Consider the following 288,358-nt stretch of genomic DNA (forward strand, 5'->3'; position numbering starts at 1 on the left):
GTCCCACGTTGCAGAAGAGGCCAGACCTCACCTCTGAACAGCCAGCACAGTCACCCAGCACCACGCTATGGCCACCACCCCGATGCCACGGGTGAACCAAGGAGTCACTTTCTGCCTTGTTTTCAAATTGTTTACAGGATCTTACCTTTTTGTGTCCATAAGAGAATCGCAGTGCAAGACGGTTTGAGACATTAAATCTGCTTGTGAATATTATTTTAAGTGACCTGGTCTAAAAATGCTTCTTTTTGTTTGTTTGTTTGTTTGTTTTACAGCCATCAGACAGCGAGCAAAACAACATTTCTAGGTTGTTCAAGCAGCAGCATTTTAATGTGCGTCTCTCTCACACCACATCTGCCCAGCCAGCCCAACCTGCCCCTTCTTGCGAGCTTTTCCTGCCTGCAATGGGAAAGAGGTCTTCACTCTTTAAAATAATAGGAAAACACAGAAAATAGTCTTGATTTGTCCCTGATGCTGTGTGATCAGGTTTTCTGTAACCTTCAGGCAGTCCTGGGAACGGTCCCGACAGCTCCTGCTCCAGTGGCCGTGGCAGCATTTTTTATGTGTCTGTTGTGGCAGCTGAGGGGAAAAAACATTGATCAGATTCCACTGGCGTGAGAAGATTAATTGTCCGCCTGGATTTCTAACCAGTCTCTTCCACCCTGGGCAAAGCCTTGGCATTAATATTTAAAATTCTTCTGACCTCTCTCTGTTTTAATTAGCAAGCGGAAAACTCCCCGGCCTGTGCCAGGAAAAAAGAAATTAAAAGAAGTCCTTAAGATCAAAGTGAGCTCTAATTCACGTTTCTGCCACGTTCAAAGGAGCCCATCGGTACGATGAGTGTCATATTTGATGGAGATAGGAGATAATCCACCAGTTGCAAAAGGTGGGTGCTGTGTCTTGAGTGAAGCGATCTCATTTCATTGTGGCTAAAGGCAAGGGAGAGCGCTGGGTGATGTTGCCAATACATCCATAACTGCAATTGTAGGCTTCTTATGGGGGAAAAAAATACCCTCATCTCAAATCTTACTGTAAATGTATCTACGTGATAAATAAAACACTCTGGATCTCCTACTAAGTAATAAGAAAACTCACGAAACTGTGTAGCTCAAGGAAAAGTCAAATTCTTCCGTTGTGCCCTCAAAGGAGTGGGAGAAAATGTATTTGTTTTGTGAAATGAGGCGACCTGTAAAAGTGACCCCAATGGGGTCACTTCCAAACACCCCCCAGTGCTGGGTGTGCAGAGCAAGGGCTGAAGCGAGGGGAATGGCAGTCTGCTTGGTGGAGGACTCTGCTTGAATACATGAATCTAGAAATGGAAACCCCCAGACCAGTATTTGGGCACAAAGCTCGGCCACCAAACTGACCCCACTGGCTACAGCTGCATTTTGCTGCGTATTGTCCTCTCCCTGGCCCTGTGTTTCTCCTGTGCCTCAGGAAGGATTCATAACCCTTACACTGTTGTAAAGAACCGGGGCCCTGCCTTCACTTAATGCTAAAAGCAGTTGTGGAACAAAAGAAAACCCCTAAACTGAAGTAAAATCTCCGTTTAAGCACCATTGATTTTCTTGCTGTCTGTCTTTTTGTGCCTTGTCAGTGCTCCCACCCTGGGACCACCTGTCCAGAAATATTTCCCCAGGCAGAGCTGGAAATTGAAGCATTTTCTGACAAGCTGTCCCAAATTTTTAACTTGCCAAGCATAGGCTGAGCTCAGAGCACAGCAGACCTCTCTGCCTGGGATGTCAACAGGCATCTGGAGCAAACCCCTTCCTGCTTCCTCGAATAAACACAGAAGCGTGGTGGCTTTGGCAAAAGGAAGGGAAACACTCACAGGAGAAGGGAAACAACCCAGTAAGTTTTCGGAAAATTACTTTTGAGACGTACTGAGAGTTCTCGGAAATGTCCCATCTAAGAGGACTGGGGTACAACAGTCTCAGGTCTGCTGCCTGGCATGGAAAGCTACTAGAAGAACAGGTTGTACATATTGTGGAAAGTATGTTGATTCTCATTGTGGCTGAGAAATTATGAGGATCATGGAGCTTCTCAACCACAAAACAGAAACCTGTATTTTCTCAGAGCAGCCTTAGGCAAAGAGAAGGGCCCTGCAGAAGGCAGAGCTGCTCAGATTGTCCTGGAGACCAAGGTGCGAGACAACACAAGGAAGCTCAAGCTTTTACCTTCAGCAATGAAATTGCTCCATCTGCACTGAAGCAGTTCTGTTATTTTACTCATTCTTCAGCAGGTGCTGAGAGAGCTGGCTGAGGTCATTGCTGGACCACTCTCCATCATCTTTGCCAAGTCTTGGGAAACAGGAGAGGTGCCTGAGGACTGGAGGAAACAAATGTCACTCCAGTCTTCAAAAAGGGTACAAGGAGGACCTGGGTAACTATAGACCAGTCAGCCTCACCTCCATCCCTGGGAAACTGATGGAACAACTTATCCTTGGTGCCATCTCAAGGCATATCAGGGATAAGAGGGTCATTAGGGGCAGTCAACATGGCTTCACCAAGGGGAAGTCGTGCTTGACCAACCTCATAGCTTTTTATGAGGACATAACGAGGTGGATAGATGATGGCAGGGTGGTGGATGTGGTCTACCTTGACTTCAGTAAGGCATTTGACACAGTCTCCTACAGCATTCTCACAGCTAAACTGAGGAAGTGTGGTCTGGATGATCGGGTAGTGAGGTGGACTGCGAACTGGCTGAAGGGAAGAAGCCAGAGAGTCGTGGTCAATGGGGCAGACTCCAGTTGGAGGCCTCTATCTAGTGCAGTGCCTCAAGAGTCGGTGCTGGGGCCAGTACTGTTCAATATATTCATCAATGACTTGGATGAGGGAACAGAGTGTACTATCAGCAAGTTTGCTGATGACACAAAGCTGGGAGGAGTGGCTGACACGCCAGAAGGCTGTGCTGTCATCCAGAGACCTGGACAGGCTGGAGAGTTGGGTGGTGAAACATTTAATGAAATATAACAAGGGCAAGTGTAGAGTCCTGCATCTGGGCAGGAACAACCCCAGGTTCCAATATAAATTGGGGAATGACCTATTAGAGAGCAGTGTAGGGGAAAGGGACCTGGGGGTCCTGGTGCACAGCAGGATGACCATGAGCCAGCACTGTGCCCTTGTGGCCAGGAAGGCCAATGGCATCCTGGGGTGTATTAGAAGGGGGGTGGTCAGTAGGTCAGAGAGGTTCTCCTTCCCCTCTACTCTGCCCTGGTGAGACCACACCTGGAATATTGTGTCCAGTTCTGGGCCCCTCAGTTCCAGAAGGACAGGGAACTGCTGGAGAGGGTCCAGCGCAGGGCAACAAAGATGATTAAGGGAGTGGAGCATCTCTCTTATGAGGAAAGGCTGAGGGAGCTGAGTCTCTTTAGCTTGGAGAAGAGGAGACTGAGGGGTGACCTTATTAATGTTTACAAATATATAAAGGGTGAGTGTCAGAAGGATGGAGCCAGGCTCTTCTCAAGATGAGCGAGGAACTGAGGCAAAAGGATCTGACCCAGGGAGCGTAGGATCATCAAACAGTTTGGGTTGGAAGGGACCTTCAAAGCTCCTCCAGTGCCACCCCTGCCATGAGCAGGGACATCTGCACCCAGATCAGGTTGCTCAGAGCCCCGTCCAGCCTGGCCTGGGATGTCTCCAGGGATGGGGCATCCACCACCTCTCTGGCCAACCTGGGACAGGGTTTCACCACCATCATTATAAAAAATTTCTTCATGTCTGGCCTGAATCTTCCTTCCTTAGTTTAAAATCATCACCCCTTGTCCGACCACAAGTCCTGCTAAAATGTCTGCCCCCATGGGGGATCAGGATATGAGATGGGGACCACAGCAATGGAGAGAGCGAGATGCACGGTAAGAGCAGTGTGGTGAGAGCAGCAGAGATGCTGATTAACTCCCGAGAAGAGCCCTCCATGTAAACAACCTCAAAGAAAGGTGAAAAAATTGCCTACAATGGGCATATCTGCCCCTGACTCCTGGGAGCCACAGGTGAGGCAGCAGCTCTCAGCAAACCCTCCCGAGATGCCTGCAGGGAGCTGAGCACCATCCCCCAACGCTGCCTCCCTACAGACACCCAAACCTGCACCGAGGAACCGTGCTTGACCCACCACCGCCTCAGCAATCCTCTCCCCGTATCCTCCTTTGCAAAAGCAACTTCTTTTGCCAAGAGCCTGATGTGACCAGGGAGATAACCCATCATATGATAAAAACTCTAAATCCCCGTGGCACATCAGGTGGTGGGAAACGCTCCCGCTTCGGTCACGAGGCTCAACCGCGTGGCCACGGGGCGGGCAGAGCCGGAGGTGTGTGGCTTCTCGCTGCCCGCAGCACTGGGTGTGCGGCTTTCTCCGGTTAAAAACAGAAATATTGAATACCGTCAATCCACGTAGCACAGGCACCCACGGGCGCGCAGAGCTGAAGTTGTCGGCTGAGCTGCTCTGGCGTCACTTCTTCCCTCACACCGCGTTAGGACTTTATTTTGTAACGAATGTGTACGATTTAAATGCTCAGTCACGTTCCTGACGTTTCTTCACCACCGAGTGTGGCTGCACTGATGACTCCAGGCGGCTTAGAACAACAAAGGCAAAAAGTCACTTTTTCAAGCAGCAACTGTTTATTACCGGGAAAAACATTAGGACTTTATTTTTTTTTTCCTCTCTTACATATACTTGATTTGAATAAAAATAATTTAAAAATTTTTAATTTCTTTTTATATTACATTAAAGTAACTCGGAACAAGGACTGTGCATTGAGGAAGCAAGAAAACATAGACAAAATGGTTGTTTAGCTGCTGAGATGTAGTTCTTGGATTTTTTTAACTCAAATAGCAAAACAATCACAATTGTCATTGCAGTGAAGAAAATGTATCCATCTATAAAATATCCTGAAGTTTGAGAATGGTATGAATACTTTCTAGTGTAACTATATAATATACTGTGAGTTCTAACATATTATCTAAAATATATAACTTCTCAGACTTTACAAGGTCAAATATTTTAGACCATATTCCAGTGGAAAAATACTACAAACCTTTAACAATCCTTTTAAAGTTCCTGTTGAATCATATTTTATTTCCTTTTGAGGAATTTTAATACGATATTTCAAGCAATGAAATATTGCATACGAACTAGCTTGCAGGACTTTATTCACACAAACTGGGCCAACTACTGTTTTAAAGGGTGAAACACCTTCAGTACCAGTGACAAAGCATCACTTGGTACAGCAGCTGATGGAGAAGCAGATTTTGTGCGCAGACTGGTACAATTTTCACGACATTTCTGTAAATGTGATAGTAATTCCTGCATATTCGGTAGTAAGAAACTAAAGTAATGAGATTTAAAATATACTTAAGGCTGGGGTAGGATTACAGTGTTACAAGACAAAGATTCTATTCATCAATCCAATTCATGTCATTTGACAGAGTTCCCACAGAACATGGATTGCTTCTTTATTTTCTATCTAAAACACATGCAACTCACTGCAATCTCCATTCCCTGGCTTGTTCCTTGTCTCTTTTCAGTTGAATATGAATATAGTTCATCTTTTCATTAAGTTCCAGAGTAACGAACACCACTCAACATCACCTGAACGGATTTTAATTAAAAAAAAAGCCCCAAAAAGCAAAAAAAAAAGAGCAATTAGCATGCCAAGGTTTCACTTGAGGACACAAAGTACTATCTGCAGAAATAGGCAGAGTAAAAATGAGATGGGTAGTTATTTGCATTGAGTTCCATATTAAATTTAACGTAACGGCCCCAGCCACGGCTGCCTGATGGACTGACAGAAACCCACTCCTCACCAAGGGAAAAATACTATTAATAAGATCGTTAAAAAGCTGTAGCGGCCTGACCTCAGGGGCCAGTCCTCTCTTAAAGAAACGCCTGAAACCCCAGCTGGCTTGACAAACCACCCGATGCCATCGAAAGCGACAGCGTCAAGCCCTTTAAAAAGAAACATTTCATCTCGGTGTATTCTGGGGAGATTTTCGTTTGGTTTTGTTTTGTTCTGGGCTTTTTTTATTCCTGTAACCGTTTCCAGCGTCATGTCCGAGGCTGGAACGTCTCATTCCTTCCTCCGCCGGCTCTGTCGCTTTCCCCCTTGGCAGGCGCTGCCCGCCACAGCCGCCGCTCCCCACCGGCACCGCGCTGCCTTGGTTGCCTCGTCTGTGGGGTTTACAGCCCTGGGATGCGATTTCTGAATTAATACGCATTTGCTTTTCCTAAGCAATGCCTTGTTTTGCAACCACAGCTGCGTAATAACGTCATCATCTTCAATAACGAGTGGGCGGTGGCTCTTTTGAGATAAGGCGGTGATGCAGTTTAGAAAGCCAGGGAGGCACTTTCACCCCAGTGCAATAGTTTTAAGAACAGGTAAAAATTTTGGACCTTAACTATGCCATTTGTCTTCCTTTGTAAGTTAATTACTTTTAGTTTTACCAAGAAATATTCTATTGGTGTGAACTACAGAATTTTGGAAATTATTGTGCATATTTATGTTTCACTCCTCTTCTCTAAATATATTACTCACTTGTTTAATTCATTCAGGAATCTACCATACTGTCAACCAACTACAGTAATCCAGAGATATTTTCTGCATACAGAAGGGGCTTAATCACTAAGCCACATCTTCCTGCAAAGCTTCAGTATCCGAGATTGGTAAAAAGCATTTCTCATTGAAGTAATACTGAAGTGAAGCCAAGCCCTCCTCCATATATACGACTGTTAAGTTAATTTTTCAGGACAAAATGCTGATCACATTCAATGACAAGATATATTGTTGTTTTCAAGACAGCTCCAGCGGTAGTTCTGGTGGCACAACAGTGTATCTTGGGTCCAGCTTAGGTGTGAAATCCTTGAAGTTTTTAGATGCTTCAGTACCAAATACATCTAAAGCTTTCCTGTTCATGAGCGCAAACCTGAAAAAGTAGAGACATGAGAGAGCAAACAGACTATTCATTTACTTTGGAAATAAGATCACTTTATTTAGAAAATATATAATTATAAAGTTATTAAAATTATTTCACTACATGAAGGACTATCTGAATACAGGTTTTTTGCCTCCACTGTTTAGAGATTACAAGTTTTTCATTTCAGGCAATAAACGTGTAAAAAACAATACATTTGACAAATTTGATTAATAGTGCTTTCTGTAGATACACTTCATATAACAGAACTTGTGGAATAGGGAAAGGAGAGAGTGCCCTTCTACTTTTGACTTCACAAAAGAAGTCAAAACAAAACACACTTCTTTCTCATCCCAGCAGAGCAAACTCTGGCCGTGCCCGTCCAAGTGGGGATAACAGTTTTATGGGTGTTACCATCTACTTTCATCTCTTTAGTCTTTAAAATGGTTGAGTGAAGGATTTCTGAAACATCAAAAGAATTTGCCTCTACAGAGGTAGTGTCAAAATTACCACTACAGGGATTTGCTTCAGATTAAAAAAAGAGAACAGAATTTCCTTTCCCTTGTCTCTTTCAATTAAAGCAATCTTAGGATTAGAACAAGAGGGGAAAATGCACCCCAAATCGGACATCTGACATCACCCCCTGTGTCACAGACCATGGAATGGCTTGGGTTGGAAGGGACCTTCCAAGCTCATCCAGTGCCACCCCTGCCATGAGCAGGGACATCTTCACCCAGATCAGGTTGCTCAGAGCCCCGTCCAGCCTGGCCTGGGATGTCTCCAGGGATGGTTCATCCACCACCTCTCTGGCCAAGCTGGGACAGGGTTTCACCACCCTCAGTGTAAAAAAATTCTTCCTCATGTCTGGCCTGAATCTCCCCTCCTTTAGTTTAAAACCATCACCCCTTGTCCTGTCACAACAGGCTGTGCTAAAAAGTCTGTCCCCATCTTTCTTACAGGACCCTTTTAAGAGTTGAAAGGCCGCAATAAGGTCCTCCTGGAACCTTCTCATGTTTGTACAGCACAGAGGTTGCTTGCAAAACATCTCCAGGCATCCCAAGGAAAGTGTCCCACTACATCTAACAACATGTTCAGTCACCCCATGTCCTGCTATGAGTGCACTGAGACATGGGGAGTGCAGTTCAACGTGCTCCAGGGACTGGACCCTCATTTCACTTGTGTTTTACAGTGTGGAGAGCTCACTGTCACCACAAACATTCCCTTACAATCCCATTCATAAACTGATCTACATCACAATATGGATGCCTTGCTTCTGCCACGTCAGTATAATAGTGTACACTTCATTAAACTGTATTTTTATAAATCATTTACAGCAAAATCTATTTTTAAAGGTAAGCATTTTAGATCCCCACAGCAAATTAGAGAAAAAATATCCAGTAAGGTATTAGTGTTGAAGATGTCCCTGCTCATAGCAGGGGGGTTGGACTAGATGACCTTCGAAAGTCCCTTTCAACCCAAGCTATTCTGTGATTCTATGATACTGTGTAAATTTATGATTATAATCAGGGAATATTTTTAATTAGTTTTCCAAGCAAAAAAATTCCTTTTCCCAACTGAAACAGAAAAAACTATTGAATCTTTGAAGTATTCTTAGGAAAAGCTCCGACATTTCTAGTAGTGCTTTTGAATACCTACAAATACCACGTTGTCAATCACTGTAAATACCAAGTGATTTCTTCAATCTGTACAGTTGTTTACCAGATTCTTCATATTCCACTGAAACCCAAATGCATTCCACCCTCCAAGTGAACTAAAGATGGAAAAGCCTTCAAGTAAAACACTGACTTGATAAATAGTCTTAACTAGATTTAAGTCTCTGCTCCTGTCTTCAGACTACACCCAGCAGTGTTGCTTCAGCAGCAAAGAACTTCAAGTGGATGGGAAATTATTTGAAAAGCAAAGTAAATACCTGGGAAATTAGTCAACACATACTCCAATATCTCTGCTCTTGACAGTGAATGACACAGAAAGATGAATGTGATCAATGACGTGTTGAGACAAGCCGCAACAGACCCCGATTACATACCTGCCCTTTGTTAGTCGTAAAAGAAATTTCCAGTATGAAGGTCTCAAGTTCTGAACTTCCATGACAGCCTGAAAGGAGAGAATTTTGTCAGAGGTGGCTGATAGCGCCCAGCAAAAGCTTCAGCAGCTACACCGTGTTGCCAAGGCAGTGAAAAGATAGTTACAGAAATATATATAATTTTTAATATTTAAAAAAATCCTCTTATGGTTCACGGACCAAAAGCGGCTGTGATCACCGGTCAGTGTCCAGCGCTGTCAGCAGACAAACCACTCGCAGCTGAATTCGATGCTCTATATGACCCCCACCAGCACAGGCTGATATTCCCAGAAGACTTTCTTTTAAAAGTGGTGGCAATTGGCTTAGATCTCATTGCAGACAAAGCAACAATAATCCTTATTATTCCTGTGTACACGGTTTTGCACTTGTGGATGCCAAATTTATCTGCTATTTTATCCCCCGCTCACTCTGCATTTTGTGATCTACCATTTCTTGTAACCATCTTTATATTTCATGTTACATAGCTTAAATGATGTCATATACAAAAATCTTTGTCTTCTTTCTATTCCATTACCTTTCCAGGTCACTTATGAGTATAGTGAGTAACAAACATTTGGGTATATATCCCTTTGATAATTTCTCCCTCCCTCCTCCTAAACCTAGGAATTTATTTCCAGTCTTGGGCTCCTTTTCCAACTATTTATTAAGTAATGAAAAAACCCTTTCCTCTTTTCTCATAGGAACTTTATTTCTGTTAGCCTCATGTGACGGTCCTTGGCAACAGTATTTTGGAGATGTCCATGCTGCAGACCTGTAGCCATATCCCAAATACTGAAATATCAGTTCATTTTGATACTAGAAAGAGATATTCCCAAACACAGGGGAGCAATGAGGAGTGGAACTCTTCTGACTGCTTTAGGATAATTTTATATTCTGTTTATTGAGGGGTATATAAAAATATATTTTGCTATGCAAAAATTAAAAAAGATTCAGGGACATTTCAGCAGATCTAGAAAGGGGGAGATGCGCTGGAGTAACGTAGAGTTATATGGGTACCACTGAAAAGGAGCTTTTATAGCTGATGCAGCTGATAAAGGAGCTGGTGTTGAAAGCATCTCATTGATTTGGAAAGGGTAAAAGATGAAAACTACAGCTTGTTTCAAACATAAAACTTCATATTTCCTTGCTACTTTTGGCAGATTTTTGCAAACAGGCAATTGAATTCAAGTTTGCTGAAAGCGAAAAATTCCAGTTGATTAAAAATAAACCAAAAAACCCAAACATGAAATAGTATAATATGTATTGTTTGTCTTCTTGAAAAATGGTCCTTCCATATGCTTATGGAAGTCCATACATTTATGTTCATCCTCTGGGTCAGTGCATTTTAAGATCCTTTCCAAACAATTCAGCGCTCTGTATAATGTGTTCATCTACAAGGATATGAGAAATGTGAGTCCTGGAAATGATCTTCCCACTGTGCCAGTGAAAAGCGGGATGCAGGAGCCCTGACTTACAGAGTCTTGCTGGAATCACTATATCGCACCCTCTTCTCTCTATCACTGTATCCCTGTGCTCCTCATTTCATTCACCATTTGACTTACGCTAGAACTTCACGTTCTGTTAGAAGACAAGATACTTACTGCCTGAAAGCATATCGATGTAGAGATGGCATAGATGATGCTGTCTGCGTGAGGAAAATAGGGAACCTTCCCTGCTTCAATGCCTTTGAAGTATATAGTCTACAAAAATAAACCAAAAATGCTGAATGGAACAAAATAAAACAAAAGAGCTTCTTGCTTTTTATTTATTTTACCTTTTCAAAGTAACATGTCAACATTACTAACCTATGCTTATATATTTTTGTATATGTCCACAAATGTGACATTGATTGAGCTAGCTTATAAAAGTTATCCAAGATCAAGATACAGGCTATAAATGCATAGAACAGGACCCAGCAACAGCTTGGGTGTTAAAAGGGGAGTAGAGATCTTTAAGATTAAGGGACAATTTGCTATATCAAATTCTTCATTTTAAAAAAAGCAAAAGAACAATGCAATAACTGTTCCAGCAAAGTGAATATTCACTGTTCTTAAACAGCTTGAAATCACATACTTGTCTTTCTGAGAAAACATGTTAAGTTTATTTTCCTGAGCACAGCTTGACCTTCCAAAGCAGCACACGCCTCTTTGGTCAGTTACCCTTGGCTTGCGCAAGATGATAAAAGTAGTAAAAAAAATGAAAGAAAGAAAGAACACATAGCACTTTTCTTATTTCACTGTAGCCACAATGTCTTCAAGTCCAGAGAAAACCATCAGCAATACAAGATAATATTGTGTTTTTACAACTGGTGTTCTAACTCAGAATTATGTGAACCACCTTCAGACCTTGATCTAGGATTACAAGGAGCAAGAATAAACAGTGTATCTTCCCTTTTTATGTTGAATTTGCTGCCTAAAAAAAAAGTTACTTTTTATATTCTCTGAAATGAATCCTGCTCTGGTAACCGAGGTGGGTAAATATCACCAGGGAAAGGGCCCTGAAGGTCTGCAGGACAATCTTTGTGATTTGGGGATGAAGATAAGAAGGAAATGCTCTCAACTTATTCCAGTGGTGCGGTCGGGGAAATAACCATGACTAAGTCCTGATTTTATGGAAAAATCACAGTAAGAAATCAAAGGCTCGTTAGCAAAGTATAATTAACACACCCAAACTCTACACACTTCTTTTTTTTCCTGGGCTCCTAATTTGAACAAGTTCACAGAAACAATTCAAGCCTGAAAAATAGCAATTAGCACAAAGTTCGCTGCAAAGCTGGGAATTCAATCAGTTGAAGGACATTGACAAACAACTCCAGCTATAGACTAAAACCCAAGCTATTTTGAGTTATCTTAGATTGCTGAATGCCAAAATTAGGGAACAAAGGCAGGAAGTTAAGCTGTAGCTTTTGGCAATAAATCTGCAATTAAGGACTAGGTCTGATTTACGTTTCTGGCAGAACAGAAATTCTTGGAACTTTCAGATTTAAAAAATCTGCAAAAGCTACGAAGTAAAGGGATAGTAAAAAAAACCATGGAGAATATACATGGAGAGCAGTGGCTAAAGGACTTTTAAAATCAGTCACAGAAAAGAAAATAAGAAAGAAATGAGACCACAGAACGGCACTGCCTCTTGGCACACACCTACTGCCACACAGCACCGCCACACAACTGTGTATTACACTGGAATCCTCTGACAAAGCCTGTGAGGTTCATTTTCTTTTTCTGCCTTGATAAAATAGATGAAATAAAGAACTCTGTTACGAAGGTAACATCTTACCTCTACTAATTTGGACACCAGATACATAGAGATAGTCGTACTTTTGTAAAACATCATAGAAATTCCTGCTAGACACCCTGTAACAATCAGAAAACAAAAGTATTGTTAAGGTTGTGATTTGTCGTTGCTCTTGCAGTTTGTTGGCTCAACAGATGCTGCACAAGATTATGCTTTCTGTTGCTACAAGAAAGCTCAGTGATGTTCCTGTGCTGCCCGTGAAAATATGGCTTATGTCACTTAAAAAATAAGAGAATTTTGAAACCCTGGCAGCAATCTCTTGTTCAGTGCTCAGGAGCACAGTATCAAACTTCCTCTCTCATCCCATGAAGAAGTGAGACCTGCGAGGTTCCAGCACGTGACAGATGCACAAACAGCAGGGAAGGGGCTGCAACACTACACCAATTTAATGGGGAAGAGTCCTTCTTCAGAGCCACTGCAGCCCTTCACCCTTTCAAACGTGTCTTCTGTCACGTATGGGAGAATCAATATCTCAACCTCACGTCTCTGCAGCTGGAAAACAGTAGGATGTTTACATTTGTGCATACAACCAAGCTGACTGTAAAAAAAACATACCATTTGATTGAATTTGCCTTACAACTTTTAATTGCAACTCTTTATCTGAAACGCTGCTCTCACTTTGATGCAACCTTAATGCACACAGCCCTGTTTCCATCCCACAAGTCTGAAAAGGGAAGGAGAGGACAGACACCCAACCATGTGCACAAAAACACTCGCAGAGTCCCCACGGAGGCAACAAAGGCTTCTTCTCATGGACTCACCAGCTACGAGTGCGTGAAGCTCATCGTCAAGGTTTCGCACCCAACGCAGGAAGCAACTGGTACCCTGAGGGTGAACAGAGCAGGATTAGCACCAGTTGCTTCTCTTTCGGGATGCACAGACTGGAGATGCTCCTCTGTGAGATGGTGATACAGCACACAGTATGAATTCAGAGTGTGGTGTGATAAAACCTACAAATCACAGTGCCTGAAACATTTTAGTGTTTTAATTAAAACAGTTAATCGTTACTGTTTTTATCAAAATCAGAGAGCAAACCAATCCAATTTGATTACTAATCTAATTCCAAAGCTAATCTTGAATTCAGATAATCTTCATTTGCTGTAGCTGCTTAGACTCTTTCCCATGATAAAGTCTGTTTTCAAACCAAACGCCTTAAGATTCTTCCATACTTCTAATAAATTCTGGAATCTGGAAAACACATTAATCTACAAAGTTAGAACTGCATGTGATTAAAAGATGCAGTCAAGAGCATAATAACATGTTTGTTGACAAAGAAAACAATACACACCTGTTCAGGTCAGGACAAATGTAGGCAATTGTGGCTTAAAACATATTTAATTTGGATCACCACTGGTTTCAAATATAGTTCATTGGTTACCAAATAATCCAGACTGTTGCACATCAGCCACATCTTCTGCATTCATTTGTTCAACTATTTTGGAAATCCGTACTTTGTCTCCAAATTTTATCCCTGGGAAATTTCTGTTTGATTCTAAATGGGTCACGATCTCCTCAGTAAGGCCTAATCCAGTGCTGATGGCACTGAGACAACATCATATAACTCAGCACGGCAGCCCACTGATGTCTACTTTGAGATATGTGCATCAGCCTCTTAATCTATCTAATGTCTGCTTTTCATGGCATCAAAGAATGATTTATGTTGGAAGGGACCTCTGGAGATGACTTGGTCCAGCCTGAAGCTGGTCTAATTAGAGCAGGTAGCTCAGGAACTTCTCCAGTTGAGTTCTGGGCATCTTCAAGGATGGAGACTACACAGCCTCAGTGGGCAACCTGTTCCAGTATTTGGCCACCCTCACATGGAAACATATTTCCTTGTATCTCTTCGCAATCTCCTGTATTTCAGCTTGTATCCATTGCCTTTCAGCCCATCACTGCACATCTCCAAGAGGTGGACGTAGCAATAAAATCTCCCTGAGCCTTTTTTTTCGGCTTAAAACCCAGTTCTCCCAGCTTCTCCTCACACATATGATCCAGTCCTCAAATCATCTTAGTGGCCCTCAGGTGAATCCACTCTTTTAAAAGACATTAAAATTAAAAGAAGAAATGAAGCAATATCTGTGTCCAAAAATGGACATAGCATCACAGATGTGGTCTCAATAGCTATTTTACAGGCTGCATTTTCAATAAATCCCTTGCAAAGCCATTGATACATTGCAATTATGACAGTCAGCTTTACCGCTTAAACTTGTAAACTGATTTAAAAATGAAAACCAGGCTACAATTGCTAATGTATTTTCTGCATAACCTTGTTTGCTGACACTAATTAACAGTAAAGCGAACAAAAACCATTAATGGTACAGCTACTACAATCCTCCAATGGCATTTTGGGCTGCTTTTAGGGACGAGATGGTATTTTTTTTTTAAAAGTAGCCATAATGCAATTCTTTAGGTTCAAAAAGCATTTCATTTTTTCGGCTGTGGTCTAGTCTTTGTTGCCCTACATGTCTATTCCAAACTGGAAGAGAAAAATAATGCAACCCAAATCCATGTAATGGATTGCAAAGAAGTTATGGAATGCAAACAAAACCAAAAAGTACATGCTTAATAAACAATAAACAAAGGTCAGAGTGTGTTACCCTTGCAAAATTAGTATCTATAGAACTAAATTACACTTTACAATACGAGCTCTTAAAAGACATCAAAATAATTTCAGCTTTTGCAATTTAAATATTTCTTTTTCTCTAAAGGTTCTTTGCTTAAAGTTTGAGGAAAAATTTAAAGTTCAAATAAACTCTTAACAGCCCATTTCCACTTTGCCATCAAAAATTTTAAACTCTGCAACCTTACAAATTCTTGTGTCTAAATCTGACTGCAAGTCAAGTTAAACGCTGCTTTGCTGACAAATAACATTTGGTTTTTTAATTTTCAGTAAGTAATATTTGTCTTGAACAATACAGAATTATCTTAACTTTGCAGAGCAAGTAAAGTAGCAGTTGAAAAATGATGTGTGATTAAGAACATAAAAGTGCAAAAGCCACTTCGGCACTGCGCTATGCACCACGTTCTCCCTTAGGGAGCGTGCTTGGTCACGTTCTCTTTTGGCATAAATAAACATAATTCTATTAACTCCAACAATACTGTATGAACGCGTATCAGTTCACAATCTGTCATCTTGTAACGGCGCAGAAGGGCAGATTTCCAAGTGTTAAGTGCAATGTCTCCTCAGCTGCACATGATATATGTTCTGCAATCTCCTGCTATTTAGTGTCAAGTAAGAATTCCAGATATTTGAGCCAAAAAATGTGCAAATGGGTTTTCTCTGGCAACACTGCTGCTACTGCAGTCACTGCTTGTGTCTGCACTAAGATGTTTCTGAGTAACAGCAAGTCCCTTTGAAATCTGAATTCACCTTCGCTGAAATACTCGCTGTGTCCTGATCTTGATGCCATAGTGCAAAATCCATCTTGTTTATTCAGAAATGATCGAAAAAACACACAGAATGGAAAACTAGTTTTCTGTTTACAATCTGATTACTTCAACACTACAGAATTTGTCAGTGATGTGCTGTAGCAAACGGTATCAGTGATATTAAGCGGCTAGACTTATTAGCTCTTTGTGATATTCTGAAAAGTGAAATAAAAAACGTGGCATTCATCATTTCTGTATGTTATAAGCTTACTTTGTATATACTGACAAAAGATCCCAGAAAAGCTCCAAGCTGGAAATTTTCCTTGTTGTAGAAGAGGGAAAGTAGCCGGGATGGTTCTGTAGAGAGATGCCGGAAGGTGGACGGAATCCGAAGGCAACATTGGATCAGGTAACCGATGCTGAACATCCTAACGAAGCCCTGGAGAAAATGGTAAGAAACCACAAAATCAGAAAAAGGAAAAGCATCTGCAGAGGACTCATTTTTGACACCAAGCTGTTGAAAATCCACTCTGCAGATACTGTGTAAAATGCACCCTCATCTTCAAACTCAAGACCAAAGGGTTTTTTTCCCCCGATTCCCCTGTGAAATAGCAAAAGCAATAAAATCATAGACAAACGACTCTCCCTTAATATCTATGAGTATCTGAAAGGCCTCAATGGGCAAACTTCATTCCTCTTCTGCTCCAAAACACTGTCCTTTGAAATAATCGCGATGACTTCATTTCCATGTTACTGACCAGCTTTTAACCACAAATGGGTGTACAGAGGAAAGTAATGGGGTGGGAAAAGAAAAAAAAGAAGAGCGTTTCTACGCTCAAATGTTTGGAGAAAGCACTAAAGGAGGAAAAAGTCCACAAAAATAAATTCCACAAAGTGTGAGAATCAACCCTGATGGTTTGGCACGTGCTCATGGACTTTCCCTCAACCAAACTGGGGGCTGCGTGACGCCTGCACAGAGCGAAAGGGCAAAACTGGAAGGCAGATTATGAGCAGAGCTACTCAGAAAGGTTTTTTCTTACTGCTCTACCTTGGATACAGAGCTGCTTTTTTACATCATGTCACAAAACCGCACTGACATTTTCTTTCCCAATTCTTCTCCCCAGTTCCTTATAACTTCCCCCACAGCTTCCTCTCATTATCCTTACCCTATGGCTGAACTTCTCAAACCATTCTGAATCAAACCGTTCCATTTTTAGGGTTGGAAGATGCCTTATCTGCAAACTATCTGTGCACTCGCTGTTGGCAAACAAGGCAGGCATGGTTTTCAGAAGATGCTCAAGGACACCGAGACAATTCCAGTCACAGGAATAACTGGCAGAGGGTTTGACTGAGCAACGTTCCCAACTCAGAAATGCAAAACATTGTTGCCTCCTACAGAACTTTATAATGCATCATAAAGCTCGTAAAATTTTATTGTGGTTAAACATCCAGCAATAAATTTTCCTGAAGCAATTACTCTCCCTGCTACTCGAGAAGTGGTTTAGGAGAATCAAGTGGAAGAAAATATATTGTGTCATCCAATGATCTGGTAGCTATGAATAAATAATGTACTGCTGGTCTTAAAGGTATGTACTGAACAGCTAACGACCCGGTGTTTTCTGATCATGTAATGAAAATGTATGTGAAGTAGGCAGAGATACAAATGTGCTGTGAGTTTTGTGTAGTTAAAATGTCAAAATTGAGCATATATTCACACCTAAATGAAAAGGTACCCTAGTGTTAAATACATAGCCCTTGTCTTCCCAGAAAATTAGATTATGATAACAGGTATCATTATATAAAAAGAAAGTCCTAAGAGCAGCAGTTACGAACAAAGCTCATGCCAAGAGAACAGCCAACATTATGGGATGTTTGACATTTTCACGTGGCTGTAGGAAAGGTTACTCTGAAGGGGTGAGGAACACAGCGCTAGGAAACACTTAAATTCCAACTGGAAACTCAGACACATCCAACACTACAATAAACATGAGAGAAGAAAACTCTGCTAAGAGCCATTTCTGCACAGAGGTTTTGAGTTGGGACTCAGATCAGCCAGAAGTAGCAGCACAGTGAAACTACATATCTGCAAAACTCATCGAATAAACCTTTTGTTCCCTTTTGAGAAACAGATTTCTTAAAAAGTTAACAATACAGCCAAGACATTGGCTATAACTCAAATTCAGGAAAGTGCATGTTCAGTAACACGCCAAAACTCAGTCAACCTGTCGCAATATATTAGGAATCAGTTAAGATATTTAAAATAAATTAGTTAAGATATTGACAGTTTTAATGGGTATACGCTTGGCCTTCAAGAGACAGAATGCAGAGATTACAATCATCACAGAAAAAGAGAACCTCGTGTTGTTTTTGGTCACCCTCATCATTAGGTGTGAGGGTCATCAGGTGTCATCTGCAGCATCAGCAGAGAAAATGGACAACTGGACTTCTCTTGACGGCTCATGTCTCCTCATTGTAATCAAGTGGAATCCAAGAGAGGAAGAATATTGTTTAATTGCCTCTGGTAACTCTTTTCAGACATTAAAAAGCCCAAAGCATTTTAAGTATTTAAAATATGAAGGGAAGTCTATGAAATGAGGTGGAATGTCATTACTAAATGTTACATAAAAGCCACCATGGATTCTGCCAACAAGGTAATGCGCATTTAAACGTGAAACAGGAGAAAAAGAGCATGCAGTGACAATTAAAGCACGGGTATGATAATGAGAAGATGAGATGTTCGAAGGTAAAGGAAAATACGGCACAGACAAGAAATCTTGGCAATGAGCAGCTCATCAGATCATGATCAGATTCAAAAGCTCCCCTACAGACACGGAATTACAAAAAAATGCTCAAATCACGTCAGCTGGCAGTTACTATGGACAGACTCCAGAAACAGCCCCAGAGACAACAGCAAATGCATTAAGAATTTTGGATCTTTAAAAGTCCAAATACATAAAAATAAATGTCTTCACTCAGGTTTTTATTTTTAAAAGTCACAGAAAAGGCAAGAAATTTAAAGATCTGGCTGCCAGTTTAGTGTTATTTCCCTGATTATATTATTGTAGTCAAGAATAATTTATACTAAAATCCTGTACATGACCGGTACAAGAACGAAGTATAGTTCAACTGCACAACTGGTTTCTCTAAAGAAAGAATAGCCTTACAAAAATGTGGGGGTATTTTAAGTTATTATTTTTATTTAACTATTATTTTTGTCAGGTCAAGACTTAGTTCAGCTCCACTATCTGTGGAGTTTTCTTCTCCCATCATCCCCCTCAAGGGTATATGAAAGATGAACAGAATGATGCTGAATATACAACTGAACAGAAACTCCTTAATATGCCCATGAGCTAGCACTGGGCCCTTGTGGCCAGGAAGGCCAATGGCATCCTGGGGTGTATTAGAAGGGGGGTGGTCAGTAGGTCAGAGAGGTTCTCCTTCCCCTCTACTCTGCCCTGGTGAGACCACACCTGGAATATTGTGTCCAGTTCTGGGCCCCTCAGTTCCAGCAGGACAGGGAACTGCTGGAGAGAGTCCAGCGCAGGGCAACAAAGATGATTAAGGGAGTGGAGCATCTCCCTTATGAGGAAAGGCTGAGGGAGCTGGGGCTCTGGAGCTTGGAGAAGAGGAGACTGAGGGGTGACCTCATAAATGTTTACAGATATATAAATGGTGAGTGTCATGAGGATGGAGCCAGGCTCTTCTCGGTGACAACCAATGGTAGGACAAGGGGTAACAGGTACAAACTGGAACACAAGAGGTTCCACTTAAATTTGAGAAGAAACTTCTTCTCAGTGAGGGTGACAGACACTGGAACAGGCTGCCCAGGGGGGTTGTAGAGTCTCTTTCTCTGCAGACATTCAAACCCACCTGGACACCTTCCTATGTCACCTCATCTGGGTGTTCCTGCTCCGGCAGGGGGATTGGACTGGATGATGTTTCGAGGTCCCTTCCAATCCCTGACATTCTGTGATTCTGTGATTCTTTTCATCATTAACACATCTCCCTAACTACCTAAGAAAGAAGAGTGAGTAGTTCGGGGACAATCCAAAATCAGATTTGGGTCTCTCAACTAGAGTAATTCAACAAGACTAACTCCTATGTCTTGGTCACCCTTCCGTATTAAAGGCCATGAAGTCACAAACATAACTGTTCTTTCTGCAGATTATGACAGTTTTCCATGGAGAAAAGGCATCAGTTCCATTAGGAGAACCCTAAGAGAAATCCTCACTTGTTTGTTCTAACTATGCTTGTAAAATAATAGTGGTATGAGGGTACTTATAGATTTGGCGGCTGAGTGTGCAGCACAGAATAGATAAGGATTTTATGCGAGATAAATAAAAAGCTCAGAGAGCAAGTCTGGACTAACAGTAAGAGCTAATTACTGCAAAATACACCTAAGTAAGGAAAGACAGCACGTTATTTAAAGGTGCAGCAGACTGACGTTACAGGCACCCATCTAAAAAGATGCACACTAGGAGATGCTACCAGCAGCAGAGATCTGGAAACGCAGCATATAAACCCATAAAATCACTTCTGCTTAATCTTTTGAATGTAACCTCCACTGCAGTGCCGGATATTTATTCTGAGGGCCAGATGCCAATATCTACGGGGAAAATACCGAGTATTCTGCAAATTCTGCAGAGGGAAGGTTCGCTCCCCAGAGGACTCTGCCCAAACATGAGCTCTGAGGACATGGGAGACAAAGGGGGTCATATGGCACCAAGCAGCAAAAGGAACAAGCACAAACCGAATGGAAAGTCTGTGTCCCCAAAGATATTACGCCTTGAAGAAAAGAGCCCATGAATGCAACATTATGTGGACTGTGAGAGTGGTGTGAGGGTGTAGAATTGTGATTTTAATCTGGGTTCTCTTAAATACACATCCTTCCTGCAACAGAAAAGTTACATAACTATCCTCAACCATTCATGAATGCTCTACTGCACATTCTCATCGTAATTCAACAGAATACTTAAGCACCACCTCAAATCCCACCAACTCCAGTGACGCTTATACCCAAATGTTACTCAGTGGTTCACTAATACACTGCAGCATAAAAGGTGCGTTAATACAAGAAAAAATTATGTTAATAAACATACACGAATAAATGTTGTGCTACATCTCTTCTGATACTAAATTTAAGCATAGCTCTTCTGAAATAACATTAACTGTATATAAAATTTTAATTTTAAAAAGTTATTTTTGAAAGTAATATGTATCAAAAGCATTTGAAGATACTCAAATATACTTTTGCTGCTCCAGAAAAAAAAAAAAGTGTAAATTATTAAGAGACTGAGATCTTCTGGAGCCACATCAATTCCTAAAACAGGCACGGCAGGTGGTACCACCTGTGCCAACCCAATGCCGGCCAAAACAAATCCCATCTATACAGTGCTCCTCTGAAAAAAAAATGCGCTGATGACATTAATAAAGGAGAATGAATTCTGCCACCGGACATAAACAGCTCTTCCTGGGCACAGCAACTGCAGCCAATCTCTCATTACCCTGAGCTGTTAAAATACGCGAGGGGCGCAGCGAGCCCAGCGCTGCAGCTCGGCGCCGGGGCCGCTGCCCAAGCAGCACATTCCCGGTGCCTTAGTCAGGGTGGGATTGCAACTGGGCTCAGCCGTCGAGTGCATCACATAGCTAAACAAGTTCCTGGCTCGTCAGCCCATTTTTTCCCACACGTTTTATGTTATTCATTCATTCCAGTTAATCTGCAAGACCGGAGAACTCTGACCTCCCACCACCCTTTCCTAAATTGAGAAAATCTGTTTTCAGGCTTGTCACATTTTCAATAGAAGAAGAATGAGTAACAGGCTCCTTTCTCACTTCCTAAGTGTGTGCTTTGTCCGACTAAAGACTTTTACACTGTCTTTGCCAGAGTTCGTCAATCTGACTATTTCTGCACTTACTTTAATACAATATGAGATGCAATTATCTTCATAGTGTTTACAGCATCGATGCCTTGGGCCATGTTTGCACCTGCAAAAAGCACAATGAAACACATTTTAACTTGTAGCTGTTTTCAGCGTCATCAACAGCAGACTTCATAAATTTTTCTTGCCTAGAAATACACAAAGTGCTATTTTCCCACCACTGGTTCTCTCCATGACTTATTGAAGGGCACTGTGAACTTTTATGATGCTATAAAAAGACAATAAAAACTAACAATGCTGTAGTTGTACAGCAAGAAGTGTCTGCACGCGTATTTGGATCCAACCTCTTGCCATGCTGTGCATTAAATACAAAATTAAAGAACAAATTTGCTGCTGTGGTCAACACAGAGAAGTGACTCGACCCTTCCCAGTCCGTCTCTGCTCCGTGGTTCTGGAAGGCCATTTGACCAAGCACCCGTGATCTGTGTCCTTAACATCTTTCATACCATTGCAAGGTTCATGGAAGGGCAAAGCAGAACATGCAAACACACAGAGCTGCTCTGTGAGACTTCTCTCAATCACAAGCTTTTCAATTCTGGGCTATTTATTCTACTGTGTTGATTTTTACGTAGCTCTTTCTTTGTATTGAATTTGACGTTAAGCATTTAAAAGAGACTGGCTTGGGATGGTGGGATGCATGTGTTGCACACTTGTTAGCCTTTCATTATGTAGAATTAAAAGAAGTAATTTCATACCACGTCTGAACATTATATTTTCCTATAGCCAAGTATTTAAGTTTTAATGCAAAATAAATTACACAATTTATATACTGTGCCATAGATCTTGGAAGTTTTGAATCGTGCACTATAAACTCTAATGGCCATAAATCATCTGTGAGGTCAGTTTATGTGGCTAAAATTGTAATGAGAATGCGATCAGGTTACAGGCATTTAGACTCAATTATACTGAAAAGAACCATATGGAGGAGAAACCTGTGAGAGCATTAGGACTGAAAACCGAAAGTTTTCTGAATGTCTGAGTCAGGAGTTTCAAAGCTTTAAAGAAAAATGCTCCTCTCCACCCATAGCCCTTGATCCTTGTATTTAATAAACAGCCGAAGAGCTGTGAACTGTCTTTATCAAACTGAATGATGGGCATTTAAGACCAAATAGGCATAAACAACTTGGCTAAACTAATCTGCTTGTAGCTGGAGCTGTCTTCTTTCCAAGCCTTTTGTTGTCTAATACTGTTGTGCTTGAAAAGCCGCTGCCGACTTCCCTTATGTTTTTCAGTTAAAAACCACAGCAAATCATAGGAAGTTGCCATGTGATGAAGGTCACCTCATGTTTGTTTGTTATCTGAGCAAGTAAGAGAAGACACTACTTTGGGAACACAACGCACATGGAAGACTTGTTTATTTCCTGCACGTCAGCAGGTAAAGATCCTGGTCAGAGAACTGCCCCTGGAGAGGTCAATGGAAGGGAAGAATCAGAGGTGCCGTATGAACAGACCTCTACTCCATTTTTTATTCCATCTTCCCTATAAATGAATGACTCCTTGTGGTACCCAATGTGCCTGAGGTGGACAAACGAAGCTCAGCAGGAGCGGATCATCTGAATGTATTAGCCTGAAAAGCTCTCAGATGGCGTTTCTTTAAGCTCATACTAAAGAACAATAAATTGCATCCTATAGACTGGGAGGGAATGTATCACAGAATGTTAGGGATTGGAAGGGACCTCAAAAGCTCATCCAGTCCAATCCCCCTGCCAGAGCAGGAACACCCAGACGAGGTTACACAGGAAGGTGTCCAGGTGGGTTTGAATGTCTGCAGAGAAGGAGACTCCACAACCCCCCTGGGCAGCCTATTCCAGTGTTCACCAACCTCACCATGAAGAAGTTTCTTCTCAAATTTAAGTGGAACCTCCTATGTTTCAGTTTGCACCCATATCTCACCTAACTTCAGGTGTCTAGATCTGACCTGGTGCAAAACAGTCTGAGACTCACTTTTTGCTTTGCAATTCCCTGTTTCCTGACAGAGGAGGCCGGCCCGGTACCACCAATCCTGTTCTTTGGTAGTTCTCCTTTATGCCATACAGGGATGCAGGTCACCAAAAAGATGATGTTATGGTCACTTAAGGCAACCTAAGTAAGAATGGCTGCTGTGCAACTTCCCCTCTTTATCATCACTACTTAGCACCAGCAGAACCACGCCATGAGCTGGTTCTGCTGAAAACTGCAGACAAAACAACCAGTGCTCTCCTATGCAGAACAGATTGAACTTACCCCCCCTCATTAGAGAACTGCACGTTGCAAGTCATTGCTATGACATACAGGTCTTAAATTTTGCTTTTATTAGAGTTCAACCTTTGTCACCACTAACTACCCAGTAAAAATGGAATGCAAAACACTTAAGTGCAAAGAAAAGTATTATAAAACATTGTCAAATATAATGTAACAAACCATTAAAATGAGCTAAGTAAGAATGATTCATTTTGTTTTGTTTTTCTTTTGTTTTCTTCAACTCACACTTTGTCCATGAGCTTTTTTGTTAGAGCCAGTATGTTCATTGGCTGTGATATTTTTTCACGATGTTTTATCTTTCTATCTATTTTTGAAAAAGCTGCTTCAGGTGAAAACGAGTGAGTGGGGATTTCTTCTTTCCCGACAATGAACCTGAAAAACAAAACAGAAGAAAACAACAATTACATAAATAACTCAATGAAATACATACAGTCCAATATAAATCTCTTAAGTTTTTAAGACAAGCTTGAAGTTACCCACAGATCTGCAAAAGAAAACACTTCCTTTACAGCTGCTAAACCTTGTATCTCTTTGAAAAGATGACGCCACAACATGTATTTAACCTTCAGATAATGGTCACAATCGCTGCCAGGAATTTTTTAAAACTAGGAAAAGAAACTCATTACTGGGTAAGTCCATTTCTCATACAAAGCAAGAACACCAAATAAGAAAATAAAAAGGCACATGAAATATCTCAACTATGTGCAGCAAAATGGGGTTACTCAGAGGTTGATTATTACTATAATATTTTTACAAAATACCTATTTTGTAAAATCTTCAAAATGTTTTCACTCCCACCAAGAGCATCCACTTTGTTTTGCTTGGCTTCATCTTCAGCCCTCTGTCTTCACCCAGAAGTTCATATTGTCAATAGACTGGTTCATCTTAGGTGTAGAATTACTGTATATCAAGGGCAAAGGAGGTCACAGCAGCAAGATGTTTCCTAACTCTTTGCAAATTACACTATACACTGGCAATCTTGCTGACGGTGATGAAGGTACAAAATGTTTGCCATTTGATATGTAACTGAATCTCCCAGTGAACTGGAGATTTCAGAAGGTGTTGTTTCTGCATGTTGCCATAGGAGTGTGTCATGTCCAGATGTCTGGACTATAGACTGAATTATTTAACTATTGGCACCTGATACCAAATTCCACAGCTGTTTCATAGCTGCAAACTCTATAAAATGTTTTCCACTATCAACAACAGCAAGTCTGTCTTGCTTGACTTCAGCTCTTCACCTGGGAGCTGATACTGTCCATGCACTGAGCACCAGATGGAGTGGAGTTTATAAAAGACACCCAAGAATAATGTGTCTTTGTATTTCTGACATGAGACACAAAGATGGGACAACTCTGTGTAACGACCCAAATGAGTAACACCTGAGGGTCCCATCGCAAATTAAATTCTATGAGAGCGTGGACCACCAGGCCGGACACAAGGTTTAGTGGTACATATAGGAACTCTCACATGAATACGCCACAAGTCCGTGCTTTATTCAGGTGCTGAGTGCAAAACTACTGTGGTATTCATTCAGCATTTTGGAAATACACCAAATAAACTCCAGGTCAAAACACAGCAGCCACTGGCTTCCAGGAGAATATAAAGAGTCATGAATCCCGGTTTTAGAAAGATTAATGCTCCCTCAAAAATGTGCAACCATATCACACAGTATCACAGTATGTTTGGGATTGGAAGGGACCTCAAAAGATCATCTAGTCCAATCCCCCTGCTGGAGCAGGAACGCCTAGGTGAGGTCGCACAGGAACATGTCCAGGTAGGTTTTGAATGCCTCCAGAGAAGGAGACTCCACAACCCCCCTGGGCAGCCTGTTCCAGGCTCTGTCACCCGCACTGAGAAGAAGTTTTTCCTCAAATTTAAGTGGAACCTCTTGTGTTCCAGCTTGATCCCATTACCCCTTGTCCTATCATTGTTTGCCACCGAGAAGAGCCTGGCTCCATCCTCGTGGCAGTCACCCTTTATATATTTATAAACATTAATAAGGTCACCCCTCAGTCTCCTCTTCTCCAAACTAAAGAGCCCCAGCTCCCTCAGCCTTTCTTCATAAGGGAGGTGCTCCACTCCCTTAATCATCTTTGTTGCCCTGCGCTGGACCCTCTCCAGCAGTTCCCTGTCCTTCTGGAACTGAGGGGCCCAGAACTGGACACAATATTCCAGGTGTGGTCTCACCAGGGCAGAGTAGAGGGGCAGGAGAACCTCTCTCGATTTACTAACCACCCCTCTTCTAATCCACCCCAGGATGCCATTGGCCTTCCTGGCCACAAGGGCCCAGTGCTGGCTCATGGTCATCCTGTTGTCCACCTATGTCTGCGTCTCCTTTCAATAGCAGTCCCAAACACAAAAAGACTCCTCTCTTGACAGCATATTATGTCTTCTTCAACTATGCTGTATACCCCCAAAGTTGGAAAATTTTTACAACAGCGTGATTTTTTTCCCTTTTCATACAATGCAGTTGCCACTGTGCCCCATTCCTCAAAACCTTCACTTTAAGCTACGTACTCATGGAAACTTCACTTACTTTAGTGCAGAGTATGTAAATCCTTTCAAGCCATCTTTGCACCTGAAACATAAAAACAACAGGTTTTTCAATAATGGGCTGCTTGTGATAAATCATAAAGTGTTATGGATCAAATATTATGTAGGAGGACTGCGGATGAACACCAGCTTCTCATTAACGACAAACAGCACGTCTGTAACAACTCTGTGGCTGTGCCCAACCTCACAATTGTCACCACGGCCTTGGGACATCTTGGAAACAAAGGGTACAGCACACAAACCCCAGTGCTTCTCTCTTTTATCCAAACCAAGAGTGGAGTAATTTTGAAAGGATGGTGACAGAACCACTGGGGTGACAATGGGCCACATGACAAAGAATTGTTGCTTTATGGAAAAGAAGTCACGATGGGGTTTATGACAGATAAATGTCACTGCAAGGGGAGAAAGGACCTCAATAAAATACCCACCCTCTCATGAAGAGCTGCAGGGAATAGCTGCTCTGAGTTTGAGATAAATTGTTCTACTTTGTAGAGTGACAATCTCTGCCGCTTGTTACTTTAAGATGACTCTTGATCTGAAAGTCCTGTTTTTTCAATTATACAAAGGTTGTTTCGATTCTAAGCTTGATCATGTGCATCCTCAGTTACAGACTACAGGGTTCTTGTGTGAAAAATGACCACAGTAAAGAGTCCGTAACTGGCTGTGAAACATTCAGGTTATTGGCTTTTTCTGCCCAGGACACAATGGAATGAGCTGAACCTGGCAGCTGCTACAGATTCTTCCTGGAAGACTTGTCAGTGTCATGTTGGTAGGAAAGCAAAGAGCAGATACTTGGAGGTTTTTCCCTTTTTCTTTGTATAGAATTGCATGGGGAAGACACCATGGTAGCAATGTATTCCTGACACAGCACATAAAGCACCAACTAGTAACATATCGACACCATCATTTCAAGAACACATTTACTCCAAGAGAAGACAGGACAGCAGCTGCAAAAGCTTTGGAAGCGGGAACAGAAAAACACAATCCTTTGACTTCTGCCTGCAGAGACCAAGTTGCCCCTGCAAAGTCTGTGCCTGAATCTCCCCAAGAACATGTCCCACCATCTCCCAGTAGACACCGTGCGTGGTAAATGTCTGCTACTGATGGCTGGAGACACCAACAGCAGGAAAAATATAACAAGATGAAAGATGTTCAGAGATCAACACAGCCCTGTTTTCTCCCATCTGGTGCAATGTTGGTACGATGTCACAGCATTAAATACTCCTGGGAAACTCTTCCCAAGGGTATGGCCTTCACCACATCTGTTTCCAAGGACTTTGGTTTGTCACCATGTGCACAGTGCATGTGCACCATGTGCACCATGTGCACAGTTGCACACAGCACCGGAAAATTCATCCTGAAGAACTTCTCTTTTACAATGACTGCATCTACAATATTGGTTTCCTCAGGGAGGTGTCATGGCCCCAAGCCTGACCATGTTCAAGAAGAGACTGGACAACGTCCTCAGACACACGGTGTGAACTGTGGGGGTGTCCTGTGCAGGGACAGGAGCTGGACTCGATGATCCTTGTGGGTCCCTTCTAACTCAGGACATTCTGTGATTCTATATCTAGCGGTTAAAGGTAAATGCATATAAATAAAATGGCTCACTTTGTCTCTAATTAATATAGAATTTCGCATCAAAGATATGCAAACATTTTACTTTTTATGATTCTTTACTGTAAGATTCAGAAGCTTAAAATTATCATAGCACTTTAACAAAGAGATGGACTGAAAGATGGATTGAAACAAACTAAATCAGCTTTTTGCCAGAGATCACAGTGAATCACTGGCAGAACTGCAAATGGAGCCCAAATGCACAGGGTTTATATATGTGTCTGCTATATCCATAGAACCACAGCCTGGTATCATGAGTTTGATTTTAAATGTCCGATTGACTGTAAGTTAAATGAACTTTGATTTAAGGGTGTTCAACAAATTAAGTCTGCAGGCTGCCAGCTCAAGAATAGGGCCTTAGTTTCTACTTTCCCAGTAAATTAAAACCATACACAAACCGAAATGTAAACATGCATGTAAGTGTTTCTAGAATAATAGTGAAACAGAAAGCAATAACAGCATGAGCATAATGATGTTTTTGCCTTAATCACTCCAGTGCAGCTGCTGGTTGAGTTTTACGTGTCCCATTATTCCATTATCACACCAGCAGAGGTCCCTGCCCAACCAGTGCTGGGGCCGACCCGACTAACACCACCCTGCCGCTCATCAGCCTTAAACTCCCCGAAGACACCATCGCTTGAATCCTTTCTTCACTAGTATTGAAACTCAGAATAAATCTGAATTGCTGAGACAACAACACTCCAACCCCCTCCTCCTCCAAGAAACATGCGAAAGATTTCTAATGTCTATTCTAATCACACGATTAAAGTCGATTCTATGCAGTATTTGGTATAGCAAAACTTTATTAAATAATTATTCTTATTTTATTCGTTCTTCTATATCATTATAGAGCTATGAATCCCCCTGCAAAATGCACCAAACTTAAATACGTGATTCAATATGGAAGTAACACTAAAGATACAATTCCATTTTTTTCCCATTAACTTCCTAATTTTTTAAATTATAACAGTATGAAAGCACTACATAAGGTCTTAAATAGTCCTTAATTCATGCTGCTTGCTGTCTAAAATTACTTGTGTAAAGTCATTATGCAAACTAACGGGTATGTGAAAATATTGCATATTAAAGGATTGAAAAACCAGAAGTCCTAGAGAGACAATTTTGAGTAATTTGCATTGTAACTCATCCTTTCTCTGACATGACAATTTTGCTTTTACAAATGAAGCAGCAACCAAAACCAAAACTCGTGATCTAATATCTGGCTTTAAATCATGAATTCAGTACATGAAAGGCTGCAGAATACCAGTCTAGAGATTGGGATTGCCTTATTTATTCACTCACTGGGTACATACCATAGGTAGCAGCAGGAACCCCCCACGCTGACTCCAAACATGCTGGTTTTTGGGGGGCACAACAAAAGCTCCTGCAGGGACAGCGTGGAGACGTCACAAATGCAGCTTCAAGGGAGACTGTCGAGGTCCAACACTCGCTGCATATGGCACGTTTCACGAACACCTGGCTGCTAATAACTGAACTAAGACTAATGATTTGCTTCATACAGCCCTTAATTGGTAATAATAATGCCACCACTAATTGGTAATAATAACTTTTACTCAATGCTTCATTGCTCAAGGGGTGAAAAAGCCTGGCCTGTGCTGCTGACCCCTGTGAGCCATTCAAGCTGCAAATGAGCACAGTAAAACCTGTTACATGTGTCCGGCGCTGCAGATATCCCCGAGACCGGAAAAACCTCAATAGCGTATTAAAAGCTTGTTTTCAGGGCATTATTCAACCGGGAAGGTCTGAGATAAGGGGTGAGTTGTACGCCGTTAGAGGTAACTCACCTCTGCTCCCAGCCCCAGCACCCTGAGCGCCCCAGGGGCTGCAGGAGGGCAGCACCACTTTGTGCCCAGCGAGCAATAATCTAAAGGGTGCACAATCTGGTTCCATTTTCCCATCAGAAAATGGTACAAAGGAACCCTGCCAGCTGTCCCCATTGGGCACCGTGTACCTGGTCACCCAGAAATGCTTCGCTCCAGCTTGGCTTTGGCCATAGCAATAAATTCGAGTTCTCCAAATTCCCCTGCTGCGACAATTTTGGCACATGAGCAAATAGGGTTGATTTTAGTTGTGTATATTTGTAACACAAATTTAACTTATGGCCACACACATTTATTTTTTCATAAAGAAAACAGTAAAAGTGGAATAGAGCCAAGGCTTGATACTAACTATACTTCCAACTAGACAGGAACTAACTCTAATTATTTATGTTTGTGTATGTGAAAAGGTGCTGTACATGAGCTTACTCTACTCTCCCTCCATCCTGTGGGAAGGAGAAGTTCCCACACTGAACTGCAAGGCTGCAGCTGCCAGCAATTCTGCTTTGGGTTTTTTTCCTAGTATGCCTTGTCATAAGTGTTCTAAAGATTTTCTCTGTGACCAATCGATATACCCTGTGCAAGAAGCCTTCTGAAGAACCAAGTCACTTTTCACCCATGGAACTGGGGAGGAGAAAGCAGCTCACAGCACCAACATATCCCATGTTTAATAGCATCCCCGTATTGCTTGTGTTACCCTTCAGGGTAGGAGTAAATTAAGAACTCCTCTATGCAGAGCTCTCATTACGGCCGCGTGGAAAGGAAACACCACAAGCACGGGACATGTGGTGGCACATCACATCTGCCGGTAGAGATCGGAGGTGGAGGTGACCATGGTTCCCAGTTAAGGTGTTTTATGGGGAAGGGAGGATCACAGTGATGAAACGTGACCGTGTCTGAACACGCCAGCTATATCCCTTGCTATTAGGAATTAAAGGGTACCTACATTCCTTTGTGAGCTGTGCTGAACTCGAGGACAATCCATTTTCTGTTTCAAGCTACTTAGAGAGGTTACTACACCTTCCTCCTCCTGTTTTTCTATCCTTCACTCTCTCCCATCCCCCAGTGTTAATGACAATAAACACAGTAACAGTTGTCATTTTTCTGAGATGTCATCTTTATCCATTTATTTTCTTCCTTTTCCATATCCCCCTTCTCTCTTTATTCCTTCAAGTCAAACTCCTGTTTTGTATTTGCCCCCATCTGTCCTTTTGTAAATGTTATTCTCAAAAGATCATTTGTTTTCCTTAAAACCAAATCATCCATCATTACCTTTTCCACCCCCCCTCATGGTCTGACACTCCCCACCATGTTAATCAAGTGGGTTGTGACTACAAGATTGAAACTGCAGAATAAGCACCACTGAGAATGGGATTATAAAGAAATTCAAGATCCAGGGACACACATTTAACCATTCTGTATCAGAGAAATGGAAGAATTAGTTCAAGCTCAGTTCTAAGTTGTTTGAGAGTAATTAGTTTATGTGGTTACTGTAAGATAAAATCCCACTTTGGAAATATTAGTTTTCCAAAAGGCCTTGGGAAGCAAGAACAATTCCAAACCAGTAAGGTCTTCCTCACTATGTAGAAAAAAGTTACTTTAAAATGAAGTATTTTATATCTGTGGGTATAAAATAAGAGCTAACCCAGTCAAGTCAGATAAGATAAAACGGGATTGAAACCAAAGGTTTTTCAGAACTGTGTACCACTAGTATTTTTCCCAGCAGAAGAACACACATTTTCGTTTTTAAGTGAAAAATGTGATTTATAAGAATTATGATCGGACATGCCACAAAACCTATTTTGACTCGTCACTGCTCAGTTGTGGTGAACTTTCCAACTATCTGAGCGGTATCTAGATCCTTCCCAGGGACCAAACAAGAACATGATTATTATGCTAATCTTAATGCCTAAATCCACTGAGCTGTCGGTGGTCTATGATGAGGCTGCAGAAAGACATTTAGATAAATCTGTGGGAAACCGGATCCTAAAAATCTTTGTAGATATGGTTACACTAGAGTCTTCTGACTTCAGCAACTTCTCATGACTTTCACACCAGCTTGAAAAAAAATAATACTCTGCTTACTTATATTCCTATCAGAAATAAAGTGCATCAAATCTAAAATTATAGCACCCTACTTGGAAGCAGAGGAGCATTTAGATGTAATTCCTTTGGATCAAAACAACCACTTGAAGCTGAGCAGCATCTCAACACAAAGGAGCTTCCATTCTAGATCTACAGTTCCATGAGGCACAAGAGATCAGAATGTGAGCTGTTTCCTTCACAGATGGCTAGATTGCTTTAACATGCAAGATTCAGTGAGAGTTTTTGCCTTCCTCCTTTCCTTTCCTTTCCTTTCCTTTCCTTTCCTTTCCTTTCCTTTCCTTTCCTTTCCTTCTTTCCTCCTTTCCTTTCCTTTCCTTTCCTTTCCTTTCCTTTCCTTTCCTTTCCTTTCCTTTCCTTTCCTTTCCTTTCCTCTCCTTTCCTCTCCTTTCCTCTCCTTTCCTCTCCTTTCCTCTCCTTTCCTCTCCTTTCCTCTCCTTTCCTCTCCTTTCCTCTCCTTTCCTCTCCTTTCCTCTCCTTTCCTCTCCTTTCCCCTTTCTCCTTTCCTTTCTGTCATTCCAACCAATCACCTTTATTTTACTAAAGAGATCTCACAAAGATAACTCAATCCAAAAAGGATATCCATATTTCAAGCTAAGTTATTGTCCCCTGTATAGATGTGCAAGCATTTTTGTCCATCCATCCAGACTGAAACACATCTTGAGAGACTCCAAAAAATCACCATATCAAGGCACCTGGAAATGCAGCGAGTAAAAGTAATCTGTTCCATGCACCAGCTGCCGTTAACTTTAACATTTCCCCCAATATCAAACCCAAGTCCTTCCTTCTTGCTATGTCTCTACACCCCAACTTTTCTCAGATGATGCAGGAGCAGGAACAACCACCTGCTTTTGTCTCATCCTCCACATTTCCAGAAATGGGATAGAAAACCTGATGGAAAACTTGCTGCTTCATTCAAGACTTATCACCATCATGAGGCGCAACTTGTGACTTGTGCAGAGGAAATCCAGAGGCAAATTTAAGGGAAAAAACCTCCCCTTTTTGTGGATTAAACATTTATTTTCTTTCCATCTTTCCTCACAGGTCTTGTCTATTCAACCTGGGATCATGAAAAAAAATTATAAGGAGCAATTATAACCGAAAAATCTAATCTTGTACCCCACAGATAACATGTAGGTTTCAGAAGACATGTCAAAAATCACATTTAAAATAACTGAAGTCAGAACAGTTGTAGCAGAAACTCTTATAAAAATGATACTTTGAACTACTAAGTGTGCAATGCAGCTGGGGTCAAACTGCATTGAAAAGCCTCATTGCTTGTGTTTCCAAATCCGACTGATAGTTTAACTTTTGCGTGTTTAAATTACAAGTGAAAGAATGTATCCATGACATTTCTTTCAGCTGTGCTTAAAGTATAAAACGATACTTCGAAAAGGCTGTATTTTTGTAAGTAGTACATGGAGTGAATATAAAACTATGTTTTTAAAAGAATTTAACAAAGAAGGAACAAGTAGGGATAATATTCAAGGTGAAGGGTAAAAGTAGCAGAGCAGAGCATGGACATTGTTTTTTCTAGACCTGTACTGAATGCATCATTTACAACACATGGACAGAAAGGGTGAATGGAAACAACAAGCAGCGTAGTCAAGAGTGAACTGTGGTCCCATTAATCTTTCATGTAAATCCAGGGAATTACATTTTTAAAGAAAAATTCTGCAATTCTGGCAAGAATGTGACACTGCACTTGAAAAGAAAGCTGTTTATACTGAAGTTAAAATACTATATCAGGGTTGTAAACCAAAGCTGTTATCAATCAACACTTCACATCTGATTGCTAATCAAGTTGTGTGTGTTATTGCCAAATGCAAAATGCGATTTCCAATGATGTTGATTATCCCACTACTTACAACGCTCACATTTCTTCAGAGATTAGTGCTTCCTGAAATGTGCATTTTTGAGTAAATTGAAAGAAAGCAAAGAAAAAGATATGTTTAATTGCTTTATCTGGATGCAGCCCTTCCATGTGTTCGTGTAGCAACAACGTTGTGTTGTGGGCTCAGGGACAGCAACTGAGTCACACTGATGGCCGCAAACCCAAAATCCTTCATCAAAGCCCCTGCCTCACACAGCTGATACAAGAAGCCAATTTCAATTAAAATTGTTGACTAAACAATGAAGTTAAGCCTTTCCCTGCTTAGTTCAACTGGTTTGCTGAAATTTGGGAAGTGACGTCGTTTTTTCACTACCCAATTTTAACCTTTTTCTTACAAGTGTTCAATCAAAAAATGGCACCTTCTGCTACAGCAAAACCCAAACACTCTCTCCAAATCAGGCACAGAACAAAAATAGGAAATGGCCAAAAGACCCTGGAAGTATGAAAATGGGAAGTCAAAGTGGTTCTAGGAGCAGGAGGATACAGAGAAATACACCGTGACGTGCACAAAATCACATCCACCCCCGTGGTCAAGGATGCGCTGATGCTGTTCCATTGTTGTTAGAACAATGAGAACAGTCTGTCACCAAAGGGGACACACCGTTATCAGATTAAATAGCAAATGATCTTAACTTCATACCGGGTTTGGCTCAGGTTAAATAATGGTGGCATCTGCAGCAACTCTATGTTACACTGAGATCTGTGCTAAATTAATCTACTGACAAACTGTCCTCTGGCTCTTTCTACTGGCTCTCTGCAACTGGAAATAAAGAAAAAAGGAAAAAAAAAGAAGCTAAACTTGTTGGAACTGTTTTCTGGAAACATACGTGATGCTATTTGCAGGTGATTCAAAACTTCAGTCACCTAAAAACCTCTTTCATAGAGATTGATTGATGGATTAATTCAATTATTCAAGAGAAATGGATACAACATTTGCTTTCCCCAGATGATGCCACAAATGGATTTGAGGGAAACATTTGGCTTTTTGCTGTGTTTCCATTTGGGGAAAATGTAATTATGAGGAGATGATCCATTTATACTTTTATATTATATTACCCATATCTCTGACATTTAATAAAACGGACTTGTATAAACAGAATAAACTTATAATGAAATGAAAAGCTATAAAAAATATTTGAAAGAAATTAACAATCATTCTGAATATGCCCAGGCATAGTGAAGGCGCAACATGCCTTCTAAATCACTGAGATATTATTTGTAAGGACTTGAAGTAAGATTTTCACTATGTTAATCAAAAATATTCTTAATTGTCTATAATGCAGAACATTGCCAAAATCACCAAGAGTGTTACAACTACATGTTGAGCCATAAGCATTAGGACACCATCAGTTTGTTGCTACACTCCAGCTAAATTACCATGTTGCAAAGTTTGTTGAAACTTAGAACTTTTATTTCTGGCTCTATAGTATTTCTGTGTGATGTCCAACCCACGCAAAGCTACCTGCTTACCTGGAATTTACACACACGTGTAAATGGGCTGTATAGACAGACCTCTGAGGTTCAGAACTATCATAGGAAGTCTTGAAAATAGATTAAAATCTCAAAACTGAGCTCCAAGAACCACAGGGTGAACAAAGTATTTGTGTATAGCCTCAGAAAACACTATTTTGAGAGCCAAATTTCAGCACTACCACAGAAATCCACTCCTAAGGAACTCCCTTGCTGGCTTGCACTGCAGCAAGGGACCAAACTTCATTCTAAAATAGTTTTATTTTAAATTACTACAGTGTTATTCAAATAGATCATATTTTTAGAGCTGCACACCCAAGTGCATTATTTGAACTAGAAAGTTGCATCACAAAAGAAGAAATGGAGAGACTGGTCATGAAACTCGGGGTGATGTAACACAAAGCCCAAGTCTATAGGTCACAGCTGAAGGGGGGAAGTGCCACTTCTGCGATGGACTTTTGGTCCTTTCTTATTATAGTAATTACATAAATGTGGCTTCCGAACATCTGTAATGCTTTTTTAAAAAATGTAATGTAAAAGTGTAATGATTTTTTACAACAAACAATGAAAAACATAATGAACTCCATCACAAGAATGTGTGCAATCACTCAGATAAAACACAAGATCTCCCCAAAAATGTGAAAAAAAATAGTAACATGTAATGTGGAATACTTCCTGCAATTAACCCATTTAGCTAAGTGAAAGAACATCATATTAATTAAAATAACCTTCCAAAAATTATAGCTGGGGATTTGATACCGTAGTTTACAAGATCTATTGCCTTCAGCTAGCTGAGATAGAAAACATGTGACACTACACTAGGAAGCCAAAACTTGTATGTTAAAATGTAGACTTATTTGGCAAGGTAAGTAAGTAACACTGCCAAAGAGAAACAAGCCATCCAGAAACACTGGCTAACATTATCTAAATGAAGATATGCCAGAAGCTCTAAGGTAGAGCCAAGGCTTGTTTTAGGGCTACAAGTCAACGACGACTTGACTTGTTTTTAGTCAGAAAACCTCTAATTCTCAACAGCTTCTACAATCTATCAAGCACGGCCATCATCAAATTGTCGAGTCTGGTGAGACCCCACCTGGAGTCCATCCATCCACCTTTGGGGCCCCCAGTACAAGAAAGACATGGACCTGTTGGACAGGGGCCAGAGGAGCCACAGAAATGATCAGAGGCTGGAACAGCTCTGCTGGGAGGACAGGCTGAGAGAGCTGGGGTGTTCAGCCTGGAGAAGAAAAGGCTCCGGGGAGACCTTATTGTGGCCTCTCAGTGCTTAAAAGGAGCCTGTAAGAAAGATGGGGATAGACTTTTCAGCAGAGCCTGTTAGGGTAAGAAAAGGGGTGATGGTTTTAAACTAAAGGAGGGTAGAATCGGCTTAGACATGAGGAAGACATTTTTTACACTGAGGGTGGTGAAACCCTGTCCCAGGTTGCCCAGAGAGGTGGTGGATGAACCATCCCTGGAGACATCCCAGGCCAGGCTGGACGGGGCTCTGAGCAACCTGATCTGGGTGAAGATGTCCCTGCTCATGGCAGGGGTGGCACTGGAGGAGCTTTGAAGGTCCCTTCCAACCCAAACTATTCTGTGATTTTATGATCTTTGTAGCTGCCAATGCTACACTAACAGGCAACAAAATATACATGCGAGTTCCCAAGTAATATATACAATAAAAATCACAAGTATGAGAGTATTTTCTTTTCCTTCCATGCTTGTTTTCTTGCAACATATTAGCTATGGGTCAGTTTCTAGGGAAAGTTATTACTGGCAAAGACAGGGATCTTCTCTTTATTGTTATCAAGAAAGGCTGCCAGGTGTCCTGCAACAGTACAGAACTGGGGTGTCTGGCTGCTGAACCAGTCCTGCTGAAGGCAACTCTTCACATGATGAAGCAGTCTCACATGGAGCTATCTACCAAGTTAGGTAGGGACACAAGGTTCCTGTCCTTGTCCCCATCACACCAGGAGAGCTGGTCCTACCAAGAAAAGCCATGACTAAACCGATCCTGGAAACCAGGCTGGCAATGTAAGGCACTAGTGTGCCACAAAAATGTAACAAGTCAATAGAAAGGGACTCTTGTGTCTCCATCAAAGATCTACATCACACAAAAATAATATGTCATTAGAAAATCACAGAATCTTTCATAATAGGTAAGGTTTAATCATTGCTGTTTCAGGAAAAAAGTGATCCTATTCAGCCTTAAATTCACAGAATCACAGAATGTCAGGGATTGGAAGGGACCTCAAAAGCTCATCCAGTCCAATCCCCCTGCCGGAGCAGGAACACCCAGATGAGGTGACACAGGAAGGTGTCCAGGTGGGTTTGAATGTCTCCAGAGTAGGAGACTCCACAACCTCCCTGGGCAGCCTGTTCCAGTGTCTGTCACCCTCACTGAGAAGGAGTTTCTTCTCAAATTTAAGTGGAACCTCTTGTGTTCCAGTTTGAACCCATTACCCCTCGTCCTACCATTGGTTGTCACCGAGAAGAGCCTGGCTCCATCCTCCTGACACTCGCCCTTTATATATCTGTAAATATTATTCAGGATAAGCAAGGGTAACCAGCATTACTAACAACATACTTGCGATGTGTTGACATTTGCTTTTGTCGATTACTAAATATGTAGCGTAATCTCCATCTTTCTGGGTGCAAGTCATCTAATTTTTAGAGAAGGACAATTACAGGCTGATTATGAGCCCCCAATGTGAATGCAGTAGTGAAAAAGCTCATATAACTTCAGGATGCTGTAGCCAAGTTATTTTTGGTAAACGTGAAGTTAAACAATAAATATCATACTGTCTGGGAAAGGAGGAATTAGACCAAACTGTAATTCAACTGGCTTCCTAAAGAGGAAGGTGCCTACTGTGAGAAACCATAATACATAAACAGACATTGTAAGCACCTGGAAGACGATCATGAGGACATGTTTCACAATCCACACACACTTACCAAACAAAATCCCAAACAAAACCCCTTTAATACTAGGTAACATGTCATGATTAGAGATGAAAAGCAGTATGGGTCATACGCTACTGACTTGATTCAAGCTGTGGATCCTGAAGCACGTGACATTTTCTTTTAGAAACCATCAGGGAAGTATCATCTAATGGAAGATATCTAGAATATATTCAAAACCGGTTAGACACGAGTAGTGGGAGAGCAGTTATCAAACTGGAAGGAAGTGGTGCTCCACAAGGACCTCTCCTGCATGTCTGCTACTCAACATTTCAGTAGGGAGAGAGGTGACAGAGCAAAAGTTTATGCCTGTTATATTTGCAAATAGTACCAAGCAGGAAAGGGCTACAAGTGGAAGAGAGAGGCTCAGAAAAAACAGGATGCTACTCATCGATGGCACGTGAATTATATATATCTAGTAACAATCAACTACACAAATACAGGATAAGAACTGTGGAGGGTCGAAATGCAAAAGCCACTCTGGGATGTAGAAGAAAGGCTATAACCAGCCGAAATAAATTCTCTTATGCATCATACTTCAAGGTGGACTCATTTCAGGGAAACCAGAACAGATCAATGAGAATTATTTGTACATAACTGTGGTTGTTCTGATACAGCGAATTGACAATTAACTCATTAACACTTATAGAAGTAATTAACACTTAAATAATAGTTAACTAACAATAACTAACACTTAAAGACACTTACAGAGCTGACTCTTTAACCTACATCACTATTGCCCAGCCTTGCTTAGTTTTGTGTAACTTATTGTACAAGAAACAGGACTTCACTGATGCCTTGCAAAGATAATAATCCTTGGGTGCATCCTTGGGTGAACTAGATAACAGAAACTTGGGCACAGGACAGGAGATACGCCAGTTTTAACCAGCTCATCACACTGGACCAAAGGTGACCGTGTACAGAGAAAGAGGACCCGGGTTCACGATCACTGCGCAGCTGCAACGAGGAGGAGCCGGAGGTGGAGACTATGGAAATGGTCTCCTGGGACTCATTGTAATAAGAACCACCTTCTCGGGGACAGGTTATGAATATGTAAAGACGTTCCTAAAACTTTCATGAATATGTAACACTTTACTGTATTTAACCAAGCTCACAACTACTGTAAAACACACAGTGAGTGAAGCTATTCCCTGTGTGTGTCCAACATCATAAATACATACTTTCCTTACAGCCTCAAGGGTTGTAAGGTCATTTCCGCACCTCAGTTCAGTCTAAAGAAGCCGGGAGAAGAGCAGAGGGAGACAAGGAAAGAAAGAGGCTGGGAGGATATGATAAGTCTTCACTGCTTAAGTTTGCTACAAAGGGAAGGGAATAATCCGTTTTCTTCAGTGTTTGTGCTGGATAGGAGAAAAAGTAAGAGATCAAAGTTGCATCAAGATATATTCAGATCAGACACTGAAAAAATACTTGTGATCAAAATGGTTAAGAATAGGAATCGACTCTTTAAGGATGTCATGGATTTGCCATTAGTGGAGATACTACAGAACAAGTTAGTCAGATATTTGACATGAATGGAGGTAAAACTGGACAATCTGTCATGATTTCTTTAAATTCTTTTATTCTATATTAAGAGACTGAAAAAAGTAGGTAACACTGAAATGTTCTCAAATACCCAAAGTTTAAACCAACTATGAAACCTTATTAAGGGGGAAGAGAAAGTGGAGATCCTGCAGAGCTGTTCTGAAGATTTCTTTCTCCTAATAACATTATCACCGCAGTGAACGAGGTCCTAGAAGAGACTGCACTGTGTTCTACTCAGGTGAGCACTCTGTGCCTTCAGCTGAGAAATTCCTCAAGGAAATACTGAATAAGTGCAAGAAAATAAGATTTGCACTTTGAATTCACCTGTTTCTTCTTAGAATTGTCTTTCACTTCCAAAGAAGTCACAAATGTAAGCATTTGTCTTCCTGGAATAAAATTTGAGTTGTCCTCATTTTAAATTTAGATAGCAAGCTCAACATACTTTGTCGTCCCCGAACAGATGAAGTCAAATAACATGGTGTGGCAAACAAACATCAACGTGGTTAAAGTCCAAGCAGGTCTGGGAACAGAAGATGTCGGATTGTCTTTGTTTGCCAAACGTAAAGGTCAGTTATGGAGCTTAACTTCAACTATGACAACATGAAGAAATCAAAGTACCCTTAAGTGCTACTAAGTGCCTCTCAGTTCTAGGTTAACAGAAGAGAAGAACCCAGGCAAATAAATCCATATGGCCACAATACACACCTGGAGACACGATACAACTGCCCTGTTGTGAAACACACCCCAGAGACGTCTGTCAGAGGGCTAGAGCGCACATCTGCCACCACTTGTGTGCTTGATAAATGTGCAGCCCACAGGAATTAACTGTTCCACTTGCCTGTGCCAGGCGCTTCTTCCAAAGTCAACATTTCATAAGGAGCGATGTCAGCAGTGACTGACAGAGCAGGACTGGGCAGGAAGGTGGGGGTCATGCTTGTACCCCCCAGGTTAAGCAGGGCACCCTTTCTCTCCTCCTGCTGGGAGTTTTCCTGTACGGAGCATTTCGGGAGACATTTCATGTCCCAAATCTTGTTTCTGAGATGCAAGACCCCATCGTAAGGCCTTATTAAAAATAAATAAATAAACGAGCATCAAGACTTTCCAATGACGCATCCCTTTAATTCTATTTGAGGCAACAACATGTAGCAAACTAAAGAAAGACTATAATGTGCAAAGGCAAATTTTGGCATGCTGGACCTGCTAATACTACACATTTTGGCAGGGAAGGAAGAAAATCAGTGGAGGAAAGATTTGCACCATGAACTATTCCCTTACCCTCAACAGCTTTCCAGTGAAAAAGTTCAGTTTACAGTAATATCCAGGACGTTTGGACTGTGTTTTTCAGGGGATTACAGTTCTCCATCTATCTCTCCAAGCCAAAATATGCCTCTTTTTTCCTAACTGCACCTGATGCTGACTCACAGGCTGCTCTGGATGCTGCAAAGTCATGAAAGCAGATTAGACGAGGCTGCTTAATTTTTAATTTGCAGCAATTAGGTGGAGACGAATCCAATTTCTAGTGGCATGTTCTTGGCAGTTTTTTACCACTTTAATATGTTCATCAACATTATACAAACAATTTTACAAACTCCATATAGCAGATGGTAATTCTTGGACCTATACTATTGCAAGTGTTTATAATAACGTTATAAAATGTAATCCATGCAGAAGCCAACTGTGGAAAAAACTATTACGGTTTCAAAATTTCACTTGTACCCAGTAAGTAACTACAGCAACAGCTTTACATTACTACAGCAACCACAAGTCAACAAAATTACGCTTAAGTCAAGCAAATTATTAGTAAGTATGTGAACCAGGCAGTACATAGGAGCTGCATGGTCATTCAGCCTACAAATTACTTACTGCAGTTTAATTTTATTCATTATTCACTGTCTACTGGCATACAACATTGTTTATGAAAATGTTTCACCCGAAGCATACTAATAGTTGAAATTAAGAAGTATAAGTATTGGTTAAAGTGGAAGAAATAAAAGGTTTATGCAATTAGGTAATTGCATGAATGTGCAGATTCATGGTAAATTTTAAATATATACTCATGGGAGACAAGTTTTTAAATAACTTAAACTGTTCTTCAAGAGGATTCAGGAAACCCACAGCACTTGTGAAGAGACAATTAGAACTGGGATCGACCAAGAGCTGATGTTTTCAAAAAGGAATGTGAAGAAGCCATGTTTTGAAATGATGTATTTCAGTCTACAATACAGAGAATAAGGAAAGGATTCATGGCAAGGATTAGGATGCTACAAATCATATGGAACATATGAATAGGAGTCTGTTTCCATGTATCAATAGGGGTTTAATTTCTGAATGAGAAGCTTAAGTAAGGGCACATTCTTTTGTAAAACATCCCACGGGTTTCCTAGAATACGGACACTTGGTAACATCCTCAGTTCTAACTTGACTCAATAAGTTCTTATAAATCTGCTATCAACATTTTGTGTAATGCTTAAAAGAGTAAAATATTGGAATTGATTTTTGAGGAAGATAATAAAAGAAGAAATAAAGCACATGAGAGAAAATGAAATTATCCTGTTTTACTAAGAAAAGTTTATCAAAAAAGAACTGGTTGTAACTTGTCAAAGTTTGCCACTCTGGCTGCTATCTGAAACCCAGGAAAAAAAAACCCAACACAATAATAATCCTCAAACAGCTGGAAACCATCCTAGAGATACAAAACAAATCACTTGCGTAGGGAATTCCACACTCTAAAGCCTTAATCAGTAACTCTGTACAGGCAACATAACCAACAAAACCCAGAAGGAACACGAACATCCCTGGTAACTGGTGTCTCCTAATTGCAGAGCATCAGTGCAGCTTCAATAGGAAAGCGGAGGCTGAATAGGATTGTCTGATAAATCTACTGCTCTCAAACACTCCGCTCAGTATTCTTGACCCTGTAGGTCACAACCTTTTGCTCCCAAGTCACTCATGCAAAGGGGGATGAAGAGGTTTAGCCCATTCTATTAAATCCTTGTAATTATTTGTTACAGTTTTAAGCCATCTAGCATTATACACACAGTAAGGTGGTGAATCACACATGCCTTTTTCAAATGAAAAGACAATAGATAAAATGGATGCAAGTTAAAAGCCTTTAAAGTAGCCCAAAACTTCTTAATAACTTCTATATTTAGCTGGTAAGAACTCTGCGTAGTAGACAAATTAGATATAATACTCTCCAAATATGCCTAAACCAAACAAATCTGAATTATTTCACAATGGAAAGACATCAGAAATTTATCTAAAGCTTAAATCTACAACAAAGATGGGAAAAAACACATGCTGACCACAACTGGGTATGAAAACCAGGGTACCATCAGAGAGCAGCATAGTCATAAATAAGTCTTTGGATAGTCAGTTTTCATTCTGAAATATCACATCACTAACAGTTTGCTGTCAAATATAATATTTTTTTTATGGTGTAATTTGGCTGAAATGTGCCAAATGCACTCTATAAAAATGATTACTTCACCTCATGAATCACTTTTCATCAACATACTTTTAAATACAGCTGTGAAAATTTTGTTCTAGAGAAAACCAACAATTTCACATTGTTGATTTATCTGTGCTGAAGCAAAGGGTGGAGTCTGAGGATTTGGGCCATTTTCCTTTTTGTTTTCATTTACTTGTTCAGTATTTTAAGAATAACTATTTCTTTTATAAATACATTTCAAAATATATAAAAAACTGTCCATTTTGATTTTGCAAAACAACATTATAGAGCAAACAGTGATGAATGTGTTTCATTATGTGCTTGCAAAAAACTGACCTGTGGAATGCAGCCAAGTGAGTTTTTGGGGAAAAAGTCCCTCTTCCAGTCCAGAATATCAGAGTTCTGGCCTTCGTTAGGGAGTATATTATAGCTGTATTTCTAATCCTGCTACTAATGATGAGGTTTAAACCCCCTAGAGATATGTCCTTTTTAAGGCCATGTCTTGCAGCACAGGCAAATGTATCTTAACTGACAGTTTGAAAGGACAAAATAACCAATGTCCATCTTACTCATGCCAAATCCTCCTAGAGTATTTCCTTAATTCTTTCCTCATTTTCTGATTCATGCTCCATCCCTACGGGCCAGAAGAAAACAGGTTTAGCATATAAGGAGTGGAGGGAAGTTCATGACAAGCAATTTGCACCATGAACAGCTTCAATGCTTTCTGAGCTGTTTCTGAAAAATTCCCGTAGGCCTTCTTTTCATGCTTATAAAGTGGACACAATTCCACTATTTAAAAGGTCTTCTCTAATCCTCCAAAATGTTGCATATTCCTATTATCAGTGCAAATATTCCAGAGTTAAGAGGCTTCTTGACACAGGCAAGCAATGTCCAAGTCTAGGAGATCCACAAACCCTGTAGGTACAACCTTGGCAAAGCAGCACAAGCCTTGAAGCTTTAGAATATTTGTATGGTCAAGTTGTGGAGGTTCCACAGAGCCCTTCTCTGCATTTTGATCTGGTCAAACACACTTTAGCTTTCTCTTGATCAAACTGTATCATTTTCTTTTATGTAGAATATGCCCCAGACCTTCCTATGCTTTGCACGTGAGTTACACGGGCTGCAGAACGCATTTCTTCATGTGGAAGACACATCAAGATGCAAGAGTTGCTTCAGCCTTGGTCTCAAAGATGAGGCCTGAGTAACCCTGCACCTCTTCATTAAACCTACTTGCTTGCCAGGGCAGGTTTCCACATGTTAAGAAACTATGAGCAGAAGTGCACGTACACACTCCGGAGTTGCTGGTGTTTTCTATAATGAAGCTGTAGAGACAGATGATAGAGAAAAGACATCTTCCCTTCCCTTCCCTTCCCTTCCCTTCCCCTCCTCTCCTTCTTCTCTCCTCCCCTCTCCTCCATTGCACTCCTAAAGGATTAGGATTCTCTGACTGGACTTTAACATTGCCCAGACTCTTTTTGAGGTGTGTACACAAGGCTTCTCTGTTGTCCCATAAATACAGAATTTGCATGGTTGCAAACAATACCTTAACTTTAAAATTGATATTGGAATGATGTCCCAAATTAATTTCAATTGAGAATTAACATACATCAACGTTTTGCTCTGAAACTTCAATGTATGCCAAAATTTTTATACCAGATGTTTCCATGCAAAATACCATTATTTAATCATTCAATAATCTAAATGTGAAACAAACACTTTGTGAGTTCAGTAGATGACGCAAACTACTAAACACACCACTAAAAACATCCATCATTTTTTTTCCTGATGTTTAAAAACAACTGAATGATTTTATATTTAAAGATGATCACATTAACATCACAGAAGACAGCGAACAGGACTGCTCCGTGTCATCCCTCCCTTGGGTCAATGCAAGGCAGACTGTGTTCTGCTTCTGTAAACTCCTCCTTCTATAGACTCCAGATCAGAGGAAGGGTTTAAGAGGTAATGATGACCTTAGACGTCAACCTTTCCATATTGGGTTGAAATTCAGAGTCGGAATTTTTTGATTGATCGATTAAATTTTCTAAAATAGAGCATTTTGTTTGTTTTTAATTCTGTTAATCCTTTTTATGAAAGTGTAGGTAAATTCCTCAATTAATTTGGCATCCTGAGTCCACTTTGTATTTTCCTGACCTGTACAACTTACTATTTGTGTATCTGCGTACAGATGTTTTATTGCTGTTTACCTGATTTGCCAGCACATTACAGCACATCACGGTTAATTTCTCCTCTCAAGTTTTTTTCTTAATTAATAAATGTGTCTTCTTTTTCTAATACAGTAAAAAATAATAAATAAGGAAGGCGTATTGAGAAAAGTGCACTACACAGTCACGCCTCCTTTAGAGACAGAAACAATACCGAGACTTCAAAATGCCATTTCTTATTGACCATATAAGCTTTAAGGCATTTTGGTAATTCACGTTCAACTTCTCTAGCTATGGATACATGACAGGAGAGCAGCAAAGTTGCTTTAAATCAGTTTCCCTGAGCGGGTTCACCCAGCGGCCCGCAGCCATCAGTGTATCTGTCCTGTCTACACAGCTGCTTAGTTTCATGAAAACAAAACAAAACAAAACAAAACATGGAGAATTTTCTGTATTTTTAGGACCTTCATGCTTTTGCAAATATGACCAAAACTGTCTCAGGTTCAAAGGTTCCCAGAAAGGCGACTGGCAGGAGCACAAACCAGCGCCGCTGCAAACGTCCCTCCTCCCTGGGAAACCAGGGAAACGTGGCTGCCAGGTCAGGACATTGCTCCACAAATATACACGAGCTTTTGCAGGCATCTCCCCCGACAGAAATTATGTCTGTTAAAAGGTTAATGTGAAAAAGATACACTTAAGAAAAACAAACTCTCCCCTGCGTCTTTCACATCTCGTCATCTGTTTTTGTGGGAAGTTCCTATTAATGTATGTTCACAATATGATTTTCAGAATCACAGAATCGACTGGGTTGGAAAAGACCTCAGAGATCAAGTCCAAGCCTTGGTCCAACCCTAGTCTGTTTACTAGATCATGGCACTAAGTGCCATGTCCAATCTCACTTTAAAAACCTCCAGGGATGGCGAGTCCAGCACCTCCCTGGGCAGCCATTCCAATGCCTGACCACTCTCTCTGCACAGAATTGCTTTCTAATATCCAGCCTAAATTTCCCCTGGCAGAGTTGAAGCCCATGGCCCCTTGTCCTATTGCTGACTGCCTGGGAGAAGAGACCAATCCCCACCTGGCTAGAACTGCCCTTCAGGTAGTTATAGAGTGATGAGGTCACCTCTAAGCCTCCTCTTCTCCAGACTAAACAACCCCAGCTCCCTCAGCCTCTCCCCATAAGGCTTGTGTTCAAGTCCCTTCACCAGTCGTGCTGCTCTTCTCTGGACCCGCATGTTACATGTTAAATTCAATCCCTTACATTTTGAAATGGAGATCCCCAAAATATTGTTTTTACCCCTTTTTTTTCCCTCAGACTGCCTCACTCCATAGGCACAAAGCACCTTAACTTTAAATCCACAGTGAATTTGAAAATTACACTTATTTGTTGCTTAAAACTCATAAAATGAGCCATTCTAAAACTTACATGAGACATTTTTTAAACAGACACACCACGACAGCGATCTGCCATAACAAGGTGCCTCCTCTTTTGCAAAACATGTAAGAAAATACTGCAAAAGGACACAAAGCACTGTAAAACCACAACAGGTTGTTTGCAACAAATTTCCTAAATCAACACTTTAATGAGTATGATAATCCAAGCTGTAAGTACCTTATGAAAAAACTCACACTCTGTAACACATCTATGCAAACCACTAATTGCAGATGTGCATATAAACTACATTATAAAGTAAATATAATCTACATTATAAATTACACTTTAGGCCTTACCCTTTTCAGTTCGAAGTGTAAGTTTGAGAATTAAAGCATCACACCAGCACAACACCTGAAAGTATACATTCATATATATATATATATATATTATATATATATAAAATCATTCAGTTTACTGTCAAAAATGTACTTATTTCTCTCTGATGGGTCCTGGTGAAATTTCAGAAACTACGACAGAAAGGAAAAGTTGCTGTTTGACGCTGTTCCTTGTTTATATTGTTCAGCAACACTTTTGCTCAAGGTTAGATCAGCTGAGAAAGAGCCTGTTGGTTACTGCAGCATTAACCACACAGCCACAACACGAAAGCAAACATTATAAAGAACAACTTCTATTTGCAGATAAGTGCAGAATAAAATGTGTACCTAGGTGAAAGAGTAAAGCATTAAGATTTGGGATATCTACATTTTGCTCATCTTTCAATGAGGTTCCCTATCTGAGAGAATTCTACCTTTTTTTTTTTGGGTGATATTTTTTAAAACAGAGTTTATTTAAAATGGAGAATATACGGTGGTTCACTCTACCACCTGACACAACACGAGAGAAAGGTGTGGAGTTTTACTGAACTGTGCCAAATTGCTTCATGAATCACAATCATTCACGTACATACATATACAGAGACAGATAGACAGATAGATAGATAGACGGACAGACAGACAGATAGATAGATAGATATACATACACACATATTTTGTCTTGTCTTCTAGCAGCAGTACCTATCCTCAGGGGTTAAACGCCTGTTAAGATGCCATGCCCATATTGTGGCAATGCAGAGACATGGTTGGAACTGTATTGCAGGATCATGCCCAGTTTTCTTCTTGAGTGAGTAAACGTAATTATCCCAAGAGTAAGCAAATGTAATTCTCAGCAAGGAACACTACATTTCTGGTAAGCGAATCTGCTGTGACCTCATTCCAGAAACTCATCAGGCTTACTCGCTGTGAAGCCTTTCACTAAGGAAGATATGAAAAGAAAGGGGAATTACAAGGCATTCTGCTGGACTCAGGCAGGCAGCTCATGACTCGGTTGAATTTATTGAGACTTAAGAGACGTAAAACACAAGTTCAGATCTGGGTGGTCCGTGTAATGTTCAGAAATATATGAATTGGCTCATCTTCAAAATAATATTTTCATTATTTCTTTTCCTCAGCTAATAAATTATATCCACTTTTCCAATAAAATCGCAGAGCAGTGTCTGACAACACTGTTTCTCTACATATAATGCTGAGTATGTCACTGATATCCACTTACGTCTTCAATTCAAAATAGTGGGATTAATTTATTATAATAAAAATTATTACTGCAACTGGAAGTGTGGATAAAAAGTTGGAGGGTGCTGTTTTTATACAACTTTATAGACAGATCAAAAACCTCATTTTAATCATGCCCTAAGGAAAAAAAGAAGAGTTCTCCATCTGTTATATTAGCTGTGTGTAAGGCGTAAATCACACTCCTCAGCCCAGAACTCTGCTGAAGCCAGAAGAATCTGACAAGGTAGAAATCAGCTGTAAAACGGAGTCCTGTCACGAATTGCTGAAGAAATCAATGTGTCAAGCTACGATGTTCCGTAAAACATTTTCTGCGACAAAGTCAGATTTTCAATAAAATGAACACCCGTGGAGTTAATCTTCACAGCACATCAAGCTTAGTCAACACTTCATGAATTCTTAACTGTAACATCAAATTAATGTTCAATTGAATCTAATTTTGGCAGGTCACACAACACCTCTGACTATGTATCTCATAAACGTAATCATTAGTCTGAATTTTTATTCTAGATTTCCTAGATCTCAATGATATCTGATTTTTACACAGGAAACAATTGTTAAGTACCTCTGGAGATCATCCAGTCCAACCCACCTGCTAAAGCAGCTTCACCAGAGCAGATCACACAGAATGTGTCCAGGTGGGTTTGAATGTCTCCAGAGAAGGAGACTCCACAACCTCTCTGGGGAGCCTGTTCCAGGGCTCTGGCACCTCCAAGTAAAGAAATTTCTCCTCATACTCAGATGGAACCTCCTGTGCTTCAGTCTGTGCCCGTTGCACCTCATCCTGTCATTGGGGACCACTGAAAGGAGTCTGGTCCATCCTCTTGACACCCACCCTGGTGATATTTATTAACATTGATGAGATCCCCTCCCAGCCTCTCTTCTCCAGGCTGAACAGACCCAGCTCTCTCAGTCTCTCCTCACAAGATCACCATCAGATCACCACCCACCACCCCAGCCCTGAAGGTGCCAGGGTAGCCCAGCAGCCCCCAGCAGGAAGACTTCCACATGGCTTCCTCTGTATTTCCCACCTACAACAGCCAAGCCTTCAAGTAAATTATTAGAAGTTTTCTTCTTACTGCTTCTATGAGGGAAAGGGAAATTCCTTCTCTTCCATCCTCCAATATGGCATTCACAACCCACACACCATGGACTACTCAGCAACCTACTCACTGTCACATTTCAACAGGAGCTACATCAAACTGAAGATCTCTTACAGTTTCACAAGAGGAGGGAGTCACTCACATATCTCCTCCTAAATTCAAGACTAACCATACATCCAACCATATGTAGACTTATTTACGTATTATGAGGCATCACTGCAGGCAGATGTGCCTACATATCTGAAGACTCTTTCTATTTCTTGTAGCTACAGCAGATCTATGGGATTTGGGGTTACATCTTCACAAGACACTCTCCACCCTGCAAGTGGAGTCTTTGGCCATTCTGAGGCCACTATGTAAGCATCTTCATCCAAGGAACTGGGTAACTGCTTGTTCATTAGCAAAACTGAAATACATAAGGACCTTATTTAACAAAGTAATAGTTTGACACATGTTCTCCCCATCCACCCAGCTATTACCTACCATTTTTCCATCTTGCATCAGATTCCTACACTTGCAGGACTGTGCAGATGGATGAGAATGAGGAATTACTTCTTCTGCTCTGGGGAGGGTAGGTTGGGGACAGAAGACCTGTGGTGCAGACCTGGCCCTGATGAACACCCTGGCTACACAAACCCCTTTTGCAAGCAGGGGACAAATGCCCACGAGCTGCAGCCTCAACATGCCAAGGCCAACCAGAAGACCAGTGCTCCAGTATGGATTTTCCTCTAGGTACCTTCTAGCACTGAGGCTTTTTAAGTCAATGAAGGAACGAAACCTCCTGGGGGGAGGAAGATGGAGGCGGGGGGAGGTTGGTCACCCATGATTTGTACTCAGTTGCTGGGTCTCCAGCTGGGTTAAGCATTGCATGATGGCTCTGAAATCCTGATCTAGTCCTTGATTTACGTTTTGGCACATTTCACTAGCACTTCTCAGCAGGACTAGATGAATCACTGATCTGTTCCAGTACAATAATTTCTATGTATGTTCATAACCTTGGAAGAATCTATATAAAATTTTGAACACACATTTAATTTGCACAGTGCTCAGCTGGATGATTTTTGGTCTTTATATGCTGAATTGTATTCAAGTTGTGCAGTTACATTGGTGCTGCAGATGTTTGCACACTTAAAATTAATTTTTGGGGAAAAGAAATCACCTCCTAGGTCTTAATTTAAACTTTGTGTGAGATAAATAGTTTACAAATTAACTGCATCGGATGTTACTCTTAAAAATCCTTGACCTCGGAAGAGTTTGATGTAATTGTTGAATAAAATAAATGTAGCAAGTCAGCGAGCCCTTAAGCATTTTTTCTGAATTTTGCCTCGGCCAAGCTCACGTGGGTCAGATGCAAACAGAAAGAGAACTCATATACAAACTATAACCAGCTAAAGAAATTCTATTATTCTCCACAAGAGAAAACCCCCATCCTATGTCCTTCACATCTGGCAGACACCACCAGCATCTGTGTGCTCAGGACTAACTGGGTGTCTAACTCCCAAAGCCTTCAGAGAACCAGGAGCTCCAGGCTTCCACCAGTGGGTGCTGCAGGGTAGGAGGAGCTCAGCTTCCCAGCAGCCTGGGTTCACAGCCCTGCCTTCCCTTTGCTTTTCCCCCAAATGAAATTTCAGGCTCAATGGGAACCCTACAGCTCCACCTTGAGCAATTCTGGCCATTAGTATAAAAGAGGAGACAATTATCTGGTTATAGAAAATATTTTACACAATGCAAATGCATTTTTTCCTGTATCTATCTGAGAATGCCTGAGATTTTATAGGATGTTATCATATTCAAGAAATATTCATTATACATAAAGGAAACAATGAATATTTTGCAGCGCTGAGTCTGGTTCAAGCTGGGGACACCAACACGTTCACCATCAACTGTCAGCTTACTTGATAGTGAAATCTAAACTATTTCTGTATGTTTGTTAGATGCACATACCAAAAATTTTTAAGATTATATTAGGTTAAAACCCCAGTTCCCAAGGATTACCTTCAATATAACAAGTAAAATAAATCAGGTAACATTCTGCTTAAAATAGCTCTTATAACAATAAATCTCATCTGGGTGGAGATGTCCCTGCTCATTACAGGGGGTTGGACTGGATAAGCTCTGAAGGTCCCTCAAACCCAAACTGTTCTGTGCTTCTACTATTCCAACAAATTACAGTGAAGAATACTTCAACTAAAAATTAAAATTGCCCTTCTTTTTCCTCCCTTGCCCTTTTAATTGTTAGCATAATCAATATCAGAAGTAAAAAGTTCTTTAAAAGTCAGGAAATGTCATTGTAGAGCTGTAACACCCGGTATTCAAATAATGGAGTTTACTATTAAGTCTTTAAAAAAACCTAAATGAACCTTAAGTTGCAATGCCTTCTGAAGTACCAACAGTGCAATTTATTAAACTTTCTTTTTTTTCATCTATCTCTTAGGCTGCAGTCTTTATACAACATGAAGTAAAACACATTAAATAGGAAATTCCTATTTAAAAAGGGACATTTGACTGCATATTTTAAAATAACAGTACTTGACAACTCCTAGGTTGGAGTTCCTAGGTTCTGGAAAAATTCCATCAATGTAAAAATGCAGATCATCTTCTACCTGCTGTAATAAGAAGCAAAACAAGGTATCTGCACCAAATTAGATCTGACATAAGATGAAAACCGCAAAGCCCGGGAGAAGGGATGCTGAGTAGAACAGGAAAGGTGTTGGGTTCCCAAGATGAATGGCAAGTATGCCGGGTAACCTTTCCCAGTTTAGTGGGGATTAAAAAAATAAAGGTATTATGAAGCAGATGGCTACCAAAAGAGTCATTCTCCAAATACTCACTCTCGACAGCGGTGGAACGAGAGGTACCAAGCACCGTGCTGAGAGTTACTACCAGTCTAACGGTACATAGTAGGACAAGGAGTACACGCACAAGTGAAAAATTACCCTTCACTGCATACATCTTAACGAGCTTTAGACCTGAATCAGTTTCATCCATACATTGCATTATCAGGTACCTTCTGAAATGCTAAAGAAGGGTGTTTTATTTCTTAATTTCCTGCTATTGCAAATAAAATAAAATGAGAGAAAAAGCATAAGTCTAGAAAATCATCTCATTCGTGGAAAGGAAACCTCCAGGACCAGTTTACTGGGAAGTTTAGGACAATCTGGGCAGAAATGAGTGTAAACTTTTCCAGTTTCCTGACAAGAAGAGCCCCATTGAATGGATGAGTTATTTAGGAATCATGTGCAAAAGAGAGCAGAAAAGACTGGAAAAAAACCTAAAACCTCAAACTTACATGTTTTAGCATCAAGATATGATTTGAAAATAATGTAAAGCACTGTATCTTTTCTAATATGGTATCTTAAGTTATGTCAGTTAATAGAGGGCTTCTGTATATACATATATATACACACGCACATACACAATATGGTATTTATATATAAAATATTTTTGCTCAAACTCAAAGAACAGTTTGAGCTAAAGTTGTTTTTCAGGAGGAAAAGAGAGGTATTGGTTAGAGGGCAACTAATAGAAATACACACTTTCAATACAATTAAGGGGGAAGATGGACAATCTAATTGTTCCTGGAACCCAAAACATACCATGACAGCTTGGGTTGTTTTCCAAAGTCTTGTTTACTTTATATTAAATTGAGTAGTAGATACTAAACCCTTAAAATGCACTTGTAGATCCAATGATCAGATGACTTTTTCAAAATCTGAGTCGAAAAGCATCTCAAAGAAGAGACGTTCTCACCTTTCAGTATGTTACTTAATGAGAGTGTATTTAAGAATACTCAAAAGAATATTAACTTTATATTCCTTTTTTTCCCTCCTGGGAAATGCTGCTCTTCTCTGTAACACATTTCACTGAGACCCAGATAACTGCTTTTCAACGGGTCCACGTGTGTGCAAATGTGCGTATCAGTCGCGGTGTTATCTGTCATTCTGAATACCATGTGGCATGTTCAGCAGGCTTTTATTAATCATTGCTATGCTGTTTAATTGCAAGTGCACTTTAAGAAGACAGAAATGCACGGGATTATGCATAATATATGATTTTAATGTGATTTTAAAACTTTTTAATTTGTGGTTTGTATTTTTAAATTATTATTAGCTGTCAATATATCAAATGTGTGTGAAATAAGGATGTGCTGAGAGACTGAAAGCGCAGCAAAAAATCCCCAGGCTGCTTTGGCACGTCAGAATAATAACTTCTGGGTAACTCACTGTATACTTCCCAAAGACAACTGAAAGCATATACACAGACAGCAAACCCACTGCACGTAATCACATCTTCACCTTCGGCGTATCGAACATGTAACGTAAGCAAATGTTTCTTACACACCCAAACAGAAAAGCAAGGATATTGGTTAAGAAGCCTGAATAATTTATTCTTGCACTTTCCCTTTATACTCATCAGTTATTAAAATAAGCTCAAACACCGAGCAACACACGCTAAACAGTTTTGATAACAATCTAGAGAAGTCAATGGTTTTACAGTAGGACATTAGCCTATATAATTTGAAATATTATTACTCACTAGACTAGTGCTGCCAGGGGGGTTGTGCTGATTTAACTCAAGTGACACTGCCATGTCACCAACTCAGGGCACACACAGGACAGTGAAAACTTTCACACTCTTATCAGAGCCACAACAAATTCTCCAAACATCTCCAAAGATCTGAAAGTTGAGCTTTCACCATCCGGCTTATCCTCTGTTTGCACCCCTGAGGAGAGGCGTATCAGCAAGAAATTATCAGTAACCTGTCAGTCTGTACCACAGAGTGACAACAGAGGATGAGTTAAATTCCAGATTCATTAAGTCAGATTTGGAAGGCGACAAGTGTAGAAAACCTAATAGTGATTCTTTTTAGCTGCGTCTAAAATTTAACTTTTCAAAAGAACAAATCACATCACTATTTTGCCTTTTTTTAATAAACTATTCTTTACAAAATTAAAATAATTAACTTGAAGCAGAGTTCCAGAAGGAAGCTTTACCATTTATTTGTACATTCTGGTTTCAAGCATTTTATTAATTGAGTTTTTCCTCAAGAGCTATAGGCAGTTATCTATTTAATTATCTCTTCATGCAGCAACACAAAGAGAAAATAAATTCCAAAGCAGGAAACAAATAATTGGAAAAACCTTAAGCTACTTGTTATTCCCATTGAACAACTGACGAGATTTCAAGATCGACAGGATTTTAAACAGGCCCATAAAGCAGCTGTTAAATAAAGGTCTGGCTACAATCATATAGTTTTCCTTTCTTTCTACAGGAGACCTTGCACTCCTAGAATAAATGCACACAAGCACGGACTAGAGACTGAGTATCTGACAATTACCATGTATGTTTATGTTGAGTTAAATTACAAAGGTGTTCCAGTTACTCCTTAGCAAATCATCTCCCTCTTATAACCCACCTCTGTTGCTTCAGTGACATAGTGTTTATTTTGCTTGCAGTCCTTCCTTATCAATTCTACTGCTACACACAATTTACTGTTCTCTGGCACCAAGTGACACACACAAACCTAACATTTCTAATGGATTCTCTATAAGGATGGTTCACTCCTTACACAGGAACAATTTCTGCAAGCAACAAGTATTTGGTTATTTTAAAAAATCTAATACAAATACCCATTTAATCTCCACTTACAAGTGTTTATACAAAACAAACACATAAAATTAAGGAACACAGGAACAGAATAAATTTCATATAGTCCGTTCTCCATCAAACACAAGGACTGTAGCTCTACCATTCATGTCTAACCTGTTTTTCCCGACAGATAATGGACTGATGGAATCTCCCTGTCTCTGAACAAACCATCCCACTGCTTGGCGAGTCTTAATATCAGAAAGTTTCTCCAGTATAATTATTTCCAACCTCCATCCACCTTGCTCAGTTTCAGTCTATTATTTCTTTTACTCTTCACCCAAGAAAGGATTCATTATTCTCTTCCTCATTAGAAAGTATTGCATATATGAGAAGACGATTATCAGTCTAGACGTTTTCTAGACTAAATGAAACATTTCAAGTTCCTCAAGAAAGGTCTGATAATAATGTCTGATCATTCTCATTCTGTTCTGGGCTTTGCACAATTTGTCCATGTATACACTGAATTTTGTTACTCCAGCTGAAATTATTGACACTAAGGAGAGGTCAGTGGTAACTCCACACGCTTTGCATGCTGTACTCTTATTTATATACCCAATTACAATCGCCTTCTTCCACATCCTGATGCTTTGACTCGTGTTCAGGTTGTCATCTAACTCCTAGGGGCTGCTATGAAGAGCTGTGACCTAGGAAGATGTTCCAAATTCTCAATTTCTAGCATTAATTCTCTCTTCCAAAGTGCAGAACCTTCCAGCAAACTGCATCCTACATTTTGAGAATATATATCCAATTTGCCAAACCGTTTTCAATGACATGTTTATTAAATCTGTGGATAAAACAGGGCATCTTGGAAGACTGGTTGGGTCTTACTGTTCAACAACTTTACTAATGACCAGGATGGTGACTTAGAGTTGATGAGATCTGTGGATGGAAGGAATTACCCCTGGACGTTACTTCCACTCTGAGAATAAACTCAATACTCAGGTTTTTCAGCTGCTTATGAGAAAAAACTACAGCGTAGAAAAAACTACAGTGCACTCTGAGGCCTCACTTATGAGAACGTCACATGAGAGTCTGTCCAAAGACCTACTGAAGATCTATGATATCCTCTATTACTTCTGAATCAATGAAGCCTCTGATCTTCACAGAAGGAAGCCAGATTAGCTCAACACAATTCATTCTTGACCAATAACTACATGGGCTGTTATTCAACTCCGTGTTTCTTCTAAGTGTCTTCAAACAGTGTATTTGAGGCATCATGCCAGAGTTTTCAGCATTTCCATGATCCTGGGCTAAACACTACTTCAACGTTTCATTGAAAAAATTCAAATATGCTTTAATTCAAATTTATATAGAAAAAAAAAATCTGAGTATCCTGACATAGCAGAAAATTGCTATTTAAAATACCTATTTTTCCTAGTTTAAAATACGTACATTTCAACCTAAAATGCCTTAAAATTCTTACTCTTCAGAGCAAAACCTCAACTATGGATATGACTGGTTTAACTTAATATTGCTTGAGATTTTTCCTCATTATTTATTACTACAACTGTCTTATTCACACCATAAGTGAAATTAAAGTTTATTTAGAATCCATTGAAATTTTGCCATTGAATTTCTGAACCATAATTTCACCTGATGATTAGACCTGTGCTTTGATATTAATTTTAGCAGGAGAAGGGTCAGATTCTGAATTACGGTTTGCTATTGCATTCATCAGTTCTGGTTGGTTTGGAGCAAGGATTATTTAAGCTAAAAATACAAGACTAGAAAGCTTTCCTCAGTATGGTTTCTAGTCAATATATGAAACAGAGGAAAGAGAATAAAGAATGTCTCATTCTTCAGAATATTTGAAATGGCCCATAAAGTCTCAGTTTCACACAAGAAGCTGTTTTTTCACAGCAGTTTCTTTTTCTGTGAAATTGAGACTTTATGAACTGAAGTATGTCTGTGAAAATCATCTACGACATAATTTACGCTCTTCTGACTAAAAAACATATAAGGAGAAGGTAGAATGAAGAAGAATGATCTAACTCAATGTTTATAAAGTAGCAGACATTTGACAGGCTTCAAATTATGCCCAGGATACACTGATTGATACCATTATCCGTTAGTGTGTTTTCCCTGACATTTTATCTTGGGGCCAAAAGCCAAAAGAAAGACCACAAGCATCCAACCACAAAGTAGCTCTTATTTTCCTATTCTAGTCAGCAATTAGCTCACAAGAACAGAATTCCAAGTATTTCCAATGTCTGTAGTTAAAAATGTGCCTGTTTCTAAAATGAAATATAAATGTCATATGTTAAAAGCAATATTTGAGACTGTAGTCTTTAGATTACAAATATATATTCAACTTGTGCAGTAGTTACAAGTAAAATATTTAATTGTGTGCGACCCTTACATAAACAGAAAGACTTTATTTTATAAATACACACCAAACCATGTAGATCCTAATGTAATGTAATTGCCTTCTGCTTTTCATGAAATGAAGATTTTCTGCCCTGACTGCTATCAAATCAGAAACATGTGATGAGTGTGAATTACCAGCCTGGGATTTGTATTTCATGACTGTGATGGTGTCTCCAACAACTACAGCTCAGTTTCTCCACAAAGGATTGTAGCAATCAAAACAACACAGGTAACATTCAAATGACAGGTGGGGAAATCTCATCCGTCCTCTAAGAATTAGGATTTATTTCTTGGTGTGACTCTCCTTTCCTAGATGTATTTTGTAAATAAATGTATTGTTCTTAAAAGTTTCGTAACTGCTCCTCGATGGGATCTCTTCTTTTTTTCTTTAATGTCAGGAGGATTTTGTTTTTCTAAATTAAATAAGCAACTGTGCAGACATATCCCTCAGCTCAGCAAAACTAGGAAACTATTTTTAATAGAGCAGTAGCAAAAACAGGAAGAACTGACAGGAAACAGTTGGGAAAAAGAAATTAAGCCAAGGAGCTGCGAGAGTAAAGAAAACAAGAGAAATAAGAGCACAAAAGCATTAAATCAACTTTCACCGTATTACGAAAGTACATCTCTCAAACCCTAAGTGACATTTAAAGTTCCCCAGGAAAATGTTGCATAAGGTAATGACAGAAAGTAAGAAAGAAACTTTTACAGTTGCCCAGTCTGCGTGTTGTTCAGCTCCTTCTCTTTCAAAATCAGTTTAAAAGAGAATACTAGGAAACTGAAATCCATGTTCCCACTTTCTCAGAAAGCCAATATAAAAATATCAGGTTCTGCCAAAAAAGGAAATGAAGAATACATCTACTGAGTTAGTATTTATTTGGCTTAGAACCCTATCTTATTATACAGCTACTTATATACTGCTTCCTACCTAATTCTCTGATGGCAATTCTGCACCGAGCCCCACTTTTTAAAGTTAAATTATGTCCTGCAGCAGGAATGCAGCAGAGATAGCCTTGTGATTTAAGAACTAGGGCTCAAAGGCATCATTACCACAAATATTGTATCTGACCTTCTGCATGCTACTTAAATCTTCTCCCTCACTACTCCATCTGCAAAATGTAGAGTGCCTCACATGCATATGAAAGGGTAAGACAATCAGCTGCCAAGTCTTTAGTATATGGTGTACACACCAGAAAAATCTTACAGAAATATGATTTTAAATAAGGAAGGAAAAAACTATTATAACTTTCTATAACGTTTGGCGATAAACATGGGAAAAATATATTTAACAGTTTTGAAATCCTGCAAAAATAAACTGCAATCCCTACACTCTGTGAGTGGATCTTTTTTGCACCAGGACTAAAGCAGCCAGAAATCTCGCCTGCAGATGCTGCCACTGGCAGACCTGGACATCTTAATGCCAGGATCAAAGGGAGACATTGAATCTGTGAAGCTCAATTGCTTTTGCATCATCTGACTTGCATTCCTTTTGCATTTCAGGATACCAGGAAGATGATCAACAGCCAAAGCCCAGACACATCAATATGCTCGCAAGACAAAAGCCCTTTGTGATCGATAGACAAAACCTAACGAAGGGGAGGAGATTCTCTTTTTCTTCCTTTGGGGATGGCTCTGGACAGAGACGCCTGAAATTGTAGCCCACAAAAGCTTCTCCCGTTACCACCAGATCACCTTGCAGGTAAACACCTTCCTGGTTCACCGAGTCACTGTTACGCAGCTGAAAAAGAATCTCCGCTGAAAAGTGATAATGGTGGAAAAGTACTCCCTATTGTACGGCCGTAACTCTTGTACCGCTTGTCCGTAGGCAACGCGTTTCCTCTCCTGAGGAGGCCGCGCAACTGGATCCAACTACACGTAAAGCAATCTGTTAAAACGAGGACAAGATTTACTGGTGGAAAGAACAGGTTTAAATAAATTCCAGGAGCATATGTGCCAGATGTCTAAAAGCGGCCAAACATGGAAAATTAATCTCTTTGTGTTATACTCAAAAGTTAATATTTTCTATGAAAAGAGTAAACTTATTGATTTAGCAAATGCAATGAACTATGTGCAATAACTGGTGTTTCATTTTAACTCCTAAAGAAACTAATTGTTTCTATAAACAAAATTTAGTTACATTTTTAATAGTGTGTACACAGCACTAAAATCACTATTTCAGATGGTTTATATCATGCAAACTAGCAACTGTACCATGCAAAGTGGCAATGGAAAACACATGATACTTTTATTGAAATGTATTCCTTCCTTCCCTTAATGTTGTAAAACCACTTGTGTTGCTTAATCCATGGGAAAAAACGAATCAAGACATCTGAGTTTAGTGTAAAAGTGGTTTTGTTGCTGCTTAAAAGCACTAATGCTCAACAATAGAGAAGTCGCCCACTTTAAATGTGTCTTTTTGACTTTTGCCATATGTATTACTAGAGAACAGATGTATCAGCATGTCTCAATATGAAAAACTGCAACCACAAAAAAAAGCAAGTAGACATGGGAATTAGATAGAACAGCATTTTGTTCACTCCCTGACAGCTGAGAAAGTCTCTTCTGCTGCCTTTGTGTATCCTGCAGATCAGCAGCAGTGTGGTTTAACCAGGAGAAAATCAACTGACCAGCCTGACTTCAGCCCACCCAGTTAATACACCTCATTTGGACCTCATCTAACAACAGCTTATATCTTCAAAAACAGAGCTAGTTTGAAGACAAGAGTATAACACAGCAATAAAACACCTGTCTACTCATTTCAATGCACTATCACCTTTACAACTTGAAAGACAAAGTGAAAAATAGCATGAACTGGGACTGTAAAACCTCCTTAAAAACCAGACCGTTCAAGGGATTTGTGGTGGTATCCATCTTAAAAAAAAAAGATAGGGATCACTTTTATTTTGGGCTATTATCTAAGCATAATAAAGGTTTAGGCAATACTCAGGTATATAAAACCAGAGTCAAAGATACAGAACACTGCAAGAGCATATAATGTTTCTCTATTAGATCGGGGTGGGGAAGAGAAAAATCACCTGGTGACTTGTAAATTAGATACCTGGATGATCCAATACACTTTTAAACATGTACTATCTCTAAAGAGCTTTAGTAAAATTGAAGATGGATGTTGAAAACCTATTTACAAGAGGCACTGCAGGTAGGCTGATTTGTTTTAAGGTTCTGTTTAATGCCAGACAGGAAAGCAGAATTGATTTGTTTTAATTTTACAAATACCATTGGCCCATTCCTCCCTCGCTACCCCAATGAACAGGTGAGAAATAGTGATTTGTACTTGCAAGACAAGAGCACAGAAATAGAAAAAGTGAGATTTGCTCATAGATTTACAGCACCCACCACTGATGATTAAAAGAAGGTGCAAGAAAGAGGTTCCCAAACCTACTAAAGACACCCACCATAATCCTGCTGGGCACCTTTAATTCTAGGTATATATATATGTGAAAAACTATGAGAATAAAAAACCAAAAATGCTTTCCCACCTTTTATTCTATTGGTCTCTAAACAGAAGACAGATGATCTCAACTTTCTGCCTGGGTTTGCATCTAAGTCTATGCATTTCTAAACACAGCGCTCAAGTGTCAGAGTTAACCTGTGAGGTTATCTGCTGCCCCACAGCCCCCTCCTGCCCTGCCATGTTTTACTTTTGCTCACACTAAATAAAACAAACTGATATTTATAGGGTTTCTTAGGAGACTGCATGTTTTCAGCTGCTCACCGGGTCATCCGAAATACCTAAGAAATCAACTTGCGTGGCAGTTACCAAAACAGTGCTCCGAACCGCTAACTTCGAGATGTTTATATAAGGACAGTAAAAAACATATAAACACACCAAAAATTCTCTCCTGCTTTTTTCTTCTGATTTATTACCTAATAATTCAATAGCAGAGCACTTTCAATGCACTCTTGTAATTCTACAGCAAAAGCTTCAAAATAATCTTTGTAAGAAAGGGCAAGAATATTGACATTAAATCCCTATAATAGCAACTCTGACTATTAAGTTTGCTCATTCTACAGTAAATAAAGAGAGTAAAATTAAAAGGCAAAAGTATCTTTCAAGTACTTGCTTCTGTACAAAAGGGAGCTTAGGCGATTAAATGGGAGACTGATATGGCACTGGTACCACACATTTTTAAAAGAAAATAAAGGCACTTTGAAATATCATATCGAAAATACTGAATAAATTATAGGATATGTGTTTCATGGGGAAAGAAGAGTAAATAGCTGTAATTTGGGAGGCTAGAATTTCATTAATTAGGTAGAATAAAGGGCTCTTCAAACAAAAGGACCTTTCTTAAAGGTTTTCAGTGACTTTACACAAGTTTCAATATTCCATCCTAATGGCAGTATATGACAGTGCATATCCATTTCTTAGATGTTCTTTTCATTACATTTTTCATTATCCATCTTCAATCAACAGACAATATACAAACAGCATTAAGAGCCCAGGAGCTTCCTGTTGCGAGCTATGGAAACCTCGCATTACGACAAAAACCGTGTTCTGCTGCGTGAAATCACAGCAATAACTTCTGATTGTCCAAAATCATTGTTTCTGAAAATAACTTTTTGTCATTTATTTCTATAGATTGCAGAATTCATCCTCAACTTACGATCAATCAATCATCAGAAACGTCCAGTTTCCCATAATAGCTGGTTTCAGCTCGTACGTGGGACTTTACTTTCTAGGGTTCAGAGCAGATGAATTAACATATGTCTATTATAAACTGGTAGTATATAGTCTAAAGATTAACTACTATAGCAACCAGTGCTGCAGCCTGCCATGACATATTCACCCAGATTGCTAGATTTTCTAAGTTTATGCAGGTAGGATTTATAAGTAGGTGTTCATTTATTGTGCAGAGCTGGTGAGTTTTGTAGTATGTGGATTTCACAGAATCACAGAATGTCAGGGATTGGAAGGGACCTCAAAAGCTCATCCAGTCCAATCCCCCGGCTGGAGCAGGAACAGCGAGATGAGGTTACACAGGAAGGTGTCCAGGAAGGTTTAAATGTCTCCAGAGAAGGAGACTCCACAACCTCCCTGGACAGCCTGTTCCAGGCTGTTACCCTCACTGAGGTTTCTTCTCATATTTAAGTGGAACCTCTTGTGTTCCAGTTTGAATCCATTGCCCCTTGTCTTACCATTGGTTGTCACCGAGAAGAGCCTGGCTCCATCCTCCTGACACTCACCCTTTATATATATGCAAACATTAATGAGGTCACCCCTCAGTCTCCTCCAAACTAAAGAGACTCAGCTCCCTCAGCCTTTCCTCATAAGGGAGATGCTCCACTCCCTTCAGCATCTTTGCTGTCCTGTGCTGGACCCTCTCCAGCAGTTCCCTGTCCTGCTGGAACTGAGGCGCCCAGAACTGGACACAATATTCCAGATGTGGTCCCACCAGGGCAGAGTAGAGGGGCAGGAGAACCTCTCTCGACTTACTAACCACCTCTCTTCTAATACACCCCAGGATGCCATTGGCCTTCCTGGCCACAAGGGCCCAGTGCTGGCTCATGGTCATCCTGCTGTGCACCAGGACCCTCAGGTCCCTTTCCCCTACGCTGCCCTCTAATAGGTTTCTTCAAATACGGACAAAAGCACAGTCATTGCATCAAGCTTCCAAAATGTGTAACATTCAAAATAAAACTGTTACTAAAATAACATTAATTCAAGTGTATTTTACAAATATTTATAGGATTCCTCCTGCTTCTTCATTTCTCTCTATTCAGTTATTCTAGAATGATATTCTGGACAGCTAGTTCCATAAATTTATCAAACTGAAATAAGATGACATAAAAACATTATATAATCAAAACCTTTCCACCCATAACCTTAATTCCATGTCAACTGTAGATTTTTTTTTAAAAAATAGGAGTATTAAAGAGAAGTGTGCATTTTAAAACAAATCATAGATGACATCATATGGCATCACAAATGACTTTGGTTTTTTTTTGACTCAGTGATATTAAGTCCTGATGGAGTTCAATGTCACCTGAAAATTAATTCCTAAAGATAAGGACATGTTCCTCTCCCCAGACACACTTCTGTGTGTAAGTTTTTTAGGAAAAAATGCATGGAAAGGGAAAGAATCCCATTTTGGCTGTGCTTATCTATATGTGTGCATTAAATACATGTATGACAGACTGTTCTATACAAGTCATTGTATTACTCCAACTATCCACAAATGAGTGATGTCCAATGTCATCACTTCCAGTGAAGCTGAGCACAAGCATTTTGAGAAAAAGCGGAGGTTTAAGTTAGGAGAAAAGTACGAGTAAAGGAGGATGGAAAAGAAGAAATAAAAACTCCACTAAAATACGCTTCCTGTGTCTGTAAATATAACTTTGTTGCTTGTAAACCTATCATCTGCATTTCAGCTGCTTTTTTTCCTAGTATATTCTTCTATTTTTTGTCCTGTCTGCTGACACGACCTTATTTTTTCACTCTTCAGTCTCTCCTTCCGTCTTCCTTTCTACATTGCTCTTCTGAATTTACCTTTCATGCTCATTCCCTTCTCACTTAACTCTTGAGACTTAGCAACTCACTTTTCATGTTGTCCTGTAGTAGATACAATAACATTTCAACAGTCCAGTCGATCTGTTTTAGGGAATAAATATCAAGGCTGTTTGGTGAAGTTTTCAACCAGTGTGAAACATCTGCCCTGGGCTGGGAGGATCAGGGGTAGCAAGTGAAGACGATGTGAGGACAGAGCCTTCCAACAGAGAGACAAGCGCAGTCATTTTACAACTGGGGAAGCCTTTTCTATGCCAAATGATAGGAAGATTATTTGAATACCTACATTTTTGTAAACAATAAACTCCCCAGATCCATCACACAGGTTTTCTGCTGCTTTGGATGCAGAAATCAGATGGGTAAGGGCTGACAGTCAGAGAGAAGCATCACCAAATTATAACCGTCCTTGCTAAAGGACCATTACAGAATTTGTTTTGCAAATAGTTCAAGACAGACATTATAATAAGATACTAAGAAAATTCATTTACACTAGAAAACAGACATTATGTTGAGATACTGAGAAAATTCATTATACTAGAAAAGAAATATTCAAACAAATCAACAAGAACTTGCTTATTCTTCCACAGACCAAGGACTCACACACCTGTTACAGCAGCATTTCCTACTGGTGTGGGTAAGAAAATACCCACATCAAGGGAGAGGTATGACCATGGTACAGTTATGTGCCATATTGATTTTGTTCTCTTTTAGTGGGTAACTATGAACCACAGCTCTTACCTTCTGGAAATAACACTAACTAAGCTCAACTTAGCAGGCTGTTATTGATATGGCAACCTGAAAGATACCCTGAAAGTTGTGTGATGTATAGAATGCAGTGTAATTCCTCCAATAAAGATGACAGTTTTGAACTTTCCAACTTAACTTTTCATGTTATAGGTTCAGTAAAAATCACCCTATACACTAATGTAAAATGACAAAAGTCCATGTTTATGCTGAAGAGCATCTCCGCTTTCCATGTCCGAATCACATCCAACCACCGACTCGTAGCATTGACACCAGCTACCGTGCGTTGTGGTGTGAGCTGTGCCAGGAAAACTATCCAGCCCAAAACCACACAGAGCTAAAATAGCGGCTAAATTCAGTTAACCCTGGAGCCACGGGGAATGCCTGTGCCAACCAGAGCCACCGACTGGGGACAGGCATCACTTTCACGTTCAGAGAATCTGATGACCACAGATATGGCAATTTATATGCACTCCAAAAATAAAGGCTACTTTCCTTTTATTCCCTGTGTTATTTGACTCCCAACCATCAATCGTATTGTGGTAGCAATGAGGTGTGCTGACATTAAGTCTCCCTTTAGAAAGGCTTTAAGCTTCAGGTTACACCATTTAGGTATTGGGATTTAATGATGAACGGGATTATACATGATCTTGGTGACAGAGACTGCTGCTGCTGCTCTGAGCACCTTTTGGGACATTTTAGTGGGGTGGGGTGGACAAAAAGCCACCTTGGGAAGAGAGGGGTTTTTTGAAGAAAGCAAAAGTGAGTTTTGTGTTTTTTGGGTCAATAAATGCTTGTTAACAGTAAACAGTGTTTTATAGTCAGTGGGAAGATAACTCCACAAGCCAAGCAAATCTGACTTTGAATAAGGTGGTTTTTCTGAAAGTACTAACATGGTTTTGTCAGTTTGATCTGCTTATGATTAGGAAAAGCCTGAAGTAATTTTGAGTCACTAAACATAGGAAATACAGTTTAACGACTCTCCCAATTATTTTCTATTTTAGATGACAATGAAGACTGGAAGATTGCCTCCCCGGGGCTCTGGATAGATCCACAGAGCATTCCCCTGAGGGCTGTACAAAACCTTACCGAAGGGACTCAATGATGAATTCACATAGGAGGTGAGACAACGACCAACTCACAATTCCAGTCCAGACAAACTGGCCAAAAACTCTGAGGACTGATCGGGTGACACCTCTGTCATCTGTCTTCTCCCTGAGTATGTGTTCCTCTCCCATTATATTTCTACAACTGGAAATCGTGGAAGAATGGTTTGATTTGATGTGGTAGAAGAATCACAGAATGTGTCAGGGGTTGGAAGGGACCTCGAAAGCTCATCCAGTCCAATCCCCCTGCCGGAGCAGGAACACCCAGATGAGGTTACACAGTCACATTTCTCCCTCTACTTATTTTCAGAGATGTCCCTGCCCACCTGGACCTCTGACATGTTCCCTCTCTCTGGCTGCCCTCCCATTCCCAATTCACACGTTCTCCAAGACACGGTGATTTCTACAGCACAGAGCTGTAATTAGCAATTTTTTTCCAGGTTTACCTTTCACGTTGCGTTCAGCAAAGCATAGGAAGGTTATCATCTCCCAAAGACTTCACTGGCCACTGTCTTTGACATCTTATTACAGTAAATATTTCACAATATGGCAGCCACTGATGTGCATCAACAAGTGGAAGAGACTCAGGATATCAAATATTCTTTCCCTACATGTTAATACCTATAATATCCAAAATCTGTTAGGATGGATCTGTAAGGGCATCTTTTCACTGCATCCTTCTTAAGATTTCCTTCCTATCTAACCAGGTGAATTCAACCCAGCTGCAATTTATTTTTGTAAGAAGCGTCTCGCTCTATTATCTCTTATACTTTCTATCACAGCCATTGAGAACAGACTATTTATTCTTGGCCAATATCCATAAGTAATTTGTAAATACTAGAATTACAAAAAAAAAAAAGCTGCAGCTTCCAGAGTTTCACAATTACCAGGGGATCATATGGCTTGAAGAACCATAGATGGCTACATGCCACCAAAAATTCTAAGTCAAAGGGCTGTAGTCAAAGGTTACTTAACAAGCAACTTTCCAACAAGGGGTATAATACAGAAAATTTGGGAGGTCTGGTATTTAAAGCTGAAACACAAGGTAAATAATTTATTACATATATACAAACTGAGAGGGAAAAAAGTTACTAAAATGAGTGTCTCATCCACCCCACTACAGTATGTTACAAAAAAGGAATACAACTGGTAACTTGTGAAAATGCACATAGTTTGCTCTGAAATTTATGCATGTCAAATAATTTATATTAGTTAAGATTGTAAAACCTCACTTTTCTATTCTTTACTTTCACCACGAGAAAAAATGTTATCTTCCCCGTATAAGCTACTTAAGAATCACAGAATGGTTTGGGTTGGAAGGGACATCCAAGATCATCTAGTTCCAATCCTCCTGCCATAGGCAGGGCCACCTTCCACTAGACCAGGCTGCTCAAAGCCCAGTCCAATCCGCCCTTGAACACTCCCAGGGATGGGACATACACATTTTCAGACGAAAACCAAAAAATCAAATAAGTTCTTCGAAATGCTGTTTAAAATATTCTTTAAAAACATAAACAGATATACTAGCAACGTACCTGAAAAAGAACATGAACAGAGCAGCTGTGATGCAGAACAAAAGGACCTACAAGAAGGAGAAAGAACATTATTACATAAAACATCGCACTACTACTGCATGTTCTGGGTTGTGAAGAGTTTACAATTGTTACTACAAAAGTTAACACTTTATTCATATGTCAGAATGAAAGCTGGTCTGAATGCACCAAAAAGGATTCTCTTGTTTCTAGTGGACTTGGAGCCGTTCCTGTAGTAGTTAAAATAAAAAATACAAAATCCAAACCAGGGTAGTAGGACAACAGACACAGCAAATGATGCCACTTCAAACAGTCTGGAATAAAATAATAACAAAATAATAGAATGAAACCAGTAAAGCAACAGAATGGAAATTTAAACATTATATTTTGTCTTTGCTTTTGTGATTTATTCAAATATCACATTGTAGTTTCAGTTTAAATGCAGGACACTTGTACCAACAGCTGCTTCTGCTTAACTGCTCTTCAGCAAGCTTGCGAGGAGATAATTCTGTTCCTAAACCAGAGTATCCTTTCATATAGTTTACCTTAAAGCCACTTGGAATAATCCCTAATTGCTCTAGATTATCAGTGTGACCACATAAGAGTCAATGAGCAAACTCTGCAGGTCATATGCTTGTACATACACCTGCTTCAGGAACAGCTAAACCACGCTTTATATTCATACCCTGCCTTAAGCCATGACGTGTTCACCAGATAAAGCTCGAGAGTGAGAAAACACTGTTTTGTTCCAGATCTACAGGCCCATATTCATACCTGCATTCAGGAGGCAAAAACCTTACAGACAAATTGCAAGTGTTCTAGAAAACACTTGAACTTATTTTCAAGGGTTGAAGAAGTCCTGATCGTGATAGGATATGGGCAGCTAAAGTGAAAAGAAATGGAAATGCTGGCTGCAGGGCGTATTTGAAGGTTATAAACACATGGAATAGCAGGCTGCTGCATGCTGATACAGATCAGAAAGTGTGATAAAAATTTTAATAGGAAATGGTTACAATAGATTTCAGAAAAAAAAAATAACAAACCTTACAATGAGACTATTTCCCTTTTCTAAGACCTCTGGAATGTGACTTCAAATTAGGTCAGAGGAGACATTACAATGTTGGCTGTGTAAATTACCCATTTTATTTTTCCTTCACCAGTACCAGTGTATTTTACTATTCTGCATCACAAGTGTGAACATCTGAAATAATTTTATATGAAATCACTAGGGTAAGGTGAGGACAATGATTTATTTCAATTCAAATGCACAGCAAAAGCAGACATATTGAAACTCAAGCTCTACTTCAAAAGACCTGCCCATACCCTCCAAAGTTCAAACCATATTTAGTCACTCCAACGACAATCATCAATTCTTTGGATGCCATTTCTGGCAGGCAGAAGGGACAAGATGCCTTGACAACCTAAGCAATAATACTGAAAATTAAGTAAGAAATGGAAAAAAGAGAGATATATGGGGAAAAAAAAGAGCAGGTGCAATTTATCTGAACTTTAATGAACCTTAGTGGCAATTGCATATGTTATCTAAGTGGGCACAGAGCTGCTCAAGAACACTACAGGAGAAAACTGCAATAGTTAGCAGTTCATTATCAAACTAAAAGGTATTTTAACTGAGGTCACCAAAGGGGTTTTGCTCTTGGGTAATGATTTGAATGATGGACTAGAGATTACATCACAAATTCACAAAATCCTTCAGAGGCCAGGTCCTCATGCAAAGTGCCTGAATTGCCCACAGTTAACAAGATGAGATTCAACAAAAATACGTATGAAGCGTTTGGCAGGAGAAGTCATGTACACAAAAACCAGGAGAAGAAACAACAGCACAGGCAGTACGAGAGTGTAACAAATTCTGCAGAATACAAATAAAAAGGCATCAGCAATGTGAGGCTGCAGAAAGTGCTGTAAAATAGCATTATGGACTCTTTTAGAAGCAGAGGAGGAGTGTATTACACTAATGACCTGGTGCTGGCAACACCCTGTTGAAGAGGGGCAATGGGCACAGACTGAAGCACAGGAGGTTCCATGAGGAGAAACTTCTTTACTTGGAGGTGCCAGAGCCCTGGAACAGGCTGCCCAGAGAGGCTGTGGAGTCTCCTTCTCTGGAGACATTCAAACCCACCTGGACACATTCCTGTGTGATCTGCTCTGGTGAAGCTGCTTTAGCAGGTGGGTTGGACTGGATGATCTCCAGAGGTCCCATCCAACCCCAACCACTCTGTGATTCTGTATGGTGTTGGGCAGTACTATTCAAGAAAAGCACAGACACAACAAGACAGCCCAGAAGAGCAAGATGGAAACAACAGGCGTGCAACCCACGACTGCTGGGAAACTGCTTAAATTGAAAAACAGGCAGCTAGTGACAAACACAACAACTATTTTCAAATAATTATCGTATACTGATAAATCTGTCTCATTGAGTACAGGAGGAGGACAGAGCTAAATGTACAACGAAGACAACGCAGATATTAGGAAGAGCTCTCTCTGCAGGGTACTGATAAACCACAACAAGCTGCCTGTGAGATCGTGGAGTCTCCTTTACCAGAGGGGTTTGAAATCCATACAGGCAAACACCTCGACACTATCTCTCCCAACATTTACACCACTGAAAGACAGGACATGCAGCCAAACCAGACTGTTCCACACAAAATGCACAGCCCAAGGGGGAAAGCCCAGTTAATACCATGAAGAAACAGAAGTAAAATGGTCACCGCACTCCAAAATTAAGCTACTTTCAAAAGAAGCCTTTTGTTTCAACTTTTCCCCATTTTCAAGAATTCTTCTGTACCACTCTCAGCACAATATGTAACACCTATTTTAGATTTTAAAATAACCATACTGAAAAAAAAAATACTAAGGCCTACAAAAACATAATTCTAAACACTGAGTGAACTTAAGCCTTAAAATCCAGTGAGCAGGAAACCTCATTTGGGATTTTTCCTGCACAGTCCATCACCTTTTGATTTACGACACAAGGTCAACAAATTGTGCTTGGCGACACACAGACCTTGAAACTTTCCAGCTGCAGACACAGGCACAACAAGCAGACAACCTACATGTTTCTTCTAATGAGAATGATACAACCTAAATACTTTAATATTTTTATAGAGACGTGCACAGATTACAAGGAGAAATTTCTGTTCTCTAGGACTGGTTAGCACACTTGGTGTATAAGGTGAGCGCTGTAATTTGACTGTTTTACACTCTACTATACTAAACCTTAGCAAATAAAGAGGAGAGTAGCTAAGAAAACTGAAGAGGTACTTTTTCCAGATCTTGCTTGGCTGACAAAGCCAATTTCTTTTTTTTCAAGAAAGCTCAGCCCTCATACAAACCACAACATTCAGCAGTTCCCAGTTCTGAGCACAAAAGAAAAAGCTCTCACTGAAAGCAGCTACCAGCAGCCCCAGTAGCACCAGCAACCCCAGTAGCACTGGCAGCCCCAGCAGCCTCAGTAATACCAGTAGCCCCAGTAACACCAGCAGCCCCAGTAACACCAGCAGCCTCAGTAGCCCCAGTAGCACCAGCAGCCCCAGTAGCACCAGCAGCCCCAGCAGCTCCAGTAACACCAGCAGCCCCAGTAGCACCAGCAGCACCAGTAGCACCAGCAGCCCCAGTAGCACCAGCAGCTCCAGTAGCACCAGCAACCCCAGCAGCCCCAGTAGCACCGGCAGCCCCAGTAGCACCAACAGCCCCAGTAGCACTAACAGCCCCAGTAGCACCAACAGCCCCAGCAGCCCCAGTAGCACCAGCAGCCCCAGCACCACCAGCAGCCCCAGCACCACCAGCAGCCCCAGTAGCATCAGCAGCACCAGCAGCCCCAGTAGCATCAGCAGCACCAGCAGCCTTAATAGCACCAGCAGCCTCAGTAACACCAGCAGCCCCAGTAGCACCAGTAACAACAGCACCACCAGCAGCCCCAGTAGCACCAGTAACAACAGCACCACCAGCAGCCCCAGTAGCACCAGTAACAACAGCACCACCAGCAGCCCCAGTAGCACCAACAGCCCCAGTAGCCCCAGTAGCACCAACAGCCCCAGTAGCAGCAGCTTGCAGGCTTTCCTTTGCAGTCAGATCCACAGACAGAAATCTTGGAGCAGAGAAAGGAAAAATACCATTAATAAACTATTAAAACTATTCTCAAGTCTTGTGTATTCTGAATATTCTGTAGTCAGATGTCCTGGGGTGAAAAGAGTCACTGATGAGAGGCCGCTGGTTCTCCCATCAGTCAGAACAAAGAGTTAAGACTCAAGCCTGTGATAAAGCAACACTGACCTTGTAATTAAAAAGAAGCGGCACTGAAGATACATGTAGGCTACGTAAATTAAGCCAGGAGGAGGAAAAAGGGACAGATCAGCGATATCAGCTCGTAGAAGCAACTTGGGTGTCAGGGCTACAGTTCAACACTGAATAGTGTCAGCGTCAGCTCCCAGGAGACCTCGGGCTGTTTTGACCTCCAGCACATCAACACTTGACTTCAGGCATACTCATGAAGCCTGAAAACCAACACCATCTTCATCAACCACTTTACAGTTCATGGGAGAGCTGTATCTACACTCCAGGATAAAAAAAGGCTGAGTGCTACAGAACACAGAACCGTCAGCCAGGGTCTGTCTGAGGAACATGAATGGCTAAAATCATGGAAAATTAAAAATCCAGTTAAAAGAAGTCCCTTCAATAAATATTACTTGAGCTGGTTTCTTCCAAAAGTTATAAAAAAAACACCAGAAAGTGGACTTAGTTTTATACATTTTTTAAATCAATCGCTAATTAATTTCTGCAAGTATGGGCACAGTAATGGAAATAGTAATGGAGATAGTAATGGAGATAGTAACGGAGATAGTAACGGAGATAGTAATAATAGTAATGGAAATAATAGTAATTTCTCAAATGGCTACTTTTAAATACAGATTTTCAGTTGTACATGCATTTTGTGCTTTATACACATACAACTGGGAGCTTTGTATAGTGGTCACAAATTTTCATTTGTAAAATACATTATTCAGGAAAAAAAAAGAGAGGTCACCTATTTTTCTAATCCTTAAAAGAAGCCATTTTTCCACAGAAGACCTTACTGCTGTTTCGCTGATACAGATTATAAGCAGCCTTTTACCTTTATTTACCTAATTGAATAGTAGTGTTGTAGTTGTAATATAATTTTTGATAGCAGCTAACATTACCAGGGATGAAGGAAGATGCTCCATCAGACTTCTGGGTACACAACCCATTCTTCAGATTCACCCCTAACTTCAGCCATGAGGAATGATGTTTTGCACCTAAAACCCATTCTGTTTTTTCCATACATATCAACTGGTCTAATTAAAAGAACTCCAGCTTTAACCATAAATCTACAGAGCGACACAAACAGGACTATAATTATATATTGGTGCAAATCATAGAAATTTGTCAACTGTTGCTTGTGGTACCTTAAGTTTATTTCAAGGCATGTTATTGCTCCAATAAAAAAGTTTTCTACAGCTCTTATCACTAAGATTATCTCTTAAACAAGCTCCCTTCTCACAAAAAAATGTTTCTAAATAAAAACTGGAAATAGATATGCAGGTTAATGTCACGGCTTTATAATCCAAGATCACGGAAATAAATGTGCATGGAATACATCTTTTCTACATGCACATTATGCTTATGTAGATTGTAGTGTCCTACTTGCAAACTGTCTGTATAAGATTGATATGCTGTTATTTTCCAATAATTAAATATCTGGTTAAATAGCATAACAATCTTATAGTAGTTAAACGGGATGGAAATCACAGAATCTTTCTGATTAATCACACAAGATACACAAATACTTTATGTGAACATAGGTGCCATTTTTCATGATGTTCAGCCCCTTAAAATCTGATCCCCCTCTGGACATTCCCAGTTATGCCATGTTTTACCTTATTTTTATAGTAAATCAAAACCATCGTATCGCCTGGTGCCCTTCACTACTTGAAACACACCATATTTGGGGAGAATTTCTTGAGCTATCAACAGTATTCGCAAAAAGTCGTCATAATCTTGGTCATCCACATGATTATTCTTCCAGTTGTAATTAAGTAACTTGTGAAGCAATGCAACATTGCTGCTGCCGCTGTTCAAAATTGACAGGCTTCGTCAAAATGTAGACAATTTGTCAGGTCCTTGCTGGGCACTTGGCCAATTCAGCTGCTCTTCAGCTCTTAAGGGCTCCTGATTTTTATTGCCAATGAGCCTCAAGCAATCCCTGGTCTGATAAGATCAAAAGAAACACTAGTATGTGTTATTAAACAAGAGATTATATAGATTCATGTTAAAGCACCGTTGTTTGATGATGATTAAATGATTACAACTGAGCCAAGGTGGGAAGCACCCGCCAGTCTCAGAAGAGCATGAAAGAGAAAATTAAACCCCTTGATTTTCTAGTTCACAAATTCCACATACACACGCCGTTAAGCACTTTAGCACCCTTCATTTGTTTTCTCAAAAAAGGACCTGTCAAGTTTCTTCCTCCGTTTTCCCCTATTATATTAACCACAGCAAAGCAAACTTACTGAAACAGAGCCACAAAACCTTTCTGAAGCTGTTGAGGAGAGCCTGCTGCCTCCAACACTTGAGACTGACATATAAAAATGTAATTGTCAGGTGAAACAGCAGTACCTTATTATTATGCCATCCTAAAAGAGCAAATAAGAGCTATTTTATAGCATATCGCACTGGAGAAGAGCTATTTTGGGCTCGCTTCTGGAACTTTTCACCCCTTTGACACACGGCTTTTGCAGGCGGCTCCGACACCGAGCAACGGGGACACATCTGCAACTCTCCTCTGTACCTTCTAGTACTCCCAGGTCTCCAAGTGAACGCTCAGTTATCAGCTGTAAAGCCTCATTCTGTCAGGCTGCCACGCTGATGCCTTCTCATTTCAAATAATATCTAACTAGGGAAAAACAGCACATACAAAAATATATATCCATAGAAAGTAAGCACAGTACCTTAGAGCTACAGTGACATCAAATTATTTGGGAGGATTGTTCTTTCTTGAATTAAAAAATAAATATGTATATTGATCTGGCTTAGCAATAATTACAAGAGGATGAAAAGAGCAGGAGAAAACTCAAACCAACGTACCACTCGAATGCAAAACTACCTGGAACAAAATACTCAGACTGATTCACAACAAATAGTTTAAAATTACTTCTAAAAAGTCAAGTTTTTATCTTTTTCTGTATTGTAAGGTGCATTTAAATTAAGCTTTTTCTTTTGGTTTTCCTTGCACATCTGGTTGGATAACACTATCTAACCAATTGCTCAGGACAGGGACATTCAGAGTATTATGTGCACAACCTACAATTTAAAAGGGGTACATAGAACTGAAAGACATGATGCTTCAAATACAGCTCATTTATAAGTTATATAACTCAGTAGTAAGACTAAAATGAAATGCCCCAAAATTAATTCAAGTCAGCGAACACAGCTCCACTGATCACCAAGACACAGCATCAGAATCAAGGTGGAGGAGCATCATCTCTATATTCTGAAAATAACATTTAGATGTATCTTCATGAAAAAGACCAGGGGCAATGTGTACAAGTTACTCCTGGAGAGATTCTAATTGGACACAAGAGGGAAATTTTTCACAATGAGAATAATCAGCCATTGGAATAATCTCCCCAGGGAGCAGTGGATTCCCCAGCATTGGAGACACTTTTAAGATTCACAGAATCACAGAATCAACAGGGTTGGAAAAGACCTCAGAGATCATCGAGTCCAACCCTTGGTCCAACTCCAGTCCACTGACTAGATCATGGCACTAAGTGCCACGTCCAGTCTCAGTTTAAAAACCTCCAAGGCTGGTGAGTCCAGCACCTCCCTGGGCAGCCATTCCAATGCCTGACCACTCTCTCTGCACAGAATTGCTTTCTAATACCCAGCCTAAATTTCCCCTGGCAGAGTTGAAGCCCATGCCCCCTTGTCCTATTGCTGACTGCCTGGGAGAAGAGACCAATCCCCCCCTGGCTATAACTTCCCTTCAGGTAGTTCTAGAGAGTGATGAGGTCACCTCTAAGCCTCCTCTTCTCCAGACTAAACAAGCCCAGCTCCCTCAGCCTCTCCCCATAGGTCTTGTATTCAAGTCCCTTTACCAGTCTTGTTGCTCTTCTCTGGACCTGCTCCAGAACTTCAATGTCTTTCCTGAACTGAGGGTCCCAGAACTGAACACAATACTCCAGGTGTGGCCTCCCCAATGCAGAGTACAGGGGAAGGATCACTGCCCTTGTCCTGCTGACCACGCTGTTTTTGATACAGCTGGACAGAGTGTTGGGCCATCCTGTCTTGATGGTGCTTTTGTGAAGAAACGTTGGGCCAGATGATCCTTGAACTCCCTTCCAACCTGCTATTTGAATTCTGACCAAAAAGGAAAAATTAACAGTTTCAGTGATTAGTCCCTACAGGAGAAGATTTTTGCCATGAGACATGGTAAATCCTCGGTTTACAAACCACAAGAAATGTATTAACGGTGACATCGATGCATTTTCGGTTCATTTCCCATTTCCTGACATAGCTCAGCTTTAAGCACCCCAGCCATGACTTTAATATTCAGAAGTTTGGGGGCTTTTTTGTTTTCTAGATGTGCTTTGTTTTTGAAGGCCTCTTGAGAAACCCAGCACTCTCCCAGCAGGGCAAGTCTTTCTACATTAGCCCTGCCTGGCTGAACCTGTGCTTGGACAACTTCTGAAACCCTGACTTTCATTATTGTGTTTTAAGAGAATAACTAACAGCCGTTCGGCAGATTTTATAATTCACGGGAGTAGTTCAGGGAATATTTGCAGTTACATTGATCATGTTTTTTCCAACACTCAGAAAATTCCTCTACAACTCTTTAAAGTCAAGAATTTGACTAATGAAAACTTTTCATATGAAAAATACATGAACCAAAGAGGCTTCCTATTGCTTGTGAACTAGAAAACCTTCTAAGACAGAGCATTTCAAAGCAGGGAATTTAGAAAATCCTTCACGAAATGAATCCAACGCATTTATCAGTCAGTAAAAGCGCACGTCCAGCCCTGCTTTAATACCCAGGTTGTGTCTGTCCAAGAGGCAGGAGGTAAGATAGGAATAAGACAGGACACGAGAACAACTCAATCCCTGATTAGTCATGACACGGAGTCACTCGGTCACATGGAACCTTCACGGTGCTCAGGCACTTGGAAACTGAAACAGCTGAAGTTTCTCTGCTTTTCAGATATAAACAGTCCCTACCTCATACAAGGCTAATTGCAGTAAAGATGGGTGTAGGAATGCATGGCATTTGATAAAATATTTCAGAGATCTCCTAACAAAACCAAATAAAACTCCTTCCTCTTCCCAACAAAAGGTGTTCTGAAATTAGGGAGAGAACCAAAAATTGGGGGAGTATGTTCTTAACCAATGCCTCACCAGAAATACTGTATACAAAGTGAATTACTGTAGTTAATGTTTCACAGGCAATACCCTTGAGAAGAACAGGCTTCATGAGACTGAAAATATAAAGATGTGTCAGAGAGAGTCAAGCGAAGGACCACAAAGATGATCAAGGTCTTGCAGGAGCAGCTGAGATAACCCTGGGGTTGTTTAGTCTGGAGAAGAACAGTCCCAGGGGGGATTTTAGCAATGTGTATAAATAAATTCTTGGTGGGGGGAATTAAAAAGACTGACCTGGACTCTTCTCAGTGGTACCAAGTAGCAGGAAAGGAGGAAATCAGCACAAGTTTTGGACTCGATGATCCTGATGGTGTCTTCCAACCAAAAATATTATATTATATTAGTAAAAAAAATCTTCACAGAAAGGGTTGTCAGGCATCGGAACAGGCTGCCCAGGGAAGTGGTGGAGTCACCATCCCTGGAGGGGCTTAAAAGGCCTTTAGACAAGGTTCTTAGGGACATGGTTTAGTGCCAGAGTTAGGTTATGGTTGGACTTGATGATCCTGGGGGTCTCCTTCAATCGAAATGACTCTACAATTCTAAGTGGAAATACATGAAATGCTGTTTAAATCCAAGAAATAACTTCTTGACTGTGAGGGCGGTCAGGCACTGGAACGGGTTGTCCTGGAGGTCCCAGATCCCAGCACAGCCCGGCAAAGCGCATGTACATGCACACACTCCACATAGAACTGTACCCAACTCCATTAAGAAAACAAGCATTTTCCCATTATTATTATTATTATTATTATTATTATTATTATTATTATTATTATTATTATACATATCTGTTTGCTAGTGATTTTTCTATATCAATGATAAATTAACACAAATTAGAAAAATGTCCAGCTGCTTGGAACAAAGATCGGCACATAACGCAACAACTCTGGATATACATTATGCCCTAATGCAATAGTAAAAAGCTTAGAATAGTACCAAAGTAATAAAACTGCAATTCAGTCAAGAAGTAGATGCTGAAGTAAAGTTTGGAATGCAAAGAGGATTCAAAAGCTGATGTGCCATCCTGAACAATAAATTTATCTCGTGAGCACTTGCATTCATCACTCTTTTTACAGATGCAAATATTCCCAGTAACTTCCAATGAGTAAAATATCTCAATTATTAACCCTCCTAGAGTGTGTAGTCTGCACTCACATAATTCTGTTCAAATTAATTTGACAAAAATAACATAGATACTCTTTCATGTATCTATAATTAAGGTCAATTTTGTGTTAGGTTGTTTTGGTTTGGGGTATTTTGGGTATTTCTTTAGGGATTTAACAGCTCTTTTATCTTTCCTAGCATACAACTCTTTGAGCTTCATAGAACTATTCAGGGTATTTACAACCAACAAATTGGTTTTAATTATTCTGCAGTTATAAAGTGCAACAATATCAAATCATCTAATTCTTGTTCAATTCTCAAGTCTATCTTGTAAGCACCGATGCTAATTTTTACTTCTGGTTTTATCATATCTTTTCCACGAGTTAATTTGCTGCCTTGCCTCATTTTTCCATTCCTTTAGCATTCATGGCTTTCTTATCAGTGTGATTTCAGCTACAAATTTCCTCTACTTAAATTGCCCATTTCTGGAGAACTGCAACTTTTCTCTGGTGGTGTTTTCATCACCCTTGAGTTACACAAAAGTGTTCCTAATCCAGCTTTGATAAGTGTATATTTTTATTAAGGAATACTATTATCATGCATTCAGGAATAATATTACATGTGTTCAGATTGGAGGAAAAAAAAAAAAGACAAAATAAAATTACTTAATATCAATAACATGCTAAATACCAGGCAATGCTTCTGAATGTAACACCAAACCTACACACACACTCTCAAGAAACTTTAAACAATAAGTACACTTTAGCATTTGTTCCACATGTAACTCCAACTTTATCCTAAATAGCGCCAGGAACAGCTTTAAAATATATGATCTACAAGGGGGGAACTTCTCCACATGTCTTTAAATTCTCTGTGTAATGTCAAAGTAAAATACTTCCAATATACCTGAAACAGGCCCATTAATTGAATTTGGACCCCTAAAATGCTATACAGGACTTTGTTGACGTTTTAAATATTCATTCATTTCAGAACTACAAATAACCTGTGAAACTACTATCACTTAATATTTTCATATATTTATATACATATATATATATGAAATTATATTTACTGCTACTATAGGCTACAGAGTGCAGGATATTCATCAGCAACACGTGCAAGAGTTTTATATTATACCACTGCACAGTATTGAACCAAATTTTAAATGTAGATTTGAAGGGTAGATTTTTAAGTCTAAGACTGGGTCACTGTGACACTACTACGAGCTGAGGAGTTCTTCATGACACCTGCACCTCTTGCTGTGCAGGTTTGTTCACCATGGGGCCACTTCCCTTGTTGAGGCTGAAGCTTCATTAACTACTTTCAGACAATGTCAATTTCCATAATCACTGCTCCTCCTCTCCGGCACCTTTATTTTGTTTTCTTTCTGATTATTACCATTTGTCTTCTGCTGGCACAAAGATGCACAGAAATACAAACCCACACCCGATCCATCTGAAAGTCACTATTTTCCCCTCCCAAGGACTGAAGGGGAGCAGGAGTGGGCAGCCTGGGGTTCACACCTACCTACAGCAGCTTAAGCTCAGATCAAATCAGAGCCTGACACACAGGGCAACCTCCTAACAATGCTGCCAAGTCAACCAGCACAATTTGGACCCCCCATCTTTAAAACTTTGATGAATAAATGGGAAGTAGCTGCGAACTGTTCAGATCAGGCTACTCTAACAATGCAGAATTTGAAATATAATGTTGCAAATGAAAACTAAAAAAAAGCTAACAACGCTACATATTAAATCCATATGTAAGCTGAAATTTAAATCTGGTTACTTATCCTACAAGAGCATTACAAATGTAGTAAATACTAAAATAACAATAAATTTTCTTAGTAGTCTGTGCAGATGTCTCATATTAGACTTCCGAACATAACTCCTTAGCTCATGTTACGGATATCATCCAAGATTCCATCTCTACCATGAGGACTTCTGCCTGCCTCTTTTTCTTCCAGAGCTCATAATCACTGAAGAATTACAAGGTTTGATATTACCTTTGTACCCAAAAAGGAAATGCAAGAGATATTTGTCTTTAAAAGTTTACAGTTGTTGAAATAATTTCTTTGCTGCAAAGCACATGTATTAAAATAATATCCCAAGCATAATATCCTCCACAAGGCAGCGTCATGAAAGCCCCTGTATCCAGTAATCATTCATACTGGTGAAAATTATAAGCAGTATCAGAACACGATGGAATTATCATAAACACTAAAGGGACAGGTTTAAAGGAGCAGGAATAATCAATCTATTTTGATAATTCAGAAATGAACAGTAGGGTTTTCCCACTACTGCAACTGTTTAACTATGACTTTAAGCCGTGTGTTTGACAATTAGAGTAAGTTATATGAACAGATTTTAAAAATACCAAAAAAATCTTAGGACGTTCAGTCTTACTGCAAGTTAGTTACAATGGACAAATAGTTGTTTTTCAGGCCTTTTTTCCTGATCCACGTCCTGAGCCCGTAGCTGCCTCCTCAGTTCTGCTGGTGAGACTGGGGCAGAAGGAGCTGGGGAAGCCAATACTGCAGCCAGCAGACACATACATTGAAGAACGAGCTCAAAACCCATGAATTGCTTTTATTAAAAATGATGTACGACTAGCAGACACCTACTACAGATGGTTTCTTATATATACAACGGTATTTTGGTGTTTTCTAATTGAAGAAAAAATAATGAAAATTGCTTATAATTATTTATGTTTATGTGTAAATCCTGGCACTCTGCATACATCATTTAATATCAGTATTTCTGTGGCTCTCCACTACTTGGACAGAGTTTCCAATAACACTGTGACCTACATGCATTTCTTTGCAAGTCAGAGCCCCTTGAGAAGGTGAGTTGGGGAAACAGGCTGGTGAGTTAAACGCCTCTCACATGTCCCAGACAGGAGCCCCCACAACGCACAGCTGACACCAGTTGTCAACGTAAGACACAGTTAACTCCCCAGAGCAACGAGGGCTCTTAACCATTACCATTTTATGTGAGCGTGCTAGGAAAGATGTACGATCAGAACTGTTCAGAAGGGAGCGAAAGCAGAGGTTATGTGACCTGTTGAATGAAGGACTTCATGCTGCAACGGAGTTACTATTCAGTGAAGTTTCCTGAGAAGGCACAGGTACTTCTGTGCCATGGGAGGACTTAGCAAGATGAAGGAGTTCTCGCCATAGATGTCTACACTCCAGCTCACTGTCGGAGGTGACCTTCTCTTTGGCTTTGCCTTTCTGCAGCAAAGCAGCTTGTGCAAGCGCTTGTCATCAGCTTCTCTGTGGTGAGCGGGATGTTGGTGACAGCTGGGCAACATAAAGCAGCTCATCTTGATTCCTAGAGCTCCTCACTTATAGACATGAAGAAGAATTTTTTTACACTGAGGATGGTGAAACCCTGTCCCAGGTTGGCCAGAGAGGTGGTGGATGAACCATCCCTGGAGACATCCCAGGCCAGGCTGGACGGGGCTCTGAGCAACCTGATCTGGGTGAAGATGTCCCTGTTCATGGCAGGGGTGGCACTGGATGAGCTTTGAAGGTCCTTTCCAACCCAAATTGTTCTATGATTCTATGATTTGGTTTTGGAGGGGAAGCCGTATGAGGAGCAGCTAAAGTCACTGGGTTTGTTCAGCCTGAAGGAGAAGAGACTGAGGGGAGAGCTCATGGCGGCTACAGCTTCCTCACAAGGGGAGGAGGAGGGGCAGGGCTGAGCTCTTCTCTCTGGTGACCAGTGACAGAACCCGAGGGAATGGCAGGAGGATGTGCCAGGGGAGGTTCAGGTTGGACATGAGGAAAAGGTTCTTCCCCCAGAGGGTGCTGGACACTGAACAGGCTCCCCAGGGAGGTGTCACAGCCCCAAGCCTGACAGTGTTCAAGAAGAGACTGGACAACGTCCTCAGACACACGGTGTGAACTGTGGGGTGTCCTGTGCAGGGACAGGAGTTGGACTCGATGATCCTGGTGGGTCCTTCCAACTCAGGGCATTCTTTGATTCTATGATTCTATAACTGAGTGTAAAGAGGAGATGCTGAGCAGAAGCTAAGAGAAGCACTATTTTAAACTGTTCTGGCTAGATTCACAGTGCCTTTCCCTAAGCTGTAAGATTGTAAGACCTAACGAAGATAAGATCAAAACTGATAAATATATCAGTGGAAAATAATGGTGGTTTACTGAAATACTTATTAATGCACTTCTATTTCAAAGATTACACAGTAAAGGCTTGCACACCAGAAAAGATGCTTTTTTTTTTCCAGTACAGAAGTTTATTACAACTTGATTAGGATAAACCATTTATTTTATATTATACTCCTCATTCTCCCAATGGTTTTAAAATTGTCTTCTTTGTTTTACTGACTATCACTTGCATGTTAGAGGATCTGTCACCCACTTCTTAACATATAAGTTATAGGTTGTTTAAATATTCTCTTAAATGCTTAAAAGCTGGTACAGATGTTTCTCTGTGCCTAGAGGCATTACTTTGTTACTAGCATCACAGCAGTATCCCAACTCTTATTGTACAGAATACGCCATACGTCCCAAAACAGCTAAAATCATCAGAATATCCTTAATATTACACCACTGCCCTATTCAGCTCTGCACCTTCTTGGTTGCTGGTCCCCTTCACCTCCCTCACCCGGCACCCTTCCCCACGAAGCTGGAAGGTGCACGGGACCCACCATACCACCAGGGCTGTCCAAGCCCCCAAAATGACACATTTTAGGGCAGCCACGTGAAGTCTCCAATGGCCCATGGCACCCACTTAACATTATTGCAGTGTCACAATGGGTAGCGCACAGTTGTTTCAAATCTCTGGACACATGGCAGGAACCTACCAAAAAATTGCAAGTTTCTTCTAACACTGCCTCACAGACAGTTCCTAAACCAGAGCAGTGGGGAAAGGTGGAGATGGGAGACGGGATGCTCTAAGTGAGGATAGATTTATGCTGTAAATGAGGATAGATTCAAAAAACATCACTTACAACTGTATACAAAAGAACTCGAAGAAATAATTGCAACCGTGTTCACAGAATGTCAGGGATTGGAAGGGACCTCAAAAGCTCATCCAGTCCAATCCCCCTGCTGGAGCAGGAACACCCAGATGAGGTTACACAAGAAGGTGTCCAGGCGAGTTTGAATGTCTCCAGAGTAGGAGACTCCACAACCCCCCTGGGCAGCCTGTTCCAGGCTCTGTCACCCTCACTGACAAGAAGCTTCTTCTCATATTTAAGTGGAATCTCCTGTGTTCCAGTTTGCACCCATTGCCCCTTGTCCTATCATTGGTTGTCACCCAGAAGAGCCTGGCTCCATCCTCATGACACTCACCCTTTACATATTTGTAAACATTAATGAGGTCACCCCTCAGTCTTGTCCAAACTAAAGAGCCCCAGCTCCCTCAGCCTTTCCTCACATGGGAGATGCTCCACTCCCTTCAGCATCTTTGTTGCTCTAACACAGTTAAACACAGTTCATGAAAACTCTCCAAAAGCCTATAGCTTAGAGCTGGTTATTAAGACCTAAAACAACTCATTGGTAAAGATTATTTTTATTTATGGAAATCAATTGTTACTGTGAAAATTAATTAAAAGCTGATTTTCTAAATCGGCTGTGTAATCCATTGATGTAACTGTAGACAGCACCTACTACCAGCAGTACGGTGTTGCCTCCAAAATATTATCTACTGGGAAGAAGAAAACATTATTACGGAGAGATTAGCTGCATTTAGAACTGCCCATACAATCAATCATGCAGGTAAATTTAATGAGCTCTTGACATTATTGCAGTGTCACAATGGGTAGCGCACAGTTGTTTCAAATCTCTGGACACATGGCAGGAACCTACCAAAAAATTGCAAGTTTCTTCTAACACTGCCTCACAGACAGTTCCTAAACTCTTCCAAACAATATCATTCTTCTTTTTTTATTATTCTTTTCGTGTACAGATCTGAATTTTATCATTTCAGTCCATCACAACTGAACAAAATGTAGCTGTGCACCTGCAAAATTAATATTTTTGTCAGAAAGTAGTTACTGATGTTAAGCCTATTCTTGAAATGATCTCTCCTGTATTTTAAGTAATGTATTTTTCATTGAGTGAATGAGTGTCCCGCACAAATAATCTGTTTTTTGGGAAGCAACTGCTACCTTTCTAGGACAGGAAAATTTCAGAAAACATAAACCTTTTTCTATTCTTTACAATAAAATGCACATACCCATTAGATCTGAATTTTTAAAGCAATATGTATTATGATAAACAAAGTCATGCATTGCAGAAACACAAAGAATGAAGTGTATTTTTCCACATCTATTTCCTGATCAAAAAAGTACCATCAAGATTTCCAAAAATCCAGTGGATGATGCACATACATATTAATGGATGTTATGGACTAGAACTTGGTCCTTAACGCACCGATATTTCTTGACTTCATATAGAATCACAGAATCATTTCAGTTGGAAGAGACCCTCAGGATCAAGATCATCGATTTCAACTGTTAACCTAACACTGCCAAGTCCACCACTAAACCATGTCCCTAAAACATGGCATCGTCACTGAGAAGTTTCTTCTCAAATTTAAGTGGAACCTCCTGTGTTCCAGTTTAAACCCATTACCCCTTGTCCTACCACCGGTTGTCACTGAGAAGAGCCTGGCTCCATCCTCCTGACACTCAGCCTTTATATATTTATAAACATTAATAGGGTCACCCCTCAGTCTCCTCTTCTCCAAACTAAAGAGCCCCAGCTCCCTCAGCCCTTCCTCACATGGGAGATGCTCCACTCCCTTCATCATCTTTGTTGCCCTGCGCTGGACCCTCTCCAGCAGTTCCCTGTCCTGCTGGAACTGAGGGGCCCAGAACTGGACACAATATTCCAGATGTGGTCTCACCAGGGCAGAGTAGAGGGGAAGGAGAACCTCTCTGACCTACTGACCACCCCCCTTCTAATACACCCCAGGATGCCATTGGTTATACATTTGAATCTTCAAAATCTTCATACTTTCACAAGTATTATATTCCCCCCCCTCCCCAATATTGTGTTCAAGTAATTCTCAGCACTGAATTAGTCCTAAATGTCACCAGAGTCTACCTCACCTTCACTTGTCTGCTGAGCCACAACATAGTCACATCTGCACGACCTGTGTGGTTTAGTTGACAGCAAAGGATGAACAACCTCTGATCAAGTGCAATAACTCTAAAAGAACTTCTTGTGGTAAGGAGAAAAACTGAAGGAAAGCACATAATGAAATTGCTCAATATACCGAACTGTGTAAAATGACTTAACACAAATATCTTCAAACACAACACCAAAGAGCTCAAGCAATTTCCTTATGCTTTCCAGAGCACACCTGCTGGCCTTTTGAACCATCTCATTAAGTATCGCTCCAAAGTGCACACACACTGAGCTTTATCTAGGCAAGATTACAGGGCTCCACACATCGCTCTTTCAGAAGACATAACTTAGTTCTGTCTTCTGCATCTACGGCCCACAAACGGTGCACAAGATCAAATGATCTGTTACGTCCCAGCAGTTGGGGGTGTTTCTGATTACACTTTGAAAGCAGCACAGCAAAGGTGAAATGTACCCACAGCTTGTTGTGAGATATTTGCTCTCTTAAACTCACTCAAGTTTCACTAATCGCTACTGAAAAATTCCAAATTTCCCAAAGCAAGGTGTGTGAATAGATGAAGTGCCAACTAATCAAGCAAAGTGGCATGCAAAGTGGGATTATAATGAGAAAGTACTATTTAAATGTCAAAGACAATGGATCACAGAATCACAGAATGTCAGGGATTGGAAGGGACCTCGAAACATCATCCAGTCCAATCCCCCCATGGAGCAGGAACACCCAGATGAGGTTACACAAGAAGGTGTCCAGGCGCGTTTTGAATGTCTCCAGTGAAGGAGACTCCACAATCCCCCTGGGCAGCCTGTTCCAGTGTCTGTCACCCTCACTGAGAAGAAGTTTCTTCTCGTATTTAAGTGGAACCTTTTGTGTTCCAGTTTAAAGCCATTACCCCTTGTCCTATCATTGGTTGTCACCAAGAAGAGCCTGGCTCCATCCTCCTGACACTCACCCTTTATATATCTGTAAACATTAATGAGGTCACCCCTCAGTCTCCTCTTCTCCAAGCTAAAGAGCCCCAGCTCCCTCAGCCTTTCCTCACACGGGAGATGCTCCACTCCCTTCATCATCTTTGTTGCCCTGTGCTGGACTCTCTCCAGCAGTTCCCTGTCCTTCTGGAACCGAGGGGCCCAGAACTGGACACAATATTCCAGGTGTGGTCTCACCAGGGCAGAGTAGAGGGGCAGGAGAACCTCTCTGACCTACTGACCACCCCCCTTCTAATACACCCCAGGTACCATTGGCCTTCCTGACCACAAGGGCACAGTGCTGGCTCATGGTCATCCTGCTGTCCACCAGCCCCCCAGGTCCCTTTCCCCTACACTGCTCTCTAATAGGTCATTCCCCAACTTATACTGGATGATTATAGCATAAATGAAACCAACCAAATGAAAACACCTTTTCATCTCTCAGCTCCTCCTCGACAGTCTCTGCAAAAACAGTACTAGGAACAAATTGTGGGGCCAGATCCCTACTCGCCAAAATACGCTATCTTGATATCACTTGTACTCAACAGTATAAACAAGCTATGAGACCATCTAACAGCAATGCAACAGCACTGGAATCCTCTATTTGTAACCATAAATCTACCACTTTTACATCAGTAACACTGAAAACAAGAGCTAAACATACTGTCACAGCTCACTGTGTTATCACATCAAAGGGTTAACAAATTCAAGTCCAGAAAAATTTAAGCTAAAGGTAAAATTTCCTGCAAATCACGGCAATGTAATAGAAATTAAATTGCTTTTAGTTTAAATCCTGTTATCACTGGAAACTCTTTTTAAAAAGTCAGCAGTTTTGGCATAATTATATTTCTGGCCTGTTTCCTTTATGGTCTCCAAAGACCTTCCTGTAAAATAGCTTAAGCGCACATCCTACTCTGTCAAATGCCAGAATGCATAAAATCAGGGTATGCATCACAGAATAGGTGGGGTTTTTCTTTCCTAATAGGGCATAAGAGCAAATCAATCAACCAAAAAATGACCCCAGCAAATCTTAGGGAAAGTATCCTGAAACAAAAAAATTCTTTGTGCTAACATAAAGACACCTGAGACGAAGAAGACATTACAGATTATCTCCTCAAATTTCATCATTCCATATTTAAGGGAATGCTTCACCAATATTGAAATCTTTGAGTAATCTACCATACAACAATTTTCAGGGATTTTAGTTGTTTTCCTGATATCCACGGAACTACCAAAAGGATTTTGCTTTTATTTTCTCACTTGTCACTCTTTATTTTAACAGCAACTACAACGAGCCCTCAGCGTCCAGCACCACAACCCCCTGCACAGGCCATGGACTGTCACAGTGAGACCGAGAGTTTTCCATCAGAGCACAAGCAGAAGTCTGTAGTCTTGCAATTCCCAACAGTCTTATTTAAAAGATGAAGAAAACGAGTTCTGTTGATGGTTGTGGTCTTGTTTTCAGAGTCTCTTGCCTGCCTCACTACCTCCCATCACTGTGACAAATATTATTAAATTACTTCTTAGCATCAGCTGATGGAGACAGAAATCCCTCGAGTTTACAATCACCTGTATGGAGACATCTCTTCCCAAAACGTATTATCAGCCTTGAGTCACCTCTTCTTTTTGGAATCCCAAAAAAATACTTGGTATTCCCTCCAAGGGCTCTCCCAGCCATTAATTACTGAAATTATTCCTCAGCTTGAACAATTTCCTTTTCACGCTCCCCAAGTTCAGATGGTGGTTAAACAGAAGCAGCTTTGTTAACCCACACCTATTAAAAGCAGTGAAATAAAATATGTGTAAAACATGAAAGAGACAAAAATCTGAGACAGAAGATCCCCAAATGTGCTCCTTTGCCAGGAAGTATCGAAACAATGGAAAACAAAAGGAGGTGGGGAGCAGGAGAAAATTCAGGGATGCAAATGTGAACCTGAAGACAAATCAAACTCTGTGCAGCATCCTCGCAGGCTGCTCACAAATCACTGGCCTCTAAATTAAATACAGGAAACAGGAAAAACCGTGTGACCCCCCCTGTATTTGTCATTATTTGCACTATTGTCACTATCTACCAGGTACGGTTGACCTCACGTGGACCTTAATGTTCATGGACCGCGGGGAATCGCTGCAGAAGTGAAAACAACGGAGACAAAAGCCGAACCCAGCAGAGCAGGCAGCACATGCCCCAGTGTTGCTACAATTCAGACCAGTGGATCACGTTGCACATATTCAAGCAAGTATCCACCAGTGTAAAACACAGGCTGATGGCTCCAGCTATCACATTACAGCAAAAAACCCTGCAGAAAGACAATGCCATTATACACGAAGTTTTAATCTGGACAATACTCTAATAGATTAGTCATGTTACAGATACTTGGCTGAAAGTTCGAAAGCAAATATTGAAGTTTTGGTGAACCAAAATGAACTATTGTGCTCACATTAAGTCTCTTTTTAATAAACACCTTGCAAATAATACCTTCAGATACTGTATTCATGCAAACAAAATGACCCTATCACATAATAACAGATACAAATAATTTACATTAGTGGCATTGCAGTCAGCAATAGGACAAGGGGGCATGGGCTTCAGCTCTGCCAGGGGAAATTTAGGCTGGATATTAGAAAGAAATTCTTTACAGAGAGAGTGGTCAGGCATTGGAATGGCTGCCCAGGGAGGTGCTGGACTCACCGTCCCTGGAGGTTTTTAAACTGAGATTGGACATGGCACTTAGTGCCATGATCTAGTCAATGGACTGGAGTTGGACCAAGGGTTGGACTTGATGATCTCTGTTGTCTTTTCCAACCCAGTCGATTCTGTGATTAATGTTTTTAACGAGATCACTTTACGTGGCAATTATAGCCCCCTTTGAGAAGAAAAGAAATACTGAAAAAAACTCAACATATTATTAAGGGGAGTACAGAAGAGTTGGACATGTTCTCTTAGGTGAAATAATACTGCCAGTAGCTACACAAAGGGATTCGGTCCGAGAGGAAGCATCAAGTAATGTAAAAGCACCAGCCATAAACTTTTAGAAAAGCACCTCCTTCCCAGCTATGGGAAGGTCTCAGCTTTACTGATGAGCGCAGCCAATTTCTGCAGTGACTAGGGCTTCAATATTGAAAAGAAAACTGTCTAGTCTTTACCATTACAAAGATATTTTAAAAGTAAACCAAAGGGAAAATAACACACTATCATTTCAGTTCATAAACCTGTGTCTCTCAGGCGTTTTCTGCTGTCACACTTGATGTGAACTCAATGTGTTATATTAGCTTGTTGGGGTTTTTTCTGAACATCCAAACATCACTTCTTTGAGCAAACTGGTATCTTCAGACCAACCACTGTAATGTTCTGTTTCACTGCAATAATAGCAAACCTTTAACATAGGAGAGAGGCTGTTTGAGAGAGTCGGGAGCAGCAGGTGAGTTCAGAACACACCTGAGCTTGTTCCTTTGCACAACTCACAGCGCCTGCTGCACCCACCGATGCTGGTTGGCTCCTGTGTAACGCAGTTGCTTCTGCTATGGGGACATCACAACTTGGAAAAAAGTCCATTCACCATGAGACAAGTTCATGAAACTCAGTAAAATATATCAACTATACTGATTCACTGACAAATCCCTTGTTCTGCCATTATATAAGCTTTTTTTCCCCACATCTACTCACCCAGGACTTTCTTTTTAGACAGGAATATCAGCTCCTCACTTTTCTATACTGGTCGCCATAAATCAATTACTACTGCAGAATTATGCCATTAAACCCCTAGAAAAACTGAAACTGATAATCAACACCTTTCCATATTCCTTCAGGAATAAGTGAGCAGAGCAGCACACAACCAGAATAACACCACGGCCCTTATAATACATAATACATAAAACACTGATGGAGGCAACAGGGAAATGTTGACAGGGAGGTAGAAAATGAGTTGACTTCTTCTGGAAATGAGGGTGGTTTTGGTAAGGTTTGGCCTTTGTATAAATTGGCTACTCCCCAGCCTGAGAGTGACATGAAAGATGCATTTCCTGAAGCAAAAGGGAAAAAGGAAATAACAATGAAGACACTGATGGAGACAATATGGAAAAGTTCAATGTGTTGAGTTATTTTAAGTTAAGAAAAAATGCCAGGAATCCAGAAAACAGGGAGACAATTTTAGGTTAATTTTTTTTAAATGCATTAGAAAGAAAGTTAGAGCACAACTTAAAGGGGAAATATTGCACCCAGTAAAACTGATTTAAATCCTCTAAATTGCAGTCAGGATGATCACAGGGGAATTGAAAAAAAGATCCATTAGATCCAAAGAAAATGTCTGAATGGCTTATTTACAATTAAGTAAACACAGGTTACCTGGGGAAGAATAATTCACTAGTAGGACTTAGAAAAAATGAAACAAAATGGTAAGAACAGTGTTACCACTGTCCCACCATCAGTGGAGCTGGTCAATTCTGGGCTAGTCATCAGTCTGCTCACTGATATTTAGGAACAATTAAACCTGTCAGGACAAGGAAGAGGAATAAATTAGTACACCATTAAAAGTCCTTTTCAGCCCTAATTACAAGCTGCCTTGCTTTTGTCAAAAAAAAAATGACATGTGTTAGGGGATTTCTGTTGCTTCCTTTGTGTTCAAGAGCTTTAGTTTAAATTGCAAAAATAAGAAACTAAAGTAAGCTTTGTACAAGATCCTTAACTTGGTTTCCACGTACAAATATTGTGACTTCAAAGCGATGCTGAGATTGCTTCCAGAGCTTCTGGCAGTGCTTTGTGCTATTTGAAGAACACCTATTTCACTACTGCGGCAATGAAATGCTGCTTCAAACACTGACCAATATTGTGGCACATTACCAAAGGAGAAGTACATGTAAAAATACTGTTCTGAGGGAAAACCACAGACTATTGTTACCGTTTGGCTTCTTAAAAACCAAACTCACAACACAGATAAACCACAATAAAACAGAATGAGGGCTTAACGCTAGCAGATTTAATATAAGAAGCCTATATGAATCTGACCCAAGGTCCTTATGCTTTTAAGCAAAAATAAATCCAAGACACAAAATATCAAAGATTAAGCAACTAAATAATAATAATAATAATAACAATAATAATAATAATAACCACCTTCAGAATTTAATTCTACTCTATTCTGGTTTACTTTGAAAATGTGTCTTTTACTAAAAAGCTTTGATAGAAAAATCAGGAGCCTTCTCTGGTCTTACCTATAATAACAATAAGTATTGAATCTGTAGCACAGATTTTTTTCCTTTCAATTGAAAAAAATGTATGCACTAAAAAGGTTTTGATCAATAAAAAGACAGCGTTACACAATTGGATATAAATTCTTGGGATATTCTGAAAGACTGTAACTTTGCTAATTCCATAGAAAAAAAAGAATAAATGGATACATGAAACTCCGAAGTATTTTCTCTCCCCTATAAATAGCACCATTTTTATCTGCTCGTTAGGTCACCTGAGTGGAAATTACTTGAGAATCATGGAAAACATAACATATCAGGTCTTATCTTCAAAGGTGTTAGTGGGGGAAAACCCAAAGGAATTTCAAACTGCTGAGATATCACGAAAGAATTTAATTATGAAGTGATTTACTACAGTATTTTGATACTATAACTTGCCTACAATAGAAATAGGTCAAATAAGAATTCAAGCAACCCTGGTTCATCAGTGTGTCTTGAAATTTTTACTATTTTCAAATACTTAATATAACGCTAGATAAGAACATCAGAAATAGAAACACAAGTATTTTTTAAAGACAGCTTTAATAAAATTCTTCAGGATACCATGAGGGAATTAATAGAGATAAATTCGAACTCTCAGCTCTACCAGGACAAGGACTGAATTCGGTATTCCAGCAATAAGAGCTGCTTTGTTTTATTTTAGCTCTCCTAAAATCCCTACTTAAGGAGACTTCCACATTCAGCATTGTGAGACTGGAGACATCCTAATGGCAGACAGCGCAGAAATCATGTTGTAGCTTATAGACAACCTTCCCCATAGTCTCCTCCTGATCAGATGGTCAGATCAATCTACAGTCCCCCTTCCACAGGCTGGCCCGGTCTTCCCAGCACCACTCCAGCAAGCCTTGCACTCCCATCTCCACACAGCTCTCACTTTGGGGATAAAGCTGTAGAAGCACAAATCTGGTGGGGTGTTTCTACTCGTTATAAGACTATGTCTTGATAGGACTTTAAAAAAAAACAACTGTTGAAATACTGGAGAAAATAAAACTGGGGAGGGGAGAAGATGCAAAGACACTCAGGTCCTGGGGCAACGTGCACTGAGCTTTGGTGAGCAGGGACGGGACCATGTGGGTACAAGTCAATGCCTGGCAACTTCACAGAGCCACGGCAGGACTTCTTCACACAAAGGCTGCATCACCAGGAGCATGGCCAGCAGGTGGAGGGAGGTGACTCTGCCCCTCTGCTCCGCTCTGGTGAGACCCCACCTGGAGTCCTGTGTCCAGCTCTGGAGTCCTCAGTGCAGGAAAGACATGGACCTGTTGGAGAGGGGCCAGAAGAGCCACAGAAATGATCAGAGGCTGGAACAGCTCTGCTGGGAGGACAGGCTGAGAGAGCTGGGCTTGTTCAGCCTGGAGAAGAGAAGCTCCAGGGAGACCTTATTGTGGCCTTTCAGTGCTTAAAAGGGGCCTGTAAGAAAGATGGGGACAGATTTTTTAGCAGGGCCTGTTGTGACAGAACAAGGGGTGATGGTTTTAAACTAAAGGAGGGGAGATTCAGGTTAGACATGAGGAAGAATTTTTTTACACTGAGGGTGGTGAAACCCTGTCCCAGGTTGGCCAGAGAGGTGGTGGATGCCCCATCCCTGGAGACATCCCAGGCCAGGCTGGACGGGGCTCTGAGCAACCTGATCTGGGTGAAGATGTCCCTGCTCATGGCAGGGGTGGCACTGGAGGAGCTTTGAAGGGCCCTTCCAACCCAAACTGTTCTATGGTCTTATGAAGGGATACACACACGTCTATGCACAAACACTTGAGACAACAAAAAGCACCCCAAGGTAAACCTTAGAAATGTCTTATTTTATGGCCCTTACACTGCTCATAACAAAAGGAAGGGCAGCAACGCAGCATCTCCGAAGTGACAAGCACTGGCCATGGCGTGAGCAGAGAGCACCTGGGCTAAGGAGATACTAAGGCCTGTTAGAACCACACCAAAGCAGGGATTAGGCCCAGGGCTGGGTAACGTGCACAGGGCTCACTGCGGGGTCATCCTTGCCCCAGCAGCATAGATGTGTCCACTCCAAGCCATTCCACCACCACCCTTTGGAGAGGACAGCCCAGGGGAGCACCAGCCCTTGTCGCGACACCTGAACATCTTATGTGCACAGCTGGCAAACTGAGAGGGAATCGAGTGGGAGCCGATCAATTCTGAGCCCTTCTATCCAGCTTCTCTAACATTCTCCATCACTTTCAAACGCACAAACTGTTCTCTCAGCTTCACATAAAAGCACAGCACTGGAAACATTCAACAGCTGTCGCTTTTCATTCCAGTACCAGTAATGTAACCTCAAACTATCATTTTGTTTGCATAAAAATGCCCTGGGGTAAGCAAATGAGGGAGGAACTTTTCTCTAGCCAGTTATTTGTCACCATGTCCACTGCTGAGCAGCACTTCAATAGCTGTTGCAGTAAAGTCTTCTACTGATGTTTTAACATATGCCAGGACAACACTTATCCCAAAGCATTTGTTAGAGTCAATGAAATAAATCTCTCTATAGCATTTGCCAGAGTCAATCGAAATAAATCTATCTGTAGTGTATTTTAGGATAAATTACCTTTTTTTTTTTTCTGCAGTAACAGATCGATTGCCATAAAACCATCCGTGCAATGTTAGCAAAGTACTAATGAGTGATATTTTACAGTACCATAGTTAATCTCAAGTGAGATTGCACTTAGAGTCCACCAAGTACAATTTACCATAATGGCGCATTTCTGTCTTTTGTGTACACAGCTCCATCACTTACAGTATTTCCCATATTACTGTCACGTTAAAATAATCCAACTGCGTTGTGAACCTCAGGGCTAAATGATATTTCTAGAAATTGCATTTCCTTGAGCTGAAATAATTTATATTGGGAGGCTAAATTATGAAAACACATTAATTAAAGGTGGTTTCACAAGTAGGGTTAACTGTTGAAAGGACATGTTTTGTAAAATAGGCATTTAATGTCTCACACTGAGATTATTTCTTGACAACCACTGCCTCTACCAGGCCATATTGTTTATCAGCTGCTGCTTTTAAATGGCTCTTTTCTATTTGAGATGAAACAGAAGAATGAATTTTAGGATCTTCAGTGGCTACCACAAATATGAGAACAGTTATCAGTCAATCTCTCCTTTCCATATCATCACTACTGTTCACATAAAAAGTCAGTCAAGGACACTTTCTTTAAGTCTGATACACAGTTCCAGGGTCAAATTGGATTACATAAAAGTTCTGAGTTTTTGCAACTTAAAAGAGGTTTTTCTTTAAAAAAATACGTTTTACTAAACATATGTGCACACTTCCAAAAGTCTGGAATTTCAAGCACTTTTTTCATGACTGGAAAACTGGGCCCACTCACGGTGTCTTGCACACCGACCTTGCAAAGTAAAACTAAGTTCAAGGGCATGCAGATGACACATGGAAAAGTTACTTGTCTACATTTTTCTCCTGAATTTACACAAAGTCAAATGAGCTGTAATTAATGCCCCAGGAGAGGAGCACATGGTGTACAAAACACGGGTACTGAAAAGAAATACTGCCACATCTGCCTCTGTTCAGTTCCATTCTGCACAGACCGTAAAATGGCACAGCTCGGAGCGAAGAAAATTCAGAGAGGTAAATTAAAAATGACTGTTGAACTCTTCTTACAAACAAGGCAACAGAGATTTAACATCCAATACACACACAGGAGTCAAAGTACCTGTCTTAGAATATAAAGCCAGAGAGGAATTTTGTAATGAACACAGTTCACCTCTGTCTATATTACGAACACTTCAGCGATATACAAAAGAAAGCAGCAATGTTGTCAATGTTATCCCAACAAAACCCTTTTCTTGTAAGGAGTGAAGCTTGGCTTCCAAACACCAGTGACATTCAAGAAGTAGGTGTGACTCGTCTTACATCACAATATTATTATTATTAGACACTAAATTTGTAACATGTAGTTAAGAGGGTGGGCTGAGCATCACCCTGTCAGGGGATGGGTGCAAAGAGCAGCCACCGACCAGGCCCCTCTGGGACTTGGCTCCACTGGAACCCACGTCTGCAGAACACGGGGGTTACCCAAAGCTCCTTCACTGCAGGGAACCCTGTTAATGAGTTTATGACGGAATTAAGTACAGCTATTGCATGACCTATCACAAAACAGCCGGTGGCGTTTTGCCCTTATACTTGAAGAGACAAAACGTTTGCTTTTCACTTTTACCTTGACTCCATGTTAGCCACGTACCTACCCAAGCCTCATGGGGAGCTGTTAATACTACACTCTTTTCCAGCCTTTTTCCAAGATAATTTAGTTCGCTAACTGTTCAGAGCAGGAATCATCCCTTATTAAGTTCATGAGGTTCTTGACACATGTTGCTGGTGTAACTCAAGCCTTTCCTTACTTCCTCACGTGGTGGGTTTTGCACCTTCGCAAAGGAAGGTGAATCAAGTTTGCAGAGCGAAGAACATTTATATCATGGGCACAGTCCTCATTTGCTTAAGAAAATTTCAGCCTGAGCAGTTCAAAGTAAAAACATATGCAATTGAAAATAGGTGAAGAAAGGGAGAGACTGATAAGCTCTACTGACTGATGGTGTTACCAGCCCATCTACAAAATAGATTATTAAAAGCTACACTTACGTGTCTAAGGAGAAATCTCAACATCATTTTTAAAAAGGCTGTTTACTAGACAAAAAAAAACCTACTCCTCTTCATTGTAATGAGAAATACCGCAGATACACCAGGGATGGTAAATACATGCCAGGGTTGGTAAATATTCTAGGGATTGTAAATATAAGGCTAAGACAGCGCTCATCCCAATAAATCTGTCGATGCTCTGATTTTTTTAAAAAAGGAAAAAATTTCAAAAACACACTTAAATTATTATTTCCTGAGTAGCAAAAGGTTTAAGTCACTTGTTCGTTTAAATATTGTTGAAATCAAGGGGACATATACACATACTTAAATTCGCTCCCTACTGAGTAAAGCACTAGAGCATGTGCAGAACCTGCCTTTGGGGATTAGTGTCTCAAGCTGCAAACTCTTGCAAATATTTAGGCACATGTTTTGTTTCATTAGTATGAATATTCCCATTGATAAATATGTCCATAGTTGTTAGCAGGAACACTTGGAACGCTACTGAAAAGAAGATTATATCAAACAAATTAGAACTGCAAAATTACTTCTCTTTGTAAATGAAAATCCCATCGATGTGAATGAGAGATGTATCTATATGAAGAGATAACAGTAAGGGAGTCGAAACCTTCAAGGGGAAAAACAACAAGCAAATGATTGTCGCAGTGGACAAGCAGAAAAGCCATTTTCCTTTGCTCATCTTCCACATGTTTTTTCAGACCTCACTGTACTTTAACAGGGTGTATAAACAACAACACGGTATCTGTATTTTTAATTCTGCATAATTAATGAATAGTTTTCCCTTTTACTGCAATCAGAACCCCCCTATAGGAAAATATAAGCCAATTGATGCCATATGTCCCTCTGAATTGTTATTCCAGATGTATTCCTTGGAGTCACAGAATTGAAGTTCCTGTTTCCTTTGAATAACACATTCATAAAAACTCAAATGGAGCAATTTTGGGGTATAAAGTAGTTTGTTAACATGATTTTTTTTTTTTCTAATACTCAGTTCCTTCACCATGTTTTCCTATAACTTGAGTAAAATAATAAAGAAAACATATACCTATGATAAATTGTCGGGAAAGCACACGTGTACTGAGCTTTAGCTTTTAGCCTGAGATTTCTGTGGCCAAAACCTGATGCTTACACAGGCATTTGAGAATTAATTTTTAAGCTTTGATTTCCACTAGCACAGAACTTCACCCATAGGGCGAAGCAGCTGGATTTGATGCAAACACTTGTTTTTCAGAAGCTGCAGAGATTCATTATCTTTCCTTTTGCCTTTAGCCCGTCACAATGAAAGAACATAACGCACATTTTCGTGGGGATATTTACTCAGTTTAAGGTTAACAGTGCTAAGTATCGCTACGACAAACTCAGAAACGGGGAAGGGAGTTTCAGCAACAGCTTTCCCACATTGCCCTGCCAACAACCTTAACCTTGTTGGGTCATTTTCTCTAAGGGTTAGAAGTAATTAAGTTTCATTGCTAAATCAGTCTTGAGCCTGTCTTGAGCAGAAAATCACTTGTGCTTAATTGCATGTGGTGCTGCAGTGAGCAGTCTATTAGGCAGGCTGCAGATACCAATTTAGTTTTTTGTAGCTCTGCAGGATACTTAAAAATGAAAGGCCATTATTATATCCAGGCAGTCACTTGAATAATGCCTATTTCTCACAGAAAACAGTGCTACTTCAAAAAATGGCTCATTATTTGAGTTTATGTTACATAGTAAATACTAAATGTTATTTTGAGGGTTGCCGAGTTCAATAAGACAAGTTTCCGAAACAACTAAACTGAATATTTAGTCTACTACAACAAACATAAATATTTAATAAACCATATTATCGCTTTATCAATTACAGTACAAATATTTTCAAACAAGTATATATAAAAAACTAAATTAAATTATCATTTTTAATATATGAAGTTGCATATGTAATATATATATGCATAGTCATACACACACATCTGAACACATGCATATGTCCAGAGGAATGTTCCTCATGACCTTAAGAAACTCCGCATACTGTTTGCTAATCAGAACCACATATTTTTCACCTGATTCCGTCAACAAAGAATTAGTTTCCATAAAACTGTAACCGACGGGAACGGATTGGTTTCATGGTTCAGGGTGGAGAAATGTTCCAACAGTTCACTCATGCGAACATTCCTGGTGCTGGCAGATCTTCACCTCTCCTAACCATCTCCCACTAAGATACTAGTCAAGAAAATCAATACAAATCTTTCAGAGAAGAAAGTAATTTAATACCATAAAAATATTATGATAAATTATTACAATAAAGCAGTGCAGGCAGTTACTATAGAACTTCAACTATTCAACTATTGCTGATTCTCCAATACCCACAATGCTCACACTGGAGCGCTGAGCAATGGCATTTGACCTCATCTGTAACAAAGGCTTGCTTTACATTTTAACCTGTATGTAAATGCCTAAGGCTGGACTGTTCTCCTAAACATACTCTTAGCAAGTGTATAGGGTTGGTCTCCCAGGCCAAACACCTGAAAGTTCTTTAAAAGAAGGAAGAAAATGAAAGATTTTTTAGTATGAACTGATTTCAGACCAGAGTGTGGTACCAGGCTGGTGGTGGCCGTGACAGCCAGCTGGGCTCAACCAGCGAGTATCACAGTCTCTCATATGATGGAGAAGTTCCACGGTCTCTTCCCTCCCACAACCAATCAATCAGAGAATGTCCCAAGTTGGAAGGGACCCACAAGGATCACCGAGTCCAACTCCTGTCCCTGCACAGGACACCCCACAGTTCACACCGTGTGTCTGAGGACGTTGTCCAGTCTCTTCTTGAACACCGTCAGGCTTGGGGCTGTGACACCTCCCTGGGGAGCCTGTTCAGTGTCCAGCACCCTCTGGGTGAAGAACCTTTTCCTCATGTCCAACCTAAACCTCCCATGGCACATCTTCCTGCCATTCCCTTGGGTTCTGTCACTGGTCACTAAAGAGAAGAGCTCAGCCCTGCCCCTCCTCCTCCCCTTGTGAGGAAGCTGTAGCCGCCATGAGCTCTCCCCTCAGTCTCCTCCAGGCTGAACAAACCCAGTGACTTTAGCTGCTCCTCATACGGCTTCCCCTCCAAACCCTTCACCAACTTCATAACTCTTCCGGACACTCTCCAGTAGCTCTTTATCCTGTGGCACCCAGAACTGCCCACAGTCAATTAATATTACAGCAGAGACACTACATCCTGTTTTGGGTATCAGTTCCAAACTCTAGTAATTCTCCCTATAAATCTGACAAAACAAATAGCATTTTGTCACATCTCCACCTTTTTGGAAGGCATACTAAAACACTGAGTCTTTATAAAATGGAATTGCTTACCTTAGGTACTGTCTTTTGATTTTTTTTCTACAGCTTAATATTTATATAAGGATCATTTAAATTATAATTTTTATATAATATTAATGAAATATTATACCAAATAAAAGTGTCAATATCCTAGTTCTACACACACAGAAAAATACACAGCACGGTGTGAAAATTTCCACAAATAGAACAGTTGGGGTTGGAAGGGACCTCCAGAGGTGATCTGATCCAATTCTTCTGCTCTAGAAGGGCCACCTTGCCCAAAGCCACCTGCCCAAGACCACATCCAGCAACTTTTGAATATCTCCAAGTACGGGAACTCCACAACCTCCTTGGGACACCTGAGCCAGTGCTGCTTGGTCACCCTCACAATATAAAAGTGTTTCCTGATGTTCAGACGGCACCTCCTCTGTTTCAGGTTGTGCCCACGGCCTCTGGTTCTGGCACCGGGCACCACTGAAAGAGCCTGGCTCCATCTCCTTCGCCTCCTCTCTTCAGGTATTTATATACACTGATGAGATTCCTCTGAGCCTTCTCTTCTCCAGGCTGAGCAGTCCCAGCTCTCTCAGCCTTTCCTCACAGGACAGATGCTCCAGTCCCTTCACCATCTTTGTAGCCCTTCATTGGACTCACTCCAGCGTGTCCATGTCTCTGTTGTACTCAGGAGCCCAGAACTGGACACAACACTCCAGGTGTGGCCTCACCAGATCTCCTCTCTCAAGTATTGCTGGTTACACTTTGTCTAATGCAGCCCAGGACACCCTCAGGCACCTTTGCAGCAAGTGCTCATGCAGCTGGTTCAACTTGGTGTCCACCAGGACCCCTGGGTCCCCTTCTGCCAAGCTGCTTCCCAGCTGAAAGACATTTCTACAGGTGTAACGTATAGATAAGGAGCATAAAATAACTTGAACTGGAATAGCAGAATGACTGAGAGCATTAAAATATGACCGCACAAGAAGAAATACAGTGATTTCCTCTTGCACCCAGTCACTTGACTAGAAGAAAAAGCTTATGATGCCAAGTCCAAAATTGATCTCAAGTCCTTGGTCATTGCAATCTATGTTGGTATTTGTTTCTTGTCAAATTGACTTGTCACATCAATCGGGCTTTCAAGAATGGTCATGAGCCACTCCTACATCTCCCATAGAAACAGGAGGACACTATTTAAATAATGGAATTCGATGAAAATTCTGAAGAGCAAGCAGGAAACACTGACAAACCCTTTAACATGATTTTTACATTTGCATTGTTTCCCTAAAGCATTATTCAATTTCATTTGTTGGAAATCACTGAATGTAAATAACATTTACAGTGAAGTTAAACTATCCCTTCTTCAAAGTGACTCTTCTTACAGTACAACCAATGAGTTAGTTGACATGCAGATATTTTTATGGCAAACTGCTAAAGAAAATGACAATGCATTCATACATTGGCAAGACTCTGATTCCAACAACTCGAGATGCACAGCTTGCACAGAAGCTGAAGATCAGTTGAGTGTATGCTTCATTTACATCTTTATTAAGTATTTAGCATTCTCAAATGCATACAAGTATGGGAACACACTCTTAGCTTTATCAGTTTAAATAGCTTTCTTACAGTTGCCTATTTCTTCAACTATATGAACGTATTAAGACAACATTAATATCAACAACACTGAAGCGAGAAATAACTCAAGTACCAATCTCCTCTAACACCTACTGTGCCTTTCCCCATATACAGAAGTAAAATCCTCCCCAGAGATGATTCTTCCTCTGGCCAAACAATGGAGTTGCCAGATTCTGTCTTTCGGGGCAGGTTTTAAGTATAAAGCAAGACGTTTCATTCCAAGGTCGCGACATATAAGACTGCAATTCGAATATTTGTTAAACAACTCCTGCCAGGTTACAGAAAAGAAATGTCTGTGTTTGAAGTAACATTTTGTAATGAGAAAAAAATCAAGTACAATTATCTTAATATCTCATATACTCCCCCATATTCCTTGTTGATCAGAGTCATGTTAAAACAAAAACTAGATTAGAAAGTAAATATACTTCCTTACGTTTAGTTTTTGTTCCCACAATTTTATGCTATCTGCATTTGCCATGCACTCGCTCTTTTGCTGATGAAAAAGAATAAGAAATCTGGAATACACAGGGAAGGTATCAGAACATTTTAAGAAGAAATCAATCTCTAAAACAGGTAATTCTCTCCCTACTTTATTCCTTATGAAAAACATCTTGGTGTAAGATGGCTCACAAATACTTCTGAGAATAATTCAATTTACTTTTTAGCTTTGTGTTTCACATCACAAAGGGAAGTTATGATTATTGTGAGATATGTACTATTGGCCTGCATTAAAAATAATCTACTTTATAATAAAAATAATGCATAGCCTGATATGTCAAACACTTAAATACTAAACCCCATTGTTCCACTCTATGAAAAACAGACACGCTATGTATTTTTAAATGTACTGTCCATTTAAAAGAAAAATGCAAAACATGAATCAACTAGATAATTTTCAAAGAAGTGAAACAGTAAGTTCTCCAAGTTTCCAAACTTGTGTGTTATCTTTCTTCTGTTAACTCTCCACATGCTGGAACATATAGTCACTATTTTCATATATTTCTACCTTAAATTTACACTGGACTTGATTCCTCCAGTGCATTCATTTTTCCTAGTCCCTAACCAATGAATCCCATCACTTCACATTAACATAATTTGTAGCCCATCAATATTTTTTCAAGGCTCATGATGATTTCTAGTAAGGAACAGAATATCCCCAGGCTGCACATTAAAAGAGCAGAAAAGTTCTTCATATTCAACTCAGGTTTTGAGACAAATTTGCTTTCCTCTTCACGAGTAAAAATGAATTAAAAACATATAAACCACATAAAATGGATAAATCAAGGCAAGATAGATAACACCTTCACATAACTGAATGTATGGCAAATCCATCCCTCGAACTCTGTCCAGAGGAACACTTGGAAGGTCAGGCAGAAAGGGACCTGGGGGTACTAATTGACAGGAAGTTCAACATGAGCAATCAGTGTGCCCAGGTGGCCAAGAAGGCCAATGGTATCCTGTCCTGTATCAAAAACAGCGTGGTCAGCAGGACAAGGGCAGTGATCCTTCCCCTGTACTCTGCATTGGCGAGGCCACACCTGGAGTACTGTGTTCAGTTCTGGGCCCCTCAGTTCAGGAAAGACATTGAAGTGCTGGAGCGGGTCCAGAGAAGAGCAACAAGACTGGTGAAGGGACTTGAGCACAAGCCCTATGGGGAGAGGCTGAGGGAGCTGGGGTTGTTTAGTCTGGAGAAGAGGAGGCTTAGAGGTGACCTCATCACTCTCTAGAACTACCTGAAGGGAAGTTCTAGTCAGGTGGGGATTGGTCTCTTCTCCCAGGCAGTCAGCAATAGGACAAGGGGGCATGGGCTTCAACTCTGCCAGGGGAAATTTAGGCTGGAGATTAGAAAGAAATTCTTTACGGAGAGAGTGGTCAGGCATTGGAATGGCTGCCCAGGGAGGTGCTGGACTCACTGGTCCTGGAGGTTTTTAAACTGAGATTGGACATGGCACTTGGTGCCATGATCTAGTCAATGCACTGGAGTTGGACCAAGGGTTGGACTTGATGATCTCTGAGGTCTTTTCCAACCCAGTCGATTCTGTGATCTGGTGGTTTTCCTCCCTGAGGACCGACAGCATTCCCTCCTCCTCTCTCCGATCAAGCTTTAGACTTCACTACCTCTAACCAGAAGATTTATTTACTTTTGACTTACTTCCAGACAATACAGATAAGGTAGAGCAACTAAACTACCTTTGAACTGTTACCCATTGGGACCTGCCAGAAGGAGTTTCCAGATACCAATACTATTTTTAAATATTTCTTACACGTATCCCAAACCAAAACTTGAAGTAAGTAGACTACAAAACACTCCTATTCTTATGGATCCATTTTATCTACTTGCTGCTGCTTTACATGAATTTGTAAGAGAAAGACCTAATGTTACTTCCAAAAAAGAATTCACTAAAGAGAAAGCCGTACTTATGCACGCCAATAATTTTGTTTGGTTTTGGGGGTTTTTAACTGATGTTTCAGAATATGAGCTAGGATGTTTTTTATTAAAACAAACAAACAAACCAACCACTAATTTCTTTTGAAAAGGCTAAAAATCCAAACTGCAGATTATTCTCTTGGGGATAGAGAGAGACCTTTATTGAGGGGAAAAGGGACTCAGATCTGCCTGCAAGCAACTCCTTCTGTATAGTTTTGCAATTATCTTTCAAAAATAAGAGGTTATTGATAAGAGAAATTCACAGCGAAACCTACTGGCACTTTGGATCTTACATCACATATTCAGAAAATATGGTTTGGTTAAGTTAAATTGATGCTGTTTTGCAACATATTAAATTAAAGAAATACACATTTTTCTGTGTATTAGCGACACTTAACAAGGAGGGAAAAAAAACAGGATAAGCTCCAAGAGACTGACAATCCTACTTTGAAGGCAGCAAAAGCCAATGAGTGTTATGACATGGCCTTACAAAAATTTAAGTCCTTGTACCAAACCAGATTTCTTTTGCAATGTCAAACACGGTTTGCTGGGAGCTCCATAATCTCGGTGAGAACAAACGAGGTTCATTTTGACCAACAGCGCAGAAGCCAGAAGGCTTAAAAAGTAAAGAGCCTTTGGGATGGTAACTACAGTGTGTCTACTGCTCTAAGATTCACATAAATCTGAGAAAACATCTTTCTTCACATATTAACATGACAGTAACAAAGTATTCAAGAAAAAAGCCTGGAAACCAGAGATGTTGGGGTAGTCTGTGAGAGCAGAACTTTTGAACCCCTGACAATAAAGACATCTTTGTGATGGGGAAGGCACGAGGGCGAGGGGATCAGATGTCCACCAGCCCATTGCCATTCGGCTTTTAATGTGCCTGGGAATGATTAGGCCCTGGTACGGCCCCGAGCCGAGATCACAGGAAACAGTGTGCCCCGAGCAATTTTATCGCAATGAAAATTCATCTCAAGTGATTCACAGTACTTCTTTATAATCTAAAATGTTATCGGTTACGAAGTCTTCATGCATTTCATGTATTAAAAATAAAGTTGGCCCAAAATAGCAGAAGAAACATCGTTGTGACAAATCTCAAAATTTGAAAATCAAAAGTAGAATTTAATAATTTCTAGAATAAATCTCCTTATATAGAAGAGATCATCTTTTAAACGAGCACTCTGCCCCATGTCAGCTTTACAGTACACATAGGACTGATGTTTCCTAAGGTCTCATTCTAATAGCTCCAATATGCAAGTAAAATAAGAAAGTTCCTTCTCACAAAAACAATTAACAGTTAGTGCTGTTAATAAAAAAGGTTCTTGTTTCCATGACTTAATTATACAGCTGAGTTTGCAGGGCTCTGCACTCTGCTGTGCCACGGCCAACAGGGAAGAAGGAAGAGGGCGAGGAACCCTGAGCTGGCAGTAATGTCACCTTAACCTTGTTCCCTCCTTCCCAAGGCTGAAATTCTTTCTTAAAATCAATGCAAGATAAAATTTCACAGTTGAAAAGAACCTACACACATATATATGCATATATGAACACACACATATATGCAAACGTGTAGTTTAAAGAGATAAGATTGTTTTAGAAAAGTAACGTCAGTGACTACCGGATTCTATTGTCTATTATTTATCACTTAGTGCAACCCACAAATGCAAGAAATTAATGCTTGCACTATTTCTTCAGCTTTTTATAACATTTAAAAATTATTTACTTTAATAGCATTATTCTAAAATATATATACACTCCTCATACAACAAAGCAGCCCATGGTTTTGATTTCTACGAAAGAATACTCAGTTGAACAAGAACTGCCAAAACAAGCATTTTACTACAAAAATGTAGTAATTCCTTGTTTGGAACTCAGAGTATTGGCGTTAGAAAGGTCCTTCCTATTCAGACCACACTGATGTTATCTTAAGAGTTGTTCTAGTGCTTATTTTAAAGCTTGAATCCAAGTCACACAGGTGGCACTTGGACCATGTCATCGTCCATCTGTTACAACTGCAGCCAGGCAGAGGATAAAGCCTGTGTAAGCACTGGAAGAAGTATTGCATGAGTAAGTGTTTCATATTGCTGTTTCCACTTTAATCTGTTTGCTTGTAAACATATAAAATAAATTGCATTTTAAGGATCCTTACTAATCCCCTTGTTTAACTTTTAGCTAAAAATTTAATCACAAGTGTATCATTACTATGAATACAATATCCACGAATATTACTTTTTACAGATATCTGGGCTAAATTCATGAAGCTTTCACTTCACATTATTTACCTTATAGAAAACACACAGCATGAAAATATGTTACCAAATTTATTACACATGGCAAAGAAGACTCTTCACAACAAAATACACTTTCAAGCATGGGTATCTACTGCCAGGGCAATGCACATCATTACATTCATTACACCATAAGGCCATAAGCCATTTTAGGCTGAGAAGTACAATAATTATATTTTTTTATATCTATTTGTACTGCAAATCTGGTTGACAACAGTATTTTTATAGCTAAGGATGCTCCAGCCTCATTATGTATGAGGGGGCTGGTCTGACAACTCCCTTTAAGCTGTGCTGTATCTCCCAAAGAGAAAACACATGTATATGGGCGAGTATTTGTTTAACTTCACCCATTCTTCCATATGGATCATATAACTCCTAATTCTCAAAGGAACCGGGAGTCAGCACCAGAAATCGATATAAACTCCAGTTGGAGACTGGTCATTAACTAACCTAGGAGGTGTTTAAAAGGCATATAAATGAGGCTCTTCGGGACATGGTTTAGCGCTAGATTTAGGTTACGGTTGGACTCGATGATCTTAATGGTCTGTTCCGACCAAAATGATTCCACGATTCTAACTAAATAGGCTGAGGAGGAGGGACAGGACAGGACGCCCCGTTCGGTCTCTGTTTTTTATAGCACAGGATCCCTCCAAGCCTCGGGCAGCTTTGGGAGGTGTCTCCTCAGGCACCCCAGCCAACCAAACCGCTTCTGGGAGCTGAACCTCTCAGAAACCGAAAAAGGCAGCCTGGAAATTCCTTTGCATACTTTGATTCCCATGGCATTTCAAGAACAAGGCTTTTATGTAACTGGCAGGGGGAAAAAGGAAAAAAGCACCAAATATCCTAAATTAATGACATGGCACACTACAGACTGAAGAGCGGGCCTTTCTTTGAAACCTCTTCAAAACATCTCAGCTGTTGCAGGCATTATAAAATGGAACCCATCATAAAGCCTAAGCTCTTTTTTTGCTCTGACTCTCCTGTGCAAGCCTTTCTCTTCTGTAAAATTATTTTTTCCTGTCTTTGTCATCACAAGACACTACATGAAGATTCTGAAAGTTCCACTGCACTAAAGGTTCTCTTAAGACTGAAGGCAGAAGAGCACAACCCATGGGCCATGGCCTTTGTCATCTTCAGTTCTGAGGCACCAAGGGGTTTTCTCCTCGTAGACTTCATGAACTCTGAAGATACACGTCTGAACTCTTCCACTCAGAAGCCCCAGCACTTTTTAGATGAAAAGAGATTAAGACAGTTTACAAATTCATGAAGATGTCAGAGGAATGAGTTAACATCCACACAGTTCATGCATGGCTGCTATCAGCTCCAGCACTCTGGAATCATCCCTCTGCCATTATAACTCTGTTATCCATGTCAGTCTACGTATTTCACAGTATTTTTCCATTAAGGGTTTCACTCTCTCTGTTTAACCTCCTTCTCCTCTATCCGATTTCTCACATGGTGATCTTCACCACTGCTCTTAAGACCAGCAGGACCAGGTGCTAGAAAATCACAAGAAGCCGGAATGGATGGACAGGCAGAGATGCAGTGAAGTGTAGGATGATCAACAAGGCCAAGTGCAAGGTCCTGCACCTGGGCCAGGGCAACCCCGCTATCAACACAGGCTGGGGATGAAGGGACTGAGAGCAGCCCTGAGGAGAAGGACTTGGGGGTGCTGGTGGATGAAAGATTGGACGTGATCCGGCAATGTGCACTTGCAGTCCAGAAATCCAATCGTATCTTGGGCTGCATTACCAGGAGCGTGAACAGCAGGTGGAGGGAGGTGATTCTGCCCCTCTGCTCCGCTCTGGTGAGACCCCACCTGGAGTCCTGTGTCCAGCTCTGGAGCCCTCAGTGCAGGAAAGACATGGACCTGCTGGAGAGGAGCCAGAGGAGCCACAGAAATGATCAGAGGCTGGAACAGCTCTGCTGGGAGGACAGGCTGAGAGAGCTGGGCTTGTTCAGCCTGGAGAAGAGAAGGCTCTGGGGAGACCTTATTGTGGCCTTTCAGTGCTTAAAAGGGGCCTGTAAGAAAGATGGGGACAGACTTTTTTTAGCAGAGCCTGCTGTGATAGGACAAGAGTTGATGGTTTTAAACTAAAGGAGGGGAGATTCAGGCCAGACATGAGGAAGAAATTTTTTAAGATGAGACTGGTGAAACCCTGTCCCAGGTTGCCCAGAGAGGTGGTGGATGCCCCATCCCTGGAGACATCCCAGGCCAGGCTGGATGGGGCTCTGAGCAACCTGATCTGGGTGAAGATGTCCCTGCTCATGGCAGGGGTGGCACTGGATGAGCTTTGAAGGTCCCTTCCAACACAAACTGTTCTACGATTCTATGATCTTAGGCTGCTGCATGAAGACCAGAAGCAGCAGAAAAAGCTGGAGAAGCTTCCTAGATGGTGTCAGCTCCAGGTACCCTGGATGTACAGCTCTCAGCTGTGCCCATCATTGATTTTAAACCTTGTGACATTAATAAAATGCACCCTAAGATGTCCGTACACAAGCAGAGACGTGGATTTGGCGTGATCACATCTGTTCATACCGTTTTTGGATCACTGGGGAACGAGCTAGAAGTGCAGAAAGGAATGAACTACACAGCTCCGCCTCACACTCCACACCTAAACCAAAGCAACTGACAGAAATAACTAATTAGCATGGAAAAAAGCATACCGAATCCTGAAAACTAATTATATTTCTGGGTTTGATTCCCTCCCATGAATGCTACCACACTTCCATCCAACCAGGAGCAATGGAGGTGCTGAGAAGGTTCTTCAGGAACCTTTATGATCTATATCCCGCAGTTAAATAATTTTAGCGCTATGTACCCGAATTTGATTAACTACTGTTGGCAGTACACTTTTCTAAACTTTCAACAGTGATTTTACAAACCATGTGCAAAACTTAAAAAAAAAAGGGGAAAAAAAAAATCAGTACAACCTCATTTTTCAATTTCTTCAATAATAAATGAAAGAAATTAAGAACTCTATATGCATAAAGGTTTCACGAGTCCCAAAGGGGACAGGCTGGAAGGAGAAGAAAAGGGATTTCCCATAAACGTTCAATCTTATAAATTATAAATCCACCTGGTGATGACAGCTGGATTATAACGGATAGTTTTTCATACACTCTGTTTTGCATGTATAGAATAAATGTTTGCGCATTAATCTGTTCAGCAGTGCAGACAGAATATTGTCATTTAATAATTTCTTAATTTTAAACAAATAAGTATTTACACAATTTTTGCCTTCTATTATTGAACAGTTTTACCCCCTCTTAAACGTTAAATGCGGTTACGTTTTTAAGTCTGGCTACAAAAGCTGAACAGCACTTTTGCACATTTGGATTGCTGCCTCTGTAGCTTGGAATTTCCAATAAACAAGTTGTTCTGCTTTGATTTTCACTGCCAAGTTCGCACTTCTCAAACAGAATACAGTCAACTTTAGTTCATATTCAACTTTATTTTCTGGCTCCCTTTCTCCTTACGCACTGTGCAAACATTTAGCAATTTCTTGGAACAGCTAAAAAAATGTTAATATGGCTCTTGATAATTATGTTTCTTGTGGAAAAATTAGTTTCGTTTGATTAATGTCATTCCTCATTTTCAGACTAAAGGAATTAGAATTCCACAATGGAATTTAAGGAAAAGATCTTCCTTGAGTCAAATATTTCCCCCCCATGCATATCGCCTGATAAAAATATAAGAGAGGAAAAACATCTTTTTATTTCTCCTACTGTCTTCTTACACAAAAAGCCAACTCTGCACAATTCTTACATGTTTTATCTATCAATTACCTAGCTTAGAATTAACTGCATTTCCACTGAGGCACACGGAATACATCAGAAATAGTGTCACAGGGCATCATCAAACGGAGGCGCTTTCACCCAGTTCCTTTCTTGCTAACCACGGCCACAGCCTTTCGCCACTCGTCTTGCTGCTTCTCCTCTGCTTCTCTCTAGTCCTTGAAATGGTCTAATTAATAAAAAATCAGAGGGAATACCTGAAGGAAAAAATGAAACTTCTTCTAATATGTCAGTGAGCTGAACTGGCTCAACATCAGATGGATCCAACACAGCAATTACTAATATCATTCACAGACATGCCCGTAATCGTCCCAGTACTTTGCATTGCATGGTACAATCACAGAATCACAGAATGTCAGGGATTGGAAGGGACCTCAAAAGCTCATCCAGTCCAATCCCCCTGCTGGAGCAGGAACACCCAGATGAGGTTACACAGGAAGGTGTCCAGGTGGGTTTGAATGTCTCCAGAGAAGGAGACTCCACAACCTCCCTGTGCAGCCTGTTCCAGTGTCTGTCACCCTCACTGAGAAGAAGTTTCTTCTCAAATTTAAGTGGAACCTTTTGTGTTCCAGTTTGTATCCATTGCCCCTTACAGAATCAAATTAGTTACATTTTTAAAAAATGTATCATTTGATTTTTCCATAATTCACACCATTTATCAGGTAACTACAGCAATGGAGAGTCAACAAACTCTCTGGGTGACCTGGTCATGGGAAACACAAAAAATTAAGCACCATTCACTGCGAAGAGCTAAATACAGAATTTGGAAGAGTGGCACGTATTCTGTCACTAACGCTCCTGGAAATTGCTTTACACTCTTCTGTGGGAAAGAATGAAGAGCAGTACTTAAGAAGTATAAAGGATCCATATTCAGAAAAGCTAAAAGTACAGGCAGTGGCAGGACAGGGAATCTCAGGTACATCTTCAGACACTGCTGCAAAGATACAGGACTTTGTTTCAAAAGAGACACAAAGGCAACTTCACCAGCATAAGGAACATTTTAGAGCACAGCTGGGATCCCAGGGTAGGTCCTGGTCTAGATCCCAGACCGAACGTTGTGTCTATTACACGAACTTTTCACAAAGTTGCCTAGGAATTGGATCAAAATCAGACTGCCATGAAAAACCACTGAGGTTTCCACATTTCAAACCCTATATATTGTAGCATCCACCTCAGGCAATGCCCAGATTGGTTCTCATTTCCAGTGTCATGATTGATTATAGCACTTTTTCTTTAATTAAATCTAACCTAAGCATAAATTACACCACATAATATTGGAGACATCTAATGACTAATGTTCAAAACAATGCTGACGTGATATCAAACCACACAAAGGAGGAAACAAATACTCACCATCAACAGAATCATGTATGAGCAGTGCAATATTCAAATACATTCATCCTCTTTATTAATCCATGTATTAACACTTCATATGCTACCTGAAGTTACTGATTTGTTGAAAGGAACAAATAAAGGATAAAGAAAGCTCTCCACAGTTACCCAAAGATCAACTTCATATGAATTTCATTAGACTCTACAACTTTTAATAGAGAAAATCCAGTGAAAAATTGCCTGGCTAAAATGACACTCTTGTGAGTCACTTCTAAAATAAGGCTAAATTATAACTCAGGCAAAGAGAAAAACAGAGTGTTTTCTGAAGAAAACTTAATATCCCACTGGGCAGGATTTAAATTCTTGTTCTCCTTTAAAAAAAACTGTAACGTAGGTATGCGAGTTATATATAGCCCAGCCCGCTTCACTTAGCTCAAGACAATATGTCTCCCAGGAATTTATAAAGCATTACATTAATAACACATTATACCACATGTTAAAAGAACAAACAAAAAAAAATATACATATAGCCTTACTTCTCCGTGTCTTAAAGGTGTAATAGCTCCTCTTGCTACTGCCATTCGGAACAACGTTTCTGCCGCCTGCACAAAAAAAACCACACGCAAATCAGTTATTCAAAAAACAAACCACCCAGCTCATTAAGATCTGTTTCAACTTCTATAGTTTCTTCTTCAGTGTCAGCACCTTTAGCGCCCGTTTACAAATGAATCACTTCAGTATGTTATTTAGAACAGCCTGTACAGGTGAGGCTGAGGTTTGTAGTGAGGTGCGAGGTCTGTCGAGGATTTTGGGCTCAGTAATGACCTAAACGAGACGCGCGGCACTGACACAGGACTCTTCATTCGGGTCAGAAACGCTCAGCCCCATGTCATATGTTGTCAGGTAAAAGTGAGATACTAAGGGAAAAAATAGCTTTGTGGTATTTTACAACTCATTAAACTAACTCATTTTTTAAATTGTTGTTTAATATTATACACTTAACAAGCAAGTATCGGAAAAACAAGGGTATGACGCAACTCGTATCTTTTAACTGTTAATAACAGTGACATTACAAAACACAACATTCTCCTGTGGCAAATGACAGGGAACATAACTCTGGGGAAATCTTTAATTAGGTTGTATTCCTTCCTGTGTTAGTTTTCTCATCCTTTCTTTAATCCAGTGGGACAACTAGCACATACTTTGACGTAAACACAGATTACCTACTCTTAATACCGGCTATAATACAACAAACACATAGGTTCTGTGCAACATTTCTTTCTACAAGCTGGCTGCAAAAAGACATGAAAAATAAACCACTGGTTACATAAAACCATGGATTGGCACATCAGAGTGCACAAGAACAGATTTGTTTTAAAAACTTGTTTCCATAACAAGTATTGAAGTCAGTTTCAATTTCATCTGCAACGAAACGTGTTTTTAATATCTGGTTCTAATAAAATATTCTGACATTTAAGGATCTATGTTAAAAAGTAATTAACAGGCTGCCTAGAAAGTTTTGAAAGTTTATAAACAAAAGAAGCTTGCAGTAGCTGATTATTTTTCTAAATAGTGATTTAAAAACTAAGCAGCTCAATGCTTACATGACTGTAGGACTTGCTGGGTTCAGGCTACGTTCTCTTAAGATAGCTGTATCTCACCAAATATAATATCAGAGACATCACTTGAGATTAATTCCTCAGGTCTTCCTAGACACTGATTAAGTGGGTGTCCTGGTTTTGTTAAAAACCAAGTTTCTCTTTTAGTGAATTTGCCTGTCAGCTAAAGCTTCATATTAGCGGCATTTTCCTGGAGAACCAGACACATGTTTTGGTAAACCTAGCAATGGAATGTGAAGTTATTGATAAGGACAGATTCACATCTCGCGAGAGGGGCAGCGAGAAACAGGTGACCAAGAAACTGACCAACTGCGTGTAATATCCCATTCACGTGAATACTTCATATAAAGTGGGAGATCATGAGGATCTCATCCTTTTTCCCTTCTGCTTATGGCCGACATTAGGAGAGGACCTTGCTGGTCGTCTCTGCGAACTGAGGCCTAGTGACAGACTGAATCCAGCTCCGGTTGGCTGCGGAGTCCAGTCCAGGACTTTGGGTGCCGGGTCTGCAGTTGCTGGAACTTTCAAGATTGGTTTTGTATATTTTGTATATTTTCTCTATTCTTATTAGTAGCATTAGTAAAACATCTTTAATTTTTCCAACTCTCTTCTCTCTGTCCTTCTTTCCCTCCCCATCGCCTGTCCTGAGTGGGAAGGGGGAGAGGGAGGGGCAAAAGGAAGAAAGGGGGGAGGAGAGGAGGTTAACAATACATCTGCCAGGGTTTTATTGTCACCCCGCAATCTAAACCCTTGACAGTGGGGTTCACCCTTTTCTAAATGATTACCTGCAAAAAAGAATTCTATAAAGGGCTTTTAATTGCCTTGTGTTTCCACCCCCTCATGCCTCATCTGTAAACGAATGTGTGAGCTCCAGAACACCGGACTGCAAAACGGATTAACTTCATTTACACCCGCCACGACGCAGGACAATGCCCCAGTGCGATTCTTCTTCTCAAACCCTTCTTCTTGGAGAGATGAAGAGCGAACCTCATGCAACCTTTTGTATTCCCCAAAATTGGTTTCTTTCACCAACATTTTTAAGGATGTTTCAAGCGAATCGAGCACTCTGTCACTACAGCTAAGCTGCTTTTGTTTCTTTTGAAAACCGCTGGTGCGTGTGACTTTCTTTTCACGCCTGCTAGTAAAAGATCCATCTTAATACACTTGTAGTCGCATCGTTAATGCCAGATGTCATTCGGAAACAAGGGACAACCACAGCAACAGCCGAGCCAGCCCCAGAGGTGTCCTCCCGCGGGCGCCACTCTTCATGTGCCGGCTGCCGCTAAGAAGATTAGCCCTAAAATCACCGATTCCCACCCAAACTGCAGGGGGATAAGGCAACCGACAGCCCTTCATGTCCTGACAATGACGAGGCTGGAGAAAGAGCTAATGGCTTTTTAGGTATGTGAAATGCAAGAAGATGCTTGAAGAAGTCCGTCTTTCAAAAGAGTGATTAGATCCAGGCTTAGTCTTTGTGTAATGTTTAAGGCGAAGGGAACATTAGCAGGAAACATTTCAAGTTTGTACCGCTTCTACAAGAAAACTAAGTGTGAACAACGTGCTGAGATTCAAATAAGGTAATTTCTTAAATGGAAGAAGATTAAACCATTCCGAAATCAACACCTTCACAAAACTACAACATCACACAGACTAATGATAAAAGTGTTCGGGCCAGGAAAATCAGGCCAGTCTTTAAATCTGAATTTATCTGTAACACTCTGGGTTGGACAAACCCCACACTGCCTTCAATTTCCACCTTTTTTCTTTCCACCCCGCAAACAGAACCATTTGGCAAAGACCCCTTGGAGCAGGTTGCCCAGGGCTTCTTCAGGCACCTTTTCAGCATCTCTAAGGATGGAAATCCCACAGCCTCTCTGATAGACCTGCTCCAGTGTTTCACAACAACATTTTCAGTGCTGACTCCACAAAAAATGCAATTTACAGCTGACCTGTAAATCCTCCCTGTTTCCCAAAGAAGCACAGCCCAGTTCCCCTAATCATCCATAGGTGGTGGAAATGACAGAATCATTTTGGCTGGAAAAGACTTTTAAGACCATTGAGTCCAACCGCGGCTGCAGCCCATCCTTTCTTCTGCACTTTCTAGCTGGGTTGAGCCAACACCGAAATGCCCAAATTCAAGCTGTACAGGTCAAATACGGAAGAATAAGGATGGAGGTGGAGAACTTTAAAAATATGAAATTACCAAAAAACCGCAATTTTTTCAAAAGTTAAGGACGAACTCCACAATACTTAGTGCTCTCTAAAGAACAGAGGTGAAAAATGTTGTCTGAAAGGAGAATACCACTATGGCAATGAAACAATAACAATATGCTTACATATCTCGCATATTTTCTGAAATTCTGTGTGTAACAGTATCTTGCTGATAGTAAAAGGATTTTTACAAAACATCAAATCTACTTTCAATTTAAAAAAACAGCTTATTGAACACATTTTGCCTGGTATGTTCTTGGGTTTTAATTTCAAATCTACCAAAGTTACTAGTACAGTAACAGTCAATATTCATGTTGCATAATATTGTCATACCACTTGTTCTAATAATGATTAAGTTTAAATCTGTTGAACGCAGATGTCATAACTTAAAATACTTTTTTAAAAGTATTAAGTATATTGAAATGGGAATTTTGTTAATTTAATTTGATTAAATCTGGTAAGAGCAACAAGACGGGTGAAGGGACTTGAGCACAAGCCCTATGGGGAGAGGCTGAGGGAGCTGGGCTTGTTTAGTCTGGAGAAGAGGAGGCTTAGAGCTGACCTCAGCACTCTCTAGAACTACCTGAAGGGAAGTTCTAGCCAGGTAGGGACTGGTCTCTTCTCCCAGGCAGTCAGCAATAGGACAAGGGGGCATGGGCTTCAACTCTGCCAGGGGAAATTTAGGCTGGAGATTAGAAAGAAATTCTTTACGGAGAGAGTGGTCAGGCATTGGAATGGCTGCCCAGGGAGGTGCTGGATTCACCGTCCCTGGAAGTTTTTAAACTGAGACTAGAAGTGGCACTTAGTGCCATGATCTAGTCAATGGACTGGAGTTGGACCAAGGGTTGGACTTGATGATCTCTGAGGTCTTTTCCAACCCAGTCGATTCTGTGATAAAAACATGCAGCATACTTCTCTGCCACAAATTAATTTATCTTTCAACACCGGCTACCTAATAAAATAATCTGACTTCTTCAGCAATAGATTTCTATTGGAAAAGTTCAGCAAACTTTCAAGCATCAGGTCAAAACTGCCCTTTTGCCCCACAGAACAGTTTTCAAGGTCTTTTGGTTCACAATTCACAGTATCCCTGAGCAAATCACATGTCATTTAGAATAAGTTTAATTACCTCGCTGTAATGTCAGTCTTTTTCAATCCTTCAAATATCTGTAGAAAATTGGTGCATGTATTTCTATTAGACATAAGTCGACTGAATGCCAAGTTTTTACGTACAATTACATTTATTGCTTCCCAATTTAAAAATACATTCATAAAATAGGATGTGTACGTGTAACTACAAAATACAACTGACTGGAAATATTTATCATCATGTCAGGATAACCAACTAAAGAGTCAAAACTGTGCTTTTAAAAACTAATAAGTGTTCCCAAATAAACTACTGGCTGGGAATTTAGATCATCTTATTTGTTTCTCCCTTGTTCACATTAAATATTTCATTATAATCAGATTTTTAGGAAGCTGTAAAAAAGTAATATTTATTTGCATCCAATTCACTGTGCATAAGCCTTAAATAAGAACCATTACAGGCTCAGGCAATGACTTCAGATATTTCTGTTCAGAGATGCGAGTCAGAGGTCTATAAGAAAGCAAATGAACAGATGGCTTTGGTGACCTCAGTGTGAAATAAACGTGTTGCCAGGGTGATAGATACTGAATCCTAAAATTATTCTTCAGTGTAAGGAATGTATGTACTGTGTCACATCATCTTCCAGTTATATTATATACATTATATTATATATATGTGTTACATCATTTTCCAGTATAAGATAGGGAATGACCTATTGGAGAGCAGTGTAGGGGAAAGGGACCTGGGGGTCCTGGTGGACAGCAGGATGACCATGAGCCAGCACTGGGCCCTTGTGGCCAGGAAGGCCAATGGCATCCTGGGGTGTATTGGAAGGGGGGTGGTTAGTAGGTCAGAGAGGTTCTCCTGCCCCTCTACTCTGCCCTGGTGAGATCACGCCTGGAATATTGTGTCCAGTTCTGGGCCTCTCAGTTCCAGAAGGACAGGGAACTGCTGGAGAGGGTCCAGCGTAGGGCAACAAAGATGATGAAGGGAGTGGAGCATCTCCCTTATGAGGAAAGACTGAGGGAGCTGGGGCTCTTTAGTTTGGAGAAGAAGAGACTGAGGGGTGACCTTATTAACATTTACAAATATGTAAAGGGTGAGTGTCACGAAGATGGAGCCAGGCTCTTCTTGGTGACAACCAACAAGGGGTAATGGGTTCAAACTGGAACACAAGAGGTTCCACTTAAATTTGAGAAGAAACTTCTCAGTGAGGGTGACAGACACTGGAACAGGCTGCCCAGGGAGGTCATGGAGTCTCCTTCTCTGCAGACATTCAAACCCACCTGGACACCTTCCTGTGTAACCTCATCTGGGTGTTCCTGTTCCAGCAGGGGGATTGGACTGGGTGAGCTTTCAAGGTCCCTTCCAATCCCTGACATTCTGTGAGTCTGTGATCATTTGTGAGGTGAAATGGCAGCCTCATGTATCTCATCACTCCATAACAACCTCCAAGCTCTAATATCATCTCCAGATAAAGACGACCAACTGGGCCCTCCTTCAAGAAAGCAGCTGCTTTTGTTCCAATTCTTTGCAAGTGGGTTAAATAAAAAAAAAATAAAATAAAATAAGTAAATAAAAAAAAAAAGGAGAAACCACTTCTACGAACCAGAACTAAAGTGGGGGAAAAAAATGCACATCATTGATGGAAATTGTAGGGAAAAGGGCAAGAAAAACAGTAGATTCCAGATGTTTCGAATTTTCTAGGTATTCACAAAAATAAAATGGTCTTATAAGACTTTATCAACATAGTTATTGTTTTACCGAAGTTAAAACTGCAAATGCAGGCACTGCAGGGATTGCTATTGCAATTTAATTCATTTAGAAATGCATGTTTTTTAATCACCTAACAAATTTTGGCATCTAATTCAAAACACGCATTAAAGAATAAACCTATTTAAAGATGTGTCCTGAAAGGCACAGATCTTTGGAACTCATTCACAGCAATTTACAGATCCAATTAAAATGAAAATGGTGCAATTTGCTTTCAGAATAAAAATGGCTGGAATACCACAAAATAATGCTTTTCACTCCTATTAAGTTTGCTGATCTTGGCTACAATAGCTGGCTGACAGCTCTGGCCTTTAAAATTGGTGTTTCTTCACAAAAAAAGGAAATTACATTTTAAAACCATTCTTGACAGTCTATCTGAAATCATCAATAACATTTTGCAACTTGATTACATATTGCAAATGAACTATTGTTGTGCTCTTGTTAGCTAAACGTCACACAGCTTTTGAAAATAAGAGTGAGTGCTATAAAAATAGAGATTTGGCATAATGAATAGGAAAGAGTACAAGAAGTTTCTGAAATCCATTATTTTTCCTAATTTCTGTCCACAAAATTTCAAGCAGAAAGCAACGCTCTCCCTCTAACACTACTCCAGATGACAGATTTAACTGATGAGTTTATTTATTGTCACAGCTTTTGATGAAATTACTACAAAACCAATAGAGAATTTACTGCCATTCTATATATATATATTTTATGATTTTAGAATACATTTAAAATATGTTAAAGTACAACACTAAGGCTGAACTGATGCTTTAAAAGAGATATTTATTTAAATTCTTGTTTTCTGGAAAACTGTAAAAAAAATTCATTCATTCTTTCTAACAGGTGTGAATTTAACCTACCTCTGGTCTTTTCTAAAGGAATCTGACTGTCTCTGCCTTCATTGCTGAACAACTTGAACTTAATTTGTACAGCAAGTGCATCAGTAAAAATACCTGACATCTGTGAGACACAAGTTCTTTCCATTCAGGCATTAGCAGATCAAATCACTTCTTACCTTCACCTGCTATAAAAGCAAATTAACTGTGAACTCTGTATGGACTAAACAACTTAAATCCCACAGAATCACAGAATGTCAGGGATTGGAAGGAACCTCGAAACATCATCCAGTCCAATCCCCCTGCTGGAGCAGGAACACCCAGATGAGGTTACACAGGAACATGTCCAGGCGGGTTTGAATGTCTGCAGAGTAGGAGACTCCACAACCCCCCTGGGCAGCCTGTTCCAGGCTTTATCACCCTCACTGAGAAGTTTCTTCTCAAATTTAAGTGGAACCTCTTGTGTTCCAGTTTGAACCCATTACCCCTTGTCCTGTCATTGGTTGTCACCAAGAAGAGCCTGGCTCCATTCTCCTGACATTCACTCTTTATATATTTATAAACATTAATGAAGTCACCCCTCAGTCTCTTCTTCTCCAAGCTAAAGAGCCCCAGCTCCCTCAGCCTTTCCCCATAAGGGAGATGCTCCACTCCCTTAATCATCTTTGCTGCCCTGCACTGGACTCTGACCTCCCTTTCCCCTGCTTGATTCTTCAACATTTGTGCACCTTTATTAGAAGAATAATACAATTCTGTTATATAATTTATTTTTTACTGCCTGCCCCAAATGGAAATAAAGATGCACATAAGTAATGGAAGGACACATATTGGCAATAATCACATGCCCCAGCAATTATCAGCTTGCAGGACCATCTTGTAGAAGCTCTGGATGCACAAGAGAAGGACCAAATCTGTTCTAAATTATGGGGGAGGAGGGACAAGCGGGTTGAAGATTAGAAGGTAGGAAGCAAACAAAGCACACACCTGGCCACAAATCTTAGCTAACAAAAGCACTAACTGAAAATGGCTCTTCTTTCTCAAATTATAAGTGTATGTTAATACCCTAACCAGATGTTTGGGGTTTTGTAAAGCTCATCACTAATACAGCATGAATAAACCAGTATCAAAAGTAACAAGATTAATAGCACAGGTAGCTCTTTTTAGGGACATCTTGCTCCTTCCTTAGAATAATTGCAGCTTTGTCATGTAAACACAGGTTCAAAATTACACACAAATATCTTATCAGTTCAGTCCAATTTCTATTACACGAAAAAACTGTATTTGCCCATTGAACTAAACATGTGGTTTCAGGGTTAATGAACTCTCTTGTGAATTGATTTACCTCTGCCCTGCCACCTAACTAAATTACCCTGATCTTCATAACACTGAAACGATAATACACATCATGGTGATGGACTTCACTGTGTCTCAGCTGCAACAACATCCCTTTTCTTCTCCATTTCCTTCCTCCTATCGCCTTCCCAAAAAATGCCTGGTATTTAATTGGGATTCCTGGTCCCAGCCTGTAACTGACTTTCACCTTTTTCTAGTTTTCTGTGCACAAAGGACTGTGCAGCTCAACACTGCAATTAACTTAATATCAGGAAGTCAGGAAAAAAAAAATTAAAATCCAGCATTATAATGCTCATGAACTGAATTACCCACAAACCAGGCCAGCAGCCAGCATGGGAAACTGGAGGAATAAGCCATTTAATCTCCTCTGCCTTGACAGAAACACCAGAGAAAGGAGGGCCAAGCGAGGCTGCCTCCCCACCACCACCCACCATATGAACAAGGATCCCCCGAAGGCAACTAAAACCTTCCTCCTGTCCAAACGCAAGGCAGAAGGACAGAACACAGATATAAAAAAGCCTGCAGAAAGCACATGACAACTGTCAAAAATGGGTTTGATTAGTAATGCTGCCAGATAAGAATAAAAGAGACAAAAGACCCCTCTCCCCAGCCCAGGAATATACAAGCACACTCTCTTGGGACTCGGTGCAATAATCTCTTCAGATTTCCAGCTTCAAAATGGTGAGAGAAGGCAGTGCATCCATCCATCCATCTGTCCTGCATCATCCCGGCAGCAGAAAGACTTCCCACCTCCCTCTATCCCCTTTGGAACTGATCCAAGGGGGACACTTCTGCTGCCTGACCAGGAGCTGCTGGAACAACAACGTGCAGAAACAGCAGGTCTGGCCAGGCTTGATGTGGCCACCAAGTGTCAGGGTAACAGGGCAACACTGCCCAGAGCCAATGGCTTTACTGAACTCCAAGAAGGTATGGGTACATGGAATGGGTTTGGTCAGAAGAGACCTTTAAAGATCATAGAGTCGAAACTCCTGCCATGAGCAGGGACATCTGCACCCAGATCAGGTTGCTCAGAGCCCCGTCCAGCCTGGCCTGGGATGTCCCCAGGGATGGGGCATCCACCACCTCTCTGGCCAATCTGGGACAGGGTTTCACCAGTCTCATCTTAAAAAATTTCTTCCTCATGTCTCGCCTGAATCTTCCTCCTTCAGTTTAAAACCATCAGCCTTTGTCCTATCACAACAGGCCCTGCTAAAAAGTCCGTCTCCATCTTTCTTAGAGGCCCCTTTTAAGTACTGAAAGGCCACAATAAGGTCTCCCTGGCACCTTCTCTTCTCCAGGCTGAACAACCCCAGCTCTCTCAGCCTGTCCTCCCAGCAGAGCTGTTCCAGCCTCTGATCATTCCTGTGGCTCCTCTGGCCCCTCTCCAACAGGTCCATGTCTTTCCTGCACTGAGGGCTCCAGAGCTGGACACAGGACTCCAGGTGGGGTCTCACCAGGGCAGAGCAGAGGGGCAGAATCACCTCCCTCCACCTGCTGGCCACGCTCCTTCTGATGCAGCCCAAGATGCGATTGGATTTCTGGGCTGCAAGTGCACATTGCCGGATCACGTCCAATCTTTCATCCACCAGCACCTCCAAGTCCTTCTCCTCAGGGCTGCTCTCAGTCCCTTCATCCCCAGCCTGTGTTGATAGCGGGGTTGCCCTGGCCCAGGTGCAGGACCTTGCACTTGGCCTTGTTGATCATCCTACACTTCACTGCATCTCTGCCTGTCCATCCATTCCGGCTTCTTGCGATTTTCTAGCACCTGGTCCTGCTGGTCTTAAGAGCAGTGGTGAAGATCACCGTGCGAGAAAGCCAAAAAAGGAGAAGGAGGGGTGTGTGCAATGACTACCAGGATGTTCCTGTAGAATCCATTTCCAAGCTATCGTCAATAAGCGAAGCCAAACTCTTCTGCGATGCAAACAGAAGCAGGCTGAGGTGAGCTTTCACGGTCCACCCACAGTTCCTCGGTGAGTTATTTCGACAACAGAGAGCAAAAACCTAAAGATCCCTGATCCCTGTTCTCTGCTCTAACCCCTGGAAAGTGGCAGATTTAAACCCTTGATGACACCAGCAAGCTATTCCAGCAGCCTTGGGTCTTGTAACATAGACATTTTTAAGTTTCGCTGTGACCACTAAATTAATGAGAGCTGCATAGTTAGAGAGCTTTATTTCATATTATCCGAGCATGTGTTCTGGAATTCCAGACTAATTTAAATACAGTCATTTACAATTCCTTTATCTGCCTTCACTGACCAGAATTTCTTGTTAGCATGAACTCTGAGTGGGTTCAACTCAGTGCATTCCCTACAAGCTTTACAAGATTTATGTTTAATGTATTTCACAACCATGGCCCTTTTCCTTTAGGAGATTACCTCATCTTTTACATTTCCCACTGGTAGCAATTTTAAGTAGTAGCTCTCAGTATTTGCAAATGGAACAAAAATTTCTTTGTCTCAATTGTTTTGTTTCCATGTATTGTAATTTACCCACGGAGTTACGAGTTAAACTAATACAAGCCTAATCTAAAAAACATTTCCAAACTAGTGATTTATCATCACCATGCCATAAACAATAAGTATTATAGACTACATTTAGTTTGGATGAGACATTCAACTCATCAACCTTATTGTTTAAACATGTGTATGTCACGCAATTTTCCAAACTAATTAGAAACAGAAGACACAGGTTAATACTATTTCATTTTTGGTGCAGCTTATATAAATGCCTGTCTCATCTGACTAGAAAGGTTTCCCTGATGTTGAACAATAGCTGAACTGTTTGCCATGAAGGGTACGTGTATTCTGGAGATGACCTAACAAAATATGAATTGGTGTGATTTATTTATCACATGCTGTTGTCTGTAAAAAAATAATAATTAAAAAAAAATCAAATGCTGATTGTAAGTGAATAAAACCACTTAAAGTAATCAGCAAGAAATTTCAGAAAGTCAGTTTTGGTATGGATTATATGGGGGGTGGTAACCAACTACTAACAGAATTCAGTATTCTGTGTTACTAAAAAAAAACCTACACAGAACTATCTTATTTTAAGGAGAAAGCTTCAAAATTTCAGGGCTTAGAACAATATTTTGAGAGCTGGCAGAAGCGCTGGTCAACCTCTTCCTGTTGTGGAGAAAGCTGTTCTTATTTTACCCAAGAGTAACTAATAGAAGTCTTCGCTTCTTGCTCCACAGAGTTCGCATGTGAAGCTGTTTCAGATAAACCGAGCGAGCGAGATTTCTTCTTCCCAAGCATCGTTCTCCAAAGCTGGCAGGACAACGGTCCCTCCGGGCTCTGAGAACTGAGAACCCTGCCAAGAGGTGCAGGCAAAGCACTCTGCATGCTGCTTTCTCTTTTCAAGAAAGGCAGGAAACTTATCATCAAACCGATCTCAGGAGGAAGCCACACTTCTCCTTCACACACGCTATCAGAAGGGCCACGTCTGTTCTGAACACTAAGCCTGTTGACAGAAGCCGCGGTGCAATTGTAGTCCAGAAGCCCAGCTTTTCAATAATTAAGGTTTTGACCTAACACCCACCCACAATCGTGAAAACACGATACAAATGTATAACAGCGAAAAGATGTAAAGTCTGTCAAATCTGCTCAGAGAAAAATTCTGAGAACTCACCATCTCCAATTTTGTGGCTAGAGAATTCTGAATATCCAAAAAAGCAGAATTCACTCACCTATAGTACCTAAGTTTAAAACATTTCTATCTCTCTGTCATGCCAGCAGATGAATATTCCTCTTTCCTGCTCTTGAACACTCTCTCCCAAGGGAAGTGACCTGGATTGACCCTCCCAAAGGATGAATTACTGTAGCCAGCCCAGCAGTAGGACTGGAGGACAAATATCAGTTAAATCCAGTTGGCGGCCAGTCACAAGTGGTGTCTCCAGGGCTCAGTATTAGGGTCAGCTCTGTTTAATCTCTTTATCAGTGATCTGGACAAGGGGATTGAGTGCACCCTCAATAAATTTGCAGATGACACCAAGTTGGGTGGGAGTGTTGATCTGCTGGAGGGTAGGATGGCCATACAGAGGGATCTGGAACAGCTGAAGAAGTTTTTTCTCAAATTTAAGTGGAACCTCTTGTGTTCCAGTTTGAACCCATTACCCCTTGTTGGTTGTCACCAAGAAGAGCCTGGCTCCATCCTCGTGACACTCACCCTTTACATATTTGTAAATATTAATAAGGTCACCCCTCAGTCTCCTCTTCTCCAAGCTAAAGAGCCCCAGCTCCCTCAGCCTTTCCTCACACGGGAGATGCTCCACTCCCTTCATCATCTTCATTGCCCTGCGCTGGACTCTCTCCAGCAGTTCCCTGTCCTGCTGGAACTGAGGGGCCCAGAACTGGACACAATATTCCAGGTGTGGTCTCACCAGGGCAGAGTAGAGGGGCAGGAGAACCTCTCTGACCTACTGACCGCCCCCCTTCTAATACACCCCAGGATGCCATTGGCCTTCCTGGCCACAAGGGCCCAGTGCTGGCTCATGGTCATCCTGCTGTCCACCAGGACCCCCAGGTCCCTTTCCCCTACGCTGCTTATTCTTCTGGAAATAAGTACACTGTGGTCTTCTTTTCCAAGAGTGGAAATAAAGAGGTTCTAAAAAGCTACTCCTGATGGAACTACCATTGCAGTTCCTCCACTGACGGAGGAATAATACTTTTCACTTACCTCCCAAAGTCATAAAGAATACTGAATTAGTTATTTCCATCCATCAACTTGAGAACACATAGACCAACTAAAATTCTAATATGATAAAAAGGTATAAGCCAACAAACCTGAGAAAAGCCAAGGCCAAATGTTTCAGCTTTCTAATAGCGAATCACACTAAGTTATCAAAGACCACCTTCAGAATAAATAATTCTAGACAACTAGTTCTCATGCCCAAAATGGTTACCACATTTGCCACTTTACAGCTGACAGATGAGGCTAAATTTTAAAAATCTGGGAATGATTTACAGACCACAGGTGATGAGCATGAAAGAAAAGCCCACGGAGGAATAGATAACCTGTATTTTAAGGAACTTCTGAACACACACACCAATGGCTATGGTTAAAACAAAATGTTGAGCAGCTGCTACATCTTCAGTCACTTACTGAGAACGAGCAAAGTTCCTGAGGAAAAGACATTACGTGATTGCACAGTTAAAGACCATTTTCGTGCACTTGTAGAGACTGAAGTTAAATAAACACCTCATTAGTGCAACAGCTGGTCCTGAGCTACTCCAAGTGATGCAGAGCTGTACCATAGTACTAGGAAAGCAGGAAAAGCAATGAGGAGATATCTTAAACTTCAATTTAAATTTAAGCTGAAATTCTTCCTCCTCACCTTAGGGACACACAAACCACAGAATCCCTTCACTGGACCACTTTATTCACCCTACATTTACCCCGTTCTCTTTATGTTAAACATGTAAAGAAGCTAAAAAACCCAAAAGATTTTAAGATTCACAACAAACACTTTAACCAAGCACAAAATAATAAGGAAAGAGGATTTTTGACCAGAAACAAAATGTACAGTTATTCCTGGCTAGGCTTACAGGTAAGAAATGCACATAGTAGGTCTGTTATATAAACTGCATTGGATTGCACAGATAAGCATGTTCGTTTGAATATTTTGTACATTAGCACAGCCAAATAATAGCTCATACCTCTTGGGGAAAACGTACATAAATCACACTTAAAGAAGGCACTGTATAAGGACTGCAGCGATACTAAAAACAAGTTAAGAGATCGTGGCAGACAACCAACTGAGCCTAAAACATGCCATGTTGCCCATCGAGTTAGCAAATTAATCCTGATAAATGAAGAAACATCAAATGAGCTCATAAATCAGACCGTTATAATGTTTAATCTGGACTCACACTTAGGAGGTTTTCATAACATGGCTGAAGAAATGGTGCTGAAGCTGCTCAAACTGATGGGTTTCGTTGGCATTTAAAGGAGTCGCATAATCAAATCATCAGCAAAACCCTTAGCATGAATTATCAACAGTAAGGTGCTCCCTAGATGTAGCTGTATTACAGGCTTTACATTGACACAAACATCTATACGGGAGAACAATCCGACAGCAATCATCTTCAACCAGTAAAGAGAGGGAAGGATGAATTAACATTTGACAGAAGTCGCCAGATAAAACAGCTTCAGCTAGAACAGTGAGGTGCGATTTTCTTGTTTCAGACACAGATCTTACCAAAGGAAGCAGCAGATGCTCATCTCTGCTAAGTCTTGGTTTAAAGGCCCAGCAGCTGCTTAAAAATAAGTTACCAACCAGAAGTCTCCAAAAAATGGCTAATAGGAAAGGTTTATCATCAAGATGGGAGAGCTCTGTCATCAAACTAGCCATTAAATTAGAATGGCTAGTACAAGCTGCAAATAAATCCTATTCCAAAACCTGATCCCTGATAACTGGAAAAGACCCTTCAGCCCTTCCTCCCCCTCCACGAAAAAGAAGGTGGTGTTTTATGTTTTATTTTTATTTATTCTGACTCCTACCACAGAGGGTCTTTCTCAATTTCTTCCTAAGCACCCGGCTTTCACTTCCACCATGTAGTACAGATGGCAGGCGTAGCAACACACGGTCGTAAACAGCCAGAGCCCATTACAGCTTCCAAAACGCAAGTGCCACAGAAACGCGGCGACGTGAATCGGGATTAGGCTTCAGAAGTTGCTGGAGCCTCTGTGGCTGGCACCCACGGAGCCAGGAACGCCGAATGAATGGATCCCTCAGTGTTTTATAGTAATTAGGTACGTTTCTGAAAGCGGCATTCCGACTGCTGCGCCTGCACTAATTGAGCACAATGCAAACCAGCGCTCTGAAATGCCAAACGGCAAATTTAACAACCTTATAAAGGAGCCAGGAATACAGATTCCTGCTTGGTTTTGGTATTTTTTATTATTAGAGAAGAGGACTGGACTAACTTGTCACTACACAAAACAGAGACCTGGAAAGTGTCCAAAATTGCTCTGTAAGTGTTGTTTTATTAGCCTGAGACTGTTAATAAATAAATTATAAACAAACTTATACTTGCTGGGGTGGATATAAAGAAACAATTGTATCATCGTTCGTACAATGTTTACAATTTACTCCAGTTCTTCACTTTTTTAATCCTGGTTACCCTGTTTCCTACACTAGTTTACCTTAGCAACTGACATTTATTTGCTCCATAAATTACCCTAATGCAGTTTAATGCTCTTTCATAAATTTTACAAACGCAACACTTATAGAACATAGACTTGTATTAATTAAAGTCGTGCCTACACAAATCTAACATTTCCTTTAATGTTTTTATTTACTGCAAACTTTGGAAAATATATAGATGAAAAAGGCTTTCTCCTCCCTTTCACCAGGTGTGTTTTTAAAGTTGTTATATACATATAACCACATATTTTTGTGTATCTTATTACCAATGTGCCACAGCTGATCATATACAGCCTACAGGAAAAAGACCTTGGCTTGTCTAGCTACAAATTAGGCAGTTTCATTAAGAGAAACTTAATTAATTCTTAGCACTCTCCACTTTTGACTTCACCATTGCAAGGCTTCTATTACTTTATTTTCTTGTTAAAAACAATTTAGTTATTTCTAAACTCCAGATGTTAAAAGTCTTTAAGAAGTAAAGATTGACATTCATAATAAAAAGCTCAGGAAAGTTGAAAAATAAGTTGTTTCTTAAAGGATCAAAATACTTCTGAGGTATGTGTTGATGGATAGGTAAATAATGAGATAACTTTGGTTTTGTAACGTTTTTCATGCCTAGGTTTAGTTTTGAGGGAAAAATACAATAGTGTCATATGACTACTACTCAATAAATATACTGAATAAATATTCAATAAATACAGCAAGAGCAGTAGATTACACAACAATATAGGAGCATATTGTTGTGTAGTCAACATATGACATATTAGAACAATGCATGTAATATCCATTTAAAATGCTATTTAGTCATATTTCTCTCTTTGCAAATATTTCTAAACCTGCTATACTTGCTACAGAAAATACAAGGTACCAATTCATAAAAAGAACCACCAGAGGTGCTGCACCCCCATACACAGCCCTGGGCTCCCAGCACACACAGCCTGAGGTGAGCGACAAATCACCCACCACTGACCCACATCCAAGATCTCGCTGAACACCTACAGCCCCAGAACAACTCACACAGACCATCCTGTGTAAGAATCATGGAGTCACATGGGCTGGAAAACACCTTCAAGATCATCAAGTCCAACTGTCAACCTAGGACTGCCAGGTCCACCACTAAACCATGTCACTACGTGACATATCTACACGTCTTTTAAACACCTCCGGGGATGGTGACTGCACCAGCACCATGGGCAGCCTGTTCCAATGCCCGACAATCCTTTCCAGGAAGAAATTTTTTCTTATGTCCAACCTAAACCTTCCCTGGTGCAACTTGAGGCCATTTCCTCTTGTCCTCTCACCTGTTACTTGAGAGAAGAGACCAACCCCCTCCATGGTACAACCTCCTTTCAGGCAGTTGCAGACAGTGATAAGGTCTCCCCTCAGCCTCCTGTTCTCCAGGCTGAACAGCCCCAGGTCCCTCAGCCGCTCCCATCACACTTGTGCTCCAGACCCCTCACCAGCTCCATTCCCTTCTCTGAACTCACTCCAGCACCTCAAGATCTTTCTTGTCATGAGGGGCCCAAAACAGAACACAGGATTTGAGGTTTGGCCTCACCAGTGCCCAGTACAGGGGGACGGTCACTGCCCTGGTCCTGCTGGCCACGCTATTCCTGATACAAGCCAGGATGCTGCTGGGCTTCTATGGTCTGTCTGGAAGCAGAAGATGGAACTCCATGTTGTGTGTTTCACCCCGCTCTGGGCCCTGGCAGCAGGGACAGGCATTTATAAACTCTACACAGGCATTTCACCAGCCATGACATCTTTGGGAACAATCTAAGCTAACAACGCCACAGTAAAACCTCAGAGATATGATAAATAATTTACAAGAGTGGCGCAGTCACTACCAGTGTTTGTTTTCTCAGTGGTCTCTATTAAACCAAATCACTAGGATTGAAGCTACTACAACAAAAACTGCAGACAGACATGAGTGGGTTGACAACTTCTCTGTTTGTTTAAGCCAGTCTTACTGAGGAGACTCAAGTTAAATATGACCAGAAATAAATTTGTCATAATACAATTTCAATTCTCTGGAACCAATTAACTTTGGGAAAGTTTCAAAAGGGCCACCCAGTAATAAACACAAAATAATTTGTGTCTGCTGTCTTGTTTGTGATAATTTTTTTTATTGCTACCTCAGTTTCAGATGTCAGAGTAATGACTTCCACATTCCGATTAAAATGTGAATTGAATCCATATGGAAAAGATGTTCAAACCCATCAAAATCAACACAACTTCTTCATTTCTAACTTCTTTTACAGTGAAGTTTATAAAGCCTAAATTTTGACTATTCATAATTTAAATTATGAAGATTTTTGAAAGTATTACCAAAATAATTAGATATGTAATGGAAGGACATAGCTATTACTTCAGCGAAATGTTAATGCAATCCATTTTAATTAAAGGTCTCTATCAAAAATACCATTTAACCCTTAGAATGATGTAACAGCCATAATTGCCCAAATGATTTCATTTCCTGTTACAATTATTTAGGAAATAAGTGTTATTATGATTAAATAATGCTCTGTGATTTCAGATATTTACATCAGATATTCCATACACAGCATATTTATCCTTCCACTTAAACGTACACGGAGGAAAGTGCTGAGATTCAAGAGCATTTTTAAAAGCAGCTATTCCCTCCTGCCTCTAGTCATGAAACCATCGTCCTTTCCCTCCCTCTGGCCAGAAGAAAATAAATACTTCTCCAGAAGATTTGTTTCTAACGAGATAACAGAGAATAAACAGGAGTTATAGGCAGAACTGCTAATGGCATTTATGGTTCTTCAAAAGCTTCCAGTATTTCTTCATATTTCTTTTAAAATATATTATTTCTGCCTATTTTTTTCTATTACAATTAACCAGGCCAAGTGCTTCTCAACTACTGAGGAGTGTTGGGAAGAGATCTGATTTGTCTGCCAACAAGGTAAAGCAAAACTATACTGCTAGTGTTATGAAGGTCTTATTAATCATGTTGCCAAAAAGCTTCCCCACCTCCATGCACTGGAACAGAGACTTCCAAATCTGTCAGAGACAAGTAACCTCAGCTGAGGAGAGTCATTTCCACTATCTGTGTACACTAACAAAGGATTTAGTAAGGTAAGCTACAGCCTTCCCAATCACGCACAATCTCTGCGTAACCAGCTGCTAACAACAAACATGGTGTGTCCAGAGATGCCACCAAACTCGCTCCCAAGTACCCTGTTTCCCCAAAAATAAGGGTCTTATACAATTTTTGCTCCAAAGAATGCTTACTTGTTTACATGTATAGCTGTCTGGACACTATTTAAATTGACATTTTTTATGAACTGTAACTAGGGCCTATTTTTGGAGTAGGGTTTATATTTCAAGCATCCTGAAAAATCATGCTAGGGCTTATTTTTGCGGTAGGTCTTATTTTTGGGGAAACACGGTACCAAATGCAACGTGGCTTCCCCTCCGGCTCCTCTTACTGCCTGGCACAGACACCTGATTGTTTTACATGAGGGAAAAAGAATTAAGCATAAAGAAAATCCTGCTTATACACATTCGATTAACTATTGTACAGGCAGGCAGGATAATGAAGAATAAATATGCAAGAGGCTGCACAGCAAGAGGCGGTGGGAAGTGAAGTGCTCCAGCAAGGTCTCCTTCAGACTGCCAGGGGTCGGCAGGTCAATCGCCCAAGAGCTGGGATCATTTCCCAACTCAACACGCATCACAAAATAAATACCTTCCTGCTGCTGGAGCTGAACTGGCCTTAGATACAAGACTCACCTCACCGGATGCAGATGTATAAAGTCTTTGAGAACTCACCCTCCCAAAGCAGAAGGAGAAATATCTGTATTAAACACACGAACACAAAGATGGCCATACCAGAAGAGGACCATGGCCAACCTAGTTCCGTTATTGGCCTCCAACAACCAGCAGTGGCAAAAGCCTGAAAAACACCTTCCCTGCTATACATGTCAGCAAACTACAGAGCAGAGCTGCCAGTACACAATCACTTTGGTTGGAAATGACCCTCAGGATCATCAAGTCCAAACATAACTTAACTCTAGCACTAAGTCATGTCCCTAAGAACCTCGTCTAAATACCTTTTAAACCTCTCCGGAGATGGTGACTCCACCACTTCCCTGGGCAGCCCGTTCCAATGCCTGACAACCCTTTCCAAGAAGAAGTTTTTCCTAATATCCAGTTTAAACCTCCCCTGGCGCAAATTGAGGCCATTTCCTCTTGTCCTATCACTCACTACCTGGGAGACCAACCCCCTCCATGCTACAACCTCCTTTCAGGCAGTTGCAGACAGTGATAAGGTCTCCCCTCAGCCTCCTGTTCTCCAGGCTGAACAGCCCCAGGTCCCTCAGCCGCTCCCATCACACTTGTGCTCCAGACCCCTCACCAGCTCCGTTCCCTTCTCTGAACTCCATCACCTCAATGTCCCTCTTATGATGAGAGGCCCAATACAGAACTTTTGCATTTGATTGCCCTAATGAATTATTTCCCCACACACACAACTTCTCTTCTCGTTGCCCACATGAAAGCCTGCGGCATCCAGAGCCTTCTGCGCCAATATGCTCCTCGGTGTAGCTTTGCCTGTGTGTGCATTGGTTTGTTTTGAGTAGCTAAAATTTTCTTTGGCATCCCTTCACTCTTGTAATACAAGTAAATAGTTCATCACTATTCCCCCTCTCCATGCAAATAGGATTTTACACATACTTGCATCCTACTCCTCCTTAGTCATCCTCCCCCAGGCTAAGTTTACTTAGTTTAGCTTCTCCACCTACACATATTCTTCAACACCTTTGTATCTTTATTTTTCCACAAGGTACTTTCTCTACTCCTATTACACTTTAAAGAGGAGCAGAACCGCAGACAGTAGTAAACCTGTCAGCACACCCATGATTTATATAGTGCAGTTATAATGATTTTTTCTGTTTTATCCTCTATTCCTTTCCCAATCATTCTTAATATTAAATTCAGCGGAGTGAGGAGTGTTTAATAGCTACAAAGAGTTGAACTGAAATTTTCCTCATAATTCCAACTTCCCTTTGAAAAACAATTGAGTCCAACACTGTATATAAAAAAATGATTCTTCTCCTCACACACACAGTGTTACAACCATTTCATCTGCAGCAACGTATCATGAGAGTCTTCTGCCAGTCTCCCGAACCAGCTCTTATTTTTCACAATATTAGATAAATTGTAAATAGTAAAACTTTGTCTTCTCAGTCTCCTCTTTGCCAGAGCATTCATGACAATAACAATCTCCCCCATGAACTAATGCTGTGCTATAATTGTGTGATCCTCATTTTTGCAGTACCAACCTGAAATTTTGTGGCTGAATTCAAAGAAATAAAAAAGGAGATAGGGAACACAGTACCATGAAAACAGCAATAGCAGGTGGGGGGAGAAATCAGATTCTGTGCTTTAATTTCAGCGTAAAGATGTACACACAACTTCCATATATATTGTTTTTTTATACCTGCAGAACAGGAATATTTGATCAATTCTTCAATCAACCAATCCTGGTATTCTGTTTGTGAGCAATTACTTCCTTTCTTCAGACAAAACTATTTTTCCACAGTTTTCTTCAGCTATCACATCTTACAGTCATATCTTAAAAATCTTCGAGCCTTTCACATTACTATATTAAAAAAATATATCCATACTTAAAATTCTTAAATGGTGTTTTTCACAGAATCACAGAATGTCAGGGATTGGAAGGGACCTCAAAAGCTCATCCAGTCCAACCCCCCTGCCAGAGCAGGAACACCCAGATGAGGTTACACAGGAAGGTGTCCAGGCGGGTTTGAATGTCTGCAGAGAAGGAGACTCCACAACCCCCCTGGGCAGCCTGTTACAGTGTCTGTCACCCTCACTGAGAAGTTTCTTCTCAAATTTAAGTGGAACCTCTTATGTTCCCGTTTGAATCCACTGCCCCTTGTTGGTTGTCACCAAGAAGAGCCTGGGTCCATCCTCCTGACACTCACCCTTTATATATCTGTGAACATTAATGAGGTCACCCCTCAGTCTCCTCCAAACTAAAGAGCCCCAGCTCCCTCAGCCTTTCCTCATATGGGAGATGCTCCACTCCCTTCATCATCTTTGTCGCCCTGCGCTGGACTCTCTCCAGCAGTTCCCTGTCCTAAATTTTAATGGGTTGGCTGGTTTTGGTGGGTTTTTTTGGTTGGTTGGTTTTGTTTAGTTGGTTGGTTTCCTCTTCTTTTTTTTTTCTTTAAGTATTTGAGATAAGCCCACTGAATACAACATCCTTCACCCTTTTTCCTTATTCACACCTTCCATTTTTTTTTTCTCAGCTATCACATAATTCATCAGAAGATTCATATGCTTCCCTTTCTGCTCATTTGCGCTTCTCTACCACCTACCCCACCGCTTACCACCCTGATGACAAAAGGGGGGTGACTCCCAGCTTTGCCTGGTGACAATTTGTAGGGACAAGGGGTGCATCTTCACCACATGTAGTCTGACCACCTCCAGCAGTGCCCACAATCTCTGTCTACATTTGCACCAAGCTGCATCCTTCTGGTTTTACCCAATAAAGCTGCTGTTTAAGACATGAACGTGGACCTTGAGGATCATCATAAGTGCTCACCCGAGCATTTGTCAACATAATCTCAATAGCCAGTCTAAAGATATTTCACAAGACCAAAAAAAAGCCATAGAGGCTGCCAGAGTCCTTGTGTTTGAATGAGATAAATCTCCTCTCATTATTAATTTTGTCAATCAAATAGATATTAAGTCATTATTTAAAAACACTCCAAGAGCTCCCTATGGGTTTACCAAACCTGCGAAGTATTTTTCTCCAAATCACCCCTTCGAGTCACCTGTTCCTACCCATTTTCCTTAAAAATCCAGCAACAAACACTTTAATGGGGTAACATGATGATAAACAAGAAAAGTTTAAGACAAATACACAGAAAACTTGTTGTCATTAACAGAAAAGATCTCTAATCAGGGAGATTTCCTATTTTAAAAACATTATCTTATTTTTCTAATCAACAGGTAATTATCAGTGAAGTAACAGATAAATGAATTCTCTGCATTTAAAATGACAAGTCCAAATTTAAAACAATGTTTTGAACACTTCTGGAAGATAAATAGTAGGCAACTGAGTACCAAACAACAGTAACCGCAGATCAATGTAGAACTATTACATTTGTAGATATTCACTGAAGTGCACTGAAGCCAGTCAAGTGGACTTGGTAAGTTGAAGGGAACACAAGAGCCATCCCTATACTACAAAAAAGCTACATGGTCCTATTGCTGAATGTCGATATGCCCATAGTGTGGGACCCACGTGTATAGATTGCTGACAATTTTGCTTATAGGACAACCCACTTATGCTAAAAATGTGCAATTTTCCCAATTATGTTAAAAATGCAAAACCGGACATAAACTACAGTTCTTGTTTCTTAAGGTACTGCAAAACACAGACTCATTCTCTTCATTTTAGTGCCTAACAGTTCCTTTGGTCTCATGATTTCAGTAAATCTCAAGCAATTCATCGTCTAACTTTTGCTAAAGGTCATGATGCTCACCCACAGGCCGCTATGCTGGCCTTTCTGCTTAACCCAGTGGTGAAATTCCTGTAGCTGTAGTATCACAGTATCACAGTATGTTTGGGATTGGAAGGGACCTCAAAAGATCATCTACTCCAATCCCCCTAATCCTGCTCATAACATCCTTCTGTTTGCAATTTTGGAAAACTTCCACTGTGTAAGCTGAAGGTTTTTCACTCCCCAGAGCTGTGTTTGAGGCTTCCTTCCAACCCCTGTTCCACAGGAGACTGGGTAACAGAAACCAGTTCGACTTTATCTTAAACCACTGCTCAAACTACAGACTGCAGGAACTCCATTCAGTGAAGTCCCCAAAATAATCTTACTAGTCTGACACACTCTTTTAGTCTCCACATGCACAATATACAACCTACATTGAGGTCTTATTCCAAAATGAGAGGTCTTATTCCAAAATTTATCAAAGTAGAAATATCTTCAACTTCTGCTATAATCAGATGAATAAATGAAGTTTAAGCAGGCAGTCACAGAATTCAGTAAAAATCCTACACAGATTTTCTTGGGGAGGTGTCTGAGAGCTTTGTCATTTATGACCATGGCAAAGTTCTCCAGCAAGGTTATTTATTTACATCACTGACTTCCCATTACCTCTCGCTTTGCCTAAGGCCACTCACTTACTGTGATTTGCAAGCGTTAGCAAACAATGCCCATATTCAAGTTCAGTGCATCCATTTTGAGCCAAAATGGTTGATACTGTACGAGTGGAGTCGTGGTCAAGGGGCCAGTCTGTGCAACTTAACGTGCTCAGGAACCTTGTTTAGCTCCCAGCAGCCTTAATGAGGCTGAGATTAAGAGACATGGTGAACATCAAGGTTTAAATGTACAGCAAAAGGGTTATTTGAGAAGTCATTTCTTGGATGGCGTAGAATTTCAGTGTGTTAAAATAAAAGTTGGGACTAAAGATAACGGCATATTTTTATATGGGAGAATGGCCATCATTTGAAAAGCTCCTGCTTGTTAATAAAAACATCCCTACAGACATAAGGACAGAGAAAAACTAGGGAAAAGGCAGTATTTGTGTGAGTATGAATGTGTGTCAGCAAGCAGGGAAGGGTTTTTGTTCTTCCTAAAAAAAATCCTATATAAAAACATCCAAAATAATTAAAATGTTCAAAAATTTGAAGTAAGTACCATTGTTTATAAACTATTTGTAAACGGCTAATTGGACCTGAGCTCACACATGGATGGAGTGTGTATTTCCAATCCATTCTTTCAGATTTTTTGCAGAGTGATTGATGATTAAAACCTTATAATCAACATGCTGAGCTGCAAAACAACACATAAAATTATGTAGATTAAATGCTGAAAACAGAATTTTGTCTCAGGAATCGTGCGAGCAAACTTGACTGAAAGAGGCTGCAGCCACCAGGTCCTTTACCCAAGGTCACTGACACAAACAGGTTTATATAGATGAAAGCAGACATGAAGTGATTAAGTGATTTGCAATTGAAGAAGAGTATAATCATTAACATTTTAAAATATTCAAAGGTGACAAACTATTAAGTTTGATTTTGGAGGAGGGTTAAACATATTCAGCACATTTTTAGTGAAGTTATTTAAAAGTCTTACTGAAACCAACGCTCACAACTTTTTGCAACTCGAGCTATGGTCGATATCCTCAACAAAATCCAGAAACGTTGCGTATTTGCCAATTCATTGACACAAACACGTTCTGTCGACATCATAAATCAGGTATGAAAGCCTGTGGAGGGGTTTCTGTTAGATGGAGATTTGTTACTGAACCAGCCAGGAATTTCAAGGCCAACTCAAAAGCTGCAAACAGGACCTGCCGTGGGCGAGAAGCAGCTCTACAATAACAAGACCTCAACATGACGTAAATCAACAGACCTATGAGCAGTGAGACTCCAGGGCATGGACAGCTCGTGAACATAGATGATATCCAACCAGTGAATGCATTATTGGAGCGTGGATGCGTGATCAGAGAATAGCTGCATATATAAGGAGGCTTGTTGCTGTAATAAATGGCTCTAGCGTGATTCACATTGAAATGGAGTGCAGAGTCCTTTATTCACTCCAACAAACGTCAAGATGCATATGTTTTCAAATTGACAGCACTCAGCCTCTCTTCCCAATTCCCACTTCGGATCATTCTTCTCCCTAGAAATACTGAATGTAGAATTTCCATTTCCAGACTTATTTTTAGGAAGTCTGCAAAAATCTCCCGCAACCCTCAAGACTGAAGAGCAGGAGCTACTGAAGCACTCGGCTGCTTCTGTCACATACAGGTTGCTGAACCATAAAGAAAGTCCCCAAAGAATCACACCACTCACGTTACAAAAACATTCACATTCGCATGGAAATGACCACGTAAGATCAACCTCAAACGATGCAGCTCCTCTGAAATAACCCTATTTAACAGCATATTGTAATTAAGATACAGTAACTGATGTGCTATTGCAATGTCCATAGTGACTAATGGTTTGATTTGCTGTTGTGTGGAAAGGGTAGAAAAGACAAAGAAGGAGATTTGGAAAGACCCCACTGTCATACTGGATTTTTTTTTCCTGTAAAAATGCTCTTAAAGTCAGTGTGTCTCTAAAGACAGAACGGTCTTGGAGACAGGACACTAATTGGGAAGTTTCACATGTAAACAGGGCTCAAACCAACATAAAAAAACTGCCTGCTGGCTTTAGATGTAGCTGCAATAAATCCTTCTCTGTCTTCATTTTCCTCACTTTTACTAGATGTAGTTTGATACCTCAGAATTACTTCCTTCTGCTTTACCAAAAATGATCATAATTCTACATTTGCTTAAACACTGTTTTCTCGTAAGAGCTCAGCTTGGAGAAAGGATTTTTTCTTCCACTTCTCCAACCTCGGGATTGTTTTCAAGCTGACCTGCCTTCCATCCAGACTGACATTTACAGCCTGTGCTAGTTGTTCTCCTCCTCCGCTTTTCTAACCTTATTAGCGGCATAAGGAGCACATCACAGAGACAAGATTTCAAATGAAGTGGCTCCTCCCGAATGCCAAAGCAGTGACTGTTTATACTATTAGAAAGTTTAGTCTCAGCACTGTTTAAAGATCCACGTTCCCGTAACAGCGTCGCATAAAGAACTTAAATGGCCACATGTTGTCTTTCGCCAGTTTACACAAGGTTACAGCTACACCAGCACATCCATTATATCTCATCATAAACATAAGTAAAAATATTTACTTATTTACAATAAGACTTTTGAAATAATTTTTATACATAGCCATCACACTTTCAAACACAAAATATTTCTTCAAAAGGTAGAAGTGGAAATACAACAGCAAGTATTTCAGACTGGTAGAGGTTTCAGTTTGCATCACAGAAACTGTGAAAAAAGAGAAGCTAACTGTAATATTTTCCAAATCAACTCACTTTTGTACAGAAAAAGCTGTTTATAACTTTAAGACAAACTCCAAAACTTTCCATGGAACATGTAAACACATGATTGACTTTAATTTTGACAGCTTGAAGTTTTAAAAGGAGCTAAATTATCTCTGGGCCAAAACTGCTGCTCTGTTCAATTATTATCCTATAAATGATGTCAGGAACAATATCAGACTGGCACTAATATATTAGGAGTGGATATAGGTAATTAAAAGCATGAAGGATTTAATTTCAACTGAAACATGTGGTGCACAGAAAATCAGAATTAAATGTAATATACGATTAATCAGAAACAACACATGCTCATTCCAGTTCTACAGTAAGATTAACGCTGTATTAAAATAAAATTTAAATTTAAAAAAATCACAAACCTGCAGGATGAACTCACACATTGTAAACTGTGTTCCTCCTAGAAATGCTTTCATTCTGCCTATTCTGAAAACAGAATCGAAGCCACCTTCTTCTATAAAATGAAATCAGTACTCCAAGTCTAGTTTTCATAATATTTTATCGATCCCAGAAACCATAATGAAACAGCCTGATAACAACTATAAAGATTCCAAAATTCTGTACATTAAAATTTCCCAGTTTTGTTAAAAGGCAGTAGAGAGACATAGTTGATGTGGGTATTTACAGATTATAGCCAATGCACTCGGCAGTTCCGCTGATCCACAGACCTCTGGATCTCTGACCACACGTAAAAGCCTTTTTGCCCCTTTCCTTTGTGCTCCAACAAGAGCAAGCCGGGTAACTTGTGTGTTCCTGGTAAATGTGGTATCTGACAAAAGGTCATTACAAGTGTTCTCTAAAAGATCAAGAGTTTGCAGAGCACCAGCTCAAGGACATCTTTCCTTTGTTCTTTACGCCTCAGCTTGGCGTTTCATAGAGTAGATACGTTAACAGCCCGTTGTCTCAAACACCGTCACCTTGTGTGCAGAACACCCACACTGACTTCCAAGCTCCAGCAGTGGACTCCAGGATTTGGGGCAAGGGAAGAAGTGACGAGCTGCTGTAGGATTTTACCTTAAAATTTCCCTCCCGCCAGCAGCACAGGAACCCTCAGCCTTGTTCTGAAGCAGCAGTGAAGGTACAAATGGCCAATATTGCAGAAAATGGAAAGAAAAAAAATCCCTTCCTTGTAGAAAATTTCCCATTTCTACACCTACATTATCACATACAGTAACAGAAAGCATTACTTTTGCTTAAGGACCCACCTCACCTTCTTCAGCCCTCAGACTGTGTTTCTCCCAGAGTAAATGCATCTGCCCATCATCTGAAACCTCACAAACCCAGAAGCTGCCAAGTAACAGGGACAGCTGCTGAGGGAGGAAGAGGAGAACACCTGCACTTCTGGAAGGGCTGAGGAGGAAAATGCGACTACCTGACTATGTAAAGATCTAAGAGAAACAAAGTCAACTGCTAAGGTTATTGTCAAGTAGGAAGAGCAGGAAACTCTTGGGCTCAGACCTCTGAAACCCTTTCCAGGAAAAAGGTCCTGCACTTGGGGAGGAATAACCCCAGGCACCAGAACAGGTCAGGGATGGACGTGCTGGAAAGCAGCATTTCAGAGGAGGACTTGGGAGTCCTGGTCAGCAACAGGTTGACCATGAGTCAACAATGTGCCCTTGTGGCCAAGAAGGCCAAAGGTACCTGGGGTGTATTAGGAAGAGTGTGACCAGCAGGCTGAGGAAGGTTGTTGCTCCCCCTCTACTCTACCCTGGTGAGGCCACGTCTGCAGTACTGGGTTCATTTCTGGGCTCCCCAGTTTAAAAAGGACAAAGAACTACTGGAGGGAGTCCAGCAGGGGCCTATGAAGATGATGAGGGGTCTGGAGCATCTTTCTTACGAAAAGAGACTGAGAGATCTGGGTCTGTTCAGCCTGGAGAAGAGAAACTGAGAGGGGATCTCATCAGTGTTTATAAATATCTCAAGGGTGGGTGTCAAGAGGATGGACCAGACTCCTTTCAGTGGTGCCCAATGACAGGATGAGGGGCAACGGGCATAGACTGAAGCACAGGAGGTTCCATCTGAATATGAGGAGAAACTTCTTTACTTTGAGGTGCCAGAGCCTGGAACAGGCTGCCCAGAGAGGCTGTGGAGTCTCCTTCTCTGGAGACATTCAAACCCACCTGGACACCTTCCTGTGTGATCTGCTCTGGTGAAGCTGCTTTAGCAGGTGGGTTGGACTGGATGATCTCCAGAGGTCCCTTCCAACCCAACTATCCTGTGATGTGTCCTGTGATTCTGTGAACTCTCTCCTGACCCATCATTTTGATCTATCAAATCACTGCCCACAGCAATTCCCATAATCAGCAATGCTGTGCACACTACAGATGGGTGCCTGAGAGAGCTCTTGAGAACCTGAAGTTCAGCATTACTTTAATTTCAATTATTAATAACTCATAACTAACTTACTAGATTAATACTAACTAGCAAAGAGTTAACTACAAAAGTCAACTAGCTTCCATTAGCACTTAGCATATTTCTCATATGAAATTCTGCATAAGCTTTATCTGAGAGGTAAATTTCAAAACTGATTTGCAATATTGACATTTTTGCTAATTCTGGAAAGCCAAACTGGTAGTTATTCACTAGAGAAGATCACGTTAAAGGAGCATTAAAGATAAGTATTACATTAAGCTTCTAACGAGATACACTGGAAAGTTCAAAAATGCAAAGCAGCTTTGCATAGAAAACCAGAGACAAAGTATGAAATGTTTTCTCTGACTCTTGCCAAACGTCCTGCTCTGGAGTGATGGATGAGGTTTCCTGAGGCAAAGATGCCAAAGCCAATTAGCCATGTCAATCCACCAGAAGACCAGCTGCCAGGATCTAACTTTATTATTGTATTACTTAAAAGTGAAGACATCAGCAATGTTTAAGTTCACATGACTCCTGATTTTAAAACCTGCCTTATAGAGATTCAGGGTGGGGGTAGTGACAATGACTTCAAGTTTCAACTTTTTAAGATCATCATAGAGTGCCATGAATTATCCATAATTTGATTATGTAAAGTATTCTGTTAATCAAATTAGTCTACATTATGTTCTATTCAAAAGAAAGTAAGACTTCAGCTTCTTTCCCTCCTCATACGAGTTTTATGTAATGTTTATATGTAAAAGTAGCAATTTATTTCAATATTGCCTGTTTCTGTTGCCCAACTGCCTATCCCACAGAACATGATATGTGTAAAGTATATAGCTTACCCACTTATGGCATCTCATTCTGAATTCCAAAATAAAATTTTTGGAAAGTATCTTGAGCATTTATCGACTAGAGTAAAATATGCCCAAGTCTTTGATTATTTGAGAACATCTGCACTTAATTTCTAAGCAAGGAGTTTGGAAATGCTGATCACACAATACACTTCCCTGCACAGTCACAATAAACTCAATGACTCTGTGAAAAGGTGATTGATTTTTTTCTGCTTAGGTGCCCGTGGAATAGATCTGAACATCACCAGCAGGCATTCAAATCCACCCACTTCTTCTGAATAACTTCCATATCCTCCAAACTACTCAGAAAAATTTGCCTCAAGTAGCGTACATTAACTTTATTAACATCTTGACATAAACCATTCTGGCTTTTTGCTGCTACTACATTAACACCTCCTCCTCCTTTACTGCTCCAGTACACAACTGGCATATGGCACTAACAGCAGCTGTTCTCGAACTGCTCTGCACCCTGGGGATGCTGCAAGAATGAGACTAAAGCACAAGTATGAGAAGGTTAACTACACTTACAAGTCTGCCAAGAAGAGAAAATGAGCTTTCTTTTCCACATTCTTCTTCAAAACTGGGGTTAGTTTTAATTATTTCCAAGCTGAAAGGCTTCTTTATTATTATTTCTGCATATACATACCTAATTATTAAACAAAAAGCACTAGAAGAGCTTAAAATTAATAAAACATCGTTCTCAATTATTGATTCTATCTGTGAGAGAGCAAACCGAATGAGAAAGAGATCAGAATGAGTAACAAGTATATTCTAGTTATGCAGATCTTTGAATCCGTAAGCCGCCTTGTTTCATTATTTTTTCCTTCCTTTGAGATGTTTCTGAAAGACAACCACATATTTTGAGACTTTGTTTTGCAAAATAATCTAAGTGCCATGAGTACTGGAGAATGTTATGCTCCATCTCCATTTCATTATGGAGTATTAAAGAGAGCCTATTGAAATCATATTAAAAATAAAAATCAAAAACAAACACCACATTCCTCACTCAAGCACATTGTCTTCGAGTCTAAACTAAGGTGTTTTTACCTCTCTTCTTTGAGATTTGCTCTTTAGAATCTAAAGGATAAAAATCCATGAATCTTGCTGCTTCTTCCCAAGTTTGGTAAACCAAATTACAATCAGGTCCTCTGTCATTGTCAAAAAGTGCATTTGTGAACGCTGACTGCCCGAGCTGTGACACCGGCTGTACCCCCAGTGTCACTCGGAGGACGAGGGGCTGACCCTGCCTGGCTCTGAACCACGAGACGCAGCAACTGATGTGAAGGTCGTAGAATAACTGTTGGACAAGCTCCATCTGAGCACGCCTTCTGTGAAATGGAAAAGATGCGAGTTGTTTTCTACCTCATTTTTCCACTAAGGTCCAGGCAGTAAAGAAGCAGAAGCTAAGGAACAGGCTCTCCTAATTCCAGAAGATGAAACAGCAGAAAAACACCATTCCACAACAAAATGCAGGACTCATCAAGTGAAGCAGAAACAAACAAACCTTCACAAAATCTCAGGTTACAATGTGGGGCAAAACAGTAACAAAAATGTCACTATTAGAAGTGGGGATACAGGACTCTCAGCTGAGCAGATACCAGAGAAGAGTGACCTCTTGTTAGTGCTAAAATTAAAGGCTTCACTTGTGACAGAAGTTCAAAAATTACCAACTGCAGCCAGTGACAAGACATCAGCTGAGGCAGTTTGTGCGTGTGACAGCAGAAACGTTGCCATCCGTGAGTCCTTCAGACTTCTTTCTAGACAGTACCAAATTCTGTCCTTTTTGCTCATCCCTTACCCAGGCTGTGAAGGCAGATACTGCCCCAGGGAGATCAATATTTCACTTCGGAACACTGTCCCAACTTCAGGTTTTTTCTTCCACGAGGCAGGAATTACTTTACGATCCTAAGTTGCAGCTCAGTGTGGTTCCCAATAAGGAAAACCCAAGAGCTTCCTTGGGACCCTTCGAACAGGAACATTTTCCTCTAAGTTAACCAGGAGCTCAGAAGCAGAATATCATAGAATCACAGAATCATTTAGGTTGCAAAAGATCCTTAAGATCATTAAGTTCAAATGTAAACTCAACACTACCAAGTCCACCACTAAACCACGTCCCTAAGAACCTTGTCTATGTGTCTTTTAAACCCCTCCAGGGATGGTGACTCCACCACTGCCCTGTTCCAATGCCTGACAACCCTTTCCAGGAAGAATCTTTTCCTAATATCCAATCTAAACCAAGTATTAAAGTACTTGTGCTGTTCTAACAATAACTTATAAAAAGGAAAAACTGAGAAGACTTCCCTGTTCTAACGTTGATGCTAGCCTGGTACTTAAGATATTTTGCCTGCAACGAGGAACTAAGCTGCCACCGCAGTAAAGGGGTGCGGGTAACTGTGACAAAGCAAGGACGAGCTGGTGGCAGAAGGACACCAGCATCCTGGGAGACAAGTGTCTCAGCCCTTTGCTGATGCACTTTCAGCTACAGAGATTCCCTCTGAAACGTTAGAAAACTAAAAGAACTCCAGGTATTGCTATCTCAGCTAATACACTAACAGGACAGGCGAGCTCCCCATCCCAGCAGTCCTTGTGCAGTGCAAATACTGGGAATCACATGAAAGCACACAATAAGATTTAAGTTCTCTAAAAAGAAAAGGGAGGAGTGGTCAAATCCATTTTACTGGAATCCAGCATTTCTAACAACTTTAAAATACGTATTGGGTGAAAGTAAATGCACCTGCCCTCCTTCATTCTGGATTGTCTCCATCTTTTGACTAAAACTGAATTGTTCCCTATGGAGAAGTAAATGAGTGGATCGGTGCCTGGTTTATAAGATGTCAGTTTAATTAAGTATAAACAGAAAGTATTTTCTTGTGTTACAATAAATAAACTGTGTAACCCAATATAATGGTTTGCCAAAACAAACGGGACATGTTAAATACCTATTATTTCACAGAATTATCACTGAAAAAGTGACAATCATGAACTTTAGTTTAAAAGATATTACTGAATAGGTACATAATGTTTTATAAAAACACTAGGTGAAAATTTCTCAGAGTTGCAAGCTATGCAAATGACAGAAACATCATTTTATGGTCAAACAGCATGTTACTCAAAAAAAAACCACCAAAAAACTTTCAACCTGTATTATTCAGAGTATTGTCTCACACTTAATTGCAACCAGCATAAGGTATTTCTTGAAACACCCATAACAACTCAGACACATTGGTAATTTTGTACAGAAAGCCCTTGATAAACTGGTGAGAAAAATCACTCACGAGTGTTCAGAATTAGAGCACTTCTTGTGTATAATAGTACCAGTTCGCCTCTAGCAATAACTTCAGAAATAGAGGATCAGCAGAAGGACAGCTTAAAAGCTGATTTCTGTTGTTGCTTTTTCTCTCGCCATAGCAAGTCCCACTCTTCTTTCTTTCATCCCTCCATGTATCACACCCAAAAAGCATGAAACAACAAATTCGGTGCATATGGAAAGTGATATTGGGGCCCCTGGCCTCAAACATTCGAACCATGTTTTATATTGTGCCATATTGCTGTCAAGCTTGGCATCTTCTTCACTGTCTACATGCGCCCTATATCTTAATTTAGGCTAATGGCTCTGATTTTCTTAAAATATTACAAAGCAGAAAGATTTAGTGATATTTTTTGAATCATTATGACTTTCATCTTGTAAAAAAAAATGTATACATATCTGGAGTTAAGCTGACCAAAGAGCACTGGATACTCATTTCTCCATTAGATCCAGTGGGATTTCTTTTTGAAGTCTGTGCTCCAGCATTTTTACATGCTCCAGGACCAAATGTTTCAAGCTTTAAAGAGCACAACTTACATGCAGCAATCACATCAACTGGCTGGAATAAACAAAGTTTCAGTCAAAATGAACCCAGATTTAGTCCATTTGTGCAACTGAAAAGCAATTCAACTGTGAAACCGCTTGGGCTACTTTAAAACTGGAAGAACCTGAGTGCTCAGCTATATTACTTGTGTGCTACCATATGCAGAAGCAGAGCATCACCGCTGGAAAGCCTTTGATCAGTCTGACAGTATTTTTAGTATCTCTTACCATTTCTTAATTGGATTTGAAATATAAATGAAAAAGTATTTCTGAAATAGCAGAGAGAGGAAAGGAAAGGAGTTGGTATGTCTGAAAGAAACAGCAATGAGGGCGGCAGGTTCTCAGCTCCATCATTAGCTGATACAGTGAACTCAGACACAGCAGCTCTCAGGGGTTTTCCAAAAAACATCACAAGTTTGGATGTATCAAATTTTGAAGGTGCTCCCTTATTGCTCTCTCCTTTCTACTCCTGACTGTCTTCTCAGCGTTCCTCTTCATTATCACCCATCTTTAAGGTACAATCACGGCACTGCACTGCAGCTGGGAAGATGCCCCCTTCCTTCCATACTTTGCTTTCATGCTGGGATGACAAGGATGGTGATGTATTTTTTACTTTAAAACAGTATCTCTTCCTCTGTGTATGAGGACCTGTGTATAGTATTTCATAAACAGCAGACGCACTGATGACCTAACATCAGTACAGTAGTAAATAAAACACAGGATATTCATATTTCCACGTAAAACTTATCCAGATGCAATTGCTGACAATGATTTCTCCAACTCCCATACCCAGGACTTCAGTGACACCCTGTGTCTCTCTTTCTGGGCTCTTGCTAAATTTCTCTTCATATTAATTGCAATGAAATTCATCCTTTCCCCTCAAACCCATCATTTTCTTTACCATCTGCTCACTGCTTCAACTGGAACAGACTCTACATTTTCTCACGTTTCTTCCGCTCATTACACCTCTAACACTCCCGTAAAACAATTCCCATCGCACCAGCCCATCTCCAGTCCCTTCATGTCTCTGGCCACAATAAATTTGCATTTCTCATCTTTACCTTGTACTTCTCTTCCTCCTTTTCTTCCTCTCTTTCTTGTCTTATTTTTCAGATTTACACCTTTCCACTCACTAACACTGTCTCTATAGCTGAGCCTCTTCCTCCCAGCACCCACAAGAACTAGTCCTCAACAGCACCACTCTGCCTTTTGCATTCAGCTGCCTTATCTTATGCTTGAGCTTCACATATTTAATCACTCACTCAAGAGCAACCTGTTAATATTAACATTTCCAAATCCCTAAGTACAACAAGATACATTAGAAGTCATAGCACAACATGAAGAAAACCTTTGATACAGCGATGCACAGTTTGAGCGTAGAACACAGCATGTAAAGAAACCCCCTTTTTTTCTCCCATTTTGTATTTAAGCATATGCTAGGATAGCTCCCTCTTTGGTGCAGCACTTCAATGACAACACATCAGTTATTCTAAATTTTTGTTTCTGTTTTAATAGCAAATTGGCTGTAGTTCAGATCAGTCTCTTCCTATCCTGCACACTGAATGCAGCCTTCATTTGTTTTGCTTGCAACACACACAAAAAAATCCTAATCCAAAAACATGGTTTCTTCAGCTTAAAAGCAACAACTCAACTGTTGAGCTGTTCACAATGAAGAATGCCACAACCGTTTTGAAACAGAAGAGCTGCACATCTTTCTCATGGGTAGTCATTAATATCATCCACTTTTCCAGATAAAAATAACTGAAGAGATTACATTTCACTTTCCACCTTTTGTTGGAATCTTGGGGTTCCTTTTGATCTCATGTTATCCATGAAGGATCATCTTATATGTTCACTATGAACGCATCTCTTACAATCCTAGGAATCTCTTGACTTTAACTGGTGCAATCCAAAGCAGAACATGAAAGGCTCTGTGGTTCCGTGTGGTTCACAGCACCAACTACTGCTACTCTGCTCTGGGGAAATACAGAAACATCAGGTCTCAGACTGTAACGAGTCAAAAATTTCCAAACCCACGTGCTCAACAATGTTCAGGCTCATGTATAGTAATTTACTTCTAAAAACTTCGACTGAGTCAGAAGCTCAGAAGTTGATTTTAGACTCTGCATATCCAAACTAAAGATCCTTCACTTCTATACTTATTTCTAGTTCTTATCTTTAAAAAGAAAAAACTAAGTAAAATCCAAGCCCTGAAGTGTATTGCTGTACAGTTTCAATTTAACAGAAAGCATTTTTATTCAGTTTTTTTCCATAGAACATATATAACCTAAACAATTTATTTTTAATCTGTCATTTTATTGTATAAGCAGCAAGGAAATGCAACTGGGGATATCAAGCTCCCATAAATCTATAGTCACTGACTTACTCAAAATTATCCAGGACATTTATTCATATGTTTCTAGTAGCTCCAGATTAGAAAGCAATGTCACCTTTAGCACCGAGTCCTCATACTCATTGCCTTTCGTGTTGCATTTCACTCAATGAACTGAGAAACAGCAGCGACGCAAACAGACTTTAACACACCTTTCCCCTTTTCACTAAATGAACTCATCTCTGAGGACCAATTGTCACACATTGCCAACAGGACAACAGAAATGATATTTTCTGATTTAAATATCCTAATATGGCTATAAAGATTCACCGCAGCAACAGTCACAATAACTGCTTATAATAACCAATAAACCTAATTACAATTACCTCCTGTCTGACTGGGCAACGCACACCTGAAGAATCACACAAAAAGCCTCAGTTATTATTGCTCGGGGTCCAAAACATTGTTTAGCAAAACATGAAATAAAGCAAAGGAATATATTTACTTCAATGAATAACTTAATAGGTCCTAGTTCTACAGAACCAAGAAACGCAGTGTAATTTCACCATCTAGCTGCCATCGCTAGTGATTAAAATTTGGCAGCTTTCAGAATGAGGCAATTTAAAGATGACATAAATGTTTTAAAGGCATAGTAAACTTATAAGTGAATCTTATCAAAGCATATAAAGCTCTACAACAAAGACAAGCAACACAAACAGGGAAACATTTACAGAGATTCTAGTAAGTACGTCGTGATCAAGGACAGTTTACGAAGCAGACCCTGGTAGCCCCGAGTTCACCATGAATGTGTGACCAAAATAAACCATTATGCTGAAGAGAACACCCACTGCATCGAATGGCTTCAATAAAATGTAACCAACTCAGATGGCTTTATTGGTAACACCGGCCAACCTGATGTGAACTGTTTGACACCACAGCTTCCTCAGAACTGGGGCCCTCAGAGGTGATGCTATTTAGGCTCAGCTATTTCCCTCTCCTCTTGCAAAGCCCATCCCAAATGAACAATGACGTGCACAACTCCTTATCACCATTGTTATAACCTGTGTTCCCTCAATGAGGAGTTTCTAAGCCGCTGCTCTTCTGAATTCAAGGAAAATGTCAAACTTTGCAAGGTTAACAAATCCTTGTGGGAATCCAACTTTGTTCCCATGTGTTCTTGAGGGTCTGAAAATTTCATTAATTAAATTTCAATAAAGGGATTTGCCTTCTTTTCAAATTATGAAAAAAACTTTAAAAAGAAAAGAAACCGTAAAGGATACTGTATGAGCCACCCGAGTCAAGCAGCTATAAAAGTTAAAATGATACTTAAGAGGAATAAAATTAATGGCAAGAACTAATTTACTCTCTTCTGAAGCCTATACGATCCACTAGTGAGTCTGCTTGTAATGACAGGTAGTGTATGAATACAGAATAACTCAAGAAACAATTTCTGCCTAAAATAAATTGGTAAACACCAGAATTCAAGAGATAAATCTATAATGGGTTTGGCAAGTGCATGTAGGGATTTTCCAGTATACCTACCTGCTAGCAACCATATGATGACACCTCCTTCTAAAGCCCCAATCCCAAAAGCGTAAGCATTACAAGAGTCACCGTGAATGACTCTATAAGGATGGAAGAGGTGGTATCAATTTTATCACCCAGCCTGTGCTGCAACACATGGCTTTTGTCTCAGCACTTTTACTCAAGAAACTTCTCATCGAAGAGTTTTGTGCTTGAGGCCACAGCACATAGTTACAATTGTCTGGAACACAACTCGGGTTGTTTCCGTGACCTTACACAACTCAAACTTTATAAAAACCTTGGGTAATTCTTTTAGCATAATAAAATCGGTTCTAAAGGAGAACAATCATGTAACAGAAGTATTATGTATTTAGAAAAAGTTACTGCACAAAGCATCATTTAGGCAAATTCACTACTGTTATGTATTTGAGATTTTGAGATTTTAATCTATACAACCACGTGGTAAAAATGTTTGCATGTGCAATATTTCATATCAGTTTGAAAAACAAGTAATCACAAAACTAAAGTATATGGTGTTGGATTACTCATCTGCAAAATAATGAACATTAGAGGTACCAGATGCCATTCTACTATGATATAAAACTACCCATTTTCCTGGGGCTATGATACAAGAAATTTCAAGCATAGCACAAAGAAATACATTTCAGCCTCTACTTTACAACTACTTCTAAAACATCAATACTCACAATTTGCTCTTAATAATTTTATTTACCTAATAACACAATTCATAATGAAAAAATCCTGGAAGCATTTAAAAGGTAAGGAATCTCAGCATCAGTTTTAAACAAGATACATTTCCCCTGGATCTTACATATTTTTATTATTGAAATAAACAACTACTTACTTGATTGGCCATATAAATTGTGAGGAGTCCTCTCCTATAAATAGAAATGATAAGATTAATTAATGAATTAAACATTTTTTGCACACTGAAGAAAAACACTTTAAGTGTTAAGAAGATTTTGTTAAAGAAGGGAGTTTGAAAATCAGATTATTGATGGAGGATTAATCATTATCACTCTATAGAAAAATAAGCATGAAACCAAAAACAGCACCTTGATAGCAGAGTATCCAAACTGGTAAGGAATTACATGAACCAAGTTATGTATAGTAACTCATTCCAGCACAAGTCCTGCAGCCTTCACGAAGGGGCAAAGCACCGTGAGTTACACAGCGCTTATCACAAAATCAAAGCTTACACACGAGCTGGTAACAAAGCACACAAACCACGGCCAGAGCCCAAGTTACAATGTGAATTTACAGAAAAAATGCTTCTGCTTACGTTGTCACAAAAAGTGTTTACTACTGAGGTCGCTGATGCAGAAATCTCGGCCCTGCCTTTTCTAGTTGAGTCACAACACCATCAGTGCCCTGGCACAGGTGCCAACATTTTCTCCTCTAACCTTTACCTCATTTTTTCTTCTCGTTTCTCCCCTGTATTTTCCGATCTGTCTCTATGGCTCAGCCCACAGCTCACATTGCTATTTACAGAGGAAAAGCACAAATTCCAGCTCACGTTCTTACACTTTTACACAAGACCAAAGCTGAACTGACCATGTAGACGCGAGCTGCTCCAGCAATGGACTGTATTAGTCACCACTGTCAGAGCCAGATGAAAAACAAATAGTTATTTTCTGCACATAATTCACAAGCCACCATCAGCCTTGAGAAAGTGGAAAACTCCCTGTGGATTCGCTTTGCCCTCATTCCTTCCTCATCTTCTTCAAAGATGAGCTTAGAGACCATGGCCAAAGGCTGGAAAACTCAGCTTCAGTGTTTCTTACTAAAAGGCTATTCCTAACTTCTTGATTTTACTGTCAGCCTTGTAGTATTTGGGATTTTTCTGATTTCCCCACTGCTGTTGCACACAAAACTTTAAAACAACACAAAACACCTCACATGTTTACCCAATAAAGTTTCTCGTTATGGAACTGAGTTTATAACCTGATCTTATCTTTGTCTTCACATCATTCCAGATTTTTTTGTATTGCTACTACATGAATAACAGAAGGTCCAGCCCAGGCTTGCATGTTCCATTTTCTCATGAGACTTTAGATTTTCAAGCATTCATGGAGTGCTTAAGCGAACAAGATGTTAACTGAACATATCTTGCTATCACACCAGTTGAAGAAGCAAATAAAATACAATCACAGGTAGCAGGAAACAGATAAATTCCTATTGCATAGTTCCCGAGCTTCAACCATCTGAAAAACAGTTTCAGTATTTTCTGATTCCATATTTAGGTGTTTATAACTTCGTGAAGCTGCGCATCAAGATATTTCAGAGCAGATACCAAAGTTACAGGGACATATTCCGTTTAGATCTTCAGTGCTTTCACATCACATTGCATTTCCATGAACCACCCTGAGTTCCACACGTTGCTCTCTATTCACAGGTAAGATTTAAATTTGGCTTAATTTCAAAGCTTTAGAATCAGTTTCTTTGGGTTTACGTTTGTTTTAAAAGCAGAGTTATGAATCTGCTCTTTGTGTAACTTCTCCACCTTGTACCACTCTGTGCCAGGTATTAGAAATAAGACTCCAGCATAGAAACCTAAGAAAAAAAGCCAGAACCTAAAGATTTGGTGAGGATGAGGCACATAAACAAAAAGACTACAGGGAATGGGGTCTGTAAACGTTAAAGCAAAGAGACCTCTGCAAAGTATAATAAAGCATCGGAATAGTGTGTTATGTTTCTGACCAGGAAGGGGTTAAAATTCACCTCATGTAATAGATGAATTCAACTCTCAAGCTGGTCTGCAAACAATCACTCAGTCTTTCAGCTGATTAGCTCAGATGATAAAATAATATTGGTGTCTTGACCCTCCCGATTACCAAATTGGCAGCTACCACAGTTCTGTGTACTGTAAATTTTATTCTAATTTGTTCTCGTGGGGGAAAATAGTGGATATTTCACATTTCTTGGATTATTTTTTTTACCCCTATAACAGTATTAAAAGTTTAGGGTAAATATCCAAACCCTCAGCTGTTTGGAAACACAGAATTAAATGACCCACGAGAGGTAACCTGGTAACTCAATACACTTGGAGTATTCTGGAAAACATCAGAACTTCAGCAACATCCCACAGCAACACACTTACCTGCAATATGTAACCAGGCACTGAGTGACAGACACAGCTTTAAGAGTACAGTGTATGCATTCACTATTGTATTACACGCAGTGCGCGCAAAACAGATGACTATTGTATATGCATGTTATTTACTTGGTAGATTCTCCCCTTTGGTCTCTGTGTCACAGGGGAAGGGTCTTTTTGCTTCTCCTGCGATGTCTTTTGGAAAAGGGGCTACAGAAGGGAAAGGAAAGAACTCAGAAGCTGCAGTGCAGCTGCAGCGAGATGGATGCGAGAAGTAGGTGGCTGGGAGGAGGGAAAATGTGCAGACAATGAATGTGCACAAACAAGTGACTTCTGGAGGTGAAATTACAACAAGCTGCCAGCTGACATCACCTGAAAGTGCCTGCAGCAACAAGTCATGCCTACCTGCTACTGGAAAGCCCTAACTCCATGCAGAAATAGACAACTTTCCCCAAATTCATTCTGTGACTGTTTTAAAAATAGATAGTCCCATATTTCAGGGGAAAAAGAAAAGGACTGTGCACAGCCTAACCCTGAGCTCGACTGTTAACATGTTAAAATGTTGGTGAAAGTTCAGAAAATGTTGCAGTATTTTGTAATGATGACAGCTGATGGAAAACAGGACAGAAAGAGCGAGGTTGGCCAAGCAAAAGGGTCACTGATACAACCCAAGGACCGTATTAAAACTGCAGAAAATATAATTGGGAAGTGGTATTACAACAGCAGGAAAGAAGCAACAAAAACAATTAGTCGGCCATGTCTAACCACCTGCTCTAAGGAAGTTTAAATGTACTAACAAACACCTCACATTTCGTGCCCAGAACCCACGAATCAGCATTGATGCACATCAGCAGGAGGTGGCACCAGTGATGGTCAGGCCAGGTCACTATGGGACCAAGCGGACAGACAGAAATCCCGACTGCCCTTCACCCCTCCATCACCTTCCATTCATACCATGTTCCTCCAGAAGCTGCTTGCACCAAAATCATTTCATTTTGGCTTCCCAGTGTCCCCTTCCCATCTCTTTAACTGGCAGCACATCCCACCCTCTGCTCCCTTTCTAATGACATCTGAGATCTTTAATTCAGGGAATAAACACACAAGTGAAGAGCACAACTCCTGAGTGGCAGAGCAAGGCTGCACCCGTACAAGGAGGTAAAGTCAACATCCAAGAGAGCTGCACCTGTGCAAGAAGAGATGGAACAGCACGTCCTGGTCCCTCCTGCCAGTCTGTTGTGTTAAATTAATGAACTGAAGAAAAACTGTTCTGGAAAAGGTCTTAACAAGACTGGCATCTTTCACCTGAGAAGGGGAATGCATGAAAGCGAGCACATTTCTCAATTACTATTCAATTATCAATGACTTGTAGTGTTCAACATACTTTTAATTTTGTTTCTCCTAAATTTTTCACACTTTCATGTGAATTTTCTTGTATGCCTGTTGAAGGACTAAGCAGGCAATGTCTCAGACCAGTTATTCGACACAGGTCAGGTCATTTGAGGCTGAACAATTCCAAACTTGTGGATTGAATTTTTAACGTTTAGATTATGACAAACCACAGGCTTCAAGAAGATCACAGAGTGGTTGTGGAAGGGACCTCTGGAGATCATCCAGTCCAACCCACCTGCTAAAGCAGGTTCACCAGAGCAAATCACACAGGAATGTGTCCAGGTGGGTCTGAATGTCTCCAGAGAAGGAGACTCCACAGTCTCTCTGGGCAGCCTGTTCCAGGCTCTGGAACCTCCAAGTAAAGAAGTTTCTCCTCATATCCAGATGGAACCTCCTGTGCTTCAGTCTGTGCCCGTTGTTACTTTATATCTTCCTCAAAGAAAACTTTCACTTGACATAATCTGCTTTTTGGACAACTTGGTAACATTCAGACTAAATTCTAACAGCAATAGCTCTTAAACTATGGCCTAAAAACCTCAACAGAGAGCCACATATTTTTGCTATTGCACTGCCCAGAGGAAAGAGTCGAAAATAACTTTAAAAAAAAAAAATGAAAAGCTATAGGATAAAAATAGCAAGGAAGCCTCGCAGTGCACTGGGCTGGACTAGCAGAAGTGTAGGTAGGAGGTCAAGGGAAATGATTATCCCCTGTACTTGGCACTCACTGCAGCACCCGGAGACCTGCGCCTGGTTTGGTCCCTAAGACAAGATGGACATTGATCAGCCATCGGGGGGACCATGAGCACGGCTGGGGGGGTTGGACTTGACCCGAGGAAACACTGTCTTCTCCACCAGGAGAGCCAAGCATTGCACCAGGGACCCAGAGGGGCTGTCCAGCCTCCGTTGTCAGGGGTTGCAAGGCCTGACCAGCCAAATTCCTAAGCCAGCTGGTCCAAATGCAGAGGTCCACCTGAACTATTCTATATTCTACCAAAAAAAAGACAGAAAGCACCTTTAAAATATTACATTACCCATCATTTTTTTCCAAATATTATAAAATCACAAGATACTGTGATGATGAATAATCTGGCCTCCTAACTAAAATTTTTTCTTTAATGGATTAGCCACTTATTTAAAAAGATCAAGTTTGTCTTCAAGTATTTCCAATGAAGTCACCACAACCATGGGTAAGTTATTCTAAAGCTACTTGTCTTTATAAATTTTACCCTATTTTAGACAAGAATCTGTATGGTCACTGAAGCCGGTTCCATCTCCATCTCCAGTGTGGCACTGCACAGTCCAACCAAGTCACCCACACACCATTTTCTAAACACAAACTGAGCTCCTTCAGTTTTTCCACAACGTTCCCTAAGATTTTAATCATACTCACGGCTCTTTACTGAAACTGTCTCAATTTCGTCAGAACTCCTCTTCGAGGAGTTAAAATGAAAACATGGGAAAAGATAGACTAAGGACTTTGTATGCTTTGTTTAATCAATAGGATTTTAAAGAAATCACTAAGTGCCACTCTCAGACTTTGAATTCATCTGCCTGTGAGCAAGATATTTATATTTTCATGTAAGTGCTGTAAATTCTGGAAAGCTTATTTGGTTGAGGACAAAGCCCAGTTCCTCATACATTTGAGTTAAAATCCTTCTCACGCCAACAGAAGCAATGACAACCGTTCGAATTCACATGCCAACATATTGTTTGTGGAACAGTTTGCTACAGAATGTTTTCTTGCTTAGCTTGATACATTATAGAATTCAAAGAATAACTATTTTCACAAGTAGCGTGAGCTTTTGCTTCATATAACAGCAAATCATATAAAATACCAATCTTTAAAATACAATCAAGACGGTTTTTCCTAGGAAACTCACTGCCAGTTCCCTCTCCTTATTTATGGTTTTCCTTCAATATATTTATGGTTTTCCTTAAATACAGAGTTGTTCCTAAGCTAAAAAAAGCAACAACAAAAAAATAACCTTGTCTGAAAGTGGGATGAATCCTTATAATATGCTTATGCTCACGGCCATTTTACCATAAATTAATTACTGCAACAGCACTCAAAGAAAACTTCCAAACACCTTGTGTTTCTCTAAGCAGCCATAGAAGAGAGGTAGGTGCCTGTCATTTTAAAGCTATTTCTCTCTCAATATTCATTCTATCTTTGGAATATTTATTCCCTTCGCTCCACTTCTTTTATTTTGCCTTGCCCTGTCAATCTCATATGTCTAATACGCAGCACTCCATTCCCTGTGGTTTTCTCATCAAGAGCTCTTTTTTGGCAATATGAAATTTCGAAGCGTTGTTTTCTCTACCGCCTTGTTTCAGTTCAAACACAAACCTGAAATCTAAACACTCACTGCAATTAATCCAACATATCCAAACTAATATAATTACATTCTTTTCCCCAGTTTTGTGGGGTTGTTTATGATTTGTTTTCTTGCTCAAAACTAAAGGGGAAATCAGCGAGCAGGTCAGAAATAACAGGAAATAGCTACTGCAAGATGAATATCGCTATGTACAAACTTCACATGAATTGACTAAACAGGCACCACTCAGTGAAGTGTGAGCTGTGTAAATTCACAGCGCGGGGCCAGGAACACATGGGGACAAATACAGAGAGTCTCCAAATCCCACGACAGCTCCTGTCACCCAAACGGCCGCAGTCGGGAGCAGAAAGAGCCTGGAATTGGATAAAGCAACACCTTAAAAAGCTTTATGCGTACAATAAAGAGAACACATTCTCTATTAAGCAGCCTCAGTCCAACACATGGCATTGCTGCTATTTGTTTTTCCAAGAATTCTTAGTGTTGTCAAACCAACAAGCCTGACCTGAGAATAAATAGGTACCGGAATGAGGCAAGTCAGATTTACCTTTTCTTGTGACCTGTGCAAGATCTGAACGACACGTGGCTTTATCATAATGAATTGATGAAAAAATGCACTTTGTGTAAGTTGCCTACAAATCCAAGTTTGAATTTTATAAGAATACCATTGTTCGTTGAGTCTGCTGCGTATTCTGAGTTATCACCTTATTTTAACCAATAATCTATTTTTTTTTTGTTTCTATAAGTCCAAGAAATCACAGATAAAAGCACTTTCAAGTGAATCAAATTTATATATGGGGTGGAATGTAAAGACCACATAACTTATGCTGCACTGAGTTGTTATAGTAAAAATTTGAAGATGTTCTATTTTTGTTTGGGTTTTTTTTTAAAGAAAGAAAGGAGGAGTTAACTTCAGCTTTAATTTCTGACCATAAACTAAGAAGCTGGCATAATAGTTGGTAATGGCTCCCCAGACAGGATTTGTGGTCTGCAAAAACAGGAAGAATTCCCCTCCCCAGCTTCCCCCCCGTCACCACTATAAAACACACCACTTTAGAACCTGCAGAATTAAATCAAACACACAAATCACAGGTTTCCCCCCCCCCAAAAAAAAATCCAAAGAAAATAAAAGGTCAAAATGAAGAGGGATTTTTTTTGTGCTCTACAGCAGCTTGACACCACAAGCCAACCAAGTACAGATCTGGAGCTGTGATTGCATCCCTGTAATAACACAAGTACTACAGATTATGTTTAGGGTATCGTTAATCTCTCACACCCACCAATTTCCTACTGACAGCTGGAGGCCAGCACTGAAATCCTGGTGCAAGAGTTCACTTAAAATCAGCAGGAGCAGATAAGCTTTCAAAATAACGCCGAAAATTATGAAAACAGACCTAAGCAATAAGTTTTAAAAAAAGAAAATGATTAGTTTCGGAGTTTAGCAAATACCAGCAGCTAGTCTTTCACACGAAAAGTAATGTTCAGGCACATAACTCCATGTAGAAAAATACAGTTTAAGCACCCACAGACCACTGGTTTCTTTAAGAAATTTTTAATGTCAAGATTTGGGGTTGTTTAAAGTAGGAAATGGACACTTTACAGGTTGAGAAATCAAAGTGGCTCAAAACTGCAAATCAGTAACACTTGCTTTGAGCACATCCCATGCTAAGTAAAATGGTTATTTTTCTCTTGCAAATATTCAGAATTTGTTGTTCTTAAAAGGAAAGAAAAGAAAATCCCCATGTTCTATGATTTGAACACGTGCCAAGGAAAGGGTATGAGAAAACTGGGAAGGGAGAGAAGCCAAAAAGAAAATATATCTACAGTAATACATTCTAGTTAAATTAGTACCAATAATTCTTACTGGGTTTTCAGCTAGTGCAACACAAGATAACATCTATAGTTCAATTTTTTTTAACTGTTTTATACTCTATTTTATACAGATTTTATTTCAACATTCTCTCCCTCTTCCTCCTCTCCCACTTTCTGTCTACAGAGCCAACAGTCCAAACAAAGGCTGACCTACAGAGGGGAAAAAACCTCTTAATTAAAGTGTGATTTAACCTCACAAGATTCCATGAAGAGATAAAAATCAGATTCCAAAAGGCTTATTAGTTTCATAAAAGGATTGACTAGTAGATAACAGAAGAATAACAAATTAATCAAACCTCAGGAAACAAAATGAAGGATTTCCAGCAATTTTTTAAATTGCTAACATTCTTGGTATAGAAGTTCTATCTAATGTTAAATAAGGCCCCCAAAAAACAATTTATTTAGACTGCTGACAGTAACACAGAGTTGGTTTTAATCGGCTCAGTCAATCAAAAAGAAAACACTTGGTTCTTTTCTGGGATACAATGTATGCCGCTCAGCTGCTCTGGAAGGTTCTGGTGTAGGGTACCCAGGCAAACACCCTCTTTTTGAGCAAAACTGGGGTCCTTAGCAGCCCAGGGTCACTGCTCTACGTATTTTGCTGTCAATCACTACTGGTTTATAGGAAGGAGAGGACACAGCAGAGCAAGACAGCAGGGAAATCTCAGAGGAAAGACATCGAAGTGCTGGAGCGGGTCCAGAGAAGAGCAACAAGACTGGTGAAGGGGCTTGAACACAAGACCTATGGGGAGAGGCTGAGGGAGCTGGGCTTGTTTAGTCTGGAGAAGAGGAGGCTTAGAGGTGAGCTCATCACTCTCTAGAACTACCTGAAGGGCAGTTGTAGCCAGGTGGGGATTGGTCTCTTCTCCCAGGCAGTCAGCAATAGGACAAGGGGGCATGGGCTTCAACTCTGCCAGGGGAAATTTAGGCTGGATATTAGAAAGAAATTCTTTGCAGAGAGAGTGGTCAGGCATTGGAATGGCTGCCCAGGGAGGTGCTGGACTCGCCGTCCCTGGAGGTTTTTAAACTGAGATTGGACATGGCACTTAGTGCCATGATCTAATAAACGGACTAGAGTTGCACGAAGGGTTGGACTCGATGATCTCTGAGGTCTTTTCCAGCCCAGTCGATTCTGTGATTCTGTGAGTTGCAGAGATGTGCAACATTCACTGGCCTTGAACATATATTCAGTATATTTTAGGGATGAGGAGGTGTGCTGGTTTGACTGAAAAAGAGTTAATTTTCTTCATGCCATTAGAAACCTTTCTTTTTCATAGCTAGCATGCTCACTATTTGGACTTAGTTCGAAAACAAGAGATAACACTCCAGCAGACAGCTTATGTTTTTAATTGCTCTGGTCTGAGAGCCAAGGACACTCTGAACACTCTGCCCACAGGTGTGAGGCATCGAGGTCGGGGGGCACGGATGGGGCAGAGCTTCACTGACATCCAGACTGATCAATGACAGTATTCCAGCCCATTAGCATCATTCTTCACATTTAAGGAAGGGAGGGATGGGGGACCTTTTGCTCTCTCTCACTCTTGATTGCTCTGGGGTGCAGCCAGAGAAGGTTTGGTCCAGGATATTTAGTTTGGCTTTTTTATTGCCATTTTGCAGAGGCTTTTCTGCCTTTTTCCTTTTTTCTCTCTTTGGGACGGGCTATGGGGACCAGGTGCCGCTTCCTGGGCCAGGCTGCTCAGTGTGGACGGAGTTCGTGGGTAATTGCCTTGAGTATCTTTTACTTCTATTATATATATATATATATTTACTAGTATTGTATTAGTATTTTAATATTTTATTAAACTGTGTTTATCTGAGTCCAAGCTTCCCTCTTCCCTTTTGATTCTCTCCCCCATTGGTGGGGAGGAGGTGAGTGAGCAGCTATCATGGTTGTATTGCTAGTTTGGGTTAAACCACAGGAGGAAGGAGAAGAAGAAAGTCCTATAGGAGAACTGCTCTAGCAGACAGCCTGGGGCTGTCCCAACACCACTGGAAGTTCACTGGAGCTGTTCTCCTCCCCCTTCCTACACCCTTGCTCAGGTGGGAAGCCTTTCACCCACACATCTGCACATCCCAAATGCAGCAGCTCCATGAGAAGCAGCTCCAGAGGCTTCTCAAGAAGCCTTTTGTAACAGCTGCTTTTCCTCCTCCATTCATGTTGTGCCCTGATCAAGATGATCCATTGCACAATCCAAGGTTTCTGATAAGCTGCTCAAATCATCGTTTTTTTCCATCTATTTCAAAAGACTTCAGCAGCTTAATGCTCTTTATTTCTAGCCTGTCAAACTAGTAGCTATCATTTTGTTCACATGTTGAGACCTAATTTTCCCTTTAGACTCATAATGTTTTAATTATTACATTTGTGACTGGATTACACCGTATGCAAAATACCTGAAGCAACATGGAAAAAAGGTAACGTGACAAGCAAACACAACTCAGACAGAAAACTACTGCAGTTTTTCACATGGTGCCACTAACTTCTAGCTGTCCTTAGATTCACAAACAGCAGACTGGCTATTCCAACAGGAGTAGCCTGTGGAGTCAGACTTGCCAACACACAGTAGCATCTGCATTTTCTTCCCCTTTAGAACCCCAATGACAGCATATTAAGTCCTATTAAAAACAGGCACCAAATGCAGCTAGGAACTATGAATTAGCCTTGCAGAAGATGCATTAGCACTGTTAGAAGCATGTCTACATATACAAGGACCTGGAACACAAGGGGTCCCAAGATACAGCAGAGTCTGAAGCTTCTCCAGAAACGCAGACAAGCCACACTACAAGTGTGACAGAGTTATTTCAACACATCCCTACTGACTGAGAAGTCAATTCTGACAGGACATCAGTATTCGATGATGAACTGTGCCAGATATCACACACAGACATTAATGAGATATTTCACCTACCAAAGACAGAAAGAAGCTACTGCCAAGTCCAGTTTCAACCCATTATTTTCTAACTTTCAGATCAAGATCCAAAATGCCAATGGTTGATATGAGAACATTTTTGCTGGTTCCTCAGCCCATTGCTCATAACAAACACTGAAGAGGAGCTTAAAAGTAAAAACTTATCACTGTTGAAGCAAGATGGAGCATATACAAACTCCTTCACGTAGACAAGGTGATGATGTACTACCAGATAGTGCATATTGTTTCAGTCTTTCTCTAAAGCTGAAGCAGTCTGGATTGTGACGACAGGTACTGGCCCAAATTCCTGTGATCGGTTTATGCTTGCCTTCAATGCAATGTTGTTAATGTTATTCCTCCTTTTCCGACAGACCATCTGCAGGAAAAAGTTTTAACAGCATATGCTTATTTTATCAAAAAGTTTCAATCTGGAGTGGAGGTCATCTGATTGCAAGAAACAGTGTAATCCACAGGACTTACTGAAGGAAATAAAAACGTGTCATTTTGTGTCCCGAGATGCAGAGAGGAACAGGCAGGAAGGGGAAGCAAGATGTTAAACCACAGTATGCTGCTGCCATCCTCCACAGAAAACCCTTGCATGGTTAAATATAGCAAATCAGGTTTCTACCTCCATGCTTTTCCTGCTGCAGGAGCTGACAACGTTAATTCCTTGGGAACAGCGAGGCTAGATGAAAGATGCTTCATTTACAGAGGGTTTATAGGTGTGGCTCATCTGGAAACAAATATTTAAGCTCCTCTCATCTGTACTACTAAAAACAACATCCCACGAGCAGCCCTGAGGAGCATAGCACAGAAAAGTCCCCTCCAAGACTTTCAGCGCATCTACCAAAAGCACGGTAGGCATGGATGTTTTCTCGCCAGGTACATGTCAAGCTTTCCACCGCCACATCAGCCAGCACGGCAGCCAGCTCACCTAGGCAGCATCTGAAGTTTATTCTATACTAGCAGAATATTTATTATTCCCCCTCTGGGAGCTGCACGTTACACGCAAGCATTCAAACACAGAAGATGTATTAAGTGTTTCCTTAATCCAAGGAAGTCCAAATGAGTGTCTTGTGGATGCTAATGCTGAGCAGGCAGAACAGAGTAATTAATCCACTCTTTGTGCTCTTTGAATCCAAGTCAGACTTACAGAATGCTCAGCAGCAGTCTCAATTTTGTCTGTAAGCATTTCAACAGGACTATAAGTTTTCTAGAGTTTTTTGTGGGGTTTTGGAGCTTAAAGATGGAGAACAGAATACAAAATGATACAAATATTCCAAAGACTAAGTCACTTTTACCTAGTTTTCAGCCTACAAAGTGAACTTTTCAAAAACAGATTTGCCAAAACTGGTCCTTAGAATAATTTTTTTAAAAAATTAAACTTTAACCATAATCAAATCTCAATTACTCACAAAGTGGCGCAGGAAGAGCTGCACAGTGTCATCTGGGACTTATGAAGCTTGCAGCTTGACCTTAGCACTGCCCATGGTCCATCCAGGCTGGCCCCACATGAACTAACAGGGGTCATCCAGAGCTTAATGGGTGCTGCCGGTGGTGTTTGTGTTCTTATCCACACAGTAACCTCATGGCTGGTGCTGCAACTAAGCTGGTAAATCCTCCTAAAACTCAGAGAACTGGAGACCATTGAGCAAAAGCAACCAAATAGTCCTGCACAACCCAGCTCAACCCAGTCTATACACACCCACCCAGGTGTCTGCAACACATTCTCCAGCATCTCCAGAATCACAGGTATATGTTTTACATGGGATCTTCCAATATTCTTACTGTCTGCCTTTGTTACCCCAGAAAATGGATTTTCGGCTACAAAGCTGCTCTCCTGCTCTTCTATCTTGTGCAAGACTTCAAGGCAACACAAGCAAGCTGGACCACATTTTTTTCCACAGTCAGATCCTGCAGGTTGAAAATTCCTGAAGCTTGGTTGCTGAACACTTGTGCAGACGCGGTTCAGTTTTTCAGATGCTTGACTGGTTCATAGCCTGGGCTGATTAACTATAAATGCAGGGGACTGGAATCACTGATCCCCAAGGATCCTTCTTGCTCTGTTCACAACTGTAGGATTCATCTTCCCAAACTTTTGCCATCTGAAGAGGATGAAATAGAGCTTAAGACAGTATCTAGACTTCCTTTGTAACCAAGACACATAATGGCAATTCACTCAACCGACCGGGAAGAGATTACTGGTATGAAATAGAAACACACATTTCAGGTGGTTAGAAAAGTCAAGTGTTGACTGTAACCATTTATTAGTAAAAGGCACATGGAAATATAAGGGTTATACCTACAGCTTATGTGCATACACAGAATCACAAGGAGTAAAGGGCAGAGGTGAAGGCTAGACTGATTGTAGGAATAATTAAGAGCGCAGTATGGGAGGATCTTTCTTGCATAAAGAATAAAATGGTTTCCACAGTTCATTACATGCAGCAAATTTAACTCTTCAGCTACTCCTACAAACAAAGTACACAGCTTACAACTTGTTAGTAACACAGCGTCGTTTTCTTTTTCTTCTGGTAACACAGAGGACACAGAACTGCTTCACAATCCGGGGACAATTTAAATTGCCTCCCCTTCACCCACTAGGCATGTGACCTTATTATAGAAAGTTATCAAATTAGTTTAACAGGACTTCACCTTTGTGAGCCCATGCTGACTGCACCTGATGACTGCATTATTCTTTAAATAGTCTTTACATTTCCATAGTACTCAGTATAATCTTCTCTCTAATTCTTGCAGGAGCTGACGTTAGACTCACAGGTCTGTAGCTCCCTGAGTAGACTGGAATAACCTTGGACAGGTTCTGGTCATTAGGGACCTCCCCAGACTCCCAAGACCTTTGGTAGATGATCGAGAGGGGTCCTGCCATAACATCCATCACCTTCTTCAGAACCCTGGGATGCATCCCATCAGGCCCCACGGATCCCTGAACATTCAGCTGGTCCCTGACAGTGTCAGTGTCCACAAAAGGAAAGTCACTGTTCCTACAGCCATGGGCCTCTGACCCAGGGGACCTGGTAGCCCAAGCTTTGTCAGTGTTATTGAAGACTGAGACAAGAAAAGCACTGAATGCCTCCACTTTTTCTTCATCAGGGGACCATCTTCAACAAGTCAGTCCAATGTTTTCTCCAGATCTCCTTTTGCTATTAACATACTTAAAAAAGACGCTCTTGTTATCAGATAAAACATTGACCAGCTTCAGCTCTCATTGAGCTTTCAGCCTTTCATGTCTTCTCCCTGTGCACGCAAAGCACAGCTCCGTAATCTTCCTGCAAAACCCGACCTTGCGTCCAGAGACTGTACCATTTCGTTTCCTCCTGAGGAGTTCCCTGTTCAGCCAAGCTGGTCTTCTGCTCCGCTTGCTTGATTTACAACATGCTGGAACTGCCTGCTCCTGTGCTCCTGAGAGGTGGTTCTTACAGGCTGACTTCAGAAGTATTGATTGGACTGAACACGGTTAAATCAACTTCAGGAACTTTGTCCAGAATTAATATGCAATGCTCAAACAATAAGTGAAAAATAGGAAATCTCTTAAAACATCAACAAAGACAAAAATCACTAGGACCACACCCTGTGGAGCTTATTAGTGTAAATACCAGGCTGTTGGGGTTTTTTTCCAGACTGAATACCGTGTTAGGACAAACACAACACAAACCAGATGACCCCGTTTCTCAGAAAGACAAATTACTGTAAATCATTGATTAGAAATATTTTAGCCCTGTGCTGGGCAGGAGCTCCCAAAGTCCAGCAAGAGATGCTACTTTCCATGAAAAATACTCCCGAGAGCTGCCCATCCTGACCTACCCGCCACTCACAGTGTTCCCACAATCGCAGCATCTTCCAGACCAGCCCCTGCGCTCCCAGGCAGCCTTGAATGGTGAATGTTTTCCCTCCATCGGATCACTACAGCACCAACATATGTTAAAATGCTCACATACTGCTACTACAAAAAACACAGGTCTCCCAAACGCTGACTCTCACCGAGGCAGTTGATGAAACGCAGTGGATTTTCACATATTTTGGTTTAGTAACAAAAATGTTCCCATTAACCTCTACGGTTCGCTCCATATTTCACAGGAAAAACACTCTAGAGGGGTAAAACTCCAAAATTATGTTTCCCTGCTAGCTCTCCTTACCAGATTACAACACAAAATATTCATGTGATTGACCCAATTTGAGGGTTTTTTTCACTACACAACAAAAAAATACAGAAAAAATAATCCCTCAGTGTAGTTTGGTCTCTCAATTTGTTACCCATGACAAGTAAGACTAAAGCTTGCAAAAGCACTTGCTGTGTTAGAAGAGTTTGTTTACTTGTCCTGATCACCCACCCCCCCATATTGGTGATTTGTAGGTTTCTCTATAATACAACGTCAAACTGAATAACCAAAAAAACATTTTGGGAAAGGAAATTGTCACCTCAAGTCCAAATATACTATATTATTATACAGAAATATACAGCAACAGATTTGTATTTGAATGCACAAACTTACAAAACCCACTGTTTTTATTTACAGTGTATATATTTTTTTACCATTACTATGCTGACATGTTCTTACTTTATAATGTATTTAAACTAATGGAATTTATGGCAAGCACATAACTCTAGCAGCAACCGAATGTTTGATGAGGAGAACAAACATACAGTCTAAAATTCCAAATTGTCCTTACAAAAGTGATTCTGCCACTTTTCTAAGCAATACACAGCAGTTATTTTGTTTTCAAGAACAATAAGTATACATGGATATATATATATATATATAGCTGTTCTCTGTAACATGCACTGTTGCCCTGTATCACTTTTTAAACGCACACGCTTTAAATATTTTTCTGAGAGTCCAGTGTGCTGAACTTTTTTCTATGAAAAACACCCCAAGTTTTCAACTAGAAACATGTAGCCAATAGTCGCCCAGAGCAAGATTTTAACAACCAAACTATAAAAGCCCTAAATCTCAGCTTTTATAATAGCATCAGTGACACAGTCTTAACTGTAGCGACGAGACAGGCGCCGCTATAATGTTAACAGCCAGTATGTAAACATTAATGCAGCCCAAGGGGGGAGCAGGGGGCGAATCCCAGAAGGTCCCTTTGGAACTGCCACAGAAATTTTAGGTGGCTGTAGCTAAACTTTCTTTGCCTTAATTACTTGCAAAGAGCAGCGGAAAAAAAAACCAATAAGGCAATTAATTTCATTAAAACTGCAATTGTGTACTTGCCTAAAGCCTTAGTCATAGTTCCTGAAACTCATTAATACATTTTTGAACAAGAGTCCAACAAACTGAAGTTTGCCATTCAGCTGTCAGCAAAACACAACTTAAATGGTTTTGAAGCATTAGGACGTTTACAAAACATTTAAGAAAACATCATTCTTTTTCTTGGGAGCAATGGTAGTTCTAAAATACAGGGGTTTTTCAGAGTTATCAGACTTCTTTGTCTTAAAAATCAGTATGGTACAACCGATCTAATCAGATTTCCAGTACTGGGCTGGCTTCAGCCCAGCCTCAAATCACATTTCAACAGCTTCATTCACAACAATTTTAACAAGTATATTCAGTTACTTCCTTGCCTTCTAACAGTCTCGGTGCTTCTCGAACAAGGCAATACCACAATCCTCCTCTGTCATACGCTCAGTTCTTGTTGATAACATTTAATAGATGTTGAAAAAAATGACAGGAAACTGTAACTTTGAATTACAAAGAGAAGCCAAAAGACATACGCAAAATACTCATTTTTCAAAATTACAAACAAATAAAACTGCTTTTTACCAACAGTTTGAAAGAATACCTGTAGGACTAAACAAGGAATATGCTGGTAAAACAACTCCATACAAAGGTTAATAAAATGAATGTAATTACTTCCTAAGGAAGCTTAACAAAAGTAACTGAGCCATCTCTATTTCTGAGGAGACATTCATGTAACTTTCAATGTCAAACACTCCAAAACTAAATTTTGTGACAAAAGAATTGCCCGGTTTTCTTTAAAAAAGACGTAAAAAAGGTGAAACTAAAGAAAACTATATTATTTTAAATACACTTGTGCATCTGCTGGAAGTTTATTTATTATAATCCAGCCATAGCTATCCAGACAATGTATACATAGAGTAATTAATGTTGAAGTCATAGCCAAATAAAGGAATTAGAAAAATGTACATTCTCATGAAGTGTGTATGTTTCTCTAAGAAAGAACATTTTCTTTGCATGTGAAAGCACCAAATCCACCAGTAACACTTGCAATACTTTTTGTTTAATTCCTCATTTTTCAACATCTCTGCCAGAGCCTCAAACACCGGAGAAGGAAAAAAAACACAAAGGCAGGGCTAACACTAAGAATTCTTACAAAGATCTGTACCATATGAAATAACGTACAGTCAAAATCAGCTGCAATTCAACTCGGTGCCCTCTCACTCCCCAGAGCACCGAACACACACCAGTTATGCAGCAAACAGATGTCAGACTGTCATTTATAAATTCTGCACTGGCCAGCAAGGATTCTTCCTCCTAGTCCTAATGGGCAACCCGCGCGGCTTTAAAGTGCCAGAAAAGGGCACTCCTATCACTGTAAGGGACTAAAGGCATAGAATATGAATCTGTACATTATAAACACATAACCATTGTGTTTACATACTTATATTCTACTATTATCTAAGAAATCATTCTAATCAAAACATTACTTAGTCATAATAACATGACTAGTTCTCTTCCGGTAATCTCACAGAACATTTAGAGATATATACATTAAGAAGTTTACAAGTGTTTTTATTACTTGGCCCTTTCCCACAGATCCTTGTAAACTTGTTTTCATAGAGGAGATAACCATACTTTATAACCAGCAAACGGAATCCACGTGGACACACTAACGTGCAATTTATATCTTTATAGAACTGCAGCGGTATAATAAAATACAGATCGTTTCCTGAGTGAGTCTGAAGTTTCTGTGCAATGTCACCTCCCCTTCTGATCAACAGTGCCGTGCAAAATTGGCAATTACATATTACACAGATACAAGCTATAATCAAACTAGTTCTGTAACATATCAGAAAACATGCTCCTCCTCAAGATTATAATGTGCGTAGACAAGCTATCCATCTCTTTTTCCCTTTCCTCCATAAGAATTCTAAAATGTACAAGGCTGGCACACATGAACAGCAACATTCGAAGAAAATCTGATTTACGAGCCTGCTGTTCCCAAGTTTAGGACTGACAGGGACGCTGTGCAAGCAAATGCCAGTGAGGAACCTAAAATAGGGTATCCACTTGGGAAGAGATTAAGTGATTAAGTGCAATGTTGCTGCCAGCTGCTAGAAGCAATTTAAAGGGCTAGAGATACATTTATGAACTCAAATCAGGACTTTTTCCCACCTCCCTGATTTTTCAATATGATTTGTTGTAAGCTACTGAGGAGATGCCTGCAAATGCCACTGGGGCTCCGTGGCAAATCTCAGTTTCCTAAGAGACTACAAGTTCATTAAAATTGGATTTTGCCTGTAACAGAAGCTAACAAGCAAATAGATGTGAAATCAGAAAGTCATATTTCACTAAGTCTGTCAGCAGCAGCATTCCACACATTATACATAGTTAGCATCTGATAACATACCAAAACACTTCATATTTAAAAAAAAATTAAACTTGCAACTACCTTTTGATGCCATTTAACATTTTTTATTAATAACAGTGACCCCACACTGTCATCCCGCTGCACATGTTGTGTTGCAATACCAACATTGCCTTTTTACATTTTACATGATGCAATATAAAATGAACTCTTTAAGCAAAACACCTTAGGTCACACGTTCTGGATTCTGACCGAAAGGAGAATAACCTTCCAGGAATCGGGTATTTCAGTATTATTCATTACATATGTGTTGTACCAATCTATTCTTGTCATTTTTGCACACCTCTATTTCAACTTCAGTTTCTTTCGAATTTTACATGCTAAATAGGAGCCTGTTAACACGTCAAGGCTTTCAGATGTTGCCACCAAGACTTTTAGAAATCCCCACTTGACACAAAATTTATTTGCATACCCTTTCGCTACACTTAACAAGCTCAGGTTTGCAAGTTTTTCAGAGTCATTTCACTGTTACGCAAAAACCTGGTAGGGATTTGGGTTCACACGCAGTTTCAACTCTTTGCTGGCAAATACTCTGAAAGCTACAAGAAACTCACAAATGGACAACCAGGCTGATCTCATCCCCTTATGTTATCTAGAAATATTAGAAGCCTGACACACAAAATCATCACACTGTAACAGGTCCGTAGGAAAAGTCAAGCTAAGTGTTGTCCCTGGTCAAAGGGAGAAAACGCATTTGCTCTCATGGCAAAACAAAACACTCATGTCAACATCAGTGCTGCAGTCTAAGCAACTGGACAAAATTCTACCAAGATATATCCACCCTCTTAGGATGTAAGAGTATTATGATGAAAATCAGTCAGCTAGAAAAGACTTCAAAAAACTGAGTTATCCACTTTATTACAATTATCTAGTTACATTAAATAACATGATTTAGAAGTGTTCCCACCTTTCCAGGACTTCTTATACATCCTCAGTCTTCAATAGCAATGGATAGTGCATTGTCAGTGTCCTGTCCTTTTAAAACAATCTTATCTAAAACTTGTCTTTGACTTCATTTAATCCATGACTGAAGTTTAGGAACAGGGCCTGACACACAACAACATGATGTATACATATTCGCAATTATTTTGAAGTCACTGCTTAAGGAAGTTTCAGAAATTCATAGTAACCAAAAGTACACAGTACTAAACCTCATCACCTGTTAGAGAGTCATCCCTTTCGTTACCTTTTTGTCACCTTCTCTACTTTGAATAAAACCTACTAACTAGATGACTAAAGCATCTCCTTTCATATTAAAGTAATCACACATTATAACTTTCACTATTGATACAAACTATCAATTTAAGTTCAATTTCAAAACATTAAAGCCCTACAGCCCAGGATCTGACCTGTCACCTTTCAGGGGCTCATCACAAATGGCAGGTTTGGGCTGCCCTTGGATCGCTTGGAGTCTTCTTCCCACTCTTCACGCCTTCACATCAAAGTTCTCCTTGATAGCTGAACTTTCGCAGCTCTCCTTAAGTGAAACGTTTTGCTTTCGGTAACAGGACATTTTGCCCAACTTGGATTACTTCAGGTCTTCCAGGCTTTTTTTTCACAACATTCCATTACTCCGCTATCTTAATTAATGTCATGCTGTTAACTCAAGTCATCAGTAACTTCTACTAGCATGCCCTTTCTCTGTGTATAATTGCAATCATTATTAAAATTATATTAAAAAAACCCCACACAGCTTCATTAGGGAATCTTAAGCAACCGAATCTCATCAGGCAATCCTAAGCAATCCAGTTACACACCAAACAAGAAAAACAAACCACAGAAAAAGAAATTCGATGTTGTAAAGTGTTTTTTCACTTTAGCTTCCCAGATTTAAACCTCAGGTTGCAAAAGACACTGTTTTGAATGAACTACATTTCAAACATTCTGAAACAAAAACACTCAATTGTCACATGTCAATCATCAAGTGACCAAAACAATAAATACCATTATGTAAAACTGGAAATCGATAAACACAAACCATACCTGCTTTTCCTTTCGATGAGAATAGCCATATAAGAAGCAGGTAATGCAGCACCAAAGCCAGGAGACCAAAAGTAGAATTTTCCAAGTAGCTTCCTGAAAATGTAATTTGTATACATATTATGTGCAAAGCAACCAAAAAGTTGATGTACAACACCATATTTTACCTTTATCATGCAATTATGCTTGTTTTATTAAGATTAATTTTGTCCCTTTACGTTAATCAAGACTCACAAAAAAAACATTAATCATTATATTTTTGCAGTTGGATAGTTCTCAGAGGGGTTGCAGGCATTAATTACAGAAAAGTCTTCCAAAAGAACTTACAGTTGCTCCTTGTGGAATGTAGTGATGCAAACAGGTGAGCCAGAAATCAAATCAAATTATTATAACATACATCACGCTCCAAAGAGATAGTCAGCTGATGCTAGAAACAGTAAATCACTCATTTGCAGTAAGCCAAGGTACCCATCTGTACATTGCAACTGGAAGCACCAGTGACATTGCAGTTCTACCAAGGTGGAAAAGCTCATTTTTTGCAACAAGATCTGGGTTTCACTCAAAGTCCGCACAATTTCAACTATCAAAATTCCTCCAACAAGAAGAGCTGAAAAAAATGATTACACAAATGACAACATCTCAAAATATTTCTATAAATTGGTCACTGTTAAACAAGGAAAACCAAAATGCACGTTGGACACAATGCCACCAGGCACACTTGGTCCGTGCAGGACACCTGCACCTTCAAACTAATTCAGGTTGATCACCAAAGCAAACAATGGTCAGGCAGTCATGAAATTTGGTAGCATGATAATAAACACATTTCAGTCGCAGTAATGCTGCTCAACTGATAAGCACTATCAGTTCAGGAAAACATTGGTACAATGGGGTCTACCCTTCCAAAAACACAGAGAACAAAATACAACAAACAAAATGACAAACACATACAGGCTAGAAAAGGAAACTTTCTTAGATAAAATTTCATGTTGACAACACAGGAGAGAAAACAAAGATAATTAACCAATACCATCCGGTTAGCCGTCTTTCTTTCTGGCTGTAAAAGGCATGATTAGCCTCATTTCATACTTCTGCAAAAATAACATTAGCAGTGAGCGATGCCAGCTTATGTTCAAAAGTGAAAAGAGAGCCAGTGTATCAGCAGCAAGTGATGTAATGGCAATTACACACCCTGCTCATTCCCACGCCTGCAAAAGGATAATTTCTCCGGATGACAACGTCAAATGCTGCAGGAGCTGAAGTTCATTATTAGGACTCTCTTGGAAAGCAATTACTGTATGAAGTTTCAGAGAAGCCATTCTAAACATCTTAATAAGTATGAACACATCTTACCAGACACACCTGTTAAGTAACAGAACAACTGTCTTTTCTGTGGGAAAGAAACAGGAATTTGCTCTTTTGGCATGGTTTAGAATCCCTCTACGAATGCTTACATGTTCAGTTTGATAAGATTCCAGAAACAACAGTAACATATTTTACATAATAAAACCCAGGGGAAATTAACATGTCCAATCAGTAAATGAAACATTTAAACTTCTGTTTTCTCTTATTATTTGTATGTTTATTTTCACATGGTCTATGGTTAGAAACTGGAATGAGAAATATGAGTTCTTCCAGGTTATGCATCTAAGTGTACAACTGTATCCAAAACTCCAAGGCTGGTTGATACATAGGGCTGAATCTAATTAAGCAAGAGAATGTAAAGCTGCACATGGACAAACTCAAACCACTCTAGTAGCTAAACTAAGAGAACTATGACTTCATTAAGTTTTCCATTTATTAAAACCAAAAAATCTAAAAAATATCACACCTTTTATTTAATGTAATGCTTGTCAGCTCTGGAGCCCAGACAGATGTGGAGTTCTGCATCTCACCAGCAAAAGAGATTACAACCCCCAGCTGGCCTGTCACACATCCGTAACAGAGATCGTCCCCTCCACTGCTCTGCCAACAGAACCGTCTGCACATACCCCTTAACTCACTTCAAGGAAAAAAGGAGGAAAAAAGTCAGCCAAGTCAGCTTGCTAATCTCTGCTAGAATGAGAACAGCTATCCACAGCCTAAGCCTTTGCTGACACTGGATGTGGATGTTCCTGAAATTTTGCCTTCCTGTGAAACGGTGAGAATGTTAAACCATGCCTGAAATTATCTAATTGCACTTTCTTGCCTAAAGTTTTACACCCTCGCAAATACCTGCAGCGGTTTCAATTTTGCTGGGCTTCCCTAGCTGAAAGGAAGCAAATACTACAAGAGCATCAAAAAGATATATTTGCACAAGCCAGACTTCTCACTGACAATTACATTTTGTGTTTAGGCCTTTTAATTATTACTGGATGACTAGGACATATTTTCAGTACACACAGTGACTGAAGATCCGCTGGGACTTTGGTAAAGGCATGAACAGATGAAGCTCTCACTTTATCCAGGACACCCTACATGCCCACCAACACATCTCCTCCTCGGTGCTACAGAAACAGGAAACGGGTAACTCCAATTGGGAATTTTGCAGGTAAAGATGAGTTAACATGTCCAGCTACAAACTCTTTAATCTGTCTCTAGACCAGTTCTAACTCCAGGAGGGTAAGATCAGCCAACTGCATGGGGCTCGCTGAGCAATTTTGCTTCTGAGTTACTGCTGCTTCCATTATGATCTACCTTCCAGTCATAAAAAGATACAAAAACCACAGCATGCATCCTGTCATACAAATCTGTATGACAGCCTCTCCCCACTATCTAGTATCAGACCTGGAACATCCAGGTCTCCAAAGTCTCAGGCAATCTTTTAAAATGGTTGCAAATCAAGATCAGAAATACTCAGGCCACACTTATGCAAAACAATGTGAAGGCACTGATATTTCTTTGGTGGATTAAAACATATGATACTAAACCGTGTTCTGGGCTGGAAAATGACATACAATTACTTTTGCTCTCCTTTCCATCCTCCATCACCCGCCCAACAGCAGATGAGAGAGGGAAGCTTATATAGCTCAAGCTGCAAGACAATGTTGATATTAAGTACATTCCAAGCAAAGGACTTGTCAACGTTACGATGTTAGAAGGGCATACAGTACTCAACTTGTAAAGATGTCACATTATTTATACAGTTTTCTGGCTTGTTCTCATTTTCTCTCCAAGTAACGCTTACTCAGCCACTTCACAGTATTTAAGTAACGAACTGACTTGTTCAAAGAACCTGTTCATGACTGTCAAACACCTTCCTGATTCCTAGCAGCAATAATAGTTTAAAGCCCATCCCTGTGTAAGGACAGGGCTGCTTTCTTCCTCCTGATAGATTACTTTGCACTTTTCTCTATCAAATTTCATAAATTCTTTAAATCAACAGACCTTTCAGAAATGGATGAGAGTCAGTTTTAGATTTCCGTAACCTAAACAATCTCATACAATCTCTCCCACTACTCTTCATCCCTTTTTCCATATTCTTTAGGTATATCCAGAACAAAGGACACAGCAGGAATACCACTGGCAACCTCTTCCTATTATGTAAACTGATTATTATCCCTTGTTTTGATTAATATATATTAACTACTTGCTAATCCTTTACTAATTCCTGGAAAACAGAGGATCTTTCTTCTCGAACAGTCCTAGGAAGCAATCTTGTCAATGTCATTTAAGAATTCATGTATAATGCACCAACTGGATCATCATCAGATATATGTATTTATACTTCACAGGACACTAGTGAATTTGGAAAGTATGACTTTTTGGATAATCATGTTACCTATTGCTTTCTGAAATGTCATTTAATAGTTCTTACATATCTTATTTGCTTAATTGCTGAGGCTCTAAATTTTATCCTGGTCAGAAAACCTGCAAAATACTCCTTATGACTGGACATTCATATATTTCAATGGGCACAATGCATAAGGCTGCCTAAGCACTTGCTTCCTTTGCCTCTAGTAGTGATTTCAGTTCACCAGCTCCAATTAGTGCCCTAACCCACAGGCCGACATGTTTTACTTTCAAGTCCTGCAATTGCAGGTGGTGGGCGGTCTGGTGAGACCCTGTCAGCAGAGAATCTGCTGGAGGTGACGGCTCTTCATGGGCATCTCTCTGTAACAGAAAAAGCATGAATATCCCCCAAGAACTCGACTGGTTACTCTGCTGCACAGCTGTAAGAACAGTATCCCTTGTCACATTAAATTGTTAGAATCGTCCTTTGCATGGTTTTGGCCTGAGTGAACCCAAAGGAAGCTTCAAGGGAACGTGGAAGGCACATGGACTAGGTACTATTTCCATTACCCAGTTTGCATCTGGTCATGCTGGTTTGGACATCACAACAGCTTCAGCCAGCCATGCTCCACACACATGAAAGTGATGCCAAACCAGCTGCCTTCAGAATAAAATGCTCATCTCTTACCTGCTTCATTTACTAGCACAGGCACAGCCACAGATCTGCTAGATGGCTTGTTACCTCTGGTAGAGGAACAGCTGAAAACAATAAACCTTAAAACCACGCCGGCTTAATTTAGAGAGTAACATTTAACTACAGCACTGGAGTGAGGGATTGCACATTTACAGGCAGGTACAGGGAGGACCACTGTACAGCTCAAAGTGCTAAAGATACATCAGTATTAACACAACTCGGATTGCTAGAGAAATTCATACTCTTTAGAGCTTGTTGTTTAAAGATTCACTTTGAACTCTGCAAATGATTGACTTAGAAGTGTTCCATGGCTCCTCAGCCAGCTCCTCTTTTAGCGTTCTCCCTCAGCTTTGAAGCAGCCTCTGAACAGATCTAGAGGTAGAATATAACGGGTCTGATTGACTCTTGGAGAGGCTGTTGAGTGCACTGTCAGATAACTTTCAAAAATTCATAGCTACTGTGGGCTTTCCATGTCAATGTATAACATTTCTTAAAATAAATGCATTTAGATCTAGGACATCATCATGTTCATAAACACGAAAGTTTAATTTTTAACTATCCTGACAGTTATTTGAAATACACACTGGAAAACAGCTCAGAATACACAAGTGACTTCTATATTAATTTTTCAGAGCAAATCTGTATCTTACAGAACCCCAGAAGCTCTGCTGGGATTTCTTTCATTTCTGTCCACAGATAAGGAAAGTACAAACTTGGATGGCTGGATAAAGTTTAGGATAACTAAAGGTCATCACAGTCCCCGAATCAGGGAAACAGAAACCAACGTCAAATGACGTCAGTCCTTCCTAGGTGAAAAAGGCTATGCCTTCTCAGTTCCCATCTGGAATATATTTGAATTTCTTGCAACAATGTATTTTGAATCAGTAAATCAGAGAAAATGAAGCAAAGTGAATACAACGACTTGTTTACTTATTAAAACATAACAAAAATAAGAAGGGGAAAAAAGGGTTCATATTCAGATAGTAAGACCAGAAATCAAGATGATGATGGCACAGATGTTGCTTTTTTTACTCCTACCTGTTACAAACAAGCATATTATAAAAAAAGACATATTATTCCAGAAAAACAAAATCTGCATAGAAATAGCTTTCCTATTACATTTAATTTTTAGGACAGTATACCAACCTTAGAATGCAAAAGCAAACAATATACAAGCTCCCATTTGCTGTCAGAAAGGAAGTTGATTGCAAGATCTCAGGTAGCAGTTTGTGCAAATAATAGTCAAGTTTTCGTTTCCTGAGAATAGCTGCAATCTGAGGGAGGAGGGAAGAAAAAAAAACAGGGGGGACAAACTTTAATTCAGTTAGTCTCTTTTTTGCACATTGTAAAAAAAAATAAAAAAAGGAAAAGGAGACATGCCCATTTAAGTAGTAAATCAAAGCCTCTTAAATTTGCTGGTTTTATGAACAATACCACAAAGATTTCCTTTGAACTTGTTCCAGCTGTTACAATATTTATACCAGGAAATACAGCAAGCAATCCTAAATGGGAAGCATAGGCAGAATTTTATTACCTTGTTACTGTTGGCCCTAGCAGTCAGAAATGGTGTCTGCCAGATAGCAGAACTTTTAGGATGTGATAAATTTACACTGACTTATGTCTTCCAGACAACTGGACTATCCCATAATTAAAGTCAGAATATCACTAAAGTAATCCAAATACAGGCCCTACACAGTGTCTATGAAGTGATGATGTATTTCTAAGAGTTTTCTACTCCAGTTACCCAACTGCAAGTCCTCAAAAAAATTTCACTATCTGCTGGAAGATCACCACAGTCCTGACAAATTTTATAGAAGAGGTATGCTACCTCTAAAAAACAGCCTATAGCAGAAAACAGGCTGAATCTAAAAACTAAATAGGTTTTTTGGTGAGTTTAACGTATGTCCCATGTTTTATAAAGAACAGTTACTTAATGACTCAAACACTGAATGTCTTCAAAGCCTTTTTTGACCACAGAAATTGTGCAACTATCTAGTAGGAAGGTGTAGAGAACCAAGCTCTTCTCTGAGGTGCACAGGGGTAAGACAAGAGGCAACAGACAAGTTTGAATACAATAAACTCAGATTAGACCTAAGGAAGAAAAACTATCACTTAAAAGAGTGGCTGAATTTTGAAGCAGGTTGCCCAAAGCAATTGTGGACTCCCCATCACGGGAGATCCTCAAAACTCAACTGGAAAAGGCCCCAAGTAACCCCATTCAACTGGCCGTGCTTTGAGTCGGGACCCTCCAACTCATGTGCTCCTGTGACTCCATGAAATTATATTTTGGGTACGTCAAATGACAGATTTTATTGGTTTTTCTTTTTAATAGCATTATCATCTTTATCTGCACCGATCTCCCAGGAAGTCTCAAAACTGACAGAGAAGTCTTCAGTTAATTATTAGAATTAGAGAAGTTCCAAACAGAGTGAGCTTCCTACTGCTGGTGCTGATAGGAACGGTGAAAGATATCCTCTTAAATCAGTGTTGGTGACACCTCTCAAAGTCTTGGTTCCTCAATTTAAAAACATGGAGGAGGAACTGTTCCTCTGAAACACTGTCCTCTCGTACTGAATAGCAAGTAGATGTTTTAGATTCAGAGATGGGCTAAAACTAACCACAGGGAAGTTCTGCCAAAACTTGTTTCCAAAATGAAGCCTGAACTAAGGATTAAGGAGAACTCCATGCATAGGAAGACTCTTGAAAACAGATTTACACATTACTTAATCAAGTGTCAAGATTGCTTAAACCGTAGTGGATTAGGTAATAATGCAATCCAGATAATCTTTCTTTTGAAGGAAAGACTTAATGCAGTCTAAACACTGGATCACCAGTTGCTACCTCCTCAGCTATTTCTAGTCTATTATACATGAATATTTGGAACAAAATAACAATGTTTTCATTTTAAGAACACAGATCTTACACCTGCAGAGTGAAGCCTTGCTTCCTCAGACCAAAGTGTCGTAAGTACAACAGGAAAAATTGGTATATTATAAATTAATATCAAATCAAAGTCAAAAATTTATTTCTGCAGCTTCTCCAACAAGTTTTAGACTAATAAAAAATTTTAGTTTCCCTTCTCTTTTCTAGTGCCAAGTGAAAAACAGAAAAGACGCAGGAACAACACCACACAAACCAGGCCAAAGACACATTGCTCACAAGAACTGAAAGACCTGTATGCGTAAGGCTAATGGAGCTTGACACATGCCCACTGAAAAAAAAAACCTCATTTTTAAAGTGCTTTATAGACATCAGCTAAGCTAAATATTGTGTACGGATAAGAACAGGCAAGAGCAGACTATGGAGCAGGCTCTCTTCCTCTCCTCCACCACCAATGGTGTGATTACATGGAAAAACAGAGATATCTCTGGGTACCACCTTGCTCTCCCTTTCACCTCCACACACTTCAAAAAATTACTATTAAAGTTGAGGTTGGCAAGAAAGAAAGATTATAAAATCTGCCAGACTGCAGTAGTTCATGGTTCCTGCTGGGACAGACTTCACCCCAGAGAGCTGAGAGGACACTGTGATGAAGGCAAAATTCTTAGAATAAAGGCACTGCTCAAGATTTAGCAGCAGACATTGGCAGCAGATAGAAACATGGAATGAGAAGGCATCAGGACATCCAGAAGATGTTTCCTTGGCAAACTACTGATCTCCATGAAGATGCTAACAGATGGAGCAGGTCTGCAAGTTACCTGAGACTCCTTGAAGAGTCAGGCAGACAGAAATTAACATCTCACTGACATTACACTGCCAGCTCTCCTGCTATCCAAGAAGCACACAAATCCTAGGACACCTTTACTTAGGCACCTAAGGGTGGTCTGCATCAGGACCATAGTGATGACGGCTGTAGAAGTTAGTTTGGAGTGTTTTCCACTACAAGAATGAAAGAGTGCAATTCGGATTCAGCTCGCTGATCCAGTTAACAAGCACATACCCAGGAGCGGCCAAAACCAGCTCCACACTTCTCATTACTCTCATAACCATTCTCCATAATTTCTTAGTTTCACTATTCTCTTTTTGAGATAGAGTGACAGAAATTTTACAAAATAAAATTCTTCAGTGTTTACAAATTATTGCAGATTTCCAGCCTTAGTAAGATAGCATGGCATGTCCGAACCACCAGCAGAGCGCTGCTGTGACAGATAACGCCATGAGTGTTTGCGGCCGTAAGAAACCCAGACATGAAGCTGCCTCCCCTCACCTCTAAGCCAGGGAACAGAAGCAACACACTCCTCACACCACAGTGAGACCATGATTTCATGGAAAAGAACAATTCGCTTCCAGCGCTGCCTCTCCCTCTCCTTCTGAAGCCATGGTGTTTCTCCTGCCTATTACCCTTTATGAGGAGGAGGAAACTGCCCCAAAAATGTCTGGAAGCAGGGAATGCCAGGGGATTAAGACCCAGGTTTCACTTATTGATGACTTTTCTGGGCAGAATGCAGCCTCACCTACCCCAGGGTGAACGCTCCAGCGCCTCCTTTGACTAACAGCAGCTTAGGAACACATCAGATTCACTTTAACATCCTACTCAGGCTTTCCATAAACTATCGAGTCACTGTTAACATCTCTTATTTTCAAGGCATCCAATGACCTGGCCTCAAGATATTTAGAAAGGCTACACAACTCTCTGGGATATAGACTGTCATTAACAACTCCACCCTTCCATGTAACTTGCATTTAACCAAGACAACCCTTTCCTGTACAGCACCACCTCTCACAAAACAAAACATGCAAGAACAGTAAGACTGTGGAATAAAGCTTCACAGACTTCACAGATACTAAAAGCTGTTATTGACTCTGCCATTTTCCATTCCAGATAGAAGGCACATGGTTTATGCTTCTCATTTGCATATATAATGCATATCTTTCATTAAAAAAAGACAACTATAAAATCAAAATGTCACCCTGTACACACATCTCTCTAAGGAAGAGACTAAAGAGGGAATAAAAGACCTTATATAACCAATGTATACCATGTATCCAATATACTATAGAAACTCTAGCTCATACACCATAATGCTTGTTACTAACATTTAAAGTAACAGATAATGGCGCCTTTTCAAGCAGCTTTGATCTCTGTAGGTAAAGAATACCCAAGTTAGAAATACTTAACTAGCATTAAAGATTTGATTTATTTATTCATCAAGAAAAAAATCCAACCCTATTAAGAACCTTCTGAGTCAGGGTAGAGCATAATTACTCCTTGTAACTTAATTTGCAAGAATTCTAAGATACCTGCATGGTAATAAAGAAAACGTGTATTTCAAAAAGCAAAACTAATGTTTTCCTCTCACCACAAGTTTTCTTACACTGCGACGTTTCATGCACTGAAATGAAACTGTAAGCAGCAGCACATTCTGCAGACGCGGTCTTTATTTGTCTACGTAAGCATTAAACGGAGACTCCCGTACTCCCATCCACCCTCCCCACCAGCAGCTGAGCCCTCTGCCTGCAACAGCCTTCACAGCCCTTCCTGCAATTCAACCCCACGCTCTTCTCTCTCAAAACCAGCAGAGCTCGAGCCAGCAGCGCTCTGGAAATAGGACAGAGTCCAGCTGTGCTAACATTTTTACACTCTCATCTTCTAATACAGTCAATTAATAAATCCTTTCTTTCTCAATCTCCCATAAGAAATACTATTATACATGCCCAAACTCTCAGCAACTAAGAGCAAAAGGGAATTTAAAGCAGACTATGCACCATAGGCAAAAGGCCTAAGAATGTCCAAGTTTTCAGAACCTTCTAATTTCCTTCTGTTTGCATCCACAAGTTCTAGCTCTTGATCTCCCTTCAGTCCAACAGTCTGCAGAAAACACAAGCATGCTGCATAAGAAACAAATCACAGTTAAAGGAAAGAAAAGGATCAATGAGGGAAAAAAAAGGATGAACCAAAAAGAGTCATAGATAACTCATAATTCAAATCATAAACAGCAGAACTAGAAAAAAGATAACACAAGATTTCAGGAAAAAAACTGAAAATAACAAATTTAATTCTAAGAAAAATCTGATATGTTAAAATATTAAGAAATAAGTAGTCAGAAAAAAAAAAATCAAGTATTCAAATACCATAAGACAGGCATTAAAGGATGTCTCAATGTTTTAAATGCCTATTGGTATTTTTCCAGTGATTTCCAAGTCCATAAGACAAAATTCCAAGCCTCTCCTACATACAAAAGTAGAGTTTTGTTATTTAAATGAGAGATGAGCAACTTATATGTAATGGTATGTTGAAATTTTAAAGAAGTTAAAAAATCACTTAGCAACAAGTCTAAAGCATTAGTAGCACAGAGATACCATAAGAAAATTATATTTATTGCTGTATTTGCTTCATCTGTGCACGTCATACTTCACAACTAAAACCCAGAAGAGATTATTAAACTAGGCAGGCTGTGTATCACTGGATATTAGAACTATGAGAGTAAGCATATGTGCGTCTGGATGAAATTTAGAGATATCACAACACTTTAGTCCTCAGAAAACTGAACTTTTGCACTACAGTCAGACAAGACAAATCCCTCACTCTCTGGTGACACCTCTGATAAAATATATGCCGATTGTCCTTGTGTGACATCGGTGTCCTACGCACACACTGGGGCGGGGGAAATTAAACACCAGCCAGCCTGACTTCCAGAGAATATATTTCTGGCTCCAATGATGATTAGTTTGATACTGAGAATGCGGTCAGGTAAAGCCTCTTGAAAACAATAAGCCAAGCAAGGGAGAAAGATTTTCTTTCCACACCTGAAGACTGACCCAGCACTGCCTGATGTCCCATTACCACCTGTGGGAAAACTGAAAGCAGAAAGCCTCCGACTTATTTTTTAAGACAGATAACTCCTCACTTCTGCACACAACTGTTTAAAACTTGAAACTCAAAATTCAGTTACACTTTAATGCACTTCTAGCAGCCTTAGAAGGTTTTTGAAGGCAACCCCACACCCTCATTACTTACTGTCAAAGGGAACGAACAGCAGGATTAATACATGACAGCACAGCAAGAGACATGAAGACAAACCTGTCCTCCAAAATCCTGGAATATACAAGCACCAAACCGATTCCCTGAACAGCTGATTGTCTTTTAAGCGCCTAGTCCAGACTGGAATTCTCCTTCTCCTATCCATCAACCCAATGTAAGCTGACCACAGATTTACTCTCCAATGGTAATTGCCCTATTTCACATACAGTTTAAAACAAGCTCCAATTTAACTCTCACTAAAACACTTTGGCCGTTACCATCTTGAAACAGAGAGACAGAAAATGTCCATATATGTGAAAAAGCACTTAATTCATTAAAAAAAAACACTGCTATGAAATTAAATTTTGCATTGGTGGAAAAACCGTGAGGCTACTACATCGCTGAAACTGTTTTCATGTTAATAGAAATGAGGGTAGAAAGAAGGAATGTGCGTTTTACACCTTTATGTACAGTACAATACCAAGTGTAGCTGGAAGGAGGAGATCACCCCTCAAACCATATGCAGACATTCATGAAGTAATACAGTGGCCACTCAAAAATACTGCTCATGATTTGAGCTCTAAGGCCTCCTGGATTTTTTTTGTCTGAAGTATTTTTTAAAAGACTACTCAGTAAAAATAAAGAAATAAACAGAAAACAAAATATTTTCTAGCATTAACTACGCAATTCACATAACTGCATTTTGAATCTTCATCAGGAAAATGTAATTATTAAAAAAAAATTAAAAATTAAAAATTTAAAAAAAAAAAAAAAAAAATCAGTCCACCAGATTCAGGGTACCATCAATTTGTGGAAGAGTATTACTTTCTTTTTTTAATTTAGTCTTCATATACAAATTTTAAGCCTTATAAAACCAAGAAATCGGCTATCGCTGCATTCCATTGGAAAAGGAACACAGGACTCCAAACAGAGCTTTCCACAACCAGAGACACCCGCCAGGCCTGATTATTTTAATGATGTGTCATGTAACGTCTACATGTAATCATCATCCACCTGCAATAACCTGCACTTCACCTCCACCAGCCTCAGTCTTCACCAGTGCCCCTGAACTACAGATTCTACAGGATGTTTTGCATGACTTGATGAATGTGCTAACTGGCCGACCAAGGTACATGGTCTGACAGGTTATGTGGTAGATGAAAAACCACAGACCTTACGCCAACCCTGCTGCTGTGTGCACAACATCATTTTTTCTCTCCCTCCTCCATTAAACCACCATTTCCTAAGTTTGTACACAATGTATGTCTTTAAGAACATTACCACTCTGTCAAATTTTAGTGAAATCAGCCAAGACATACAGCATGGATTGATGGAAACTGAAAAAAGCACTACCATCTCTCTCATTCCTTCACAACATCCAAATAAAAATCAAGCATATCATAACAAACTTTTATTAAAAAAAATAAAAGTAAAGAGAGAAGAGGGAGCTGCAGAAATATTCAGACATCTAGCCAAATTTCCAGGAAGGCCCAGTTCAATGGCATTTATAAGAGTGATGATCTGGCACGTTTAGGTACCTCCAAAATGCAAATTTATGATCAATAATGCTGTGTAGATGGTTTATATAAAATATATGCTGCACATAAGTTATAAAATTTTCCTTGGCTTTTTAATTAAGTCACATGCAAGCTAAAAGCAAAGCAATCCCCAGTATTTAAACCAGTTAACACCTCAGTTCACTCATGCAGAAGGCAGAGCTACAAAATTATGTCAGATTTCTTTCATAAATGTATCTAGTTTTTTATATGTCCTGTTATAACTGTTTGCAATATTGCATGAATTTGACAAGAACATTATTCCTTTGATTTATAAAAATTATTTTTAATCCCCTTGGAGTAACTTAAACTCCACATGCCCTCAGGTCACACTTGGGTTTTGAAAGACACTTATTCAAATCAACAATTTGTTTCTCATGCCTCCTCTTAAACATGCAGATTTGTCATTCCTCAAGTAGCTGGTCCCTCCCTGATTTCATAGATTACAAAACCTGGCTTCTAGATTTTTTTCATTTCGTAAGTCAAATACTCTGTGCCACCTGCTCTCTACTCTCTCTGTCCCTTGCAAGACATTACATGAGGTTCATCGTCGGGGGTGCGTCGGGTCACTTTGGCTTTTTTTAAATTTTCCATATCATCCACACAACTAAAAAAAGAAATGAACGGTACTCACGTACTCTTTGAATGACATCTAAATTACCTTCAGCCCTGGCATCACTTTCATTCCATAACGACTTATTTTCACCGCTTGTTTCCCCTGTACGTAGATGACTAGAGGGCTATTTTTCATAGCCATGAAAGGTCAAACTCAGTAGCATTTTCAATTATTCTCCCCCTACCCTGAAATTCTTGCACTCTACTATACTGCTGTACCAACCTAAGAGAACAGATTTACATCTCCTTAACAAACAGTCCCTTTTATGATATTTGCTGGTTCCCAGTATTTACAGTGTCTTTACCAAGATCTTTGCCGAATCAGCCAAGGCTGGAGCTTCCACCATTTCCACCATTACTGCGATGCAGACTCCAGGTTACTCCTTGTATTTTTGAGCAAAAATTCTTCAGTCCAATGGAATTCATTAACTGTTTCTTTTAAAATTCTCAGTATCTCAACAAAAGACTATTTTTGTTTATTTTCAATTTATGACAGAATTTGCCTAGCCTAGGCCGAAAGCCACCTGAACAGAGCAAAACAAACACAGCCTGGAACGAAGATGTCACAACCAGTTTAGTAACATTTAAGCTAATTTTAGCCACATTTAACCGAGCTTCCAGAGGAATCTAAAGGCAAGAACACACTGACCTACATGTCATTCATATCACAGCACAGACATACAGGACATCACACAGTACTAAGATGATCCGATGTCCCAGCACAACACAGCCACCACCATCACTACAACTCCAGGTACCAAGTCCCGACAGGAGCTTCTCGATGGCCTGAGCAGAGATCCAAGCTGGCACACAGCAGCATATTCAAGGGTGACACTAACCTCCTACCTCCAAATACACAATGGTTCATGGCACAAACAAACAAAAACCACATTTTAATATACCCAGCAATTCTGGATTATTTTAGAATACAATTTGGTCAGTACAGCCTTCTCGGACACCTCAGAATGGTGAGACACGATGACTGTCTCCCCGCTGGCAGATAAAACAGGATCTGTTCCAGCGTTAGCTGGCTCCCTGGCTTTGCTCAGGCCCAGTCCAAACAGCTCTCCCCAGAGGAACTGCACACAAAGTGAGCCTGAAGCAGCAGCACCATGGCCGGTGTGCATCATCTATCCCTGGGGCCGAGCTCTGGCCCTGTCCTACAGCCATGTAAATACAGCCAGGAAAACGATGGGACATGCACTCTTCATTCTGTTTCACCTCCAGTTTTCTGTTTTCCATCCAATTCATTAGCGCAATAACTCGGTTTGTTATTGCCTCTAGTCAATCAGTGATTTATCTGTGAAGAGACATGCCAGCTACCACATGCAAGACTACTCATGTCCCTCCCACGTTTCTACAGGGAGAAAAATCATCTTATACAATTGCTGACAGCAGTTGTCTCTTTAACAATAGCATATACAATGCTGCCCTAGAGAGCTTAAAAAACAAATAATACAGATTAAGAGAAGGAATACACATACTCGGGGTCAAAAGAGAGCCTAGGAAGATAATAGCACTGGAATCATAAATAGGGGGGAAAAAAAAAACTTTCGCTATAGAAAGAAAGAGAAGCAATTGGCATCTAAGAACCTGAAGGCCATTAAAAAGCACAGGAGGAAGTAGATACAACACAAGTATGAAAAATATTACAAGTGAGACCAAAATAAGTCTGAAATGAGTGTGAAAAGAGTATTAAAAGCAAGATCAAAAGGAGTATGAAAATGGCATGAGAAGAAATTAAGTGAAAGAGATCAAAAAAATAACAGCAAGCTCCAAGCATCATTAAAAGACATTTTGGAACAGCAGACTCAGGTTACACCTGTTCTGCTGAACAATGGGCTGAACCATCCTCAGTCCAGAGGACACGTCGGACAGACCCGCTGGCACCCACACTGCTTTAGGCCGGGTGCTCCTCTCCTTCATGCCAGCAGATCTGTCTTGGAGACAGAGCCGGGAGTAAACAGTGAGAACTATCAAGGGGCCAGGGCTTAAGCTGCTCTCTGGCTGCATCATCGTGCAGCAGAGGCAACACTGAAAGAAGGACGAGCGGCAGATGGAAGGTAGGAAGGAGCTGGTGCTGGGGAGGAAGGGCAGGAGACCTCCCTTCAGTGGTGCCCAGTGATAGGATGAGGGGCAACGGACACTGAAGCACAGGAGGTTCCTTCTGAACATGAGGAGAAACTTCTTTACTTTGAGGTGCCACAGCCTGGAACAGGCTGCCCAGAGAGGTTGTGGAGTCTCCTTCTCTGGAGACATTCAAACCCACCTGGACACATTCCTGTGTGATCTGCTCTGGTGAACCTGCTTTAGCAGGCGGGTTGGACTGGATGATCTCCAGAGGTCCCTTCCAACTCCAACCATTCTGTGGCTCTGTGAGAGGTGTCAGTGGGCAGGGGAAGGTGTGTGATCAAGAGGGGAAGGGCAGGACAGAACCCAAGCTGGAGAGGCAGGGAGGTAGCCTGGCTTAAATTAAGTGAAGAAAACAAATGATCAGACTAGGAGGAAGAAAAGGTGAAAGGCACAAATTACTCTAGTTACCCCATAGGCAAAAAGTTAGAAGAATCAGCTGAACTGCAAAGCAGCCATAGACAATGTTTACCTTATTTAGATTAAGAGGAAACATTACTAACAGATCCAGTTACCTCTGATACACTAGCAAAGGCTTCATACTAATGACTAAGCATATTCACCTATAGCAAAATGTGCACCATCATCAAACAAGTGCCTAAAACTTACAGACCTTCAGGAAACAGAGGACTTCGCTCCAATGCATGAGATCAATGGCAGATTTCCCACAGAAATCAACAGAAATCTCAGGAAACAGAGGTCAAATCAAATAACCCAGCTTCTCATTTCCCTTTCCCCAGCTTTATGCAATTTCCCTGTTAAATCATTCTCTTCTCCCCACCTCTCACAATTTCTAGAATTCTTCATCTTTGAAAATACCCACTTACGCTCTCACATTTTCTTTAGCCTTGACTAACCCAAAACATAAGCATAGATCAAACAAACTATAACAAACTCTGATGAAAAACTTTTTCAGTAAAGTTTTCTTAAACTATCAAGGCAAGTAGTTTTTTAAAAAGTGTAATTATAAGCTGTATGGGAGATTATTTGGGGTTTCTTTGGGGAGTATACATGTTAAGCCATTTTTAACTTTTCCCTTTAATCTTTTTGTAAAAGTGGGTCTCAGAAGACGTTCAGCATTGGGACACTTGGTTTGTGAAATACAAGCAGTCTTAATTATGAAATAGATATTCCTGTCACCCAGTTTGTATGTGGAGGGACAATTCAATTTAGATACAAAACCTACTTTTGCTAAAGCAGTCAATTTGTACTGGAGCAAAAATAAAGATGGTGAAAATATGGTATCTGAAGATTACAGTTTTTCTAACATAAAAAAAAAAGTGCACTTTAAAAAAAAATAAAAAGCATAGTGCTACTTAAAAGAAAGACTCTTCACAGCCATTTACTGAAAATCAGTATTTTAGTAATCAAATACCAGCACCACTTAATTTGGCTCCATCAGCCTCCTACTGACTGAAGAGAAGCAAAACATTAAAGAGATGTGGGGTGTAGATATTAGGGGTTTAGACTCTGGATTACAACCATCCCTAACCACATACTCTCCCACAACAACCTCTGGCAATCTATTCTCATCTGTTCACTCTCATTCATTTCCACACAAGCTTTTGTAAGCGGAAACTCTTTCACCTATTTTCCCTAGTTATTAGCTTGTGGCAACAGGAGGAACAAACAAGCAGAAGACATTTTACAGGCTTGACATAGAAAAATGAAGTGAAATTTTCTGTTGCTGAGCCATACAAAGGATTGGGACCAAGTAGTACCAGAAACATTCTGAACATATACTGATATAAAGATAAAATAACAGGAAGTTCATGCCCTTATGTGAATCTCAGAATACAGAAAAGGACCAAACATTTGTGCTGTCCAACTGTGATATTTAATTACAAATACAAGGTTTTCAAACACAACCTTAATCCAGCAAAGAATGAATTTAGTGATGACTCTCCTAATTCAGGAGTATTCCTTTCCTGCCAACCTATTTAATGTGCAAGACTCCTGCTTCCTCCTCTGCAGTCTCCTCTGCACCCTTTCACTCGTTACCTTACACTGTCTCTGGTACTTGTCGAACCTTGCTTAATAAATCAATTCAATTCGTTAATGCAGCTGAAAATTACCCCACCTAAAAGCAAGTTAGTAACCTCTTCTGGATCAGTGAATGAATCAAATCTGGTCAAGGAGGGATAAGGTCTAGGACCACACAAAGAAGGAGAAGTTATGTGTCTGGGACCAAAGGAACACAAATGCTTCCTCCCTCCTTACGTAACACCAAGATTTTTGAGCAACTCTGCTTTAGATTACTCTGATAAGTCAAGTTAATCACTGAAATTTAAGAAAATTAAAAACTGTAAAGACAGCAGTTTAAAAACTGATGCAGACATTTTGCAGCACAGCATGACGTTGGTTGAGAAGATTCCCACCCCACCTTGGATTCATGACAAGATGTAACTGTTTATGGGGCCACAACGTAAAACTGATCAGAAAAACATCTCGGATTTTGGGGTTTGTTTTTCTTCTCAAATAAACAAAAACGGGAGCTTTCCCCCTAACCTGTGACTGCACAACTGAGTGAACTGTAACATAGCAGGATGCTCTTTACCAGGCTTGACTGCTAGAGACCTTTGATTTAATTACAGAGCTGTTTAAGGTGCTTTTAGCCAGATGTGACACATCACCACTACACCTCCCATGGCTCACTTCAGGTCCATTCTCTTCTGGTACAAGTACTGATGCTCCCACACAGCAAACTCAATCAGAAAACAGAACCAAAGGAAAAAATCAGTGGGGAGGAGAGGAAGGAATGTTTTTCTCTGTATTAGTTTCCTAATCCAGCTTACAGAAGCTGCCACTTCGGTTTTGTTGGTTCAGAATGAAAACGTTCGCTGTCAGACATGACAACTCCTTATGTCCACACTGCTACCAAATAGTTATTAACTGTTTAAAAAATGTAATTAGGTATCGCCACAATTTTCACTCAAGGAACACTTCAATGAGAGCTTAAATTAATTATGTCAGGAGTGCTGCAGTCCCACTCCTTCCCTCCTCTTTATTACATATCTTGATAATTTTGTTGTACCAGCACTGGTACAGAGTTGAAAGTACAGACTCAATGACGTGTTTTTCTTTCCTTACAGCTTAGTTTGGGGCCAGCTCACTACTCAATCCCTCAAGCACCACTACAGGAGAAACACAGAGGTGGGGGAACAGAAAGAAGGGCTCACCTACTGCGATTCCAGCTTAGATCAGCTTTCAGGATACATTTACACAGATGGATGCAAACAGATCCTGACTCCTCTACCTACACCCTAATTTGCTGGAAGCAAGCCAGCTGCAACCAAGGTGATATAATCAAGCATAACTGCACACTAAAGCTCACCTGTAGGATACTCTCTGAATACTTTAGCCTTAATGTATTTTTTTAGCCTAGCTTGATTATGCAATGGAACCTCCTTGATCCTAAGGCAACAACTACCAAGGTGTCACCAACAATAATACACATGTGCTCTTGCTACTGCCAAAGATACAATTTTAGCCTCTCAGGCAAATACTAAGTCTTTTTAATCAAGTCTCATAGATATTGGAAAACGACCAAAAAATGGTGTTCAGACTGTGTCCGTGCCCTTCTTCCCCATCAGCTTCACCTCTCCCCCATCACCTGTGGTGCCACCAGACCCACCACCCCCCATGCCCTTCTCCTCCCCTCCCAGAGCCAGATTCACACACTCCCTCCCCTGCCCCAACCCTTATGCCCTCCAGCCCTCAAACTGAGCTGCGCCCCCCACCATCTCTCTCCTCCCCAGCACTAGAGTCCCCCTCAAAACATCCTTTTTCCTCTTCCCCTCCACCCCAAGGTCACGCTGCCATCGAAACCTCTCCTCCCCTTCCTCCCCCAAAACACTCCCCACTCCAGACCAGCCTCCCTCCCCTGATTTGTCTCATGCCCTTCTCCCTGACCCAGGCCAGGCTCCCCCCGCTCTGACATCCCCTGTGCCCTCCCCAAACACCCCTCATGCCCTTCCCCTCACCCCAGCCCCTCTCACATCCCCTGTACCCTCCCCTTACACCCCAGGCCAGGCTCACCCCGCCCTCACATCCCCCACGGCCTTCCACCCCAAAATAAGGCCCCCTCCCTGACCCCCTTCATGCCCTTCACCCAGGCCAGCCCCCCCCACCGTCCCCTCACGCCCTTGTCCCCCCCACCCAGCTCAGCGCCCCCACCGCTCCCCACCCCGCAGACCCACCAGGTAGAGGGTGCCGTAGATGCGCAGAGACTCAGCCAGGGCGCCCTGGGTGATGTGCAGGATGGCGGCGGAGCAGCGCGGGTGCCAGGTGTGCCCGATCTCGTAGCAGCTGTGGGGGATGGACTTGCTCAGCGCCGCCATCTTTGCCGCGCTCGCGGCGGAGGGGGCGGCCACCGCGTCACCGCCGATGCAGGAGAAAGGTCGCGCGGGGCGCTCGCGGCGGCGGGGTTACTCGCGGGCAGCCGCTCCGCGCGCCTCGCCTGAGGCCCGCAGCCAATCGGCGGCCGCCGGGGGGCGGAGAGGGGCGGGGGCGGGGTGGAGTGAGCCCCCGCGCGAGATGCGCCGTGCGCGTGGCGCTGCGTGTCCCGTCGCCCCGCATCCCCCCAGGAGCCCGCCCGCCCGCCGCCCAGCCCGCCCCCCGCAGAGCCCGGGCCGCTGTGCGCGCTGGGGGCCACGGGTGAAGCCATGCGTGGGGAGGATCCGCCCGGAGCACGCTCCGTGGCGCGGAGCGGGGGGGTGGCGGCTCCCAACGGGCGAGAAAGCCGAGCCAGGGCTGCACGGCGGCGGGCAGGCTCAGGAAGCGGCGGAGGTTTCTGGGGCGGACGGGCTCGGAGTGTGTGTGCGGGCCGGGCTCCGCATCCCCCCGTGCAGCCGAGCGGGGGAAAGGCAACTAGAGCCATGTGGGGCAGTGAGAGCGACTGCACTGTGAGGAGAAGCTCAGAAGAGGTTGATTCTCCCTGTTTTGGAAAGTAGGGGGGAGGAGGAGGGGTGTTACAATGGCAGTGACTGATGACACGGTTACAGTTCAGTTGCAAAACTGGCATCTGGTTCCAGCTTTAAATTTTTATCTTTTGGGACTAAATAGGCTGGCTGCACCATGATCTGGGGATTTTACATTAGGTCTCTGCTAGGTAACAGTTCGTGGATGCTCAGTCCCAATGGAGCAAGTACAGTGTGTACCTTCTGTGCAGTGCTCAGGTCAGGAGAGGTTATTTCAAGACCTAATGGGAGATACATTCCAAGGCAAATTAGAAGATCAGCAAACTAACCTGCAGTCAAAAACAGACTTGAAACAGATCCACAGCAAGAAAATTCCTCCCCCGTACAGCCTGCCTCAGATTCTCCTCCTGCACAGCCCACGGAGTTCCCCATGTTGGTCAAACTTGGGACCAGTCTGTACCACTCCCAAAATAAAGCAAATTTGTCATTCATTTTGCCAAAACTTCTACTCCTTCCAAAAATCCTACTATGGGTGCAAGAGCATACTTGCATGTCAAATTTAGTGGATGGGTAAGTTGGACGGTTCACAGAGCCACTGAGAGACTGTTTGCAGACTCCCAGCAAATCTGCAGTAGGAGATTTTTGGCCTAAATAGTTCAATTATGCTATTTCAGTCAAGCGTGCTTCACCAACCAGACTTCTGTTAGGTAGAACTCTGTCTGTGACAGTCAGTCTGTATTTAAAATCTAGTAGAAGACCCTAGAGGTAACTTTAAATTCAGCTTAAGAGCAGAGGTCCAGGTCCCCTGCAGCTGCGTGTCTGAATAAAGGAGTGAACGTTCCTGTGTACTGACCCTCGTAGAAAGGCAACATTGGCAAGATAACCCGCTGGAACATTGTCTGGACTTTGGCTTGGACTCGGTGCTTTGCTGGCAGTTTTTGTATTACTCTGTTAAAGAACTGCTTATGGGTAGAAAAGGCAATTATTGCCTAAGATATGGATTCTGGCTCTCTTGTGTGCATGTTTTGGCTTCGATACTACTCTGGGCTTAAGGTTTGCCTGCTGCCTTGTATTTGTGGGCAGGGAACCATGGCATGTACAATATTGATAATTGCACAAGCTAATAATTTCACTGCTGACACACATTTTTGCAGACAGTCCTAATTTTGTAGGTCTTGTCCCGCTCAAGGAAGACTGTTAAAGAAGTACCCAACAAGATACCTTGTTCATTTGTGCAGCAACGCTTATCTGACTGAACAGCTGCCAGATCAGAACTGGAGGCTTTTTAATCTTTCCTGTTGGGTCAGCTGAGGAAGACTCTGACGATGCACTGATAAAGAAGGCGGCACAGCCCTGACCTTGCTTCAGGCCCTTTTCCATGAGGTTTCAATATGCTATTCTGGGAAGAAGCCCTAGGGATAAAGCAACATGGGAATACTGCTGATAGCCCGGTTTTCCTCGGATGACAGCTCAGGCTGCTCTCTCCTGGGAGAAGCTTACCCTTGGCTGGAACTGGGACAAAATAGTTTTGGAAAAGGAAGGAGTCACATGAATTTAAAAAGCATTGAGGACTGTTACTTTTTCCCCTGTAAGTACCTGGGGTTTTTGGGATCTCTCCTTGTCGCATGAACAAGGTTGTTTACTGGGAACAGAAGGCTGTGTCTATAAAGTTACTTAAACACCAGTGATGAATCCTGTGGCATAAGGCCAGGGGACGTGACACACACTGCTCAGGACTTCCCTTGTGAGATCCAGGTGTCCTGGAGAGAGTTCTTCGGTGTAGTCCCAAAAATAAAACCAGGGAGTGAGCTAATCACTAAGCAGCCTGAATAGTGGGGGAGTTGAGAGTGCTCAGCTTACTCCCTGGTCCTCATTAATGTAGCAGTATCAGATATATAAATGTGAATAAAAATATAGGCTGCCAAAAATGTCAGATAGGCACGTGAGCCTCATTAGACTAGGACAGCTACGGTATCCCGGTTTCTGTGCCTTGTGCCACAGAAGGGAGCAATGTGGCAGCATCTCGCGATGTGGCAGCATCTCACTGACTCTGCTTCAGTTGCCCACGTACCTATTTGCAGCTGGGTTAACAAAACACCACTTTCAGCACAAGTTCAGGGCCAGACTCTTGAGCAAGAGACCTTAACTGGTGGGCAGCACTGCAATGCTCCGATTTACCCATACAGTTGATAACTGGTTATGCTAGGGAACCGGATATTTTGGATGGCAATTGCTGAATGGAGAAAAGTAGAGCCTGCCTTCCCAGATTTTAGTGGGTCTCACAGTCTAAGAACATTCTCCACTAATATCTTCAGCATCTGATAAACCCAGTGTCTGCAAGTAAATGATGTATCTCAACCCATGAGAGCGGCTGGAGGTGTGAAGAATTCCACCTGCCTTCACAACGAGTAGGTGTCAGTGTTACAAGGTGGTCTGGCTGGGAATCCAAGGTGCAGCATTTAACTAATTGGAACAAAATCAGGAAAACAAACCAAGGAAAGAACCCAAACAGGGAACTTCACATTGCGGGAGGCTTTGTCTCCCAAATGCATTGGGATCTGAGAAACCTTCTTTCTAGACACTTTTAAATATCAGAACAATCTGGAAACATTTTCACTTGGAAGAAATGTAATGCTTTGCCCTCTCCTCATGCTGCTTTCCAACTTGTGTGCTTTTTTTTTTGCCATGTGTTTGTTTTCTCTCTTGGGACAGGTGATCCAGCTTTTCCCTGCTACTCCTGCAGTTTTCCATACCTGAACTTTGCCTCTGGAAGTAGCTTCTATTATCCGATAAGAACTGCTCTTTCCAGCAGAAGATTTTTTTTTTGCCCTCACTTTTTCTTCTTTTCTCATTCTTCCACTCTCATTGTTTTTCTCCTTCAGTTTGTTTTCCTGCCATCTCTACAATTGTCTCATCCCTCGGCCATAAATTTTATGAAATCCAGACTGAAAAGTATTCTGCTGCTAAAAAAACTAGGGATTAAATTTATCTATCTGCTCAGGTCAGTGGAGGTAACGTGTACACTAGACATCTGGTTCCTTCAGTAAACTGCGGAGGACCTTGGAGATGTTGCTGTGCTGTCTGTTCTCCAAGGACTCCTCAGAATATGGGCAGGGAAACATAAATAAAGGAGCACATTTCAGGCAACATCTGAAGGCCTTCATGCCATCAGTGATGTAACTAGGGAGAGTCAGCTCCACCAATATCCATTTCTTCTTAAAATCCAGAACAAATAGTAGGTAGAGGATATCATAAGTTTTGTGGAAATAAACCACAAGGTTGTAACATGTATCACTGATGATTGAAATGCCTGTATTGAGTGGGAGTGAATGGACATCAATTGGGCTGGTTTTACTTTCCTCTAAGGAAAAATGACCTTTTAAGAGCTACTGTTGTCTCTGAAACTACTTACACTTTAACCCATTTTGCATTATTTGAACAAGCATTCCCTTCTGGCTTACAGCTAAGAATGCTGCTTGTTCATTTTTTAGCGGGGAATCATCTCAAAATACCCTCGTGTTTGCTGATATTTCAAGGTAAAGGAATTAACTGAAAGTTTTCCCATTTTCCACATGTAATAATTTCCAAAATAAATATGGGATGGGCTGTGGGATAATACTCTGTGAACATTTTAATACACACAATAATATCCTCCAGTTTATACGAATTTGTGTTTCTTCCAGACATACATGTTGCAGTCATTTTTACATCAAGGAAACAAAATCATAATGTTCACCATGCTGCTCCTCAGGCTAAACTGGGAGATGACATACTGAGCCATATTCATCCTACGGGTGTCAGAATTGTACTTCAGCTGTATTTAGCCTGTGGTGCTGCTGATCCTGGAGACAGTGATTTCTTTCTAAATCAGGTGACAGAACTGGTTGTTAAAGGCTAAATTAAGCCACTGGCTCCACTAGACAAGGAGTAAGAGGCAGTGCATGTGGACACCATACCAAGAGCAGCCCAGAACAGCAACTGTGACTCTGCTGCTTCTCTGCTGCTTTCCTGCTTTTCAGGAAAGTGCTTTCTGTAGCTCTGGAAAGAAAGCAAAATTGCATCTTGCATCTTCCAGGCTCCTCAGCCTACTCCAGTGTTTGGAACTCCCTCACCCAGATCATAAAAGCTGGTTCTCTACCTGCATCTGACTGAAATCTGTACAACCCACCTTTACACCACCCAGAGGGAATAAAATGTTTTATGGGGGAAAAATTCACAGAATGTTTGGGGTTGGAAGAGACCTCTGGAGATCATCCAGTCCAACCCACCTGCTAAAGCAGCTTCACCAGAGCAGATCACACAGGAATGTGTCCAGGTGGGTTTGAATGTCTCCAGAGAAGGAGACTCCACAGCCTCTCTGGGCAGCCTGATCCAGGGTGCTGGCACCTCAAAGTGAAGAAGTTTCTCCTCATATTCAGATGGAACCACCTGTGCCTCAGTCTGTGCTCTTTGCATCATAAAACTTGTTTGCTGTCCTTTTATAGCTATGTCTGCCCATGCTCTGCAGTCATGGTGCTGTGTCTGGAACACATGTTGTTCCTCTGCCATCCCCCACTCTCTATGTTTACCACACTCCGCAGTCAGGAAAGACCTGTCCCATGAAGATTCCATGTCCTTCATCTCTGTGTACCAGGTGGGGGCAGCAGCCCTCAAACGTGCAGGTAATGTTCACCTTTCCATGACCACCAGTGGGAAGGACGAGCACAGGCTGGGCTTGCACACAGGGCTCCGAGACAGCGTTAGGTGGAGCTCCGCTCCTAATGAGGTCCAAGAAGTGAACTAGAGCTCTGGACCTCTATTGTCTGTGCCACCCAACTGCTGTTTCACTCTCTGGCTCTTCTATAAGCCTTTTGGAATGAGATATGACATAAATATCAGATCACAGCAGGTGGAGGGAGGTGATTCTGCCCCTCTGCTCCGCTCTGGTGAGACCCCACCTGGAGTCCTGTGTCCAGCTCTGGAGCCCTCAGTGCAGGAAAGACATGGACCTGTTGGAGAGGGGCCAGAGGAGCCACAGAAATGATCAGAGGCTAGAACAGCTCTGCTGGGAGGACAGGCTGAGAGAGCTGGGCTTGTTCAGCCTGGAGAAGAGAAGTTCCAGGGAGACCTTATTGTGGCCTTTTAGTACTTAAAAGGGGCCTCTAAGAAAGATAGGGACAGACTTTTTAGCAGGGCCTGTTGTAATAGGTGATGATTTTAAACTGAAGGAGGGGAGATTCAGGTCAGACATAAGAAAGAAATCTGGGGATTGGATTAGATGAGCTTTGAAGGTCCCAGGTTGGCCAGAGAGGTGGTGGATGCCCCATCCCTGGAGACATCCCAGGCCAGGCTGGACGGGGCTCTGAGCAGCCTGATCTGGGTGAAGATGTCCCTGCTCATGGCAGAGGTTGGATTGGGTGAGCTTTGAAGGTCCCTTCCAACTCAAACTGTTCTATGATCCTATATGCTACAGAGGGGTCTGGCCCTGAGTAGGGCAGATACCAGCCAGTCATTACCATGTGCCTGTGGCAGCAGCAGTGGGTTGTTGCCTCTTCTTTAGCAGCATCCATGCAAAGGATGCTTCACAAAATAGGAGAGGAAAAGGAGACAGGAATGAATGATGAAGTCCTCAAGTAAAAAATTGTTGTTTCTCCCATTTCCATCTTTTTTGAGGTCATTACTGCAACATTATTTATGCTTCAAACACAGGCATTTTTTCAAAGGCATGAATCGCTTCATGGACTTATGAAAAGGCTCAGAAGGAGCCATTTTTTCTCTGTTTGAAGTTCTTAGCATGCTTAAAGTTTCTGTAATAAAACTGTCAGGCTATAAACTGGGGGTAGAAATGTAGTTACTCTAAAGGAACTGAGCACCCAGCAGCTGCTTTGAAAAGTAATGATAGTTTCTAGAAACTCAGCAGTTTTTAAAAGGCTTTGCATTGAAGCCTGAAATTTTCCAGAAGAATAATGAACAGTAAATTTCAGCGACTACATTTTCAGATGCTCCTGTTGAAACAGCCTCAGGACTCTGCCCGCTCCTGCTGCAGCTCTTGGACATCACAGCCGTGGGATTCAACAGCCTGAGCAGCAGCTGCTGGATCGCTGTGTTCTGCAGGTTTGGATTTCCAAGCAGACTGGCAGAGATTTTAGGTTCTCCTGCAATGCTGGGTTGATAAGCTACATCATCCTTCAGCAGCACTGTGGATGTCCAAAGCTGTGAGCAGGGTCAATGGCCTGGAGGGGCCTTTTTTGAGGCAAAATATCCCTTTGTCTTTATTTTCAGCAGGGTGGCTGCGCAGCCCCCTTTGCTGTGAGGCGTCTTGAAAGCCTTTCACATTGCAAAGGGAAGAAGCAACACACCCGTGATTACTCTTAGCTTTTGAAATCCAGGCTTTGGGTGGGCAGATGTGGCTTTAGACATCTACGTTTGGACCTCCAGTGAAAAACCAAGGAGATTAAAAATACAGTTGTGCCTTCAATGGGAGTGTGAAGATATTGATAATAACAACAGACTCCGCTTTTGGTTTCCATCTGCTGAACCAAGCTTTGAATGTGCATGAAAAAGAATCAAGGAAAGAAGTTGAACGCTCAACTAGTTAAAACGCTCAAAAGAACCTTTTTTAAACATAGAGGTATTCGGAGAACAAAACCTCCTTTTCAGCACCCTTGGCTCATTCCTAGGGACCGTTTCTTATGTTTCAGCTAAATCAGTTGAGAAAGTCACTAAAGCATGGCAACATTGCAGTGTCCCTAGGAAAAAGAAAAGCACCAGAGAGCCTTGAGAAAACTCCAAATAGCACAGAAAGCAAGAACAAATGTTTTCTATATGTGGTATTGTTGAAACTCCCAAGTGGCATAAATATAATAAACAATAGTGAAGAATGGGATATTTCTGTTTGTTTCCTCACACTCGAGATGACCTAACCTACCTCAGGCATGGTTCCACTTCGGGACTTGTGAGATATTTGATCGGTCCAAACTTGTGAAAATAAACACTATTATTCTACTGTTCTACATTGTGCGTTCTTTTGTTCTCTGTAAATAGACTGAGAACTAGCAAATGAAAGCGAATTAGAATAAAATACAAATCAAAATTTAAACTGCAGATAAACCAAAACCAACACATGGGGGGAAAAAACAAGTAATAAACACAAAAATAATGAAATGGTATACTCATCACTAAGCACAGCTCTGTGAGCTCCAGATGACTTTGTCAGTGTTTTATGGTTGAGTTCTGATCTCATTTACAGACGTCTCCTGCAGAGACTTCCCTCATCTGGCATGGCCGAGAGAAAACTCTAACATTTTAAGGTCAGTATTTTCAGACAACCCTGTGGGAATTTATACAGAACCCACTGGATTTCAGTGCAGGGTGGACACCTGACTTTGTGTCTCTAAAAAAATCCCCTCTTGTAAAGTAATAGGTTATTTCCCTGGCCCTCATAATATTATCTTCCAGGGAAAAGTTTTCAGTGTTTTGTCTAGTTGTAAGTAAATGGTGTGGGATTATCTTGGTATCGAGTACCCAAGTAGAAGAGATGAACTTGAGTGTAAATTCTTTATTAGGAATAGGTTTGCTCTTTGGCCCTGAGGCCAAACCCCATCCATGCCTCTGTGTGGCAGTGACATCCCGAAGTCGTGCTTCGCAGATCATTTAATGTTTGTCCAGCTTTGTGCTCATCATGTGTTAAGAATTACTATTGTTTATAACAAATGATAGGGCTTTCACCACTCCCTGGGAGAGGTTATTTTACAGCCTGATGTATGGCACTGTCAGAAGGCTCCTCTTGATATTTTTATAGTGGTTTTTAGCATTGGAAGATTATGAAGGCAGGGAGTAGAAAACTTACTGGGTTGGTGAGCGTTGGGCATGCTTGTGCTGGTGCATAGAGATGAGGTAACTGGTCAGACATGGTATCATTTTACATTCCCCTCCCACACCAGGAAAGTACCTTCCTGCTACATCCTATTTATAGAAAATAAAAGAATTTTGCTTTAATTTCTTTTTTTGAGAAGAGATGTAATGTTTTATACAGATCTCTTTGGTTAAAAGCCCAGCAGGGAGCTGATACAGCCGTAGTTGGGATTGTACACTGCCCTAAAAAACAGGCACTATGGATGGTTAATGACCTGATGTGCATGGATGTGCAATGTATGGCTCGACACCACCAAGCAGCATTAACATAAATGATATATTGAAAAGAAGTTCCCTCATATCAGAACTTTGATTGCATGGGAAATCATACTGTATGCAAGAAATGGCACCTCCTCCCAGCACTCGCACCCCCACTGCACTGCATCCATCTCTGGTTTGGGAGGAAGATTTTAATGTAAAAATAGTGCAAAAAAGCATATATTCAGAAGAAATTTCAAGTAAACTAAATAGCCCAAACTGAAAGAGTACACAGTTTTTACCACTGTACAGGGGAGCTGTAATTATTTGTGATCCAAAAAAAGAGATATACAGGTTTACACTACAGCTGACCAGAAGCAAACTGCCTCAAAATGTCATTTAACATCCAGCATCTCTGTTTTAGCTAAAGAAAAACAAGCCCCAAGGCCATCTGTTACCAGTGCCACTTTCTAGAAGGACTTCTGAAAATTCTCTTTTCCCACGTGTCCACTTAACACATGATCTCTTGAAATGCTGCCTTTTTACTTACTGAAATAATGTTTTGGGACGCAGTTCATCCTTTTATAACTGAGCTCCTGGAGTGGATGGCATTGCACTTTTTGTGCAAGTCTGACAATAAAGATGTTAAAATTATTCTCTAGCCTGGCTGAAACCAAGAATTTTTTATCCTACAGTTATGCATTGTTGCCCAAGGGTTATTGCATAAATTCTCCCTTAGTCCCCACTTTCTTATTGCGCTTGAGCCTATTTTAATTCCTCTTTACCCAACTACCTGGAGCAGCTAAGGAATAAGACAGACATCCTAAGCTCCTTTGATAGTCAAGGGAGAGTGGTGGAGCATCTGCAGTGCTGCCATATTGAATCTGAACTGGATTCTCAAGTACTTTCTCTGCCTGCCTCGACTACACAGGATCTGATGGCAAACTGATCTACCAGTGGCAAAACTTTTAAAAATCACATCCTTGGCTGCACAACACCTGTATCATAGAATCATAGAATCAATTTGGTTGGAACAGACCCTCAGGATCATCGAGGCCAACCGTTAACCCAACACTGTCACTAAATCATGTCCCTAAGAACCTATGCTTCTTTTAAACCCCTCCAGGGATGGTGACTCCACCACTGCCCTGGGCAGCCTGTTCCAATGCCTGACAACCCTCTCCAGGAAGAATATTTTCCTAATATCCAATCTAAACCTCCCCTGGTGCACCTTGAGTCCATTTCCTCTTGTCCTATCACTTGCTACTTGGGAGAAGAGACCAACCCCCTCCATGCTACAACCTCCTTTCAGGTAGTTGCAAACAGTGATAAGGTCTCTCCTCAGCCTCCTTATCCTGAGCCTCCGATGAGTAGGAAGGGGCGACGGGGTTTGGGGCAGCAACGGCATTACTGGCCGTTCCAGTGGTGGTTCTCCATTGCAGTGGTCATGGTGTGGTGGGAAAGTTCACCCTTGAGAGCAAGATGCAAATCGAGTGGAATCAATCGAGGTCTCAGCCTGAGGAACTGGCTGCACTGGAGGAGCAGATGCAGTAGCCTTTGTTTGAACTAGAAGCCTAACTCTTCACTGCTTTGCACCTTGTGTTCAGAGCAAAGGGGTTCATATGCTGGGCATCTTTCCAACTGATTCCTCCGGATCTGGTGTTATTTTATGTCATAAGCTGAGTAATAACCTTCGCTCTCAATACAGCGCTGTGCCCAGCTGAAATTATCCTATCTGAGAAACAATTTGCTTTATTTTTGCTTGGGGAATATTTGGGTTAAGTGGCAGCTTTCTTATTTTTTTTTTTAATGCACATTTTTAGGAGTTTTCTTTTTATATTTTTTCTAGTTCCCCATGGATGTGTGTATAGTGTCAACAGTAATGAATTACATGAACTTTTACCGTAAGGAACTGAAATATCATGGTAATCTAGTTTTCATGGTAATTTGGCCCCATGGAAGTCTCTCTGAGGAATAAAAATGCCTGAGAAAAATGGAATTCACATAAACTCTCGTTATTTTCTAAGTTCATCTGTATGTCTGTGGGGAACTAGATGAATTGTCAGCCTCCAAATATAAATTACGCTGCTCAAGAATGAAAGATCAGTGCACACTCAAATGCTCGGTCCAGCAATAATAAAAATAAAAATTCTGCATTTGTTCCATTGATAACAAAACCTTGGTACAGTGCTAAAATACCATCGTGACCAGCGCAGTAGAAAAGAATCAGGGTGCAGTTCCTTGACAGTTGAAGCCAATCTAAGCTGAAATGTTTTCTCCTGTGGTCACACCACCTCTCCTCATCATCACAGGGCCACTTACTTTGTTAGTTTTCTGACAATTAGTACCTGGAGCTACTCTGCCAGGGAGTCAGAGCATACATATGCATAGGATAAGGTGGGTTGTGCTCTGTGTAATCACCTGTACACATGCAAGGAGCACAAGGTAAATGTAAAATAGCAGCAAAGCCTTCAGGACAAGAGTCAATGACGTTATTTATGCCCAGACTAATTTTGAAAGTCCTTGAGTCTGTGTAACAGTAATCCATATGATTAATTTGCCAACTTGGATAGAAATTAAGAAGCCTGTTTGCTGAAGACTTGCCAAACCAGTCCTTCTCACTGTCTGGAATGAAGTGTATGTGTTTATCTTATATGAAAGTAGCACTGCTTTATCTATATAGGAATAGGTAAAGAAAACGAAAACTATGAATGTCAGACACAAATGCTTTATGGAAAAGCAGCTCTGTGTGAGAAAGGGGGACAAACTATACTGAGAGGGAGTAAAATAAAAGGGATATCTTTTGTAATTCCATCCATGCTAGATGTACAAATATGTTAGCAAAAACTCATCTCCTTAAATGCAATAATTATACCAGGTCCCAAACTGAGTGCATGCTATGATCTTTGAAAGAGAAAAACAACCATTAATAAATAAAAAAATAATAGAAGAGTTACAGAGGAGATTGGAATTTCGAAATAATCAGTGCTCAGTGACTGTATTTTGAATGGCCCACAAAGTGAAGAACAGTGCCACTGTAAACTGGGCAGTCCAGCTAGAACTGGGAGAGTCCGGCATTGCTGCCTATTTAAACTTCTCTGCAATTCTATAAGGACCAGAAGGCAGTTGTGTGTATAACTTGGAGCCACTTTAGGGGTGTGTGAAGGGGCTCCCCATGAGCATCGTGCCAATCGTCCCTGTCAGCAAGGGGACAGGTTGCCCTGTTGTGTCCAGTCCCCTTTTGTGTATTCGCAGATGCTACAAAACCTGTGTGAATGCAGCGAACTTCACCTTCCTGGCAGATGTCGAATTTCTTTCCCAGGAGAACGACCCACCGCCGGCCTAACACAATACAAAGAAGGTTGGTTTCTTTTTTCCAGCCATGCCCTGCAAGTCAATACTCGCTGTTGTGTAATTAAACACAGCATATCGGCTCACATGGGCTTTTTAATGGGGAAAAACAGTACATTTTAAGATTTGTGGCCAGATTCATCAGCACGCCTGACAGCTCTGTGCTGCTCCAATGACACAGAACAACCTTAAGCCTGCAATAACTGATTGATTAAACCGGCTTGTCATGGTGCCGCTGGAGCAGCGCAAACCAGCCACAGCGTATCGACCAATCTGCCTTCTCAGCTCCTATTTTAAGGGATTTATATCTCAGCCTAACTTAATTTCCAAAGCTTTAAAATTTAGTTAATTTAATTAATTACTTAATTCCCATGTTTAAAAGCTTGGTATTTACTTCTTGGGTAATAAATTAATTATTTTCCACGTTTAAAAGCTTAGCATTTACTTCTTGAGTAACACATTTGAGGTGGAAGCATCATAGGATGCTTTCAGGAAAGAATCTAGCAGCTCTGTCCATAGGCAGGTTTGTGTGATGTGAGTGACAACCAGATTCGGGGACCAGGACTGGGTGCAACCTCTGTGAATGAGGAGCAGTGATTTAACTCAGCACGCCATGCAAGGCAGGAAGGGTCCTTAAATATGTCACAGAATCACAGAATGTCAGGGATTGGAAGGGACCTCGAAAGATCATCCAGTGCAATTCCCCTGCTGGAGCAGGAACACTTGGATGAGGCTATACTCAAATTTACTTTACAGAATGTGAAAAATGCCATTAAGAGCCAAGTACAACATTGCTTATGGAGAGCAAATACATCAGAAACAACCTCTGATGCTGCCATAGGGTTAAAACAAAACAGGATGCAGAAAGATTTAGTGGGCAAGATGACTCTGCAAAAAGGAAACTAAGCCGTATTTATAAAGCAAGACTCGTGACCTTTCAGAGACAGAGAGCTCAGCCTGTCATTTTCTACCACGGTTAAATCACGCCTTGTGAACCATTGGTCTATTATTTCCAAAACTTCCAGGCTAATTTGCTGTTGCGAAATGAAATTTCTTCAAACAAGACAAAAAAAGTGCATTCCTCCTTCAGGATTGCACTCTGCACATGCCAAATCTGAAGTTATAAAACCAAGCTGTTTTGGAGTTATCTGACCATTACAAAAAAAAAGGAGGCTCTGAAGAATTTTCTGCGAAGAAAACTGTTCATCCTTTTCCAGAAAACAAAAAAAAAAATCCCTTGGGCTAAGGTCAAGTGTGGGAAATTTCAAGCCAAAATGTGAATCTGCGAGCATTATATTATAGAAGAAAAGATGAGTAGCAGTTCAAGCCGAAAGTCGCTTTGGGAGGCAGAAGCACTGAATCCAAATTTCAGGCTGAATTTTGCGTCTACTGGGGGTCTGATTTTCAAACCACAATCTGCTAATTTTCCCAAAAGGAACATGCTGGATCTTTGCAGCGGAGCTTTCTTGAGGAGCCTGGTGCCATCAGGCAAGGGAGGAGGGCTGGTTCTTTTGAATGGGTTTGTATTTTAGTACAACATTTTATAAATGTAGCTACACCCTGAAAATATCGCTGTGCAAGTATTTTTATCTCACCGGATCATGACAGTGACTTTGCCTCGCAGCTTCTCTTCCATTCTGCCAGTGTGGCTGAGGAGATACATTGATCTCCCAATTATTTGATGAAAGAGCTTTGGGAAAACCATTAAAAAAACAGAAAAGAAGTTATTCTTAAGCCTAGAAAGAGAAATACCTGTGTGAAAAAAAAACACTTGCACTTAGATAAAGTGATCTTTATATGGGCATCTTTCATCTTATGAAAGTTCTGGCCAGCTTTGCTCTCTGTGCCACATTGAACCTTGTGTGTGATACCTCTGTGCCTTCTGGATTTCTAACCACACAAATAGTCTGAAAAATCATCTTGCGTTGTCACATGTTTTGATGTTATCTAAATGCAATCGGTTTCTCAAAATGATGCATACTAAGTAGCACTGAAATTTCCTGTTTACAGTGCTGTAAAACCAAATTCTGAGGTCTCTGTGCAGACCAAAATATTGACTTTCAGGGGTCACGGAGCAACTATCGACCCATGCTGGCATGCGAGGAATTACACATATGAATGTAGACATGGGATCTACGTGTCACAGCTTAGCTGCACAAAAGTACATTAAAGTAAGTTACAGTCATGCCTGCATGAAAACAGAGAGGAAAAGCCTATCAGGAGACCTGCCCTCTGAACCCCATTGCTGAGGTGTCTGGGGCTCCCTTTGCAGAGCCATCTCGTTCACATGGAGACACCAAAGGTAGAAATCTAAAGTATCCTGAGAGCATCAGGAGCCAAATCCTATAGATCGGGCCCAGGAAGATGCTGCAATCACAATATCACAGTATCACAGTATGTTTGGGATTGGAAGGGACCTCAAAAGATCATCCAGTCCAATCCCCCTGCTGGAGCAGGAACGCCTAGGTGAGGCTACACAGGAACATGTCCAGGCGGGTTTTGAATGTCTCCAGAGAAGGAGACTCCACAACCCTCCTGGGCAGCCTTTTCCAGTGTCTGTCACCCTTATTGAGAAGAAGTTTTTTCTCAAATTTAAGTGGAACCTCTTGTGTTCCAGCTTGATCCCATTACCCCTTTTCCTATCATTGTTTGCCACCGAGAAGAGCCTGGCTCCATCCTCATGGCACTCACCCTTTATATATTTATAAACATTAATAAGGTCACCCCTCAGTCTCCTCTTCTCCAAACTAAAGAGCCCCAGCTCCCTCAGCCTTTCCTCACACGGGAGATGCTCCACTCCCTTCATCATCTTTGTTGCCCTACGCTGGACCCTCTCCAGCAGTTCCCTGTCCTGCTGGAACTGAGGGGCCCAGAACTGGACACAATATTCCAGATGTGGTCTCACCAGGGCAGAGTAGAGGGGCAGGAGAACCTCTCTGACCTACTGACCACCCCCCTTCTAATCCACCCCAGGATGCCATTGGCCTTCCTGGCCACAAGGGCACAGTGCTGGCTCATGGTCATCCTGTTGTCCACCAGGACCCCCAGGTCCCTTTCCCCTACACTGCTCTCTAATATGTAATTTCCCAACCTATACTGGAACCTGGGGTTGTTCCTGCCCAGATGCAGGACTCTACACTTTCCCTTGTTAAATTTCATTTATATGCTGATTGTTACTGGACAATTGAAATGTTGATTATAATGAATAAATACAGCAGGATAAATGTAAATTGGGGAATAGACATATCTCCTGCTTTAAAGTGACAGCCTCACAAAGTACAGAAGTAAGTAGGGGAGGAGCTGTATTAAGCATGCAAATAGTAATTATAAATAAATTTTAAATATATTACTAGATGCGTGAAAAGCCATCTACCTAATAAAGAAAGTGATGTGCCTTGGTTAAAAACTTCAGCTGACTTTATAGTTGGAAAATTTAAACAAAAATATTTAATAAAATTTATAAAATCATAAAGTTAATAAAATTTAAGAAAAGCATAAATGTCAAACAGTGGAAATGAGACATTGATTTCAATGAATATAAATCCAAAGGGAATTACAAGGATCTGATAAAATAAGCAAAACCAAAAAATGAATGGACAGGTGGTCAAAGACAGAAGTGGTTTGTGTAAACTGGGACAAAGAGACAGTCACTAATGGTACTGGTGGGTTGCTTAGTGGAAGTTTTGGAATTGTCTACCAACAAAGCAGGTGACGGAAGTGTCCAACAGTTATTTCTGTTGTATATTGGAAAATATATATGAGTTGCATGACAGAAATAACTAACAGTAATTAATGCAATTCTATAACTTCAGTGTCCCAAAACAGCTCTAGAAATTATATGTTCTAAAAACCCTGCATGTTTAGATAACTTATATCCAAGATTATCAAAGCTGACATCCATATTTGCTTAAAATAATCACATCCTAATGTGGTTAAAAAGAAATAAATCGACAGGGTGCCTGAGGTTTCTCAGGTTTGCCCACAAGGGATCAGTCCTGGCTCTGGGTGTGATGCTCTGGGGGACAACAAGTCCTTGGAGGTCTGAGCAGGAGGACGTTGTATAGGAATGAAAAGGTGATCTTATCTGTACATTTGATATTAGTGTCATTCCTACGGGAAAGCTAAGCCATGTACTAATAGTAATACTACTACTAATAATATTCAGGCAAATGTTGACACATTGAAAATGTTCAGAGAAGAGTTAAGAACCTTCTCAGATTCCCTTCAAGATGATGGAAGACTCTGAGAGATGCTGGTAAGCAGTTTTGTTTTTTTTTTTAATGTAAAAATATGCCCACAGGTTTAATAAATATGAAAAAAATACATACAACCTTAAGGGGGAAATAGCAATAACAAGATAATAATAAATCATAAGTAGAATTTTATGTTAATGTAATTCCCATTACATGGGTTGCCTTCTGCAAGTGTCTCCTACCCTAGTTGACTCTAAGGGGACCCAGGGTGCTCAGGCTACTAATTCAGACATATCCAGTAAGACTGCAAAGGATAGTTTGGGCTGAAAGTGCTTTTCGAACAGCAGGGCCAAATCTTGGCCCTTTAATATCAGAAGAATGGTTAAAGAATTGAAAAAGACGCCTCACAGGAAGAAACTCAGGAAGTTCAATCCCTTTTGCTTACCACAAAAAGGTCAAACGGTGATTTAATCGCAGCCTGACATTACCTACAGGGATAATCTCGGTAGCAACCTCTCAACATGGCCGGTAAAGATAGAACAAAAGTCAGTGGCTGGAAGCTGAAGATAACTTGGACTAGAAACCAAATATGATTATTGGTGGCCACAACAAATAATATTCAGGGTGGCTGCTGATCCTTTAATTAAGGCAACCTCAGAATCTAAATCAGATTTATTAAAAAATAATATGCTTTAAGTCAGGCAATAATCAAGGAAAGAACATGGCTTGTGTTGTGTCAGATTCAGGCCAGCGTCTCACACTGCCCAGTAATCTAAGAATCTATAAACCCACTATCCAGGAGGTTTCTTACTTTGATCTGTTTAAAGAAACTATTATGTACATGCTTATCATGGTGACATTAATCACTCTTAATACATGCATAAGGTTCAAAGCAGGGTAATTACCATTTTTTCCATCCTCGACCTCTCATATGATTTGCCACCGCCTCTCCCAGCACTCTTGTTTTGAAAACTAATTCCCGTTATCTAAAAGACTTTCCAAAGCAAACACAGCAGTGTAGCACTTTCTAATATTTATTTTGTGTTCTCAAAGAAAAGGCAATAGCAGTAGGGTTTTTTTTCTTTTCTGGGAGGGGAAGAGTTCTTCTTCTCAAAATATACTTGTGTCCACTGTGATGTTAAAATGCCCCCCTGCCCCTTTACTGAGTCCAGGGATCATATCCACAGCCAAAGGTTTCGTCGTGTATCTGTGGAATATGCAGTAGGTGACTTTTTCCATGGGAATTAGGCAAAGGCCTTACTCTGGCAGCAGCAAACTCTGATTTGGTGCCTCACTGCAGCAGCAAACTGTAAATGAAAAGGGTTTTCATATACAAAGATGCATGTTTTTAAGGTCACCATGATACTCCCTCTAGGCTTCTTTTCCTACATAATTTGGAAAAATAAAATATAAATAAAAAGAAAGAAAAAACACTCAAACTGCTCCCAGGGGAGCCTATGCCTCCTGCTTTATTTTGACTGTATGGAGACCCCCCCATCACCCATTCCCCCCACCCATCTGAAGTAGACATTGAACTCGGTGGGGCTGGGAGCAGCTTGGCGGGCCTCTGTGGCACAGTTTGTGCGTTCCCAGCATTATCACCCGCCCCGATTAGCAGCTGAGTACTGCTGGGCACGGACGGCAGCGCTGGGGAGTGAACGTGGGGCTTGCGAGCTGCTGACTCCATGGCAAGCTCCTTGCCCGACCTTGGGACTGTAGCACTGTCTGCCTGCATGTTTAAAAAGTTAAGATAATATTACTTGTCTGCCTCACAAGGATTTTGTAAGGTTATAGGCACTGTTTACTGGAGCTCGCTGTAAAGTATTAGCAGTGATGAGAGTTATGTAAATATCTGAGCTCGTGAAACCTCAATTAAAAGACCATCCATCTTGCTAGAGGAAAGCACACTTGGAGCCCATCAGTCCCTGCAACATCATGGTACAGCTCACACACACGGTTCCCACATCTGAGAGGTGAAAAAACCACAATGGTGATAGAGCTGCAAAGGAGAAACCCACAGGGACTGAGCACTTCATAGCATGGGTTTTAGATCATTGAATCATTTTAGGTGGAAGAGACCCTCAAGATCATCGAGTCCAACCATAACCTAACTCCGGCACTAAACCGTGTCCCTAAGAACCTCGTCTACACATCTTTTAAATGCCATCCAGGGATGGTGACTCAACCACCTCCCTGGGCAGCCTGTTCCAATGCCTGATAACCCTTTCCATGAATAATTTTTTCCTAATATCCAGCCTGAACCTTCCCTGGTGCGACTTGAGGCCATTTCCTCTTGTCCTATCACTTGTTACTTGGGAGAACAGATCAAGTTTTGCTGTAGTTTACAATCTCATGCCTGGAAAGGAGCTGTTTTTAAGTGTTGCCTTGGTCTGTTAGTCTTAGTCTCAGTCCAGTGATGCAGCCAGGAGACCCTAGGGAGAAGCAAAGGTGCGGATAGAAGCAGAGCTGCTGCGATGGACATGCTCAGGAGCACATGCACATGCCACTGGCCATACACACACAGTAAGAGGTCACTTAACTGGGACTTTACAAACATTTTCAAAGTGCTTTACAAACAGTTCATTAATAGATGACATATTTTTGCTGAAGGCACAACCAGCTCAACCAGGTTTTATTACAGGTGTAAATAATACTGGGAGAATTTAAGTGCAAACCTCATTTCTCTGCGCTTAATCCCTCCTCCTGCTGACATGTTAAAGGTCTGCTTAATCATCCAGCCCTTTCCCCTCCAAATTCAGAAATGCTTCATCCACACTTATTTATTTTACGGAGATTTATAGAAATGCCAGGAGGTACCTAGTAGTGCCCTCCAGGTTTCTTGGCCTCAATGAAAAAACAAACAACGATAAACCCCAGATGTGACCCAGCAGCTCAGCAGCTAGCGACGTAATTTAACTTGTTAGGGGAAAATAGAAAAAAGGCAGCCCAGAAAACCAGCCTGAACATTTTTAACCCGGCCATGAACAAGCCGAGTACCCTTGGCTGTGAGGAGACAGGCCAGAAGTGAGGGAAGGGCTGGGGTGCAATGAGCATGAGCCCCAACATGTGTGCTGGGGTTTCAGCCCACACTGTCCATGAGGAGCTGGACTTGGGTGCCATGGGGAGGTGTAATGGGGACACTGGGGATGGTGGGGATGTCTCCCAGTGGCACCAGGCATGTAGGAGCGAGGCGGGGGTACATGTTTTGGTTGGAGGGGGCATGGGCAGGGCTCCCCGGGGTGTTCCTGAAGGACAAGGACAATAGAGTTGTAGAACAGTTTGGGTTGGAAGGGACCTTCAAAGCTCATCCAGTGCCACCCCTGCCATGAGCAGGGACATCTTCACCCAGATCAGGTTGCTCAGAGCCCCGTCCAGCCTGGCCTGAGATGTCTCCAGGGATGGTTCATCCACCACCTCTCTGGGCAACCAGGGACAGGGTTTCACCACCCTCAGTGTAAAATATTGCTTCCTCATGTCTGGCCTGAATCTCCCCTCCTTTAGTTTAAAACCATCACCCCTTGTCCTGTCACAACAGGCCCTGCTACAAAGTCTGCCCCATCTTTCTTACAGGCCCCTTTTAAGTACTGAAAGGCTGCAATAATGTCTCCCAGGCTGAACAGCCCCAACTCCGAGCCTGTCCCCGTAGCAGAGGGGTGCAGATCTGAGGGGTGCGAGCAGGGGGAGAAGGGCTTGCGGGCTTGCGAGGGGTGGCGGAAGGCAGCCAGGAGGACGGCGCTTCTCGAGGGTGCTGGTCGGGGCTCCTCAGGCACCCGAGCGGGGACCCCTCGATGCCGAGTCGGGGTGCAGGTAGGACCACCCCCGTCCAGCAGGACTGCGGCGGGGGCCGGGCTCCCCGGGGCGGGGGCGGGGGCGCTGGGAGGGCTCGGGGAGGCGCCGTCCCTCCCCTGGGCAGTTTCTCGGCGAAGCTCTTTAATAGCGGAGCCGCCCCCGGCCCCTCCCCGTTGGAGCCGGCCCGTGCGGCACGGCGCGGCCGGGGCCGGGGCCGTGGGGCGCAGCTCGGGCCATGGCGGGGGGCGGCGGAGGGGCTGCCGGCCGGGCCCGGCTGCTGGCCGTGCTGCTGGCGGGGCTGCTCGGCGGGGCGCGGGCTTTCGGCGACGAGGAGGAACGGCGGTGCGACGCCATCCGCATCGCCATGTGCCAGAACCTGGGCTACAATGTCACCAAGATGCCCAACCTGGTGGGGCACGAGTTGCAGGCGGACGCGGAGCTGCAGCTCACCACCTTCACCCCCCTCATCCAGTACGGCTGCTCCAGCCAGCTCCAGGTGGGTCGGGGCGCCGGGGGTCCCCTTTGTGCATGGCCGGAGTGGGAGAGCGGGGTTGGGAGAACTGGACGGGCTGCTCATCCCCATCCTCATCCCCATCCTCATCCCCATCCCCTCGGCTCAGTCCAAAAAGAAAACCCAACCGAAAGTCCCGCTGGGTTGAGCGCTGTTCCTCGGTGCCTGGGACGGGCTCGTTCATCCCGGTGCGGAGGGGCAGGGGCGCGTTGTCCCGGCGGAGCTTCGGGTGTTGAATCCGAGCTCTGCGCCCCTCTTAGCTGAGAACCCCAGGGAGCTGCTCCTGAACGCTGCCGGCTGGTGGGAACCTCCTCCGAGGCTTCCACCGCAGGAGTTTCTTTCCCAGGCGAATGGTGAGATCCCGGTCCTCCCCACGGGCATGGATTTCATCAAACAAAAACCAGCTTGTTTCTTGGGACAGAGCTCCCGAAGCAGCACGCAATCCCGCTTACACTGTCGCGTCACAGAATTGCGATTATTCAAAAAGCGAAGGAAACTACAATGTTTTATTACTGCTACATACGTGACCTTATTGTAAAAGAAAAACCTATTCTTTTAGGAGGATCATGAACCAAAGTAATTCAATAAAATGCCTTTTCTTCTGTTTGTCTGTTAGCTGTAATATCCAGGCAGTGCCCAGAACAAATATATGTATTTGTTTAAACCGCTTCAGTTTGGTTTTTTGCTTTCCTAAATTGCACCCTTGAGGTTTAGATCTGGCTAAATCCCACTCGCTTTATTGAAACTGATGGGCTAAATATACACGGAGCTAATCTAGGGAGTAAAATGTTCAAGCTTTGGCTTCGGACCACATTTGAACTGAAAGAAGACAACATTGTTAGGTTGTTGGTTTGGTTGTTTTTTTTTTTTCTCCTTTGTTTTTATTGTTCTTGGTTTATTTGTTTTATGCTGCTTCCTGTTTTTTAAGGCAAAGGACCAAATATTGCTGCTAAAAAGACAAAAAAGAAAACTTGCTATATTTTAACCTGTTTAATTTTCCCCTAACGCGCTTGTGATTTCTGTTTCTTCCAGTTCTTCCTTTGTTCGGTCTATGTCCCGATGTGCACAGAGAAGATTAACATCCCCATAGGTCCCTGCGGTGGCATGTGCCTCTCTGTCAAACGGAGATGTGAGCCTGTTTTAAAAGAATTTGGATTTGCCTGGCCGGACAGCCTCAACTGCAGCAAATTCCCCCCCCAGAATGATCACAACCACATGTGCATGGAGGGTCCAGGAGATGAAGAGGTTCCCCTGCACAGCAAGACCTCCCTCCAGCCCGGAGAGGAGTGCCACAGCATGGGATCTAACTCGGAGCAGTACATCTGGGTGAAGAGGAGCTTGAACTGTGTCCTCAAGTGCGGCTACGACGCTGGTCTCTACAGCAGGTCAGCCAAGGAATTCACGGATATCTGGATGGCTGTGTGGGCCAGCCTTTGCTTCATCTCCACTGCTTTCACAGTCCTGACCTTCCTGATTGATTCATCCAGGTTTTCCTACCCGGAGCGCCCAATCATATTTTTGAGCATGTGCTACAATATTTATAGCATTGCTTATATTGTGAGGCTAACTGTGGGCCGGGAAAGGATATCCTGTGATTTTGAAGAGGCAGCAGAACCTGTTCTTATCCAAGAAGGTCTTAAGAACACAGGATGTGCTATAATTTTCTTGCTGATGTATTTTTTCGGGATGGCTAGCTCCATCTGGTGGGTTATCCTCACATTGACGTGGTTTCTGGCTGCAGGACTCAAGTGGGGCCACGAAGCTATAGAAATGCACAGCTCTTATTTCCATATTGCAGCCTGGGCTATCCCCGCCGTGAAGACCATCGTCATTTTGATTATGAGACTAGTAGATGCGGACGAGCTCACCGGTCTGTGCTATGTCGGGAGCCAGAACCTAGATGCGCTGACGGGCTTTGTCGTCGCTCCGCTTTTCACCTACCTGGTCATTGGGACTTTATTCATTGCAGCGGGACTGGTGGCCTTATTTAAAATCAGGTCTAATCTTCAGAAAGATGGAACTAAAACAGACAAACTGGAAAGGCTGATGGTCAAAATCGGTGTTTTCTCGGTGCTGTACACCGTCCCAGCAACGTGTGTCATCGCCTGTTATTTCTATGAAATCTCCAACTGGGCCATTTTCCGCTATTCGGCAGATGATTCCAATATGGCAGTGGAGATGCTCAAAATCTTCATGTCCCTCCTGGTGGGGATTACGTCAGGTATGTGGATCTGGTCAGCCAAAACTCTGCACACGTGGCAGAAGTGCTCCAACAGACTGGTGAACTCAGGGAAGGTGAAACGGGAGAAGAGAGCAGACGGTTGGGTGAAACCTGGGAAAGGGAATGAGACCGTGGTATGAGGAAAGGACAGCACCCCGATGGTCCGACCGCTCCCCCGTGGAGGACTGATTGTGTGTAAGTGTTGCCGTGAAAATGTTGGGAGCAGCGTAGGGAGATGGTTACACAACCTGTCTCTGGGGGATGGAGAAAAAAAGCCTTAAAGAACAAACAGCAAAAAGATCACACTGCAGATACAATAGCCATAAACCATGCTGCCCAAAATAGGAAAGCCCAGAGAGGCTTTAAAAGCTGTGAAATAACCAAACACGTTGTCTTCCTTTTTTTTTTTGTAAAGCAGGTTGCAATGTACTGAAGTCTTTAGAAGCTGAGGGACTGTAGCCCACACCTGTGGGATGTTGTTTTCTTTTTCCTGTAGCTAATGGAGGAAAGGTGGTCCGGGGCCAAATTCTGGGCTGATGTAGGGCCCAGATATCGGAAGGTGGAGCATCCAGGACCTCAGTTAGATGCCTTTTTTCTGAGTTCAGCGTCATGAAGAAGGCGCTTGCCGAGGCTTGTGTCTTTATGCCCTGGGGAATTCTGTTGCTCCCATATGCTGCACGAGTAAGCCAAGGATCAGGTCCTCCAACAAATACCAAGTGGACTTTCCAGGTCTGAGAGTTACCCATTATGAGTAGGATTTAGTGAGGTATTAGTGAGGATGATTTTTTAAGTTGTCTGATGGTCTAATAATAATTTCAACACATTATTTTTACCATCTGTAACCTGGTCTGAATTGAAAATTGGCTCTGCCTTGAGTGGGAATTTGGACCTCCCTAGGTCCCTTCCCACCTCAATTATTCTGTGGTTCTATCAATATTTCTAATTTTTTAAAGGCTTTACTCAAGACCATTGGCAGAAGTAGAGGAGTCAGTGGGGGCTGGGAAGCTGTGTATGGTCTTCTGCATCAGTTTTTGTTGTCCATTTGCCTCCATTCCTGTCCGTTCAGGTGCTCCTGCTATTTCCAATGCTGCTGCATTTAATAGCTTTAAATAAAGTCTTACATCACAGCGTTCCTTCCTCTAGGAAAAAGAAAATTGAGTTGAGGGTCTCTTCAAACAATGCCAGTTTTCTCCAAGTAAACTTATCTGGCCCTCTCTGGAGACCCATTGCATGAAGCAATTAAGTCTTAATATATTTCATTCAGTGCGATGGTATCTCTGCAGACGCCAGTCTGGGGAGAAGCGAAATGTTAAGTTCCTTGGCAACCTCATGTTCACACAGATCAGTTGTATAATTATGTGTGTCAGTTACAATTAAAAGAACATTCTCAGCCCATGACATCGCAGTACAGCTGACTGCCTCACAATGATGCTCCCATTGCTCACTGACAGCTATGGAGACATTTTTTTTAAAGTATTTTTTACATGCAGAATGTGAGCAGACATTCAGTCCTCAGGAATGAAAAGAGACATTTCCAGTTTTTGTAAAGAGATCCCGAGAGAAGAGACACAACTTCTTGGTGAATAATGTTTCACAGCAACTATCGGGTTTACTTGTCCTTTATTTGAGGAGGCATCGGCTTGTGCTTGTCGGGAGCTCGAACCTTGTGTTGGAGGTTTGTTTGGGTAATAAGAAAGGTGATGCAAACAGAAATAGCCCAGAAGCACTCCAGAGAACACTGTTCTGATGCTCTATCCCTTTGAAGGACCTTTGTTTTTATCCGTGTGCCCTAAACATTTGCTTCATTTGTTTGTGTGGAACCTGTCCAGCTGTGGAGCGTCCCCCCCAGTACCCCAACTTCGGTACCCCAACTTGCGCGACCTTCAAGGGCAGCTGAGAACAGGCACCGCTTTATTGCAGTCCTGGCTGTTCATGCAGGTGCCCCATGTGCTTCCCAAACCACAACCCATTCCAGCTCTGGCCGTGAGCACTAATCTGTCACAGAAGTGTGTATTGTTTCAATGTCAGTGTTGGAACATGTGCTTGAGGACTTTTTTTATTTTTTCCCTAAAAAAAACCCCAAAACAACACAACAAACCCCAAACAAACCCTAATTGCAGTCTTTGTGGTTGGGCACCCTCTCCAGCAGAACAAGTGACAACTTGACACATTCTGCTCAAGACGCACAAGCATTGTCTTGGCCAACACCACATACCAGCCGAGCCTTTTCATCCTCTCCATAAAGTCTCTCACTATTAACATTGTGTTTGGATCTGGTTATTCTGTGGACAAGGAGTTCTTCAGATGGATGAGCTTCTCCGTTGTGTGATCTTGCTCCTAGCCCGGCGAGGGATGTAAAGTCAGCAGCTATATGTTGACTTTCAAGGGATAAGGATGGAGTAGGAGCCTTGTCTTGTGACCTCATATCAAGCTGTGCCAAAGTGTCACATCCACTCAAGTGTCCTTCCCTCTGAAATGGTTTGGATGCTCTCCTGGCTGATCTGGTCCATGTTTGACCTGACTGATTCAATAAACGACATTTTTAACAATGTTATGTACACAGTAGTACCTTGTTATCAGATCTCCAGCTGTGTTATCATCTCCAACTATGACCCTGTGGACTGTGACAGATGGATGTCCCTGGTGATATGAGATGCTGGAAGTGAGTTGGGTAATGGTAACTCTGCATAGCCCTATGAAGGACCTGGGAGAATGTTCCATGAAAGAGCATGAGGCACTCAAATACTGTGGGGAAGGGGTGGGCTGGGGAGAGGCACCAGCTGATATTCCCAAAGGAGCACCTATCCCAAGCGGTCAGGGGGTCAGCGTGCCAGCCCAAAGCGAGATTAAACTGTTGCAGTGATGAAACCATCCCATAAATGTGTTTGTTAATCCACATGCATTTACCTTGCTCCGCTTCGGGGCTGTATGAGTGGGAATTCACAGCAGATAGACTAAAACCCGGTTACCAAGAGTGAGTCTCTGCAACTCGTATGTTCTCTCGTTTCAACATTGTCATGAATTTAAAGCCAAAAAATGTGTGACTAATCTTGTCTTGGAAATGCAGTTACTGCGGTTATACAAGTAGAAACTTTGCAGCAGTTACCTTCCCTGCCCAGTCCCTACTCCCTTCTTTGCCCCAGGCTTATGTTCTTCTCGCTGCAGGTTTTGGAAGCATCAGCTGGAGAGGTACAAGCTTAGCTCTTACATTAAACAGACAAGTTAGCTACTTTTTCTGAATTTTAAGGAAATATACACTGATTATTTTGGGGTGTACAGAAAATATATCTGCTTTGATGTATGTACTGTAAATTTCTAATTTATCACTGTAAAAAAAAAAACAAAACAAAAATTTTGCTATTTAATTTTTATATCAAAATAAAATTTTAACCTCTGTGGATAACTAAGGTATTCCTGGCAGCCCTCACGTTTTTGACGAGTTTGTTTCTTAAATTGGCACTGTTGAAAATGCTTTTTTTTCCCCCTGAAAATCTGAAATGCTCACACTGGGGTGAATGGATGCTCTGAAGGGGTTAATCCAGCACCGTTTGGATCTAAATGTGAGTTGTGAGAAATAACTGAGAACAAAACATCATTGGACGGCGAGACTACAGGACTTGCACATGGGGTGGACAGAAACCCTTTTGAAGACAGTGCAGAGGTTCTGGGCGCTGGCTGGGGATGCAGATGGAGCTTTGGGCTTGTCTGAGCATGTTCCCAAAACTGAACAAGCGGGCCAGGTGGAAGCTCAACCATCCGCTGCTCCAACACTGCTGGGATGTGGCTCCTGGGCAGAGCAGAACCTCTATAAGGCTCCTTTTTATTGTTGAATACATGCACCCAAAGATGCACTGAGCATTTGGATGTGGGGTGCATGGCGGAGGAGGGTGGTGTAACCACCTGCCTGTGGGGTATATGAGAACCAGAAATAGCTTTTGAACAGGCCAAATTCTGCTCCTTGTAATATGCTTGAAATTAATTTGAATTTGCTCCTAAGGATAATGTCAGCACTTGAGAGAACAAATTCAATTGATTGTCTACATTTTCTGGCACTGTTGAGTTTTGTTGTTGTTGTTGTTGTTTTCTTTGTTTTGTTTTGTGGTTTCTTTCTTTTTCTTTCATTTTTTTTTTTAATCTTATTAATGCTCTGCTTATTTTTCATTCTTTTGTGTCATTTATGTTCACAATTAGGATGTGCGGTGGCAGTGAGGAGTTCCTTCTTTATGTGTACGCCCCTCACCAGTTTCTCTGACGCTGATAGTACTGTTTGTGCTATTAGTCATCATCTAAACCCACTTAATCATCTCCACTATGAAGCGTTCTGTGTGCAGGATTACTTAATTAGCATAATATTATTCTAATAAGAACCTAAATCAGACTAGAGTGGATAATAGTGAGGACGCACTATAAAGAAGACAGCAGGAATTATCACCTGTGCATCTGTAGCTAACCAAGTTTTGAAGGGCTGCATCTAAACCTGGTAATTAGAGGGATTTTCTCATGCTTTTGGCAGCTTATCACTGTAATGTTCTCAGGGCGGTGATTAATGAGATCTCTGACTCCCAACTTATAATTAGGAGTCTTTAATATAGCTACAGTTAAACATAACAAACATAAAAGAAAGGAGCTTTGTCTGTCAGGGCTGTTCACGCCACCAGAGAACCTCAGACGTAGTGCACGAGATAGCGCTGGCTGCTCCAGGTCTCTCTGATGGCCACTTGTCCTTGTGCACGTCCCCACATCAGGCATCTGAGAGCATCACTAGTGAGGTGACAGTGAATTGCTGGAGTGGCTCTGCATGTGGGACAACCTCCCTGAGCCACTGGGACAACAAATCAGCCCAGGTTTGCCTATGGAGAGGAGTATGTGACTGTATATCAAACTTGTAAAAGGTAGACTTTATCAGGACTTTTTGTTTGATTGGTTTTATCTTGTTTCATTAAAGCTGCCTTTAAAAAGAGCAAATGTTAGGCCTTCATAGTGAAGGAGACCACAGTTCTGCTGCCAGAAGTCAGGAGCATCCTAAGCTCCAGTAATGTGAAAATGTGGTATTATGAGACTCCGGCTTTGGTGGTGGAGTTTCCACCACACTCCATCCTCAGCCGCTCATTCCCATAACCGCACTGCATTTCAGCTTCTCCTTCATTTTGCCAGTGCACTGCAAAGCAGGTCAGCAAAAAGATTTGAGTTAAAAATAACCATTGCTTTCTTTTATGCTGGAGATTTACATTTATCTTGGATCATGTCAGTGATCTGGTTTATGCAGCAGCATCACCAAGAGCTGCACTGGCCCAGCCAGACAGCGTGAGCTGCCGGGTGACCAGGGGTCTGGCTCACGCTGCCCTTGCTCCCCAGGGCAACAGCCTGTGGTCCTGCTCCCCGAGCCCTCTCACCATCATCGCTGCGAGGGCAGAGCTGCATCTGCCTGTGGGGATGCAGGAATGGGTGAGAGACAAGTGGCAACTACCCAAACACTGCCAGCTTCCCCAGCTAAAATAGCAAATCCTTCATTAATGCTGTTGGTGACTCCCCAGGTTTGATGCTTTGCCTGGGATAATCGCAGAATGTCAGGGATTGGAAGGGACCTCAAAAGCTCATCCAGTCCAATCCCCCCGCTGGAGCAGGAGCACCCGGATGAGGTTACACAGGAAGGTGTCCAGGCGGATTTGAATGTCTCCAGAGTAGGAGACTCCACAACCCCCCTGGGCAGCCTATCCCAGTGTCTGTCACCCTCACTGAGAAGAAGTTCCTTCTCAAATTTAAGTGGAACCTCTTGTGTTCCAGTTTGAATCCATTACCCCTTGTCCTACCATTGGTTGTCACTGAGAAGAGCCTGGCTCCATCCTTGTGACACTCACCCTTTACATATTTATAAACATGAATAAGGTCACCTCTCAGTCTTCTCCAAGCTAAAGAGCCCCAGCTCCCTCAGCCTTTCCTCACACGGGAGATGCTCCACTCCCTTCATCATCTTCGTTGCCCTGCACTGGACCCTCTCCAGCAGTTCCCTGTCCTTCTGGAACTGAGGGGCCCAGAACTGGACACAATATTCCAGATGTGGTCTCAGCAGGGCAGAGTTAGAGAGGGAGGAGAACCTCTCTGACCTACTAACCACACCAAAGTCCAGCTTTGAACTGCTCATCTAGAGGTGAAGGCCCCCTTAAACAGACCCCCAGCAGCTGTGTCACTGATGCTCCATGGTGCCTTTTTTGGTACACTTGGGCTAACTGACTTCTAACATATGCCAGGAGTTTCCAGCCTCTGTCTCAACTTTGCATGCCAAGTGTTGGTGTAGTTTGAGAGCAAAGCAGAGCGCCTCTTCATGCTCGCAAAGCCAACGCTGGCTGCAGCACTGATGAGGCAGAGAGTGGTCCAGGCTGGAGCTGCGTCATGCCATCCTCCCACTGCACCTCACCAAAAAGAAAGGACGAGAGGATGGGTGTGGGTCAGGCAGCTCCCAGCTGATGCTGGGCTGGTACAGCAGATCCCCTATCACCAGTATTTCCTGCAGCTGGGAGACGATTTCTGGCCAGAGGTCCTGCACATCCTGGCAGCCTCCAGCTGCTCTAACAGCTTTGTGTTGTTAACAACCAGATGTTTTGTTTTACGCTCTGGGAACAGTCTACCAAACAGTCACCACGGGGCTGGGAGAGCACAAAGGTGGCTTAGAGGGCAAGGACGCATATGCTGAGGTGTCGCTGAGAAACTGCTCTGTTTTCCTAGTTTTTAGGGGAAGCAGGGACATCCCATGTGCCAGATGTTAGGTACAACACCAGAGGAAGCATGTTAAACTCCTAACACAAATATTATTGCACCTCAAAGTTTACTGTAATTTGTAACTTCGGATTTTGTTGCTGTGTTTACTTGTCAGGAGCAAAAGTGCTAATTAATTATATCCACTTCAGAGGTCTTGGAGAAGGGAGACTTAAAATTAAATTTGCCCATTTAAAAATAAATTAAAAAAAAAATACCCATGGCTTGTTGATACACTGATGAGATAAATATCTTCATTTTGTATTTCCATCAGCATTTAGCTGGTTTCCTGCCTGGTTCTCTCATTTCCTGCGCTTACTCTGAGGAAGCGAAAAACATCCTTCCTGCAAGATAGATGCAAATCATTTGACAATCTACTTCTACAATATAAAGTTTCAAAACATTATTATGCACAGCAACAGCCTGACATTAAATGTTTACATGGATGAAGCGAAGTATTTTCTTCTGAAACAACTCAGAGACGCTCTCACTCAAGTAGTTGTTAAGGGCTGATAAGCGAAGTGCTGTGGAAAAGCAGGAATTGAGCCTTTTCAGGGATTTTTCTTGCATTTTTGGGTCCTTTGCTGTGCAGCAAGGAGTGCCTGACATCTAGTGGCAGCTGCGTCCCGGCCCCAGGCCCTCGCCACTGCTCACTGACCCCACTCCCACTCATGTCCAGGACATTTCCAGGGGGTTGCTCGGGGCAGATTTGCTTTTCATGGCACTTTTTGTGTTGTTACTGTCAATATCTTTGCACTCCCATCAACACCATGACTTATTTTTACACCACCTCAGTTTTCACTGGAGGTCCAAATGTGGGTGTCTAAAGCCACATCTGCCCACCCAAAGCCTGGATTTCAAAAGCTAAGAGTAATCACGGGTGTGTTGCTTCTTCACTTTGCAATGTGAAAGGCTTTCAAGACGCCTCACAGCAAAGGGGGCTGCGCAGCCACCCTGCTGAAAATAAAGGCAAAGGGATATTTTGCCTCAAAAAAGGCTCCTCCAGGCCATTGACCCTGCTCACAGCTTTGGACATCCACAGTGCTGCTGAAGGATGATGTAGCTTATCAACCCAGCATTGCAGGAGAACCTAAAATCTCTGCCAGTCTGCTTGGAAATCCAAACCTGCAGAACAGAGCGATCCAGCAGCTGCTGCTCAGGCTGTTGAATCCCACGGCTGTGATGTCCAAGAGCTGCAGCAGGAGCGGGCTGAGGCTGTTTCAACAGTGAGTCCTGAGGCTGTTTCAACAGCAGCATCTGAAAATGTAGTCGCTGAAATTTACTGTTCATTATTCTTCTGGAAAATTTCAGGCTTCAATGCAAAGCCTTTTAAAAACTGCTGAGTTTCTAGAAACTATCATTACTTTTCAAAGCAGCTGCTGGGTGCTCAGTTCCTTTAGAGTAACTACATTTCTACCCCCAGTTTATAGCCTGACAGTTTTATTACAGAAACTTTAAGCATGCTAAGAACTTCAAACAGAGAAAAAATGGCTCCTTCTGAGCCTTTTCATAAGTCCATGAAGCGATTCATGCCTTTGAAAAAATGCCTGTGTTTGAAGCATAAATGATGTTGCGGTAATGACCTCAAAAAAGATGGAAATGGGAGAAACAACAATTTTTTACTTGAGGACTTCATCATTCATTCCTGTCTCCTTTTCCTCTCCTACTTTGTGAAGCATCCTTTGAACATCCTAAAGAAGAGGCAACGACCAACTGCTGCTGCAACAGGCACATGTAACAACCAGTTGGTATCTGCCCTACTCAGGGCTGGACCCCTCTGTAGCATATAGGATCATAGCATAATTTGGGTTGGCAGGGACCTTCGAAGCTCATCCAGTGCCACCCCTGCCATGAGCAGGGACATCTTCACCCAGATCAGGTTGCTCAGAGCCCCATCCAGCCTGGCCTTGGATGTCTCCAGGGATGGGGCATCCACCACCTCTCTGGGCAACCTGGGACAGGGTTTCACCACCATGACTTTCCTTCAGGCTCTTAACATGGAACTGATCAAATGGGTGTCCAGAGGCAATGGAGGGCAACAACAGGAGGTCTGTCCATTTCCTCCCTCCATCAAGGCTCCAAACCAGCATCTGGAAAGGTGCATATACCTCCGCTGCTGGTGTGAAGACTTTTCCCAGCAGCACATCTACTAGCTCTTGGCCCTACATGATGGCTGTACCAAGGATATCAGCTGAGGAAATAATGAGCTTATCCTCCATTTAATATTAATCTCTCCTTGCTCAGCCCTGGGCTTGCGGCTGGCATGGCTACAGCAAGTTTATAGTATTGCTCACAGAGGAAAAAAAAATGACCCTTTAACATATTAGCATGGCAAAAGGGCCAAAGGGTCATCTGTCTGTTACAGAAGCTGCCTGTTACAGAAGCCCGCAGAACATACACTCCAAAAAAGGTCATTTGAAAGATTTAACAGAATCTCTTCCTTGCCCTCATGCTAGTTATGTTTAAATGAAAAAGTCTCCAGCCTGAGATGATAGCCTTTCTTCTTTCTGCTGCCATTTGGCAGTGGGAAAGAGCTGGCAGGCCCCAGGCAGAAAGCAAAAAGCATTTGCAAAGTAACACACAAGAGAACCACAATAAAAACATAACATCTTTTTGAGAGATAGGGAGTGTAGGAGAGGCCTGGAAATGGGGAAGAGTGGTTCTCAGAGGAGGAGGGAATATATATTCAATGCTGAAAAAATCAGCTACAGGGGCCCCAGCATATGAAAGTTATGACAAACAATAATATCATTCCACTCACAAAACAATCATGTTTCTACAGCTGTGGCCTGACTGGAGCCAAAAGAGGTGAGGAGCCATCCCTGCTTCCCTGGAGAACAGTTTTATAACTGGAGCAGGGAAAGGGCCAGGTCTCATCCCGAAATGCCAGTAAATCATCCTGTCAGCATCCACAAAGCTGGCCCCCAGTTTGCCATGGGATGAGCTGGGTTTTGCTTCTGCAAGCTCTTGAGGTCCCTCCCTCTCCAAAATGCCCGAGAGCAGCGTCTGCATCTGTCAGAGCCCTGCCAGCGCCGGGATGCTCCAGGACACTGTACAGGGCCACATCCCTTCCTCTCCCTCTCCTCGGGGTATCAGGCACTTTTTTGGCTGTGAAAAGTCAAGTCTGACAGATGTGGCCACCAGCCCAGTCCTCCTCACTTGTGTGGCCTTTCCAGTAGCTCTGCAGCCCCACGGCTCCCCCCACAGCCTGGGCTCCCGTCAGGAGTCAGGAGTTTGCAGCCACCTTCCCAGATCTGCTACTGAGCTGCTGTCTCATGTCATTGAGAGGATGGCCCTGCCATGGTGGACTAACAGAGAGAGCAGGATCCAAGATCTACTATGGCTGTTGGGACATGAGTGATGACAGGATGAGAGGGAACAGCCTCAAGTTGCACCCGGGGTGGTTTAGATTGGATATTAGGAAAAGTTTATTCCTGGAAAGGGTTGTCAGGAATTGGAACAGGCTGCCCAGGGAAAAGAGGAGACTGAGGGGTGACCTTATTAATGTTTATAAATATATAAAGGGTGAGTGCCTTGAGGATGGAGCCAGGCTCTTCTCAGTGGCAAACAATGATAGGACAAGGGGTAATGGGATCAAGCTGGAATACAAGAGATTCCACTTAAATTTGAGAAAAAACTTCTTCTCAGTAAGGGTGACAGACACTGGAACAGACTGCCCAGGGAGGCTGTGGAGTCTCCTTCTATGGAGACATTCAAACCCACCTGGACATGTTCCTGTGCGACCTCACCTAGGCGTTCCTGCTCTGGCAGGGGGATTGGACTAGATGACCTTTTGAGGTCCCTTCCAATCCCAAACATACTGTGATACTGTGATACCATCCCTGGAGGGGTTTAAAAGACGTGTAGATGTGGTGATTAGGGTCATGGTTTAGTGGTAGACTTGGCAGTGTTGGGTTTACAGTTGGACTCGATGATCTTAAAGATCTTTTCCAAACTAAATGATTTTATGATACTACTTTGGCACCAGGCCATGCAGAGGAAGGCAGTGTGCAGGTATGCGAGGAGTGCCTGGAACCTCCACACCTCTGCTAAAGCAACAGAAGCAGAAGAGGCACATGTTTTTAAAAACTCAGCTTCAAAAGCCTTTCCCTACAACCTGAGAAGAACCCAACTAACCTCCTATCAACAGAGGAAAGGTCAGGAGGTTTGAGGATCTATTGGCCCAAAGAGGCACACAGAGTGGGGTGAGCAGGAGTGAAATCTCCATGTGAATGGATTCACAGCAGAAAGAAAACCTGGCACTTCACATCACATTCCCTACTGCACCTATTGGCTCATCACCACTCATTTAAGGAAGAGATTTCTTCCATGAAGAGAGGAGAAGAATCTGCCATATTGAAAAAATAATAAAAAAGACAGTGAAGTCCTTTCTCCATCCAACTTCTGTAGCTCATCGACAAATCTACACACAGATTTGACTAACAGTGTTTCTTTTAATTAAAGTAGATATGTACATAGACAGCCTTTAGATATTCCTATCTCAGAATCAAATTAATGAAGACAAAGCTCAGGTTAAATAATTTACTTCCCGTGACAGAGGCAGTGATTGCTGAGCCTTGGACTGGAAGGTCAGCATTTATGGACCTCAAGCTGCACCTCTTTCTGAAAGCCACCCCATGTTCTTAGTTTCTAGGATGCTCTAGAGCAGGCAGATGCAGGGCATTTCCATGACATGAGTGTGTGGCGACACTCTTCAAATCCTATTTCTTCTTGAAATGGGAACACATGCGGACAGACATATTCATTTCTGTCATTTCACTAAAAAGCTGTTGTGGTTGTTTTTGTTGTGGCTGTGGTGGCTTTTGGTTTTGGTGGGATTTTTCGTTTTCGTTTGGTTGGTTGTTTTTCTTTTTTAATTATTATACATAATGTGAGTATAATTTTAGTTGGATCAACTATTTCACCAACTTCACTGAACAACTTTAACACGTCAACAGGAAAAAATGATTTCGACTCTTGATTCAAAGTATTTCAATCTAAATTTTGTGGGAATAAATGCCATTTGATTGATTACTCCCAAAATATTGACTCTGATCTGGAGTGTTTGCTCAGTGACCAGCTTCAGAGCACTTTGAAATCATGGGGGTATTGTTTACTTGCTTGATGGATGCCAGACTGGTGAGCGGGAGGAGGGCTTCAATAAATCATTTCTGACATTAACCTTGCAGAAGCAAATTCCCATGAGTATTTGTGTTAGTTCTGCTGCTGATGCTTGTGCAAACAGTGCAGGACAGAATTCACACCACTATCTTTCTGTGGCTAGTTTTGCAAACAAAACCTCCTCATTGGCATTTCTAGGCAAAGTCAATGGGACAGACAGGGCAAAGCAAAATGCATTTTATTTATTAAAAAAACTGTTAGTGTGTCATTAGAAAATACTCATGAAACTTTCATAACAGACTTTGGGGTCAATAAAAAAATAAAATAAGCATAGACAGAATTAAGCAATGAAATAAACCATTTTTATTTGTGTAAATAATTAGAATGTTCCAAATGTCCAGGATCTGGCATATGTACTTTTTTACATGCATTGTTTTTAGTCATCTATGCCACATATTTTCCCTACATTTTGTTCTTTAGCATAGTAACTATGTTATTAAGATGGCATAGGTCAGACCTTCATGATCTGTCATGAGAAATGGCTGGATATGGAAACATCTGTTCCTGACGACAAACGCAGTAAGTTGGTAAGTAGCATGCACAGGGTACATAGTATAAATATACAGTTGTATTTTTCATTTCAAAGCTCACCTACTGATAACCTGGGTAGAATTGCCATAATCTCTTCAAAAACAGCTCCAGCAAAATTTCTGACTACAAAAGCTCTGGTGGAATGTCTCTCTGCAAGGACACAGACCTGCTTGCAATCATATGCGGGGGGGTGTTTAGATTGGATATTAGGAAAAATTGGATTCTATCTTAGGAAAGATTTCTTTGTGGAAAGGGTTGTCAGGCATTGGAACAGGCTGCCCAGGGCAGTGGTGGAGTCGCCATCCATGGAAGGATTTAGAAGACATGTAACTTATCTAGTTCTTAGCTTATCATGTTCTTAGGGACATGGTTTAGTGCCAGTGTTAGGTTATGGTTGGACTCAATGATCTTGAGAGTCTCTTCCAACCAAAATTATTCTATGATTCTGTGATTCTGTACTACGGGGAACTGTGACCACTTGGCTGAGGAACACTGAGGTCTACCAGCACATGGGGATGTCATCTCTCTGCCATGAAGGACTGGCTAAGACCTGACAACCCACTGATATCCCACCAGCTTCAGAGTTGGGCTCTTAGTTCCTGTCTCCTTCTAAACAGAAAGTCTTTTCTAACAGCAAGATCTGAAAACTCATTTTTACATCTTTTTTAGTGCTTCCCAGGCTCAGGAGTGTCATCCCCTTTGGATGTTCTGGAGACCCCGCATGGAGCTAAACCACTTTCCCATTCTCCACTACTGCTGTTGAAAACAACCAGGACCGTTTTGTTCTGCCAGTAAATTAAGTAGAAGGCTCTGACCTCCTTTGGAGAGCAGGACTTTGGGCCTGTTGACTGCCTAGAGAAGGCTGTGGGTGAGACTCTCCAGGTGTGAGATCTGAGTGGGCTGCTCAGCCCCACGTGGTGCTGATGGGGGGCCCAAGGGACCCAGGACATTCCTGCTGTTCAGTGTTTCTCTCTACCCACATGGTCCTGATGGGCACAAACCCACATATGGGTGCATCACCCAGGGTTTCTGCCTGCCAGGCCACCTACCCATGGATGGAGAAGAGCATCCCAAAGCAGCAAAAACCAAAAGAAAAGCTTTCCAGCCTGGGTTGTCTAGGTGCTGTAGCCTACACAGCTAAATAACACCAGCCTGCCCAGTCTGGGATGGATCTTTCCACCAAACATATCTCAGAGCTGGGGGAAGTTTTATTTTTCTATAACCCACAATGTCCCTCCCTGCAAGTAAGAGGTGCAAAACATCTCCAGCCTCAGCAGAGCCCTCAGTGCTCTGCTGCAAATGCTCATTAATAAAACACCACACTTTGCTGACTGCTCCTGTAACTTTTGTCACATGTTAAGCCCCTCAGCAAGGTGTTGGTTCAATGATTTCAGGGATCCTTTTCCCACAAAGATTGATTAAAGTTCTGCCTTTGACAAATTAACAGGAAAACTTCCCTGGTGTTTTGTTAGCAGGTGGTTCTTCCCACATCACCAGACCCAAAGTCCCTTGGAAATATGTTATTTTTACTTGGCAGAAAGGTGAAAACAACAGACTGAAATGTGAGAAACTAGCATGTGGGCTTGACAGACCACACTGCCCACTGACCCCCACATCACTTGTTCATCCAGGCACTTGCAGTCAGAGGGAGAGGAGCTTTTTCCCCTTCTGGGAACACTGGTCTGGAGAAAACATTCCCCCTGAGTCTGCACTCACTGTCCAGCAGTGGAGCCAGGACAGCCACATGTCACCCACCACCACCGGACTCTCTTCAGTATGTCCTGTCTGCAGTGGGAGAGGGTCCAGTGAAGGGCCACAAAGTTGATGCAAGGAATGGGAGCATCTGTCCTGTGAGGAAAGGCTGAGAGAGCTGGGACTGCTCAGCCTGGAGAAGAGAAGGCTGAGGGGGATCTCATCAGTGTATATAAATACCTGAAGGGAGGGTGCAAAGAAGATGGAGCCAGGCTCTTTCAGTGGTGCCCGGTGCCAGGACCAGAGGCCACGGGCACAAGTCGAAACTGGAAAGCTGCCTGGTGGAAAAGGATCTCGGGGTGTTGGTCGACAGAAGCTGAAAATGAGCCAGCAGTGTGCCCAGGTGGCCACAAAGGCCAACACCATCCTGGCTTGTATCAGGAATAGCGTGGCCAGCAGGATAAGGGCAGTGACCCTCCCCCTGTACTGGGCACTGGTGAGGCCAAACCTCAAATCCTGTGTTCAGTTTTGGGTCCGTCACTACAGAAAAGACCTTGAGGTGCTGGAGCGAGTTCAAAGAAGGGAACGGAGCTGGTGAGGGGTCTGGAACACAAGTGAGATGGGAGCAGTTGAGGGACCTGGGGCTGTTCAGCCTGGAGAACAGGAGGCTGAGGGGAGACCTTATCGCTGTCTGCAACTGCCTGAAAGGAGGTTGTAGCATGGAGGGGGTTGGGCTCTTCTCCCAAGTAACAAGTGACAGGACAAGAGGAAATGGCCTCAAGTTGCACCAGGAGAGGTTTAGATTGAATATTAGGAAAAAAATTCTTCATGAAAAGGATTGTCGGGCATTGGAACAGACTGCCCAGGGAAGTGGTGGAGTCACCATCCCTGGAGGGGTTTAAAAGACATGTAGACAAGGTTCTGAGGGACATGGTTTAGTGCCAGTGTTGGGTTCACAGTTGAACTTGGTGATCTTGAAGGTCTGTTCCAACCAAAATGATTCTATGATTCTATCATTCTATAATTCTATGAACATCAGGAAACACTTTTTTTTTACTATGAGGATAAACAAGCACTGGCTCAGGTTGCCCACAGGTGCTGTGGACTCTCCGTCCTTGGAGATATTCAAAATTCAGCTGGACATGGTCCTGGGCAACCTCTTGAGCAGAGAGGTTGGACGAGATGACCTCCAGAGGTCACTTCCAACCCCAACCATTCTGTGAGACTTTGACTCCTGCCAAAGACAAACCTGCATCTCTGACAGTGGGAGACATCTTCCATTTACACCCTGGAGACTGAATTTCTTGGTAATGAACATGGGACCTTCCTCCCAAGTCAATCTGCTTCCCACCCTGTTGACGGGGAGCATGCTCGCCAAACTGAAAGGCAATGGCTGTAAATTCAAGAGGAGCTTCTCATTTCTGAGCAGCCCCTTTCCTTCGGTGGCCACAGACTGGTGTGTTCTTGTGTGTAACCTCCACCATGCCTGCAAAAACAAGTCTAGGAAAACAAGTCTGCTGTCAGCAGCCTGCATTATGTGTTGAAAGTTTGTGGGATCTGCAAACTGAAAAAAGGTTAAAGGCTGTGTTCAAGCTAGCATCCTTCGTGAACCTTTTGTCCTTACATTAATCCAGAAATGAGGAATAATGAACAAATTCTGCTGTCAGTTTGGCTATGCAGCCTTATCCTATTCGCTCTACAGAGGGAAGAAAGAGGTGCATTTCTCCAAGGCCTAGGGTGCTCAGACTTTTATTAAATGCTGTAAATGTCCAGCTTTTCTGTATAAACAACCAAGGACGTTGCCCCTCAGGAGTGAAAGGACGGCCTTATCCCAAGGCACAGGCCTGGCCGCTTGGAAGGAGGAAATAATTTGTCAAAATAAAGGAAGAATGCTTGGAATTTCACCTGGTTTCAGAGTATGCAAGTGGAGTCTGCAAGCAGAGAGGGGTTGTTCAGAGATGCCACTCTATCTGCCTCTTTGCTTTCTGTATTCCCAGCTCTGTGGTGCTCAGTTCCAGATACCCTTTGGGTCCTTGTTCTCTTGACACTTTTGAAATGACAAATGCAATTTACACTGCTTAGAAGTAAAAATATTTGGATGTACGTTTTGGCATGGAAAGTCCACTTCTAAGTCTTAAAAATTATCACAAAGATTGCCAAGAGAAGTTTTTATTTCTCCTGACACGCTGAAGAGAAAATGGTGTTGGTAGATTATGAATCTCTGGCATCTCTTGATTCAGGGTAGATTTGGAACTATTTTCTCCTGGTTGAAGTCTAAGGGTTGAACGCTTTGTAGATTTGTGCTGCTAACACCCTGCCCAGGGCACACGGAAGCTCTCCTGGTTACTGGTCAGTCAAAGGCAAAAGTGCTCGACTCTAGAACCCACATCCACTCCATTGGCTTAACTGGGACCAACCAATGAGTGACCTGGCATGTATTAATCTACCTGTTCTGTTCCAGCAGCACAAATGCACCCACTGCCTTGGCTCCAGGCAGACAAAGCAGCTGTGATAAGGGCTCCGTCATGTCAACTGCACATGGTGTACTTCGGCAAGCTGCCACGCTCACAACCAACTCACCTTATTTGCATTTTGCTCTCATAGTGTGAAATATGCCTCAGCCAGTTATTTCGTTTGCTGGCATTTTCACAATGCCCCTGTGAAAGTTTGTACCTAAGGAAGCTCTTCCTCCTTCCTATTGCTCTCATGCTTTTTGACTGTGCTACTTAACATAGTTTCTGGGCCTTCTGGGAGAAGGTTCTGATGCACCTCCTTAGCAGGGACATCCCATGTAGAGAGCCAGAGGGAGATGTTTTAAAAGTTATTCAAGACTGTGACAATTTGTGACATGAAGACTTTCATAGACCATCCCAACTGGTGCTTCCAAAGGTGTCAGTCCCTTCTGAAACTGAAGGCTTAGATCTTTTTCTCCACTACCAAGGATCTGCCAGGCTTCCTCATGACTGTCAACTTCTACACTGGCCCAAAATTTGCCACCCCAGCCCTCTTCCTACACCTACTCAGGCCTTGTAAATCTTTTACTTTGTTAACCCAGTTTCTACCATACATTTACAAAAGTTTACGACCTTCAACTGTAGTCAATCATTCCCCATGGTCTCAGCTGTCTCTTCCCACCTGCAGCAGCTTCACCATGCTGCTGTTGCCTGTAAATGATTTACCCAGCTCTTGCAGAGGACCCGTGTCCTTTGAGGCACACAAAGCTCACTCGCAGTCCTGCTCTGGTTTAGACTTTCAGTTTTCTGGTGTCTTATTCAGATCTCCTTGTCCTCCCTTATGTCAGCACTTGCTCCTCATCTTCATACAGCAGGTTATTGGCTGCATTATCTGGACATGAGCTGTGGCACATGTACGTTTGAAGCGGGCAATAGCTCATGTGAATGGAGGTGTGTAGATCACTGGTGTGGAGTTCTGAGAATGTGCCCTATTTTAACACACCCTCACGCATATATATATGTTTGTATATCTGTATGTGGTCACAATGTTTGCATGCGTTATTAGTCCCCGGGTGTATTTTGAATACGAAGTTTGGCGTCAGTAATTTGGGGACACTCAGCTCTGTTTCCCATCTTCCATGTCAGTTTATCAGAACATTATTTAAGGGACAAAACAATCTTTAAAGTGAAAGTTATAAATATTAAATGAAATTAAAAGCTAAAGTTAAACATTGCATTTTAAATCCAAATCTTAAATGTGTTTAAGTACAGTGAATTTAAATAAGTGTTTGGTATAGACCTATTATAAGAAACACAGCTAGCCCCAGAGAGAATGTTCTGTCTCTGTACAGGGCTCCCATGCAGCTGTTCATACAGCTGTCATCACTGGGGCATGGGCAGGATCTCCACAGCATTTGCACCTAAAGCAGGGGTTTAAACCCCAGTCTGGAGGCCTGTGAATGAGTAGTTTAATGTTTCACTTCCCAGTGCTGCTGCATCTAAGTCTCTTCTTAGTTTTTTCCTGGTTTTTGAAGGCTTAGATGAGGTTGCCAATAGGAAACCTATTACTGCCTTCTCCAGTGGAGTTGGAATATTAAAATTTATATTTTTAGGAGGCTAATCAAGACCAGCAGCTCATCTCATTGATGGAAAAAAAAATAGTATAATGTTAGGGATAAACTTCTGGTAAGTAAAGCATCCCCTGTGATAAATAAACAGTTTATCTGGTCAAAAAACCAAACCTGACAGTAAAAGTTGCATTTATTGAACTCATCTGCTGAGCCTTGGATTAAGTTATAGGTCAGAAGTACTATCACAGCAATCACTGCCCAGCAAAGCTGCAGGTGGACTGCAGAGGCTTGAGGACACACAGACACACTTGAGGACACAGAAACAAGACAGAACACCCCAAACTTGCTTAGATGGGGCCTGAGAACGTTTTTTGACCCTCTTATGACCACAGATTGTTGCAGAGAGACAAGAATGAATTTTAGAACCAAACTGAGCAACTATGATAATCATCTAAACTGAATTTCTTTGTGGTCGCCACTTGCTCGAGGCAACTGTCGGAGCAGATCAAAGACCACCAGTGTGGATCAGGAGGATGGCATCAGGAAAGGGGATTCCTCAAAAGGCTTGCAGGGAGTCTGAGTGGGACAAAATCTTCCTTAAATACACGGGAATCCTTCGAAAATGTGTTTTGTGCCCTTTTCCGGTGCCTGGTGGGGTCTGAACACCTGCGAGGTGGTTTCCAAGGGGCAGTGGGAGCAGCTCCCGGACCCCGCAGTGTGACCACTAGGTGTCACGGCTGTCCCACGGAAGCCACCGCGTCCCGGCGCCCTGGAAGCAGCGAGCGAGTCTCTTTCCCTTGGCGGCTGCAGGAACCCCCTCGGTCCCGGTAAAACCCTGCGGGGGAGGCAGAGCCCCTGCCCGGCCCCCACTGAGGGGGAGCGGAGCTGAGGGACCCCCAGACTGTCACCGACAGTCCCCAGCGCAGCACGGGAGGGAGCTGGAGATGCAGGACTCATTTTTCAGATTGGCTTGCAAAAGAATGTCTGTAAGATAAAATGTCTCATAAACCAAGGTCCGTATTGCCCAGGTGCCTCAGTTTACATTCTGTGCGTGTGCTCCAGGAAAATGTAATATTCCTTTAATGTGGGTAACTGGAGTTGTACCCAGCACCTCAGATTAAATTTCACATTGTGTCTTACAGCAATGTTATTAAGAGTCACAAACCCTTTCCCCTTCTGTGGTGTGTTTTCCCAGAATGGGTTACCGCAGTTCATTTTTAAGCTCTATTTCTTCACGAAGGGAAAAATAGCAAATACTTTAATTTCCACACAGAGCACAGTTCTGGTATTTCAGAGAAAATGACCTGCTTTCTTCCTGGTCTTTAAAACCATTACTATATGAGGTTTATCTGTCCCTTTTTTCTACTATGTTTATCACCAAGTGTTCAGCCAAGCTTATGCTGGAGATTTCATACAGCTAGATTGTGTCTGCGAGAAAGGAGGCAGCTCAAACATTTACTCTGTCCCTGAAGCATCCTCTTCCTTGCTATCAAGCATCCTGCAGGTCTCCTGCTCTCTTTTAGCACCATCCACATCCTCACATCCAGCCAGCCCCTCTGTTTATTTTTCCACTGCTGAAGCTGGGATTACTGTCACAGGGAGACTGTGTGGATCAGCTGCTTCCCATTGTGATTTGCTTCATTATGAAAGCTTCTTTTTTGCGTGTGTCTGTTTTCAAGACGGCATGTGGGAAATGCACATCACCTCACAGCAAAGTAAATTAATATAGATCGAGATATATAGGAGATTCTCTATGAGCTGTTTTGCAAAGACGGTCCTGCAGCACATGCCAGGAGTTGTTAACACATCAGCTGCAGTGCATCCAACACTGTGAAAAAGATTTAGGAGGGACTAATCCCTTCGGTGGCAGAGCTCTGTTGGCCTTTGGGTGAATTTAGTTTCCATTGTCTCACATCAGACAGACTTGGCACCAGAGGAATAATGATGACAATAACAGATGAGCATTATCTAGGCAGAGCCTGACATGCCTGAGTATCACTCGTCCCTGTCCTGCCATCATTTCAGAAGGAGTTCCTGAGTCCATTTGGTTATTAGACATGTTCAGAAAATTGAAGTCAGCACAGTGGGGTGCCTCCCAGCACAAGCCTTCAGGCATCCTAATAGCTTTTCTTTCTTCTAATTACATATATCATTTCTGATGACAACCTCACGAAATGAAACATGATTTTTATTTTCACTCCAAGAGTCACTAAATGGACCCGCTGCTATGGTTCACTGTGATTTGGCGTGCAAGAAAAAGAACCGTGGAACAAAGCAAGAGAGGATGCTGTCATTTCATGATGCGAGCACAGACTGTATTCAGCTTCAATAATTTGTGCTTTCATTGATGGTATTTTTTCAGGAGGTTTGGTGGTCAGTGATAGGAGGTCTGGTGCCTTTATCACAGAACTGAACACAGGTCTGGGTGTGATTCACCCTCCTGTTAGGGGGTGACCGTCAGCCACTCATTTTATCTCTTTGCACCTCTGAGCATCACTCCTTTCCACCACGTTTTTATCTGACTTTCTGTCTTTTCTATTCATACAGTGTCTGGTACAGTAGGACAGTCTCAGTCGAGGCCACCAAGTGCGACAGCGATCTGATAGAGAGTATCACAAGCTCCTCTGATTTGGAAGCACTGGTGGGTGTTTGTCTCACATAAGTGCCAGGATCCCAGGGCAGTATCTTTGTGTGAAATCAAGAGAGATTGCAGATCTGCGTGGATGACTTCACATGGGAAATGCACAGAAGTCAGCATGAAAGGGGTATGAGAAACGAACAGAACTTGCTGTACTCCACTTAGTGAATAAATTGCCAGAAGTCTGCAATTAAATCTTGCAGATAAGAAGCCTTCTGGAACAGGGTTACTCTCTATATGGAGTGCTTGACAGTTAAAATTGAAATCTGTTGAACTTGGCTACATAAATATATTTGTGTTTCTTCTCATTTATGAGTCATAGTTGTCTATTTTACTTATTTGTGTGAAACGAAGCTGTAAGAAAAGATTTAAAAAGCAAGAGTGTGGCCACTAATGATGCTAAACATACCTGTCTACAAGAAAACTCAGTAAGGTGTTTGCAAAGGAATGGTTTTTGCATGTCAGCTGTGTTTATTTGTTTTATTACAGGAAAATATAACTTAAAGAGCATAGTCTTACATCTTCAGAAATTAATTATGAAATTTAGAATGCAGCTGGTCCCAACACTTAGCAAAAAACAAAAGAAAATAAAATGTACAAATAATGCTCTACATCTCTGTGGGATTTTGTACTCCTGTGTGGTCAGTCAGTCCTCTCATGAATTTTTATCATTACTGGTCTTGAGTCCCTGTGTTATTTACAGCCTGCAAAAACCTATCTGTCGAGGTTCAATGCCAAATATCACTATGAACAAGCAAAGCCACTTGTTTAATGCCTCAGGAACCCTCCGATTCAGCACAGAGAATACAATTAGATACCAGGATGTGCTCTTCCTGGGAATGAGCTCTATGTTTCTGTTGCTAACAATTAGCTTTTTTAACAGATGGCTTAGAAAATTGGATTTCATTTTTCAAGCTGAGGACATGAAGTAAATGCAACAAAAATTTGTTTTTTTAGACAGCACCTGGGGACAGAACTTGAATAAGTCAATGATTACCCAGTGGCTTTTAATCTGAGGACTGGAAAAGCTGCTTGTATGAACTTGTTTTGCATATCCAGGATCAAATCCAGAAAACCTCTCAAAATTTTTGATAAACAACTTCTCAACTTCAGCATGGGGTTGCTGGTCTAAACTGAGTGATTCAACTCAAAACAACCATTGATCATGGACCATTGATTGACCATACCATTAATCTTAGACATGAAGAGTATCTTGAAAGATTCCACTCTGCCAAAGTCAAACCAAGTACTTGAATTTAGGTCACTTCTTCCACTCCGATGGAAATGCCCCAGTCCCAAAGTTGTTGGTTATTCTGATGACTGTCTCACATTTTTCATTACAAACTCCAGAACATGTTCATTTTATTTCTGGTTGAGAACATGAAACATTTTCGTTCATCAGAATTCACAGGAAAGGAATATAGTTGTGATGCTGACTCTGAATTTTTACTACCAAGTTTGAATGTTGAAATATTTGCTATAAAATATATTTGCTGGAAATATATCCTTCAAAACATGAGCTCTCATAGCTCCCACTCACTTCAGCAAGCCGACCAGCATACTGTTTAATGCCCACAGCAGATGTCTGCCAATCCTTGTCAGGGTTTCATCAACACACTTTGATATCTGTATATGCAAAGACCATATCATTGGAATTAGGTGACACTGAAGACACTTTTGAGAAGAAAACTCTGAAGGACCAACCCAGTTCATCACAGTTATTAATTATGATTTTAATGACCACAATCCAGCAGGGATCCTGAAGCATACATTTCCAGTCCATGGCACTGTTGTGCAATGTGGTAATTTAAGCAGGCGAGACTAGCACACCATGTCCTCCAGTCCTATTTATACCCCACAATTTAACAACCAATAGCTCTGTAAAATGCAACTAGTTCCCATTCACATACCACAAAAGCAAAGACACCAGATTACCAAAATACCAGACACAAATTGTCATAACCAACGTCCACCCACGATCTTAAAAGCAGAAAAATGCAGCCCAAATAAATCATCCCTTGAATGTATGAAATGCAAAATTGCCTACAAAATTAGGTCTAAGAGAATTTTCAAAGCTGAAACCACATAACGTTTGACCAGGTCCTCTTCACACAAGGGTGCAAAATCTGGAAAGTCTGCCTCACACCATAATGTAACAAGGATTTACCTCACCCACTCTAAGCATGAGAGTTAGAATGAATATTTGAACACCTACTGCTTGTCAGCAAAAAACAACCTGGCGGATCATGCTCAAGATGCTTTGGTAGGACTGCTGGGATGGGACAAATCTTGCCAAGAGAAGAGCACCTCAAGGCAAAAAAGATGATGAAGGGAGTGGAGCATGTCCCTTATGAGGAAAGGCTGAGGGAGCTGGGGCTCTTTAGCTTGGAGAGGAGGAGACTGAGGGGTGACCTCATTAATGTTTATAAATACATAAAGGGTGAGTGTCAGGAGGATGGAGCCAGGCTCTTCTCGGTGACAACCAATGGTAGAACAAGGGGTAATGGGTTCAAACTGGAAAACAAGAGGTTCCACTTAAATTTGAGAAGAAACTTCTTCTCAGTGAGGGTGACAGACACTGGAACAGGCTGTCCAGGGGGGTTGTGGAGTCTCCTACTCTGGAGACATTCAAAACCCGCCTGGACACCTTCCTGTGTAACCTCATCTGGGTGTTCCTGCTCCATGGGGGGATTGGACTGGATGAGCTTTCGAGGTCCCTTCCAATCCCTGACATTCTGTGATTCTGTGAAGGCTTGAGAGGTAAGTAGTTCTCGGGAGCTTCTCGAGAGAAGACCAGTTGAATGGGATATCTGAAGTCAGAACTGAAGGACAGAGGCAGGTGAGAAAGAAGGCAGGCAGAGATTTTACACAAGATCCCAATGCTTATGGGTAATCTCTTAATTACCCAAAGATCTCAGTTGCCCTATGACAACCACGACCATAGAGCAGACTGGACAGAAACCTCCTTTCCAGGCAGTTGTGCTGGACAACTGGTTGCAGTAGAATGTAAAATCAGAGCCTTTGAGAGGGTTTGTAGCTTCCATCATAGCTATGTTTTTATTTAGTTAGTTGTATTACTATCTTATCTGTGAGATTTTCCACAGTGCTCCTGAGAAAGTCACACAAAGGACACAGGGACCACCAAACCCAGTTTGAGATGTGTTTTTGTCAGAGCAAATCCCTCTAATGTCAGCTTTTATATAATCTTTGCGGTCTAGAAGCTCAGGCAGCACTCAATGTAGCAGGTTTTTCTGTCTCTCAGACTTCAGAAGCCAAGATTATTGGAAAGAAGCAGTTAAGAAGGAAGAACGTGAGACAGGATTTAATCTGCAATTTCAGGGGAGTTTCAACAGAGATTTATCTGTTTATACACTTATTCTGGAAAAAAGTTCAGACGTAGCATTTGTATCCATAGATTACATTTTTTGCCAAAACAGCCATAAGTTTAGATATATCCCTGCAACTGTAACTCCAGCTGTGTTCAGAAGAACCTTATGTTTATATATGCAAATGAATACACATAAATACATATTTCTGCCATGTATTTTTGAAATAACGAAGAAAGATTTTCCACATACACAGTGAAAGGCCCAGGGAGTTCAAGGCTTTTGATGGCAGCTGCTTTTATTTATCTCAATTATACCTCTGAAGGTGTTGGTTTCATCCTGAGCACTGGTGACACTGTCAAGTTTTTGTAAGTTGGCTAAAAACTGTTTTACCACCCAACTTCAAATATAGCTCATGATCCATACATCTAATCATGCTATCCATAGCAATGTGAAGGATGTTTGTATGGGAATGCACTGGAGATTTAGGTTCAAATTCTGACTGTCACAGGAGCATCCGTGCTACGCCCCATGGAAAGTCCCTGGCAGCCTACAAAATGCTGCACAGACATGTCATTTCAGGTAAGTTTTTTAAAATCTGTGCCTGTATGTCACCTATAAAACTGGGACAAAAGAGTTTGTTTTCTCCATTCTTGATGTTTGCAAACTAGAGGATTTTTGAGTTCGCCTCTAACCATGGGGTAAATTTAAGACTGGACAGAAAGTGTTTTTTCTGCCCTGTGTGAAAACACTCACAGTTCAAAAATGTTCCCCATCTTTCATCCAGGCAAAACAAACACCTTTGGAAGCAGAGGGGAACCTTGACTGTAACAAAAGCCCCAAGGCTCTGTGCTGTAGATGACACAAAACACAGATGAGAATTCCTTCCTCATGTGATGATCATTTATGTGAAAAACACACGGCCAAGAGAGACTCCTTATCAGCACCGGCTCAGCTCTTGGAGAATCCAGCAAGGTGTGTGCTGGTTACCAATGCTCCCTGCTCCTCCACACCAGAGAAGAACAAAGGAACTTCACATTATATACACTCTGAGCTTTCACCGTTCACACGCCACTTCCCTTCATACTCTGGAGAAATTTAATTTCATAGGAAGACTCAGGGTTTTTGTTCTATCATTTTTCAGGTCCATTGAAGGAAGGAGGGAGCCAGCAGGAGCAAGATGCAGAAGCCACAAGCATGAGGATCTTCTTGCTGTAGCTCTCCACCTTATGTTTATCACGGAAGTACTTGAACATATGATGTTCACTGCTTCTCTTGCCTGGTGAAAAAAATCCAAGTATGAAAAATCAATAAAGAGAAAAGGTTCTTACAGGGCTAAACTCATGCTATTCAACAGGAGACCACCGGCTTTAGTGGTCAGGCTGTCTTAATGTGTTGAATATTCTTAATTAAATATTATCTGTATGGTGCTATAGCATCTATACTGTTCCCAGGTTCTGTAATGATGGAGACTTGGCAGAAAGAATATTAGGGAAATAGAGATGGACATAAAAAAGCAGCATGATGATAGTTTTTTAATGCTTTTCTCCATGCAGGATTTGTTGGTCTGTCCAGGACCCAGAATTCACCTGAAATGAAAAATCACATGTAGACATTACTGATGTTTAGTGAACTCAGATCCTAATACAATTTTCATGTTTTCATCAAATTTTTACTACTCAGAAAAGATTGAATAATGTTATTTTTTACTTTATCTTTCCTTGGTCCTTCTCCCAGTCTGTAGGAACAAAACTCGTGATGGATAGAGGTATGAAATAATCCTTTTTTTCTGGAGGAAAAAAATCTTATCTGCAGCCCAAGTTATCCATCTGTATTTTATTTGAGCAAAGAGACAAAACCAAGATAATCCATTTTCAGCCAAAAGAAACAACCTTGAAAAATACAGCCCTGTCCTCCAGCTTAGTCATCCTGCATGTTGCCCATTTGATTGGATTTAGAGCAAAACAAAGAACTAAAAAGAATAGTGTGTGTTGCATTAGGATCTGTACCAAAGTCTGTAAGGGGAGCCAGAGAAAAAATGACTCACACCCTGGGAAGAATTCCACCTGTTCCCATCCAAATTATGTTACCCCATCAGGCTGGAAGCAGCCGATGCACTGGTTCCCATGGGAATATTTCCTTCTCAAACAATATACACATTTAAACTGACTTCCTGAGTCTGTCCTATTTATGATAATATTTGCATTAAATACTGTCTTGTAACCAGTGCAGAGCCTGGTGCTGAGTGAGCTCTTTTTCCCCTGCAGACCAGCTCTGCTCTGATTTTTGATGGAAATTAAGGGTAACTAATGTAAGAAAGGCATTACTATTGCCAGGACTGGGAAAGCCATTGAAAAGCCCTCCTGTGAAAAAGGTTTTAATGGGTTACAGAAGAGAGGGAGAAGAGATTAATTTTATTGAAGAGATAAGCCAAAGACCATGGAATTCAAAAGAAAGCCATGCCAGGTAAAGAAAGGCTCACAGGATGGTTATGGCCTAAAATGAACCACCTAGAGCATTTTATTACTATTTCTTCCAGTAACTGAGAATCCATTATCAAAAAGCTAGTTGGTTATGCACGAAATAATACATCATCAGTTATCCCAGTGCCCACTACAGCTGTCTCTCCCTATGCTGCATGGCTACAAAAAGAAATAGAAATAGCAACTGACCACAGACAGGCAGATTTCACAGGTGTTTTTTCAAGGTGCCTCCAGATGCCTCAGATTTACAGTTCTGTATGTTCCTTTGCTTGGTGACTCTGATGGTGAGGAGCGACAGCAGTGACATGCTTCTGCGCCACTCTTGGTGAAGCAGTGAGAGAATTAGGCACGATATGTCTATGCAGACACGTGCAGGCAGATGTGGGCTTGTCTTGCTGTGTTCTCAGCTAGTCAAACATCAACAAGATGGATGTGGTTCTGCTGTGTCAGATCTGTATCCATCTGTATGGACTTCTGTGATTATCTATCTTCTGAGGTCCAGTTCTGATGTTGCCACTGATTGGGCTGTGACTGCAAGATCATTTCTGCATTCCAGACTGTCTTCTACTTAAAAGATTTTTCAAGAGTGAGGGTGTGTTAAAGGATCTATCCCTAGTTCATTAATCTATTTTTGTGCAGATGTTGGACTGGTTGTGAAGAGAATCGCGTCCAATCCCTAGCACAGCTAATGTTGCTTTTTTTTTTTTTTTTCCAGGCATGCCATTTATTCTTCTATTTGCAAAACAAAGATAAATATTTCATCACTTGAAGCAGGTTTTATGAAAAACATCTGTCCTGTGAAATGTGTTTGTGAACTAGGTTTTTATTACAGTGATTGTAAGTAAACATCTACCAGGTAAGTGGTAAGACTTGCTGCTAGCTTCAGTTCCCATAAAATTGCTGTTGTTGTTACTATTACATTGTCATTACCTATTCAGAATTTCAAGAAAATGAAGAAAGTAAGCCCTAGTGCAAGACCATTTTTCTATTTTTGAATAGTGCCGGAGAGTGCTATACACTTCTGTTCCTCCATTTGCTATTTATTGAGGGAAGGCATTTCACTTCTTCAATCCTAACAATTAGAACACTACAGAATGTTCCTACATGGTTGTTCTTCAAATAAAACTCATAATCTCTAAAAGAGAATCCAATGAGCCTTTAGGTTAAGGCCAATGAAACTCTCCATTTCATGTTCATAGCATAGATTTGAGGCAGATGTTTTACATTTTTCATGCCTGAGTCATGGACTGAATGTCTGACTATTGACCCATGTTTTGGAGTGAAAATGTCAAGAAATCCTTTGCGGTAACTGTAGTTTCCTGTCAGCTGGAAAAATGTTGGAAACTCTTTCTCATGAACTTCTGTCCCCTACTAGCTGTATTTCCTGGCCAAGACCTTTCTAAGTGGGTTGGCATGGGGATGAGCTTTATCTAATATGCGATCACTGATTAGAGAAAAAGGGAATGTAAGTGGCAGCTTAGACAAACCTTAAGGAAACTTTTTTCCTGACTTAGTTTTTTGAGACAGGAAGGCATATGGGAAAAGAATGCAATAATTTCAATTCGTGTATTATTCAGACTAGCGCTGTCAGAGAATTTACTAGTTAACATTAATGATTTAATTTGTACTTGGCAACATTCACATTTCAGATGTTCTCAAGCAGATTAAGTTTTGTAGTGGTAAACAAAACCAAAAAAACCAAACCCTCATGAGAGCTTGAAACAGCCTGAAAAGTTGAATATTTATGTTGTCAAGACCTGATATGACCTCCATTAAAATCTAAGGAAAGAATGAAACTGAATTCAATATGTGATTGATCAGGACTACAAGTGCTTTCTATACCACAGTGGTTTTAATTATGAGGCAATAAAGGCAGAGAGAGAAATGTTGCAGCCAGTGGTTGTGCCAGACTGGCAATGATAGTCTGAAATCTCCTGCCCCATCAGTATTTGTTGACCATATGGCATATGGCAAAAGAATGCAATAATTTGTTGACCAGGCTTGGTAAAAGCTAAATGAGCTAATGTGACATGTTGAGGTAGGTTGCCTCTTAACTCACCTGAAGATGTTGAGAAAAGGAGGTCTAGACTGAGGACTCTGGATAATTAACCAAGAAGCAATTAAGTCAGAGATCAGGTGGCAAGTTGATTACATGGTTTTATGGTTCCTTTTTGAGAGGGGAAGGATGGGGTTAAAAAAATCAGTACTAGGTCTGCATCTCTGTGTAATGTATTTGCACAGAAAGTTGTGCGAACCTAATTCATTCGTGATCCCAGATTTAATGACAAATCTGCTCAGGCTCCTCGCTCATGATTGGTATGACAAGAATTCAGATCACTGGTTTTTGCAGGTTTTTCTCTGGAGAACCTTGCATTTATCTTCCTGCATAAGACACACTGCATCAGGCTCTATGACACTAAAGTGCAGGGGTCATAGTTTCAATTGGTCTCTTTGGAGAAACCTCTGAAACGAGAGGTGCTGCCAGGACACATTTTCCTTTCTTCTGAGGTATTTAGTCCAAGTTCTGCTACACAGTAGACATAATAATGGTGATGTAACTGATTGAAAATCTGCACAAGTCCTTGAAGGACCCCTCAATGCTTCCTCTTCTCTTCAAAACATTCAGCCAAAATAAATAAGAAATGATCTTTGTGATTTCTTATCGTTAGATTGGTATTTCTTAAGTCCGATATTTACAGAACAAGACTCAGCCTGTATGATGAGGAACAACAAGAAAGAAACCCTCAGCTCTGGTCTCCGTAGGGCAGCCACTCAGCACATACACTTCTCAGGGGGTTCATAGAGTCATGGCCAGCATTTTTGTTCTGAGGTGTTGAAGAAGACAAACCAGAGACCAGTGTTCCCATGGACTTTTCTCTGATGTAGCTAGTCTCAATGTTGCTGTAGACACCTCCTTTCTGTCTCTTTTTGAGCTACAGAAGATCAATCAGCTGATACTACTGATTTTATTAGTTGCTGATGGACATGCAAGATTCCAAACTGGATTTTACCTGGAAGGTTAAGCAGCTTCATGGAGGAAACTGGGAGGTGGATGAGGCCAGGTGCCAAGCCCAAATGCATAGCTAGTCATTGCAGTTTGTTTGTACATCCATTCTGTGTGTGGAGGAACATGCACGTAATGAGCCAGACTCTTCTCCTCTTGCTTTTACTGGAGGTAACAAAGATTATGGTAGTACAAATAAAAAGCTGTCTTGAGAAATCTAGATGTAAAGTGAGACTCCACAATTAGTTATAATATTAGGCATTGGCATAAACAGAGAAGTCATTGCCAGTATCAGAATTACATGGTCAATGTTGGAATAAGAAGAAAACCAGCACAATATCATAGGAATCTACAAGCACTAAGTATTATGTGGAAAGGAGGACCAAGAAGTTTCAGCCTTTATTCCACAGTTCTGTACATCATTGCAGCACGTTTGCGCCTTCTGCAAAGACAAATGACTATAAAATGACATTGGGATAATTCAGATTTATCTCTTAGTCCATAAGTGCTGCTTGGTTAACTGAAACTTCCCAGTCTGTTTGCTTTAATTACCTGCTCTCTCTCACAGTGGATACGTACATGCAGCATCAAAGCTTAAGACAGAAACCCAGTGTGTATCATGCAGTGGTGGCAAAGGAGGCACCTAAAGAGCTTTGACAAAGCATGAGAAAATGGCCCCTCAACTGTCAAGTAGAAAATTTTCCATGTTGGGGCAAAGCTGCTTTTATTTTGGCTTGTAGAAGATATTTTATGCTATGTTGAATTAGAAGAAGTTAATGGTCACCCCCTAACTGATTCTGAATTCATGACCAGGAGACAAATGATTTTGGGCCAAAACCAATAACTTTTCATCAGGTATTTTCCAATGTCTAGCACAATAGATTAAGATTATTTAGGGACAAGCACAGGACAAATAATATAATAATATATAATGTAATAATAATGTAATATATAATAATAATAATGTATGTAATATATAATAATAATAATATAATGTAATAATATAATAATAATATAATGTAAAGAATAAACAAACATTCAAGACACTAAGCTGTATAAAATAAGACATCTCATTTTCAAATCCTTTTACTAAGATAATAAATACATGTGGGCAGGGAAAAGATTTTATATAAGACTTCATTTGCTTCATCAAGCAAAATTAGGTTATTCTTGCCACAGTGAAAGCACAAGTGATTCATAATTAATTCTGTATTATAGACTCTTCCCTTAAATAAATGAAATTTCTTTTACCAATTTATGTAAAAATAATTCAATGCCTGAATGAGCTAGCAAGAGATGTTTTGCTTTTCGAAAAGATTTTCCATTCTTCCACCTGAAATAACACGTTTACAAAGTGAAAATATAGAGAAACTTTTCTTTAATGGTGCTCTGAGCCCAGAGTTCTAGCAATTAAAACAATCATCAAATGCAAACTCCATTCTTCAGTAAAAGCCTCAAGTGATGCCCCAGCAAGTGGTACAAGGCACAAGCTGTCCCCAAACTGATACCCACTATGTGCATTCCTAGAAAAAGTAAGACGATTTTGTAGATAATAAACCTTCTTTTCACTTGAGAAAAAAAATAAATAATTGGTTCCATTTGTGATATGCTATTCTGTATCAACACAAAGACTCTGACTGTCCGCATACAACTTTCTTGTCCTCTCTATTGAGATGCATCTAAAAGCTTTTCACACTGTGTGTCTATCCTTCTCCTCCCCCGCCGCACCCACCATACAGCAGGTGATTTTTATAAATCATTATCATACAGACTGATGTAACAACATGTAACAACAAAGCCATTATGATCTCGTTAACAGGCTTGATTTAGCTCTGATCCAAGTTCCAGTTTGCAGAAGACGCCAAACAATTTTACAGATATAGAGACAAGACCTGTCAGTCAGCATGGAACGGTCATGTTCAGGAATAAAGAGCTCTCTGATAACTGGAGCTTGGCCAGTCCTTCCCTGGTGTAGAGCCAAATCTCAGACCTTTCATCTACTGATTTCTTATGTCCCCAAAAAGGAGATGGTGACAAAGCGAGTAGGAAGGGGAAGTAGAATAACAGAAGGAAAGTTGAAAACCTCCAGTCCCTCTGTACAGCTGTTCAGAACATACTGTAATCATACCTTTTTTATCACTTGTCATACAGCATTTGTCAACAAAGTAATCATTGAACAGTTTGGGTTGGAAAAGACCTTCAAAGCTCATCCAGTGCCACCCCTGCCATGAGCAGGGACATCTTCACCCAGATCAGGTTGCTCAGAGCCCCGTCCAGCCTGGCCTGGGATGTCTCCAGGGATGGGGCATCCATCACCTCTCTGGGCAACCTGGGACAGGGTTTCACCACCCTCACTGTAAAAAATTTATTCCTCACGTCCAGCCTGAATCTCCCCTCCTTTAGTTTAAAACCATCACCCCTTGTCCTATTGCAACAAACCCTGCTAAAAAATCTGTCCCAATCTTTCTTATAGGCCCTATTTGAGTACTGAAAGGCCAGAACAAAGTGTCCCCAGAGCCTTCTCTTCTCCATGCAGTAACAATCCAGCAGTAGTGATGTGTTTTTCAGTGCAAGCAGTCTAACGTGAAGGATGGGTATGGTAACAGCTCAGCTGTATATATAAAAGCAGTGTTGGCAGCAGAGGACATCTAGTGGTGTTTAGCTGTAAATTGTAAGAATAAACAGGAGGATTCGTGAATTTTTCTGCTGGCAATGCTGGCTCCCAGGGTAAGGTTGCTGCATTCAAGTGCTGCCTTCAGGAAGCATTTGTAGTCCTGCTCTTTGCATCTCAGCAACATATATCTGCACTGCACAAAAATAAGGTCCTTGTGTACAAGGGCTAGAAGTGCAGTTATAATCTAATTACTTCTATAGAATCATAGAGTTATTTTGGTCGGAAGAGGCCCTCAAGATCATTGAGTTCAATCACTAAATACATAAATACGTATGTAGGAGGAAATCTACTATAAGCTTGTCTTTTAATGCAGTTATGGACTAAGATTATTTGGGTGTGTAAGAATGATCACTTATAGTTTTTACTTAAAAAATTATAATGTTGGGATATATCAGAAAAACTTGAACTAAAAGTAAATAGCTGCTGGCATCACATAAAATAGTGTTACCCCTTGGGATGAGACAATGCTGCACAAATTCAATGAATAGTCACATTCCCAGCAATATCTAGTTGAAGACGTCCCTGATCATTGAAAGGGGGTTGGACTAGATGACCTTTGAAGGTCACTTCCAACCCAAACTATTCTACATGATTCTATGATTCTGTGCTTCTATGATTCTATGATCACTATCACATGCCTGCGTATCCCATTATTAGCCACTCCATATGCTCTTGCGTGCTTAATCTAAGTCCACACAGAGAAAGCTTCTCATAATGCCTTTGCCGTAGAGCTGGAGAAGGATGGCTAACTTTATTTATTTTCTTATTTATTTTCTTATTTATTTAAAAATGCAGTTGAAAAAGGGAGGAGAGGAGAGCTGTTGAAAAACCCGTATTTTTTGTTTAGCTACACAGCAAGTATCCCTTTGGGATGGATTTTCAGCACAGTACCCCCTCTGGCCCTTCTCCAAGTCTAAAGTTGCAGTTAAACATACACTTACATGCTTTGATGGACTAGTACCAGAATGTCGAGTACTTCGCACAGTCAAACTTCCAGTGCATTTGTATAATAAACACAAACAACACCAAAAAGTCATCAGAAGTTCCAACTGTATTCTGAGAATTTACTTCTGTGCTCATGGAAAATTAACTCGAGTGCTGAGCAGAAACCAATCAATAGGTAGAAATCCAATGCATGTGGCTGACTGTTTCGTGAAGTTAATATTGTGAGTGCGTCTGTACTTTTGCACAGAATATCCAGCCTGGTAAACTTAGAACTTTTAAAATTACCCTGTTCCAGAAGACAAAAGCAATTTGACACTTATGTGATTGTCCATATTGTCAAAACTCATATAAAAACTTATTTTTCTTGCAGTATTTGATATTTTTGGGGGGGAAAAAAAAGAAAAAAAAAGAAAAGAAAGAGCATCCAATCCAAGTCAAATCTTCAAGTGCTACCTCTTGAATATTATGAGCAACAACTCATTTGGGCTGAAATATTGACCTACAACAGTAAGAGAATCTCATTTCAAGGTAAAAGAAAGTGCTAAATGTCAGGATATCCTAACCTCCCTAACCTGAAAATTTATGTTAAGGGAATAACGTTCCACCAGATTGCTCTTTAAAGACCATCCATCTCTTGTTTCATCTGATGTCCACTGTTTCTTGCCCTCCCACCATGAATTATTGCGAAGAGTTTGGCTTTGTCTTCCTGACGACCTCCTGATAGCTATGGGGAGGCTGCTATTATGTGTCCCCAAACCTTCTCTTCTCTATGCTGACCAAGCCTGTTTGCCTCTCCTCACAGGGCATGTGCTCCAATGCCCCTGACAATTTTGGTGGCCCTCCACTGAACTTGCTCAAGTTTATAATTATTTTTCTTTTACTGGGGACCCAAAATCTGGTCACATCACAATATTCCATGTGTGATCTAACAAGCACTGAATAGAAGGAAATAATGATCACTTCCCCCTAGCTTCACTTCTGTTAGCACAGCATGGTATCTTGCTAGTTTTCATTGCTTCCAGGGCACATCCATGGCTCATGTTTGGGTTGTTATCTATGAGGACCTCCCAGGACCTTTTCAGCAGAGCTGTTTTCCAGCCTGCAACACTGCAATGAGTTCTTCCTTCCCAGGGGCAAGACTTTGCAGCTATCTTTGTTCAATGTCATAAGGCTGTTGTCGACCCATTCCTCCAGCCTGCCTAGGTCCTTTTGAATGGCATCCCTGCCCTCAAGTGTACCAACTGTTCTCCCCCAGGAGTTTAGTGTAACCCACAAAGTTGGTGAGGTGCACTCTGTCTTCTCCTCCAGGTCATTGATAGAAATTCTAAAAAAAAATATTCCTGTCAGGACAAATATCTGGCTAACTCCAATTGTAACCAGCTTCCAGGAAGAGTACAAACCCTTAACCAAGCTCTTTGAACCTGACAGCCCAGCTAGTTTTTCCGCCTCACACAGCAATCCATCTACTCAGACCCTAATAATCCAACTTGAAAAGAAGGATGCTGTGACTGTGTCATAAGCCTTGCTAAACTCAAGGTGGAAAACATGCATCATTCCTCCTTCAGCCTCAGACCTAGGTGCACTGTGTAAACAAAGTTTACACTGGGCACATCCATGTACGAGATATATCTATATATAGATATAGAGATATAGAGATATAGAGATATAGAGAGATATATATGACTCATCTCTACTATCTTGTTCCAAGTAAACATTGAGTCACTTAGATGAACAAAATACTAGTACAACATGCTGAGTTAATCTTTTTTCTTGATATGGACTTGATACACAAGGGACGAACTGACACAATGTCAGACTTCGTGGCAATGAGACAGTTTATTTCACTTAGAAGACTACTCCAGAGACTTGGAAGCATGGCTACAATCTCTTCAGCTGAACATTTTTATCTCTGGATCCCATCAGTGTTGTTTTTTAATAGACCTGATATTATGTGATTTGAGACATTAATGTATCATTTCCTTTATTTTTAGCTCTTGGAAAAAAAAAAAAAGAGAGAGAGAAAGAGTTAAATGGAAATATGAGCCAAAGTAATGATCATTCCTTTGTATTTCTTGAAAGGAAGTACCACTTCTTGTTTGTTTTCCAACATAACTTCGCATAGTGAGATTGAATATAGGCATTGAGAACCCGGTTGCTGTCTGAAATAACTTCCTGCCACTCATGAACTCTCTCATGAGAAGAAATCACTATGATACAAATAAGAGTAGTTAATTTTACCTCGCAAGCATCAGTGTCAAAATTGGGGAAAAAAAATCCCCAAACTCTATTACCTATAGAAGAAAAATTTACCATTCCTGTCATCCTGTCCCTTACACCATATGAAGTTTCTGATGCTTCAGTTGAAGGGCAGCAATAAATCTGCCATAAATGTATTGAAACTTCTGCTCATTTGTTCAGGAATGAACAACAGGGGACTGGGACAGGACTTCATTAATGTGGATATGCTGCTAATGGAAAAGTTGCTATTTCATCCAGAAATTGAGCTACACTCAGATTTTCCTTCACCTCACTGCATTCAATCTGACTTTAACAAAAGCAAGTGCTAGATTTTGCACCTGGGACATGGCAACCTTGGCTGTACATACAGACTAGGGGATGAAATGCTGGAAAGCAGCTCTGCAGAGAAGGATCTGGGGGTTCGGGTTGATGGCAACTTGAACGTGAGCCAACAGTGTCCCTGGCAGCCAAGAGGGACCTGTGTCCTGGTGCATCCAGCACAGCATGGCCAGCCGGGCAGGGAGGGGATTGTCCCGCTCTGCTCTGCACTGGTGGGATCTCACCTGGAGCACTGTGTGCAGGGCTGGGTGACACAGGATACAAAGGAGATAAAGCTACTGGAAAGTGTTCAGAAGAGGCTATGAAGTTGCTGAAGGATTTGGAGGGGAAGCCGTATGAGGAGCAGCTAAAGTCACTTGGTTTGTTCAGCCTGGAGAAGAAGAGACTGAGGGGAGAGCTCATGGCAGCTACAGCTTCCTCACAAGGGGAGGAAGAGAAGCAGGACCTGAGCTCTTCTCTTTAGTGACCACTGACAGAACCCGAGAGAATGGCAGGAAGATGTGCCAGGGGAAGTTTAGGTTGAACTTTAGGAAAAGGTTCTTCCCCCAGAGGGTGCTGAACACTGGATCAGGCTCCCCAGGGAAGTGTCACGGCCCCAAGCCTGATGGTGTTCAACAACGTTCTCACATACATGGTGTGAATTTTGGGGCTGTCTTATGCAGGGACAGGAGTTGGACTCGATGATCCTTGTGTGTATCTTCCAACTCAGGACATTCTATGATTCTGTGATTCACTGTTTTGTTCTGGCCTCCTTGCTGGAACTCTGCTTCCATTAACAGAGGGGAGGACTGAATGAGCCGTCCACGTTCTGGATCGACAGAAAATTTCGAGATAGAGTAGGAACAGAGAGGGACGAACAAAGTCTGGAGAGATTAACCCATTCTTCTTTGTGAACAGGCAGGAACTGGCCGCGGTTCAGCACCCTGGTCAGCGCCGCCGCCCCCGCCGGCAGGATCCGGGCCGGGCGGGGACCGTCCCCGCTTCGTGGAGGGCAAACGCCTCCTCAGCCTCTTCCACAAAATCCACAAAGCCCTGGCCTTTACGGAGAGGTTGGAAGGGATTTAGACGTGTTTATTTGTGCACTTTTTGTGCTGGGGTGGAAGTGTGTTCGTCAGCTTTTTACGCATTAATACTTGAACCAGCTGAGAAGAAAGCAGTTTATGACTTTCTAGCCCCAGTGGTTTCTTGATTTGTATTGAAACTGCCTGCAAAAATCTTAGGAAATGTCAAGTTACTTTGTTATGACATTTCAGGCTTTTTTTTTTTTTTTTTTCCCCCCACTTTGGATAACTGGCACTTATTATTTCTTGTAGTGTTGTTTCAAAAGAAAAACATATCAACGAGCAAAACACTGGTGAATTCCTTAGGACATGCTCATAAATAGATGTCAGGAATTCAAGACATCCTAGCACGTTGCATGCTATTAAATGGGAGAGGAAGATAGGGGAAGAAAAAAGTCTGCAACATGGGAGACATTAAGACCCCTGAAGGTTTACTGTGTTAAACTCACATGTGTACAGTCCTCTTTGGTTATTTACCACCTGATCATGGCTATCAGGCTATCTGAGATCCAGTTGCCCACTGGCTCCTTCCCTCCCTACAAGAGATTATTTCTTTTATTTAATTTCCCAAGGAGATAAGTTTGTTGTAGTTACACAGTCACTACTCTGAGACAAGATAAATCTCGCCACTTGCTCGGAGTTAGGTGTCCTGCTGCCCTGATGCTCTGAAAACCAAGTGCACTGGTGCCATAGGCTGACACAGAGTCTTCATTGCCCATCCTCTTCACAGATATCTCAAAGACACACCTCTCTCTTGCAAAGACTTACCCATCCATCAGCTGTTGGGGTCTCCCAGGAATTCGGCACACTCTGCTCCTTGTGTTTGCAGCCTGTCTTTGCAAAGGTTTCTCACCTTCCTCCATACGCATAGGTGATGCTCTCCGGATGTAGAGGTCTCCAGTCCTAGGAGACCCCACAACACCAGAGAGCTTGGTGCAGGAGGACAAGAGAGATGTGACTGTCTGTAGCCCCCATGCACAGACAGGTGACTGTGGGAAATGGGTGGAAAAAACCTCTCTGGGGGCAGAGTGGTGGTGAGGACCTGCCACCCTCATCCCAGGCACGGTTGGAAATGACAACCCACCCATTTGGGAAGCAGGGATGGGGACACCCTCAGCCATCCACACTGCGACAGCAGTAGTTGCAACTCCCCTCACCCCTGTGGAGCACGGGGAGGTAACGACCCCCCAGCCAGTGCCCGCGGCATGACTGGGATGACACGGGGGCACACACATCCTACCCAGCCGCCGCAGTTCCCGCCTTCCCGAGGGGACGCAGCCGCGCTTACCGCAGCTCCCGCCGCTGCCGCCGGCCCCGTTCCCCCCAAGTGCCTCCGGGAGCCCCCCCGCCGGAGCGGGCCATGCTGGCGGGACCAGCCGGGGCCGTGCGGCCGCCGCCGCTGCTGCTGCTGCTGCTGCTGGCGCTGCCCGGCCCGGGGCCGGCGGGTGAGTGCGGAGAGGGGAACAGGGGACAGCGCGTCCCGGCCGGGAGCGAGGGAGGGCGGGGGCACAGGGGCAGAGGGGACGTTCCCCGCACCCCCGGGCCGCGGGGTTCAAGCCCAGATCCCCCCGTCCCGGCCGGGCGGGGCAGCGGTGCCGCAGCGGCCAGAGGGGAGAAGCCGGTGGGGTGGGGAGTTTCTAGCGGGGTGATCAGAAGAGGTTACAAAATAATAATGGACAGAATAATTACAGAGGGTACTTTCTTTCTTTCTTTCTTTTCTGTTTTGTAAAAATCTTAGCCTTTTCTGCTGGAGTGGTCTGGAAAAGGAACTTGGATGGGAGTAAATTCCTTGCGAGATCTTGATGCTTCGCATTGATTTTCCCCTTTTGTTCGTTGGGCCCTGACAAGCTTAAACTAAGCACTTAAATGATGCATTAATGCTCTTGTATAAGAACAGGCACTCTCAGGTAGTTCCAGCTGCCCTCGCTGCCCATTCATTCCTTACAGTGTGTGTGGGCAACTGTCGGGGAAAAGCTGATGAGGAAATGAGCTGAACCTGCCCTGACCCCCCCAAGCCAGCAGCCCAGTACCTGGGCTGCCCCACACGGCAGGTCCTCAGCTGTTTAATTACAGCGCTGTTGTTGTAGGCTTATCTGAAGGTTTTTATTCAGCAGAAGGGCTGGGGTATCTTGGTCTCTCCAGCTCTCCTGGGGTGGTTTGTTCACTTCTGCCTGTGCCCACATGGTCAGGGGCAGCTCTGTGGCTGCTGCATCCTCCTGTCCTCACCCTCAGGTACCCTGGACACACAGAGTCTGCCTTGCCTGGAGGACAGGCCTCTTGTGGTGGTGTTCTCTACATGCCCTGCCTTGGCAGAGGGGTTAGTGCTCTGACAGACAGCCATGGAGATGCAGGACACCTCTGGGGAGCCCTTGGGTGTTGGTAACCATTCCTTGTTTGTCTTCTGCTATCACTGTTTGAGCCTTTGTACATGGAGAAGGAAGTTTGAAGTAGGGCAAGAAAATACAGATAAGTTGGTGCCAACAGGTTCAACGTGAACTTCTTAATTCTCATCTCCTCTCCTGTCTCTATAAGCCATTTGCAAAAGATGGGGGCATTGCTATAACCATGTATTTCTTCCCCAGCCCCACATGTTCTGCTAGAAGAGTAGATGAACAATGTCATGGATCTCCACAGAAGGATTCTTCTCATATCCCACAGCTGCAAGCACATACCTCAGACTGCCAAGGTCTTTCAGGCAGACTTCTGTGCTACTTTAGATATCTCTCTCCTATCAGTTTGGGTTTCTTCATCTGTGGAAACAGGATATGTTATGTGATCTTTGGTGAGAAACACACAGCTGAAATGTCTTTATATTTCTTACATAAATTGCCTAGAAAAAGGCAGGAAAAATATCATTATTATTGTAAAGTATAACTGTGGGGATTGGAGACATTCTTACTTCTAATTTAAGAAGCTTATAGAAAGATAAGAGCCACATACATGTTTCCAGGGATAAGATTTCAGTAGCCTGAAAGTGAAATTTCTCCCTGGCACATTGAATTGTGGACTCTTAATGTAAAACATTACAGCTACCATTCCAGCTGGAAAAGGACATAAAAATATAAGCAATACATGTCTTAAAAGAAATGCTCAGTAACCTACCAAAAGGGCTAATGCTGATGGAAAGAAGAGAAATAAACAAAAAAAGAACAGCACACTTGGCCCCTTCTGCTACATGTTAAGCCATGTCTGAGCATCAGAAGTATTTTTACTGGATGAAATATCTGGGTTACACCACGAGAAATGAGAACAAGACCACCATCAGTGACATACCAGAATACAGCAGAAACAGAGTAGAAAATAACAGCAAAAAGAAGAAATAAATTCCCATGGACCACATTGCCATGGAGATTTCTCACACTTAAAAGTAACAATCCAATCTTTTGTTTGCTTGCAGACTTTTTTCCTCAGTTGATTATATTCTAAATTGATGTTCCTCTGCTGAGAACTTGGAAGAGGTGAATGTGCAATTAACAGAAGTTGTAACCAAAGTATAACCATAAGGAGTATGTTAAATACAGTTATCAGCCTGTCAGGATATATTATAACCCATCTTAAGTCCACTGGACTGTGCAATTCAACTAACATAGAGTAAGAGAAGAGAAGTTTAGCCCTTTACCATTCTCTTGCTGCCTACTGTAAGAAAATACTTTATGTTTTCTATATCAATGGGCCGGTCAGAGTGTTGTGCTTTGGGTAGGAAGAAACCAGCTGACATGTCAAAGGCTTTGGAAGGTACTTTTGGAGAGTGGTTAACGGAGAAAAATCCTTTGGACCCTGTGCCCAAATAAAAGGTACAAAAGAGTTATTGATGCAGTGGGACACCTTCCAGCACCCAGCGGTTTGTACCTATGGCTGAGGGTGCTCTTAGTGCCATATGGTTGGAGAGCTGGAATCCAGAGCATCTACTCGTGAAAGCACCACTGTTCAGTGCTACTCATAGAAACATTCTGCTACACTGAAATAAATCTTTTTTGAACAAATTTGTGCTGGAGATGGTCCAGGGCCCACTTGTGCAAGGAACTGGAGTCCCAGTTATTACATGCTCATTCGGCAGCAGGTAAAAGGCTCTTACTATTTAGGAAAAAAAATCCTGGTACATACTTTATTATAATCTATTCTGTCATAGTCCTCTCTTTTTGGTGAAGAGTTCAGGATGCTGCAGTTCATTCTAACATAGCAGATATGAGCAGAGAGGACTAAACTGACTTCTTATGTTCTTCTAAATCCATGTTGACATATGCAGTGATTTCACTGCAGCCGGGATTTCACCCTACTAGTATTAATTGGTTGACTCTTTATAGAAATGTGGGTACAGCTGGAAATACAGAGCATAATTCAATGGTATCTCTATGCCAGCCAGGGAAGCACTGAGCAGAAAGGGCACTGCTCCACCCATAGAGCGAGCTTAGCTGCCCAACACAAGGCTCCTTAGCTACATTACAGTGTCAGGGTGACAGAGCTGTGGGAACCCTGCTGCCAGGGCCACCTTGTCCATGCTGCGCTCCATGACACACAGAGGTCTGATGTGCTCAGTTTCTTAAACAGCACTTTTCATGTAAAAACCTTTTACTCACCTATTTACACCACTGACTCCTAGAAGTAATTTTATTTATGTATTCTGTTATATATGAAAATGGACTAGTTATCTTATTCTTGATGAAGGTAGTGCTCTGTGAGCCATAAAAACAATGAGCTTTCTTACATGTCATGGCTGTTTGCTGACTTCTTTAAAAATGGCAGGTTTTGACATCCAGTAGTCATTTGCTGAAGTGCATCTAGGAGACAAGGAACTTTCATTGCTTTTTAACCATATTTTCGGGCTTCCAAGGCGTTTTATTTAACTTACAGTATCTTATAGAATCATTTTGGTTGGAAAAGACCCTCAAGGTCATAGAGTCCAACCATGACCTAGCCTAATTCTAACACTAAACCATAAGAACCTCATCCATACCCCTTTTAAACACCTCCAGGGATGGTGACCCCACCACTTGCCTGGGCAGCCTGTTCCAATGCCTGACAACACTTCCCATGAACAAATGTTTCCTAATATCCAATCTAAACCTCCCTTGGCACAACTTGAGGCTGTTTCCTCTTGTCCTGTCACTTGCTGCTTGGGAGGAGTTGGTCTGATTCATGTAAATCAGTGGTGAGAAGCTGAGCCATCTCCTAGATACAGAAGCTAAGACTTTAGCCATCTTCTATTCCCATGTAGAGCCCATTTCAGTTGTCACAACTTTTTATGTGTGATTTGTAACCCCTTGCAATGCAAGGAGTGCAGTCATTCCCATTTGAGAGTGAGAATCTTGGTATCTCAGTTTCCTCAGTGATATGTCCAAGGTCATATTAGAAGTTTGTGGAGTATTGGGGTAAATCAACACTTCTAACTAAAAGAGGACCAGGAACCAGACCCAGGGACTGGGCAGTTGGAACTATTGCTTAGCTGATAGTTGTATCCCTGACTTGGCTTTGCTTTTCAAGGATATCTTCTAAGCCACCACCTACTATGAAAACAGAGTTGCAGCAAGATATCTTCATTTCATATGTTTGATGTGTATTTTAATGACCACTGTAGATTCAGAAGCAAATTCAATATTTTTAAAAACCATGAAACATAGCTGAAAGTTTCCTAATATGCTGATGATTAGTTATATATTATATTTTATTTTCCTTATAAAAATCATCCAGATTCAACCATAGGCATACAATCTTGCTTTAGTTTGTTTGCAGGGGAGGTAGGAAAAATCTGGTTTGGGATAAAGAAGCTATCAAATAAACTAAATACTGGGCTAGGCCAAAAAAAATCTGAGTAAATAAAAGAAGCCAAGTACTAGCAGATTACTTACTTGGCTGGGAAGAAACCAAACTAGACAGAGATGAGACTACATTAGAGACCTCAGCTGAAAAAGGAAATTTATAATGATTGAGTTTACACAGGTCATCTTAAAATAATTGCAAAGCCTCTGATCAGCCTCAGCATGCTTTACTGTTTATTCAGAATTTCTAACCTCCAATAAATAATTACTGGAAATCTCTGCTCCCTCAGAATCATCAGAAGAGACATATCTCTGCATAGGAAAGTCTAACAGGTCTGCACTGCTCTTTTATAGATATCTGCTCCCCAGGATTTGAGGCCCAGACATCTGCTTGGCTCCTGTAAAAAACAACTCAGGGATACAGAATCATGGAATCACAGAATGGTTGGGGATGGAAGGGACCTCTGGAGGTCATCTTGTCCAACCTCCACACTCAAGCAGGGCCACTTTGAGCCAGTTGTCCAGGACAGTGTTTTGAATATCTCCAAGGATGAAGAGTCCAGAGCAGTTCTAGGCAATCTGTGTCAGTGCTTGGTCACCCTTTCAGTAAAAAAGATAAAATTTCCTGATGCTTAGATGGCACCTCCCGTGTTTCATGTTGTGCTCATTGCCTCTTGTCCTGCCAATGGGCACCACTGAAGACAGCCTGGCTCCATCTGCTTTGCACACTCCCTTTTGGTATTTATATACATTGATGAGATCCCTCTGTGTCTTCTCTTCTCCAGGCTGAACAGTCCCATCTCTCTCAGCCTTTCTTTATAGGAAAGATGCTTCAGTGTCTTCATCAACTTTATCACCCTTGGTTGAACTCTCTCCAGTATGTCCATGTCATTCTTGCACTGAGGAGCCCAGAACTGGATCCATTACTCCAGGTGCAGCCTCATGAGTGCTGAGTAGAGAAGGTTCACCTCCCTCCCTCTTCTGGCAATGTTTCTCCTAATTCAGCCTGGGATATCATTAGCCTTCTATGTGGCAAGGGCCCATTGCTGGCTCATGTTTAACTTGGTGTCCACCAGGACTCCTTGGTCCTTTTCTGCCAAGGTCAGTCCTCAGCATATAGTGGTGCCTGGGGCTGTTCTTCTCCAGGCGCAGGACTTTCAATGTCCTTTGTTGAGCAGCGTGCAAGACATGCAAGAACATGTACAAGATGGACCCTAGCTGCACTCAGCCTGAACAAAGGAGGCAGCTTCCCTGTGCTGGAGCAGGCTGAAATCTAGATCTTAAATCAAAGGCATGGCAATGCAGACAGGTCATGACCCAGTTCAGCAAAGACTGGATACCCCCTGTGGCATCCGTGAAATCAGGATGGATGATTCCAGTTACTTCTTGTCCCACTTCTAACTGAACATGCCAAAGGAAGAACCAGTTTTGAGATATTTCACTATTTCCTGCCTCATCCAGAAACTAGATACAAACAAGTAGTTCCACAAGCAGCAGCAGTGATGGTGCCTGGCTTCCCACGAGCTTTTATCTCCTGTTTGGATTATCCTGCATCCATGACTGTGAGCTTTGTTCCAAACATTTCCCATGGTGTGGATACTATACTGCTTCTCCTGCCACAGAAACCATTCCATGAGCCCTTCCATCCATAAGTGAAGCGGTGAGATAGACACACAGGCTCATGCAATCTCCAGACTGTGAAGAATTGCACTCATAATGATCGTAAAATGAGCAACAAAGCGGTAGTTGTTCCAACCATCGCAAGCTGTGATAATAATACTATTCAGATATTTTTCTTCCACCGATTTCCTGTAGGAGCCAAGGGAGCCTTTGCTTGATTTTTTCATCCTTCATTGGCATAGATGCTCCTGGGCTTACACTAGACATGCCATAACTTTAATCCTGTTTGGCAAATTTTACTCTTCTATCTGGAACTGGACCTGGAAAAAATAGTTTAGAAGAAGCATGTGAAAGGAAATATTTAGAAAAAAAGATTATTGGAAAATGTGCCTATTTGTTTAGGATTTTGTAAATATGGGTGGCAGATGCTAAGAATGACATATCGCACTAGATGTTTTATTTACATTAGGAAAAGGAAGCATTAGGGTTATAGCACAGCAAATCTATTTGTTAACATTTTTGGCAGGTGCTGAAGGGAGGACTTACACATAAAAATGTAATTTCCATAAACTTCGGAGTATGCGGGGAAGATTAATCATCCTGCAAGCTCAGGTCAGATGCTCAGCTGACGTAAAATGATGTAATTCCACTGGACTCAGAGCAATTATGTTGATTTATACTAGCTAAGAATATATCATACCTACCCCTCTATTTAATGTGTTTTCCTAATTAGAACTGATATCAGAACATAAGCAATGTTCAGCACTCTTTCAGGAGTTAGTCCATTATTTTAATTGTTAGTAGAATAAAATCCCATAACACTCATACCCTAGGTTGAAATCTAGTAGGTAACTGGACATTACTAGAGGAGGACTTATTCTTGGGAGTCTCCGTTTGTAATTTTTGTTCTCAATCATTCGGAAATTAAAACCAATTATTAACAGCCTAAATGGCTCCAAATAAAAATAAGCCAGGATTCAGCTTGGAGAAGGTTTGGTAGGATCAACATGATGATAACATTTTCTGGGTCTTGGGAAAAAAAAGTAATTAAATAGTTAGAAATAACTTACAAATAATTATAAGCCTCTAAATCAAATCAAATCCCTTTGAAGTTTGCTAGCGTACCTTAGCGACCTTGTAAATTCGTGTGACTTGCAAAGACTTTCAAGAGTAGTTTTGGAAGTGCTTGAGACTTTCAAAGCTGCCCGTGAAAAATACAGAGACAAAGAAATATTTTCAAAGCCCTTGAATTACTTCATCTTCCAAATTATATTCTCAAAAATGGTTGAGTACCTAGGAGCTTCAAATACAGAGAAACAAGTAAAGTTTATGTTGGTTAGTGATTTTCCAGAAAGCACCCAGGTGCTTGGCCAGTTGCTTGAACACAGAGACTTAAATCAGCAGGGACAGAATAACTTGATCAGTTAAGACTGTGTCCACATTGACTTCCATGGACACACTGCCAAGGCTACGATTCTGAAGTCAGTTGGGTGTTTATAAATGAAATGTTACCAGAATTTACAAAGCCTGTTGTGGGTGTGCTCTGCAACCTGAGTTCCCAGCAGGAAAATCTCCCTGAGCTGTGCTGAAGGTGAAGGGACGACAGCAGAAATAGATTTGCTGCAAAGGGGAATAAGAAGAAATTGGTTATATCTCCGTGGTGTTGGAAATCAGCTGCTGGGAAAGCAGGAGGCAGAAATAAGTCATTGTAGTGAGGAGAAAGGATTGCACTGAGATGGGGTGTGGGAGCCATTTCTACAGCTTCTCCTGGTCCTGGGTGGAAAAGGAAGGGCTGTCACTTCATTTCTCTTGGTGCCCTCATGGTGATGCTGTAATTTAGAGACGGTTTCTGCAGACTGCCTATGGAAGAAAGTAAAGCCCTTTCTAATCTGCTGGCAGTTGCTGGAGGTGTGTTTTTTTCCCTGATCGTTTTAGACTCAACATCCCCATCCTATTGATTCCACGACAATAACTTTCTGATTTCTGACATAGAGCAGTTTTCCTCATCCTATTCAGTGGAAAACATTGTCTGTTCCATCATTCACAGACCACAAAGAAGATTATCCCCAGAAATACCTCCACAACAATGACTGGCCACTTCTTAATCTTACACACCTGAGAAGAAAAACTGCAAAACAGTCTTTTCAATTTGAAATGTTCTGTTTATTATTGTATATGATAGCAACGATCTCTCATATCAGACATTACCAGAAATTCCAAAGTTGTGTTTGCAATACATCTTATTCATCATTCCCCTAATGATTTGTTTACTCCAAGAAAATTATATTCATTGGAATTTTGACTCAATGATACTCACATACAGTCTTCATCTTTGCACTAGAGGTCACACTCCAAAGATATTTAGGAGCTTTAAAAAGCAGGTAAGAGATGGGATCTTTTTTCTAAGGTGCTTTTAAAAATCCCACTAGGCGAATCCGTGTTTCTTTAGGCATGCAGATACAATAGAAAGTCTTGTCTGAGTCTTTAGACAAACAGGCTTATGGAAAGCTGAGCTGATTAAAATGCGTTATTAGATATATACTGTAATCCACAGAGACCAGTAAGTGACTATTCTCAAAACATCTACTGGCCAGAATATGTAATACATTGTTTTTAGGTGACAAATACACCAGGATTTTCCTGCTTCCTTTGGGAACTTATGAATCTAAACTACCTCAGTGGAGCTAATTGTTTTTTCCTGCAATTCATCCTATAGTTTCCTTTGCATAACTTCATCCTATTACTCATAGTCTTACCTCATGGCCTGTGGTCCCTCTGAAATTTAAAATCACATATATTTGTATGCAATACAAACATAGCTTCTTTCTATATCCCCTAGCATTGCCATTAGATTATGTTATACTTGGCTAGATTAAGAAAATCTTTTTTTCTAACATCATTATTCTTGTGTCATTAGCATGTAATTAATTGCTGGTTTAGTCTAATTTTCTGACATTTCTTTAATGCTTTTGTGTTGCTCAGTTGCCACCCACCTGAACAGTGTATTAGCCTGGACTGGTTGCTAAGTCAGTGCTGCAACAAACCCACAATATAAATTCATGGATTCTAAACAAACAGACATACAGTTGGTCTAGATTGTGCTTAAAAGGGACAATTCAACCTATACCCCTTCCTAGACTCCATTTGCTGGAGTCTTCTAGCATGAGGACATTATCTCTCTTTTTGCATGGCGTTTCTTTCCTTCACAACTGTATTAAATGTGAAATAAAAGCAGTGTCTTCATCAAAATAGAGTGAACAGGCTCTGCAGAGTTTTGCATTTGAATGGAAATGGAAAAATAGCAGAAAACACCTATCAGAGCTTGTAACCCTCCATTATGATATTGAGTTACACACAGAGAACAGAGCATCCTTTTCAGTTATGAGGGCAGAGAAAATAATATGCAGGGAACATTCTGCAGACAGGATGGGTGAAAAATGTGAGAGTTACGTTTGACTTGTGAAGAATTTTAGAAGTTTATACGGCATGAGTCTGGGACTCTCGGTACCGCATAATAAGGCTAATTCCTGTACTTCTGGAGCTCTTTCAAAGATCTTAAGCTCACAGAGCCAGAGCGCAGCCTTTCATCCCCTTCTCAGCTCCAAGTACCTTGCCCAGCAGGTGTCATCTCTGTAATGGCAGGAGATGGAAGCCGCTGCTGCAACTTTTCTTCGGGAGGTTTGGAGACTCTGTGGGGATCGCAGTCAGAGTGACAAAAGTCACGTCACCGAAGAAATTGTGGCACTGCAGTGTGGTACAGGTGTGTGTGCTAGAGGAGGAGCTGGTACAGAGGTCCACGCTGCAGGGCAAGGCCACCACATCACCTGCCTCCCCCTTGCAGTGTTCAGGCAGACGCTTAAAAGAACCATAAGAACTTTTTTAAAAGATAAATTATTACATCTTTATATTCACCTCCTGGCTTCTGCAGCTCTTTCTCTTCTCACTTCACATTTCCAAGCCCTTTTGCAGGGGCAGGATGAGCACAACTTACAACTAAAGCTGTGGAAATGACCGTGAAGTTTGAGAATGACCAGCAGCAGGATGCAGAAGAACAACCCTACGGCCCAGCTCAGCAGAGCAGCTGGGAAATGTGACCTGCAGATTTTGGTAGTATAAATCTCAACACTACAACCTGTGTTTAGAGCCAAAGGCTGTGTTTACCCATTAAGCCACTTATTTTGTTAACTAAGCAGTAAAAAAGTGCACAAGCCTCTTTCCTGGTCTCTGGAGGACTGTTAGCTGTCATCTCCCAGGACTTTTGCAGCAGATGTCCCAATAAGTACCAGCAGAGCTGCATCTTGGTGCAGTTGGCACCAGGGCTGCTCTTGGCAATTTGTCCGCTGGTTCTGACCACTCTAAATCCTCCAACTATTGCATTACCCTGTGATTCAGGATGAATTCTTTGACAGTGACTTGGAGGACTTAGAGTTGCTACTTGTTTTACAAGAAAGGCTATTAATAGAGACAATAAATCAATGGGAATTATTGTATCTATTTGGATCATTGGAAGTTCCATTACACTCATTTTTTTTTCCAAATACTTTCTATTCCAGTAGACCAGGAAGCTTCTTAATCTGCAAAAATAAGCACAGTAAACTTACAAAAAACTATAACCACAAGGAACATCCCCAAGATAAATGTTATAATTTAAAAATATGTTTTCTTATTTGGGTTCTTTAATAACTTGAATGACTAAAACTCAAGGAAATGTGAGGAGCCAGACTCCTTTTGGAAGTTCGTAGTCCAGCCAACAAAATCCACATGGTGGATATCTCATAAAATAAATTTTGTGAGGGAAGTCAGTCATTTTTAGTGGCATTCATCTGGCAAAATTAGACAACGCCTTATAATTTCTACAGTTTTGCAGGACAAATAAATGAGATTCAGAGCACAATCTCCTGACTACCTTGAATCTGACCCAGACTCAAAGCTCTAAGAGTGGTCCAAAACCTCATCTAAAACAAGGTTTCACTTTGGATCCAAATTTCGTAACGTAAGCTAAATGAAGATAGAAGCAAGTCCTTACAGAATATGAGGAGGTAAGTTAGTATTCATACTACTAATTTAGGTAAAGAATATCTCAGATAAGACAGAGATTTTAAAGAATGAAAGTTAATTTTATGTCCTGCTAAACAGCCTGGACAGTCCCTTCAGCAGAGTTTCAACTCCTATCTGAAATACAAGGACACTATGCAAAAGGCAGCAAAATATCAGTGGCTCTGGGGTAGACGCAGCATGTGAACAGAGGGTCACATTTAGGGGAGCGCAGTTTGTTGATACAAAAGTTCAACGCAAAGCGCGTTTCTTCTCTCCTTGCATTGAATGCTTTGGGGCATAAACTTACAAGCTCAGAACAGCAGAAAAAGTACAATGAACTTTATTAGCAAACTACTTTGCTTGCTAGGCTAAGCAGAATGATTATTATATGGAACGGGTAATTGGAAAGGTTTGGCAATTTGAAACTAGATTGAACAGCTGAAAGCCATCCCGAGTACAAGACATTGTGGTTGTGTACTCTGCAGCTGTGGACTATGTAGATGTTGTGCTTATGTTATATATTTCCTGGAATACTCAACACAGGAGTTTCTGAAATTAAAACTTTTTATTTCTGTGGTAGTGATGAAGGTGTAAGGACAGACGTGTGCACCCTGTTAACTTGTATTTTCTGGTAACTTTTAGAGAAGATGGAAGAATGCAAAAGCAGACTGTAGGAAGGCATGCAGCCAGCATTTCTCGTGCTCTTTTTGCTTTGAGTCCTAATAGGTGGGTTGTCTCCACATCTTTTAACAGAAACCAAATATAACAACAATTGACTTAATGAGTCACTTTATATGTTTATTTTCTTAGGGGATAAAAAGGGTAGGACTCTGATGAAATCATTTCTTTCAAGAACAAGATGAAAAAATGCTGTTGTTCATGTCAATTCTGGGATTCTAGACTTTAGTGTGAACCCAGTTCTGTCCCCTCTGTTCAGTTTGAGCAGTTATATGGAAATTAATCTTCTGGCATCTGCTCATTTCCCAATACAGATATGTGGGTTTGTAAAAATAATAGCGATTTGTCTATAGCATCAAAGGAAAGAAGAGCTGAAAAGAAAGGGAAGGTTGTAAAACAACCATGGGAGGCTCATGCTCTTCAAATTTGCTTCTCGAGGCAACTCTTCATTCTTGGAGATATGGGTCAAAGATGGACATCTTTGTGTTGGAACACAAATAATGTCAAATATAGTAGCTATAGAGTGCCTGCTGGTTGTCATCTGCATTTGGTGGGCCCAACAACACAGTGCAAGACATCAGCCTCATATGTTTGTACACCTGCTGTAGATTGTAGCATCTCACACTGAGAGAGGAGTGAGACACATCAGTCCATAAGAGGTAGCTGGGAGCAGAACACAGTGTCCCTCTTTGCTCTTAATGTGGCTAACTCCCCTGAAAATGCCCCATGGATAAGACACTGAAACTATCTCACCACACTGCTTTTGGAAAAATGCATATGTTACTGAGCATTGATATTAACATGCTTAATTATAGGGTTTCAAATGAGCACTGCGGAAGGACCAGATAAACAAATACATTATCACCAGGTGGCTTAGCAATTTTAACTTCAGGATTCAAGCTGTTTAAATAACCTTATTTCATAAAATGCAAAATTAGCAATATTTTCTGCTCAGGTGGCAGCTCATGGGAAACAAGATTCTCCAGGCAGTTCATGTTTGCTTTGGTAGCAAAACAAAAGTGTAAAAGGCAAGAGTCAGAGAAGGACAGCAGTCAGACTTGCTTTAAGCACCTTGTGAAATATGGTGCCTTTTTGAAGCACTCAGTGCTGGACTGATAAGACTACATGACAATCTGAGTTTCCCTATTTCATACCTGGGTCCTTGACTTCGAAAAACAAACAAAGGAACTTTGAAAACACTGAAATCTCAGTTTCATGGACAAGTAAAAATAGACCATGAAGAAAAAACAAAACTAATACCAAACTAAAACGAAAATGAAACCAAACCCAAATGATCTTGAAATTCTTTTTTTTTTTACTTTAAAACACCATAAAATTCTGGACTGATGTCATGGATTTTGAAAATTTGCAAGTAGCTGTGTTTTAGTAAAGCTTGAATTCAGTTGGCTGCACAGCTTACTGATGAATAACGTTTATTTTTTAAACCAGGAGCACCAAAAAATGATGTAGTGATTGCCCGTTGCTCCTGATCCATGCAGCCGTACCTTTCACTCTCTTACCCTCAATGAGGATCCCTCTGTTTCTCTTCAGTATGTTTAGTTGAGTGTGGAGTCATGCAAGCTGGAAACTGGTTGTGACTTTCTATGTCCCCAGGTTTCTGCTTATCTACAGGCCCATGAATGATCCTGCAGAGCTCAGGCTTTCCTGGTGCTGCTTGGTCTTTTGGAACTGGCAAATCTGCCTGGTTCTTATGTCTGTAAATGACTATTCTACCGCTGCAGCCTGCTTGAGCGTAAGTAATCCTATTACAAGTAGAATTTGATCTTAAACCTGAAGATGGAGCCAAATGGCAAAAAGCAGACAAATCATGCTCCACAAAAATAAGTGCTCTGCTCCTACATTGAATTCTCATTTAATTTACAGAAACCCTTAAAAAAACCAAAACATTTAGACTAGTATCTTGAGTAAGTAAGACATATTTGGACGGTCCATTTCTTTTGTAGCCAGTTCTCCTTCGGAAAGAGATTATTTTTTGGCCATGAAGAAGGCAGCTTCAGTTAGTAATATGGAGTTTAAAGAGATATTTAATGGAGGTTAGCGTTGCTCTGAAGATACGTCAAGTCGTCTTCTTCAGTTGCTGAAAGCCATCACTTGTGAGAGTAAATATACAGAGGTTCATTCAAAAGCACAGCCACTTTCTGAGATTTTCATATTCTCCTTGGTTCAGATTTGAAAAATAAAGTATTAAGCTGTATTTCTGAGGGGTTCTGAATATCCTGGACTAGCTCCATGGGAATGAGAGCTCTTGTGTCACAGATGGCCACAGAGAAAGGGCAGGAAAATCATCATCGCTGTGCAGTGTTTGTCCTGGCACGCTTTGGTGTCTGCCTACCAGCCATTGAAGTGCAGTAATGCTTTTCAGGACTATAAAGCTGTAGCGACTTTATTTGAGTTATGATAAAATTCCTCTTCATCTAAATACATGGAGGGGCTTCTATTTTTCCTGTTACTTCTTTAACAGCTGTGGATTCTCAGTCTTATAAAACACCATCTGGAAACCAACAGGGTATCAGGCTCCAACATACAAACGCTTCATAGATCTTCTTGCACAATACAAGCACTATGAGAAATACGCAATTGGGATAAGAAGTTTAACATTTTTCATGAAAGCTTTAGATTTTGCTCTCTTGAGTAAAAGGCAAATTGTTTGCATGGTAGTCAGGGTGAGGGGTCTAAATATGCATTTCAGTGCTAATTGGAGTGACGAACCCGTGTCCTACTTCTGCAGTGATGTGCTTAGATACAAATCACTAATAGTGACACAGTGCAGCTAAATCCTGTTGTATTTCCTTAGCATCAGCACCACCAGCCTGAAAGTACATGGGGCCTAAGCTTATATCTGTGTTCCACGAACACTTCTTGGTACTTCTTCCTCAAATATCTCCAGACTTTTCTTCTCCTTCTTTGTTTCTACTCTCAGTTGATCATATCTCCTGCTTTCCAGACTGTTGTGTTCATTCTCCCAGATCCAGCTGATTCACATCTGGGACAGAAGCCTTTTTTTTCTTCTTTTCTGTCTTTATGTCTGTAGAACATCTCACACCCAATGGAGATACCAAGAGAGACTTCTGCTAGCCAGATGGGGTGAAGGAGTTCTGGGCAATCTGCTACCTGAAGTTATTGTATTTTGCTCCTCTGGTACATTCTTACAGATCCTGGGCATTGTGAAATTATTAATGACTGAGCACAGGCATCTCCACAGGCCAAGAAGCGGGTTCATGCTGCTGTGCAGGATTTGATGAACAGGTGGCTGCGTTTGGCTCCGATGAGCTGCAGGGTGAATTGCAGGGCTGGAGAGAGAAAATTGCAGGCAGGGAGCTTTGAGAACAGCTGGAGACTTTACTGCTAATTGCCTGATCTAGTGAGATGTTCTTGGCATATAGCTTTGTGACAGAAGACATTACGGTGTTGATTACCAGCCAGGAATACCTAAACATCAAATCTACCTTGTGCAAGGAGACGGGAGAATTGTAGGCCTTTTGTGTGGGAAGAGGTCTGGGAGGCACACAGGACTTTTTGCAAGGAGCCACATGATCTTGGTATGTATCCTCCAGGGCCATATACCTTTGGTGCATTCAACGGGGAGATAATTCCCAGTTTTCACATCATCACATCTGAGTAAAGAACATACTGTAGCCTGTGTGTTTCTGCTTAGCACCAGAGGAATTTTGAAAGGACTTTGTGTATCCTCAAAAATCTCCTGAAGCTCACATCCTAGTAATGAAAAATTACATTATTTATAGTAAAATGTGCTTGTCCAGCTTCACTTGACACTCATCCCGTTCCTTTGGGCGTACAAACCTGCTAGTTCAGTCCCACACCACAGCCACATCTCACAAACATTTACCACCTCCCAGGGTTTCCTTTCTTCAGCCTCTTCCAGTCTGGGGAACAGCAGGGAGATGCAAACCCCATCTCTTTGGTTAGGAGGATACATTTGATCGTTGTTTATAGTAAGACTCAAGAAGGTGGTGGTCTAGGTCTAAAGACATCTGCCTGTCCTCAAAGAAGGACGCCTGAGTCTATCACAGTATGCAGCCAGGTAATGTATGTTATTTACACATTACTTGGTACTCACCCCACTCCAGAGCTCTGGTCTGTGCCAGCACCATGTGAATATCAGCACAAGGAAAGGGTTGGCATGAACACAATCATCTGCGTTCTGGGTCTGATTTGTAGAGCTGCAGTCCCAAAGGAAAAGGAAAGCAGAGGGGAAAGGAGCAGCAGCAAACCTGACCTGAGCCTGCAGCTGAAAGCCAGACTTCTTGTGGGCTGAGTACTTGGTTTTTTTGTACAAATGCATTTGATTGTCTTTAATTAAAACAACTGCCTATAGAATGCCTTGTTTCTGCTTACAGAGTGAAGTAGGACTTTGCGTATATTCTTTGTGTACAGAAAGGTTTCCAAAAAAAACCATTCAACTTGCATGGTGCATTTGTCTTCAAACAGAAAAATGAAAATCTGCAGTCCTGGGCTGAGCACACGGGTCAAAATATATACAAATATAGCAGTATCTTTGTATGCATAAACCCATAGGTCAAAATATATACGAATACAGCAGTATCTTTGTATGCATAAACCCATAGGTCAAAATATATACAAATATAGCAGTATCTTTGTATGTACATTCAGCCAATCTATTATTTGAATTGCCATACTTCCCGAGTCATCTCAACAAGTAAAATGATTCCCATCTGAAAGGCAAGTATACACCTCCAAAATGAGTCTGGTGGGTTTTCCATATCTATGCTTTCTCAGTCCCTAGCCTTATTTCTCCTTTTCTTAACCCTTCCCATCATAACAATTTGAAGTACTACAAAAACTGTTGAAGAAATGAAATTCTGAACTGATGAAACTGACTGAATTATCTGACAAACTGTTGTAGAAACATGCAACGTTAGGGTCTATATATAATTTTACCTAATAAATAAGGTGCATCTGGCATTTCCATGGTGTAAGACACTGTGTTTTATGCTGCAGGATGAATTTGCACAATCTTTTCCTGGATTCCACCTCCTCTTCCCACTGTCTGGCCCCTACAGGGACCAAAAGTAGCCAGGCTGATGAACTCTGGGCCATGAGCTCTGCCCTTCATGATTGCTGAATGTTATTTATTGGAGCATACCAGTATTTTCTATATCTCAGAAAAAAGTATATGTTACTAGAGTCAGCGACTCAGAATTTAAGCGGTGATTCACCACTAGTTTATTTTCAAGGCAACATCCCAGAGACTTCTCCCTAGTGCCGGGATATGAACTCTCTATTTGTTACCACATGGCTATTTCAGCAGAGTCCCTGCACTAAGGTCCAGCACCGGTTCTCACAAAGCCAACAGGCAGGCATTCACTTCATGGCAAGTCTGTAGTCAGAAAGGTCTAAATATCAGGCCTGACTGGTACTTTAAGGCCCTAAAGAAGACAAAAAATCCTTGGGTGCCCAGGTTATTCACATATTCTGCAGCTTTGCTCCAGCAGCATGCCTGTGTGGGTGATAACAGTCTCTCCTACTTTGCAAAGAGCCAAGTACTGAGCTTTGCTGGGCTTAGGTCATTCAAGAAAACTTGTCCTGACAGAAGAGACATCTTTTAAGATGACAAGCACTTAACCTCAATCTGATCTAGGCTGCACTACACTCAGATGTGGAAATGATATTTCGATCCCACTCATTGCAGACAGTACTCGCAGTGACTTGTTATTAAATTGTCTTAAAATGCTGATCTCAGCTTCTTTCCAAATCACTCCATATATTCGTGGGGAAGGTTAGTTTTAACGTATTTGTTTGTATAAAATAGCAAAAATCCTGTGAGCACTTCATACATGTGCCACTGCATGAACAAAACCTTCATCTGCTTTATCTTCAGTAGCACGTAAAATACATTAAGACAGTTTTGTTCTGAAAATTTTTATAGTGTGAGAAGGCAAACAGCAGAATTTTAGCAGATGAGAAGAAGACAGTCAAAGCACACACAATACAATGTAAGTGAAAAGCCTGTTTTTCCAAAGGTGTCAGAGCAGATTGGTTTTATTCAGCTACAGGATAAGGTGGGTAAATCAGGACATTTGTGGAAACTTTAATTTTAGATGCTGCACAAAAAACAGGACTGTCCTCCACTCTGTCCAGTATGTGCTGGCTGATTTCTTACAAAATAGGAGACAATTTGGTCTTCGAGAGGGATTTCAAAGAGAAAAATATTATAAGTTTAAGGCTGAGTGAAATGTAAAGTGTAAATAGGATCATGGGAAACATAAAGTTTACTTTATCAGAAGCAACTTGATGAGGGACAATAGCTGGCCAGACAGAGCAGAGTTATGAGAGTCTTTGGATGTGAGGACACACTGCTGGAGCTTACTTCACTTCACAAGCGAAGCCTGAGGTGCAGAGATCATAGAAACATAGAATAGTTTGGGTTGGAAGGGACCTTCAAAGCTCCTCCAGTGCCACCCCTGCCACAAGCAGGGACATCTTCACCCAGATCAGGTTGCTCAGAGCCCCATCCAGCCTGGCCTGGGATGTCTCCAGGGATGGTTCATCCACCACCTCTCTGGCCAACCTGGGACAGGGTTTCACCACCCTCAGTGTAAAATAATTCTTCCTTATGTCTGGCCTTAATCTCCCTTCCTTTAGTTTAAAACCATCACACCTTGTCCTATCACAACAGGCTCTGCTGAAAAGTCTATCCCCATCTTTCTTACAGGCCCCTTTTAAACACTGAAAAGCCACAATAATGTCTCCCCGGAGCCTTCTCTTCTCCAGGCTGAACAAGCCCAGCTCTCTCAGCCTGTCCTCCCAGCAGAGCTGTTCCAGCCTCTGATCATTCCTGTGGCTCCTCTGGCCCCTCTCCAACAGGTCAGCATCTTTCCCTCTCCTGCGCAGTCTTTCTCACCATCCCTGACCATGGGACTTGCCCTTTTTGCTCCCTTGGTGGGTCACTTTGCTGACAAAGAACAGCAGGACCAGCACTGTGGGTACCCGAGCTGAATATCTCTCTGCTATTACAATTGGAGGCAATGTAACTTAATAGGAAAAGTCAATACAGCAGAGAAAGGACAAGCCTGAGCAGCCCTCTGTGCTGTCCATTTGCAAAGGGACCAGCCCTGGCCCGTGCTCACATCTGTGCGGGCAGAGTTAGCGTGTGATTAGCATATCATTTATTCACTGAAACAGAGGACTGGTACGCCAGCAGCAGCTCAGACGAGTGTGATCCCAGGGCAGCTGCATTCCCTCTTTTGGAGGCGTTGCCATGCACATGTTCTATATTTGCTGAGATGCAGAAGCAAACAGATAGGTTTGGTGAAAAATGAACTTGTATTGTACTCGGAGCAGCTGAAAACGGTACAGAGGGAAATGAATACCTCCCAGTGGCATTCACCCTTGTGTTACTACCTGAATTCTTTGGCAGTGCTTCACATATGCGAGGGCTGGTCTTGGTGTTCAAGCTATTGCTTGTTCATATTGCAGGAGCAAGAAGTTGCCGCATTCACAGACTCACCTTCCTCATTCTGAGGCACTGGGCACCCATTTAATGAGTCCTTCCACGACAGAGCTTACACTTCATATATATGGCAAAATAAAAGGGCAATGAGAAAAAAAATAGGTGGAAAGGACAAAGTAACGGTGAAATTATCATAAATTTAGCTAGTTACAACCATAGCAAATGTAGCAAGAATCAAGGCTGATGTTCTCACAGCCTGGCTCTGCTGGGGAGTGTTTTGTCTGGCATCATAACAGAGGTGCGCTTTTAATTAGTAGGATCTTGAAATCAGTGGGATAGCGACACAGTAGGAGTAGTGGCTGCACTTCAAGACCTCCCATTTAAAGTAGTCTGAGCACTGGAGAAAAAAGTCTTAGATGAGAAATGTCAATAGAAGCCACAGTATATTTCAGACTTCTAAAAACTTGCATTAGAATTGCTATTCTTACTCGCAAGATGAAGAATGGAAAAATCTGGCCCCTATTAAAGACAGCCTCTTGATTAAAATGGCGATTTTCGTGCAGCTTTCAAAGGAAAATCCTATTTAAAGCTCCCGTTTCCTCATTTTGATAGATTCCCCTGGGAAATGTACATAAGGATAACTCCTTTAGAAAATACAGTGTACTGTCCTTTGAACTTTGATGAAATTTCACATGGAAAATATAAGAGCTTGGTATTCTTTTTGCTAATAGAGTCAGCAGAGCAAGACAGGTATGCAGGATGCAAATATATATATATATATATATATATATATATATACTTATATATATATACTTTTATATATATATATATATATATATATACTTTTTAAATCATCTATGCCAAAGGAAAAGAAACAAGCTCAGTGTTGAAGATGACCAGGAAAAAGGGAGTGTGTGTCTTGTCTCTGTTTTTGCTTTGAGAGCAGGATTCTGCACTGTCCGGTTCTGAAAAATCATCCAACCTTTGCTGAGACAGTATGACTCTCCATGCAAAAACCAGATGTGCAGAGGGGTAAGGATGCTGCATCAAGCATGAGCTCTCTTTATGGTAGTGATTAAAAAATAATGCTAATGTGAAATGTTGTCTATAAAGGAATGTTGATAAGCCAGGAACTGGGAAGATAAACAGAAAGTAGGTTCAGACATAGATATTTTAGAGCAATCTGCTCACTCTCTTAACCCAAGCAGAAGATTTTATGGTAAGTATACATGTGCTTAACATGGTCAGCAGACTCCCAACTGAGGACAGTAATGGGGACTGCACTGTAGAGCAGGGGATACCTGGCATTGATTAGTACACGGAATAGCAACTCAGTGGACAAGAGTAACATGGTCTGTGCTGCTGGACAAATGAATCATTTTTGAGCAGTGTTTTGGGGAGAAAATCATGTATTGATCAGCAAGAAAATGAACAAACAAACAAACAAACAGCTAAATAATACCACTTGTCTGCGATGGATTTGTCAAGTGACAGCTCTTGATTGTCCCAGGTTCCAGAGGTTTTTGCTCGTATGCAGCAAGTGTGTAACCCCAGGGTAAGGGTCAGTGACAAGGATAGACCAAATGAATTGATTAAGCTAAATCAAGATCGAACTGTGTCAAACAACATCTTAAATCTCAGGAACAGAAGTACTCCCGGACCATTTTCAGGGCCTAATGACTCAGGTGTTCCAGCAGTCTATCCTCATATTAACTGTATTGATTGTTTTTTTTAAATTTCCCATGCGACCCATAAGGATGCTTCCACAGAATCAGATTCAAGAGCTCGTTTATTTTTTCTTTTTCCAAGAACAAAAAACGTAATGTGTGAGATTCATTTGACCAAATACAGCCATCTGTTTCTCAGCTAGTCACCCTCCAACTTCCTTTAGAGTCTGCAGAAAAAAAGCATTAAGAGGCAGAAATTTGTCTCATATTAAAGTCAGCTAAAAATTAAGCAAATTGACTGTGCCCTCAAAGAGTATGTTTCTTGCTTTTTTTTGCAAACAAGTTGAGAGACACTACCTCAGATGTTCTCATGTATGCTGAAAATGTCTAAATATAGCTAAAATGAATGCTAGTGTGCCCGATTTTGTGCCTTTTTTCTTTTTCTTAAGTACCACCAATGTTACAGGGGATTTTTGCTCAATTCCTGATGTAATTTCTGATTTATGACTACTCTGTCATTACTAGGTGAGAACACAGAACTGCCTCCCTTCTCCACAGCAGGAGGAGACCACTCTGTTCTGGAGGATACGGTGTCACCAGCTCTTAGTGCTACTGTCATTATCATTGTCACCGTTATCATGTCGGGGAGTGCTTACTTGTGTTTCCTGAAATACATCTGCTCTGGATGCTGCAAAGCTACTCAGGTAGTACCAGCCAGAACACTCGATCACAGCAGGCTGGAAGAACAAGTCTAATCTCACCTCATCAGAAGACTTACTGAGCAGTGGTAAGAAATATCTGTAACTAAGAAGAAATATCAGAAAGCAGAGGAGATGTGCTATTCAGTGAATAATAACAACTAACAGACCCCTACTTTATACCAGAGAATTTCCATACTGTACTTTGGGTAACTCTTCCTAGGCATAAGAAAGCTTCTTCACAAGTTCACATATTCCAGTACTATTTGTCTTTCATTCTCTCTGATAACATTTGGTTTGTTGCATTTTTCTTCACGCTTCTGTCCTTTCACATTGGATAATGGACTTGGAGCTCCAGAGATCTACTGTTGCTACAAAGTGTTCTGTCTCGGAGAGAGAGACAAAGAGCGCAGGACTGGACACCTTGGCAACTGTCTGAATTTGTCATCTTTTGAAACTGTAAAGGCAAACTGGACGCTCTTTTGAAGCTCTTAAAACAAGTCTTTACTCTCCATATAGAGATATCTGAATGATATACTATAGCTTGCATTATATCAGGGGTCAAAACAGGTGGTCTAGTGATCTTCTGACCTCATCTTCAACTGATCTTCTGATCTTAAGCTCTATGCCAACAAGTACCCACATTCCTGTTACTCACAGGTCTTTAAAGTCCATGTGTCGCTTTTTCTTTGCTGTTGAAACATTTAATATTTGCCATGGAATCAAGCTGCTTTTGGGCAGCTATCAGAACTACAACTATACTGACCTTTTATTAAAACTCTCAGCTGATATTCTTGCCATGCCAGTGCTATTCTTCCAATTACACATCCTGTCCAGTGACTGAAACATGTGGGGAAAAAAAATACATCTGGATGAAATAAAAAATGAATCTGAAGCTTTCTGACAAAAGACATTTTTATGCTTTCCTGGGCTCAGCTGAGAAAATGAAGTTCAGAAGAAAATATCAGTGGAATGGTTCTCCTTGGGTCATTTTGGCTTAAGTGGAGAGAGAAGAATTGAAAAGCTTTTTGGAAGATCTGGTTGTGAGGTTTGCTGTGCAGCTCCCAAATTAAAAGAAGTACAGATAAATAAAGGTAAATATCCAGAAATGGCCTGTTTGAGACTTACCTTTGAAATGTGTGTTGTTTCTCTCTAAAAAATTCGCTGAGCCAAGTATTTGCCCTCTTGCAAAGGTACCTCTCCAGGAGACATTGCTTTTATGCCAGCCTCTCCTTTTCCCCTTCAAAACAAAACCTAAACAGTTCTGGCCTTTGTTTTTACAGTAAAAAATCTTGAAAATGGGATATTTGAAATGCCCATGAGGAAAATTTGAAACAGGAACTCTTATTTTTACAAATCTGCCTGTGTGCAATGAGCCAATTCACATTTTTTGAAGAACTGGGATGCCAGCGCTGTATTCCAGGCAGGTTTTGGACCTGATCTGTGTCCCTTTGGCATCCAGTGCTCCTGACCCAACCGCAAAGATGAAATACAAGAGCCAGGACCATTGTTATGCTGGGAGAGGGCCAACAAAAAGCAGTGAAGTTCTGCATTCAGATCTGGATATCATTGCGTGGATGAATTCCATTATTTTTATTCAGATTCCACCTGCAATTGATCAGCAGTATTTATGCTTAGAGCTGATATGTTTATCTTGCTAAGTCAAAGCTGTATATTGTGTTTTGCCTCTTAAATCTCTATGTATTTCAGTGGCTCTGTTTATCTGTGTCACTGATAGGTTAACCAAAGAGCTGATTTCTGTCAGATGAAAGACTGACCTTGAGAGATCTATTAGAATCACAGAATCATCAAATCCTAGGTTGGAAAGGAGCTCTAGGATCATCTGGTCCAACCTTTCTTGGCAAAAACATAGTCTAGACAAGATGGCCCAGGATCTTGTCCAATTTAATTCTAAAAGTGTCCAATGTTGAGGAACCCACCCCTTTTCTGCAGAGAATATTCCAATGGCTGATTGTTCTCACGGTGAAAAATTTCCTTCTTGTGCCCAGTCAGAATGTCCCCAGGAGTAATTTTCACACGTTACCCCTCACCTTTTCCATGTAAAAAGGGAGTCTCCATCTTCTTCGTAGCCACCCTTAAATACTGGAACATAGTGATGAGGTCTCCCCTAAGTCTACTTTTCTCAAGGCTGAACAAGCCCATTTCTCTCAGAGGCTTCCCAGTCCTCTGATCATCATTGTGGTCCTTCTCTGGACCCTCTCCAGACTGTCCACATCATTTTTGTATAGCAGGGACCAAAACCAAATATCGTGTTCCAGGTATGGCCTGAAAAACGCTGAGTAGAACAGGATAATGACTCCTTTGTCTCTGCTGGTGATGCTCATGCTAATGCAGCTCATTGCCCCACTGGCTTTTTTTGCCACAGCAGCACATCGGTCACTCATTTGGAGCTTATTGTCCACCAGGACCCCCAGCTCTCTTTCCATTGAGCTGCTCCCCAGCCGGGTAGATCCCAGCCTGTGCTGCGCTCCTGGATTACATTTTCCCAGGTGCAAGACCTTACACTTATCCTTGTTGAATTTCATAAGGTTCCTGCTAACCCACTCTTCCAGCATACCCAGGTCTCCCTGCAGGGTGGCTCTCCCTGAAGTGTCCACTTCCCCACTCAGTTTGGTGTCATTGGCAAACTCCTTCAGGGTGCACTTGATCCCACCATCCAGATCACTTATGAAGATGTTAAACAGTGTCAGGCCCAGTATTGATCCCAGGGGACCCCACTCAGGACAGGTTGCCAGTTTGAAAAGGAGCCATTTACCACCACCCTCTGGGTACAGCCTGTCAGACAGTTCCCCACACACCCCACAGACCACTTGTCTAGACCATAATGCTGTAATCTACTTAACAGCTGTGGATATTGGTGAAGAAGACAAAATAAATAAATATTGATCCATCTTTCATTGTATAAAATGTCTGTTGTGTTTCTATCTGTAAAAGTTTCCATGTCTTTCATTTCACACCAGATAGCTGCTTGTGAACACCAGCTAGCAAGTGTCGGCAGTCTGAGGAAAACCCATGAGTACTGCTGGCAGCTATCGACGTATGCTGGTAGTTGTTAATATTTTGACAGCTGTACTGGCAACACAATATTTTGTATTTTGTTTTAATTAAAATATTTTTCTCACATCTTAACCATTTCTGACTGATACCTTTAAATAAAGTCACCAAATGCACAAACTTGTTTTTGAATTATTAATGTGCTTGGCTTACTTATTTCCATCCAAGGTATCTGTGGTATCCTGGTTTTACATAAAGGAATTGCTCTCCTCAGGTTTGTTTTGACAAACAATCAGCCTGCTGCCAGGGCTCTTCTGGCTGAGAAAAAGGATGTTCCCCTCCATAGGCTGGACTTGAGAGACTGGGATTTCTTGCTCTTCTAAAGATCTTCTATACATACACCTCATAGCAGGACTAACACCTCCAAGGACCCCTGCGTATCTGCCCAGCATCAGTGCAGCCCAGGGGAACCACACGGACATTCCCCATCAAACCCACTGGGCAAGTCATTTAACATGAGTTAACCAAAGAGGAAACAGAAACAGTTTAGAGGTTCGGGTACTGCTCTGGGTGGTTCCAGTCATGGGCATTGCTCCCTTTCCCTGGGATTTGCTTCTGTATTTGTCATTAATCTTCAGAAAAGGTGGCACAACTGAGAGCAGACCAGGATCCGCTACTCTCCCAGGTCAGCTGCCCAGTCACCTAGAAAAACTGATTAATTTTTAATATTTTTATATAGCATGGGACAGCAGTGCTGAGCATCACAAAGGCTGGAAGGAGACTGGGGAAAGTTAGCAAAGTAGACTTGGGTATCAGAGCTGAAAAGCCTTCGTGCCAGTGGCTTGCAGGGAAATCTAAGCCCTTAAATCTTAATATTTTTTAAACTTCTTTTGCAAAAAGTGATTCTTCCTCCTTTGGTCATGCTCCATCCTGAGGAAAAAGGCCCAGCAAAGGGGCTACATCAACAAAATAGTCCCGTGAAGGTATCCACCAGAGGGAGATACATGAATGCAGCAAAGCCAGGCTGAAACACAAATGGTTATACACAGGCTGGGAAGAGCTGCCCCTCTGCTCCCCAGGACGGGCGAGCTGCTCCCCGCAGCTGCTGGTAAAGAGCCTGGGCTGGATTCAGCAAAGTACTGACCCAAATCTGCATAATCTTAAGTCAATACTCAGTGAACTCTAACGAATCGCTCTGTGCATTGCATTAAGCGAGTGTTTTATTAGAGTGGGGTCAAAATACTTAGCGCTTCACAGGATCATAGGAGGAAAAGAAAAGACTCTGTTTACACCTCGGCTTTTATTTTTCCCTCACTGGTTCACTTGTTAGAAAGAAAGCGGAGCCGGGGCCAGCCCCGTTTCTGGGAGGCCCGGGGAGGAAGCCTTGGAAGCAAACCCAACTGCTTCCACGTGGGAAGAGTCTTTGATGAGGCTGCTCCGACATGCAGCTCCCGAAACCTTCGCTCTTACCAGATCCCGGGTCCTTCTCCCAAAGAGAAAAACAAGGAAATGATGACACCTCTCCACCCAAAATACAGGATACGTTTCTGTTTCAGCATGAAGTCTACACGTGAGATCTTTTTGTCTAATTCGTATTAACACTATTTTCAGCAGAGAGGAACAGTGCATAACAAATTCCTGCCTCCCTCTGCCCCTGAAAGCAGGCAAAGGATCACAGTACTAGCAAATTATCCTGGAAATATCCCAGATTAAAAATACCATCCTAGTGTAGTTTCTGTTTTTTGTTTATTAATGCATCTCCTGGGTATCCTAGAGTCCTGAGCAGTTCTTGACAGAAATTTGAGGAAAAGCAGAAATGTTCTTTCTCCATTCTGCTGGAGACTTCAGCCCAAATTCTGCTTTATATTAGAATAAAGGAGCGCGAGGAGTTAATCCCAGTTATGCGCTTTGACACAACTCCTGGCTCAAGGTTAGCGAGAAGATGTTAAATGAAGGTGATTCCTGCCTTGATGAGATTATTTTCTAATAAGGGAAAAAAAAAAAGCACTGCAATATTAGTAAAGGACGAGGCTGTCGTTTCTGTGACCGAAAGAACTGTCAGGGAACAGAAGTAGATGCAGAGAGGATTTTGCCTTTGGACATTCCTGAGCCTGAATTCCAGCCCCAAAAGCAGCCGGCCCCCAGCCCAGGGCAGAGCCCTTTGTCACTTCTCCTCCCTCTGCAAACCAGGCGTCTTAATACCCCCCTTTTTCACAGGAATGCTGAAGAAAATGCCTTGAAGATGAAGTGCCTGTGTTGCTGTCACGCTGCCAATTCTCCTGTGCTGCGCAGATTCATATGGTAACAGGAGCCAAGGTCAGGGAAGCATTAGTCAGCCTGGATTTGGCAAACGGGGGTGTTGGTGTCCGATAGCCCTCGCTTGCAGATTAGATTAGCGTGAAATGCCCTGACTAGGTTATCCTTGAAAATCACTTCAGCTACTGCAGGAGGTGGCTGTTCATTGCATTAGCACGGTTGAAAGCAGGACAGTTACTTTCAAGATACATTTGCTTCACTGGTTCTGATTTTCTGGGTGGTTAGTGCTGGTTTAAGCCTATATGATTTGAAGGTATCTTCACTCACTTTAATGGGGTATTAACAACCTGTTCATATTTAAGCTAAGATTCTGTCATCCCTTTTCTCTTTTAATTTTATCAAGCACATCCAAAGGATGTCTACAGACATTTCAGTGATGGTTTGTTCTCTCACCGTGGAGGTCTTGGCTCTATCTGAGGGCGTAGGTTTCTGTACAATAAATTAGTCCAGAGAGACCATGATTTAACACCCACCAAGCCTGTACATCCCTGGGATGCAGAACTGCACATAATACTACCTTGGCAAAGCATGGCATCCACATCAGTGTAATTTCTTAGTTGACAAGCTCTGCCATAAGCAAGGCTGATGAGCTTGTGTGCAGTGTCCTCTGCCTGCTGTGTTCCCAGATTTGGAGGCAGATAGCTGGGCCCCAGCCATCAGGCACCACGCTCCGCTGCTCATGTCCTGCCTTCACTGCAGGATTGGAGAAAACATCTGGGATGGCAGCAGGTAACCTCAGTCCTGTGACAGGAGATGAGCAGGTCAGGTCTTGGGAGGCTTGTTTTGATCATATAAAGAATGTCCTTTGTAAATCTAAGATATTTACTTTTAAAAATATTTTCTTGATAGAAAGACAAACATTAAGAATGAAGAAGAAAATGCCAAGTGGGTTCTCGATGCTGTTTGCCAGTCACCTTCAGTCTGCTGTCACTTGTAGTCCAGGGGAAAGGCGAGCCTTTTGAAGCACTATTATTAGAAATCTAAATATTTGCCCTGCCTCTCCGTGTCTCTGTCAGTCTCACATAAGACACCGGCTTTTCTGTTCACAGTCGTGAAAGTGGAAGTCCTGATGCCAGCCGTGCTGTGCTCACCAAGAGGCTGGGACACAAATTGGTGAGGAGAGAATATGGATCTAAGTCACATCTTTATTTCCTGCACCTTTGCTTAAAATATTGCAGATCATAGAATCACAGAATAGTTTGGGTTGGAAGGAACCTTCAAAGCTCATCTAGACCAACCACCTGCCATGAGCGGGGACATCTTCACCCAGATCAGGTTGCTCAGAGCCCCATCCAGCCTGGCCTGGGCTGTTTCCTAGGATGGGCCATATTAAATCATATAAAAGGATGCTCAGGTTGTGGCGGTGAAAGCAAGGACCACACTGCCTTGCAGTGACATGGTGCTTCAGCTCTGCTCTCTTTGCAGCCCTTCTCTCCTCCTCCCAGTGTGCACAACAACTCTTGTGGCAAATTTCCATTCCCTCTGCAACAGCGGAAAAGCACAAAGTGAAATACCGAGATTGGGCCAGTGTCACTATTTACTGGTCTTGGGAAAAATGCCAATAAATCAAGCCTAGAGCTTTTTTTATTTAGTTCTGTGTGACTCTGACAATAAATATATTTTTTATAGGCCTTCCTCCTCCTCTACATACCCTGACCCTCTTTCAGTAAATTACATATGGTACAAGTGTGTGAAACAATCATCCCCAAAAGGAGACATCTCTCAGCTCCACAGTCATTCTGAGAGAAATCTGTTTTTCTCTATACAGGCAAATCAGCTTCCAAAAAGCAACATGTTTCTGGAGGAACAATATTAACAAAATCAAAGTGCGTGTGAGGAAAAGCCAAGTAGAGGCCAGGAAGACATTCAGCTGTCGGTAAACACTCCCTCCCCTTTATCCCCCACTGCTCCCTTGTCCCCTTTTCTGCTGGCACGGAGTAAAAAATAAATCCCGATGAAGCCACAAATGACACAAGGCATATTTAATTTTTGCAGTGAAACCAGTGTGAAAGAGCGTTGGGTTGAATTAAAGCCATAGAAACGGGGGATAAGTCGAAGCAGTTTGTGTAGAAGCATCCCAGGACAGCCACGACAATGCTGAAAACTGCGATGGAAACAGGGCCAGGAGTCACATGGAGATGAGTCCTCACAAAGAGTAATTTCTAATATAATCAAAGTCAAAATACAGCCCAAAATGAGGTTCCTGTAAATAAAGGAAAATTTTATTAGTTCCAGATGGCATCGTAACACTAAGTTTCAAAAAAAAAATCAAAGCCTACATGTTGAAGAAAATAACCATCCCCTTTGGCCCATCCTACAGACTGAGGTATTGGCATCAGAGAGCCACTCTGGATATGGAGGTGGTTACTCACATATATGCTCTGGTTTTCTTCCTTCTTGCCTTCTCCACATTTCTGTTATAGTCTGGTCTCTATACATTTCACCGGTGAGAATATAGGAGTCCTTCTTTTTCTGCCTGATGAATTTTCAGTGTTTCAAACCTGAATAAGTCACAAATTTTCATCTGAAAAGTCAGCTGTACTGCGCACGGCTACTGACAGCAACAGAAGTCAAGGTTATCCGTGTCTTGATTATCTTTGAAGCAAGAGAGCCACGTTTATGAGAAAATCAAGTCTGGCTCTGCTGAACCCAATCGCGTAACTTTGATTAGCTACAGCGGGTTCAGGATTTCACTCTAAACATCCCTCCTGCAGAATATAAACCAAACCTGAATCTGAAAGTCAGGTTTGGCTTTCTCGCACTTCTCCTTTTGCAATAATCTGTGTTTGGGCTTCCATAAACAATTGTTGTTCTAATCCATAAACCAGAAACCATCTCCAGTGCTGTGAACTGCAATGTTCCTGCAAAGCTCACGAGAAGAAACAATGAGAGTTTATTTTAGTCAATCAAGTCAGTGTGTATACGCAGGAATCCAGTTTGCTGCATAAGCAAGGACCAGACATGTTTACATGTTTCCATAGTCACTTAATAGCCACCACATACAAAATTCCCGAGTTTTCCATGCTTTCAGATAAACAAAATTCCACCTGGATCCTAAACGTCATCCTGCTCCCATTAAGATTTCCCTAGCTTTAGCTGACATCTTGGGTTCAACAGAATAGTAGCTGTGCTTAATTTGTCTAAATACTTGCTCAGCTCCTGCTGCCTGTTTGGCTGGCTCAGTTTCTATCTGTACCTCTAATAGTCCATTAAGATAGTCCATTCACATTTTCCTTGCCTTGGTCTGTGTGTGGCAAATTCCTGTTTACGAGCTGCCACATGGCTTTTTGCTGATGCTTCTTTTCTTTCCGCAGCTGGGATTGCAGCGTCTCTTCCAGCACCAGCAAAAAATGTATTCAAACACCTTCAGAAACTTTGCAGATTATGGTTTCTAGTTTTATTAATTCCTTTGTTGTGTGTGGGAGTTGTTGACTTCTCAGAGAACAATAGTAACAAAACTATCTGAAAATACTTCATGGGGAACACAGACTGCTCTAGTGGCATAAAAAAAATACTTTTGTGTGGCTGTGGGCCCTTTCTGAGGGGACTTCCTCTACTGGTCTGTGCTGCACTGTGCTGGTCCAGCCTTTTATTCTAGCAGAGCTGTGGCAGCTGAAACCCTGGCTTCTGCCTGGGGGGTGTCAGGGAAATACACTGGTTGTACCCCTCCTTCACATCAATGTGACACAGTTGTCCAAGATCATAAGTCCAGAGCCTTGACCAGCAAGGGGTGACTCTTGACTATGCATCCCTCAGCACCATTGTGAATCACCTTCAGACAGCAATGGCTCAGATGAACCAAAGCAAGACCAAAGTGATGCTGGTCAAAAAGGTGACATTCTTTAAAGAGCTCACTGGGACACTTGTTCAGCCTGGAGAGAAAAAAAGGCTCCAGGAGACCTTATTACAGACTTTCAGTACTTAAAAGGGGTCTGTAATAAAAATGGGGAGAGACTTTTTAACAGGGCTGGTTACAATAGGACAAGGGGTGATGGTTTTAACTAAAGGAGGGGAGATGCAGACTGGACATGAGGAAGAAATTTTCTACAGTGAGGGTGGTGAAACCCTGTCCCAGGTTGCCCAGAGAGGTGGTGGATGCCCCATCCCTGGAGACATCCCAGGCCAGGCTGGACGGGGCTCTGAGCAACCTGATCTGGTGAAGATGTCCCTGCTCATGGCAGGGGTGGCACTGGATGAGCTTTGAAGGGCCCTTCCAACTCAAACTACTACATGTTTCTGTGATTTTATGACATTGTTCCACAGCACACATCTCCCACTATCCCCATGTTGAAGAACCTTGGATTTCTTCTCAGAAATCGCAGGACAAAACTCTCTAAAAGCCCCTTATTTCCTTCCTCCTAGATGAAGCCTTGATGACCAATGCCTTCATGACCTCCTTTTTGACTGGCTGAGATTCCCTCTTTGAATCTGAATGTGAAGACAATACAAGTCCATCTCAGCTTGCTTTCTCCAAGTTTTGGGCTTCCACGCAGGCAGGTGTCTGCACTGGCTCCCAGGCAGCTGCTGGTACCAGTGATCAAGCCCATTTAAGTGGAATAACAAAAAGCTGAGATGATACTCAAGACAAAACAAAGAAGTAACAAGGGAGTATTCATTCTCCTTTTTTTCCCCTGCTCCCTGGAGTCTGGCTGTTAGAGGAGGTCAGACAAACTCAGTCCCTGAGCACCTTTAGGAAATTAAGTAAACCCTTCCTGCCTGGATCATCTCTGTCAAAACGTGACTCAGTGTCCGTCACTGCAAGCAATTGTTTCTGTATCAGCTCCAAGGTCATCTCTGGATTAAAATATTTGTAGTTTACTTTTGATGAGTATTCACCACCTGAAGGCAAATGAGGAAGGCATTACATTTTCCTTCAAAACACTCAGCGTTTACATAGCTCTAACTAGTCCTTCCTCTGGGACAATGTCACTTACCTAAAGCTGAACTTCCTAAATAAAGCTAAAAGCAGCTACTCGGAAAAAAACCTCTATTTCCCTGAACACTGGGAAATGAGGGAAATGCCATTACACATGGAAAAGAAGGACATTCAAGTTATTATAATTTCCAAAGCTTTGTATTACAGTTGTCGCTCTTACAATAGCACCTATATGGAGCAATTCAGATAAGAACCCTCCTGAGATAAGCATTGTGCAAAGTCCTTATGGTACAAGGCAATCCCCATAATAACAAGGAGATTAATGGTTAAGAGACTGAAGTATTTCATAGCTGAATGTCCTGTCAGTAAAGTCGGATAATAAGCCTTCTTTTCACACACCATTTGCCTTCAGTGAAGGAGAATAAATTAACCTGCACAGTGCACCGTGCTAATGACTTCCAGTAGTCAGGTTGGGTCACTGGATAAATCTGCACGGGAGACCTGGGGCAGACAGGAGCTCACCTGTCAGGGCTCAGAGCAGGGGGACATCAGCCGGCTTTGGCCCTAAGGCTGTGTAAGCCCGTCAGCATGGCGTTGAGGTTGGGTTCCTCTGCCCCGCTGGTGCAGCCGAGGGGAGCGAGCAAAGAGCAGCGGGAAAGGATGAACCTGTAGATAGAAAGAGCTAAAGAAGAAAGTGGTCAAGTGACTTGTCGAAGGTCCCACAGAGGCACTGGCTGGGGTGACAACCACAGTTGTGAAGAGCAACAAGACAAGGGCTACAAAGTTGGTGAAGGGTTTGGAGATGAAGCCGTATGAGAAGCGGCTAAAGTCACTGAGTTTGTTCAGCCTGGAGGAGACTGAGGGGAGAGCTCATGGCGGCTACAGCTTCCTCACAAGGGGAGGAGGAGGGGCAGGGCTGAGCTCTTCTCTCTGGTGACCAGTGACAGAACCCAAGGGAATGGCAGGAAGATGTGCCAGGGGAGGTTCAGGTTGGACATGAGGAAAAGGTTCTTCACCCAGAGGGTGCTGGACACTGAACAGGCTCCCCAGGGAGGTGTCACGGCCCCAAGCCTGATGGTGTTCAAGAAGAGACTGGACAACGTCCTCAGACACACGGTGTGAACTGTGGGGTGTCCTGTGCAGGGACAGGAGTTGGACTCGATGATCCTTGTGGGTCCTTCCAACTCAGGACACTCTATGGTAAACCTCTTTTTTTGCAGGGTGAGCAACCCAGCTTTGTCTGATCTGGGTTTTGAAAACATGTTGTACAGACAAAAAACTAATCTTTTGTTTCTGACTATGCTGGCTGCAACTTTACCAAGACTCTGTTTTTTCTTGATGAATTTATTTATGGTTTTCCCTATTCCACCAGCAGAGTCCAGGGTGAAGTGTTAGATACCGGTGGAGAAGGTGAGTGCACACAGAAGGAACGCAAGGGCTGCCAAACAGCATCTGCGTCTGCTGCTGAAGGCTACGTCGGTGCTGACATGCTGGGTTATTTCTGCTGTGATATTACCCGGGTGTCTAATTAAAGACAAGGTTAAAGACACAGCCTGAGATTTAAAGTTGTGAATGCCTACAAGTGGAGATTTCAGATTTTGCTTTAGTGTTTAAAAGGTCAGAAGCATTATAGCTCCTGCTAATCTCCACTGAGATGCACCCTAAACACTCTCTCATGTAACACAAGCCTGGCTTTAGGACACTGGGACAGCAGTGGAGTATCCCCCTGCCAGGGTTAATCAGAAAGGTTGTAGTAAGGAGAAACTTAGATTTTTCATATTTAAAAATGTTTGGTAAAAAGTTGTTTCTTTTTTAATATAGGAAATTAAATGTTTTTTTATTGCAACCAAGTCAGTGTATTGTCTAATGCGTAAAGTGCAGGGATAAATAATATTTTTCCATTAGGCTTTATTTGGAAATCAAAAGGAGCACAAAACCATATTTTAAATCTAGCTACTTATCCATGCCAAAGAGCATAAGTCACACATGACGGTATTCACAGAGAAGCCAGCAAAGCTTGGAGAAATACTTTGGTGTTAGGTTTCTGTTCCATATCCAGAATCAGACAAACCAAACTGTCTAGAGGGTGAAATCCGAGAACAACAGTGGTCAAGATTTTCAAACTCAGGTGCCTAAGAGATAATTTTATTATGGGGGACTTTGATAAAGGATAATGTAATTACTTGAAATTTTGACTCCTACAACATTTCCAAAAGGTTTACAGGCACCAGAAGCGTTTACTGCAAAGCAAACTGGAGTGGGATTCAAGTACCGATTTGTAGGTGTCTGCATGCGAGCTGGAGAATATGCTCATAGTAAATACAGGTGGTGCCTCCAATAAAGTCATATTCAACAGAGTCTGGAAGTGACTCCACTGACTATCAGGTGGTTCCTTGAGGGTGAATCGAATTATGCTGAAGGCCAGATTATGCTGAAGGCTCCATGGCCTGCATTAGCTGGGTCTCCATTGAGGATATAGGGAGCATAGACACTTAGAGCTCACATACACACCGGCACTTACATGTTTTAGTGTCTAACTGAATCCCATACCAGATGTTAAAATGTGGACCATCTGTGTCAAGTTGTCTCAAGTTGTGCCTAAAGCAGCTGTGTCTCAGGTACATCTACTCCATACAGAGACTACTCCTTTGTGCACACCATGCTCTTCCCACTGCACATCTATTTTTTCATAGCAAGGAAACCGAGGTTCTCAAAGTACCTCTGAACCAAGCCCCAGCAGTGAACACCTTACCTCAAAGCTAAATGCCAGAGGAGTTCATAGTTCTATCTGCATGGACACCACCACCCACTCTCAACCTGCAAGAATCACCTTACTTACCATGCCTTGCGTCTACAGGCTTAAAACCTGAGATTGAAGTTTGTGCTCTGACCATGGGAAAACAGTCAGCGCTAACACTGACAGCCCAGGCTATCTACTTTGCACTCTGCTGGCCTGAAAGGTATTGAGATTCCTGACCAAAATAATTTCCATGTTTCCATGAAAGCCAGTCTTAGAAACCAAACATACACAAACACTGTCCTACCAGTCCTTGCAGCCTCCCCTGGCACATCTTAGAACTGGCCTAAGGTTCAAAATACTTCTAAGAATTATCCAGATTCCATTTATTTCTCTTTTTTTTTTTTTTTTCATCCATTTTCACAACCTTTTTTCCATGGGCAAATCACAAGAGAAGCCTATGCACTAACTCTTGCTACATGGACCTTCAAATCTCTGCAGGGTGACACTGGAAATCAAAGGCTTTTTATATTCACTAAGTTGTCTGCATTATCTAATCTATATAACAAAGGACAGGAAGAGAGGGAAAATCAGCTCTGAAGTCTTGAGAGTTGAAGAGTGGGAAAATCAGCCCCAAAGTCCTCAGAGTTAAATGTCCGAAGGGGTGAGGAATGCTGACAGAGGGGGAGGCGTTCGCCTGCAACCCAGCGAGGGACTGCAGAGATGCTGCAATTGCACTTAAGCAAGGCTGTCCTGGTAATGAGAAACACCCAGAGCACTCAGCATCACCCCTGCTGTAGAGGACATAAACGAGTATGTACAATGACTAGTGGGTTCAACAGAGAGTACCCAGTTAAACTGTTGAAAAATGAAAGAAAATTTAAAAACTGGGCATTCAGGGCTCCTCAGCTCTGGCGTTTGCTCTACTGTTCCTGGGGTCCAACATCCTTAAGAGCTGGGGCTGAAAGGTTGAGCAACAAGCGATATGTGGCCCATCGCGCAGCCCAGCCACACCAGCCTTGCGTGATCCCGCAGGGATGATCCAGAGCCTGGAAAAGTGTCCTGGGAAGGGGTGGGCCCCACCAAAATGCAAGGGACATTTTTATAACCTCGCTCCTTGGACTGAGAAAACAGCAACAAGCCAATCACGAAGGGTCGCATTGCCAAGTAAGGCACTTGAAGCTAATGATATAAATATACTTTGAACAAGACATTGTTATCAAGAGAGGAAGTATTAAGAGCTACAGTGACCAGGCAACACAGGAGAAAGAAGGATAAACAGGGACTGAGATAAGGTTAATGAAGAATGACAAATAGAGCCAAGTGGCTTTTTCCTGTTAAAAAAAAAAGAAAAAAGAAAAAAGAAAAAAGAAAAAAGTTATTTCTGCTTAACGAGCTTCAGGATGGAGAGGGGAGTTTCCTCAGCCACAGAGCTGCAAAAAGTGATCCCCAGCAGCAAAAGAGAGCTGGCGTCACAGAAACCCAACCTCTGTCCCTGGCAAAGGTGAATCTCTGGTCCGGTGCAGGTCAGGCTGCTCCCCCTGGGAATCCCACAGAGGATAACGTGGATTATTCCCACAGGACGCGGTGCTCCTGTGGGGCACCCAGGGCAGCACACCCAGGGCTTGGGGAACTGCTGTGCCTGGAGCCACGGAAAGCCAAACACGATTAGATGCAGGTTCAGCCCTGTGAAAACATATTTGATTGCCTAGATTTCTCTTTTTGTTATTCCAGAACAGTTCCAAGAAGGATAACAAACTGAAAGGATTAATTAAAGAGTGAGAATTAATCGAAAGCAGAGCAGTGCCTTCTGGCTAACAGACCCTATTGCACTTGCAGCAAGAATTGTTTTCATCTCTCCATGGTGTGGTTTTAATTTCTAATAATTGAACTCCCCGCAGCCATTTGCGAGCAAAGTTCTCCGGCTGTCACCCGATCTGAACCTCTCCACTGATGCCTTTCCAGTGGAAGGAAAATGCAGCAGGCTCGGGAGCAGTGCTGGGAGACCAGGAAGAGCCCGTCCCAGTAACTGGCTGGCTCAAACAAAACTGAAGCCAGTGGAAAGAATCCAAATTACTTTCGAGGATGCTGGCTCAGGGCTTTTGAGATTTCGGGCCAAGATGACAGGGCCCGAAGTCACAGGAGCAGAGCAGGTGTGAAGGTCAGGGAGAGATTTATATGATAGCACCCGATGCCTGTTGCACGTTCCTCCGGCAGAGCAGGGTCTGCCTACCACCACACTGTCCTGATAATTAGTGAGCTTTTGCTAAGCACTGTCAGGACCCTGAGACCAACCGCAGCCCTTAATTAACTGACCTGACCGACAGAACTCTCTGCACCCGTGCTGTTGCCTTGTCTGCAGTCCTGTCTCTGGCCCCATCTCCACCTGCTCCTGGACAAACACTAGACCTTGCCTTGTCTGATGGTCACTGGATGGTCAGCAGAGCTGGTCACTGCTCCCAGCCCAGCTGTGACTGCACCCTGTTGGGGACAGTACTGTCCCTGCTGGGGACACTGGCACTGTGCCTGCTGGGATCACCCTCAGCTTCCAGCTTGTCCTCCCTCGTGGAGCAGCCCCGCTCATACTGCTCCTGAGCAGGCACTTAAATATCATATACCTAGACCAGAGGACTCCATGAGTAGCTAATGACAGCTCTTGCAGGCATCTTGAGTGCTTTCCGTGCTCTGCTTCACTGACCTACGAATAAGGCAGCCGGGCACAGTTCTCCTCACTGCAAGCCAAATCAAGATGACTTGACCTTCAGGAGCACCATGAAGACATATGGATGATCTCCAGATGAAAAGGGATTCAGTTTCCAGGCCTGCCAACTCAACCTTCCACCCAATTTTAAGTCCTGAAGAAAGGCATTAAGTGAAAGCTTGGGTTTACATATAGATATAATCAGGTTAAAAATAGAGTGTTATGTAGTTGTAAATGGTATGCTGTTTACAAACAAACAAAACCAAACCAAACAAACCCAACTTCATGCGAACACATCCATACTCTTTCATAGTTTTTTCTACCTCAGCTCAGACA

At 41.6% G+C, this 288,358-nt stretch overlaps 2 protein-coding genes across 2 annotated transcripts; one reads left to right on the plus strand and one right to left on the minus strand.

Moving 5' to 3' along the window:
• Window positions 1–6,778: 6,778 nt before the first annotated feature.
• Window positions 6,779–189,844, minus strand: TMEM135 (transmembrane protein 135; the record flags this gene model as incomplete). The annotated part of the gene is made up of 15 exons (XM_080354938.1): window positions 6,779–6,911; window positions 8,947–9,014; window positions 10,584–10,682; window positions 12,259–12,335; window positions 13,038–13,101; window positions 15,917–16,084; window positions 21,561–21,630; window positions 24,051–24,197; window positions 26,365–26,406; window positions 67,450–67,496; window positions 111,247–111,312; window positions 149,482–149,515; window positions 169,844–169,936; window positions 175,389–175,516; window positions 189,704–189,844. 15 exons carry the CDS (start codon window positions 189,842–189,844, stop codon window positions 6,779–6,781), a joined length of 1,377 nt encoding a protein of 458 aa, XP_080211064.1.
• A 20,238-nt stretch (window positions 189,845–210,082) lies between these two features.
• Window positions 210,083–212,719, plus strand: FZD4 (frizzled class receptor 4; the record flags this gene model as incomplete). The annotated part of the gene is made up of 2 exons (XM_080363472.1): window positions 210,083–210,343; window positions 211,391–212,719. 2 exons carry the CDS (start codon window positions 210,083–210,085, stop codon window positions 212,717–212,719), a joined length of 1,590 nt encoding a protein of 529 aa, XP_080219598.1.
• Window positions 212,720–288,358: the final 75,639 nt, after the last annotated feature.

This window comes from Nesoenas mayeri (genome assembly GCF_963082525.1).
Source record: "Nesoenas mayeri genome assembly, chromosome: 1".
Classification (NCBI taxonomy): domain Eukaryota; kingdom Metazoa; phylum Chordata; class Aves; order Columbiformes; family Columbidae; genus Nesoenas; species Nesoenas mayeri.